The sequence below is a fragment of the Dermochelys coriacea genome, chromosome 6, assembly GCF_009764565.3.
Source record: "Dermochelys coriacea isolate rDerCor1 chromosome 6, rDerCor1.pri.v4, whole genome shotgun sequence".
NCBI classification, from domain to species: Eukaryota; Metazoa; Chordata; order Testudines; family Dermochelyidae; genus Dermochelys; species Dermochelys coriacea.
In genome coordinates, this window is record NC_050073.1 from 10,800,259 (window position 1) to 11,086,501 (window position 286,243).

At 51.7% G+C, this 286,243-nt stretch overlaps 2 protein-coding genes and 3 long non-coding RNA genes across 11 annotated transcripts; 3 read left to right on the forward strand and 2 right to left on the reverse strand.

Annotated features, from left to right (window-relative positions):
• The first annotated feature begins 12,761 nt into the window (after positions 1–12,761).
• On the forward strand, positions 12,762–14,908 carry LRRC10B (leucine rich repeat containing 10B). Its single transcript, XM_038406204.2, has one exon. The coding sequence runs from the start codon at positions 13,466–13,468 to the stop codon at positions 14,345–14,347; it is 882 nt and encodes a 293-aa protein (XP_038262132.1). The 5' UTR covers positions 12,762–13,465; the 3' UTR covers positions 14,348–14,908.
• Positions 14,909–36,965: 22,057 nt separating this feature from the next.
• Positions 36,966–204,056, reverse strand: SYT7 (synaptotagmin 7). Of its 7 annotated transcripts, XM_038407375.2 has the most exons (13): positions 203,695–204,031; positions 120,747–120,850; positions 107,680–107,759; positions 101,845–101,976; positions 100,537–100,752; positions 94,054–94,422; positions 86,402–86,524; positions 77,225–77,360; positions 55,513–55,783; positions 54,225–54,394; positions 53,312–53,426; positions 52,608–52,807; positions 36,967–38,468 (listed from the first exon to the last, which is right to left on the reverse strand). In XM_038407375.2, the coding sequence occupies exons 1-13, from the start codon at positions 203,723–203,725 to the stop codon at positions 38,364–38,366; spliced, it is 2,052 nt and encodes a 683-aa protein (XP_038263303.1). In that variant the 5' UTR covers positions 203,726–204,031; the 3' UTR covers positions 36,967–38,363. The 7 variants fall into 7 exon arrangements, with proteins under 7 accessions (XP_043372563.1, XP_038263303.1, XP_038263304.1 ...); XM_043516628.1 differs by lacking the exon at positions 86,402–86,524 and having other exon boundaries at positions 36,966–38,468; XM_038407376.2 differs by lacking the exon at positions 101,845–101,976 and having other exon boundaries at positions 203,695–204,056.
• LOC122460650 lies at positions 183,644–193,555 on the reverse strand. Its single transcript, XR_006282094.1, has 3 exons — positions 193,451–193,555; positions 185,023–185,120; positions 183,644–184,414 (listed from the first exon to the last, which is right to left on the reverse strand). It is a non-coding gene; the product is annotated as an uncharacterized LOC122460650 (long non-coding RNA).
• A 27,040-nt stretch (positions 204,057–231,096) lies between the features above and the next one.
• On the forward strand, positions 231,097–236,525 carry LOC119857876. Its single transcript, XR_005293729.2, has 3 exons — positions 231,097–231,286; positions 232,682–233,006; positions 235,792–236,525. It is a non-coding gene; the product is annotated as an uncharacterized LOC119857876 (long non-coding RNA).
• Positions 236,526–242,599: 6,074 nt separating this feature from the next.
• LOC119857467 lies at positions 242,600–264,087 on the forward strand. The gene is made up of 3 exons (XR_005293593.2): positions 242,600–242,688; positions 245,303–245,491; positions 262,441–264,087. It is a non-coding gene; the product is annotated as an uncharacterized LOC119857467 (long non-coding RNA).
• The last annotated feature ends 22,156 nt before the right edge of the window (positions 264,088–286,243 follow it).

A 286,243-nucleotide genomic window follows, 5' to 3' on the forward strand; every position in this document is an offset into this window, starting at 1 on the left:
GTGTGTTAGGAACCAACTGGTGAGCTTTCCCTTGTGCCCTGAAAGGAACAGCGTTTGGCCCAGCTGCACTGTGGCGGTACCCAGATGGGAGAGGGGTAATAGTAGAGCGATGGGCTGGAATTGTCTCTTCAGCTGCCAGCTGGTGCCTATTAATATACAGTCTGACACACCACTGCGTTTCCTCGCGGTCCTGTTAAACTGTGCATCTACACACACTGCATTTAATGACTCTCTTCCTACTGCTCCCCTCCCCATCCCAAACAGCTCGATTCCCACACCCTCAGCATGTCCCAAATTCACTGGCACCGCATGGGGTGATGTATTGGTAATAGGATCCTTTCCCATGCCCCATAACCTACTGTACGGAGAGGTGCACATACACAGCGTAGTCTCCACACTCCCAGCATGGTGTGATGGTACACACACAAAGCAGGGTCTCCAGACACCCAGCATGGTGTGATATATATATACACACACACACACACGCATACCACATTCCCTGCATCGTGTGATGCATTCACATACAGTAGGGTCTCCAGATTCCCAACATGGTGTGTACATGTGCCCACACACAATCGGAGCTCCACATTCCCAACATGGTGTGATACACGCAAAGACAGAATAGGGTTTGCAGCCTTCCAGCATGGTGTAATGTTATATAGATACACAGCGGGGTCTCGATTCCGAGCATGGTGTTAAGCTTGCATGTGCACACACACAGGAAGGGTCTCCACACTTCCAGCATAGTGTGATGCATGCACACGCAATAGGGTCTCTAGGCTCCCAGCTTGGCATGATGCACACGTGCACAGTGGGATCTCCCTGCATGGGGTGATATAAGACGTAGGCTTTTTCCCTGTTTGGTGTAGTATTGACCTTTTGGCTCCTGGGGCTGCAATGCACACCCTCTGCACTCCTGCCTTCGGTCTCAGTTTCTGCCCCAAACCATGATATCTCCCTCTTTCCCGCTCTCACGTTGCTCTCTGGAGGGTAGTTTCATTTCCTAGTGCATGTTTCATGAGCTGGGTTGGGGCCTCTGACTTTGACAACACCGAGTACAGTCAGTGATACCAAACAAGCTGGCCTCATGTTGCAGGTAACACTGCCTGGCTGCAGCTCTGTTTTCCAGCACACCTGAGTCTGCCGACACCTGATCTGCCCCCCACACTCTGAAGAAGGGAAGCTGGCTGGGGGCTGTAGCTTTGCCCAGCAATCCTGCTACATCTCACAATTTCTCTGGCTACAGCTCACTCAGAGCCTCGAATTAACACGTGTAACACTAGATGTGAAAGGAAACTGAAAGAGGGGGGTGAATTCTGAGTGTGTATGTGTCATGGCCTGCATCATGTTTATAGTGTGTGCAGGAGTATTTAGAGATGGGTAAATCCTATTGGCTCCATCAGCCATAGCCCCTCCTGCACACCTGGGCTAGATTCTCTCCCATAACTGTGTCTAGTTTCCATGTCCCAAGTGGCCAGCTTCCCACAATCTGACGGATCTCACTGCTGGAAACATTTAGGCAGCCTAAATTTTCCCTCATCCCATTACTTCTACTTCCCCTCACTCCTTCCACCCACATCCCCGCCCCTGTAAGAATCCCTCCATCATCTTGACATGCTTCAGGGACTGCCAGACGGTCACATTCCCCACTGCCACTTGGCTTAACCAGGCAGGATAGAGTTCACTCCTTTAATCTCTCCTCATAAACCAGCCCCTCCAGCCCAGCTGGTTCTTTTTGTTATGTTTCTCTGATCTCCTTTAAGCCTCTCTGGTGACGTGGGACCCCAACCTGACTACAGCTGGTCTGTCAACAGAGCCAGATAGCAGGACCTCCCTGCCCTTATGAGCATCATAATAATAGGTGGGCAGAAGCATTATCCCCATTTTACAGATGGGAGAAATGAGGCACAGACAGGCAAAGTGACTTGCCCAAGACTATCCAGCAGGCCAGTGGCAGAGCTGGGAATAGACCCAAGGTCTCCTGAATCTCAGTTCAGTGCCCTGTCCACTACCTTTGCCTGTATAGCACAGAATCAAACTGTTTTTAAAATTTTTGCTGTCCAATCATGTCTAATGTCCTGTCCCTTATAACTCCAGATCTCTGCCTTAGCCTAACTTCCTGCTGGATTTCTCATTCCTATTTCGCATCTATCTATGAGATTCTATTTCTTCAACTGGGTTAGTGTCACTTTCCCAGGATAGCTCTCCCTGTGCTGCTTGCATTTGTGTTTGAGTGCGCAGCGGTTCTGGATCTGACTCTGAGTGTGCGTGTGCATGCCTGCGTGAACCCCATGCCTGTGTGCATGTTTGTGTGCACGCCTGTACACGGCAGGTGATCCCAGCGAATGTTGATGTGCTAGGTAATGGACCATGGTTTCATGGCTGTTCAGAGCATCAGCAATGCCCTAGTACAGGGGATGGCAAAGTACGGCCCGTGGGCCGGATCCAGCCCGTCAGGGCTTTCAATCCGGCCCATGGGATTGCCAGCCCTGTGGCACAGTAGGACTAAGGCAGGCTCCCTGCCTGCCCTAGCCCCATGCCACTCCCAAAAGCGGCTGGCACCACATCACTCTGGTCCCTGGGGGCAGGGAGAGGGGCAGAGGGCTCCATGCGCTGCCCTCACCTACTAGTACTGCCCCCCCGCAGCTCCCATTGGCCGGGAATGGGGAACGGAGGCCAATGGGAGCTACAGGGGTGGTACCCACAGGTGAGGGCAGCGCTCGGTGGAGCCACCTGCTCCACCCCACCCCCAGGAGCACTGCCGGACATGCTGGCCACTGCTGGAACCAGCGCGGGGCAGGGCAGGCAGGGAGCCTGCCTTAGCCCTGCTGTGTGCTGCTGCCACCCTGGAGCCGTTTGTGGTAAGCGGTGCCAGGTTGGAGCTCACACCCTGAGCCCCTCCTGCACCCCACACCTCAACCCCCGGCCTGCCAAGCCCCCCAATCCTCTGCCTTGAGCCCTCTGCCGCATCCCTCCTGCACTCCAACCCCCTGCCCTGAGCCCCCTGTCGCACCCTGCCTGCATCCCAACCCCCTGCCCTGATCCCCCTCCTGTACCCCGCACCCCTCCTGCACCCCAACTCCTTGCCCTGAGCCCTTTCGCACACTCCGCACTCCCTCCTGCATCCCAACCCCCTGCTCCAGCCCAACTTTCATGGCCCTACGTACAATTTCCCCACCCAGATGTGGCCCTCGGGCCAAAATGTTTGCCCACCCCTGCCCTAGCATGAAGCAAGCATATGGGTGTGGAGCTGAAACGTATGCTGGTTGTTGACTTCATCTCAGAAGACAGACAGGGCTGTACATAGCTCTGAAAAAAAAATTCTGTTACCTTTACAACCATCTGGAGTGAGACTCATTCAGAGCAAGCGTTACTCATGACAACCGATATATAAAGGACTGAGGAGGAGTTAGTACCAAAATAACTAGCCTGGGGACCCAGCCACAGAGTGACTGGGAATAAGGGGAGAGCTGGCAAGGACTGAACCATGGTACACTGTTCAGGGGGTGTATGATGGAGGCTGACCAGCTGATGGCTCACCCCAGTAGTCATTGCCTGGTGTAAGGGCCTGCTCCAATTCCCCTTGAAGTCAATAGACAACTGTCCATTTCCATGTGGTTGGATCAGGGCCTGAGAGCAGCATCCACCACAGCACAGGCTCAGGAGGGGTGTCCCCGTTGCGGCTGTGCATACACGTATGTGTGTGTTTATGACAGGCCCTAGTACTGGCCTGCGTGTGATTCACTGTTTGCATGTGCTGTGCACGAGTGCTGCTTGATATAAGCTTGCTAGTGAGAACAGGGTTAACCCCCCCACACCCCACTCCCATGCATGCCTACGGGCAAAGCCGGGGCTCGTGTGAGCAGACCTGGCAGTAGGTGCATGCAGCAACCATTTAAGCCTGCGCTTGGGTTTGTGTAATGAATCCTGCAGAGGGGGGCTAGTGTGCAGGCCGCTGGCTGATGAGCTGGTGAGGCTGCTCTTTCTCCTCTGGCATCCTTTGATGTGTTTAAAATGAAAACTGATCACAGCTGGAGACAATTAGGGTCTGAATTACAGAGGCGCTCAGCGCCCCCAACCCCCAAGGAAAGCAATGTGATTTGGTGCACAAAAGGAAGGGTGGGCTTGGAGCTGAGGCACTGGAACACCTGGGTTCAGTACCTGGCTCTGCCCCAGACATGTGGGACCTTGGACAAGTCACTGCATTTCTCTGGGCCTCATTTGCCCACATATAAAATGGGGATAATGATCCTTCCTTTGTCTGTGTAGACTCGGCACTATTTAGGGGAGGGGCTGTCTCTCACTGTGTGTCTGTGCAACACTTGGCACAAGGGGCCCTGATCTCAACCAGGACTCGGACGGCTCCTGCGGTGTGTCTGTGCAGTGCTTGGCACAACAGGGCCCTGATCTCTGCCGGGGCAGGGACTGTCTCTCACAGTGCATCTGTGCAGCACCTGGCACTCTGGGACCTGATCTTGGTCAGTGCCTCTAGGTGCCGCTGTAACACAAATAATAATAGCAGAACTCAGTGCCTCGGGAACTCAGGTGGGGCACCCAAAATTAATGAATGGTTCTGAGATTCTGGGGTTCCCAGTTTTGTTACAGGTTGTTTAGTGTCTGCACACTGTGAGTAACACTGGCTGCTCCTGAGCACTTCTTGTACAGCAGCAATTCTTGCCTCTCAGTCAGTCCGTGTGTGACAGAATAACACTTGGGAAGACACACACACTCTCTGGCTGGTCAAACAGGCGGCGGCTGTTTGTTCTGGGCGATGCACCATTAGCAAGGGTGGGGCAGAATGTTGGGCTGACCCAGGGGGAAAAGGGGAGTGAGAGGCTGACCCGACCTAGGGCGATGAGGGGGGAGTAAAGGGGATGAGGACAGTTGGACCAAGGCTTGTGAGAGGAGGTTGAGTGGCTGCCTGACCAATCCCTGTGATGAATTCTCAGTTCTTAAGTGTGTTAGTACTGGTGGTGATGGGAATGGACTTCAGAATGGACCTCAGACTATCTAGTTTAGCTAATCAAAAATATTCTAATCATGTTATCTCACGGTTAGCACTGAAGTATTGTGCAATGAGACGTGAGGGACTTGGAGTCTCAGCCCCCACTACCAGAACATAGGACCCTGGGTTGCCTCATCTGTAGTTACAGCACAGGAACAAACCGGACACACATTACACTCTCTCCTTACTTGGGCAAAACCCCCATTGATTTGGTTCCTTATTTAGTACAGGCTCCATCTTTAGTCTGGCAAAGTCCTGTTGACATTGGTGGGAATTTTGCTTGAGTAAGGTACAGTATCCCACATGCAATCTATGGGAGATTGTCATTGGGACAGTGGCCACTGGAGGGCTGTCTGAGTATAATTTTTCCCAGGGAAGGTCTTGTGGATGACACAGCTGATTTGAACAGGGAACTAAGGCAGGAAAGTGGCTGGGTACAAAACACCTGGAGGGATGTGTAAAAGGCAATAAGAGATACACAACTACTGATCGATAACTATATCTCAATGCATCTTTTGTCTTGGTGGGATGAGATGGCAAAAAATGGGGGTAGGGGTTGGGAATCTATGGTACCAGGGGTCTTAGTTCTGCCTATGATCCTTTTCTGTGACAGTGGGGTTTCTACCTGGTACTTCAGAGCCTGGGATTGTTAAGCTATTTCTCTAACCTGGAAATGAGGCAGAGGGTGTTGAGAGTGGTGTGAATGTATCTGGAGAAGGTGGCTGTCTTCTCCTGGAGAAGACTGAGAGCTCACTTCCAGCCACAGGGAGAAGGATAGAAAAAAGGGGAGGAGAGAAGACAAGAAGCTCTCAAACTGAACCAAAGTAGCTAGGCTGTGCAGAGGAAGGGAAATTATGGCTTTTTTAGTTATTTCTGGAGGAGAGGAGACTTAGGAAATTCAAAAGATGAGGAGATGCAACAATTTCCATGAGCAGAACCTGGATACAGGAGAGGAGCCAGGACTTGATAATTTAAAACTCACTGAATATGAGTGAAGCAACTAGTGGACAATGTTTGGGAACATTACTGTAAGAAGAGTAGGTACTTGGGGTGGAACAGAATTGAGTGTGGCAAGGAATGAGCTGAAGGAAGGGCCAGATGCACATCTAGTGTACATCAGCATAAATCCATTGACTGTGTCCATTCCCACCAGCTGAGGAGCCAGATCATCATCTCCAGCAGGGCCACCAGCTCTAAGGTACTGACGCAGATCTTTGCTGTCTTCTCAGAATGCTGTGGACACAAGGGTCAATGCAGGACAGTCAAAACCCAGTATCTCAAAAGGGATAAGGATGACTAAGTCTCTGAAAGAAACCAGGCTGGGTGATGTGGTAGTTTATATACTGTCCCTTAACATGCACATGAATGCATGTTTGTGTGTGCATGGATGTTTGGTGTGTGTAAGCCTTTGGATATCACAGTGGTGGCATGGTATATGAATCTACACAGAACAGAACAGAAACACATGCATGTTTGTATATGTTTGCTGTATGAATTTAGGCATATGTGGTTGTGTGCGAATGTACATTAGTTTTCTGTGTGTGTATACATGTATGTTTGGGCATGTAGGTGAATTAAATATTTGTGTATGGCATATCTTGTGCGTGGGTGTACATTCAGTGTGTTTGCATGTAATTTGAATGTGTACATGTTCTTTACATGTGCATATTTGTGCACTTACAAATATATGTGTGCATGTTTGCTCTGTGTATTTAGGGACACAGGTGTGTGTGTGTGTGTGAATGCAGGTATGTATAGGGATGTAGGTGATTTCAGTATTTGTGTATGGCATAGACTGCATGGGTACAAATTCAGTGCATTTTGTGTTTGCATGTAATTTTAATGTGTAAGTTTGTTCTTTATGTGGGCATATTTGTGCACAAATACTATACATGTATGTGTGCTTGTGTGCATATGCCCAGGTACATGGAGGTGAGTTCATTTGGTCTACAGATCTGCATGTACATGAGGTCAGCATGTTTGCGTATGTGCCTCTTAATTTTGTTGTAGGACACAGGAGTTCGTGTATGTGGGCATGCGGATCTCTTGTGGGCTGCATTAAGTGAGAGGAAGAGGAAATTGAAAAGATACAGGATGAACCAAGTATGGGGGAATTTTGTTTTCAATGTGATTTGGTTGAAAATGAATGAGATGAAATGAGAAGGGAAGGGGGGAAGTAAAGGCAGATGCTGTGACCTCTGGTAACCTCTGGGCTAATTGGCTTCACTCTGTCCGGAGATCAATAAACTCTTGTCAGCACAATTCCCGTTCCAGCCTCTCACAGGAGCTCACAACAAACCTACCAGGCATGTGGGTAACAAACAGAAATACCCCACCCCCAACCAAGAGCTGGGACTGGGATACAGGCCTGAACCTTCTTTGGTATTATGACATTCCTACAGGGAGGGGGACAAACAGGGTTTATTATTTATTTGATTGTCACTGCCTGCCATGTGCTCACAAGATAGGGCTATGAAGACAGTTCCACCCTGAGGCTAAAGTACCAGAGGATTAATTGATAAAGGAATAACTCTCCTGATCACAGGAATCTCCAGTGTACCTGCCCAATCCAAGCCATGCAAGCTGCCTGCCTAATCCAAGCCATAAAAGATGCTTGGCTTGGGAGACCTTGCCTATCTAAATGCCAACCTAAGCCAAACCATGTGAGCTGCCTGAGTTCCAACAAACTCAAGGCTGGTTGAGTGTATTAGAGAGTGATGGTTGGGGTCTTGTGGGAAGACCTTCATTGGGTTTGTAAGGAAGAGTGATTTTGTGCATGCCCAGGAAAGCTGGTTGGGTGTATGCTGGAGGTTGTTGGTTGGATGTGAGTGTGGGGGGTGGATTAGGTGGAAGGAGAAGACAGGACTGGTGCAGTACTATGTGTATGTGTTGGTTGCAGGTGTGGAGGATAAGGATTGATGGGTTCTGTTTTATATGGCTGGCTGCATGAGCAGGGATTGTTAGTGTGATTTGAGGTGTACCCAGGGGATTGCCATATGAAGAAGAAAGGACTGGTTGGAGAATTCTCTAGAGGACGCTGAAATCCCTTGAGATCAAATGCCATTAATAGGCTGATGACATCCAACTCTACATCTCCAGTGCAGAGGATGGCAATGATGTGTCTGACGGAACCTGGACAAAAGGAAACTGGCTTCAGGTAAACCCAAGGAAGAGAATACTCCAGGTCCTGTTAGTAGGAAAAGGAAAACTTTCTGAGGCAGTGGCATTTGCAGTGGTACTTGCCAAGCAGTCAAGGCAGTGAAAAGTCTTGGGGTGCTCATTGCTACTCCTGGATACACAAACAAGAGTAGCCAGGGATATCTTGTTCCTGCTTTGACTAAACAGAAGACCCTCTGTCGTGCAGAGGTGTGTCTCTGTGAGGGAGTTGTGGAAAAGTGTGTTCATGGGATGTAGCAGAAGAAGGTTTGGCAGTGGTGGTATGCAGGAAGACCTATGGTGGGTGTAGCGGAGGTGGAGTTTATCAGTGCAGCTAGGAGGGGAGTTGTGTGGTGGCTGCAGGAGGGGAGGGGAGTCCCTCAGTGTAGCTGGGAAGGGGATTGTGTGGTGGCTGTAGGAGGGGGGAGTCTCTCAGTGTAGCTGGGCTGGGGGAGTTACGCAGCAGGTGTAGCAGGAGAAGGGCTTGTACAGTGGGTGTAGCTGAGGTGTGGGGGTTTTATGGTGGGTGTAGCTGGGGTGTGGTGGCTATTGGAGGATAGGGAGTCTCTCAGTGGAGCTGGGCTGGGGTTGTGCGGTCGGTGTAGCATGGGAAGAAGTTGTGCAGTGGGTGTAGCTGGGGTGTAGTGGCTGTTGGAGGGTAGGGAGTCTCTCAGTGGAGCTGGGCTAGGGTTGTGCAGTGGGTGTAGTGGGAGAAGAAGTTGTGCAGCGGGTGGAGCTGGGGTGTGGTGGCTGTTGGAGGGTAGGGAGTCTCTCAGTGGAACTGGGCTGGAGTTGTGCGGTGGGTGTAGCGGGGGAGGAAGCTGTGCAGTGGGTGGAGCTGGGGTGTGGTGGCTGTTGGAGGGTAGGTTGTCTCTCAGTGGAGCTGGGCTAGGGTTGTGGGGTGGGTGTAGCTGGGGAGGAAGCTGTGCAGTGGGTGGAGCTGGGGCGTGGTGGCTGTTGGAGGGTAGGGAGTCTCTCAGTGGAACGGGGCTGGAGTTGTGCGGTGGGTGTAGCGGGGTAAGAAGTTGTGCAGTGGGTGGAGCTGGGGTGTGGTGGCTGTTGGAGGGTAGGTTGTCTCTCAGTGGAGCTGGGCTAGGGTTGTGCAGTGGGTGTAGTGGGAGAAGAAGTTGTGCAGCGGGTGGAGCTGGGGTGTGGTGGCTGTTGGAGGGTAGGTTGTCTCTCAGTGGAGCTGGGCTGGGGTTATGCGGTGGGTGTAGCGGGGGAAGAAGTTGTGCAGTGGGTGGAGCTGGGGTGTGGTGGCTGTTGGAGGGTAGGTTGTCTCTCAGTGGAGCTGGGCTAGGGTCGTGGGGTGGGTGTAGCAGGGGAAGAAGTTGTGCAGTGGGTGGAGCTGGGGTGTGGTGGCTGTTGGAGGGTAGGGAATCTCTCAGTGGAGCTGGGCTGGGGTTATGCGGTGGGTGTACCTGGGGAAGAAGCTGTGCAGCGGGTGGAGCTGGGGTGTGGTGGCTGTTGGAGGGTAGGTTGTCTCTCAGTGGAGCTGGGCTAGGGTTGTGCAGTGGGTGTAGTGGGGGAAGAAGTTGTGCAGTGGGTGGAGCTGGGGTGTGGTGGCTGTTGGAGGGTAGGGAATCTCTCAGTGGAGCTGGGCTGGGGTTATGCGGTGGGTGTACCTGGGGAAGAAGCTGTGCAGCGGGTGGAGCTGGGGTGTGGTGGCTGTTGGAGGGTAGGTTGTCTCTCAGTGGAGCTGGGCTAGGGTCGTGGGGTGGGTGTAGTGGGGGAGGAAGCTGTGCAGTGGGTGGAGCTGGGGTGTGGTGGCTGTTGGAGGGTAGGTTGTCTCTCAGTGGAGCTGGGCTAGGGTTGTGCGGTGGGTGTAGCGGGGGAGGAAGCTGTGCAGTGGGTGGAGCTGGGGTGTGGTGGCTGTTGGAGGGTAGGTTGTCTCTCAGTGGAGCTGGGCTAGGGTTGTGCGGTGGGTGTAGCGGGGGAGGAAGCTGTGCAGTGGGTGGAGCTGGGGCGTGGTGGCTGTTGGAGGGTAGGGAGTCTCTCAGTGGAACGGGGCTGGAGTTGTGCGGTGGGTGTAGCGGGGTAAGAAGTTGTGCAGTGGGTGGAGCTGGGGTGTGGCGGCTGTTGGAGGGTAGGTTGTCTCTCAGTGGAGCTGGGCTAGGGTTGTGCAGTGGGTGTAGTGGGAGAAGAAGTTGTGCAGCGGGTGGAGCTGGGGTGTGGTGGCTGTTGGAGGGTAGGTTGTCTCTCAGTGGAGCTGGGCTAGGGTTGTGCGGTGGGTGTAGCGGGGGAGGAAGCTGTGCAGTGGGTGGAGCTGGGGTGTGGTGGCTGTTGGAGGGTAGGTTGTCTCTCAGTGGAGCTGGGCTGGGGTTGTGCGGTGGGTGTAGCGGGGGAGGAAGCTGTGCAGCGGGTGGAGCTGGGGTGTGGTGGCTGTTGGAGGGTAGGTTGTCTCTCAGTGGAGCTGGGCTAGGGTTGTGCGGTGGGTGTAGCGGGGGAGGAAGCTGTGCAGTGGGTGGAGCTGGGGTGTGGTGGCTGTTGGAGGGTAGGTTGTCTCTCAGTGGAGCTGGGCTAGGGTTGTGCGGTGGGTGTAGCGGGGGAGGAAGCTGTGCAGTGGGTGGAGCTGGGGCGTGGTGGCTGTTGGAGGGTAGGGAGTCTCTCAGTGGAACGGGGCTGGTGTTGTGCGGTGGGTGTAGCGGGGGAGGAAGCTGTGCAGCGGGTGGAGCTGGGGTGTGGTGGCTGTTGGAGGGTAGGTTGTCTCTCAGTGGAGCTGGGCTGGGGTTGTGCGGTGGGTGTAGCGGGGGAGGAAGCTGTGCAGTGGGTGGAGCTGGGGTGTGGTGGCTGTTGGAGGGTAGGTTGTCTCTCAGTGGAGCTGGGCTGGGGTTGTGCGGTGGGTGTAGCGGGGGAGGAAGCTGTGCAGTGGGTGGAGCTGGGGTGTGGTGGCTGTTGGAGGGTAGGTTGTCTCTCAGTCGAGCTGGGCTAGGGTCGTGGGGTGGGTATAGCGGGGGAGGAAGCTGTGCAGTGGGTGGAGCTGGGGTGTGGTGGCTGTTGGAGGGTAGGTTGTCTCTCAGTGGAGCTGGGCTGGGGTTGTGCGGTGGGTGTAGCGGGGGAGGAAGCTGTGCAGTGGGTGGAGCTGGGGCGTGGTGGCTGTTGGAGGGTAGGGAGTCTCTCAGTGGAACGGGGCTGGAGTTGTGCGGTGGGTGTAGCGGGGTAAGAAGTTGTGCAGTGGGTGGAGCTGGGGTGTGGCGGCTGTTGGAGGGTAGGTTGTCTCTCAGTGGAGCTGGGCTAGGGTTGTGCAGTGGGTGTAGTGGGAGAAGAAGTTGTGCAGCGGGTGGAGCTGGGGTGTGGTGGCTGTTGGAGGGTAGGTTGTCTCTCAGTGGAGCTGGGCTAGGGTTGTGCGGTGGGTGTAGCGGGGGAGGAAGCTGTGCAGTGGGTGGAGCTGGGGTGTGGTGGCTGTTGGAGGGTAGGTTGTCTCTCAGTGGAGCTGGGCTGGGGTTGTGCGGTGGGTGTAGCGGGGGAGGAAGCTGTGCAGCGGGTGGAGCTGGGGTGTGGTGGCTGTTGGAGGGTAGGTTGTCTCTCAGTGGAGCTGGGCTAGGGTTGTGCGGTGGGTGTAGCGGGGGAGGAAGCTGTGCAGTGGGTGGAGCTGGGGTGTGGTGGCTGTTGGAGGGTAGGTTGTCTCTCAGTGGAGCTGGGCTAGGGTTGTGCGGTGGGTGTAGCGGGGGAGGAAGCTGTGCAGTGGGTGGAGCTGGGGCGTGGTGGCTGTTGGAGGGTAGGGAGTCTCTCAGTGGAACGGGGCTGGTGTTGTGCGGTGGGTGTAGCGGGGGAGGAAGCTGTGCAGTGGGTGGAGCTGGGGTGTGGTGGCTGTTGGAGGGTAGGTTGTCTCTCAGTGGAGCTGGGCTGGGGTTGTGCGGTGGGTGTAGCGGGGGAGGAAGCTGTGCAGTGGGTGGAGCTGGGGTGTGGTGGCTGTTGGAGGGTAGGTTGTCTCTCAGTGGAGCTGGGCTGGGTTGTGCGGTGGGTGTAGCGGGGGAGGAAGCTGTGCAGTGGGTGGAGCTGGGGTGTGGTGGCTGTTGGAGGGTAGGTTGTCTCTCAGTCGAGCTGGGCTAGGGTCGTGGGGTGGGTATAGCGGGGGAGGAAGCTGTGCAGTGGGTGGAGCTGGGGTGTGGTGGCTGTTGGAGGGTAGGTTGTCTCTCAGTGGAGCTGGGCTGGGGTTGTGCGGTGGGTGTAGCGGGGGAGGAAGCTGTGCAGTGGGTGGAGCTGGGGTGTGGTGGCTGTTGGAGGGTAGGTTGTCTCTCAGTGGAGCTGGGCTGGGGTTGTGGGGTGGGTGTAGCGGGGGAGGAAGCTGTGCAGTGGGTGGAGCTGGGGTGTGGTGGCTGTTGGAGGGTAGGTTGTCTCTCAGTGGAGCTGGGCTGGGGTTGTGCGGTGGGTGTAGCGGGGGAAGGGGTGTGGGGGTTGGGCTTGGGGTTGTAGCCCTGACGTGTCTGTCCCTTTTGTAGCCTAGGCCGTAGTGCGGACACAGGTCCTGGGGGCGGGGCCGAGTGTAGCCGGGGGTGGGGAAGGGGGGGCGCGAGGCCCGTGTCGGGTGGAGGCGGAGCAGTGCCTCGCGAGCGAGCCCGCGTCTGGTACAGCCAGGGCCGCAGCAGCGTCCTCGGGAATGGGCGTGTCATAGGGGCGGGGCCTGAGGACCGCCCGCCCCCGCCGGCCCGAGCGGCTCAGCCATAGGCAGGCTGTCCCGCGTGGGGGTTGCCATGGAGACGAGTCGCTAGGCGCTGGGTGTGTGGGAGCCGAGCTCAGACCGAGCCGGGAGCCCCGGAGTGAGAGGCCGGGAGGCACCGGGAGCCGCGCAGCGCCAGGGCCGGCACCACGCGGGGGGGAGGCCGATCCCGGGTAGGGGCAGCGTGCTAGCCCCGGGAGGGCGATCCAGGGCGCACCGGCCCGGCCCGGCGCTGGCTGGGGAATCCCGGGGGCTTTGGTCCTAGTCCCGGGAGGCTGATCCGGGGGCACGGACCCCATAGCCGGGACGCTGTTGGGGGGCCCTGCTCCCGGCCCTGGCAGGAGGAGGCGGGGGGCGCCAACCCCATCCCTGGCACGGGGCACCCAAGGGGGGCACATGTCCTAGTCTCGGGGAGGCGATCCAGAGGCACCAGTCCCAGCCCGGGCTGGAGGAGTGCAAGGGGGCACCAGTCCCAGCTCCAGGAGGCTGGTCCGTCCCATCCCTGACAGGGGGGCCCCGGGGGCGGTCACTGGTCTTAGTCCCAGGAGGCCAGTCCGGGGGGCACCAGGTTAGCTGGTTGTCATGTTCCCTGTGGGCTGCCCTGCTGGAGGCGGTGGCTCTCGTTATCCCAGCAGTCCTTGGCCATGAGAATGGGCAGCGCAGGGTCCTCAGGCAGGGAGGAGCGGCTGCCATCGGGTGCGGAGGAGCAGCTGAGTGGTGGGGATCAGACACTGGAGCTGACCGGGCGGCACCTGAAGCGGCTTCCAAGCCCAGTGTGTGCCCTGGGCAGCCTGCAGAAGCTCTACATAAGTGGCACGGGGTTGCGTGAGCTGCCTGAGGAGATCGAGGGACTGCGGGAGCTGCGCATCCTGGCACTGGACTTCAACAAGCTGGAGGAGGTGCCTGAGGCACTATGCCGCCTGCCCCGTCTCACCCGCCTCTACCTGGGCAGCAACCGCCTCTTTGGCCTCCCTGCAGAATTTGCCCAGCTCCAGACTCTGCGCTGCTTGTGGATTGAGAACAACTACCTGTACCATTTTCCTCGGGCCTTGCTCCAGATGCCTGCACTGCAGTCCTTGCAGATGGGTGACAATCGACTCCGGGCACTGCCAGGCAGCCTGCCGCGTATGACTGGCCTCCGGGGGCTATGGCTTTATGGGAATCGCTTTGAGGAGTTCCCACTGCCCCTGCTCCGCATGGCCCAGCTCCATATCCTTGACCTGGACCGCAACAAGATCATCGACTTCCCAGACCTGGCCCACCTAAAAGGGTTACGGCTCTTTTCCTATGACCATAATCCAGTTAAAGCACCACCCTGTGTGGCTGACACTGTCACCCTTGTGGGCGATGGGGCCCAGGAGCTGATGGAGGCTAGGGAGGAACGTCTTCAAAGCCTGCGGGAGCAGGATGAACAGGAGGAGAATGGCTCAGAAGCCATGCAGGGCACCCTGAGGAATGACTCCTCTCTGCTGGAGGATGCTGAAGGCAGTTTCTCGGCCCTGGAATGCTCCCCAGAAGAAACATGAGAATGGGCACTACAATAACATGGTTGCTGCTCAGAAAATCTGGTGGACATTGGTGGGCTGATAGATCCACTTCTGCGCTGCAAGGGGTGAGAGTTTGCATGGACCATCTCTGGCCATGGGGGGCCACAGTCTCCCAACTAGGATCATGGGCAACTACCAGTCCAGGGAGTCACTATCTTCTTGCACAAGACAGGAAAACCATGAATCAAAGGGATCACCATCTCCTTGCTGGGACCACAGACAGCAAAGGGAGTATCATCTATCTGCAGAAGTGCTGGGCAATCACTGCACCCCTGAGACATCCTGCATAGCCACAGGACGTGGGGGTTGGCAGGGGAAACCACAATGTTGTTGTGTTGGATGATCCCATTGGACCAGCTCTGTAGGAGGATGGTCTCTGTTTGAGATGGGCATTGATAAGAGTTGGCCTTCTCAGAACAGCCAGCTTGTGGTGGAAGCCTGGAATTGAAAGGACTTTAATGTGACAATCTGTGGCTGTTTGGTTAGGTATCTATGAGTGATCTCTGCTACTTGCCATCCGGCCCATTGCCACGGGACTCAGAAGCAAGACAGGAAAAAGCCATGCTGTTTGGTTTGGTGGGGTGTTTTTTAATTTCCTTGGACTCCGTGCCCTGGAGGGCTACAGGGTTCGAGTATGAACAGAAAAGCTTCTCGCATCCTAGAGATTCCTATTCTGCTACTGGAATTAGACTCACAGAGAGAAACATCTCCCGAGCTGCTCCTTCCAGCTGTCAGCTTTGAAAAGAAGCTGATAGGAAAGCCTTGTTTGTGCGCAGCACTCGCTCTCTGGCCTGGAAAGGGTTTTTGCCTCCGCTCTTTGTATGGTGGGAAAAGGAGCCCTGTGCGCTGCTTTGCAGGCTGCCTGGACTTTCCATTCCCTTAAATGGGCACAGAAGCAAAAGCTGGTGTGAACTGGGCCACCAGGACTGTGTGCGTCTGGGGCAGTGGGGTGGCGGCAGCAGGACTCTCTCCGACTCTCTCTTTCCTCCTGGGGGTGGCAGGCTCATTCTCCCATTCCCCCACAGGCTAGATTTGTACCAAATCTAAGCAATAAAAAGTAGAAAACTGAGAAAATCTGGTAGTGAGAGGAAGAGGCTCCCGGGCTGATTCTCAGGGAGGCTGCTGCCAGGATGGTTTATTTGGAAAGAGTATGTAAACAGAATCATATGGCCTGGGGAAAGGGAACTGGGTTCTCAAGCATCTGTGTTATTTTTAACATTTTGGGGAATCCTGTTTCCTCTCTCTGCCCATCTCTGAACTGTACTGTCTTTTCTGCACCCTTCCTCGCTTTCCTCCAACCCTCCCCTGCTGCTGTCATCTGTGACTCCCTCTGCAGTGCAACTCCTCCCTCACTGGGAACTAGGTCCATTCTCCTTCCCTCCTTTCCATACCTCTCTCTGAGCTCCACTCCATAGCGCTCTCCCCTCCTCTCTTCATCTCCTCCCCTCCACACCTCCCTGGACTGTGTTCACTCTCAGCCCAACTTCAATCTCAGTAACTTTATTGGCATGGCAAAGTATACCTGTCTTGCCAAAGTTAATACACTTTGTCAAGTCTCTGTGCCTTGGTCAGGGTTTTAGAGGAGTAACTGGGTTTTATACTATGTGCCCTCTTTGATCTTTTGGCTATTCTGAGCTATTTGGCTATGAGCTATTTCTGATCACTTGGAAAAGTCTCCTCCTCTTCTTTTGGATCTCATGCAGTATAATAAAAAGTGCCTGTCAGTTTCAGTCTCTCCTGTCACAGTGGGGTACAAAATTGCCCATCCTTGGGTTTCTAGTGGAAAGTGTCCTGGTTTCCGTTTTTGCTTTGGGATCACTGCTTCAATACTTGGTGAGAGCACAGCTCTGTGTTACACAGTACCCTGTAGATAGGAGATCTGCTAGTGTGAAGGGAGCTAGAACAATCTAGCTGCTTGTGTTGATGATGTTCTCTTCCAGTAGCCAACATACTTTTCTTTTTTGGGGCTTTGTGCAGTGTCTGGAAGAAGGAGGGAAGATGTTGCCTATGTAAGAGTGGAGGGTGATTTTAGCAGTGCTTATGTCCCCTCCAGTGCAGCCTGAGTGTCAATTGCTGTACTCTACACTCCCCACCCATAAAGATCTAGCAGTAGATTTTATCTGAGGGTTGAAGGTAGCCAGGGGATTTTAAAGGTCTGTAGCACATCCTGTAGCCAGCTGGGCCCTTCCTGCTACATGACTATGAGGCCAAGGTGTGGCTTATTCAGGTGGGTTCTGTGTGTGTCTGCACAGTAACATTTTAATTTACTTTGGGGCTTGAAGCCTGTGATTTTTGGTCTTTTCTAGGCTGAGCTGACAGGGCCTGTGTGCTGTTGTAGCAGGTGTCTCTGTAGCAGGTTCAGGTGCCTTGGGTGGGGATTAATCAGCCCAGTACTGATAACAGAAACATTATGACTCATGTCTCTCAGAACTGCTCTGTCCCTCTCTGCGTCATTTTTGCTCCGGGGGCTGAATTGGTCTGTGTGACTAGGGGAGGCTCAAACTGCATGGTCTTGGTCTTGGTCCTGGAGCTGGCCCATTTGCACCTGAAAACCAAGTCCTCACTCTCTGTTGTTCTGTCTGAGCTGTGGGGAATATCTTTCTGAGCCATGCTCCCTCTGTCTCTATTTCAGCTGTGTCCTCTCTCTCAGCCATGTCCTCTCTCTTGCTCTCTCCCACCTCATTTGAAAAGTCCTTGTGGCACCTGAGGATATGCCATCCCAGCTGCAATGGGCCACGAAGTGATGAGTAGAGAGGCTGGAAGGTCAGGCCAAGGGGCAAACACGGGAGGTGAGCGAGACTGACTCAAGTGGCTGTTGGAAAAACAAATTCTAATTGTGCTATCGAAATGACGGCGGGTGGAGGGGGAGAGAATGTCTCCTGACTGTTACAACTCTTAGTGCTTCCCTGGCCCTTGTATTTCAGAGCTCCAGAGTTCTGCTGCCCCTGTCTCTGTGAGTTAGGGGTATATAGCATGTTCTCCCCATAGCACTCTGCAGTGATCTCCTCTCTGAGCCCACTGCTGCTGCCTGCCCTGGTTAGCTCAGTGCACTGGAGCATGCCTGCCTGAAGCTTAGCACACACATGGGTTTATTAAACTGGGTACACTGAGGCTAAACTGCTGCCTGGGAAGGGCCTTTTATTGCTGATTGTCCAGACTCCGATGAAATTGGTGGTGGGGATTCCTGTACCTCTTAGAGGTGTTTTGTTTACCAAGATCAGGAATGTTGCTTAACTGGAGTAGTTAATTCATTCCCCTCTTCCTCCTGTTTTGAGTCATTTCTCTGCTCTCCTTCTCTTGATCAGCTTCAAGTGGTTTTATTAGGCTTCTTAAGGGAACAATTTCAAATGATTTCCTTTGCTGTTTCTTATAGTAACATCCGGAGTCAGCAAGAGGCTGCCAGGTCGGGGCGGGGATTGAGAAGCGAGTTATCTCAGTCCTGCCCCCTCTGCTGGAGCGGGACATTGGACTGGCGGCAGTTGCTGAGTCAGCCCAGGAATCTGGTGTATGTGTGGCAAGAATGCAGGTACCCACAGGAACATTGCTTGTGCTAAAGGCTGGCTGGCCCTGATTATCTTAATCCTCAGCCTCACTGAGCATGAAGTCTAAATCCTACTGCCCATTTGTGAAGATGGAGTGAATTTCTACTGTCCTGCTCCAGTCAGGATGAGGGAAGGTCTCTTAGTCTTCCAAAGACCGGATCAGAGCAGTGAGTCCATCTCATCTGGTATTTCACTTCCTTGAGGCATTAGAGCAGATCAGTGATCAGCTGGGCCAATATCCGTCCTCCTTGTTATAGTATAATAGACCCGTGGTCTGTCTAGTCTAGTATCCTGCCTCTGGCAGAAGCCAGTATGCTCTCCCGCATGATGCATCGAATTGTGCAATACCATAGCAAGGTGGTAGGGGGCAATAATGTTTCTTGATCCCAGATGGTGATCAGCTTTCACTGAAGCATAAGAACCTGTGGATCCCACTGAGTTCTTTTCCCCCATAATATCCTGCAGCAGTGAGTTTCACAAGTTACTTGTTGGAACAGCGTGTTTCTGTGGAACATCCCATAGACTTCAGACCAAAGGTTTACATTTCTGATTTTAAAAACAGTCAGAGTTGCAAGACATTTTAACTAGAGCTGGTCAAAAAATGTTCAGATGAGACAGTTTTCTCAAAACTTTCTGCGGGAGCATAGGGTTTTTGACAAAATGTTGTTACGAAATAAAAATGGAATTGAAGTGTTTCGATAAGGTCAAAGTGGAACATTTTGATTTTTCATTTTGAAATAACTTTATTTAGAAATGTATTTTGTATTGTATCATTAACATATAAACTTTTTAAAAAGTCAAAATCTGAACGAAATGTTTTGTTTGACCTGAAACTAAATTTTTTTGAAAATTTCATTTCATGGGAAATTTCACATTGTTCTGTTTTCATGTTGGTGTGGAGCAAAACCAAATTTTGAAATGTTGGAATTTCCTGCAGAATAAAAAGGCTGCGTTTCAAGTAGCTCTGATTGTAACCAATAAGACTGCAGTATGCAAATGAACTAAAGTCAAGTGTATTGAGGGATACAGAATGTTTGTGAGTTGTGAAGTTCCAGAATTGTGTCGAGATCTGGGAGGCCATTGTCTAGGGTTTCATCCAGGGTTGGCTTTGTTGTCTGTGTATCAGGTGTGACACAGCTATACTGCTCGGTATCATAAGTTCACATTCCAGCTGGGTTGACTTAGCCTTTTTACTGAGGGAGAGAAACTGAGCACCAGGTTTTAATCGGAGTGGTCCAGTCTGCTCTGTGTGGACATTAAGGCTCCCAGGCACTTTTATAAAATTAGGATTTTGCCCCTACTCTCTGGTGTTCTAGCACAGTGGTTCTCAACCATTAATACGTGTACCCCCTGAGTGTATGCAGAGGTCTTCCAGGGGTACATCAACTTATCTAGATATTTGCCTAGTTTTACAACAGGCTACATAAAAAGCACTAGTGAAGGCAGTGCAAACTAAAATTTCATACAGACAATGACTGGTTTATACTGCTCTTACTGAAATGTAAGTACAGTATTTATATTCCAATTGTTTTATTTTATAATTGTATGGTAAAAATGAGAAAGTAAGCAATTTTTCAGTAATAGTGTGCTGTGACACTTTTGTATGTTTGTTTGATTTTGTAAGCAAGTAGTGTGAGGTGAAGCTTGGGGGTATGCAAGACAAATTCCATTCCTGAAAGGGGTGCAGTAGTTTGGGAAGGGTGAGAGTCACTGTTCTAGAGTGTGTTGTATCCTGGCTGGATCCCACCTTTCACCCCAAAGGTGGGCTCTGTTCAGAGGTGCTATCTGAATGGTTTATAGCAGGGGAATTTTTTGGTCAAGGTATAGTCAAGGTCCAGACTCCAGAGAAACATTTTTCACACATCAATAACAATAATGATAATAAGTAAATAAAAAGATTTCATGGTCCATTCAAAAGCCTCTGGCAGTCTGGATTTGGCTCATGGTCCGCCTATTGACTACCCCGGTTCATAGTGCCTGAAGTGCTTTGGGATTGAAGATGCTATAGTAATACAAGATAGTGGCATTCACACCTCTATGTACGAATGGGACAACCTGCATGTATAGAGAGTGGCATGTATGCACAGCACTGCTTTCCACTGAATAAAATCAGAAATGTTCTTCTGTATGTCAGAGTACTCTCCTGCTGATAGCTAAGGAAGATTTCCCCTTTAGCTCAAGGAGCAGGAGTCTTTTTTTTTTTTTTTTTTTTTTTTTAAGCAGGAGATCTGAGTTCTATCCCCACTATCACTTTGAAGGTCTGATTGGCCCCAGTGTGCAACACAATGACAAGCACAAAGTTTGCAGATGGCCACATTTTTGTTGCAGTCCCACAGAAAGGCATTTGGATGCTGAAATAACACAGTTTCCTCTCCTTCTTGCCCTGCTTTTTTGTTGGGGCCATTACTTCTGCTGCTCCCCAGCTCTTCTGCCTGGCTGCCCCATGCTACCCCCATGAGTCTGACTTCTGCAGGCTCCCTCCGTCTGACTGTCTGCGCTCTGCTTCTCTTGTGGCATTAGACTGCCTATTTTTCACTTCCATGGAGGGCATTAGCTGGAGGGAGTCAAGAGATGGTCCACAAAAGGAATGGGATCCAATCTGGGAGGCTGGTTCCAGGCACAACAATTGCATCTGCACAGGTCAGGATTGGGCCTGCATTCCAGGAGAGCATTTGCAGGTCTGGTCATGAGCTAATCTGACGCTGCAGGAATCCAAGTGAAACTTCACAGCCCTAGCACTGTATGCAAATAGCTGTGGCATGTGTGCATCTTTGGGTCACAGTATAGAGCATAGGATCTGTATGTATATAAATGGCATATTCTCCAATATCCAGCATGCACTGCTTTGTGTCTTGTTTTAATCACAGTTGTTAGGAGTATGCTTCTGTTTCCATCTGCTCCTGCTGACTGCAAACATAAGGCAGCCTAGCATAGAGGAAGTCTCTCTTTAGAAGGGCATGATTCTGAAAGGTTCAGGGTAAACAAAACGAGCAGGTTCACTGCAAAAGGGAATAGCACATTTTGTTACCTGTTCCTTCAGAGAACCCTTCTCATATGTACAATGTCTGCTGGAAGAGAAATATGAATCAGTCGCATTGACTGTGGCAAGTGGTTTCATATGACCATTCTGCTCTTTACACTGAAACAATCCAAGCATACACAAGACCTGATCCTCAGAAGGTATTAATTGGCCTAGTTCCATTAAAATGAATACTTGTGGCACCTTAGAGACTAACAAATTTATTAGAGCATACTTCATCGGATGCTGTAGCTCACGAAAGCTTATGCTCTAATAAATTTGTTAGTCTCTAAGGTGCCACAAGTACTCCTTTTCTTTTTGCGAATACAGACTAACACGGCTGCTACTCTGAAACCTGTCATTAAAATGAATGGAGCTGCACCAATTTACCCCAGCTGAGGTTCTGGCTCGCAACGTATACGTGAGAAGTCTCACTGTCTCAGGGCAATCATCCACCTTTGCCCAGTAGTCATAGTCATAGGAGGCAATATACAAATCCCTAACTTTCTTCGGTTTCAATCTTGGGCCATATTTGGTACACTGGCTTCCTAGGTAGAGGTGTTTGTGCTGTTCTAGTAGGTGACATTGGTTTGGCTGGCACAGTGCATGTTGTCATAGCGATTCACAAATTGTGTGTGCCATAGGAGATGCAAGGTTTGCGAACACCAGCTCAGTGCTTTTTATCAGCTTCTGGTTTGCTCATGTAGAGTAGGGATCTTCTCAGCAGGTTCAGAGAGCTGCTATTTCAGCCATTTCTGTGTGCTGAGAAAAGGGGTTGGCGCATGGACTGGTGATTTGAAGTGTGATTCCACTCTGAAAAGTGAGTCTGCAAAAACGGCAGGGGGTTGCTCAGCAGATCTACTCCCGGAGTGTTTTCAGAGGCCCAGCAGATTTGGGGGCACCTGAAAATAATGAATAATATCTGGTTGCTTTATTGAGAAAAATACATTTTGGCTGTTTTTCACACCTTTTAGCCCTGCGGTGCCACACAGCTCCAGGAGAGTGAGCTGGATTCTGTTCCTTCTGCACTGACACCATCGGCAGAATTGTGTACTTGCAGCATGTATAGACATACCCAAGATAGCTTTGATGGAGCTTGAGTAACGATAGCAGTGAATCTGTGGCAGAATGGAGGGCAGCTGCTTGAGTGTGTACTCGGGTCCTGGGCAGGTGGGCCTAGCCCAGGCAGCTGCCAGTGCTGCTCTAGCTTTACTATTCTTATAACTGGAGTTAGATCAAAGCTCACTCAGGTCTGTCACCACATGCTACAGTCACATCTCCTGATTGGAACTGAGGCATGGCTACATGGCAGTCATTTACACATGTGCAACCCCATTGAAGGTGAAGGGGTTTCACCAGTGTCGCTGAGGACATAATCAGAAGATAGGGGGCTGCAGAGATGCCAACAAAGGTCTAAGTTGGCCTGCAGAAACTCTCCGCTGGTGATGATGAAGAAGAAGGAGGGAATTAAATTTAGTTTTCAGAGCCTAAGGTGAGTTTTAGTGGCTGGCTTTTTTTTTACTTGTATACAAAGCACATTTGACCTGGAATCATTGAGAGGTGACAGATGTAGAACATCACGGTGCCATTTCTATAGTGTCACTTTTCAGAGTAGAATCACACTTTAAAGTCAATAAGTGAATTCTGATAGAGGCTGAAGAACCTTTGCCATCAGCCTTGGCTTTTGACCAGTAGACGTTCTGTCCTTTGGACTGGTTCCTTAGCAAGACTGTTGCTTTGTGGGTTACACAGATTAACTGTGCTATGTTTACCAACTCATGCACTGCCAAAGTTTGCAGATTCCTCTGAGGAATAACAAAGGCCGTTGTCTAAGACAATCTTTTTAGGGATTCCATGGCTAGCGAGTATGGCCCTCCGTTTGTGGTACTTTCAGTAGTATTCAGGATTTCCAGTTCAGAGAAGTTAGTGTAATAATGCACAACATTCATATTGCGTCTGTTGTTCCACACAAGGAATCAAACAACTGTCAATGGTCTGCCATGCTCTTGTTGGCATTCCATGAGGTATCATTGGCTCACTTGTATCAAGCTGGTCAACTTGCTGACATGTACCAAACCAAAGGAATAGGTCACAGTTTCTTTGCTCGCCTTTCTGCATGCCCATCAGCCAGAGGTTATGGGCCAACTACAGGAGTGGGTGGGTGAGGATCTGTGGCCTGCAATGTGCAGGCAGTCAGCTTAGATGATTGCGATGGTACCCTCTGGCCTTAAAGTCTCTGAACCCAGTTGGACAGTTTTTCAGTGCACATGGAACACCTTGTTCTGGCCAAATAACCCATCTCAGTGGATTGCCACCCTTGGGCTCATGCTGCCAGCATGAGACAAAGCCAGAACTGCCTGAGCTCTGAAGGGCTGAGGTTTGGCCAACTCCTGCCATCCTCTTCTGCAGCGTGTGGTCTGCTCCTTAGTGTTCCATGGCCAATTCTTTTCAGACTGCCTTCGGTGAAGGGGCTGCCTGGGGACTTGCCAGCTCTGGCGGTGTTTGTCCTGGCTTTTGGTGATACTTCAGCAGAGTTGTGATACTTTAGCTTTGTATTCTTTTTCTGGTTCCTTGAGTAGTCTTTTTCTTTCTTAATTGGGTGTTCAAGGCCATGACCATTGGTGGGTTGGTGCTTTCTGCTCCTTCCAGAGTGCCTAGGCAAAGACTGACTGGCTGCCTGTGTCACTGGTGCCCTCAGGGCCTTGGGCCTATCTCCTCTACAGAGCATCCTTCTGTGGGTGCAGCAATGAGACATTTCTCTGAACTCATTGCAGCTCTTTGGCACTGAGATTAGTCCTGCAGTACACTGTCCTGTTAATGTGCTTGGGCTTTCTGCCTTTGGCTTTCTCCCTCTCCTCTGGAGTTTACCCTTGACACCAGTATGCATACAGAATCGTAGGACTGAAAGGGATCTCAAGAGGTCATCTAGTCCAGCCCCCTGCACTCATGGCAGGACTCAGTATTATCTAGACCATCCACGACAGGTGTTTGTCTAACTTGCTCTTAAAAATCTCCAACAATGGAGATTCCACAACCTCCCTAGGCAATTTATTTCAGTGCTTAACCACTCTGACAGGAAGTTTTTGCTAAAGTCCAATCTAAACCTCCCTTGCTGCAATTAAAGCCCATTGCTTCTTGTCCTATCCTCAGAGGTTAAGGAGAACAATTTTTCTTCCTCCTCTTTGTAATAACCTTTTATGTACTTGAAGTATATATTATGTATATGACTGGCCATTGTACATGATGCTGATGCCACAGCTTCTTGTGTGTTCTCTTGTGGCTTAATGATATGTAAATGCTTGTGTGTAAGGCTTTTTAAGAGAGAAGTCTCACTCTCTTGGCTGCTGAAGTCAAAGACCCAAGGTGCAAAAGGTCTCAATGACTGGGAACTTCATTATCTGTAGTGGGTAGGATGACATCTTTTGTGCCTGGTCAAGTCTTTCATATTCCACAATATGCTGGTTCAGTGCCTTTCCAGCCATTGGACCAGGAGGTCTCCTCCACCCAGTCTGCCAAAGAAGATTTAGCATGCTGGCGATAGGCATTTCTCTGCCTAGCTGCCTTGTAGGGGAATATGGGGTGTAGAAGGAGAGGTAGTACTTTTGAGAGGTTCCTTTTTGTTGGTCTTCATTTTACACCCGACTCTCACCTATGGCTCCAAGTAGCAGCTAGTATGCGACAATGGCCATACCCCAGGACACTGCTTTGATTGGGGGGCTAATCCAGGGAGAGGCTGGCTTTGATACCAGTACAATAGGTTCTGCTATTCCCAAGAGAGCTGTAGCTAAATGGCTCTTTGGATTTGCTGCTACAACCTGTCAAGGGTCCTTCCATTCACAGAAGAGCAGTTTCGGCAACCGTTGTCAAATCTGTCTCTGTTCAGATTTGTAGTGCAGCCACCTGGTTTACTCTGCATTCATTTACCAAGCATCACTGTTTAGGCTTGGCTTTTCAGCAACAATCCAGGCTTGATTTATCGGTGCTTAAACTGCCTTCAAGGTTGGGCTCACCATGATGCTGCTGCCCCCTGGTGTTTTATTTAATTGGGATATCTCTTGAAATTGTCCAGCAGTTGCATTTTTAGGAGATATCTTATTCTTATGTTAAAAATCTGTTACCTTTCAAGGCACATATATCCCTTGTTTTACTCTATTAGTTCTTATTGCAGTATCTGGTACAATGTTGTTTAGTATTCAAGGAGAGAATCAAATGAGATGGTATCTTTGGAAATCAAGGAAATCACTTGTCTGAATTTTTGTTCTCCCAGTGGATTAGTGCTCTCCCCTCTTCCCCGCAGACCTGGGGCTCTGGAGTTTCTGCCTATTAGTTTTGCTAATTGCCTGGTGGGATTATTTTTGCCTCTTGCTTTGGAAGGAACTGACCCGGGAACAAGGAAAAGCAACCTAGTCATTGAGAGAGAGGGAAGTGGGTGCGTGACATGAGACATCCCTTTACGGGTACCTAACTGCTCAGAACTTCACAGCTAGGAGAATTTCTTCCTGGTCTTATGCTGGTTTTATACACCTAAAATCAGTAATCCACTGACTTTGATGGACCAAATGCTCAGCTGGTGCAAATCAGCATAGCGTCATTGATTTCAGTAAAGCTATGCCAGTCTACACCAGCTGAGGATTTGCCCCTACATCTTCAGAGAGCAAGAACCACTAGGAAATGATTTTATTTCTTCTTGCTTTTAAAGATTACACCATTCAAAAATGAGATTTCTTCTCTCTGTTTCCATTATTTGGCAATGAAGCAGGGACATTCCTTTTTCAATATCTAGCAATCTACACCCTACTGCTAATTCCAAAGTTTTATTTTGTTCTTCCCCTTTAGTTGCCTCTGTCACTTTCCGATCACTTCCTGGCACTTCAGAATTTCCCATGTGGTCCTGCATGTTCATTCTTTCGCTGGTGTTATCAGTAATGGATTTTATTTTTTTAACAGCTTGTCAACAGGCCTCTCTCTCCCTGGGCGATACACAGCGTGGCTGTCGCGTCTGCCATTGGAGAATCCTGCAGTGAATGGTTATTTCAGGACTGATCGAAATAATTCATGGCTGGATTTAACTCTAACGTGGGGATCAATACCTATATTGATGAAAGTGCTTGTAGCCAAATACCAGTGTCTGTAGCTCCTTTGCTGTTTGTGCATAATGTTCCCCTGTTGGTGTGAATGAACTGGTTGCATAACAGAGAGTTGGCCTTCTGGAAGAGTAGAATAAGTTCATTCTTAAATTAATCTGCTTGTAGCATCAGCTGTTCTTTCGGATCAAAGTAGATAAATGCTGGACCTACTTCTTTTCTGATACCTTTGAGCACGAGTTTCTTCTATTTTTCACAGACCTGGACAAGTTAGGCTAAATGGGCCAAGTATTGTCTCTAGCTCAGAACATTAGTCCTGTGGTCATTCCTTGTTCTTGATTGTAGTGACGGTAGTTTGATCCCACCTGCAGCAATGCAACATCTGGGATACAGATCACACTTTTCCTTGGCCTAGGATGTGCCCCTTTGGCAGGTGATTTCTAGAGTTTTCCCAAAATATTTGGATGATGGCAAGTGACTGCAGCTCTGTTGAGTCTTGTCTCATCAGTCTGGTACTGGAATTTTTCTTATGCTGAACTGATGCCAAAAGGTGGACAAAGGAATTTGTCCTGGTTAAAATCAGTCAAAAATAAACTCATGATGACTCTTCAGACAGTTGAATTGCTTAATACTCTGGCCTCACATCCTGCACTCCGAAGGAGCCAGTGAGTGTAGGTGTAATGTGCCAGATGCTCAGCACAGCCATGCTGATTTGCACCAGCTGAGGATCTGGCCCATTGTCTTCAAAGTCTGGCGTAATGTGGATATTGTATTGCTCACCTATGCCTCTGAGGGTCCAGACAGACTGAGTTTGCTTGTTTGGGGCTTTTTCTCTAACTGGTAAATAACAGTTTGTAAATGACAGTTTATAGCTCCTGTCATGCTAGTGACAATCCCTGCTTTTATTGCGTGGTCTAATTCCTGCTGGAGGCAATTTCAGTTTGCAAGTGGTAATTTTCTTGGTGTGCTGATGGCAGGGGTGGCTGCTGGATCAAGACGAGAGGAATGTTTACCTGAAAAAATATTCAGTTCTTGAAAACATCTGCATGCTCTGTGAGAACAGCAGGTTTTGTAATCTCAGCTGGAGCTACAAAGAACCCCAATGTAATACATTCAAGGGACTGGAAAGCAGCCAGATCTCATCAGCTGAGAATTCCTCCGGCAGGGCAGAACAGAACCCCTGCACCACCACTCAGCCCCAGTGTAAGGGGCATGTAGGGGTGGGGAGGGGCAGTGGCCAGGGTGTGCTGCGCTGTGGCTGTGCTCAGTGGGTATAGGTTACAGCAGCCTGTCCCAGGCGAAGAGTGGTGCGGATGCAATCTGCAAATCAGGGAGCAGTAACTAGTTCCCCTGGGCCTCCCCATGCTGAGCAGATGTCAATTGTGCTCCGCTCCAGACATGCTTCCAAGCCCATAACTGGATGTGGCTGAGTGTTTACAGCAGGGTTACAGGTGGCATTTTTCAATCAATTTTTCTAGTTCTTCTGTACCATTGTGCTTAACGGACCTGCAAAGGAGTTACAGGAAATTGGGCTGATGCCCTTTTCTGCTTCTTCATGGTGGATAAATAAAATATCAGGAACACCAACTCTGGTCTTCTTGGGGATCTTGGAGGATGTGTACTTACGCCAGGTGCCTCATTCTTATGCCGTAATTAAAGGGGAGAAGGAGCTCAGGCTTTACCAAAGTCATCCTCTCCACTGTGATAATTAGACACTGGAGTTAATAAAAATCAAACTAATCTGAATGTGAAACAGTCTAACTCGAAGTCCCTCCTTCGCCTCTCCCTTGGGGCCTGAGACAAAGCCTATTTGAGGTCAATGGAACAACACCAATGGTCTTTGGTTCAGACACTTACTCAGCTTTCACTCTCAGGGCTCCTCTGATGGCCACCATGTTACTAGATTTCTAATCACTGGGGAGTGTTCCAGGCTTAGTCCTGAATTTCTAGTGGTAAAAAAAAAAGCCTATAAAGCCCTTTATCCATCACAAAGGATCAATAAAAGACACAAGCCCCCCAGTGATTCATCCTGGGCCCATCACCTATAAGCTGTTCACCTCCTCAGCCTGACACATGTTTGTTGGCACATGGAGGCTGGGGTTTGAAATGTGCAGAGCAGGGGTGTTGAGTGTCTGTCTCACAGTCTGAGTATCTGTGCCTACAGGGAGATTAGTAGGTGTTTTGGCTTGAACATGACATTTGTTTCTGAGGCATTGTTAGTGCCAACTATCAATCAAAAGCTCCCTGCTGTCAGAAACACTGTTCTTGTCACCTGCAGTCTAATGATGGGCCTGGATCTGTGTGGCTCAGAGCAAAGACTTGTGCAAAGCAATGGCTTTTATTACACTTGGCATATTAGCAGGTTTCCTTCCTGCACATTTTCTGTGCCCATGGTGGGAGGAAGGGAGGGTGGAAGACTCTGTGGCTTGCTTCAGTCCCTTCAGCAATGGGGACTTGCCAGTGTTTTTGCATGGCTCTTCCTTGTCTGAATGCGCTTCAGTCACCTTTCATTCCAGCAGCCATTGCTTTTAGCTGGGCTTTTGTGACTTCTGCACAACTTCATCGCTGTCTGTGCAGCTGCTGTCCATAACTGCTTTCATTCACTTTCTTGCTGGTCAGGTGCCTCTGTGACTCGCTCCTTGCTCTCCAGGGAACCTCACAAAACTAGGTTTGCTTTGGGCCTCATGTATTTTTCCTGTTAACCATAATAAACCTTTAGTACCGTGACATCCTTGCCAGGTCTTTTTCACCAGCCCTATAGTAGCAGCACTTTCCTCCTTCACATTCTGGTCTGGGGGACCCAGAAAACGTTGGGTCGGTGAGGTGTCTAAATCTTTGTCTCCTTTCTGGGCAGCTCCCAGATTTCCAGCCCATTGTAGGTGCAGGAAGCCAGTCAGATGCTGACACAAGGGCCTAGGAAAGGGCACAGTTAGCAGTGTGCTGCCATTTCCATCTGCTCCTCATGGACAGAAGGTTGTCGAGCAGGCACCTAAGTGTGAACACAATCAATAATTGCTGGGCGGACCAGAGGAGCCTTTCTGTCGCACAGTTGGGGGCAGGAGGCGGGCAGCGCTATTCATTGTGGGACTGTAGCACCAGGTATTTATCCTTGTAGCAGGCAAACCCTTTGCTGAGCAGGTCAGGGTGTGGCTTTGCAGAGCGTCATGGGTAGATGCCCCAAATTATTAAAGTGAAAACCTGGGGCAGTTGCCAAAGGGGGGAGCAGGGGCACAGGCACACTTGCCTTTATCCATCCCAGTCAGCCCCATGTCCTCTTTCAGTCTAAACAAAGGACTCAGTACAGTGAAGGACCAGGTGGGGGGGAACCCATGTTTCTCCTTTGGCATCTCCTGCCTGTGCTCTCCCAGCCCCTTCACTATCCTGTATTCCACCTTACTCAGAGTCCTCAGAGTTTGCTCGTCTCCTTCTTGTCTGGGCCCTTCTGCTGCTGGGATTTCTTGCAGCCTCTCACTTCACACTCGGCTCCTTGCTTTCATTTCTTTGCCAAGGCAGTGCTGCTGGCTATAGTACCAAGAGCACACTGTGCCCTTGGCAGACCCCTACAATCCATCCCCTCCCCCAGTCACTCAGTCCCCACACCCCAATCCCCTCTCCTGTGCTTCAAAAGCCTCCTGCTCCTCTACACAGGGTCCTCCAATACTTTCCCTCTGGCTCCATGGCCCCAAATATTTCTCACCATGGCTCCAAAGGGGTTTGGAGGTCTGACAAAGTCACCTTCTGCCAGGGTTGAGGGGCCTAGAAGCCCATTGGCAAGCGAATATGTCGCAGGCAGGGAGCGGAGGCCATGCTCCCAGAGGTAGGGTGACTGGCAGAGTACTGCTGTTCAGGAGGCCAGGCAGAACGGTAGGAGGAAAGGGGAGCCAGCCAGGCCAGCACTAGGGGCTGGATCTCTCAGGGTTCCAGTGAAAATGGGAGCAATCCATGTTACAAACATGGGTCAGAAGGCCGGGGTCACCCACTCCAGCTTTTGGAGAGCATCAACGTCTGGCTAAGCTTTGTAGCCCTGTAACAGCCAGTTTCCTTAGCCCATTCCTGCAGGAAGTGTATTTTGCACAGCATTCTGGGTCTCCTTACAGCCCAGCCCACCCTACCCCTCTGCCACATCCAGGCCATGTCTTGGCAGGCTGTTTGGGAAGCTGAAACCACAAAGAAGATGAAAATGCCTCAAGAGGTTCAGGGCAGGGAGAGGATCTGCTGAGCCCTGGATCTCCCTGTGGTAGGAACACCTCTTCCATCCCATTCTCCCACCTCGTGTCCCCTGGTGGGGCTGTGCAGGAGTCACATGCCCCCCACTCCCATCCTGCATCCCCGGCACCCTACTGCAAGTGGGGTGAAGAATGCTGAAACCCGAGAGAGAGAATGCTGAAACCCGAGAGATTTGCTATCCTTTATTATTCAGAAGAGAGGCCGCCTCCACAAAACGAGGGGCCAGGTCTTCAAAAATATGATTCTTCAAAGAAAACGCTCTTACCTCATAAACATTCGAGATGATGAAATCACGCTGGCTTTGTAGTTGGGTTATTTGTCTCCCGTTATAATTTTTTTGGTGTGTTTTCTCTGTTTCTATTATAAAATTATGGCAACACCATGAGTTTAACATCTCTTCAACCCAAACTCAATAGAAATGAGGCAGCAGTTGCCATTGCTGCTAGCAAAGAAGTCTACAGTTTAGTCATTATGTTTTTTCGTTTTCTTGTATTTTACACACCAGTTCGATGGTTATCAGCACATGAAGAAGAGCTACCCGAACAAGATACAGCAAAGAGCTCTAGAGTTAAAAAGGAACACCGCAACTCCTGGAAATCCAGCCATACAAAAGAAACCACTTCTGGGGAAAGGAAGGGGAATGGGTTAGCCCCAGCTGCTAACCCAGTGGGAACACGGGCAGAGAGGCCGTTTGGTCAATAATGAAAATAGTACTTTGCATGTCTCTAGCACCTTTCATTGAAGGATCTCAAAGTGCTTTACTCAGAGGCTGGATTTGTCTCCTGTTACTCGTGTTAAGTAAGCACCTTGCTCCACAAAAAATGCCACTGAAGTCAATGGAGTTTCTTTTGGCACTGGGGGACGACGCCATGTGACTTTTGGGATCCGAAACTGGTTCTTGTAGATTAAGCCTCACAACCTATCCCCCAGCTAGGTAGGGAAGTATTATTAGCCCCATTTTACAAGTGTGGAAACTGAGGCACGGTGAGGGTTCAGTGATTTGCTCAAAGTCACACAGTGAGTCAGTGGCAAAGTCAGGGATAGAACCCAGGAATCCTGGCTTCATGTCCTCTCTGCACTAACCCTTAGACATGCTGCCTCCCAATTAATTGAATGGCGAATATTGCCCCTCCACGCCACCACCCTGCTTATTATCAGCCAGTCAGTGTCACCATTGCTGTTAGCCAGCGGCATGAAACCGTTCAGTTCATCTTCCCCTCCTCTGCCAAGTTTATAAGTCTCTTTGATTACAAAATAAAAGGAAAGAGAATACGAAAAAAATACACATATTCTTATCATGATTATTTCTGTCCAGATTGTCCAGCACTTTAAAGAGGGACTTTCATCACAGGCAAAACTTTAGTTTGATGCATAAATACGTTCCTTTTGTGGCTTTACATCTCCACATGACATTAGCTGCGTACATTGGTCACATGGCTGCCAATGCAGGAATGGGCACCTGGACTTCTGGGATATTAGCTACCCCTCACCCTTTGCTAGCCCGGATCTCCCAGCACGTCATGAATTCAGCCTGGGCTGGAAGTAGGAATATCCCTGTTGTACCAAAGAAGAAACAGAGTCCTATTTAGGTGCAGCAGTTTTCCTGAGGCCACACAGGGACCGGTGTGATGGTAAAAACTGAATCAGTTTCACTGAGAATTTTGGAAGCTGTGGAGCCAAACGCCAGCCTGGAGGGGGGTGGAAGGCCACCAGGGAGCAGGAGTTCAGAGGGCAGCTCCACATCACAGACACAGAGGACCCCAGGGCTGGCCTCACCTTAACACCTCCACAGGTGACGAGTTTACTCTTTCCCGTTGGGGTTGCACACGTCACCCTTCTGTTTCTTCCACTGTCCAGCAAGAGCCACAATGCCAAAGCTGAGACATCACAGTTGTAACCATGGCTACAGCCTGTGCTGTCACTGAGGCAATCTTCTGACAGGAGTGGGTGGACTAGTAAAATACCCCTTGCCCCTTGAGTCCTGAATACTGTTGTGCCCAAATGAGCCAAATTCTGTTCACTCTGCTGCCTGAGGGTTGTCACACTTGTAATTTGGGAGTGTTTGGTCAGTGGCCAGCGACAAAGGATCCTAGTCACAATTTTAGCACAGGTTGGTGCAAAAGTTCATACCAGAAATTTTGTGAATTTTTTTCTCCTGTTGCGAATGGTTCCATCATGCAATCAGTGGAGCAGAAACATCAGCAAGTAATTTAGGCGACCAGTTACAACGCTGACTAACAGTGAGGAGTTGATTCGGTTGTGAACTACCGCTATCACCCGAGCTATGGCTGAATAACAAATAGTATATATTGGAAGGAATGGGGCTCTGGACAACGATCATTCATACCATGGTTGGACTAGCTCTAGTTCTGACTTTGCTGGAGGCTCAGGAAGAGGCAGAGGAAGGGCTGCAGGTGAGAAACCATTCCCATCAATACAGCTTAGCTCAAATACTGACATGGGAAGCTGTGTATTTTCAAGTTTGCTTTGGTGCGAAAGTCCCCCTTTGCAAAAAGTATCCCTTTGGAATGTTTCCTTGCATCTGATTGGCTGAGAGCTGCATGGGTGGGGCACAAAAATAAAAAGACGCTGTTGCCCCTCCCACATCAATACGAGTTTGGTTTTTATTTCTGTAGTAAATCGGTAACTATTTCACCTAATGAACGCTAAATGCCATCTCACCGTCTCTCTTGCTCTCTCTGCGTTTTTAAGTGGCCTTTTCTTCCTCACAGTCCCTGCCCCCACAGACCAATAAATAAATTTATTAGCACTTCCTCTGGGCTTTGAAGAACTGGCTCAGCTGAGAAGAAGTGATGCCACAAAATGGGGGAACAAGAAAGAACCGAAAGTCCACCCAACCCTTCCTAGGAGATCCCAACCCTTTCTTGGGATTCTTCCATCCTCCCATCATGGTTTATTGTTAATATTATAAAAATGTGCCTATCACAAATGTCTCTAGGTACCTGCACATTATGTAGAAAAAACACCATAACACAATAACTATGTCAACCAAAGAAAAGACTCTTATGCCCTAAATAATAGGTGAACTACTATACAGAGCCTATCAGTCACCACACTCAGGGAAGGCCTGAGAGAGTAGGTGGTCCTTACATCACGCCCACCAGGTTAGGAACCTCGGGCTCTGTTGGCTGGATGGAAGCAGAAGTGAATGCATGCGTTGAGAGCCTTCCCCGAGGCTGCCCCAATATATTTTAAAATCATGAATAACCTAAGACTGAGAGTGACATCAATTATCAAGGTGGCACCCAAGGAGGTGGTCGAACCGGTAGCGAGGACCTAAACCACACTGTGATTTATAGGTTAGTAGTTACACTGTGAATCACACCTGGAAGCTCATGGGAATCTACTGTAGCCTCTGGAAGAATAGGTGTAACATTTTCACTGTGCCTGACACAGCTCATTACCAGGTTTTGCACCAGTGCTACAATCCAGATCTCCAAGGGACTGCCAGTGTAGAGTGCACTGTAGAAATCCAGTCTGGAGGCCATCAGTGCCTGAATAACAGTCAAGGTACAAGTGAGATGGTCACAATCATCTGACTAGAGGCAGAAGAATAAAAGCTGCCAGTGATGCCTCAGATTGCAGGGGAGGCTGGAGTTCTGACAGCACGTTCAGTTTGGACCCGCGCTAATAAAGGGTGGGAACAACCTTTCAATAACCTCCTGCCATAACCTCTAACTGGTACCCAACCTACCAGCATCATTGCGCCAGGAAATGGAGATGGCGTGCAACCTGCCACTGACATAACAATGACATTGCTGTGGCCTGTAATGTCTCAGTCTCCTCTGCCCCTGGTGGCCTCACACACAAACTGAACAGGACCTAATGGAATTGCAACGTACTGCACATGAACATCAGTAAAGCAATTGCCCAGCATCACCTGCCCTGAACAGACCTACGCAAGAGCCATCTCATCAGCCCTAGCTACGATCTTCAATAGAGTCAACCAACCCTCAAGGTCTTCAAAGGCTGCTGGCAGATCTACAAGGAATATGGTGATACCTGATCTTTGTCCATCACTAGGAGCTCATCAGGCAGCAAGACTAGTGCAGCCTCCATGCCACAAACTGAAAGGAATCAAGGCAACCTATGGACTCTACATGACACCCAAGGTGTCTTCCTACAGTCTCGTCCGTGATCTCGTCTAAAAAAGGGTAGATTAGAGCAAGGCCAGTGAGACTGACAGTGTCAAGCGAGGACAGCGTGTGGATGGACCTAGTGAGGACCACTAATGAGATGCAGCTGGCCTTGTCAGTAGGCGTTAATGATCTCACCCAACAATGGACACAGTGTTCCCTGCCCCCCACCCCAGCTCTGAGGGTTCTAGAACATCACAAAGGAAACTGAATAGATGTTGTCATCACCCAGATCAATGTGCCATGTGACCCCACCACCAGCCAGGTATGAGTAGAGCAAGGCAGCCTAGACACCACTAAATGCAGAGCTCCCATGGTCTAGGGGAGCGCACCTTCTACCTGGTTTCACCCTGGTATCCCCCCTCGCATTCCCCCTACCTACATGTCCTAGTACCTGCCGCTTAGGGTGGGTGCTGGGGTATCTCAGTGCTATCACGCCATTCATCCATCCAGTCACCACCCCAGGCACCAGCCTACCCAGTGGTCTCAGTACCTAACTCAACTATCCACCCAGCTGCCCCTGCAGCCACCCCAGGCACACGTGCACCAATCAGTCCCAGTACCCAGCCCTGACACCCTCTCCCTCAATCAGGTCTAGACCCCTTAACCCCTCTCCCATCTAGCAGTCTTGGCACCCACCCCCAAGGACCTTCACCCTCCCATCTATCAACCACAGCACCCTTGCAACTACTCCACTCGCCTACTGAGCAGCCACCCTCCCACCCAATGGCCTCAGCACCTATTCCACCACCCAGCCAGCTGCCTCAGCACTCAACACACCCATGGTGGGCAGAGCAAAGTGTGTGTGTGTGTGGGGGGCAGAGTCACTTCAAGCACCCAGTGCTTTGGGCACTGCAGCCCTGTGTGATGGGGGGGGGTAGGGGGTGGGCTGGGAATAGTGAACTGGTGACAGGAGCCCGGCTTGGGTGGTGGATACACTTTTTTTGTGAGGAGTGTGTGGGGGGGGGGCTGTGGGGAGAAGGTGAACCATTTTATGGCGCCCCAGTGAGAGGAGTGGCTGGGCGGGGGGAACCAGCGACATGGGGCTGCAGAACAATGGTGAGGAGCCCAGGCCTCAGCTGGGGAGCAGCCTTGGTGTCCTGGAAAGAGGGTTCCAGAGGGCCATGTATAGCAGCCATATTGGGATCCAGCAGAGGGCCATGTATAGCAAAGGGGCAGCTGTACTGGCCCAGGGATTGGGGAGAGCTGGCTGGCATGTACCAGCCTCCTGCCTTGAGTCTAGTTCAGGGCCTGAGCACTGTGTTTCGGCCAGCGGGGAAATCAGGGACCAGCCCCAAGCGCAGATGGGGGGCAGGATGGCAACTCTGGAAGCGCCTAGTCTCTGCAGGACTCCCTGGCCAGCAACCTGGGCAGTGACTCCAAGGGTGATCAGCCAGAGCCAGAGCTTATGCTCTGCCTCTGGCCCTACAGTGCCACCTGGTGGAGGCTTTGCAGCTGTGCAGATGCAGATGTCCCTATGGTTTGCTCTCTCCAGGCCCATGGCTTGGGCTCCAAACCAGATGGGCAGTTTCCAGCTAGCTCTCTAGCAGGGTCCCTGGCTGAGCGAGGCCGATGCTTAATTCAACACAACCCCCCTGGCTCAGTCCTGGCGGGAATGGAGAGTAACAGTCCCTTCAAAGGGGCAGAGGAAGGGCCTGGGCAGCTCAGAGCTCTGGGGCTGCGTGACGTGCTGGGCAGTAGGCAGGGTCATATGGGGAGTGCTGGCCATAGGGTGCTCCTGGCTAGGCCAGTGCCAGCCACTCCCAGCAGGGGGCGGTGTAGGCAGTGGCATAGCAGCAGCACTGGTGCACTCACAGCTAGGTCAGTCTGGCCCCCTGCTTGTGGGGAATGGTGGGCGGTGGGCATGTGGGGGTGGGATGTGTCCACAGCGTTCCCATGCCCCAGTGCTCAGGGCTCTGGCTTTCTTCACCACCTACCAGGGGCTTCTGGATGACATTAGTTCTTTTGTGCCCATTCATAGGCGAGGTGCAGCCCCTTTGCCCCAGTGTCGTACTGCTAGGAAATGAGCAGCAATGCCCAGAACGGTGGGGGTGGGGTGGGGAACAGAGCACCCCAGGTGCCCAGTCAGCTGCTCCGGTGGACATGGCCCAGTGAGGCACCTGGAAGGGGCTCAAATGGGCCACCGTGAAATGGCCACCTGCTACCGCAGCCCATGCAGGAGACCCCATCATGGGACAGTGTCAAATTTGGATTGAGGAGGAGGGGCCATATCCAATCCCACAGCTAGGGGGAGACAGATAGCAAATGGGAAACCTTCACAGACAGCACCTCTGAGGCCTAGGGCAGATTGAGGGATGGGTGGGTTGTGTATGGTGAGGGTCTGGGGTCGGGTTGGGGGATGGGTGCTGGAGAGGTGGGCTGTGTATGGTGAGGGTGTGGGGTATCTGAAGACGGATTGAGGGACGGGTGCTGGAGGGTGTGGGCTGGGCATGGTGAGGGTGTTTAGGGTTGGGATGGGTACTGGAGGGGTGGGCTGGGCATGGTGAGGGTGTGGGGTGTCTGGGGTTGGGTTGGGGGATGGGTGCTGGAGGGGTGGGCTGTGCATGGTGAGGGAGTTTAGGGTTGGGATTGATGCTGGAGGGGTGGGCTGTGTATGGTGGGGTGTCTGGAGTCGGGTTGGGGGATGGGTGCTGGAGGGGTAGGCTGTGTATGGTGAGGGTGTGGAGTGCCTGGGGTCGGGTTGGGGGAAGGGTGCTGGAGGGGTGGGCTGTGCATGGTGAGGGTGTTTAGGGTTGGGATGGGTGCTGGAGGAGTGGGCTGTGTACGGTGAGGGTGTCTAGGGTCTGGTTGGGGGATGAGTGCTGGAGGATGGGCTGTTTTGGGGTCCATATGCCTGGGAGCATGGCAGTCTTTGGGAGCTGGTTTGGGACATTCTCTCAGTTTGAGCAGGACAAGGCCCTCACCAGCCAGAGGGAGGTGTCTACAGTCAAGCTCTCATTAGCCCTAAAGCCGATCCCAGTTTGGCTACCGATCCATCTGTTATGGCTTCCAATCCCATATGCCACAGAGTGGTCACGAGGGGAGACCCTGTCTGGTGGGCAGCTCCTTCTGCCTCCCTCCCTATCAAGCATCGACTGGCAGCAGAGACTGGCCCCACTCCCCATGTGGCATCAGTTCCTTCAAACCCCATGCACCAGCCAATTAAAAAAACCCCACATCCCGCACTGGAACCACACCGTCCTGTGGGATCAGGGGTTGCTTCCCAGGCAGGGCAGAGAGCGAGAGAGACGTGAGCAGCCCGCACGCAAACATGTGACACTTACAACACACTTATACACACACACAGCAAACGCACAGGAGGCTGTTGGAGTGGTGCGGCTTCCCCCAGCCCTGACCGGGATGGGATTCTAGCCACTATTACTTATATTATTCTTATTACTCTTACAAGTTTTATTGAATTAAAAATAAACGACCTCAAGGAGACGAAAGACGCGTCCCCCTCACCAGCTCCCCTCCTAGGCCCACGCGCCCCCTAGGAGAAGCTGGCCTCCTCGGGGGACCGCTCCCAACAGGCCTTGGGCTGGAAGAACTCGTAGGAAGTCTCGTGTGGTGGAGGCATCTCCTCTCACCACCTCACAGAGCCAGTCGCGCCAACACCACTTCCCCTCCCCCCAGGGCCAAAACAAACCAGCGCCGAGGCTTCTTCCCACCTAGAGGGCTGGCGTCTCTCTCTCGGCGTAATGAGTCAGAAGGAAAGGCTAAAGCAGGAAGTCGGGCACTAAAGATGCTCCCTTTGGTGCCGGGCGCTCCGTGGACACAGCGGGCGGCCAACGCTGCTTCTCAGAGTTTGGAAACGTCGCCAACTTCACACCCTCAGCTCCTTGTCAGCCCCGAGCTCATCCCCTAGGGGGATCCCCCGATGCCTCTGTTGTGCATAAAGTAGTGAGAGCATGGCTAAGAAACGTTGACTCCGAGCGGTGAAAGCCAGAAAGAATTCTCTGCCGCTCAGGCCTTCAGCTGATGCCACTGTGCCACGGCCTGCCGGGGATGGGAGATCATATCCTTCCAGTGCTTCACCTCGCCGGGGCCACTCTTCCAGGACAGGTAAATCTACAGGGAGAGAAACCTGAGTCACTGACTCCCACTTCTTGTGTGCTTGGGCCACAGCTTAGCTCTGTACCACCCACTTCCAACACTGCAGCTAGAGTCACCTTCCTCCCTGCTGCACTGACTCCATCGGCCTCCCTTTAGCTCACTCGATTCCTGCTTAGAGACTTTAAAGGTGAGAAGGGAGCATCATGATCATCTAATCTGACCTGCTGCATGTTGCAGGCCATAGGACTTCACCCACCCACTCCTGCAATAGACCCCAAACCTCTGGCTGAGTTACTGATGTCCGCAAATCTTGATTTAAAGACTTCAAGGTACAGAGACTCCACCATTTACACGAGTAACGTCCTGCTCTGGCTCCTCATCCAAACCCTTGCTGCGCTGGATCCCATGTCCCCCTGAAGTGCCGGGCCCCCCAAAGCGCAGTAAGCCCAAACATTGGTGGAGCCGGGCCCACGTTCCTAAATATTGGTGGAGCACGGGCACCATGGGCCCATATAATTTGCCGCCTACGGACGTGAGGCTGTGTCACTGACACGACACCTCTACTTTGCTAACCACTGGCAACACCGTTCAGAGAAATGCACTGACCACCAGCCAGTTCCAGGCAATTAGGCACAGGGCAGAGAAGCTTGCAATTAGGCACCATGCTCCTCTTTGGGGCATGCATCTCTGGCCACTAAATCTCAACCCTTCCCCTGCTTGGGCCTCTCATCCACAGCCCCATTCCATGGACCTCTTGTGATAACATCAGTTGATACCCTGCATCCCTCCTCTGCCAAGCAAATTTGATGGAGGCGTCAGAATTAGCTACAAGTGAGTGAAAACCCCTCCGCACAGGCTGGGTTATTTTTATCTGCCGATTTTCTATACAGCCACGTTGAAAATGTGCATGTCAACCCTCCTGCATGCTGACAGCTGAGACGTGTGTTACAGATGCACTAATGGAGCCTTGTGATTGTCACTCAAAGTAACAAGATTTCATAGCTTGACTTAAGGTATGCTATATACTGGTAATTATTCAATCAGAAGTTATTATCATGTTGCCAGCAGCAGAGCTATGGTTGAGGTTGTGGAGGGCAATCTATTCTCAACCTCGGGCTGCAGTTGCCTGGAACATACTTGACAATTTTCCTTTGCAAGTTTCTTTCAAGTTCTTTGCTCTGTTGCTTGGAACTTTCTCAACAAATTTCCTTTAGTAATGAAATGTCTCTCTCTCTCTTGCCCTGCCAGCTGTACCACACTTGATCTACCTACCTACCTTTTGACATAGACATGCCCAGGCAGGTATATTACATCTGTGTCCAACTGTCCTCCAGATATTTCAACCAAGGGGTCTTGTGGACTCTAAAAGCTAAGAATGAGCTAATTATCATGGTTATTGCAGGATGTTTGTACATTGGGTGGCCACTCATTCATTTCTTGAATACTGGATACTTTGCGAATGGCATGGGCCTGATCCTGCTGGTGTGACCCCCCCCACCTGCCAGCATGAGGGTGCATGCGAGGTCACACCAGCAGGGGTGGAGTGGCACACTCTTCAAAATGGTGTCCTCCGTCTGATAATGGACAAAACCATATCCGGTTTTGTCTTACTACTGGATGGGGGACAAACAGCCCAAAAAGAGAACTGTCTGGGTCAAAATTGGACACCTGGCCTCCTATCTGTATGGGGAACAATTGTAGCATTATATCACTTGTCGAATATTGGGTTCCAAAGCCATTGGAGGTGAAACTTGTCGCCTGGGGCAGGATGGGTCTCCAGAGCGGACTCAATCAACCCTGAGAACAACAGACATCCATCGACCCAGCCCCGCTCTGGGTTTGCAGCCTGCAGCAGATGCAGGCTTGAGCACTGAGAAAGACAAAAGAATGCCAAGGAAAGACTGTGAGTAGGGGACCATCAGAACTGAGCTGACGTTAATGAAATGCCCCGATTCTGAACTGAGACAAATGTCTGTGGCTGTACAAGGGAAGGAAAAAGGGCATCCTGTTTGTGAGCCAGCAGAAGTTCAGGCTCAAGGCATGTACAGACCTACCCTAAAGGCTCAAAGGTAATACGGTTAGAGACAGGAGAGAAAAGGGAGACAGTTTGTTGGTTTCTGTCTATTTCGGGAGAGGGCCACAGAACAAAGGCCAGTGCACAGTGGCCACGAAACACATTGCAAACGGACTCCACAGCAGTCAGAGCAGCTGCGTGCCCAACGTGGATCAGCTGCTGCAGGAACGAGGTTTACGCTCATGGAACAAGTTGTAGGGAGAGTGGCTAGATCCCTCGGGAATGAATGAAAATGTGGGGAATGCAGATCTGGGTGCGACTCCCAGCATCGGGGGCCAGCCTGGCACAGCCCTCAACAAAGCAACCTTTCGGCTGGAGATGGTGTCACGTAGTCACAGGCTGGGTGCTCTGGAACTGCTCTGAATGAAGTCAGACAAGACTCTAGAGCAGTCTGTTTCCCCTGAGGGCACACTCTCACCAGGGCACACCTTGGCTACAGCACCTCCTGGGTCTGACCTCAGAGTGTTCAGTGCCCCTGTTCACAACGTGAGCTTCCCGCAGTGAATCCACCAGAATGGGACACCTGGGGGAAGCCTTATACGCCCCAAAGGGGCTGTGCATCCCCACTCCACAGTCAGCAGTAGAAAACAGAAGGGCTTATTAGTCGTCAGGAACACAGCATAGAACAGGTTTCAGAGTAGCAGCCGTGTTAGTCTGTATTCGCAAAAAGAAAAGGAGTACTTGTGGCACCTTAGAGACTAACAAATTTATTAGAACATAAGCTTTCGTGAGCTACAGCTCACGTGAGCTGTAGCTCACGAAAGCTTATGCTCTAATAAATTTGTTAGTCTCTAAGGTGCCACAAGCATAGAACAGAGTTTGTTAGCACAGAAATTAGGAACATTCAGCAAAGTTCATCCTGGAGGGCAGGGGGTAATCCCAAACCCAGAGCCCTGAGCTTTCCCCTCTTCAATCCCCCAACCACAGACTAACCAGCTTCCAGCAGCCCAGCCTCTGTCACACCCAGTTTGCCCCTCCTCTGGCCTTTGTCTCTTTCCTGGGCAAACGAGTCACTTGGCCTCCACCCAGTGCTTTGTTCTCCAACATCTCTTGCTCTTGCAGAGGATGGGCCCCGGCGATCAGTTGCCAGGATACTGAGTGTTGGCCATTGTCTGAGCCCAGGCAGTCACACCTGCCATCTGGGGGTCTCTGTAATGATTACACACCCTTGTCCCACCACCTAGAAGTAGACACTTAAGTAACACATGGGGGAAACTGAGGCACACACAGAGTATTTTGACAAACCATTAAGAACATTCCCCCTTCATCCCAGATGACCAGATCAGAATTGGTGAAATTGGAAAAGGAATGAGAGTACCAGAAGTGGATGGAGGAGAGAGGCTGCAAGAGATAGAAAGCAGCCCAGGAAGCTGCCCATTGGAGACTGATGGTGCTGGAAGACTGAAAGCATGAACACAGGTGAGCAGGAGCTTAGAGTGCTAGAATTACAAAATAAGAGCCCTCAATCCAGGGGTAGTGCCCCGCCCCCCAGGGATCAACCATGCCCAAGCGATGCCCAAGCTGCAGGGACAGGCAATCCATAGAGGAGCATCTGATTACCTTTGAGAGGATACACAGAGTACACCAGATTCCTGGTGCACAGAAATGACTGTCTTGCTTCTCAAACTCTTTGATAAAGCCTTACACGTGTTTAATTACACGGATCTGTGGGAGGCTCTGGTTTATGATCGGTGCAAGGAAACTATTGAAAACTTTTCAAATCCCCCGAGGTATATCGCCTACAGCTTAGAAACCTCAGCAAACATGATCAGATGAGTCACGGGAACTATGTTTATAAAATGTGATTATTTAAGCAAGTGGATAAGGGGTAAAGGGGCAGAGGATTGTGAAAAGCTGGTCGACATGTTTGCTAATGAGCCGTTCTTTGATGCCTGCAGCACTGATGAAGTAAGGGCTGCAGTGTGGGATAAAACCCCAATGACTGTAAAAGATGGAGCTGATCTATAGGTGCAAGACCATTTGTGGAGCGCATGCCACAGAGGGATGGGCAACGTCCCGGCATAAAGGAGGGTCCCTGATTTGTCCTGGGGAAGAAGGCAGGAGAGGTAGGTCTAAGTTCAAAACACCCCAGAAATGGTCCCCTCCTGGTAACACCAATAACAGGTTCCCAGTCCAGTGGGATGGTCCCAGAAGCTGTTACCTGTTTGAGCCTAATGAATGCATGAGGAAGCAATGTGTTTCCTACGTGGAATCCCAACGCCAACCCTGAACTGGGCAGTTTAAGGAACCCCCGGTCCAGAGCCCCCCAGGGTCCATGAGAGGGTCCCAGTTAATTTTGTCCAGTTTGACCTACTGGAGGTGGACAAAGATGCCAAGGTAAACAGCAGAATGTGCCGAGGCTGGAGGATCACAGGGGTCCATGACCCACTTGTCAAGGAGGATATGATTAAGGAGTCTGATGTGCTCCCAGGGGAGAGGGTAAAGCCCTTGACCCTGGGGGAATCCGAAACCATGGGACCTTTGGCTCACACTGAGCTTGTGGGGGAAGGTTTAAAAGGTACTTTAAGGCAGGGTTTCTCCAGAATATACCTGTGGATGTGCGAGTGGGGAATGATATTATTTCACTGCCTGGGGCTGTTAATATTGTGACCTGCAGCAAGAGGGAGTGTCCCCGTGGGGTCCCAGACACACACCCTGCAGAGGGGGAGGCAGCTGACGTGGGAGGTGAGATCTCCACACCCTTAGCAGCAGAAAACAGTGAGATGTCCACAGGAGAGGGGGATGAGGGGTGAGCCCCCTTTCATAAGGCAGCCCTCAGTATAACCAAGGCCAGGAGGAGTTTGCTGCAGGACAGAATACATGGCTTCCACAGAGGCGGCAGATTGGTGTACATTGCAGGTGTCTGGAAGACCAGGGACTGGGCACGCGAGTGTAACAAGGTCATAGAGTTGTAGAGTTGAAGGCCAGAAGGGCCCAGCAGGGCATCCAGACTGACCTCCTCCATTCCACAGGCCACTATCACCACCCAGTATCTGCACGCTACACCCAGCAGGTGGGGTGTGCTAACTGCTAGCCTGCAGAAGGGAAGAGTAGCAGGCTTGCGGAGCTTGGATCAGAGCACTTGGGTTGCCTATGGAATTGGGAGGCTTTCTTCTGGTGGGCACAGAAAAGCCTCTCTTATGCTGAATGCAGGTGGTAGTGATTCACCCTAGCCACTTGGGGTAACCCCTAAAAGTGTCACATCTACCTACCTACTGTGTGTAATCTATCTAATCTAATCCACATGCCTGTCATTGTAGCAAAGTCTAGGAAGCTTTTCTGAAAAGTTTGTGCATAATTGGTTCATCTATTTTTGAATTAGAAGAGAGGAGGAAAAAAACCTCTTTTTTCCCCTTTAAACAATCCTGGGTCAGACACTCAGCTGGTGTACATCAGTGTAGCCCATTCTGAGCTCACCAAGGCAATGCTGATTTACATCAGCAGGGGATCTGGCCCCCTGTCTCTCAAGGATGGCGATGGTTAGAAAAACTGCTGAAAATGGCTTGTTTGGATCAAGAGACCTTGCTCCCCTCCCAGCTACAGGAGAGCGAGCTGGATTCCATTCTGCCTCCCGCATTGGCCAAATGTCCCTGGAATGACGCTGGAGGCAGTCAGGCCCCTGTTGGGTCTCCAGATACCAGGTGGGGCTTGCAACACTGCCGGCAGCTAGACAAATCAGCTCCTGAACCAAGAGCTGGGCATGCTGGCTTTACAATCCTTAAGAGTCAATACGGAGCCCTACAATGTTAATGTAATGTGCACGGCATGCAGAGAACTGTAAGGGTTTGAACCTTCTCAGCGGGAGACACCATTTAAAGCAAGAGAAGCAGTGTAGTTAAATGGGGGAGGAAAATGCTGCTCTCCTCGCTGGTCTCACTGCACAGATGGGAGAGAACCACTGCTGAGCCTGCAGTGAAATCAGTTAGGCCAGTGGATTTCACTGAGGCCGCTTCTCCCTATTGCCAAGTGCACTTCCAAAAGAGAGAAACTGCCCCATGGACATCTCCTCTTCCATTGAGGACAGTGGGAATGAGACATGAGGATGCTAACAGGTTATGATCTCCATGCTTTCTCAGCATGCAGTCTCCCCAGGTAGTCTGCAACCTCCTCTGCTCTCATCTCTCCCGGTCAGTTTACACCTGGGTTCTGGCATGAATATTTTTCAAGTGTTCCAAATCTTTTTCCTGTCTTGCATCAGGACAAAAAGTCAAAATCTCAAAAATATTTGTGAACCCAAAACCCAATTTTTTCTCCATTTCAGGTCAACCAAAATACCAGGTTTCCATTTTGACCTCTCTCCCACCTTTAAAAAACCTTTCTTTCAGACTAATTAGCTTACATTTCAAAAGTGACAGGTTTCAGAGTAGCAGCCGTGTTAGTCTGTATTCGCAAAAAGAAAAGGAGTACTTGTGGCACCTTAGAGACTAACAAATTTATTTGAGCATAAGCTTTCGTGAGCTACAGCTCACACCCAATGAAGTGAGCTGTAGCTCATGAAAGCTTATGCTCAAATAAATTTGTTAGTCTCTAAGGTGCCACAAGTACTCCTTTTCTTATTTCAAAAGTGGTTTCACTCCACAACACTGGAATTTGTTGTTTTGAAAACGTTGACATGAACCATTTTGACAATTTCAAAACTTTTTCCTTTGACATTTTTCCAGTTGGAAAAGGCGTTGGCCCGAATCCTGATTTGTGAACAGCTTCAATTTCAACATATTGGCATTTTTGTTACGAAAAATCGAGGCACAGAAAAATCCCACCCCGCTCTCATTCTGGCCTCCTGGTGTTCTGGTTTGAGTATCATAACCAAATCTGATCCGGCCTGATTTTATAGGGTAGAGGCACCTGTTCCATAAAAGAGTGTCTACACTGAAGCTGGAAGTGCAGTTCCCAGCTTAAGGGTCATACCCACGTTAGCTACAGCTCACTTCATCGGATGAGCTGTAGCTCACAAAAGCTTATATGCTCAAATAAATTTGTTAGTCTCTAAGGTGCCACAAGTACTCCTTTTCTTTTTGCGAATACAGACTAACACGGCTGCTACTCTGATACCCACGTTAGTGCTGATTGACTAGCATGCTAAAAATAGAAGTGTAGCCACAGCAAGCACGAGTGGTGAGAAGGGCTAGCTGCCCCAGTAGGATCCTGTCTGAGATGCTAGGTATATACTTGCTGCGGCTAGCCCCGCTCACAGCTTGCCCCCCTCTCCCCCTATGCCAGTGATCTGTTTTTAGCACACTAGCTCCATCAGACCTAGTGTGGGCATATTTACTTGAGCTAGGAATTATGCCCTAGCTCAAACTGTAGACATACCCACAGACATGAAGAAGCCCTGCAGGGGGCTGGGAGGGCCTTGGGTGATTGAAGGCTAGTTGTTCAAATGGCTTTTAAGTCACACAGGTGCTTTGGAAAATCCTACCTATGATGACACTGTGTTTGCAACGTAGCTGAGTTAATGTTGCTGCAAACCTTGGACCAGAATCCAGCCTTGGTGACGCATGTGTATCCTCACTGGTGGTCGCTGGGTTGCATTGGTACAAAGGGGAACAGAGTTTGGGCTGTCTACTTGTATCACTATTACGGTAGCACCTAGAGGCTCCAATCAAGCTGCGCTAGGTGCTGCACACACACTTAGTGAGAGACTGCCCCTGCCCCACAGAGCTAACACCCTAAATAGACAAAGGGCGGGAGAAGGGAAGGATCATCCCCCCCGGGACACATGGAGAACTAAGGGCCAGAGAGGTGAGGTGACCAGCCCCTAGTCACACAGGGGGCTACAGCAGAGTCAAGAATTGAATCCACAGCCGCGGCTGAGGCCCAAGCCAACGCCACCAGCCGTCCTCTCACTTTGTGGCCTGACTGTGCTTAAACTCTCAGCTTCTTAATGCCGTCTTCATGATCTGCTTTTAATGTAATAGACGTGGTGTTTGTTTTATTGCAGCCCGGCATGAGGGAATAATTGACTCCCTGCAGCACGCAGTAATAATAATGAGATTACCACGTCAATGTATCATCATTACCCTAATGGGGGGAGAGTTATAGATACTTAGTGTAAATCAGATTTACAACAGATTTATTTTTTGTAAGTATCGCCTGTAATTTTGTCTTTACAAATAAGGGGCCAGCTCCCCAACTGGTGGTAAACTGGCTGTATCTCCATTGGAATCAATGGGTTAGATCCTTCCCCAACTGGCATAAATAAGCATCATTCCACTTGAGTCAATGGGCCAGATCCCCAGCTGATATAAATTGGCCGTAGCTTCACTGAAGTCCTTGAGGCTTGGCTGATTTGCACCTGCTGAGGGTCTAACTCAAGGTTGTTAACTAGTTCTTTCGTTAGGACTCGGGGTGACTCAGTCTTGGAATACATGTGCAGTGAGTGTTTGCTGTAAGATCAGAAGGCGCTATATGCAAAATATATATCCCATCTTACTGGGCCCAATCTTGCCTCCATTACTCACATAAGCAGCCCCATTAAAGCCAATGGAAGTACTCTCCTGAGTAAAAGTCACAGGATCACTCCCCACAGCATGAGATATATTTCCTCCACAGGACAGCTTTGTTGGAGGTGGAGATTACACTCTACCTGGAACTGCAGAGCACTGAGCCTTTCATTTTATTTCCCTATAAACAGAGTTTCATTAGATTCAAGTTCACCCTAAAGCAGGTTCTGCTGTACACTGGAGAGACAAGTGTAGCAGAAAAGCTTAGGCAGAGAGATCCATTAGACACAGTGGATGGCTCATTTCCTTGGTATCCTGGTTGCTGGCTGGTTTAGCAACTCTTGGATCATGTCAAGTCAGAGCTGAGACAGTGGCTGGGCTGGTTGCAGAGTTTAGTGCCAGATCCAGACTTTCCCAGAATTCAGGTGCCTTTTGGGACCTGAGGTTTCTTCCAGGATTGGCTGTAGTATGGAGCAGTTCTTTGGGAGGCTCCCCCCATGTGTATGCAACGAATTACTAGTGTTCGTATTCCGTGGCCATTCCAGGGCCAGGAAGACATGCTGGAAAGTCACATGGTTTTTGGGATGGGCTCTCATCGGCATAGGGTGATGGAAGCAATAAGAAGCTGTGGGAAAGGCAGGAAGACTGAGACACTGAGGTGTGGCTACTGCAAGCAAAGTTGTTTCAGCTTGTTTTTCTATTGATAGATGAACCTTTGTTTAGTTAATAGAGTTACCTGGAGAGCTGGGGGGGGGGGGGGGCTCAGTGGATGGTTATTGGGCTATGGGGCCTTTCGCCTCCAGGGCACTGGTTTGAATTTAGGTAGGCAGGTTCCCATCTGACATCTGTTTGGTGGCTTGGGTGGGATGAATTCAGTGGTCTTGGCCCACTTCCCAGTGGATATGTATCTACATCATGAAACCAATCAATACCCTCTTGACGGCAGTCTCAAAAGAGAGGCTGAGGCTTGAATGGGGCAAGGACCATGAACTCCGTCAGAGATGAGGGACAGCACTGTTTTTGTCAGCTGTTCCATATCAAGTGGCAAGACAAGGTCAGCAATGAGGATATTCACAGCTTAACCCAGAAACTGCCTCCCATCAGCAAAGGTTTGGGTTCGGTGGCTTTCTAAGTGCAGACGTATCATCAGGAGGGAAGATCAATGAATTATGAAGTGTGTGTCTCAAGGAATGCTGCTACACAACTGGCAAGGTCATGGGTACCAAGCACTTCAGTGGTGCAAAAGGACTGTCAATGATGGACACAGACTGACTATCCAGCCTGACCGCCTTAAGGACCTACCTAGAGATCAGTCTGGGTAGTGCCCAATCTGCAAGGAAGTGACATTCCTTTGGGATTTGCCTTGATGATGATGACAGCGATAGGCCTTGCTCATGCTGTGCATGCTGGGGATTAACAGAAGATGTCCCACACCAGGGTTGTCAATCTAGCATCTTTCACCAGCACTAACCTCACATGAACATTTAAATAGTTAACTGGGGTGGAGGGAGAAGGTGATCAGCCTCTTCTTGCTCAGGGAGAAGAAGACTTTAAACAGACCACTTGACCTGAGCTCCCCCATGTGGTCACTTATTACTAGGGGTTGGCCTCTCAATTGCCTTGGCTTGCCCACAGGCTTTCAGGCCATCTTCACAGTTGGAGCTGCGCAGTGCGATAGCTGGGCTCCGTGCTGCTAGCTGAAGGTTGATTCCTTGCCCAGCAGTGTTCCTTCTGGAGCATCTGGGAGTGGTGAGACATGCTGTCCGATGCAGCTCAGCTGTCCTCGTTAGAGGCAGCTGTTCTCAAGTCGGTGTAAAGAAGTAGTGGCTCTTCTGCCAGTGAAATCCTAACTGCACAGGGAAGGACAGACTGGTGTCTAACAAGACACTTGTGGACAAGATTCTGGACTCAATAGTGGTAACAGAGCTGGAGGAATATCTAGACAGTCGTGTTCAGCAATGAAATAGCTGCCCAGATTCAGTCGAGGACACAGCACCAAGAATCCCCTTGCTAGCGTCAGCGATGATTTACTCACCACTTTGCAAACACAGAGCTGTCCTTGCTGGTGTTATTAGATCTATGGGCAGATGTGGATACTGTGGACAGTTGGATGCTACTGCCTCACCTAGATGATTAGCGGAGCAATACTGGGAATGCACTGGACTAGTACCAGTCGTGTCTTAAGGAGCTGTCCCAACTGGGTGGATACTCACCAGGCTGTAATGGGATAACGTGCTGTGTTCTCCATGTCTGTGGGTTGTCTCCAATGCTCTTCAGACGCGGCTTCTTGGAAGGATACGTATTGTCTATGGTCTATTCACTGCTACGCTGATAATACCCAGCTCTCTCTCTAGATACGTACTGATATTTGCCTCTCCAGACTCCATGAGGAACATGCTATGAAATCCATGACTAGACAACTTGAAGGTGACTGAGACTATACCCTGGCACAGCTGAAATAATGCAGACTGAGTCAGGCTGGAGATATGAGAAGAGCATATCTCCCTGGGCTGCACAGCCTTCAATGGGCTGAATGTTGTTCACAACTGATTTTCAGAAATGAAAGCTCCAAAGACAGATTGTTGCTGCATTATTCATGGCTTGGCCAAGAGCAGGCGATAATGGAAATCACACAAGGGAGTCTGCACGCTGGGAATTTCTGGAGAAGAGGCTGAGAGACATTTGCACAAGCTTAAAAAATGTTAGGTATCTATCTGAACCCAACCCGTGAGGCTCATTCTCCACTGTTCGAATCAGTATCACACACATTGCTAGATAGGAGTCTGGAACTTCTCTGGATCTCCCAGTGGCCATGAGAATCACGGAATTCTATTGTTGTCTTGTGGCTTTCTTGTACCTACATCCACTCAGTGCTGTCATAGAATCATAGAATATCAGGGTTAGAAGGGACCTCAGGAGGTCATCTAGTCTAACCCCCTGCTCAAAGCAGGACCAATCTCCAATTTTTCCCCCAGATCCCTAAATGGCCCCCTGAAAGATTGAACTCACAACCCTGGGTTTAGCAGGTCAGTGCTCAAACCACTGAGCTATCTGTCACAAAGCTATAGGCTTTTGTGCTTCACTTCTTACATGGACAATGGCCAGATTTCCATCCCAGTGATCTGGGTGGTGGACCTGGCTTCCCTTTACATGCCATTTTGCTCATGCAGGAAGGGGCCAAATTCCCCATGGGTGTAATCCATTGATCCCAGTGGAGCTGCACCTGATTATCCTAGTGATGGATGTGGCTCCGTTTCCCTAACTGGATCAACATTTTTTTATGAACAAAGCTGAGATGTTGCTCCTGTTTCTGACATTTGGCTCCCTATCTCCACGTGCCCTGAAAATGGTCCTGGCCATGTTATAGTGATTCCCTGACTTATGCATAGTTTCTCACAGTAAATCAATTCCCCGATCCCTGTAGGCTTCACCTGATTCCAGGATCTTCACAGTCCAGAATTCTCTAGGTGGCAATGGAGGCATGGGGCACTTTCTGTCTTGAGCACCATGAGCTTGACACTCTAGACAGGATATTGTTGGTGAGTTTTCCTCCCCTACAGCACCATCATTTCCACATTATGCCCTCTATATGAGGGACTCCTCTGTGTGCTGGGAGATGAGTTCACGAGTCTTTTATTTCTGTTTAAGGCACTTCCTGACTTCCCCGTTATACTCCCAAGACATGGTTGGCATTAACATCCCTTCTTACGAATGGACAGTTGCCCTCTCTCCTTGCCTGGGGCTACGTTGCTTTGGTGGCACCAGTTCCAATGGTCTGTAGAATTCCCTTTTCTTCGCCTCAAGATAGCGTAAGGCAGAGGGGCTCTGAGCCGCCATGTTGCTGGGGCACAATATTTGGGGTGTTTGCAGTGAACTCTGCAGAGAGTTTTTGGGATTCCCCAATTGGCTCTGTTGGTTGTGGTGTTGTGCGACACCTTGATCCCTGTGGAAGGTGCAAAATGGATCGCCAAAACCCAGAAATGCCTTGCAGAGCCACCTAAAAGACACAGGCATTGGGAAAAGGCCTAGTAGATCAAACGATTGTTGCTTGTATTAGCAGCTGGCTGATGAACAGGGAGCAGAGAGTAACTGTTAAGGGGGAGACCTCTGAGCAGGGAACAATATCAAGGGAGGGAACCTCAGGAGTCAGTGCTAGGATTCCCATCATTTAATATTCTCCTTGACAGGCTAGGGGAAGGGGAAATTCATGAGCTTTGCCTCTGATGCCCAAATTAGCCATAGCAAATGCAGGAGAAGGGGAAGCCAGCAGCAAAGGGAGCTGGGGAGATCAGTGCTGCGGGTGCCTGAGGTTCAGTAATGCCATGTGAGGCCATCCGCCTTGGCAGAGGAAGAAGTGGAACAGAGACAAATGTGGGAAGGGACCAGTTATCGACAGAGCAACCAGGCTGGGAAAGACCCAGGGAGGAAAAACAGCTGAGTGTGAGCTTGCAGAACGGCCCCATTGTGAGAGGAGTCAGTGCTAGCCTAGGATTGGGTGGATTGGGATCATGTGACATTAAAGATAGGGAGGACATAACACTGTCACTTGTTTGTCCTGGCTCTTCCTGCTAACACAATCCAGCTGGGTCAAAGCCCTGAGGGGCACAATTGCCACTGCAAGCCTAATTTGAGCAGGCTATTACTACACACTTGTGGGGTCAGAGTCAGGCAGCTGTATGTGTACATGGGGGAGAAGAGGGGTTAACATACAACCAGCCGTTTGCGCACACAGTCCTGGTTAACTGTGTGTACAGACTAGGCATGCAACTGCATATGCATTTTTGTATGTACGCAATGGAGTGCCTGGAATATCACGTCCTTTGGGACTGAGTCCCACCGCTGGCGTGTGGTCCAACCTACTAACTTCTATAGCTCCTTGTCAATATCACAACAGCCAAGCCATTAGCCTCTCCTGCCTCTATCATGCATGCATCTCTTCTTATACCTCCCTGGACAGTTCCAGCCCCTTCAGTGACCTAGCGGCTTTGCACTGACGAGTGACTGAATGCACTTGGCAAGAGCTAACTTGGGAGCAGTCGGGGGACAAAGTCCCTCTCTGTGAAGCATTACCATCCCCGTGTGGCCCAGCAGGGGTTAACAGTGTGACCCAGGCTCCTGTGAGCTCTCTTTGCTTTGGCTGTGTCTCCCCTCCACTCTGTGAGTCCTTAGTGAAAACACTGACCAGTGCTGGAGCTAGAACAGACCCCTGCTGGACCCCACCTGACACAGCCTCCCAGTGCTGACAATGTCCATTATCTATATCTGTGACATGTGTGGATCAGCTGCCCTTATGGCCTCTGCCAGTGATATGTGCTGGTGGCCTAAGCCCTTAGTGCATGTCCACAGCCTACATGCATGTGTATATGGCCTATGGCAATGCTTTTAGCCCCGGGGCCTAAGGCAATGCTGTGTGCTGGAACAGCCCTCTCCCTGTCCCAGAGGTGGGAATACAAAATATCTGTGGTGTGCCCCTCTGAGTGCTGCGCTGGGATGCTAGTGAAGGTCCAGGCTTGGCCTCCCATAGCCCTTCCCCTCTGTGCTGACAGAACCCACTTTCACACCACCCCGGAGACCTGCTCCCCCATCATGCAAGCCCAGGAGAGCTGTGGCCCTGGGGCTGTCTGGCAGGGGACCCACCTTGCCAATGACATCGTTCCGGCTCAGCCTGTCCTTGTCCATGACGGTGATGATGATGGTCGTCTCTCGCAGCTTCTCGGTGGGTATATCGAAGATGAAGGACTCGTTGAAGACTGGGTTCAGGCACCGCTTCATTACCACTGTCTTCTTCTTCTCCACCCTCTTGTCCTTGTACATCAGCCACACCTTGACGTAGGGGTCTGCCATGGAGAGGAGAGGTCAGACACAGTGCTCTTAAGCCAGGGCAGGGCACAGTGCTGTTAGGCCAGGGCAGGGCTCCTCCCCGCTTTTGCTCCTTCACTTGGCCTGTCCTCAGGTTTCCTGCCTCTCACGCCAGGGCCCTCTCTTTCAGCTGGTGGCCTACAGCCTCCTGCTCAATGCAGGAGAGAGGGATCTGTGGGGCAGCTCCCCTTTTCGCTGCAGGACGTACTAGGGAGCTGAGACAGGTCAGGAGGACTCTTGAGTTCCTCCTAGTGTGGGACACAAGAAACTCAGAGCTGACTGTTCCCTGTGGAAGACAAAGGAGGACTCTCTCCCTGGTGTGGGACAGAGGGACTCTGGATAAGTTCCTCCCTGAGGAGAGGCAGAGGGTACCCAAGGTGAGGAAGAATAGATTGCAGTTACCCTGCACCTTACTACGCTGGTGAATGGCCCCTGCCAGGACCCCTGGCTCAGTACAGAAGAAGGGCCCTGATTGCCAGTACCTGAAGTCCCCCCGATATCCATGGCTTTCAGATTCCGTGCTTTGATGATATTCACAATGATAGAGTTACCGGAAGGGTTGTAGCAAAGGGACAGGAGGAGTTCTCCCCGACTTCCCTGCAGAGAGGAGAGGTTGTTATAGACAGGCAGAACTCCCCAGGACACCAGCTAGCCTAGCTCAACCAGAGCACCTCAGCGTCCCCGTCCCCACAGAAACCACCTTCAAATGTATTTATGGCTGTAACATGATTTGCTTCTCCACCATATACAAAGAAGCTGGCTATCTAGGGCTGGGAAGGAATCTGTAGCATGGCTTCAGATAGCACCGTTATTGGAAACAAATTCACATCCACATGGATCAGTGAAAGTATCCCACAGCTGGTGCCAGCCCACGTTTTTGCAGTTGGCTCTAAACCATGGCCGAGAACTGTTTTCTGCTAGTAGAGTGTCTCCTACAGGATGCACAAGGCCTTAAACCCCTTCTCAGCTGACAGGGGGTAAGACCCCTAGGCCTTCGGATTCTGAATAAAGAGAGGATGCAGTCCCCAGGGCTGTCAATACTGCCCCTTTTACCGGTACCAGATTCATGGGTTCATCACAGATTCACAGATTTTAAGGCCAGAAGGAACCACTCTGCTCATTGTGTCTGACCTCCAGCATAGCACAGGCCGGAGACATGGCTCTCATCCCAGCCTCCAGGAGTGTTGCTGGGATAGTGGTAGATCCCTCTGGGTATCTCACAGTGGTGAGGGTTCGGGGATGTCCTCTCTGGGACCTTCGCTGTGGCAGCTCCAGGATGTCCTCTGGGAGCACTAAGCTATTATAGTCACTGAGGCCAGCTAATAGCCACATACATTAAGCCAGGGCATTACACACTGGCTAAGCCTCTCTCTGAACACAAAGCAAAGGCCTTACACTCCCATCACTGCAGGGTTTCAGCTCCTTCCAGAATGTCTGCATCTGGGTCAGGTCCAACTTGTTGAGTGGAATGGACACCTCTCCGATGGGGTCATTGCGACTGAAGCGGTCATAGTCCAGAACCTGGAGATACAGCACCCGCTGCACCACCTTCTCATATGGGAAACCTGCCAAGGAGACCAGAGCGGGAGGTGGCTACCCAGGAACATGGCAACATGGCCAAGTCTGGCAGTGCCATTCCAGATCCATACACCTACTTAAACCCAGGTGGCATTCATGCAAAAGAGACCATCACTGGCATGCATCTCTCTAGCCAGTTCTGGCTGATGTATGTTGCTGGGATCAAACAGTCAGTGGAGAAGGGGCACTGGGTGGAGGGAGACACACTTTTCAGTAATTTTATGGCCTCTACTAATATCTGTGGTTACGAGTAATCAACCCTCATGCTTCATGACACCAGCTGACCACTGCCAGGGTCAGGAAGGAATCCCACCCTTCACAAACATCATTCCACAATTGGCTGGGTGCATCACAACTGTCTGTGGAGGCGTTTGTATCTTTCTGTGAGTGATCAGGTATTGATTGTTCACCAGAGGCTGGACCCAGATCGATGGTGTGATCTGATACGGCAGGAGGTCAGATCCCAAGGGTGTGGTCTGATCGGGCAGGAGGCAGGAAAGTCTGATATGGTTTAGCAGAAGCGGAGATAGTGGACCAGATAGGCCAGAGATGTGGCACACAAAGTGGGACATACAACTAGTGTGACCAGTGGTTCAGTACAGGGAGGTAGGAGAGGGGATCACAGAGTTGATTGTCCATTGGGGTGGCTGTGGGGGTAGGTCACAGAATCCAATGCTGGAAGGACCAGGAGGCAGGACATTTGGCCAGACAGGCCAGTGGCTCAATGTGGGGAGGTACGAAAGGGTGTACTGGTGCTGACTGGCCACGGTGCGATCCAGCATGATGGGGAGAACAGTCGTGTGGAGTGATCAGCCTGGCAGAAGCAGGCACGCTGCTGCTCTAGATGGCTCACTTTGGGCTCCAGTCTGGCCAATCCTGCTTTCTACAGGGACTTGGACTCACTTTCTGTCTCTCTAGGTATTCATATGGCCCTCGTCACCACAGTATCTGAGTGCTGGGAGGCACGAAGTGCTAACGCCATGCTAAAGTCAGGGCCCAGAGGCACAGGGGAGAGACAGTGACTTCCCAGGGTTAGCCGGGGGTCAATGGCTGAGCTGGGACTTGCTCTTGGCTCACGCCCTGTCTGCTGGCTCCTGCCACCTACCTTCAAAGAGGAAGGTCTCGTTCCAGTGGGGGTTCAAGTTCTTCCTCTTCACTTTGGTCTCCAGCTTGTTCTTTTTATCAGGCAGCAGGTAGATCTTGACAAAAGGGTCACTGGTGCCACTGAAGTCCTTGGCCGGCAGCTCCTGAGCCTTCATGATCTTGACAGTCAGGGTGGATTCCTGGAAGTTGTAGCCAACGCTGAATTGGATTCGGCCTAGGTTCTCCCTGCTGGAGCTGTCGTGTCCCTCGTCATCCTCAGAGCCTGGGGAGAGCTGAGTGGGGACAGAGAATGGAGAGTCATCCTGGAGAACTCAGCATGGGGTGAGCACCATTGCCAGGGAGAAACACAGAGATCTGTCTATCTACCTGTCACTTCACCAGCCTATCTATGATTTATGTTCAGTCTTTGAGCACCTCCTCCTATAGCTGCTCTTCCCCCTGCCCCATCCCTCCCCCTCCTTCCCCAAGATGGGACCAGAGGAGGAGACTGGCTTGATTTCTCCCCATCAGGCAGCTCGGGACTCTACAGACCCAAGAGGCATTTCTAGTCGGGGCAGAGTGTAAATCTGCAGTGAGGAAGTGGGGTTGGAGGCTCCTGGGGAGGGGAGATCACAGCAGTGGGATGGGTAGCTCAGTCACTGGGTGGATGAGGCTGTTTTCCATCTGACTCTGAGGAATGTTACAATATTGCTTAAATAGCCAGGGCCGATCCTGCAGCCGTGATGTGAGTGTAATGCGAAACACAGCATGGGCTGGGTGCACCTCTGGGGCTGTTCCCCATAAAGAGGTTTCTTAGGCGGCTGCTGCTGTTTCCAAATGGCGGAGCTGGTCCTGTAGCTCAACCACTAGAAACTCATGCTTTTAAACCAGGTTCAATCAACTGCTTACCCAGCCAAGGGGAGGGTGAGAGGTACAGTTGATGAGAGTGAAGCATGCAAGGTCAAGCTCTCTGAGGCAAGGCTCTGCCGATTATCAACCTGCTTCCTGATAATCAGCAAAATGCCCTGGACTTCAGTGGGGCGAGGTTCTGGTCTGGGAGTAGAGAAGGTGTCTATGGTCAGAAAGGGAGGTGAGTTTCTTCTGGAGCCCTCTGTGTGTCTGGAGAACTCTGCAGAGCTGGGCTAGCATTTCTCTCCAGCGTCCAGCTCAGTGTCCTCAAAGAACAGTGGATAAAATTCCACCATTGCCTGAGAGAGGGCAAGTGCTGCCATGCATGGCTCAGGCACAAGAGCTGGCTGAGATGACCACCCACCCAGCATGTGTGCTAGCCTGCTGGGAGGGGGGGCCTGGAGACTGGTAGACCACCCCACCGGAATGTGAGGCCAGCCCACAGCTGCCACAGGAGCCCAGGAAACGCTATGCATAGGCCTCATCACACTGCTTGCACCAGACCAGAGAAGGAGCTTCTGACAGCCAACTAGCTGCATAGCCTGTCTCCCCTGCTGTCACCTCTCGATGCCCCTCTCAGTTTGGGAACCAGTACAGGCGCGTCTGCTCAGGCTGGGGAAGAACTGGCACAGAGCTGTGGGCAGGCAGGGCCTGCTGGGGACAGGTGCTGCAGCAACACAGCAAATGAGTCTCTGCACGCTGCCAGTGGGTTTGAACTCAGGACTATCTGGACAAAAAGCACAGACTTCTGGGATAAAGGACTGAACCTGCCAGCCAGCAGCAGTGGCATATTCATAAGCTCTGTGATTTAGCTGCCAGAGCACTCGGTTACTCTGCTTCTTGTCAGCGACATGTGGCGCCAACTCGCTACCAGCAATTTACCTTGCTTGGCCTCAGCCCCCAGCTCACCCACCCTGGCAATCAGCATTGCCTGCTTCTCATGGGCCTCTCCAAAATGCCCTTGCTTCTCCAGTACCAATCGCTAGCAGGAACGGAGCTCATGGGCCACTGCACCCCAGCTCAGCTCCCTCCGCTTGCTCTGCCTGCCTCATCTGGGCTCTTTGTGAGCATTTTCCCCGACCTCGGTCCATTGTCAGAGCGTCAGCAGGCGTCTCATCTAAATGTGCTCTTCCTGTGCTCAGGCCCTTGCTTCTTGTTAAATTCCATTCGTTCCCAGCTTCCTTTCTATTATCTCTGCTCTGCTGCTGGCACAGAGGCCTATCCCACCCTGCTCCCTGCATTTCTTTAAGGCATGTATGCATAGCTCCTGTGATGGTCTCTTAGATGGGAGGCCTTCCAACTCTCCCAGCTCCCACGCTCCCCTTTGTACTCCCTGTTTTACTGCTCATAATAACGAATCAGCGATTAATAATGACTATCTCAGTTGCACCACAGCTTCCCCCTGGTGGTGTGCAGGGGAATTATCACCACTCTGCTTTCACACGATACTGTATCGCTCCCCAGATCTCTCCGTATTCCATGACGAAAAGCTTCCTTACGTTGGAGTTAAGGTTGAAAATACACATCAATCTTTTCCAGGGAAATGGTCTTAAAAGGGTGTTGTGGTTTAAACAAAACAAAACAAATCCCTAGAACGCCAGGAAAATCAAAATCCAAACAAAGAGCTGAAAGGTTGAAAATGTCAACAGTCAACAAAATGGCCTTTACACCGACCTGTCCCTCCACACCCAGGGCATGCATTGTACAAAACACACCTATTTTGCTGAGGACATTTTGCTGACACAGGCTGGGAACATCTTTGATACTGAGTGACCCAGATTGTGGTTTGGACTATAGAGCTGTGCAGCGGAGCGACTACTTGCATCTCTGCATGTTACTCAGAGCTGGGGTCTGGGCAGGCAGGAGTGAGCACTTGCTGCGTACATGGAATGGGTCTTCTCTCTATTCCCTGACCAGAGCAGCCTAGCCAGTACATGGGGTGTTGTAATTTGCAGCTGATCCAGGCCTGCAGTTAATCACTACCCTGCAAAGCAAGGGGGAAGCGGGGGAGGGACTGTAACACAGCGGGGTGTCTCTGAACTATGATGCCCCCTGGGCATAGACGCCGACTCCATGGGTGCTCTGGGGCTCACACACCCATGGAAAAAAACCAGTGGGTGTTCAGCACCCACCAGCCACAGCTGTTGTTCGGTGCCACCGATCAGCTGTTTGGCGGCTGGGTAGAGGCGCTTGAGGGAGAGCAGAGAGCACCGAGCGGGTGGGGCCTCGGGGGAGGGGACTGGAGTGAGGGCGGGAAGAGGCAGAGTGAGGGCGTGGCCTTGGGGAGGGGATGAAATGGTGGGGGAGTTAAAAAAAAGAACTAGATAAATCCATGCAGAATAAGTCCATCAAAGGCTATTAGACAGGAGGCTCAGGGATGCCATCTCATGCTCTGGGTGTCCTTACATAGGCTCTGACTCTGTGGGTGCTCCATCCACTGGCAGCCCCCCATCAGCTCCCTCCCACCCCCTCAGTGCCTCCCAACCAACAGCAGGCCCCACGGATCAGCACCTCCCCCTTCTTCCCCGTGCCTTCTGCCTGCTGCGGTCAGCTGTTTCTTAGCGTTCAGGAGGCTCTGGGAGGGAGAGGGGAGGAGCGAGGACACGGCCTGCTCGGGGGAGGGGGCAGATCTGGGTGGGAAGAGGCAGGGAGGGGGTGGAGTCTTGGGGGAAGGGGTGGAGTGGGGGCCTGGGGCAGAGCTGGGGGTCGAGTACCCCTCGGCACTTCAGAAAGTTGGTGTCTGTGTGTCCTTAGACCTCTGACTGCCAGATGCTGGGACTGGACGACATGGGATGGATCACTCGATAATTACCCTGTTCTGTTCATTCCCTCTGTAGCATCTGGCACTGGCCAGTCTCACAAGACAGGATACTGGGCTAGATGGGCCATCGGTAAGACACAGTATGGCCATTCTTATGTTCAAGTTCAAAGCATTTGCTAACCCTTATGCCCAATCTCAGCCAGTAGTGCTCTGGCACAAGGCCTGGGAACTGGAAACTCTTTAATAAGGACTTTTGGCAGTGAGTTTTACATTTTGAAGTGTTTTGTGTTTTCAGAGTTTCCCTAAGCCCTTGATGAATGGTACAGTGGCTTCGGGAGATACAAATCCACAGCATGGTCACGCTGCTACGTGTCTCTGCTGACTCCCATGGCAAGGGCAACAATTTCCAATTACAAATCTCCTGCCCCTCAGCACCTGGCCTCAAATCATATAATTTCTTTAAATGATTTAAAAGAATTTAGGATTTAAAAGAAATTCTAGTTTGGGGGCCTCCAGACAGATATAACAAAGGGCCGAGCTCTGTCAAGCTGGGGGACCACAGGTTTAATGTTAGTTTTCTGAACGGTTCTAACTAGAGTGGGCCAAAAATGGAATTTCCATCCCATTGAAAGTTCTCAAATTTTGAAATTTGGTTTCACCCCCAATTGTGACAAAGAGTCAAAATCTTGGAATTTTCGGCAAAACGAAATATTTGGAAATATCCCTTTGAGTCTTGTCAAAACACGTTATTTCAACCAGGTCACGTTTCATTAATGGAATTAATGCAATATAAATGTAGAAATCTTTCAAAATCATCAATCTGTTTCAGGTCTCGAAAAACAAAATGAAATGAAAATTTCAATTAAAAATTAAACAAAAACATTAATTTTGTTTCAAAATGTCCTGTCGAAAAATTTAGACTAAAATGAAATTTTCCTGCAAAACATGTTTTCAGTGCATCCCTGGCAAGAAAAGTTTTTGATCAGAACATTTTGGCCAACTATACAAGTGGGTTTTAGATGCTTGGGTCTCCTGCCCCCCACTAAGGGACACTCTGGTTCTGCTGCCCGCACACCACCCGACCCCTCTCCATGGTCTCACACGTAGAAACACTGCAGTAGTCCAGCTGAAAACGCTTGTGAACAGAGCATCTAATGACTTATTATCCCACCAGCCTCTCCTGACTTAGCTAAAGGCACCAGTCCTCACCAAGGCCAACACAGACTAAAGCAAACATGGAGTTTCCAGACCGAGCTCTCTTTGGCTGAGTCTGCGCTCACAGAGCTGCTTCTAACTGAAGCCACAGGAGAGATCAGGTTTAAGCCCAGTCGGTTCAGTGTGTACATGCTGCAGACCTGTTACAGTTTTCCCCATACCCACACTGTCCTATAGGTATCTATCGCACTGTTCCCAGAAGCAGAGGCCTTTGGAAGATGCTGCAAGGCCAACGGTGCCATGAGGGACTGTTTGAAGGGAGGTCTATTTGAACCATTTGAGTTATGCCAGCGACCTCCATTCATGCTGCCATCATCACGCTGCAGACTGAGACATTTCTTAGCCTGTCCCATCCTAGTGCTTCATGACAGGAATGGGCACTGTTCAGGGCACTTTTGGGTGTTGATGGGAGGTATTTCACAAGCAAGGGGCCCAGGCTGCGCTCTGAATGGTGCCAGGCCTGGTCAGCCCAAAAAACCTCCCCAGGAAATGAGGAAGACGGTAGTTCTTAAACCCTCACATCTCTCAGATGCCTTGCGCATTTTGCATCCAATATCCCACAGCTTTCTATGTGGGCCTCAGAGCAACGGCCTGGGACTAAGGAAGGAGAAGTTCAGGCCGAGATGTTGGAAGCAAGGTTCTTAATGGGTATGGTAGAAACCACAACGGGAACAGACCCATTAAATCTCCTTCTGGCCAGTGCAGGAACTTCCCTTCAGGGCACCTAATAGTGCTTTGCATTAGTTTCTAAAGAACTATCTGGTTTCTCGACGACTTTAGTGATCAGACTTCCACCCCTGCCCTGGGACCAGTATGGGGCGGGCTGGCCTGGTGGTCAGCATGGTGCTCAGGAACCAGAGGCCAATGGGCAGGTCTGAAGGCAGGAGCCAGGTGTTAGAGCCGAAAATCGAAGCCAGGAGGGACAGGAAACAGGAGCTGAAGCCAAAGGCCAGTGTTGAGTCAGAAGCCAAAGAGCCATAGCCCATGGTTGGAGCCGGAGCAGTCAGAAACCAGGGGCAACAGAGTCCAGGAACTGGAAGGAGGCTAAGGGCAGGAGCTGGGAACAGGACAGGGTCAGAGTATGGAATTGGGGACGAGGCTGGGACAGCAGGTAGGAGACGGCAGGCTCTGTAGCAGCAGTAAGCCAGGAGCCACCTTTTTGCACAGACAACTTCCTCTGTCTCTTTCTGGCTTAAATAGTGTACAGGGCTCAATCAGGGACTCCAGAACTCATCCAATCCGGGCCCTGGGGGCGGTACCTTTAATGGAGCATATGCCTTCAGGCTCCTAGTTCTCCAGTCACTAGTAGAGCTGTTGAGTGGTGTTGTGGATGTGGCTGCAGTCTGAAGGCCTGGACTCAGGACCGTGGATCCTCCCACTGACAGGCCTCGCTGTTAGGAAGTATGAGCAACCATGTGGCTCACCAGGGAGGAGGTGGAGGTGCTATGGCCGTGAAGATGCAGGATGGAGAAGTCATTAGTGGGGATGAATCGGGGAGGGTGGGGAGAGTGTGTGTAGATGAGCCAGCTGGTCTGTAATAGCCCTGTCCAGATTGCTCTGATTCCTGTCCTTCCTGAACCAAGAGGCCTTGCGGGTGCTAGTGGCTCTGCATTCCTCCATTAATGATGAAAGCCCCTTTCCGCCTCTGGCTTCTCCGGATCCACTGAGAGCCTGAGTCACTCAGACAGAGCAGATGGCCTGGTGCTGTAGCTTGCAGCCCAGGACTGTTGGGAGGGCTGGCCGGGGCTCCCCTTGAGGAATGGGGGAAGAAATAAGAGAAGAGATGCAGACACAAGAGGAGGGCGGCACATGCCTCTGCTCCATTATGGGTAGTGACGCCACCAGCTGCAAGCCACTTCATCAGCACAAGGGCAGCCTGGAGGAAGCTGGAGCCATTGGCCCAAAGCAGATGTGGAGGGCTTACCCGGGAAGTCCCTGGGGACTGGGCAGAGGGAGGACTGCACTGGCATGTAGCTGAGCAGATGTGCATGCTGTTCGTGCCATACTATGCCCAAGGAGAAACCTTCCTGGCATCTTGTCAGCAAGGGGAAATGTGGAGCACAGCCTGGGCACTGCCACCAGAAACAGGCATTGCAGGCCCCTTCGAGACAGGCTGCTTTCTTCCTGCGGAGCTCTCAGCTCAGCTAGCCACCTCAGCGAGAGGTAGAGGAGCTGCCGGTGAGTGGAGCATCAGGAAAATCTCAGGCCATGGCTCTGACTGAAGCAATGGTCAGGGGCAGCTCTGGTTAATTCATCAGCACGTCGCCACGCACAGAGACTCCAGGCCCTGTCACTTCAAGTGCTGATGCTGAGGTCCCTCCTCTGCATGTGGCCCTCATGTCTCTGTGGGTGTGTGCATGGCCCTGGGACAGGATATTCATGTCTAGTCGCAGGCATGGGCTCCCAGATCTCAAAGAACAAATCCCTTCATCCTCCAGGCTGAGCGGCGTTAGGGGCTGGCCTTTCACTCCTGGCTGACACTCCTGGATACACAGCATGGAATCAGGGGCACACCCACATCTACGATGAAGGAGCAATCCCCTCTGCATCTTGCCAGGGCCTAGCTGGGCTTCTCCCTTTGTCCCCATACCTGGAGCCCCCTGTGCTTGTAGCACTCTATGGCAATCCTGTCTCTGGGGAGTGGAACTCTTCCCACTATGTTTAGACAACTAGATAATATCTTATGGATTCCCGGGCCTGTGGCTTCATTGCTGTCCAGGCAGCTGTCAGAGAGGATTAGCCTCTCTCTCTGTCACCGGCATCTCCTGGCTCCGCTCCACACACGTACTTCCCTAGGGTTGGGAGCTCCAATCAGCCAAATCCTTCCTGACAGCCTGCCTGTCACATCACTGCAGCCATCTCCCCAGAACCAATCTGACAGCCCAGACTGCATCTCGTCGTGGGCAGCCCTGGGATAGCTTGGCCTCCTCAACCCAACACAACGGAGGTACTGGGACCTGGCAGAGGACGGGACCCTCACGCACACAGAGGCTAATGGCGAGAGCATATGGCTGAGTGCCTGAGACAGAAGAGGGCTGAGCGGGGAGAGAGAGGAGTAACATACCCGGCTATCTATGGGGAGGGATTTCCACGCTGTACCGTCTATCAGGGAGTTGGGAAGAGACACCTAAAGGCCCCCAAATCCAGCTGGGATGAAGCTCTTCAACATCCCTAAATAAAGGCTCAAGAGCAAATGATGGGGCGGTGGGAGATGATAATGGCTGGTGCTAGTGGAGTTCCTTATGTTGGAGAACTGTTGAGAGAAGGGCAGAAGGCCAGGTCTCTCCTATGCTCCACTGTCAGTCCCAACATGCTCCAAACATGGGACCTCCTGACACCCACCAGGCCCTTGTGATGCAGCATTTGACATGTGGCCCTTGGCAGCCCCACTCACTGTCTGACTCAGCTCCACATTTGTGGTTTCGCTCGGTCATGTCAGTCCAGGGGGGCATACACTGCCTCCCCAGATGCTCACCTGCTAGGACTGGATCTCAACCCCTTTACTGCTGCACTCTGCCGGGGCTCCTGAGGTACCATCGGCCGGTGCCGGTGCTCCTGCAGGGCAATGGCACTGGTTCCAGCAGGGGCTCAGGGCAGCACAGGAGCTATCGAGGAGCCAGTTGGTTCAGATTTGTCACAGACTGATGCTGCCTTAGGAAGCTGTCCAACCATCTCCTCCACTGGATGTCCCACCCCCGATCCTTCCCCCCACACCAGTGCTTAGAGAGCTGTTGGATGGATGAACACCCCCTGCCCCAGTACATTAAGGACCCACTGGTCACCCCTCCCTGCCACCACACACTAGTGCATTAGAGATGTAAGGTTACACCTGCATTGCAACCAGAGTGTGACTGCAGCTCAAGCACACGCACCTGAGCAAGGTTTAATCTAGCTAGCCTGGGTGCTGGAGCAGTGGAGCTGCAGCAGCCCATGTTGCAACCTGGGCTAGCCCCGCGAGTAATTACCCAGGGGTCTGGGCAGGCTGGTATGAACCATGGTGAGGCCCATGCTACTGCTGTTTCACTGCTCCAGGACTCACACTAGCTAGATCACTACCCTGGTTAGGTCTACATGGGCGGCAACCAAGTGTAGACTTGAAGCAGAAGCAGAAGCAGAGCTGGTCAAAACACGGCCCGTGGAACAGCTTTCCCTCGGAAAACACTGATCCAGTGAAGCCAAACCATTCTTTTATGTTGAATTTTACAAGGGGAGATTATCAGAGCTTTTCACTTTGATGGCATCATTTCAACTGGTACATTGTAACATTAAAGTCCCAGTGAAACCACATTTCAATAAAGTTCTTTCAGTGTGTCTCACATGAAGGGTCTCTGACTCTTCGTTCTGTGGTGAATTCTGACTTGTCACTCCGAAGTGGGAGGAATGGAAATCTTGAGATGTCAGATGGAGCAGAAGTTCTCTTTCCTGACCAGCTCTGCTCAGAAGCAAAGAACGCAGGATGTGTCCCATTTCTTGCCATCCACCCGAGCATCACACTTTTCCAGGAGCCAGTGGGAGCTGGGCAGGGAGGCAGCCAGTGAGACTGCTCTAGCTTTTTCAAGTGTTGCTCAAAATACACCTCTGAGGACACATCATCAGATCCCTTGGGACGCTTGGTCAGGTCATCGTGTAGGTCCCTCCCTGGGTCACTCAGAGAGCAGCTTGCTGGGTTGCTTGGGGACCTCCTGGGGTCGTTTGGAGGACACTGTGTCAGGTCATTAGCTCATGTTCCACCATCAGCCTTGGAAGCTAGTTGTGCAGGGTAAGAAATCTAGCACAGACTCATTCAGGGGTCCCAGCAGCAGCTACCCTGATCTGCCTGAGACAAATCCACAGGGCCCTCTCATTCTGCCCTTCCTCAAGCCAACTGCTGAGGAGGGCACAGAAATACACACATCGAGCATTAGGAAGAAGGAGAAACCCAGGCATTGCCTTGGAGGGTTTTGCTGCCCTGTCTATATGGAAGAACTGAGCCTGAGCCTGCCCTTAAAAGCTATTGAGCCAAATTCTCAGCTGGTGCATATCAACGCCGATGGATACCATCTGAGAATCTGGCCCCTCATCTCCTGCATCCTTGGGACAAAGCAGGGAGTTAAGTGGCAAAACAATTTTGTTTCCCTGTCCTTCTGCTGTTCTCTCTCTCTGCAATCATGTTATGTAGCTGGGTAATGTGTTTGGGGAAGGATAGAGCTTGTATGAGACGCAGCACTGTATTGTTAGCTCCAGCACATGTCCCTGCCAGTGGTGCAGGGATACAACTGTCTAGGGGAACCTGAGCGATGTGAATTTTGAGTGGGGGAGGAGAGTGTTTAAAGGGGGCTAGGTAGGAGCAATGGGATGACACTGATGAGCAGTGATAGTCTCCTAATGGCAAGGGGTTAGGGTGTGGAAGAGGCTCCCCAAAGGCAATGGTGGAAGCAGGGAATGACTGTGTGTTGTCCAGGGAGGGGCAGGGTAGGTGTATTCCAGCCAGGTCCTCACAAGCCTTGTTTATCTCTCATTTCTACAAAGCTTCCCCTCAGCGGTGCCCTGGCTATCCTAGCATGGACTCCAGAGCTGTGAGCTTCCCCTCAGCAGTGCCCTGTCTATGCCAGCATGGACTCCAGAGCCATGAGCTTCCCCTCAGCAGTGCCCTGTCTATGCCAGCAGGGACTCCAGTGCTGTGAGCTTCCCCTCAGCGGTGCTCTGTCTATGCCAACAGGGACTCCAGCGCTGTGAGCTTCCCCTCAGCAGTGCCCTGTCTATTCCTAAATGGTGCCAGCCTTGTGAGCTGCCCCAGAGCAGTGCCTTTGTCAATGATGGCTCAGATCAGGCTCTTGCTAGGTCTATGGGAATCTGTTGGTTGTGGGTCTGGAAGGCCAAGTGTTGGTGCTATGGTAACAGTGTCTTGCTCATGACCTGGAACGGATAGGAGGACCTCCAGAGCCAAGGTGTGAGTCTCCACAGCTTGAGCTAAAGAGCTAAACTCCTTCCCTGTGTTGGCCAGGCGGTGGGGGGGAAGGCGTACCACACTGAGCAGTGGGCTTTAGGCAGGCAATGCTGCTGAGTGGGCCGGGCCCCCTGAGGAACAGCCTGAGGGCGCCGGGGAGCTGAGAGAGCAGGGTGCCACCATCCTACAGCCCCGTACAGAGCAGTTTCCCTCCCCGTTGCAGGGCTGGCAGGCTCAGCCACCCAGCGGGATTCTCTCTCCTCCATCCAGAGAGGTTGGGTCGGGGAGCAGTGAATGGAAGGTAGAGGAGCTGGCAGAGTAGGAGCCAGGGCCGGAGGGTCAGAGACTCAGAGGGGTTAGTGAGCTGCCTGCTGCGGAAAGACGACTGCCTGAGAGGGAGTGGGAGGCAGAGGGTAGAAGGGGAAGGGCAGCAGGACAAGAGAAGTAGGGGAGTGAAGGGAGGGGAAGGAGGGGAGGGAAAGGGGGCTGGAGGAAGATGGGAGGGGAGGGGCAGGAGTGGAAGGGAGGGGGCTGGAGGAGGAGGGGAGAGGAGAGAAGGGGCAGGAGGCTGGAGGAATAGTGGAGTGGAAGGGAGGGGCAGCAGGGCGTAGAAGGGAGGGGCAGGAAGAGTAGTGGAGGGGAGGGCAGTGGCAGGAGAGTGTGGAGGGGTGGGGCAGGGGGCTGGAGGAGTAGGGGAGTGGAAGTGAGTAGGGGAGGGGCAAGAGGGAAGGGGGCTGGAGCGGGAGGGAAGGGCAGGAGGGGCATGGAGGAGAAGGGGCTGGAGTGGGAGGGGATGGAAGGAGGACATGGAGAGGAGGGGCAGAGGGCTGGAGGAGTAGGGGAGGGGAAGGGGGATGGAGGAGTAGGGGAGGAGAGCGGAGGGGCAGGAGGGCAAAGAGGGGAGGGTCAGAGGGCTGGAGGAGTAGGGGAGGAGAGTGGAGGGGCAGGAGGGGAGGGGCAGGGGGCTGGAGAAGGAGGGGAGGGGCAGAAGAGTGGAGTGGAGGGGCAGGGGGCTGGAGAAGGAGGGGAGTGGAGTGGAGGGGCAGGGGGCTGGAGGAGTAGGGGAGGGGAGCTGAGGGGCAGGAGGGTGTGGAGGGGAGGGGCAGGGGGCTGGAGGAGTAGGGGAGTGGAGGGGAGGGGCAGAGGGCTGGAGGAGTAGGGGAGGGGAGCTGAGGGGCAGGAGGGTGTGGAGGGGAGGGGCAGGGGGCTGGAGGAGTAGGGGAGTGGAGGGGAGGGGCAGAGGGCTGGAGGAGTAGGGGAGGGGAGCTGAGGGGCAGGAGGGTGTAGAGGGGAGGGGCAGGGGGCTGGAGGAGTAGGGGAGTGGAGTGGAAGGGAGGGGCAGGGGGCTGGAGGAGTAGGGGAGGGGAGCTGAGGGGCAGGAGGGTGTGGAGGGGAGGGACAGGCGGCTGGAGGAGTAGGGGAGTGGAGGGGAGGGGCAGAGGGCTGGAGGAGTAGGGGAGGGGAGCTGAGGGGCAGGAGGGGAGGGCAGGGGGCTGGAGGAGTAGGGGAGTGGAGGGGAGGGGCAGAGGGCTGGAAGAGTAGGGGAGTGGAGGGAGGCACAGGAGGAGTAGGGCATGTACAGTGGAGGGGGGCAGGGGAGGGTAGGGCATGGGGAGCACAGGAGGAGAGAGGCCACTGGTTGCTAAAGCAGGACACATTGTCCAAGGTGTCTCTGTGCCCAGGCAGAAGGCCCTGCCCCGTACCATGCTGCAGGGCTGGCCTGAGCATTGGGCCAGGGTAGGGGGTGGGAGATGCAGGCTGCCACTCAGGGCCCTGCCATGGCCTATGAGATCTGGGTGACTCGATGGCAGCCCATGGCCTGGCTGTGTGTCTTCCTACAGGGCAGGTGCGCTTGGCGGTGGCCCAGCAGTTCATTAGCTCCTGCCTCTGACCCCACCAGTGTGTTTAACACGAGTGAGCCTCTTCCTGCACAGGGAGACACTAGGGGACCAAGTAGGGGCTCCTTGCTGGGCCCAGAGGCCTCCCCCAGGACTGGTGCACCTGGGCAGGCTGGTACATAGGCAGCCAGAGCGTATGTGGGTGGGCAGGTAGGACACGTGTGACCCTGTGTACGTGTCCAGGCCAGGAGGCTCTGGATGTGAATGTTCCTGCACTGGGTGTATGTGCACCCCAGTGTGCATTAGCCTGGCTCGGGGGTGGAGGGGGGATGTATGACTGGCTAGAGCATGGCTCTGTGCTGTGTGTATCGCTCTGTGTTTTGCGTGTGTGTGTTGCTGTACGTCTGTGGGCTATGGCCATTTGCATGTCTCTGCTGCGTGTGGAGGTAATGCGCCCACATCCTGTGGGGTTCGGTCCCCACCCCAGGGTCCCCAGCCTTTAAGGGGAAGACTATCCATTTCCTCGACCACACGGTCTCTTCCCTGCCCTGCAGTTGGGCTCCTCTCCCTCTGCCCAAGCCTGCCATGGAAGCTGAGCTGCCGGTCCCAGAGCCCCGGGAGGGGTGGCTGGACTGAACTGTGTGACCAAGAGCCCCAGCAGTGGCACTGACCTGTGGGAAGCGCCCTTCCTAGTCCCTCCCATGCTTGGGGGAGGTGGGATCCAGCCTCTTCCCCAGCAGTAGGTGGTAATGTGCCATACCCCACGGTGGGCCCAGCTATGTGACCCAGTCGAGCAGAGTGCCCCACCTGCTTACATCTCAGCAGGGATGTTTTAAAGGGCAAATGTAGCCCAGACAAGGGTGCTGGATTGGCCCCTGGCTCTGAGTTGGGCCGCTCTAGTCTCACTCCACGCACACGGGACCTAAGCAAGGAACAGGGTCTCAGCCCCATGGTGTGCTGCGTTGATCCAGGAGGATGGACACTCCCAGTTCCTCCTCTCCCACTGCCTGGTCCAGGCCTAGGTGCTGGGGTCTCCTCAGCAGAGTGGAGGGCACAGTTCTGGCTGCTTGGGCCAAGAAGCCTGGGCTCCCAAGCCCTGGCCATGCAGCCAGGGGTGGGGAGCAGCCAGTCTGTCCTTCCCCCTCTCTGCAGGGGCATACTCATCCCGTATCCCCTGGATGGGTGGTCCCAGCCCCCAGGGCGCATCTCACTCTCATGCTGCAGTGCGGAGGGGCGTGGGGATTGCTTTCTGGCTTGCTGCTCTTATCTCTGCCCTGCACCCCAGTTCAGGGAGCAGCTGCTTGTCACTGACACTGCTCTTCCCAGATGTGCCACAAGGGGGCGCCACATGATGCCACAATGTCCATGAGGAGAAGCAGAGGCCATTCTTCTAGCTCCGGATTCGGATCTCGCAGTAAGACAAGACAGTTTGTGAGTTTGGGATGGCACCGGGGGTGCGGTGCGGGTAACGTCTCTGCCCTGCTGGGCTGGTGCCATCACTACAGCCCTGATCCTGAGCCCACTGATGCCTGTGGCCAAGTTCCCACTAGCTTGAATGGTGCAGAATCAGGGCCCAGTGAAGGTCACCCCCAGAGCAGGTCTTTGGTTTGAGCCCATCTCTCTTTAGCCCCCAGCAAGAGGGTCACTTGGCCCAAGGTCACACAGGGGGAAAGAGCCAGCTGTGTGCAAATTCCCGCCTTGAGCAGGGCAGCGTGGACCCCTCTCTCTGACCCTTTCCCCCCTGAAACAAAGGCAGAAAAGCCCCACTGGACCATGGCTGAGATCAGGGCCCCATTATGCCGGGTGCTGCACAGACACAGCCAGAGACAGACCCTGCCCCGGCTGAGATCAGGACCCCGTTATGCCGGGTGCTGCACAGACACAGCCAGAGACAGTTCTTGTCCCACCTGAGATCAGGGCCCCATTGTGCTGGGTGCTGTATATACCCCCCTGTCCTGGCTCAAAACTGTTGACAGTCTAACTAGTCCCAACAGACAAAGGAAGGATCACTACCCCGCACCCCGTTTTGCAGATGTTGAACTGAGGCTCATAGTGACTGAGTGAGTTACCCAGGTCTCTGGCAGAGCTAGGAACTGAATGCAGAGCTCTGGAGTCCCAGGCCAGCGCCTCACTCACAAGCCTGCCTTTCTCTGGTTATGCTGCCTCCCCTTCTGCTCTGGACTATTCAGAGCCTCGCTCCTCCAGCCCACTCATGTCCAAGCTATATCATTTAGGCCCCATTTCTCACAAATGGTCATTGATTTTAGATGCCTCCAGGTTTCTAACTGGGCATTCAAAATCAGGGGCCAGCATAGAGAAATGTTGGCCTGAGCTCCCTTAGGGCCCGATCCAAACTCCATTGAGTCTCTGAGTGACTTCAGTGGCTTTTGGATCAGGCCCTGTTCTCGCCCTGCACCGCAATCCCCATTGCTCCTCTCTGCTCAGCACTGCCTCGGGACAGAGGTTCCCTGAGCAGCACCCAGTGTTCTAGCTGTTGTTTCCCCACAGCTGGCTCAGTGACGTGAATGCCCTGAAATCTAGTTAGCATTGCAAGCTCCTAAAGCAGGTGTCCTGTCTCACCCCCCATCCCTAGCCACTCTCCAGGCTCCCCACCAGTGTTCCCTCTAATTTTTTCCATCCGTGTGTGGAATGAATTTTGTTATGTGCACCATAGCAAGATAATGTGCGGATGTGCGCCACCAGTAGAAACAAAAAACCTAGCTATAATATATATATTTTGAAAGTTACCATAGGGATAATTACTCCAGCCAGGACAGGTGAGGCATTTTAGAACTTAGTACTCAAAGAATTAAATTTAAGCATAAAAGAGAAATAAAATTATTAAATGCACAGACCAGTCAAAACACTAAAACAACACACTTTGAAAGGTTTCAGAGTAGCAGCTGTGTTAGTCTGTATCCGCAAAAAGATGAGTACTTGTGGCACCTTAGACACTAACAAATTTATTTGAGCATAAGCTTTCATGTAGCTCACGAAAGCTTATGCTCAAATAAATTTGTTAGTCTCTAAGGTGTCACAACTACACTTCGAAAGAAGTATCAAGTTACAACAACAATAATACAAGTATGTGTTGGGAGGTGAGTGTGAAAACTGTGTGTGTGTATGTGTGTGTGTGTGTGAGTTCTTTGTTCCAGGTGAGACTTGAGTGGGCCTGACTGTTATAAAAAGCCAGTCAGCTGCAAACCAGCTGAGCGGCGAACAGAGGGAGTTTGCCTCGGAGTTCACCTGGGGAGAGCTCACTGAGGCTTACATCTTGCCAGCTTCTCTGAGTAGTTTCTACAACTCCTGAGGAAGCTCATAGAAGGAAGGTAATATGGATGGGGAGCGTTCAGCTGTTGTGACCTGCACTGGATGTGCCATGTTTGTCTTTCTTCCACAGGACAGAAGCGACTTTGTCTGTACAAAGTGCAAGCTGGTTTCCATATTGGAAGAGAAGGTTCAAGGTCTGGAGAAACAAGTATCGACCCCGCGTTGCATAAGAGAAACTGAAGATTTCCTGGACAGACGTCAGGATATGCTTCTACGGGCACAATGTTCTGAAGATTCAGAGCAGGCTGTGCAGTGGGGACAGGAGGACGGTGAAGAAATTTGGCAGCATGTGACCTCCCGAAGAAGAAAGGGGAGCGTCCATGTACCAGCAGCACAGATGCAGGTAAGCAACCGTTTTCATGTTCTCTCCACAGGTACTAATGCGGAGAGTGGATTAGATGATACATCTGAGGGAAGGGAACAGAAGAAGACTCCGCCGATTGGAAGGCATGAGATTCACTGTCCTAGGGACGGGGGTTCCACGACCACCGCTCCGAAGAGGAGGAGGCAGGTGGTCGTGGTCGGGGACTCTCTTCTCAGGGGGACTGAGTCATCTATCTGATGCCCCGACCGGGGAAACCGATAAGTCTGCTGCTTGCCAGGAGCTAGGATTCACGATGTGACAGAGAGTCTGCCGAGACTCATCAAGCCCTCAGATTGCTACCCCTTCCTGCTTCTCCACGTGGGCAATGATACTGCCAAGAATGACCTTGAGCGGATCACTGCAGACTACATGGCTCTGGGAAGAAGGATAAAGGAGTTGGAGGCGCAAGTGGTGTTCTCGTCCATCCTCCCCGTGGAAGGAAAAGGCCTGGGTAGAGACCATCAAATTGTGGAAGTCAACAAATGGCTACGCAGGTGGTGTTGGAGAGAAGGCTTTGGATTCTTTGACCATGGGATGGTGTTCCAAGAAGGAGGAGTGCTAGGCAGAGATGGGCCCCACCTAACGAAGAGAGGGAAGAGCATCTTCGGAAGCAGGCTGGCTAACCTAGTGAGGAGGGCTTTAAACTCGGTTCACCGGGGGAAGGAGACCAAAGCCCTGAGGTAAGTGGGGACATGGGATACCGGGAGGAAGCACGAGCAGGAGTACGTGAAAGGGGAGGGCTCCTGCCTCATACTAAGAAAGTGGGACAAACAGCAAATTACCTCAAGTGCCTATATGCAAAAGCAAGAAGCCTGGGAAACAAGCAGGAGAACTGGAAGTCCTGGCACAGTCAAGGAATTATGATGTGATTGGAATAACAGAGACTTGGTGGGATAACTTACATGACTGGAGTACTGTCATGGATGGATATAAACTGTTCAGGAAGGACAGGCAGGGCAGAAAAGGTGGGGGAGTTACATTGTATGTAAGAGAGCAGTATGACTGCTCAGAGCTCCGGTATGAAACTGCAGAAAAACCTGAGTGACTCTGGATTAAGTTTAGAAGTGTGAGCAACAAGGGTGATGTCATGGTGGGAGTCTGCTATAGACCACCAGACCAGGGGGATGAGGTGAACGAGGCTTTCTTCCAGCAACTAACGGAAGTTACTAGATCGCAGGCCCTGGTTCTCATGGCAGACTTCAATCACCCTGATATCTGCTGGGAGAGCAATACAGCAGTGCACAGACAATCCAGGAAGTTTTTGGAAAGTGTAGGGGACAATTTCCTGGTGCAAGTGCTGGAGGAATCAACTAGGGGCAGAGCTCTTCTTGACCTGCTGCTCACAAACCGGGAAGAATTAGTAGGGGAAGCAAAAGTGAATGGGAACCTGGGAGGCAGTGACCATGAGATGGTCAAGTTCAGGATCCTGACACAGGGAAGAAAGGAGAGCAGCAGAATATGGACCCTGGACTTCAGAAAAGCAGACTTTGACAACCTCAGGGATCTGATGGGCAGGATCCCCTGGGAGAATAACATGAGGGGGAAAGGTTTCAGAGTAGCAGCCGTGTTAGTCTGTATTCGCAAAAAGAAAAGGAGTACTTGTGGCACCTTAGAGACTAACAAATTTATCTGAGCATAAGCTTTCGTGAGATATAGCTCACTTCATCGGATGCATTTCATCGGATGCATCCGGTGAAGTGAGCTGTAGCTCACGAAAACTTATGCTCAAATAAATTTGTTAGCCTCTAAGGTGCCACAAGTACTCCTTTTCTTTATGAGGGGGAAAGGAGTCCAGGAGAGCTGGCAGTATTTTAAAGAATCCTTATTGAGGTTATAGGGACAAACCATCCTGATGTGTAGAAAGAATAGTAAATATGGCAGACGACCAGCTTGGCTTAACAGTGAAATCCTTGCTGATCTTAAACACAAAAAAGAAGCTTACAAGAAGTGGAAGATTGGACAAATGACCAGGGAAGAGTATAAAAATATTGCTCGGGCATGCAGGAGTGAAATCAGGAAGGCCAAATCACACCTGGAGGTGCAGCTAGTAAGAGATGTTAAGGGTAACAAGAAGGGTTTCTTCAGGTATGTTAGCATCAAGAAGAAAGTCAAGGAAAGAGTGGGCCCCTTACTGAATGAGGGAGGCAACCTAGTGACAGAGGATGTGGAAAAAGCTAATGTACTCAATGCTTTTTTTGCCTCTGTCTTCACGAACAAGGTCAGCTCCCAGACTGCTGCACTGGGCAGCAAAGCATGGGGAGGAGGTGACCAGCCCTCTGTGAAGAAAGAAGTGGTACGGGACGAGCACAAGTCCATGGGGCCAGATGCACTGCATCCGAGAGTGCTAAAGGAGTTGGCGGATGTGATTGCAGAGCCATTGGCCATTATCTTTGAAAACTCATGGCGATCGGGGGAGGTCCCGGATGACTGGAAAAAGGCTAATGTAGTGCCCATCTTTAAAAAAGGGAAGAAGGAGGATCCTGGGAACTACAGGCCAGTCAGCCTCACCTCAGTCCCTGAAAAAATCATGGAGCAGGTCCTCAAGGAATCAATTCTGAAGCACTTAGAGGAGAGGAAAGTGATCAGGAACAGTCAGCATGGATTCACCAAGGGCAAGTCATGCCTGACTAATCTAATTGCCTTCTATGACGAGATAACTGGCTCTGTGGATGAGGGGAAAGCAGTGGATGTGTTGTTCCTTGACTTTAGCAAAGCTTTTGACAAAGTTTATCACAGTATTCTTGCCAGTAAGTTAAAGAAGTATGGGCTGGATGAATGAACGATAAGGTGGATAGAAAGCTGGCTAGATTGTTGGGCTCAACGGGTAGCGATCAATGGCTCAATGTCTAGTTGGCAGCCGGTATCAAGTGGAGTGTCCCAAGGGTCAGTCCTTGGGCCGGTTTTGTTCAATATCTTCATTAATGATCTGGAGGATGGTGTGGATTGCACCCTCAGCAAGTTTGCAGATGACACTAAACTGGAAGGAGAGATAGATACGCTGGAGGGTAGGGATAGGATACAGAGGGACCTAGACAAATTAGAGGATTGGGCCAAAAGAAATCTGATGAGGTTCAACAAGGACAAGTGCAGAGTCCTGCACTTAGGACGAAAGAATCCCATGCACCGCTACAGACTAGGGACCGAATGGCTAGGCAGCAGTTCTGCAGAAAAGGACCTAGGGGTTACAGTGGACAAGAAGCTGGATATAAGTCAACAGAGTGCCCTTGTTGCCAAGAAGGCCAATGGCATTTTGAGATTGAGAGACGTGATCATTCCCCTCTATTCGACATTGGTGAGGCCTCATCTGGAGTACTGTGTCCAGTTTTGGGCCCCACACTACAAGAAGGAAGTGGAAAAATTGGAAAACGTCCAGTGGAGGGCAACAAAAATGATTAGGGGACTGGAACACATGACTTATGAGGAGAGGCTGAGGGAATTGGGATTGTTCAGTCTGCGGAAGAGAAGAATGAGGGGAGATTTGATAACTGCTTTCAACTACCTGAAAGGGGGTTCCAAAGAGGATGGATCTAGACTGTTCTCAGTGTTAGCAGATGACAGAATGAGGTGTAATGATCTCAAGTTGCAGTGGGGGAGGTTTAGGTTGGATATTAGGAAATACTTTTTCATTAGGAAGGTGGTGAAACACTGGAATGCGTTACCTAGGGAGGTGGTGGAATCTCCTTTAGAAGTTTTTAAGGTCAGGCTTGACAAAGCCCTGGCTGGGATGATTTAGTTGGGGATTGGTCCTGCTTTGAGCAGGGGGTTGGACTAGATGACCTCCTGCCGTCCCTTCCAACCCTGATATTCTATGATTCTATGAGAGAGAGACAGAGATACAGTGTGTGTGTGTGTGTGAGACAGAGAAACACACAGTGTGTGTGACAAAGAGAGAGACACATACTGCCCCTTTAAGTCCGCTGCCCTTTAAGTAGATCAGCACTCAACTGTCTGAAGCCTGCGTGTTCAGACACAGCAACAGCTGCCAGCAAGCTTCCTCTGGAGCCCCGTCTTGTCCTACCCGCTCTGTGGAGACGGGGTACAGTGGTGGGGGGAGGGTGACACCCTGACATCAGCACCCCCTTCCCTCGCCCCAATCTGCACAGCAATCAAGAGGCTCCTGGGAGCAGCTGTTTAGGGACTCCAAGGCAGAGGGCAGGAGCAGTGAAGGGAGGGACACCTGAAGTGCACTGCACTTGATAGCCTGCTGGGTGACCACCCGGCTGTACAGCTTAGAGATAACTTCCCCACTGAAAATCACTGCTCCAGATTCTTGCCTCACTAAGGATTCAGCACAGAGCTCTGGCAAAGGTTTTCTTACTCATTTCATCTGCACTGGGCAGGTGCCAGAACACTCTCAGCCACTTTAGCTGCATCCCGGCCTCCCATCAGCAAAGAGCAGAGTGAGAGCTTCACAGTTACTGATCCAAGACACTGCCCAACTCTGTGACAAGGAGGTGCCCCGGCCCTATTTGGGGTTTGCTCAGCCCTTGCAAAGGAACAGAGAGCTATTCATGAGATGAATGAGCCTGGCCAACCCTGTCTCAGGTGCCCTTGCCACCACTGGGTGTGTGGCTGGGCAGAGGTGCCCAGTGACAGGCTCTGTGCTGCCTGCTCCCTGAATTCAGGGCTTGTCAGGGCTGACTCCATGGAAATGGATACACAGGGTTTGGGGAACAAAGGCTGGCCTGAACCCCAACTTAGCTGTGGCCCAGCACCAGCCCAGAAGGGAATGGCAGCTTGGCACATCCCAGTGGAGATCCCCCAACCAAGTGTGAGCCTGGAACGACCTACCCGTCCCCCCCAAAGGAACTGGGAGCCTAGAACATCTCAGCAATGACCCTTGGATGAAGCATGAGCCGAGAACAATCTGCCCATCACCCACCAAAAAATGTGAGTCTAGACTATTTCCATGATCCCAGAATGAAGCAGGAATCTGGAACAACCTGCTCTTTGCCCCCAAAGAGAGTGCAAGTCTAGAACACTTTGAGAACAGCTCAGAACAAAGCGGGAGCCTAGAACAACCTGCCTATCACCCCTGCAGGGTTTGGTAGCCTTCAAAGTCTTGGCAACAGCCCCTGAGACATGGGCCTAGAACAACCTGGCAAACCCTGAGCCTTAAAGTTCCCAGAGTGCTCTTTGCAGTGTCACCCACTGAGCCCTGCAGCCAAGGGTACACTGGACCCACAGTGATTGGTTTTGAGTGGAGATGTAACTAGACTGCGGAAATGGGGTAGCAGCGCTGGCTGTGGGGAAGCTACCAGCTACTCCAGTCCCAGCTTCTCCCAGCAGGGGCACTATAGGCAGTGGAGCAGGAGTATTGAGCATGGGGCAGTTCAGACAGGATCAGGGTATCTCCAAGTTTGAGGCACAGGGGTTCTGGCCTGCACTCACCATTAGCATCTCACTGGTCAGGGAGTTCACCAGGTCTGAGACGGATGAGCGAGGCTCCGTTTTGCGGTCAGACTCATCATGCTGGGTCTGCCCGGGCATAGGAGCTGTGTTCGCCATCTTGCCTCCAGACGGCAACCTTGGGAGAGAGGAGCAGTATGTAAGAGAAGGGGGCAGGGTGCCACGTCCGAGCTGTGGGTCAGGCTGTGCCAATGCAGCCCCAGCTGCTCTCCATCATGGCTGTATCCTAATGCCACGATCCCCTGAAACATCCTGTGTATCCCTCATACCCCTGGGTGATTCCTCACCACCTGGCACTAAGAGAGTTCCCCTGAGACCTCTCACCCATTGGACTCATAAGCATGGATCCAGGCATGCCCCTCACATGGGCACCCGTCCATCTCGTTCACTATTGCCTTCAGCCTGGTGCTGATCCCCTTTATCCTGGCCTCCATCTTGCTCTGGCCCTATAGATGGAGGCCCTCATGTCTCCCCAGCCTCCAGTAATTCCCACCCCTTCAGAGGGGGTCTGGGCATCACCCACTGGCACTGCAGGCTCTCCTGTCTTGTACTGAGAGAGATGGGGGAGGAAGGCAGAGCCTGAGCTATTGCTTCTGCTTCTTTCCACTGACACCCTCCCCTGCCTCTCAGGCCTAGTAACCTCTGTGAACACACATGCTCCCTCTCACAAAGAGGCAGCTGCCTTTGTTTGCTTTCTCCGCCAGGCAGGCGCTGGCCTGACAGATGAGTTGTCTGCCAGCCCCGGCACATGCACGGCACCTGGGGGAACCCGAATGCCAGGTGCTACAGGACGTCAACTCTGCAGGCCAAGTGCGATGGGACAAACTCCCCCAGGGCTAGCAGGACAGCAACATGGCAGCCGCGCTGCAGCTGTGACTCCATGGCAGCCCAGTCCTGGCAGCCCCACTAAGGCCTGTAATCCACCAGCCAGGTCCTGGCAGCCCCACTATGGCTTGTAACCCTCCAGCCCAGTCTTGGCAGCCCCACTATGGCCTGTAACGCACCAGACAAATCCTGGCAGCCCCACTATGGCCTGTAATCCACCAGCCAGGCCCTGGCAGCCCCACTATGGCCTGTAACCCTCCAGCCCAGTTCTGGCAGCCCCACTATGGCCTGTAACGCACCAGACAAATCCTGGCAGCCCCACTAAGGCCTGTAACCCAGCAGCCAGGCCATGGCAGCCCCATGCCCCCCATGTGACATCCCATTGCAGTTCCTGGTGTGTTGGAGACTCTCATTTACAGTGCTGGGGGAAGCTGCCTGGCTATGCCTCCTTTGCTCAGCACCCTGCCATGGGAGCTGCAGCAGCATGGCCAGGACTCACCACCCCACTAGGAGAGTGACTGAAGGGTCTCCCACATCAGATAAGCCTTGCTCAGTGCCTGTCAGCAGGGCCTTGCCCTCCTGTCCATGCCTCCCCTGGGAAAGGTCTGATCTCAGTAGGTGCTGACTGCAGGAACCTCTCTGTAAAGATGCTAGATTGCCAATATCTCCCCCACCTTTCTCCTCCTGCTGGCCACCCCCATTCCCAGCTCTCCCTCTTTCTGCCCCTAGAAGCTGGACAAAGCACACAAGTTGGAGGCTTGTTCCTCCCTCCCAGGAGATGTGGGGTCACTGGCCTTTCTTGTCCCTGTTTGTGAGCTGGGTAGAACCATATAGCACAGGGAGCAGGGCTGGGTCAGCCCGGACATTTTCCCCAGACATCCAGGAAGCCAGATCCACCCCTGATACCCTTGCAGGGATGAACCTATCCCATTAAGACACTAAGGAGAGGCCTTCACTGGTTCCCCCATTGTCCTGACCACGGTGATGGTGCCGTCTCTCCGGCCCAGGACATCCAGGCCCCCCATGGCCTGGTGTTCATTCACATATACACATGGGAGGTCCCGGCTATGCTTGTCCTGGTCTAGCAATTCAATGGCCTCTCTGTGACAGCAGCTGGGTTGCTAGGTGCACTGAACAGCAGTGCTGGGGGGTTTGACGGCAGCAGCCCCAGCATAGATGCCACAAGAAGAGATGATGCACGTACGATTGGGAGGAAGGAGAGATCCAAGGTATGAGGGTGCAGGGGCAGAACACTGGAAAAGACACAGAGGAGAGACACAGGCATACAGAGAGACACACACAGGCACATGGGAGACATGTAGAGACACCAACATGCAGGGAAATACACACAGAGACTCGTGGGGTGCACATATACACACGGATCCACATGCAGAGACACAAAACAAAAGCATACAAAACCCTCAAAGAAACACACAGAATCAGACACAGATACCTACTGACACACTCACAGACAGAGCAACACACACCTAAATCTTCTAGGCAGTGGCATCTACACACAGTCTCTCTCACACACCTAGATCCAGGCACACTGATATGCTCACAGATAGATACACAGATCTAGACAAAGTGACATAGATAGTGAGACACACACATAGATCTAGATGCACTGACACACTGAGTGACACACATGAAGATCCAGCTGCACCAATACACTCGTAGACAGCGTAAGACAGGCAGATCTAGATACACTGATCCACTCATAGGCATAGTGACACACACAGAGATCCAGACATGCCGATACACTCACAGACAGAGTGACACACACACAGATAAAGAAAGAGACTGAAATAGCTGGAGAGGTAAAGTCAGGTTAAAAACAGAGAGCGAAAGAATGTGATTGATAGCTGGAGGTCTGAACAATTCAGAGGTATTTTGTCAACCCCAGTGGATTGACGCAGCTGCAAAGCTATCTGGGAAATGGTTAGCACCAGCAGAGCTCACAGGACAGCGAGAGAGAGAGAGAGAGAGAGAGAGAGAGAGAGACAAGGGAAGAGCAGCATCTTCCACCACAGGGCCTGGCCTGCCTCCTGAGGGAAGGGAAAATGGGAAGAAAGCGTGAGGGGAGAGAAGGAGACACACAGAGAGATTAGTAAACAAAAAGCAACCACCACACTGACAGGACTAGGCACTGGACTGGCGCCACCGGGGCTGACAGCGGGGACAGGGCTGAGCAGCAGCAGCAGCAGGGCTGGAAGGAAGAAGCAGAGAAAAGGGAAAGGAGGAGACATTACAATGTGATACACCACATGGCCACTGTGAACAGGAGTGCTGGGATGGGGCGTAATGGGAAACAAAGAGAGAAAGAGAGACAGGGCCTTCCGTGGACCCACAAGCCTCAGGAGCCCTTAGCACCCACCCCTCCCACCATGCCGGCCCCCACAAGCTACATCCCCCTATATCCCACCGAGACTGGAGGGGCAGGGGAGCTTGTGGGGAGAGCAATAGATGGGCTGGGAGGATGTAGAGGAACAGGGAGGAAGGTGGAGAGTGAGGGGGAAAAGGAGATAAGGGTGGGGGGAACAGGGAGAGAGATGAGGGTGTGGGGGGAGCAGGAGCTGGGGGCTGGAAGGAAGTGGGGAGAACATAGAGCCTATCATTGTCATCAATTCCAAGGCCAGAAGAGACCAGTGTGATCCTAGAACTGCCCCAAAACCATTCCTAGAGCAGAGCTTTTAGAAAAACAGCCCATCTTGCTTTAAAAATTGCCAGTGCTGGAGAATCCGCCGTGACCCTGGGTAAATTATGCCAATGGTTAATTAACCTCACTCTTAAAAACGTACGCCGTAGTTCCAGTCTCAATTTGTCTAGCTTCAACTTCCAGCCATTGGATCATGTTCTACCTTTCTCTGCTAGACTGGAGAGCCCATTATTAAATATTTGTTCCCCATATAGGTACTTACAGACTGTGATCAAATCACCCCTTACCCTTTGCTTTGTTAAGCAAGGTACAGTTTCTAATATTTTAATCATTCTCATAGCTCTTCTCTGAACCCTCTCTAATTTATAATACCCTGCTTGAATTGTGGCCACTGGAACTGGACGCAGCATTCCAGCAGCAGCCACGCCAATGCCAAAGGTAGAAATCAAATAACTTCTCTGCTTCTGCTCAAGATTTCCCTATTTAAGCATCCAAGAATTACACAAGCCCTTCTGGGCAGAGCATCGCACTGGGAGCTCATGTTCAGCTGATTATCCACCATGACCCAAAATCTTTTTCACAATCACTGCTTCCCAGGATAGAATCCCACAACCTGTAAGGGTGGCCTATGTCTTTTTTTCCTAGCTGTACACATTTACATTACATAGTAAAACACATATTGTTTGCTTGTTATTTACAATTACATTTTGAGACCTATTAGTGAGCCAGTTTTAATCGATTGAATATGTGCCATGTTAATTTCATATCATTCTAGTTTTTTAATCTAACTCATGTGGTACCAAATCAAATGCCTTACAGAGCTCTAAGTCTATTACATCAACACTATTACCTTTATCAACCCAACTTGTAATCTCATTAAAAAAAAAGATATCAAGTTAGTTTGACAGGCTATATTTTCCATCAACTTGTGTTGACTGGCATTAATTATATTACCCTCCTTTAATTCTTTATTAATCTAGTTCTGTATCTGCTGCTCCATTATTTTGCCCAGGATCGATGTCAGGCTGATGGATTATGGGGAGAACAGGAGACTGGGGTTAGGAGGGCATGGAGGGGGAAGCATGGAGAGTGGGCAAAATAGGGTCACTAGGAAGATGTGGGGGAAACAGGCTGGGAGTTGGGGGCCCACGCGGCTGAGAATGGCAGGCGGTGCGTGGGCCTATCAGAGGGGGAATACGGGGAGGCAGTGAGGGGAGGGGAAGGAGTGGGTGATGAGCTCACTCACTGCAGAGAAAGAGGAGGTGGCAGGGCATGGACAGTTTGATCACCTCCCCAAGAAATCCAGCTCCCAAAGGACCCCCATCCTATCCCCGCACTGCACAGGGGAGGTGAGACTGGTCAGAGTTCCAGGCTGGCTAGACAGGATCCACCTACCTCTCCCCAAAGTCCTCTCTTGCAGCTCTTTGTTTTCATGAATGACAGGGTCTCTGTTAGGACCAGGCTGATTCTTCCTAACAGGGATGGTGTCCTATTCCAGCTGGACCTGACAGCGCAGCCTTCCCCCTCCACACACGATGCCAGGAGCATGCCCCCTGCTTGCTAGCTCCCACTGCAAAGCCAATGGCAACTGCCTTTGGCTGGAGGAGCCTGCAGCAAAGGCCCAGCAGGATTTGGTTGGTGTGTGTGTGTGTCTCAGAGGTGAGCCCCCTTTTCTAGGCATGGGCGCCCCAAATTCACTGGCCCTTGCTGCTTAACAGCACTGAGAACTGGCCACTGAGGACAGTCTGGGCAATAGAGTTGGGCACTGAATGGACCTCGTCACCTGTGATGAGATGTTGAGCTTCCAGGATAGGCTGCTTAGAGTCAGGGCAAATCCTTGACTGGCTGGTGAATCTTGCCCATATGCTCAGGGTTTAGCTGATCGCCATATTTGCGGTCGGGAAGGAATTTTCCTCCAGGGCAGATTGGAGAGGCCCTGGAGGTTTTTCGCCTTCCTCTGTAGCATGGGGCACGGGTCACTTGAGGGAGGCTTCTCTGCTCCTTGAAGTCTTTAAACCACGATTTGAGGACTTCAATAGCTCAGACATAGGTGAGGTTTTTCGTAGGAGTGGGTGGGTGAAATTCTGTGGCCTGCGCTGTGCAGGAGGTCGGACTAGATGATCAGAATGGTCCCTTCTGACCTTAGTATCTATGAATCTATGAATAATGGGCAGGGGGCCTCTGCTGGAGTTGCCCTTCTCCACCCCTCTTGTCTCAGGCTGGATGACTGCAAGCACCATCCCAAGAACCAAGCTGTAGTGCATCAAGTGGAAGTCAAGTCCAGCAAAAGTCTTCCATAAAAGGCAATAGTTGAAGGCCAGGAGCAGGGTCTGCTACAGTCTTGAGGAGAACCTAAATACAACCACAGGCCTGGTCAGGGTAAGAGGGGAATTTTCTGTGGTGTTTAAACACACATCCACCAATGGATCCTTCTGGGGCAAGCGGGGGACTGTCCCTGGGGTTATACACACACACACACACACACACACACACTCTCTCTCTCTCTCTCTCTCTCTCTCCCCCCTTCCTGGGATGAGGGGAACTGTCCCCATGTTTGTTCACTGCAGAGTTTCCCCCATGTGTGCCTCCCCACTGGCCCATCTCTGTCTGTTGGGGAAGACGAGGTATGTGTGGCAACTTTTCCTTAAATTAATCTGTGAACAGATTCACAAGTCCTCAGGTTGTGGAGAAGGGACTTGCCTCCCTAGCACCACCATGGGGAGCTTTCACCAGGTCAGGAGGAGGGTGCGGTAGGGGGAAGGGCAGGCTATTCTCCTAGAACCAAGGTGGAAGGTACAGAATGGTATCAGCAGGGGGCGCTCTCTCCAGATTGGACACACTGCATGCCCAGTGGGAGATCAGCTCCTAGGTCAGTGTGCACAGAATGGACCTGTGCCAGCTGGGGATGCTCTCTCTGGGCTGAGGCGATCTTGGCTGGACATGCTCAGCCCACCCCCACTTATAGCATCAGATAAGGACAGACTGTGCAATTAGATGATCAAAATGGAAGTGCTAAAATATGTAGTGAAATATAACCGCAGCAAAGTATAAATAGTGTACGGGTGAGAACGGTGCCAGCTAATTAACACACTGATCAAATGGAACTGGCTTCTTCCTTCTTCACACCTCCTCGAAGCTAGAGATGGAATTTAACATGCACTTGCAACTGCTCAAGGCCTCTGCCTCCAGTCAGTCAGGCCCCCTCCGCTCCTGATCCCAGAAGGAGAATGAGATGGCACAAAACCACACAAGAGACTGGGGCTTGTGGCTGTCACATCACTCCCCCCAACCCTCGCCTCTGCAAAGACAGCAGGCAGCTAGCAGGGGAAGCAGCCCCTACTGGGCAGCAGCAGAAAGGCAAAAGGATGCTGGCAGATTTGCTGGCCATGTGGCTTAGGCAATGGAAAGATCAGGGTATAACATTCTGTGGGGTGTCTCTCCCCATTTTCCTGACCAGGTCTTTGGAACAGCCCAAAAAGCGTGACACCACCCCCAGACTCACTACTGAGCCCTGTGCGTCCCAGGGCAGTACTCGCCGAGTTCAGGCAGGGCTGTGCAGATGCCCCTGAAGTGCAGGCATGATCCATAAAACTCACAGGGTATATCTACGCTGCAGCAAGCGTAGACACAGCAGAGCTAGCTGTGATCTAGCCAGCTGGGCTACCAATAGCAGTGAAGCCGCGGCAGCATGGGCTGGCCACCTGAAGCCCAGCCAGTGTGGGTATGTGCTCAGACGGCTAGCCAGTGCTGCAGTCCATGCTGCTGCAGCTTCACTGCTATGTGTACCGAGCTAGCTAGAGCAGAGTTAGTGCGATTATGTCTACACAAGCGATAATCAGTCCCAGATGACAGTGTAAACATAGCTCTGGTATGAAAGCTCCCCATAGACCAAGGCTAAGGTCTGCTTCCCATCCTTCCTTGGGGTGACTCTGGAACAGTCCAGGGGGCTGCACTGATTAAGAGTAAAAAGAGACTCAGCCCCCTGGAGCTCACTGCCCTGAAACACCCAGTCACCCCACCATAGACTCATGGCTGTCAAGGTGCTTGCACATCTGCCCATGTCGGATGTTTTTTGCATTGATTGGGGGGAATCTCCTCCCCAGTAATGAGGGGAGATGGGGAGGTGTCCCACCACTTCAGAAGCGGGGCCTTGGGGGAGGGGAACCAGGAGGGAATCAGGGCTCACCTAGAGGAGGCTGGAGTGAGAGAGGTTGTGGGGAAAGAGCCTGGAGCCTTACTGGGGATTGGACAGGGCTTGGAGCAGCCTGAGGAAAGGGGTGATGCGGAAGTGGGAGCCTGGAGTCTGTGGGGGAGCCTGGGGTGGCTGCCCCCAATCTGCCCTCCATTTTGTCCTATTGTAGCCCTGGCCCCCTCCTCCCTGCGGTCTCCATACTGCCTGGGAACCAGCTGGGGGCCCAGGAGAGGAGAGGCTGCTGGAAGCCAGGGAGTGGCAGTAGGAGCAGTGAAAGCAACTGCCTGCCAGGGGGCCATGTTACTGGCAGCAAGAGGAAGAGAAACTTAGCCCCAGAGCTGCTAGGAAATATTCTGCTATCCCTGTAGCCAGAAAGAAACCCTGGGATCCTGGGAAACAAAGATATTTCTCAGATCACAGCTCAGCAGCCAGCACGGTAGCCCGGGGCATGTGCCGTCATAGGAGGTGTATTTGGCAACAAACAACTGGGCGGCTGTTACCTCCCTGGGTTTAATGTGCAAATACCAGTGACTGTGTAGGGTCTCTCGGTAGAATAGCATGAGAGTAGTAGATTCCCTCTCCACTGACTCTTCTCACCCCTCCCTGCAGTTCACTGTCTCCCTCTGCCCTATGCCAGCCAACACTGCAGAGTTAAGTTAAATGCATGGGGTGGAATGTTGGCCCCACTGAAGTCAATGGCAAAGTTCTCCTTAACTTATGGGGCTGGGATTCCAATCATGAAGGTCTTGGTTCTCCAGATGTGGTGTACAGGGGATTGAATGAAACCAGGAACTTCCTGGCAGGAGATCATTCTCTAGCTCTCTGCTGAAGCACATGGCATCTCTTGAGTGACACAACAAATACTGCCTGATAATGCACCAAGGAACTGAGACTGGAGGACTTGCCATGGCCTTGACTAATGAGCCCAGTGGACCACAAATTTCCCTGAGGTCCTTCCTCATGTCCCTCTCCATTCTATCGGTCTTGTTCCCCTCTCTCCCCTGGATCTTTTCAACTCCACTCCCTTCATGTCTTCGCTTCCCATCGCCCTTAGCTAAGCAAGGTGAGGATACTCAAAGGTGGGAATCAGTGTGGCCACCACCCTGCTCCCCAACACCCGTCAGAAGAGAGGGAAGGGGATGAGACATGCAGGTGAATGGGGCAGGGGAGGTGGCAGAAGGGAAGGGAGGAAGGAGGACGAGGACAATTCATTCCGCCTGAGGAAGGCGTGATTCCCAAGCTCCAGCGCTCCCCCTAACAAGGACGCAAACACCAGCACTAGGTGTTAGGGAAAGAGGAGAGAGCCTGCCACATGGCTTTGAAACAGCACTATGCCTGACATGCGGGCTACTTGGCATTCCCGCCCTCCTGCTGCGCCAACCTTCCACTCTCCCTGGCAGTGGGAGCTGCCACCAGCCTCCTCCGACCCTCGGCAGGGCCCTCTCTTCTCCTCCTGCTGAAGCACCCTCTCCCTTACTCATACCTCTTGTCCCCCTGAGAGTTCTGCGCCTGCTGGTTCCCAGCGGTTTGCAGATCAGGTATATTGGCAAAGTCGTCCTGTTCCGAAAGTCCCAGAACCAGGGATAACACCACCATCCGGCCCTCCCTGCACAGGAGGGAGCCGGCCGTGGAGAGGAGGAGAGCAGGAAGCAGAAAGGAAAGAGAAAGAGAGAGGAGAACAAAGCATGAGAAACAAAACCCAGAGAAAAACAGCACCTTAGAGACAGAGTGTGAGGCTACTCAAGGTTGGGATAGATACCCGCAGTACAGAGCCACAGGCTCCCCAGTTGGAGATAACATGGAGTACAGAGTAGATTGTTGGACAGAGAATCTCCGTAAGGTGGCAAATGCACTTGGCACTTCTTTCTGGCCATGGAGACCAGGGCTAAAGTCAACCAGCCATGGTGCCACTTTTCAGTAGGAAAGAGGCGTTTGCGTTATTCGTCGGGAATCCATCACCAGTGGACACTTGAGAATCAGCTCCAGAAAAGATTGTCAATCTAATGCAGGGTGTCTCAGACCTCTTTCTAGTGTGGATTGCATCTTAACAGAGAGGCTGCCTTGGGGGCAGTTCCCCTCCCATTGGTGATGGCCTCTCCTCCGGGAGTTGTGACTGTGCAGGGAATCAAGGTTAGCAGAGAAGACAAGATGAAAGTGAAGGCAGGTGAACAGGGGCTGAAGGTTGGTGTGGAAGGCAAGAGAGAATGGGTAACATGGGAAGGATGGGCATTAAACTAGGATTGCTATGGCTATGGGAGGTGTCCTGGTTCTGAAAGAGAGGAGTAATGATATGCGGTGGAGAGCAATCCTTGGTGGTTTGATAGCTGGGGCTTTTTGATGACCAAAGCTCAGCTAGTGTGTGGATGAAGGTGAGTTGGTATTTTACTGTTGCACTGGCAACCACTGCACAACTTGCCAAAATGCATCCTGGACAACTCCAGAAAATCTCCCGTTGACTTCAGGAGGAGTTTCACCTGGATTTGGACACATATTGGCCACAGCAGAGGGAGGATACCATGCTACACAGCACAATGGTCTGATCCCGAATGGTAAAGCCTATGGTCATATGGTTTCTGAGGAACATTCATTTCAGGTGATAGCTTTCTGTAAAATTACCCCATCCTGGGATATTTTTCTCTCTCACTTCTCAGCCCAAAGGAGAAGATTTATTTAATGAAGAGTTTGGGAAAATTCCCCTTGTCTGTATTTGAAATTATCCTTATCTAGCTGTAATCTAATCTAATCTAATCTATTTGAGGCCGGTGTGTACTGGAGAGATGGTAGTGAGGAATGGGTCCTGATGACAGCTCTGCATTGGGGAGCTGCCACTGGGGACAGTGGTATGCTGGGTGGTTGGGTACAGCAGACAAGGTCACAGAAATGTTGATTACTGAAGGCAGGCTGGCTTTACTGCCCCTGGGTGAGCTGGTGCTGGAGATGGATGGAGTTGGAATAAGCCAGCTATTGGGGAGCTGGTACTTGAGAATGATTATAGGATTCTGCTGTGGAATCTGGGTAGGTATGGAGAATTAACTATGATGCAAGCTGATCTGGATGCTTGGGACAGAAATTGGCCTGATAGCATGAATAGGTTGGGTCAGAGGGTGGGGATATTGGAGGGTCTTAGTCGTATGCAGATTGCCATGGGAGGCAGTGAGTAGTAGGAGCCGCCTGAGCTAAGTGAATAGAAATGTTCTCTGCAGAATACTGCCGGTTGCTCAGAAGTGTGGACCTTCGGAATGAGTGTCAGCTCCAAATTAAACCTTACTCCTGGTGGGAGCAGAAAGGCTTTTCAATTCTGAGTGAGCAGGACTTTCTGACTTTATTGTCGGGCAGCGGTTCTGCGGGCCCCGGGCTCTGAGACAACAAATAGCGTTAATACCCCGGTTTAAGAGCTGTGCCTTTGCCGCTGAAGTGTGATGCAGCCGCTCTGACATGCACGTGCCACTACTTATTACGGCTGACAAGAGCGTCTTGCGGACACTTTCGCATCTCTGAACTTGCCGCTCTCGGCTGGCTTCAAAAGGTACCGGGGCACTCTGGGCAGGGGCGCTGTGTAATTGGATTTGAAGCTGCTGCGTGGCTTGTGTCTGAGATCAGATGATCATTGTGCGAGGCAGGAAAGGCTGGGCATGGGAGCAGGAGAGGGCAGGACATTCAGGAAGGAGCCAGGGTAGAAACAGCCTCCTCTTGCTCCTCGCAATTCTAAACGCATCTGTATTACAGATCACGAGAGACGTTTGCTATTCATCGGCGAGGGAGCATTGTGCTGTGGTTAAGGCACAGAGCAGGAGTCCGGCCATCTGAAGTCCCAGGGTGGCCTTGGGCAAGTGGCTAAGGCCTAGATCCCCACTGCAACCCATGAGAGTTAGGCACCTAAACACCTCTGGGGATTTGGGCCTCAGGTTCTGGGCACCTCAGTTTCCCACTCAAAAGGGGGCTCATCATACATTTCTGTCTCACACTGTCCCTGGGAGTATGATCTCATTCAGGTACAATGACCCAATCTAGGGGCCCTACACACCTGAATCCACCTTTAGTCCCCTCACTAAGCAGCCTGATTTTCAGATGTGCCGACCACCTGTAAATCCCACCAGTTTTCAAGAGGAACCAGTACCTCTGAAAATCAGGCTGCTTTGGCGCCTAGTTTTAGGCACCCACTTTTGATGACATTGGCCTGCTTGAATAAGGCTGGGCTTTTCAGAAAACCCAGAGATCTGAAAGCTGGTCGCTCAATTCCCTTCGCTGCCTTTGACAACTCTGGCCCTTAATCCTCCCAGCAGCAAAGTGGGACAGAAAGGCGTTTTCATCCTGCTTCACAGAGCGGGACGTTGAGGCGTGGAACAGCACAGCCATGTGCCCAAGGTCACACTGCGTACATCTACACTGGAGTTGGAGGCGTAAATGCCAGCTCGTGGAGACCTACCCCCACTAGCCTTAGTATGCTAAAAATAGAGTGTAACCGCGGTGGGAGGGACTAGCCACCCACGTGTGTGTCTAGCATCTCGTCTGGGCTCGTACTTGGGGCAGTTAGCTCCTCCCACCACTACACGTCCATTTTTAGTGCACTAGCTCGATTAGAGCTAGCAAGGACATGTCTCCTTGAGCTGGATCTGCCATCTCTTGTTCCATACTCAGTGTGAGTCAGTAGCAGAGCTGGGGTTAGAAACCAGTCCGCCTGACTCCTTTTAACCCCTAGCCTGTACTCCCTCACTGACCGATGCCAAGGGTCTCCCATCTGATCAGTGGCGGCCTGGTTTCGGTAGAGCACTTTGACAACGTGGGTTGGAAGATGCTAAGGGTATGGAGTTATTATTATTAATGTCCTGGGAGCACACCCTTACTTGCTGCAATAGGTAGAAGAGAGGGTCTACACAGGAACCTCCCCAAGGCTGGGACAATGTCCATTTGGTCCCCAGGGCAGTGTCACCTAGTTTGGACTGAAAGGAGCCCAGATACTCCTCCATCTCCATTTAGAACATTTCCCTCTCCAACTGCCTGCTGTCCCCCAGGTTCAGTCTGACACTATCTGCTGGGATACAGCCCAGGCAGAACTCTTTAAAGGGGACATTTTGAAACTCTGGGGGAAGTGGAACGTCCAAACGAGGGAGGGACCATGGCCCAGGGATCACTGCTGTTACCCTACGGCCCCAGTCCTGCAAGGGGCTGAGGGGATGCATCAGGTGGCCTCAATTCCCCTCTCAAAGTCATTAGGCACTGAGGGTGTTCAGCACCTGGCAGGACGGAGCCCCACATTGCTGGATTGTGCTCTAGCTGTTCCACAGGTTATGGGCTAGAATGCCGGAATCACTGGGTGAGGTTCTCTGCCCTGTGCTATGCAGGAGATCAGATTAGATGATTAGAATGGGCTTAAAGTCTATCCAGCTATGCAAAGGGTGGCACGCTGAGCTGCCAGGGAGCCTGCACCAGCCAAAGCAATGAGGACTAAACAGAGTAAATGGGGTCTGATCCTGTTGCAGCTGCTACCATCAAAAGCATAGATGGGTTTGCATTGTCAGAGGCCTAGTGCCATCTGACTCCTTTCCTAGGTAAAGCGCTTCTCAGAAGTCAGGACCAGCCAAGAGCATGGCAGCAGCTGTGGAGCAGAGCCCTGCAAAGATGCTTATCTATTATGGGAGGATTAGGAGACACCGACTGCAGAAAACAGTGGTAAAAAATACCCCTGGGCCCTGGTCCTGTTGTCTCACTCCCTGTCATTGCTGTGTTTTGTTTCTTAACGGAACTAGAAAGGTTTCCTTAGGTGAATGGGAGGCAGCTCAGATGGGGGAGAGAACTGAGAAAGGTCACAGGGTGAGACAAAGGCCAGACGGTGGGAGGGGGAAGGAGAGGTCACATGGGGCCAGACAGTGCTCAAGCAGAGTGGGAAGGGCTATGGAAGGTCACATGGGGCCAGACCGAGTGGGTAGGGCTACGAATGGTTGCAGGGGATGAGACAGAGCTCAGACAGAGGGGGAGAAGCTAGGGAAGGTCTGAATGGGCTTCTTCAACTGCGTGATTTGTATCTCAGAAATGCATGGCAATTGACAGGAGAAAGAACTAGAGAGAGAGAGAAATTGGCTCCAGACATACATAAGAGAGAAAAGAAGGGGATAGAGAATGCATAGGTGCTGGAACTAAGGTTGCTGCAGCACCTCCTGGCTTGACATGGTTCCCATCATATACAGGGTTTACAGTTTGGTTCAATGGCTCTCAGCATCCCTGCTATACAAATTGTTCCAGCACCCCTGAGAGAGAGTGAGGATCCCCCAGAGCAAAATGGAGTGAGAGAGAAAGAGAGAGACCTTGACCATGCGCTCATCTCTGCATCTAGAGACAGGGAATGCAGGCTAGCCTGGTGTGGAATGTAAATGTTCTCAGTGAGTCTGGGATGGCTGCATTGCACATGGTGCGACACGCACATCATCCCAACCAAGTTCCAGCAGAGCCTTCCCAGCACACCGTCCTGTTGTGTCTCCTACAGATACTCGACATTTTAGGAAAGCTTTAGAGATTTTTTTAAACTGTTTTATTGGAACTATATTTTGTATTCCTCCGCCTGCAAAGCCAAGTGTTTTAGCTGTCATGAGCCTGACTGTTTAGGGCTCAGAGAGAGCCATGAAAGAACCCAAACTAGCACTCATGTACCTGAACAGGCCACAGATTTAAAGTCTGTTATTCTGGGCCCTTCAAGGGCTAGAAGCGCTGGGTCCCATTGGGAAGCAGTTGGAGATTGCCCCTTCCTGAAGGTATAAAGCTGGGGCTCTCCTAGCCTGGATCACATCTTCCTAGAGATTTACCAAGCATCCATCCTCTCCTATTCCTGATCACACCAACCAGCTTCCCTCATGAGCAGCGCATCCCCATGTCAACCACAGCAACTGCTTGCATAGAAAAGCAATACTAGGCAGATATTTTGTGCTCTGCATATCTACAGAATAACCCACTTGACTCCAGCCTCCTGCTTATGCGTGTGTGTATGGGGGGTGGGGGGGGCACTGGCATGCCTGCCTTGCTATTTAGAAGAGCGAGCGTTTTCACCCACTTGAGATCCCAGGATGCTTTGCATGGATGATGCAGCCTCATTAGTGTAGCCTCCTGTGGGCCTCCAGAGGTTAATAAATGCATATGCATTAAAATGCTGAGGAGCGGGAGTTTGATGGTAAACAAGATGAAAAACAAAGTTAATGGTTTTTTGGAAGTAATGGAACTAAATGGCAGTGACTCCTCGAAGGGCAAAAGCTTGTTCTCTTTCTGTGGGTACCTTTTTCAACCAATTAAGGCTGGAATAAGCAAATGAAGCTGTGCAAACACAGAGGTCTATAATCCTCTGGAGGGCTAATGAGATTCATCTATACATCAGGAAGCTGGCAAATGGAGCCTGCTATGAAAATCTTTAAGGCTAAGGCCAGGAGGTAAAAGGGCCTTGGTGCTGAGCGAGGTGTGAACAGCCACAAAATTGGCTGAATTAATAGCAAATTAACCCCAAGGATGCTGATCACCATCATTGGTGTAGTGAGCTTGCATCTTCCATCCAAGGATCTGAAAGAGTTTTACGTGGGTGAATTACACTTGACACTCCGTGCCCTTGATTAGGCAGGATGGCTTCCCTGCCGTGAGTCAGAGCCTTAACAGTTGTCAGTCAGAGTGGTTCCTTACCCATCAAAGTAGTTACCTGGCATCTGAACACCGCCCACTCACTAATGGGTTTTAGTCTCAGAACACTGCTCTAAGGTCAGGAAGCTTTATCTCATTTCATGGATGGGGAACTGAGGCACAGGGCAGAGTAAGTGAGCAGCCGGTTGTCACGCAGGGAGTCTGTAGCTGAGCCCGAGTTGAGCCCAGGTCTTCTGAAGCCCAGTCCAGAGTTTTAACCACCAGACCATCCTTCCCACCCACCACTGAATCAAGGGATCAATGCTGACTTACAGTAACTGGGGATCTGGCCCATTCACTCCAATGGCGTTACATCAGTTTACGCCAGCTGATGATCTGGCCCTACATGTAATACATTCTGTGGGAGTTACAACGTGGTTCCCATTGTATATGGGCCCCACTGGGTAAAGAGTGAATGAAAGAGCAGGGTGCCTTGGGAAAGTATTGGCAGGGGAGGGGCATGTGCCCAGAAAATAAGTGAGATTGTCATAAGCAGAGATATAATGACAGCAAGGGACTCAGCTTAGTTCATGGCGTTGGGAATGTAAAAGCCATCACTGATAGGAGACGCATTTACAACTGATGAGAGATTGCACACCTCCAGCTGCTCTGACACAGCTGCATTTAGGGACCATGGCCATGGAGGATCTGCGGGCTGACACTCCCAACGATAAGCACAGACAATTGCCTCCTTCGCGGTGGGAATGTCAGTTTCCCAGTGGTACAAAGAGAGTCACCCCATGGCAGGAAGAGAATTCCTGTCCCTGAGGTGACAGGCTCTCTTCTCCCCAAAGGCAAGACCGTGTGCTGTCTGCACCTGCACCTAGGGACAGATCCAGGACCGCACAGGCACTTTCTCCCGGATCTGATCTGTGATTTTGGTTCAGCCCATTCTATAGACAGTAAGGCATCTGTGGAGTGAGGAGCCAGACCTGCAGTTCCCCAAGAGTTTGTGGGGGTTTGGAACCGGGATTCAGCAGCTCTGCTAAGACAGACTCAACGGGCCTGTTCTCCTGCTTCAGGAGAAAGAAGTGGATGGGACTTACTGGTTCCCTGAGCCAGGAGGGCTGGGCCCCAAGAGTTCCTCTCCAGCTGTGGCTGCCAAATTCACAGGATGCTTTAGTCTGAGATTTTACTGGATATGTGAGACAAAGCCACGGCATTAAATGGAAGCGACTGGATTTGAGGGGAGCAGAGAGGGAGGGAGGGAGAGAACCTTTCCCCAGACACACTTGGAGGGAGAGGAAGGAGAGAGAGCCCCCCTCTTCCTCAGTGTCTCATGGATTGGGGACAGAGATCCATGCAGGGTAACAGCTGCCTCTGCCACTTGCAAATAAGGATCAGAGCAGTGAAAGAGCTGGCAGCGCTGCCCACGAGAGAGGAAAATTCAGTGGCCAGTATGGCATTGGACGCCTGCCACTGGCTAGCAAAGAAGGAGCATGTGAAACAAACGAGAAAGGGAAGAAGAGAGAGAGAACTTACAGGAAGGACTTCACATCCAAGCCTCGGTTGCGAATCTGCCCCACCACGTGGTCCCAGCTCCCAGGGTTAGAGCGGCTCCGGCCGCCAGCTGTCCGGTGCTTGGAGCCAGCTGAGACTCCTTGCCGCGACTGGCCGCTCCGGTAGCCCCGGGGGTTGCTGCTGCTGGAAGAGGAGCTGGTGTGAGACTGTAGGTGCCCTAGGCTCTGGCTGGTGGTGGGCTGGCTGTGGTTGCTTTTCTGGTGCTGGCTCAGCGGCTGCTGGAGGCTCTGCTGGCGCATCAGTGTGCGTGGGCGCTGGCATTTCGGGTCTCCTGCTGAGGTGGGGATATACTCAAGAGTAGTGGCTGTGGACATGGTGGAGTCCTCGAAACTTAGGGAGGGGGAGGGCAAAGGAGAGGAAAGAAAGGAGAAGAAGGTGAAGGGGCAAAATTGGAGGAAGCAAAAGAAGAGAGTTAGAGAGAAGATGCCCCAGCGTGGTGCGCTCTCTGCCAGGGGCCTTCGGAACCAGCAAGCTGTCCCTCTAGGTCTTGGCCCTGTCTCTGCCTTCCCAGAGGCGCAAGCTCTCTGCCCCATGGCCATCTCGCCTTCCTGTCCACCCCACTCCATGTCTCCCACACTCTGTCCGATCTTTGAAGGCTTGGCGTATCCGTGCCCATGAGCCGACGTTTGGGATACCGCTGTCCCGTTCCTTTCCCACGCAGCTTGCAGGAAGTCTGTGCCTTCTCAGCACGCTGGCCGACCTCCTTTCTGAGCTAATTAGGCTGCTACGTGAAGGCGAACCCTCCAGTGTCCGCGCTGCTTCCCGTCACATGAGAAACGCCCCTCTCCCCATTGGCTGCAACTGGGCAGCCACTCAGTCCCTGAAAGGGACTGTGAGGTTGGGGGCTCTCCAAAGTCCCGGGACCAGGCTCCTCAGCGAAGTTCAGGCCAAGCTGGCGTGAAAAAAGCGCATTCCCAGCCACTCACATTCTGAGGTCAAGAACCACAGAAGCCCCTCAAGTGTACTGTGCACATTCCCTGGGGCACAGCGGCAATGTCAGGCCTGGCGCATGCGTGCGGCAATGACTTCCCAGTATTCTCTCTCCTGACTGGCTGCCCCTTCCTCGGCCCCCGCATGCTGGTGATGGTGCAGTGTCAGTCGGGAGGCAGCCCAAAGCCCAGCCATGAGGTGAAAGCCCCTGGACTCAAGCTTTCCTTTGTCCTGCAGAGAAGGGGAAGATGCCTGCTGGTCTCTTGCATCTGTGTTTTTTAGCTTTCAGGATGGTTCTGGATTTAAGGGCCAGATGCTCAGCCGGGGTAAATCAGGGGTGCATCACTGACTCCAAAGGGACAACAGCCAGGTCACGATCTGGCCTTTGCAATGTTTGAACCCTGGTGGAAAGGCTGGTGGCTGAAAAATACAGCCAGCTGCCCATGTGGGGAAAGGGGCTCATCTGGGCATGAGATACAGAGCGCATGGCTGACCCAGGACAGAGAATATGGCAAGACAATGAAATGGTACACTAGCTAACCATGCAGCCAGACCCATAGGTGATCACATGGCTAAACATGCAGCTAGGCACGTGGTAGAGCACCCAGATAAACACAGCAGAACACCCAGATTAAACACATGGCCAGCTACATGGCAGAGCACCCAGATAAACACACAGCCAGCTACATGGTAGAGCACTCAGATAAACACACAGCCAGATACATGGTAGAGCACAGCCAGACAAAACTGAGCATGCAAAGTAGCCCACAGCTGGGCACACAATGGATCATATGGCTAGCGCCCCAACTGGGAATGCAATGGCGCACCTGGCTGAAGACATGATGGAGCCTTCAGCTGAGCACACAGTTCCTGGATATTTGACAAAGCCTGCCGCTGAGCACACGGCTGTCACATGAGAGCATGCACCTGGAGCACAAGGCTGGGCGCAGGGCAGAGCACATGGCTGTGTACGCATACAGAGCACTCAGTTAGACACTCGGCTGAACAGTCAATGAAGCAGGTAGCTAAACATGTGGTTGAATAGAGGAGCATGTGGCCAGGACCCAACTAACCTCTTTGTCCCCCAGCTCTGCTCCTGCCATGAGGTCATGCCTTCGGCTGAGACATCCCTGTAGCAGCCGGCTGGGCTGAGGCCAGGGTATTCACCATCCACTCTGATGGTCATTTCAAACCTAAGACCCTGCATGCTTCCCAAGGGTACAAAGGAAGAACAGCCCAGCCACAGTGGCAGCAGATGCCACCTCCGTGGCACATACCAGCCGGGCCCTGGGGGAATCGCTTCCACCATGGCAGCAGCAGGAAAACTCTGTCTACTTTCCATGTGGGTTTGGGCTGTAATTATGACTGAAACACAATGGTGAAGCTGTGCCTTCGTGCATCACGCAGAGAGCAGAAAGGAGAGAGGGAGAGAAAAAAGAAAGATCGAGAAAGAGAGAGATCAAGAAAGAGTAAAGGGAAAGAGAAAAAGTGAAGTCCTGAATAAGCAGAAAGCCCGCCTCAAAGACCCAGGTGCCCTGGAGAGGTGTGTCACCCAGCTGGCATTGCCTCTGGCTTGGCATATATTTTTGGGTTCCTTGGCAAATGTGATTCGGAAGGAGCAACGCCATCTGGGTGATGAGTCCCCAAGCGTGGCCCCTGTGCTGCCTGGTATGAAGCAGAGATGGGCCTTTCCCAGCCGCTGCCTTCGCTTCCATGCTCGGTGACCGCATTTCAGTTTTTTTATCAAATCCTAAATTAGTCCAATTTACAACCTCTCAGTCACAGGAAACTAAAATTGGCTGCTCTGGGCCCTGAGCCAGTGGAATATATAAATTTCTATCAGCAGTAACTGACGCATGGGAGCCGCTTCTGATGCAGAGGGAACTGTACAAACCTGGCATCAAGCACACCTGGCACTCTGGCATCTGCTAGTACCTACTCCCGCCCCCGTGATACTGCTATTCCTATGGCACAAGCAAGTGAAGGTCGACCTCCTCCAGACACACAATGCAATGGAGAGCCCCATCACAAGGGCAGGTGTTAGCTACAGGAGCGGCTGTGTTACTCCCCAACAAAAGGAACTTCATTAAGATACAACCAGGTCTGTAAGGCAGATCATTCCCTCTGCTAGAAACCTTCTTAAAACAGGGACATCGTATTTAAAAAAGCAGTAAAGACAAAGACAAAGGGAAATTCATGACAATGCAAAGACATTACAGTCTAGAAATTCAGAGCTAAATTTTCTCAAACACCCTAACTCTGCCTCATTTCTCACTCTTAAATGAACTAACCACATATCATAGATTGGTGTCTGTGCCAAGTGCTTCAAGTCATTTTCAAAAGTTTGTCAAATCTATCTATCTATCTAGTTAGCTAGCTACACCCTGCTATCTATCTATCTATCTATCTATGTATCTATCTATCTATCCTTATGCACATTCATACATCCATCCCACCTCAGATGCATATATCCATCCTTCCATCTATCCATCCATCCATCACTACTCCAACCCCCATGGTATCTTAACACCTGAGCTAGTCCTCTCTGGAACAGGTAATGTGTCTGGGGACCATATATAGAAAGTGTGATATGAGTGTTGTCCTGTCTTGCTCCAGTGGGCATTTGTGGGTGGGAAGGAGAGATCTTTACTCTGTATCAGATGAGTAGGAGGTAGGTGCTCTGCCTGACACAATTCAGGAGCATGGATTTGAGGAAGGATTGTAGCTGGGTATGTTGTTTCAATGCAGCGATAATGCAATTTGCATATCATAAATCAGAAAGGGATCTCTATAGTAGGGGCATGTAGCTCATATAGGAAATGTATGGAAAGGGCCATTGGAAAGATGTCTTGGGGATACAGAAGATTGTTCAGGTACAGAATTAAGGTTATTTATGGAACCTTAACTCTGAATTTCCAGTTTCTTTCTTTTTTTTCTTTTTTTGTAAATTGAATATTAACTTACAGTTTCCTGGCTTTCAAATTATTCTTTATAACAATAAGACTCTAACAAAATTTTAAATGACGTATTGGAATATGTTATTAAAACCTTACTGGCATCTTAACAAAGCATTTTGTCTGAGAATTTCCTTAGTTTTTTTTTAAATGAATGTATTTCAACACAATGATATGTGAAAACACGCCATACATCTATATATGTTCTTCTGAGAGACTACTTTGCTGTATTTCTAGTTAGGGTGTAGAATTATACATGTTATTCAGTGAATTACAGCACAGCATAGTATCTGAGTTAAATATTGCACCATTGGAGTTTGTACCTTCCTGGATCTAGGGCAGTTTAACCAACAGAGATTAGAAATTTAGTGCCAGATGCTCAATCTGATGTAAATCAGTGTAGCTCCATGTAAATGAATAGAGCTATGCCAATTTATAGCAGCCGAGAATCTGGTCCAAAACCTTTAAGCCAAACTGAGTTACGAGTATCCTAAGGAAACTGTTTTTTTCTAACTCTGATAATTTGTATAATAAATAACTCTTCAAAATTTTCCCCAAGTCCCCCTCTGACATCAGGGAGCAAAATTTTGGGGCCCAAAAATTTAGTTTATTGCAAAAGTTAGGCCAAATCTGGACATAGAATGGACTCCAAGAAGTCACTACTGCCATTAGCCCCCTCCATGGGGGTGGGGCTAAGAATGGTCCTGCCTGCAAGGGTAGGAATGGGATGGCCCAAGAGTGGGGCAATCCATTAGCTGTTTTGCTACACAAACCAATGACAGGTTTCAGAGTAGCAGCCGTGTTAGTCTGTATTCGCAAAAAGAAAAGGAGTACTTGTGGCACCTTAGAGACTAATAAATTTGTTAGTCTCTAAGGTGCCACAAGTACTCCTTTTCTTTTTACACAAACCAATGACTCCATATTGGAGTGTTCACCCATTGGAGCAATCCACTAGTAAGATACCAGAGCCCCCCGGGCTTGGTACTAAGCATGGAAGGGGTAGAAAGCCAGCTGAGCAGCCTCCTACCTTTCTCACTTCCCCTACCCGCAGAGACTTGCAGAAATGTAGGCATAACCCCTGGCCTGCCTGGTATCTGTAAGTCTCCCCCCACTTCTAGCACTGATCCTCAGGAGCGCCTTGATTCCAAGAGACTGAGCATTGGGCAGGTGATCTCCCTTCCAGACCCATAGAAGGCCCATGTAGCAGACAGTATCCCCAAGATTAACTGACTCAAGCACATCCACAGGGCTGCTCGGGGGGTGCTGCCCCACCGCAGAGGATGCAGCTCTGTCAGCTGGCAGAATAGTGACATGGGGACGGGGCCCTGCTTTTTCGACATCAAATTAATTAATTACCAGCCACCCAACCCCACTCCCTAAGGCCTCTCCTCACGCTCCTCTCTCAATCGCTATGGACAACCCCACCATCATTCCTGTTGCCTAGGTCTGTAATATAGGCGTCATATTTGCCTCCGCCCTTTCTGTAGGTCCTCACATCCAGGCTGGGTCTACACGTTCTCCTGCACATCACTTCTAAGATCCAGCCTTACTTTTCCATCCACACCTCTAATAGTCTCATTCATGCCCACCTCATCTTGACCAACCTCCTCCTCTCTGTCCTTGACAAAAGCAGTCCTGCCCCACTTATCTCCCATTCAAAACACCACCACAAAGATCATTTTCCAGACTTGTAGCTTTGACGTTCTCACACCTCTTCTTCTACTGCTCTGCTGGCTCCTCCTCCACCACATCAAACCCAAATGACTTGTCACTTTCAAGGTTTTCTCTGGCCTACCCCATCCTACCCAACATCAATCCAATGCTGCCAAGACATTGGCTCCCCTTCCACTTTGCCAGAACCTCCATCACCCACTTGTTAAATGTTCAGACAGGCCCCTTTGTGCTCTCTCCCTCATGCACAGGAGAAGCTCCCTGTGGTCATCCACAAAGACACCTCGGTGTCCTCCTTCAGACTCTCCTGTCTAGACCCACCTGTTGTCTCTAGCCTTCTACTTTGATTATAAGCTCTTTGGGGCAGAGACTGTCTTTTGCTGTTTGCACAGTGCCTAGCACAATCACAGAAATAGAGGGCTGGAAGGGACCTCGAGAGGTCATCCAGTCCATCCCCCTTAGCTAAAGCAGGACCAAGTGTACCTAGATGAGTGCTGACAGGTGGTTGTCAAACCTGCTCTCCAATGACAGGGATTCCACACTGGGGCCCTGGGTTCTGACTGGGGTCCCCCAGATGCTACCGCAATGGAGATAATTACAATATTTCACCAAGGATCAAGAGGATTCTCATCACACATGGGGGTTAAATCCCCATCAGTGGCAAAGTGTTTCCTGCCATCTCAGACATTCCAGACTGCCCTGTCTGATCCCACTGGGGTGGGGTAGTCCTCTCACATGACCCCACATTCTCCTGTACCCCCTGCCTGACCCCAGTGGGGGGGATAAGTCACTCAAACAGCAGGATATTCACCAAACCCTGTGCTCTGCTGGACCCCATGCTGCAGTGCCTCGTGGGGCCGGGACGAGCCTGTGAAGCACTCTCACTCACTTGGATAGGCTGAGCTTCCCTGCTGCTAGGTGGCTCTGCACCGTGTGCCATCGGCCTCTCTCCCTCTTCCCATTGCTGGGCTCGCTGTGGGCAGACAGGCTGCTCTTCATGCCGTCCTCGTGGAGCTGCTGCTTCTCCCCCGGGCGTCCTTCTCGCTCCCCCGCCAACCCCGAAGCAGAAGAGGTGGCCAACTTAGTGCCCGACAGCAGAGAGCCACTGGGGTGAGCCAGATCCACCAGGATGGGCATGAGGGGGGGTGGCGGGGAGGAGGCCACACGTGGGGGGAGAAAGAGAGAGAGAGAGAAAGAGAGAGACAGACAGACAAGAGACAGACAGACAGAGAGAGAAAGAGAGACATCAGCACTGCAAAAGAAAGGGCTGACAGGGAGCCTTCGGCAACAGGGAGAGGAGAGAAAAAACAACAGGCGGCCCCGGCTCGGTAGTGAGTGTGTGATGGCAGCAAAGTTACGTTATCTCCATAGACAACGAGGGGTTAAACAATGGAGAAAACTGTTAGGAGAGGCACCAGTACAGGCAGAGGGAGAGAAAAGCCATGTTAGTGAGAGCTTACCAGCACCAGAGTCACCACCACACAGTGCAAATGCAGAGTACACGCTGAGGGGGGACCCAAACGCGCAACCCCATCCTGTGCTGCAGAGAAGGGGTGGGGGAGGGAGAGCAGAGGGGACCTGGGGCAGCGGGATGGGCGTGCTAGCCTCTCTCAGCGAGTCACTTAAGGCAGTGGTTCCCAATCCATTGGGGCAGCTGTTCCAGTCTAGCAGGCGAAGGGCCTGAGCCGAACCTCCGCCAAGTCAATGGCAAGCTTCCCATTAGCTGGCATGAGCTTTGGATAAGGTCCCGAGGCCACAGCTGTGCCAGCTGGTGCCCACCACTGCTTCCCATTTGGTGGGCTGTGTTCTATCCCACCCTGGAGCTTGGGCCCAGCCCTAAAAGGGGGCAGCCTGATGCAGCGGTGCCTTGTGAAGGGCCACTGAAGTCCCTGGCAATGCTCTTTCTGACTTGGATTTGAGCCTAAGGGAGCGAGGGGCTGAGCCCAGGGAACTGGCCTGGCGTACCAGTACTGGCACCCATGCCAGTGGTTGGGAACCACTGAGATAAAGGGGGGGAAGGGCAGGAGGGGTTGCTCGTCTCCATGGCTGTCTGCCCATGGGGGTGGAGTGTGTGGGGAGAAGAGGTGGAGCAAAGAAGAAGAGGAGGAGGGTGAAGGGGAGGAGAGGGTAGGTGGGTGGGTGGTGGGTTGCGCATATACTCACTACACATGATCAAACCAGGTAACGAGAGACTCACTTGAGGGAAAGTCGTGGATCACCATATGGGGCGTAAGGTGATATGTTTAGTATAAACTCCTTGGGAGGATAGGAGCTCCATTTCTGCTGCACTGTGTTGTCATTGTTATTCCAAAAGTCTCTGTCTAGATCACTACATCGGCCGGAGAAGAGGGGAGAAAGAAAAGGGAAATACAAGAGAGAGAATCTGAATTCCTGTGAGGGGAGAAAGGAGAAAAAAAAATCAACCCCCTCCCCCACAAAACCAGAAAGAAGCCAGGTTAGAAAGGAGAGCAGCTCCATCTCCTCCTGTGAAAGAAAAGCCACAGCGGTAGCGGCATTGGCCTGCCACACACATACACACCCACGCACACACGGAGGGAGGATGGACTGGGGACAAAGGGAGAAAGAGCAGCAGAAAGACGGGAGCAGGTGCCTCCAGAAGCTGGTAGGAGAGAGAGAGAGACAGAGTGCAGGTTAAAGGAGAGTCCGCTGGACACGGCAACCTGGTAATGTCTCGCCAGGCTCCCTGCTCTGTTCCTGGGAACAGCTTCAAGGTAGTTCTCACTACATCCCAAGCACCCTGCCCCCCGGATGATGGCAGAACTGATGGCACCAGGCATTCAGAAATCAGGAGGCACGCCCCCAAAAGCATGAGATTGGCCTAAAAATGAGGCGGTTTGGGAGCGTTAGGGAGTCACGCTCTCAAGCTTTCTTGGCAACCATTACTGGGCTGAGAACACACTGCAGGTGTTACCACAGAAGCTGAGATTCTCAGACTCACGAGCCCAAAAGCTGGGATCATCAGGAAAACACCCCAGCTGCTCAAGACTCACAATATAATCACTAGAGCTGGCAATGGGGCAGTGCAAAACGTAGCTCCCCTAGCATTGAGACAGCGGCAGAATCCACTACAGTCTTGGGGAATGACTGTCATCTTCCAAGACACTGGAGGTCAGCATGCTGTGGGGAATGTCACCTTCAGATAAGGGGGAAATGAGCTGGCAGGACTCAACGCCCAGTTCCTGAGGCACAGGAGGACGTGGGATTTGGGGAATGGAAAGATTCTAAGAACATTTGATAAAGTTGGGAGTCAAGCTAGGGTGATGGTCCATCAGGATCTCCCAAGGTTGGCCTCTGAGGGACACTGGGTCAGGACTATAGTCAGACTTGTTCTGCCATCACTCCGAGATTTGCTAGAAACTCCAGCTGGAGAGAGGAGAGGGACCCAGGGAGCAACTTGACAGACACACAGGACTAGTATTTGAAACCAGCCACTAAAAACCTGAGAGGGATGGCAGATGAATCCAGCAGGGGGTTCTTATTCCCTGTTTGTCTTCCACCTAGATAGGCATTGTCCATCACCAGGACTCATCTTAATACAGCAGAGGTGGAGAACCAGAGTTAATAGCACCCTGCTCCAGATGTGGGGCCCCTCTCTAATCCAGAGCTACTGACACCTGCTCCAGATGGCAGCCAGGATCCAGAGCTACTGACATCCTGCTCCAGTTGTGCATCTCCTCTCTGAAGAATCCAGGACGGATGACACCCTGCTCCAGATGTGAGACCTCTCCCTGCAGGATCCACAACTGACACCCTGATCTAGAGGTGTAATCCCTCCCTGCAGGATCCAGAACTAATGACACTCTGCTCCAGATGTGAGACCCTCCTCTTCTAGAAAACCTATACCAAGGGTAACCCTCTTGTCCCATCCTGCGGGACAAGGTCAGTCCCCAGTTGGCAGTGCAGCGGGAGCCAGGGAGCGTGATTCAGCAGGGCGTGCACTGTGACTGTCTGGCTGTACATTTCAGACTCTAAATAGGTCACTTCATGCCATGGACAGATCAGAGACAAGCCGTATCTACCCATTGCCTCCTGACTTCAGAGAGCCACCAATGACTTCCTGGTGCTTGACCTGGAGTACGTGGGATCCAACAAGCAGCACCTTTGAAGTCAAGTGGTACTGCGGCAAATTCATCAGAGACTTCAAAGGTCCCCGACAGGCTGCATGCCTGCACTCAGCCTGCCTCCCCTCATTAATTCCTCCAGTCCTCCTGTGGTTCTGACATGAAATGGCCTCTCCAAACACAGAGAGGAAAGGCCGAGTAGAGGGGGCCGCACATGCCCCAGGGGCCACTGCCTTTTGCCTTGGAGCACAAGGCTTGCTCATAACCCGGTGGAAAGAAGGGGGAAAGGGAGAGAAAAAGTGGAGGGGAAGCAGGGAAGGGAAAAGAGGGAGGGGGGGAGAGAAAGAGAGAAGAGAGGATGGAAGAGAGAGGGAGAGACAAAGACTCTCTGATTTGCAGCTCTCTCCCTCAGTCAGGGCCAGCTGGTTGGGCATCGGAGGCTGAGCTCTTCTGGAGAGTCTCTCGTCACTGGTGCTAGGAGACCCGCGAGGCTTCTGGGAAGTGGCAGCTTTTGAGTCCCGAGAAGAGAGGGTGAAGAGTCTCAAGTGGGCGGTGTACCCCTTAGGAAGTGGGCAGACCCTCACAGAGAGAGAGGGTGGAGTGTCTGAGGAGTGGACCGGGAGAGTGTCTGCGGTGTAGGATGGCGTGTCTCAGGCTAGCTCTTTGTCCCCTGAGTGACTCCTCTCCTCAGAGCGCAGCCTACACACCACTCCTCTGCGACTCACCATGGACCTCATCACTCATCACTTCACTCATCAGCAGGGTCAATGACATCAGCCAGGTCTGGAGCACGCAGTGGGGCCGCCATGCGGGCACTGTGTGAAGGGGCATGTTGCCCAAGGTCCCCTGGCCCACATGAGGACAGGTGCTGCCACCCTTGGGCCTATGCTAGGGAAGATCCCATGCACTCAGGGACCCTGTGTGCACACATTTGATCCACCAGCCAGAGTGCCACAATAACTGCACCACGGGCCGGCCCATGGAGGGGCAGCCCTGGTCACGGCTGGTGAAGAGAGTAAGTTCCACAAGGCACCACATAGGCTTGGTGGGAGGAGGAAGCAGCTACAGTCCCACTGGAAGCGGCCGCTCCTCAGGAAGGCTGTGGAAGGTGACAGGCTCAGCCTGGAGGAGCGATAGACACGACAACGGCTCTCGCCAGGCTGAAGTACGTCAGTCATCCACCCGTTCCTCCTCCCGGGACTGCCCCCTCCCCGGCAAGCTGACCTCCCCGCAGCCGCGCAGCCCACGCAGAAGGGGACACCAGGTTTCCGGGACGTGGGGGGAACAGGCAGAGTGCTGACCCATATCGCTGTCCTGGCGTGGGTGGGTAGGAGCCACCTGGGGCCCAGTCATAGTCATAGGGCCCAGTTCCCCTGAAGGCCCATCTTACTGCCCCAGTGGGCACTGCCCCATTGCACAATGTTACAGCAGCCCAGGCCCATCACTAGCCCTTCACACCATTTCTCCACCCAAATGCACACGTCTTAGGAGCCTTCTTGCAGCACAGCCCAGTCACACATTACAGCCCTCGGCCCCACATCCTTTGCAGAGTGGGTGTGGGGACTGCCCCATCGGCGTCTCTGTCTTTGGATGCTGTCTTGGCCTCTGAACAAAGAGAAAGGTCGTGGCTGTGGCCAATATCCCCGCAGAGTGCACCATGGGCTTAAACCCTCAGCGTGAGAGTGGGGCGAGACATTATGGAGACAGCCAAGTGAACAGCAGGGCCCCCGCTTGGTGTGAGACAAAGAGAACGTAAGGTGTCCTCCACCCCGTAGGGCAGAAGGGACCCTGAGTCATCTCCCCTCCCTCTATGGGGCAAAGGGGACCCTGAGGTGTCTTCCCTCCCCCTGTGCAGCAGAGGGGACACTGAGGCACCTCCCCCTCCCTCTGTGGGGTAGAGGGGACCCTGAGACGTCTCCCCTCCCTCTGTGGGGCAGAGGGGACCCTGAGACGTCTCCCCTCCCTCTGTGGGGCAGCGGGGACTTCTGTGTGCTGAGATGTGAATAGAGAAGGATAAATCTCATTGTGGATGGTCCAAGCCAAGCAAGCTGCTGCAGAAGGAGGTGTCCAGCGGGGTCGGGATGGGGTGGGCATGGGAGCCCAGATTCAACTGGTTACCCCAATGGCTGTCAATGTGGAGAGCAGCTAGGATCCCTGCCCCTCCATGTGCCCTGGCTGCCCTTTGGGGAGCTTGGGCCATGCAGGAAGAAGGAATAACCAGGGGAACTAGCTCCTGCAGGAGCTGGTCTTTTATAGCAGACCCCGGCTGTCAATCAGCATCCCCTGCGGGCAAGATGATCCCTGGCTAATGATGGCCTAACAGCCTCGCCAAGCCCTGCCACCATGGCTACGAGCCTGGCATGATGGACCCGAGGCCCTGACTTTGCCCACCCTGAGGAGACAGCTCTGAGGACTCGCAGACCTGGGGACAGTCTTCTGGGCTCCCAGGAGGTGGTTGCCTGCTGCCTGAGGAGGGCAGGGAGACATGAAACCTTGGTCAGGCTTTGGTAGGCTCTGTTCTCGCTCAGGGCTGATGAGCAGGGGCAGCACTGGAATGTTTAGATGAGGGGTGATGTTGCGGGCAGAGGAGTGCAGTTTGTGGGTTGTGGCTGGGTGCACACGAGGCAGTGGGGCAGTCTGGAGTTGGTGTCTGATTGGTGTGGGGGGCTGTGTGTGTCAGGGAGGTGTCTGAGCTAGGGGAGGAGATGGGGGGCATTTGGGGTTAGGCAGCTGTGTGCCTTTGGAGAGGTGTGTGTGCTGGAGGCGATGGGTGAGAGAGTTTGAGGGTGCAGTGGTGGGCTGGTTTGTTTGGGGGCACAAGGGTGTGTTTGGGGGTTGGGCTATAAGAAGTATTTTGGGGTGCAGAAGTGTGTGGAGTCTCTGAGCGTGGGAGTATCTGAGGATGCAGGAGTGTGGGGGGAGGTGTGATCGGGTAGTCTGGGGGCACAGGAATGTGGGGTGCAGAGGCATGGGGATGTTTGAAGGCATCATGGTGTGGGGATGTTGAGAGTTTCCAGGTCTATGGATGTGTTTGTGGACATTGAAGGAGTATGGGGAGGTGTGGGTGTTGATGGATTGTCTTGGCTGCGTGGGGGCAGGATGTATGGGGTACAGTGTGTGGGAATGTGTGAGTGTTGCAGGGGTGTGGAATCTGTATGGTGGTGGGTTGCATGGGTAACAGTGTGTGGGGATGTTTGGGTGTTGGTCGGGTGTTAAGGCTGTGGGAAGGCAAGGAGAATGGGGCACAGTGTGTGGGGATGTTTGGGTGTTGGTGGGGTGTTAAGGCTGTGGGAGGGCAAGGTGAATGGGGCACAGTGTGCGGGGATGTGCAGATGTTGGTGGATTGTCATGGCTGTGTGGGGGCAGGGTGTGGGGATGTGCGGGTATTGGACTGTCATGACTGTGTGGACAGTTTGTATGGAGCATAGATTGTGGGATGTGCAGGTGTTGATGAGGTGTTAAAGCTCTGTCAGAGCACGGTGTATGGGGTGCAGTGTGTGGGGATGTGCAGGTGTTAGTGGATTGTTGTGGCTGTGTGGAGGCAGTGTGTACAGGGGCGCGGTTTGTGGGGATGTGTGGGTGTTGGTGGACTGTCAATACGGTGTGGGGGTAGGATGTATGGGGCATAGAGTGTGAGGATGTGCGGGTGCTGGTGGAGTTAAGGCTGTGTGGGGGCAGAGTGAATGGGGCACAGTGCGTGGGGATGTGTGGGTGTTGGTGGAGTGTTAAGGCTGTGTGGGGGCAGGGTGAATGGGGCACAGAGTGTAGGGACATGCGGGTGTTGGTGGATTGTCATGGCTGTGTGGGGGCAGGGTGTACAGGGGGCAGTGTGTGGGGGTGTTTGGGGTTCAGGAGTTCCCAGTTTCTGGGAAGCTGTCTGGGGCAGACACCACACTCCAGGGCAGCACCTGAGGCTTTCATCCCTTCCCGCGCTGTCCCATGGCACTTACTTGATGGTTTTCTTTTCGCTGCGCCCTCGGCTGGAATCCGGGGTCCCCACCGTCTCCAGGGAATTTTTATAACGTTTACCCTATGGGAAAAGAAGGGAGATACATCAAGGGGTCGGAGCCAAGAAGTTTCCGACTGAATTTTTGGACACAGGCTCGCTCGTGCTAAAACCTGTGAATTGTCTGGGGTTTGTTAATTTTTTTCAGGCCAGCCTGCCCCCTGTGAGCCCCAGGTACCAGCGGTAATCAGACTCACAGGTTTCATTTGCTGCAGATCAGTGTTCTCACTATCCATCTGGCTCTCATTATGGTTATGATATAAACACTTTCCTGGCTAATGTGATGGTAGCCAAGTGACTTTCCCAAGGTCCCACAAGGAACCTGTTATAGAGCCAAGAATTGAACCCAGGTCCCCAGCATCCTAGTCTAGTCCCCTAAACACAAAGCAATCCTCTCGTCCACTGACAGATACCTGTTTTAAAACAGTCATCTAATCAGGAAGAAAAAACAAGACCATGTGACTTAAGTGCACAAACTCCTCCACCCCACCCTGAATAATGTCTATTTAATGTGACTAATTCTTGAACCAACAGGTTGCCCATGAGGCCAGCCAGAGCTTTTCCTGGTGCCATCTCTATCAGCCCACTGTCTGCAGGGTGAGGGGAATGTGCAGCTGAAGATGGATGCTGGATTTTGGGGGACATTCGTTGGATGAGGCCATGATTAAGTCTCATGTCCTGGATTGTCAGGTGTGTTCTGACCTAGTTTTTGCTCTTTTGTGGCTTCCAGTTTGTCATTCTCTTCAGCTGCCCACTTGCCTTTGCTTGGAAAAATCCTGAAATTGGTCAAACTCTTAATGTTTCTAGTGTGTTTCTCTAGACATCTGAAACAGACAGAGAGCATCATGGGAAAGACATGCCCCAGAATGATCCTTGCTTAGCCATCACAATGGAGCGCTTCCAAGGAGTTAGTTTGGATGACCTGTACCCCCCTACTGCTTCTGCTTCATGAACACAAGACAGAGAGCCAGTCTCCAAACCCGGCCTTCCTCTCTGCTGCCCCATCACATCCGCAGCAGGGGAGGAACAGCAATTTTAGGATTAATTGCACTTTAATTAATTAAGTTTACAGAAAAAAAACAACCCATGTCACAAGATAATGAAATGTGCATTTGTTCCTAATTGGGGCTTGATAATAAGGCCACTTGGTAGTGATTTCCGATGACAGGTTCAACGTGCTGTGCGATTCCAGGGCAGACAAGAGTACAATTAATGCTGATTAGCAAACAATTAGTGGATGACACCATCCCACACAGGTGCAGGTAAAGGGCCCCCCCTCACAGCTCTAGGGGGAACCCATCTAAGAAAAGTGAGAGGCCGCCAGGGGTATTTTTAAGCCTCAGCTGCATGAAATATGCTTGGCGGGGGCGGGGGAGAGGGGACAAGAGAGAGTAGCAAACATATGGGGTGCTCCGGATCCAACAGGAGCTCTGGATGTAGGGGTGGGAGAAAACAGGACAGCAGCGGGGGGAGAGGGGAGGAAGGGAGCTGGCTCCAGGCACACAGATAGAGCAGGATGGGGCAGGAGAGAATTTGGATCTAGGTCAAGGTGGGGACGAACAGCAGAAGAGAATTTGGATCTAGATCAGAGCGAGACGATGGAGAGCAGCACAGCAGCAGATGTGTGTGTGAAGGAATCTGGGTCTGGACTGAAGGTGGAGGTGACAGTGGGATAAGGCAGGGGTGTTTGTGGGTAGGAGAGTCAACAATTTGGATCTGGAAAGAAGGACTGGATTGAGGGGACAACAGAGAGTTGGAGAATGACCAGTCTGATCAGGGTAAGGGAAGGGATTCCGTGGCGGGGAAGGGTAGGCTAGCAATGTGAAATATGGACTCAGACTGGTTTCAGAGTAGCAGCCGTGTTAGACTGTATTTGCAAAAAAGAAAAGGAGTACTTGTGGCACCTTAGAGACTAACAAATTTATTTGAGCATAAGCTTTCGTGAGCTACAGCTCACTTCTCAGACTGACCGCTCTTTCTCCCCCAAGACCTTTCACCCCACCTGCACTGTCCCTGTGAGCTCTCCAGGCAGCCACATACATGCATTGTTCATTGCGGTTAGTTGTGGGTAATCTGCCCAGAAATTAAGAAAAAGCCTGGGGAGAATCACAACCTGTTAATCACCATGAGAAATGCTGCCCATGGGGGGGGGGGAAGGGGCTCATTTATGGAGCCACGGCAGTGTAGTGACTTCATAGCTAGGTTGTGGTTTGCTTTCTCCATCCTAAGCCTCAGTCCTTGATCTCCCTCTGTGCTCCTCAGAAACGCCTCAGTTCTGCTTCTGCTTTCTCCTGTGTGGTCTCCCGGCAGAGGAGAGATTTCTGGAGGTCACTCAGACAGCCACAAGAGGTTCAAATGGAGATGTTTTCCTCCTGACTTATTTTTGGGAAGGCACCTCCCCAGAAATGGCTTGGCCTAGAAACTCCAAGTGCCCTCCACAACAGCACATATCCTTGAACGTGCCTTAGAAGGCCAGGTGGTTAACTTTGGAGCCAGTCACCACAAATGTCTGAACTTCGGAGAACTTTGCCAGGATCCAGCTGAGCTGATAACTTTTGCCAACATCGGGCTGAATTCATCATCTCCAGAGCTCTACAACTGCTGGCAGAGCATAAGGTCCAGCAGGTGAGCTCCTGTCTTTGCTAGCAGCACAACTTGGAGACTTTATCACCTTCATCAGCCAACCAGTTTGGGTTTAAGCTGCTCCCAAGCCTGCCACACTCCCTCAGCCCAGCCACTGCAGTTCAACAAGGCTGCAAACACCCCCGGCCCAGCTCATGAGATCTCTGAGCTCCATTGTTCAAAAGGTCCAGATTAGAGGAGGCTACAGACACGGTCGGAGTGGCCTGCAGCATGTGGAAACGCTGTCTTGTGAACCTCTCGCGTTCCAGGCGCCCGTAAGCTCTGTCGTTAAATGATGCAGGTTCCAGAATGGCGCAGACTCTGCCAAGAGCAGGCTGCAGTGTCCGCAGGCTCCATTATTGGAACTACTCAGGAGTGAAGGGGGTGGGGGCTCGGCCAGCACGGCCTCCAGTGAACTCCATTCATCAAAATGTTCCCATCCAAGGAGGTTTCAAGCTCAAGCCAGTGGAGTTCTTTCCAGTGCAATGCTGAAAACCAAGTACAGTGACAACTTGACACCACATTTAGGACTGTAGCAGAATATAGGGATAGATCCTGGTCTCTGCCCCTGGGATGGTGCAAAAGGGAACAGAGCCATGAAGGAGCCTAATGACCATCCCAGCAGGATTAGAAGTGGGCACTTCAAGAGACGTCTAGTTGTTGTTCATACTTGAGAGCTGGAGTGAAGCATGAGTTAGATGTAAGTGATTTGGGGTGGATGATACAAGGGATAACTGGTTACCTTGGTTACAAAGGGACGGGTCTTTGGGGGAGGTCAAAGGAGATGCAACTTGCACCGAATTCAATGGGAGCTGGATCTGCTTCCAGCTGAATCTGACCTATGTGCCAATCTAGGACAGACGTGCACACTTCCTGAGCTGAGCGAGACACATGGCATCGCTGATGATGGGTGGGCCAAGAGGAGCTCTTTTATCTGACATGCTGGGACAGCCATTGCAGGCTGGCTTCCCTTTCCTCAGTACGCATCTAGCCACCTTTCTATCTTAACCTACTTTGTCCGTCACGCTTTCCTCGCCCTGCTCCCCCCTTTGCCCATCACATCTGCTTTTAGATAAGACAGCAGGGACTGAGTGAGGCAACTGTTCAGCTTGGGACAATCACTGGTGGGCACCTCAGTGGCATGGGTACAGGGAAACTGAGTAAGGGTGGGCTAACCGCATGGCCACGGTACCTGGTCAAGAGCAAAAAATTCCCCTCCACAGACACTGATGAGCAGGGTGCCGGTGCAGACCAGCATGGGGATGAGATGAACCTGAACTGCTGGTCTGCACCCACTGCATGGTCAATGCCCACAGACAGAGTGCCTCCTGCTGGGCCCAGGAAAGGCTGCAGCTCACCAGCTGTGACTCCAGCTAGTTGGATCTTGTGCTTAAGGCACAGGATGGGGATGCAGAAAATCTGGATTCAATTCTTTACCCTGTGTGACTGACTGTGGGTCAGGTCACTTCATCTCCTATGAGAGTTAGAAGCCTAAACAGCTTTGAGGGTCTGGGCCTCAGTGCCCCATCTGTAAAAGGTGATTGTGATGCTCCCTGGGTCCATTCAGGCTGTAAGCTCTTCAGGCCAGGGGCTGACTCTGACTCTGTGTCTGTGCAGCGCCTGGCAATGGGCCAGCAAGCTTGGTGTGGGGCCTCTAAGAGCTACTAGCACAGAGATAATAACAAATCCTAGAGCCTACTTGTTATCTCCCCAACCCATTACATCGCTTGGCTGAGCCTACCATTCCTCCAGGGCCAGGCTATGAGGTGTCTCCCCTTTGTCCGATTCTCTGCCCCTTTGTTCCATGCCCTCCTCCTCCTTCTCAGCCCTTCCGTCATGTCAGGCCATGGGCCGGGCTATGAAGGACCTGGATCCCTGTGCTGGAGGTGAAGCTGTGTCTCTCCTCTCCCCCCTCCTCCTGCATTCTCTGAACTCTCTCTGTTCTCTGAGCCCTTCCTGTCCTGCCAGAGCTGGGCCCCGTCTACCTCTCCCAGGCCAGCAGCATCAGTCCAGCCACGGCAGGGTGCCGCTTGTGCCAATGGGGAGGGTGAGAGTGCCAGGCCTGTCACATCAGGCAGGCTGGTAGTAGGCAGCTGCCTGGTGGCCCCGTCAGCCACCTGCTGAGGTATGGTGCGGGGAGCAGCTCACTCCTCCAATGCTTCAGCACAGGCTGGTCTGTGCAGCAGTAGCTTCTCCCTGCCAGGAGCTGGGCAGGTGCTCACCAGTCAGTGCTGGCGAGCCACATAGCTGGCTCTGTTGGGAAACTCTAGCTGGGCAAGCCTGCTCCCTGTATCAAGGAGACGGGGCCACACCACCAGCTGGTGCGAACGTGTGCAGATCCAACAACTGCCATGTAGCCGCTGGGGCTCTGGCTCATTGTGCTGTGGAGACACAGTGCCCAGCTGGCCAACCCCTGGCTCCCTCGGCCACAGAAGTGACTGCTCCATCTGCCAAGGTCTGAGGGCAGCTGGGCATTGTGGAGCGGGGTGAGCGTCTCTGAGGGCAGGAGCTTGGGTCCCCAGGAACACAGGCGCAACCACCCTCATGCCTCCCCTCGAGGCAGCCTTGCGCAATGGCTCCCATTCCTGGACTGCAGGCCCGCATGCTGCAGACAGGACACTGACCAGCGGGGGAGAGGGCACTCACATCTCAGGCTCTCCCAAAGGGCACGCTCTGCTGCAACATCCAGCATCTCTCTCCACAGGGGCAGGTGGGACTGGGCTGCAGTGAACTGAAAGGGGACTCTTTGGGCAGGCTGCTGGATGGGGGCAGACCCTGGCTAGTTCTCTCTGGCTAGCATCCCCATGTAATCCTGGCCTGGCCTGGCCTGCTGACTACCAGATGGGCAGGTCACACCTTGTGCCCAGCTGCCACAAGCCCAACAGGAGGAATCAGCAGCCTGATCCACGCGGAAGTGAAGTGGAGGGTTCTTTGCCAGGAGTGCAACGGAGATGCTCTGTGACAGCCAATTCCTGACACTGCTCCCTGGCACCTGTCCCGCCAAAGTCACAGGGCAAGATTGGAATTTGATTTCCCAAACTTGGCCAGCAGGACGGGAGAAGGGCTCCCCACTCCCCCCCTCCCGGGCCTCCTTCCTCCCCTTCATCCCAATCCTTTCCTCAGGTCCTGCCCCTGAGCGCAGTCCTTTCCACGCCGAGTGCCTCTTCAAGGAGGCAGGGAACTCACAACCCTGTGTCCAGCTCTTGGGGTGGGGGGCTGTGATTTCATCTCTGGGGCATGGAGGAGCCTGAAGTCATGCTGAATCAGAAGGGCCACCACATGCTAGCTACCCTACCCCAGGGTATCTGCCAGATGCGCTCGGACTGGCTCAGCAGCCACAGCGAGCAAAGGGAGAGCCGGCACAAGCCACTGTAGGACACAGCAACACTGGAGTGCTGGCTGTGGTGGGAACTCCTGGGTACTTCAGGCCCAGTCTCTCCTAGCAGGGGGTGCTGTAGGGAGTGGTGGCTGTGGGAGAGCTCCCAGCTATTGCTGTGCGAGCTTCTCCCAGCTGGGGGCGCTGCAGGAAATGGAACAGAAGTCATACCAGAGGTTCCAAAATTGCGATCTGGGGAGCATTTGTGCATGGGCCATCGGGTAATGCTGCTGCTCTTTGTCCTCCTTATTCAGTTGCATTAAATGAAGCTAGAAACACATTCAATATGTTTCCTCGGGTCACTGCTCTGTGGCAGGGAGGCTGGTGTTGCACAGGGCTGTTGCACCTGGGAGGGCAGGTGCCCCTGAGACAATCTCAGGATGAAAATATGGGCCATGCCATGAACCAGGAGGGCGATCCCCTGGCCTTGATGCTGTAATTAGAGTAGCCAGACAGCCAATGGCCAGGAGGCCCTCACAGCGTCTCTGGATCCAGCCTCCCTGACAAACCAGCATTACAGGAGTGAGTGAGCCGGCAGCTGGATGCGGACAGGCTGGGCATGTTTCAGCTGTGTTTGGGGAGGAGGTGAGAGGGTTTCACCTTCTTGCTTTTGCTTCTAAATTTAGCCTGTTGGAATAGCGGACTTGCTTGTTAGCATTCTGTGCTGCCTGCGCTCCCCGGCGCGTGCATACTGACGGACTGCGGCGGCTGTGACCTTCCATCCTCATCAGCTGCTGCTCCTGGACCCCACAGAAGGCTCCCGACAGGTGGCACATGGCAGCAGTGGCTGCATTAACTTTCATTAGCCCGGAGAAGCTGGTGGACCTGCCAGGGCTCTTTCCCTTTAGCCAGACAGGACTTGGAGTAGATGAGGCAGGGGAGGAGAGCGAGTGGTCAGGTGCTGCTGCTGCTATAACACAGAGATACTCCTTTACTGGCCCAGCTCTTCCTGCATCTCCATTGGATTGGATGGAGGGGAGGCACTGCCCTTTTTGCTGCCGGCCAGGCAATGCTCTCTCAGCATAGCGGGCTGGATGCCTGGGTGAGGGAGGGCAGATAGGTAGGAGGATAGCTGGCTGGCAGACGGGGGGTAACTATGGTTCATGAGAGACAGATAGATACATGGGCAGCTGGGGAGTGCAAGGAGACTCTCCCCACCATGGCATGGATCTTCGGCCTACCGAGGGCACCTGCTAGGGGCTGTGGCTCTGTGACCTTGGGAGAGGATTCCTCCCTCTGTCCTCAGTGCTGGTTGGGCACTGGTTGGGCACGGATCTGTCCCTGCAGTGCTTACACAGGCAGAACTCCGTCACCTTCCAGGGCACTGGCCTGGGTACTGGGAACAGGACGCTTCTGAGGGAGGGAGGGTGTTGGGAGGGGGAACAGCAGCAGAATCTTCAGGACGAGGAAGCCACCCTTCACCCCAGGCAGCTAATCACTCCACGGCTCCCTAACCCCACTGAGCCAGCCAACTAGCTCTCTATCCCTTCTCGTTATCCTCAGGCAGCATGAAGAGCTGGGCCCAGGCAGCGGCCAGGGCTGTCCTTCCCCTCCCAGCGAGTCCTTGTTTCTCTTGTGCGACTGGCTGAAGCGTTTTTGAACCTGGCCCCAGGCCCAGTTACCACTGAACGGGGAGCTCTTCAATTTATCTCACTTCCTCCCAGGCTGCCTGGTTTATTAATTTGGCTCCCGGCCGCAGGGCTTTACTTATTAATGTGGCAGTATCGCTGCTTAACTCCCTTGTTTGTGAATGTAAACATCCTCGGCCCTTCTCGATATTCCACACGCCAGCTTCCCCCAGCCATAAATCACGGGAAGCCAAACAGCCTGGATCTGGGTGGTGGGGTGGCAGAGCCAGAAAGTTGGCAGATAGCAGTTGGGGTGGAGCTGCGCTGATACCTGCTGGAAGGTTGGGGAAGGAGAGCTGCCTGTGTGTGTGAAGGTGCAGCGGGGAGATGATCCTCAGAATGTTCCTCTGGAAAGACAGATGCTGTCTGCTTTTAACGCCAGTTTTAAAAAAAAGTGCTATGGCTTTTTAATTGTTCCTTGTGCCTGGCCTCTCCCTCTTGGGCCCCGGCAGGCGGAACGGGGAGGTGACATTATTTCTAGTGCGATGTTTGTTGTTTGGAGAGTGAAAAAAAATCAAAAATAGCTGCCTTCGGAGCACTTGACCCACTTTCCAATCTCAGCCATGCACAGAGAGGCTTCATGGAGGAAGGAAACGAAAGAGAACGTGCTACTGAATCCTGGCCAGGAGGGCACAGTGGGGAATTAGGGTGGGTGGGGGCCACAGGGCACTGTGGGTAGGAAGGGGCCACAGGGCATTATGGGGAACTGGGGTGGGTGGGGGCCGCAGGGCAGGGTGGGCCCGCAGGTCCATTCTTTAGCACCATTAAGGGATAACGCAGCAGTGCCGTGCAGCCTGCCTCCCCTGGTGCTGCTCATGCCAATGCAGAGCCAGGGCGGAGCAGGAGAGGGGCCAGCTCATTACCATGCATCACCAATATATATATTTATTTTGAAAACTTCCCTTTATGCTGCACAAACAGTTTCACCCAAACATTTAATTATCACATCTCCGAAAGAGCAAAATAAAAGCTGCAGCCGCCACCACGGAGCCTTACTCAGCAAATGCCTCTCACGGCTGCACTACTGTCACTGCGGGATGGGACTCTAGGGGCCCTGGACTCCAGCCTGCCCACACACCCAGGGGTGGCACCTCTACTAACCCTCCCCTGTGAACCCCAACTGACTGCTCTTCTACCTGTTACCAATGCCCTAAGTGGCTCCCCTTACACCTCCCACTGTGCTCCCCAAATTACTTCCTTTATGCCTCTCACTGCAAACCCCAATGTGTCTCCATATACATCTACTTGTGCACCCCTAATTAAACTCCTCTCCCTTGTACCTGTCCTCCTCTTACGCCTCATGCTGTGCCCTCAGCATCCCCCCCTTATTCAAATCTTCTGCAGTTTTGTTTACACAGAAGAGGGAACATCTTAACCCCCATCTCATACCCCAGTTTGTTCCTGTTCCCCGACACCCCATGAGCGCAATAAGATTTATTTGGCTGCGGCTGATTTTCATAACAAGCAACTTTCTTTCTGCTGGGGAAAGCGAGGGCTGCTGTTACGAAAGTTACATTTTGTCTCTTTGCTATTGAATTAACAATCTGAATGGATTGATAAGTAAAGGATCTTGCTGAGATTCCAAATTAAAGAAACAACTGCTACCCCAAACAGAGGTGAATGGAAGATGCTACTTCTCAGACAGGCAAGTGTGTTCTTAGAAATGGGAAGGCGGAAAATCAAGCCTTGATAGTTTTCAGTTTCAAGAAGCATAAAAAGCAGCATCAGTGTGTGTCTAAATGAAACATCTTATTCCCTGAGATTAAGTTTTGTTAGACCAGAATTAAGTCTGAAAATAAAGTGCCCTGTAAAATAACATTAGGGGAAAGTTACAGGTGTTTTAAAAACTCTCCAAACTCAGGAACTGCATGATTAAATTTCTGACAATCACCTTAACTCTGCCCCAGGATCCCTGCCCATCCTCCACCAGGGGCACAGTGGCTCTCAGCAGCTGTTACATGGAACTGAAGAAAGTCCCATGAGTACGAATTATCCAAATAGCACCTCCCAACCTTGCCTCCTACACTGTACAGGGGAAGAGGGCTCTGCGAGGTATAAGGTGAGTGCTAGGGTGAACTGAGGGCAGAGCCTTAGATTCTTCAGATCCAAGCCCTGAGCCGGTGAGAGCCCTGACTTCATCAGCAGGCAGCACATAGCCAACGGCCAGCTGCTGGTGCCACATACCAGACTTTGCAGGACTCAGGAGGTGACACCCCCTGCCCCGGGTATATATGCACATCCCCAGACTGCCCTGAGGTCCCACTCCCGCTCACTACATTCCCTCTTCCTTGGTGGCTCGCTCTCCCCCACCCTTCCTCACTTTCACTGGGCTGGGGCAGAGGGTTAGGGTGTGGGAGAGGGTGAGGGCTCCGGCTGGGGGTGCAGGCTCTGGGGTGGGGCTTGGGATGAGGGGTTCAGGGCATGGGAGGGGGCTCTGGGCTGGGACAGGGAGTTGGGCTGTGGGAGGGGGTGAGGGCTCCGGCTGGGGGTGCAGGCTCTGGAATGGGGCTGGGGATAAGGGGTTTGGGGTAAAGGAGGGGGCTCCAGGCTGAGGGGTGGAGTTGAGGGATTTTGAGTGTGGGAGGGGGCTTCAGATTGAGGCATGAGGTTGGGGTGCAGGAGGGGGTGCGGGCTCTGGGGTGAGGCCAGGGATGAGGGGTTCAAGGTGTGGGAGGGAGCTCTGGGCTGGGGCAGGGGGTTGTGGTGCAGGGCGGGTGAGAAGTCTGGGCTGGGGTCGCAGGCTCTGCGGTGGGGCCGGGGATGAGTTGTCTGGGGTGCAGGAGGGGGCTCCAGATTGGGGGTGGTTCAGGAATGGGTCAGGGGGTTGGGGCTCAGGGTTAGGGTGCAGGCTTACCTTGGTTGGCTCCCGGTCAGCAGCGCAGCGTAGGGGGCTGTGTACACCCTGGAAGTGGCAGCAGGTCTGGATCCTAGGCAGAGGGGTGGGGTGGGGAGCAGGAGGCTCCACATGCTGCTCTTGCCCGCAGTCACCGCCCCCCCGCCCATCTCCCATTGGCCACGATTCCTGGTCAATGGGAGTGCAGAGCTGGTGCTCAGGCAGCACGCAGAGCCCCGTGACCTCCCCTGCCTAGGACCCAGTCCTGCTGCCTGCTTCCGGGGTGCAGTGTGGTGCCCCAGGACAGGTAGGGACTAGCCTGCCTTAGCGCGGCAGCACCGCCAACCAGACTTTTAACGGCCTGGTCAGAGGTGCTGACCAGAGCCGCCAGGGTCCTTTTTTGACCAGGTGTTCCAGTCGAAAACCGGACACCTGGTCACCCTAGCCTCTCCAGCCAGTGCAGGGTGCGGCGGGTATGACCAAAGTCTGTTTGCACTGGAGTGTAAGGCAGGCTAGCTGGGCTCTGCTGATGCCTGGCCAATATCTTCTCCTGGTCAGCCGTGTGCCTGGTGGGGAATTTCGACTCCCCATGCGTGCTGGCCTTGTGCAGGACGTAAGTGTGGTGTGGGGCTCAGAGAAGCCTGACCTCCAGGCTCGGCCCTTTCCTTTGGTCTCGATTGCTTTCTCTGTCTTTAAAGGAAAACTCAGTGGGGCAAAGTGGGGCCTGAGATGGGCCGGAGCTGGTCCCTGCTCAGTGCTCTGACCCTTCTGACCTCCTCCAGGCAGGGGGACTGTAGATTTCCCTACTGCTGGCCTCTCTGCAGGATGTGTGTGTGTGTGAAGATGATCACTCCCATCAGTGGGAACATGTCTATACCAGCTAAGGCAGGGGATCACATTGTCATGTTTCAGAACCCAAGTGCACCATTGCATGGGCCAGGAAAGCATTCCCACCCCTCCTCCCTGCATTCTGGGAAGGACTGCCTTTCCTCTGAAGAATTCAGGTACAGCTGGGAGAAGGATCTTGCTAGACCCATGGCTTGATCCAAGGTGAGAAGAAGGACAGAGAGAGAGAAATGTAAAGAAAGGAAACTGCCAGGTGTTGCACCTGGTCGAGCCAGCCAACCATGTCAGCAACAGCACTGCACGGCACCCAGATTTCTAGCAGCAAGATCCCTCCCTTAGTGACTGCTCTGAATTTGGGGGTGCCTGCGCTGAATTTGGGGCTGCCCCATGTTCTGTGGGGGGTGGGCAGGGGACCTGCTGGCTGTCCTATATTCTAAGATATGGTTCAGAGGTGAAGAAAGCTGCAGCAGCTGAAGTTGGGGGGGAGCCACATTGCCCTTTGGTCAGCATGGGTGAAGGGGGGGTTTCCGGGGTGGGGGTGTGATGAAGCAGGACTGTTCTTAATGTTTCCTTTGAATATTGTGGGGTGCCTCAGTTTTCCCTATGCAGTTCTTAAGTATCTAGGTGGTGGGATAAGGGTGTATGATCATTGCAGAGCCCTAGAGGGCAGGTGTGTGCAGGTGTCTGGACACAGAGAATGGCCAACACCCTGATTCCTGGCAACTGATGGCCTGGGCCCTTCCCCCCTGCAAGGTGAGAGCTAAAGGGTTGGAGAACAAAGGAATCAGGTGATCTCCTGGCCCAGGAAAGGGACAAAGGCCAGAGGAGGAGGGGCTGGAGAGAGTTTCAGTTTGGGGCTGGCTGGGGACGTGGAGTGGAGTGAAGTGCAGACGTGGTTGTCTGGCTCACTGCCCCCCAGAAGGACTTGACTGAGGGGTCTTGGTTGTACCCACAAGCTCTGTTTGAGACTGTGTTCCTGTTGTCTAATAAACTTTCTGTTTTACTGGCTGGCTGAGAGTCACGTCTGACTGCGGAGTTGGGGTGCAGGGCCCTCTGGCTTCCCCAGAAGCCTGCCTGGGCGGACTCGCTGTGGGAAGCACATGGAGGGGCAGAGGATGTTGAATGCTCCGAGGTCAGACCCAGGAAAGTGGAAGTTGTGTGAGCTATGTGTTCTGAAGACAGGCTGCTCACAAAAAGGAGACTTCCCCAGAGTCCTGACTGGCTTCGTAGGGAGCAGTTCCAGAGCATCGCCCGGGGACTCCATGACAGGGGGCCCCCCCGGGGGGTCCCATCTTTGTGCTCTGGTGAGGGGCTGGGTTTGGGTCCCACCATTACAGGTGAGGAATCGCCAGAGACTGTGGAGTCTCTGCTCTGGGGCGTAACACTCCTCATTCAGGAGACGCTCCCCCAAACTCCCTCTCTGCTTTAAATCAGCTACTCTGCTGGACCCTGGTCCTCTCTGGCCGAGTCCTGGCCCTGGGTGGCTGCTCCTCTCCTGACTGCCCTGGTTTCCCTGCCCTTTGTCTCATACTGCTCTCGTTCCCCACCATCGTGGATGCTGCTGCTGCAGAGTGGATTCCCCATGCCGTGCCCCAAGTGGCGTACCTTGGTGAGTATACTGTGTGCCACCCAGCAGCCTCACCCCCTAGCTGTTCCTAACCCAGGCAGGGCAGCAGGGCCCCCCACCACCGAGTCACGGCACTTACCAGTTTGCGCTGGCACCACTGGCAGATCCCGCACAGGACGATGGTGACGCTAAGGCTGACGGTGATGATGGCTGAGACCAGGAGGACATCGCGGGAGGGCACTCCTGGCAAGAGAAAACCACAGGGTCAGGCCCCTTGGCGAGGGGGAGAGCAGGCAGAACAGGGCTGGCAATGGAGGGACACAAAGCTCCCACTGGTCTGGTCTGAGCCAACCCCTCTGGCACAGTCCCTGCAGGATGGTCCCAGGCACGGCTACTGGGGAAAGCTCAGCCTTTGGGGAGAAGAACAGGCAACACAGGCAGAGTGCTGAGGATGGCAGCGGCCATGTGGTTGATCAGACTGAGACTGGACAGGTCACCAGCCACACATGGGAGGACATGGACCCACCCCCACCTTGCAGCACTTGAACTCTGGCACCATGGCCCATGTCCCAGTATGGTGGCCATTCCACTCTGACACCTGATGGTAAGGTAGACCCTCAGGGCCATCCTGCTGTGGCCTCAAGGAATAAGATGTTACACCGAACACCTACCCAGGCATGCATCCAGAAGCATAGGACACCCGACAGCAAGATCCCCCCATCATCGCCCAATCAGAGGGAGCGGCATGGGACAGCCTACAGCAAGAGCCACCCAGACATGGTGCTACACGGGATGGCCAGCAATGAGAGTTGGCCCATCCTAACCCAGACAGAATGCAGTTTGCATATCAGAGTCATCGGTCACAATTAGTTAGTGTATTAGGGCAGCACCTGTCCAGATCAGTCTCCCAGTGTAATGGGCACTCTAAAAACACTCCCTGCCCAGAGAGTTTACAATCTCAGCTACACACATCCATATACAGCACCACAGACTATGTCAGGTGTCAGGCCAAGACAGGGCCCTGCTTGTTCGTGGATCTCACAAGACATTGTAGCAAGATATATCGAACCTCCTCTCTAGGTATGGTCCGCTGAGTAGATCACATTGCAGTGGGATAGCCCATCTCCAAGCCAGACACCATGCATTGCATACAAGGCATGATAGTGAGGAAACACTCCATCATTTGATCTGTTTATTTTCTAAAATGTGCCAGCCTGCAGGGACATGGCTGACAAAGTACAATGGGGCAGTTCATCCCAGGGCAGCTTGAATTACGTGCCTCTCCAATCTACTGGAATTCTCTGAAGGAGTCAACTAACTAACGCAGAGATTCTGGGCCTGACGGTGTGTGTGTCATCAATAGGTAACAGGGTGTTGTAGTCAACCTGCCCTTCCCTTATTTCTAAACAGCAAGAGGGGGGTGGCTAGACAGAAGGAGAGCGTGGAAAGGGTTGAGGACAACTGAACTAGTATATAAGGGAGGCATGGCTGATGGGCTTTCAAAAGAGTTGTGACCAAGCACATCATGAGATGTTTTAAGGAAATTAAGTCATCACAGGGTGCGAGGTAAACTGTCCTGGATTAGAAACTGGGTTAAAGACCGAAAGCAAAGGGCAGGCACAAACACCCCCTTTCTGACACGGCTAACGGTGTTGTGCTTCAATGTCCCATGCGTTGGTAGGACGCCTCGCTGAAAACTGAAGCAGTAAAATTTGCAGCTGCCATGACATTGATTTAATTGAGTGAATACTAGCAGAAGCCGTAAGGAAGGGTTCAGTGAATCTAGGAGATTAGGGCAAAGCAACGGGCTATGAGTGCAGGATAATGCATGTTGGAAGGAACATTTTGAACTACTCCTACTCTGTGATGAGCTCTAAATTAACCATAACCACTCAGGAAAAAGGCCGAGGCACCATCACAGCCATTTCAATGGGAATCTCTCAGTGCACAGTGGCAGGCAGGCAGAATTACAAACAAGATGTTTAGGGAGGAAAGGGATAAAGAAAAAATAGAGTATGAAAGTGCAGCTATTCTAATGCCATTCTGTAGATCAGTGATGTGCCCTCACCTGGAATACTGTGTGCTGCTCTGGGTGATCTATCTACCTACCTCATTCGTAGTCATCTATCACCAAACAATACAGCAGCTAGACCCTTCAAAAAGGATATAGCAGAAACAGAAGTGATCCAGAGAAGGGCAATGGAAATGATCCTATGCATAGAAATACTTCCATGTGCATAGAGCTTACAAGGATTAGGACTGTTTGGTTTAGAGAGGAGGTGAATAAGAAAGGACGTGCCAGAGGTCTATAAAATGATGAATACAGACAAGATAAAGTCAGTACTCTCACTTGCCTTGACTAGGGCAGATCCAATTCAGTTAAAAGGCAAGACATCTAAAGCTAACAAAAGTAAATACTTTTCTACACAAAGTGTAATTAACCCGTGGAACTCCTTGCCACAAGATGTCAGGAAGGACAAGAGCTTAGAAGACTCCCAAAAGGATTAGACTTATTTATAAATATTAAGCATCTCCTCAGTTACACCAACTGTGATACAAATATATCGTGAGAGACATCAAATTCTATCCTTGAATGATTCTCATGGGTACTTCCCCACCCAGTAAAGATCATACGAACCTGCTTCCCTCCCACTGGCCATCTCCTAGCTCCACCTCCCCTCCCCCATTGATGATCATACAACTGTTGCCCTTATTCACATGGAAGAGTCCGATTCAGGAAGTATTTCATGTATTGTTAGCTTTTTAAATGGTAACTTAGCAGCTGGAAAACGAGGAGGAAGAGCCAGCTCCCCACAACAACTGCTGGGAACCCAATCCCTCATGTTTCAAGACCCAGGCTCTCCACAAATGGCCTGGTGTTAGGAAGAGCCCTCCGCTATGGGCACGTTAGTGCGCCGCTGTCCATTCGGGGGGAAGCACATGGAACTGAGCGCTGCTGGACACAGCACAGCTGGCTAGAGGCACTGCTGGCCTGGTATTTGGCAGACCCTGTGCTGCTAGGTGAGTCACCTCTAGTGCAGTGGATTTACATCAGCCAGAAATCAGTCCTATTAATTTCATTGCTGGTCATGGTGCATTCACCTAAGTGACAATACATCCCGGAGGAGACCCGCCACGGGATCTGCTCTGCATCACTCCAGTCTCATTGCAAATGGGCCTGATTACTCGGCTGTGTTGTCTGGGCTCTCCCTGAACGTTGGCTTTGGGGAATGAGTCACCTTTGTTTACTCAAACCTGAAAGCCGGATTCTCCCTGTCTCCTCAACCCTTCCATTATCTCCCTTATTGCTTCCCCTTTAGGAAACGTCTGCGAGTGGAGGCGGGGCTGGGAGAAGAGGCTGGAAGGATGCCCAGGCCCAAAGTCAGACATTTCTCTCCCCCCCAGGCAAGGTCTATAGCATGGGCCACAGCAAGGCAAACGCCCCTGACTGCCCCACTAGCTAGCCTGGCCTCCGAGCAGGACCAGTTCCAGCAGGGATGGGGAGGGCAGAATCCCTGACCCATGTCAGAGGGGGTCTCTGTCAACAGAAGGGCCAGTTGCCACGGTGCCCTTAGTGGAACCCTGACGCTCTGCTATAAGCGTAGGCCTGACTGGAAGCAGGGACCTAGGGGTGGAGGCTCTGCACCCCATTCCACATCCTCTGAGCCATTCAGTCTCCCCAGACCTGGGGGCCTGTGAGAGCCAGCGACCTTACAGAAAAGGGCCCGGTACTCCAGGTCTCCTCTTGGTGGTCCTCCCCCATTGGGTGACTGACATTCCCATTGTGGGGAAAGGCTGCCTGGGCCCAGCAGGGTGCCAGCCCAGCACTGCGGGATCGATGCTGACAAGCGAGAGCAAGAAAGACCTGGGTATCCCCGGCCACTGATATGCTAACTGGGAGCCCATGTCCTACAACAAGAAAACCAGGTGGCATTGCAAACAAAACCCAGCTGGGTGCCTGCCAGGCTGGGGCCACAGATATCTGCGCGTGTGGGTGTGTGAACCGGAGAGCGTTACAGGTGTAGCCCCCCGGCCATGATACCAACTGACGGTCCCAGCCTCACAGGGCCGACTCGCGGCGTGCTGACGCAGGAAAGCTCCTCTTGGGCTTCTGGATTGACTACAGGATACAGGATTTGGCACACAAGCACAGCTGGAAACACACCTGTCTCCCCACCACCCACATATTGAGGGTAGCTCCCTGCAGCCCCTTGCCCACGCCTTGTCCTGTGTTCAGACGCCCCTGAGTGACAGAGGGGAGAGGTCAGAGCACTTTCTCGGGGAGGTCATTCTGCGGCCTAGTAACGCACACTTCGGGTGCTGTCTAAATAATAATCAATGCTCATGAATAATTAATCGCTGTAATAATAGTCTATTAATAATTCAGGAAGCCATACACATGCCACTCTTAGGAGCTGGCTCCTGAGGTCCAGCCAAACATCAGCTCCACTCTGGGCAATCACATGAGGCCCACCTCAGAGCTTCTGTCTCAGGCTTTGTCATATAGGGTGACCCTGAGTCTCCCACTGACTGGGGGTGTGTATGGGGTTGGTCACCCATAGGCCATCGCAGAGTGGGGGGCTCCACTGTCACTAGCATCCCATTCTCCAGGCTCCTGCTCCCCTGCTCCCACCCACCTGCAGACCCATGCTGCAAACTACACACCTCAGCCCCGAGAGGGAGCGGGGCTGCAGGCAGCAGGGGAGCCGCCCTGTGTAATTTGTCTGCCAAGGCAGTGGCAAGAAGGGGAAGCCTGCGCTTGCTTAGCGTGCTCAGCAGGGTTGGGGGAGCCAGTCACTGGCACAGCCTCCTCTGCTCCCATAGGGGACAATCAGCAGGAACACGGACAGAGTTTCCTCCCAGCCTCAGATCAGGCACAGAGCCTGAGACTAGCCCTTACGTCACCTTGCCTCCTCCGACCCAATGGCGAGAACACAAAGAGGAATGATCTCAATAATACAGAGCCATGACGCCCTGCAAGTCGTCAGACCCTGGGATGCTGCAGGTTTCCTAGGGGCATGCCAGATTCCAGAGCTGGCCAGGGCTGAGCTGCATGATCAGATAGTCACATTTGTGGAGGAGGGACCAGGGGTAGGACACCCGCCAGGCAGGTCTGCAAGGAGGATGCAGAGCAGTCGGGCTGCTCCTGCTGTATCTCAGTGTGTTCTCCGCTTGCACAACCGCACATCTCTCTCGTGTTCGCTCACCCGCCCCTGTGTCTGTCTGCTGCATCGCGCCTCCACAGCCTGGTGAAAAGACAGCCTGGGGATATGACACCTTGCACGGCGGGCCGGTTGGCTCTCCCAGGCACAGCTGGGATGAGCTGGGTCAATGCTTGATCAGGAGACCTCAGACAGTCAGATGCCAAAGTGTGGCTAGACAGACCCCTGGAGCAATGGCGGGCTGCCGGAGGCAGTGCTGCTCGCTGGTGATGCAGAACGTGACGCTTTCCTCTTGGAGTCTGTTGTGAACTGAAGTCCCAGCACGGTGCAAGGGGAATCTGTGTTGCTGAAGGTAATGGGCCAAACTGATTATTGATGCAGCTACAGGGACTTCTCAGGGGAGTTACCCCATGGTGAAATCAGATCAGCAGGAGGAGTAAAGGTCAGTGTCCCGGCCTCTTGCGGTCACCAAAGCTCCTCTACAGAAACATGCCAGGAAGAGCCCCAGGTCCTGGCCAAATTCCAAAGCCAAACAGACTCTCCCCAATCAGAGTAAAGCGCCTCTGTGCAGGCGACAGAGCTTTCCTGGGGGCCAGTCCCAGCCCAGGGAATTAACTCCCCCAGGAACTAAGGACCACCCCAAACCTCCTCCAGCTTCTGCTCCAAGTGCCAGGCGCATTTCTTTGCCTTTGCTTTCTCTGACATAAATACAGAGCAATGTGCACATGGAAAAACCCCACCACACAAGACACTCCCCTGCGCACACTCCTGCCCCCGGGAAGAGAAGAAACACAGGACATGTTAGTCACGCTGGGTAACATACGACTGGAAGGCACTCACTCGGACACTCTGATGAGCATGGTATAGGAACTTCAGGGAAGAGAAGAAAACTCTGTTTCCTTGCAGTTACAACCCCCTGGAACAGAGATTCTCAACCGATTTTCCATACCATGACCCCAGGCTACAACACAAAAAGTTTCAGGACTGTTCTCCCCTGCCCCCATCTAGCCATAAAGAAATGGAGGGTTATTAGTGACCCTCTAAAACCTGTTGGGGGTCAAGATGCCTAGGATAGAAGATTCTTTTTCACCTCCTGACTCTCACACTGTTATGCTGCAGAGAAACAGCTGCCTTTTCCCACCCCTGAGGTGGCTGCATTTCAGTCGAGAGCGAGTGACCCCTATTGTAATTCTACTTGCCCCATCTCCCTGAGGAGACTTCCTGTGTTTTGAGGTTCTTAGAGGAAGGTGCTATGCAAGTGCACAATGAAACAGGGATGCTCCCAGGTGAGACTCGGGTGCAAACGGCAGGGGGCCAATGGGCTACGCAGCTTTGCTAATGCTCCCAGCTTTCCTCCGCAAGAAATGTTTCTTCTAACGCATCACAGGTGAGGGGGAAGCTTTAGCTGAAGGAAACGTCCGACCAGTAACATGCCCCAAAGATCCCACATGAGCGTCACAGCCCCACAGGCAAGAATTATTCTCCCCATTTTACGGATGGGGAACCAGAGGCAGAGAGAGATTGAAGTGACTTGCCCTGGTTCACCAAACCAGCAGCATCAGTGTTACAGCTAGATCTCATCGCTCTGGGCCTTATTTGGACATCAAAGCCAGTGGACGCAGAGGCTAAACTAAGTCACACTGGAAATTGGCTTAGGAATCATTGGCTCAGCTTTCTGAGAGAGGTGAGAGATTTTCCATTATTCAAAGTCTTTACCTCAAAACTGGGTACAAGACATACTCCAGCTCAACCAGTGGTTATGAGCCAGAAGTTGGAATCACTGGGGGACGTTCCCTGGTCTGTGACTCACAGGAAGTCGGACTAGATGGTCTTTTCTGGTTGTAAAATCTATTAATCTATCTGCATTGACTCCAATAGGGTCTCTGGGTACTTGACACTAGTACAGATCAGTAGCTGCCTTCCTCCTGCAAGGCTTGGAGTTTATAAATAAAGCTGGGTTTTGAGTGATCTGAGCCCTAAAACAAAATCTGATGAATATCTTCCCTGGTGACAGCTTTGTCCCCACACATTTGGGTCTCTTAAAACAGCCACAGGAAGTTTCACCAGGCGACACTTTAATGACTCGCTGCTGTGCGGAGGGACAGTGGCATAAACTCCAGCCCAATGGAGTCATTCTTCCTGGCATTCAGAAGTGGGGCCTGCGAAGGGAAACGCCCCACAGCCGTAAGCTAAGTGCCATTCATAAATCATTGGGGACAGCTGGCGTTTGTTGCAGGGCTCGGAAGGAGCTGAGGAACAAAGTCACTCAGCTGCTCAAAAAAGGCATAATTTATCATTCAAAACAGCCGCTCTCCCAGTACATTGGAGAGCAGCCAGCCCCAGGTCCCTCTCTAAACAAGGATGCGAAGGGTGATGCTGGCATGGACCAACCGGAGACCTACACATCAGTGCCGGGAACAGAGGGGAGAAATTAGTACAGATGGGCCAGGGCTGATTTTCAAATGTGGCCTTGGAATCCCACAGCTGGACATCGGTAGCATCCATCAGCAGCATCTGTTTGGGGCTCAAATGCCTGGCTGAGTTGCCCGAGTGTAAGCAGGAGCTGGACTGGAATCCTGCTGAGATACCCAGGTTTGAAAACAGAAGAGAGACAAATTCCTGCCCTTCGCTACACCTGTCCCGACTGCAATCAACATCCCGGTCCCAAGACTCCATCCTGGAGTGCCCCACTCACAGGAAGACCCAGCACGGTTGCACTCTGCCTCAGTTTCCCCACAGTGATCTTCAGCCTCCTCTTGCCACAGAGGTGACTTGCTGCAGTGTCTTTTCTCTCTGAACAAAAGTCCATCTCACTCAGGGCATCACGTCCCAAACACACACAACACAAAGTCTTTGCCTTAGTCTCCACCATAGCTCAGCCCCTGCTTCCCCAGGGGTCTGTCTTCTCTCCTCTGATTCAGGCACTCTTCTGCTCATCCTCTGGGTTCAGCTTTCACCCTGCCTGGGTCCTTTCCATCTCCCTCCTCAGCCCCTCCTAGGCTCCTCCTGGGTTATTCTCTGCCCTCTCCTGAGGAGCCACTCCCAGATCCTGACCTGGAGTCTCCCATCCTCTGCCAGCCTTGTGCTCCCCATCACAGGCCTCTGCTGTCCTCTCCAGGTAACTCTCTACCGCTTCCTCCTGAGTCCGACACCCAACACAGGTGTAGCAGGGCAGGGCTAATTAACAGGGTTGTCTGGCCCAGGGCTTCCTGGCCCTTAAACGAGTGGGCTGCCTTGTTACAGCCCCACATACCTGCCCTCCATTGCACCTGTGCACTTCCCACTGGGGCTTGTTCTGACCATCGAATCTGACCTCTGCATCACAGAGGCCAGAGAGTTTTACCAGAAATTCCCACCTCAAGCCCGTAGCTCCTGGCTGAACTAGAGAGATGCCCCCGTTTTGCTTTAAGGACTTTGAGCTCCACGTCCCAAGGCAAGTTGTTCCCATGATTCACTACCCACCCCCAGTCTCCCAGGTTAAAAATCTGCGTGTGTCTAATCTGAGTTTGTCAAGCTTCAGCTTCTAGCCACTGGCTGGGGAGGGATGGATAGGTCCCATCCTCTGCACAGGTGTGGCTGAGCCCTAGCAGATACCCTCCCCTAGCGCTCAGCTAGCGGGGAGATATTTATTACTTCAGGGTGCGGGGGGGGAGGTTATTATTATTACAGGTCTGCAGGCCTTTCATCAATGCCTGCGATGAAATTCCTGGGGCCAGGAATATACTTTGCACTGCCTAAGAACAACACACAGGGATAACAGGAAGCACTGGTGATTATTTTAAAGGACCTAGTTGAGTGTGGTATGCTAAGGACAAGGCAGCCTGGCTGCTGGAGCTGTAACCTGCCAGGACCCTACTCAAGGCTTAAGATAGTGCCTAAGGGAGGAGCAGGTGGCAATACCATTCACATTCAGGAGATGGCTGGGAAGCTCAGGGGACCAGGGGTTAGAGTTTAAAGGCCTAGCATGGATTTAAAGCAAGCTGAGGTCAGAAATAAGGACCTGATCCAAAGCCTGTTACATCAATGGAAAGACACCCATTGACGTCACTGCACAGTGGATCAGGCCCCAAAGGAAAAATAAATGGCCAGTTCTCATCAAGGAAGGCTGGTCTAGTGGTTAAGGCATCAGACAGGGCTCAGGAAACCAGCTTTCACTTCCCAGCTCTGCCACAGACTCCCTGTGGGACCTTGGTCAAGTCACTCAATCTCTCTGTGCCTAAGCTTCCCATCTGTACAATGGGGATTATTGCTATTCCTCTGTTCAGAGGGATGGTCTCTCACTCTGTGTCTGTGCAGCACCTAGCACAATGGGGTCCCTCTAGGCCCTACCATGACCCACACAGTGTGGCACTTTTGTCCTCTTCTGGTAGTGGCTGTGACACAGAGATTGATGAGCCCACTACAGGCTAAGCTGACTGAGGCAGGTGTTTTAACTCAAGCAGTTGAGGCTCACACCTTAAGATGGAGAGAGCCCAGGGACAATCCCCACTGCTAATGACCCACCTAGGGCATGGCATTACCCTGCCAACACACACACAATGCACCACCACTATAGTGAGCAGGAATTCAGAGCAGGGTGCACCATGGACCAGGATGAGGACCCGTGTCCAGGAGGTTTATTAATGATTTGGAATGGGAGTTGAATATTAAGGCAGCCAATCTTGCTGATGGCATGGAATGCTTTCGATTAGCAGACTTTGGAGGGCAGCACGGCCATGCAAAGGGAATGAACAGAACAATATAATTGGACAACTATGCGGCGGGCCAAATTCCTGCTAGACAAGTGCAAAGAAATGCCCCTTGAAAGGAATGATTTAAACTCCTTACACCCTGACTGGTTCTGAATTAGTTATGACGCCTCAGCACAGAACCCAAGGTGTCACCATAGACAGGTCAGTAAAGCCTGCTGCTGAATGCACAGATACGGTTGGGGGTAGGGGAGCAAATAATGTTCTAGGAGCAGTGTTAACGTAAGGCCAGGGTGTAAGAGAGCAAATATACAAATAGGAGAACGCCATTATAGCAAGCACCTGCGCAACTCCACTTGGTTCTGGGCACCTCATCTCTGAACCAGGGAGCAGGAACAGGGGAGGGCAGGAGACTGGCAGGGAGAGGGAGTGCAGGCACAAGCAGGGGTTCACAGGAACAGACAACACCAATGCTAAGGATCAGATGCTTAGTGGGGCAGGGCTGGGGGGGATGTAATATGGCTTTAAGCCATTTTTGTGCTGGGCCAAGATCCTCAGCTGGCGTAAACTGGTGTAGCTCCACTGGAGTCCATGGAGATATGGCAGTGTACCCCAGCGGGGAATCTTGTTCCCTGTATTCTGGCCCTGCTTGCCCCTTGCCAGTGCAAATTACAGCAACCTCAAGGCTGCTTCAATGTATGAGGGCCGCTGGGAAGAAGAGAACAGCCCTGCACTCTGGCCATGCCCCCTATGCTTGGGGCAGGGGAAGCTAGCAGCAGGCCTGGAGCAAAGCCCTCACACCAGCCAGGTAGGACAGATTCCCTTGGGCTATTTAGATGAAGAAGGAGAAGGGCGAGAGAGAGGGCTCAGCATGTCAGTGAGAAGGTCCCATGCACCATCTCCCATCGGATGGGCAGGCTGTGAAACCCAGGGGGAACGAACACGATTGGTGTGGAAGGAAACACTCCTGCTTTGCACAGCTTGGAAACAGCTTGTGGAACTCGCTTGTCCACGTCAGAGCTGTGGAGCAGGGACAGGCTCTTCCTACGGGCAGCTGCATGCAGGGAGCTCCAACATTTTCCCTGCTGTGGGCTGGATGCAGTTGCGTGGGGCACCTTTGCGGGTCACACACAGAAATACGAGCTCTACACACCGAGTCCTCCATGCGGTGCAACCTCACGCAGACAGTGTGTGCGAGGTCACATCATGCACAGGACCCTCATAGTGTAGAGCAGATCTGCTGGGGGGTGAGGAGGCAGAGGCATTCAGGGGCTGGACGGAATCGTCCCATGGGCCGGATCTGACAGTTGCCACCCTGGCCCGGCTGACAGGGCACTGGGCTGGGAGTCAGAAGAGCTGAATTTCATTCCCAGCTCTGCCCTGGACCTGCTGTGTGACCATGAACGAGTCACTTCAGTTTCTCTAGCCCCCTTTTTTCTGTTGAGACTGTAGGATCTGAGGGGTAGGGACTGACTGTCTTTCACCAGGTGTTTCTACAGCACCTAGCATGACAAGGCCCCCACCTTGGTCGGGGCTGCTTGGCACCACAATCATAATGCTGGGTTTGTACAATGCCTGGCAAACAAGACCCCCCCCCCCAGCTTCTAGGCTCTACTGCGGTATAAATATTAAATAATAACTAATCATTCATTCACCAGCTGCCCTTGTTATCGAGGCAAATAGTTTAATGACATTCACCCAGGGATCAGCCGTGTCTCTGTCTCAGGGTAGCTGTGGCAGTGACTGGGGCTGCCCCTGCATGCCAATGACAAGTTAAGGGTTATCAGCCCTCATGTGCCGGAGCATAATTGTGATCCCCCGAACTGTACCCCCCGCTATGAGGGAGCACAACAGGCACCCCCTGGGCTTCCACCCGATTCCTTCTCCCCCAGCCTCGCCGGCACAGCAGGGATGCCTCTGTGGTGCGGGATGCAGAGCATCAAGAAGCAGAGGTCTGGGACTTGGTCTTGTGGGGCGGCGCTGGCAATAAACATGGCTCTTTGGCTTTACAGGGCTACAGAGTAGCCACAAAGGACCCGGCACAAAGCCCCTGGAGACAAAGGAACGGCTCTCGGCAGCTCCAGGCCCGCCTGGTTTACAACGTCGACACCAGCGGCGCAGGTGTATATCCACTCCTCTGCACGGGAGAGGAAGGCTGGCCCAGGGGTTAGAGCACCAGCCTTTGCTTTGGGAGACCTGGAGTCAGTTCCCTGCCCTGCTGTAGGCTGCCTGCGTGACCACAGGCAAGTCTCTGCCCCGATCTGTGCCTCAGTTTCCCAGTTGTGAAATGAGGATGATAGCACAGCCCTGCCTGACAGGGGAGGATCAATCCAGTGAAAGTCATGAGATGCTCAGATCCTACAGCTAGAGAGCACTACTTGAACAGGGGCCAGAGAGAGAGGCTTTCTCCAAGGATACCAGGGTGAGGCCCAACTCTTGCAAAATCAGGCCATGGGCTCTTCAGTGCAGAGCAGAAGCAACCTTAGGTGTCATTAGTTCATCTACCAGTGAAAAGTTGCATTACCCCCCACAGGGCTTGAACCTGTCACTCTAGGAAGTGAAGGCATTGGCAAGCCCAGCTCCAGCAGGGAAGGCTGGGCAGCTATGCCAAGTACTGTCAGCCCTGTGGGGATAGGACTGGCAGGGCGGAAAGAGCTGGATCACTGTGTTTCCTGCTAGTTTAAAGTCTCCAACAGTGCAAGGCCTCAAAAGCTTGGGCAACCATCTTTGTCCTAGAGACCAGCACATATAGAGGCTGTAGATACAGTAAGGATGTGTCTGAGCACAGCTCAGTGGCTGTCTAGTGGTGGACCCAACATCTGGCCACCAGGCTGTCTGCCCTCACCCGCAGCTTCTGCACCTGTACATCAGAGCACATGGTTCAGCAAAGACCATCCAGCCCCAGCTCCCAGCACTGCTGCAGTGAGTCTGCCTCCAGCTATGCCTGCCACCCGCACCATGCTTGGAGACCTGGGGAGAGGGTGGCAAGACAATTTCCAAGTGCTTCTGGCCTTCAACCCGCGGAGGACAGGAGAAAGCAGGGCACTAGCTCCACCAGCTGCTGTTCTCCAGAACTCTGCTCCCCGCTGGGAAGCCACCACATGGGCCGTGTTCAGCACTCGCCAAGCTAAGCGAATGCAGCAGTGAGGTTGCTGATGGTGCCCCAGTGAAACAAACAGCTGCTCCTGGGGAACTGGCAGGATCCCAGCACCTGCCTGGAATGCCTGATCTGAGGGCTTGACACCTGCCTCAGCAAGTGAGATCACCTGGTGAGGCCTGGCCAGCATGGCTGTGCCATAGCACAGGCAACAGCTCCAACTCTCCCTGTGGCCCCTCCATGCCCCCATATCCAAGCGTTCACCCACCCTGCAGCACCGCCTGACACCAGATGGGCTCATTCCCAATGCACCAGGGGCTGCCCCGCTTTCATGGAGGGAACACTAATCCACCTGGCTAGTTGCTGTTGAGACTGTGTGAGCTGCCAAAGGCTCCAGGGGCCCATGGGGAGGCTACAGCTCTTTGTCTGATTAATGATGCATCTCTTGCTCTAGTCACTCTTGGCTGCAAGAGAGGCTCCTGGCTGCATCTCTGTCCCACTTTCAGTGGGCGCCCACACCAGATCTCTCCCTTTCATCAGCTCCTGCAGCTACAGGCAGGGTACAAGGAACTCCCCCCGGCCCCCGCACATCTGTGGGTCAGCTGCCAGGCTATGGCCAGCCTCCAACCCATGGCACAGGAGGACCTCGGCTCCCAGTCCTGCCTGCCTTCCCCTGTAAGGTCGCCTCACATGGAATGGGGCCATACGGTTGGGTGGCAGAAGTGGCACTGAGGCTGCCTGGGCCCATATGGCTGGATGGTGGAAGCGGTGCTGGGGCAGCCTGGGCCCATATGGCTGGATGGCAGAAGCGGTGTTGGGACACCCTAGGCCCATACGACTGGTGGCAGAAGCGGCACTGGGGCAGCCTGGGCCCACACGGCTGGGTGGCAGGAGCGGTGCTGGGGCAGCCTGGGCCCATATAGCTGGGTGGCAGAAGCGCATTCACTGTTGACTGCTGGCATGTTTCTCTTTGTAAATACTCTTCCACTGGGACCTGGCTGTCACCCTCCCAACGTTATCTCATTCTCACCCCTCCCGGTGCCAGTGCCAAGACCCGAGAGCTGATTGGCGATGACATACGAAGAGCTGCCCACAGCTTGTCCGCCTTCTCCTCGGAGCTTCCTTTAGTATGTGCTGATCTCCCTGAATGTGTCACCACTTCTCCAGTGCTGGCCCGAGGGGACAGCCTCTCGGGACCTCAGTGAATTACACTATGACTCTGTCACTGTGCCACCACAACAGAGGAGCTATTCCTAGACCACAGATGCAGCTTTTATTAATAACCCTCTGCAGAAGAGCAACCTCCCACACCCCTTCCATCATGTTCTGGGTGCTTCTTTCTCCTTCTGTCCTGTTTAATCTCATCCTTTCTCTCCTCCTCTCTTCTGGACAGAGGCAGGAGATGGGAGGAGAAGTCACACCCACGTAAAGGACAACAGCCTCCCAACTGCAGATGATCTAGCGACAATCTGGAGAGCAAACAGACACTGAGATCTACTAACCTTTGCAAAGCTGTCTCAGGTCTTTTGGAGGGGACGGTCTCTAGCAGCATCAAGTATTATACCCAACCCCAGGCCAATCCAGTAATGCTCACCTACATCCCGAGGGAGGAAGGGAGTGCAGGTAAAACATCTCATTTGGTGTGGACCCAGGGGCAGCTCTGGTATAAACAGATGTGACCCACTAAAGCGAACGCAATCTGCTTGATCAGGGCTGAATATGGTCCATGGAGTGCACTACCGATAAAGGAGAGCTGAAATCAAGTTCAGAAGAGGCAATGTGCCTGGAAGAAAGGACCCAAGGTGTGGTGGGAAAGCAGGATGTGGGCCTGAGAGGACAGAGCAGGGGGATGGGGGGATGGCACTGAGCAGGGTATGCTGAGGGTGGGGGCCACAGGATAATGCCAGACAGGCTGTAATAGTCCAGTTGTACCTGATGCGGTCTGGGGGGGAATGGGTATGGTTGCAGTTTGATGGTGCTGAAGGGATTGGATAAAGACACGTGGGCCTTGGTCAGGGTGTGTGGGGCTAGATGGGGTGACAGTTGGGCTTACACATTTATCCTAATTATGAGCTCCACAGTAAAAAGCCAGTGAAAATTCATAAAATGTCACCATAACCTGTAACCACAAACATTGATGGGAAATGGTGCAAGGGGGGAAAGACAGACAGACTGAGTCCAAAACGCCCCCCTGCCATAACAAGGACTGTGTGAAGATTGCGTCTGGTAAACAAGAAAAGTGTGGAACCAGAAATCAATGAAGCGACACTGGTGTGTCAGAAACGAGGTCTAAGTGGTGGACAAAATAATGAGGGGATGGATCACTCCACCCATCGCTCCCTGCGACTGAGAGTTTGAGGGGGAAATTGCCTAATAGGAGCAAGCTGCACCATCCTGACTGCCACCTCCGCTGTTTCCTGGGCCTTCATCATCCTGATCCTGACGTGTCCTGACCAGACCAGGCCACACAGAGCAACACAGAATACATCACCACTTCCACCAGCTCTGGCTGAATCCCAAACCGCATGTGGGATGAGACTTTGTTTCCCTCCATGGGCCCTTTTTCTTCCCCACCTTATTTCTTCTTTCCTATCCCTTTCCTCCTTCCCTCTTTCTAATCAGTCTGGCTTAGCCGGCCAAGATTGTATATTCTGCAAACACTGCTGTAAGCCTGTGACCAAGCTAGATGGGGCATGTGGGCCTCAGGCAGAGCATGCGGGCCTTGGGCAGGGTCTGTGGGGCTGGATGGGGTGTGTGGGCCTCAGGCACGGCATGTGGGGCTGGATGGGGCGTGCTGGACTGGATGGGGCCTGCAGGCCTTTGGCAGGGCCTGCGGGGCTGGATAGGGCATGTGTGGGCTGGATGGGGCACACGGGCCGGATGGGGCTCGCGGGCCTCAGGCAGCGTGTGTGGGGCTGGATGGGGCGTGCAGGCCTCGGGCAGGGCCTGTGGGGCTAGATGGGGCCTGCGGGTCTCAGGCAGGGCCTGCGGGGCTGGATGGGGCACATGGGCCTCGAGTAGGGCCTGTGGGGCTGGATGGGACGTGCAGGGCTGGATGGGGAGTGCAGGTGTTGGGCAGGGCATGTGGGGCTGGATGGGGCATGCGGGGCTGGATGGGGTGTGCAGGCCTTGGGCAGGGCGTGCAGGGCTAGATGGGGCATGCAGGCCTCGAGCAGGGCATTATGGGCTGGATGCCATTTCTTGCACTCTTGGAAGCAGGCTCTGCTCCCTGGGCTGTATGAAGAAGCAGCCCCTGACTGGGCTGGTGCACAGTAAAAGGCAGAAGGAGGGAGGGGAGGGATGGGGATGGCTCTTTCATACTCCCACATGGGGAGCCTGAATCTTTAATGGGGTTTGGTAATGAACAATAAATCACTGAGATAAACGAGTAGCCCACAAGCAGGGCTAAACAGTCAAAAGGAAAACAGCAATGCTTAGCAAGAGGGACTGTGCCCTGGGGGCAGCCTGAAGCTGCCTCCCTCCTGGCTGTCCCTCTCAGCGCTGCATTGTCTGCTCGGTCCAAAGCCCTCCCACTTCCCTGGCTTCTGACTCCTTCTGAGCCCAACTCCCTGAAGGGTCCTAGGCCCAACTCCCCTTATCCAGGACTTCAGGGTGTGCCCCAACTCCCTCTGTGCCTCCCTCTCAGATGGACTCTGAGCCCAGACTCCCGGAAGGCCTCAGAATCTGAGACCTTCTGCACCCTGACTCAACACAAATCTGACTCCCTGCTGTGCCTTGAGCCCTGGACCATCCCAAGCCTGGACCCCCACTGCTGCATGTGCTTAGCTAGCGAGGGCTGAGTTTCTCTCCCTGATGTGCCCTGAGCCTTCCCCTGAACCCTGCCCTGGGCCCAGCCCGCACCCTGGCTCTGAACACCCGGATCCTGGCTCCAAATCCAGATCCCACTGCACGAGCCCATCTCTAAAGGACAGATCCCAGAGGAAAAAGCAACCAAGTAAAGTGCCTAAGCCACTGCCAACCCTGCGCCCTGGGAGAGGGGATGCTCTGAGGCGTTTCTGGTGATCCATGACCATGCCCCACAGCAGTCTCAGCCTTCTGGTGGGAAGCAGAGATCTTGTGCTCCCTTATGTGGGGCTGGCAGCCTGCTCCTAAATCCCTGGCACCGGGTGCAGCCCTGTAGCTGGCAGAGCTGGTGGAACACAGTGTAACAAAGGCTGATGGCTTGACTGGAGCCCAAGGAACGACTGCAGCAGATGCCGCTGGTTAATGGGGACAGGGAGAGCCACAAGCATGGCCCTTCAGTCCTTGGCTTCCCCTGTGGAACTGAAACCCCTGCCCTGAGAGGGACAACCTCTCCCCCTGCACACCCCTGCTGAGAGGGCTCCCCTCTCCACAGGGTAGCTAGTAGAGAACAAAAAGAAAAGGAGGACTTGTGGCACCTTAGAGACTAACAAATTTATTTGAGCATAAGATTTCATGAGCTACAGCTCACTTCAGCGGCTGCTTTCATGGTCTCTCTGGCCCAGTTAGGTTTTGCTAATGCAGCTATAGCGCCCACTCTAGTCTCCTGGGAGCTGGTTAGTGCATCTGCCCAGTTAGACGCAACGGAGCTAGTCAACCCCATATTGGAGGGTTATCCCCCAGGGGCTCTCAGCACGGTGATACAGAAACTGTCTGGGCCAGTATGGCATAGCACCAACCGGTGGACACTAAAGGTATCTAATGGGAAGTGGGCAAGGGACATGGATTGTCAGGAGCAGATGCATTTGTATCATTGATAGGGTTGGCCAACAAAAGCCTGGTGCCGAACCAGCATTGCCTGGGGCTTCAAACTCATGAGCCAGGCCCACAAAAATCAAGAGATGAGCTTAAAAACCATTTGAGCTTTGAACAGAAGAAGGTGAGGTGGGGGACGCTCCTTAGTGGCATTCTGGATTTGGTGCCATTAGGGGGCACTTTTCAAGGGCTCACATTGGGGACTGAGATTCGTATGTGTGCACCTGACTCCAGGAGCTGGAACTTGAAGTCTCTCTCTAGTATGAGCAGAACTGGACCCGATGTCCCTTTTGATGCCCACTGTGCCCACGGATGGGCTGGCGAAGGATCTGCCATAGCCCCACTACTCACACTATTGCAGGAGAGGATCAGCCCCGTGGGGGCTGGGGGAAGAGATGAGCACGGGCTCCAGGGGGCCATTGGGGCAGGATACCACAGGGCTCACAAGGCAATTCTTTCAGAGCTGGGATTCTCAGAGGAGCCTAAGGAGTCAGAGGCCTGGATCCATTAGGTTCCTTTGACCATCCCAGCCTCAGATGCTATCTCTGCCTCTTGATCCAGCGCCTTCAGGAAGCCATGGCAAGTGCTTCCCCCTGGAGCTGTTGCCCTCGTCATATGAGGAGGACAGAGTGTGGCTGGGATTTCCTGCATCCTGGAGGGTAACAGCCACTGCAGCCCTCCCTGGGGTGCAGGACCTAGACATTGTGTCCCTTCCCCAACACTGGCCTGGCTCCCGCACAGCTGCCAGCACCATTGTGTACTGAGCCCTCCCTCTCTGCTCCTGTTTCACGGGAGGCTGCGGTTCTTTATTCCACCAGCCCAGCCCAGCCTCCTCTTCCAACCCCCCCACGAAGCCTGTGCTAGACATGAAAGCTGAGGAGGAGGCAACCAAATATTCATGGTGCTACTCACAAGGCACTGAACTGCTAAAAAGACCTCCTCCAACACGGGGCTGCATTTAGGCCACAAAAGAGGGATCTGTCCCTACTCTCATGAACCATGGGGTGAGGGGAAGGGATGAGCGCAGATGACCCCCATGGGATAAAGAAGAGACAGATGCTTGACTGCTTTAATTAGAGGCTGCAGAGCTGTGAAGAAAGATTTCTCAGCCTGCATTTCCCCGGCAAGAGAATTTGTATCTACAGATGTCAAACTGCCTGCTAGGAAAGGCATGTTCTGCCCCAGGGACTCCTGGGTCTTGCTGTGCCCCCTCATCTCCATGACCCTAAGCAGCTGAGGGCACCCGCTGCTGGTGCCATGGAGACATTGCCATTCCTGACAGGTGGGCAAAGGGATGACTTCACCCCAAGCAGCTGAGTGGGTAACCCAGTGCACAGTGTGTATTACAGGCCCCCATTGTGCCTGATCTGCAGAGGATACGAGTCTGCTACAGCCATTGCTAGGGAGTCATGGCTGGTCCACTCCAGCTCATACTTTTAACTCTGGAGATTGCCGGTTTAATCCCTGCTGTTGGCCACCACGGTGGCCATCTGCTGTGCGATACTTCCCAAACACAAGCCACTGTGAGCATCCCCTGCTAGTACCAGAGAGACATTGTGTTCTACCCCAGTCCTGACCCTTTGTGGCTGCCTGGTCTATTTAGATGGTAAGCTTTTCAGGGGAGGGTACTTCTCCTACTCTGGGTATGTGCAGCACCTAGCACAAAGGGCCCACTTTTGATTGGCCCTTAGGCCCTACCATAATAAACATGATGAATTAATCCCCAGTCTCAGTCCTGCAGACATGCTTTCCCTTTTGCACTACAGCACAGACTCATGGCCACCCCACTAGAGCACCCCCAGCTACTAACACGGCTCCAGTCCTCAGCCTTTCAGGTGGGAGGCTCCTCTCCCCCAGAGCTCTCAGAATGCACCCAGCTGGCACAAAAGGGAAGTTTCCCATCCTCTAGCCCCTGTTGCAGCCCCCTGTCCCGCCGTACTGGCAGAGAAAGCCAAGCCAACAGTGGAAAGAGTGTCACCTACTGGCACCAACCCACCATACCTCATCACATGCCCCAGGCCAGGAGATAGAATGGCATTTGTCCTTCTGGTGCCCGGTTGCTGTTGTGAAAGCCAAGTGGCTCAGAAACGGAGCCTGCAGCCCGTGTGCCAGATGCCGCAGTCTGCCCAGTCACAGGCTGTGTAAGGAGCTCTGGCAGAAAGAGCCAATTCTGACTCCCTCTTCCCAGCGCAGCCCGGTGCTTGGCAGAGGCAGAATGCCCCCAAATTGATTCCTGATGTCTGTTTTGTCTGCGTTTTAAGGGGAGGACAAAGAGAAGCAAAGAGACAGGAGAAAGAAGAGAAAAAGCCAAGCTCCTCCGTGACATTTTGAAACACAGCTCAGATTATGGTACCAAATGGAGACAATGGCTCCCGTCTGTTCCCCTACTGCTGCTGGCAGCTGCTGCACCGCCTCCCCTCCTTGCCATTGTCGCACAGGCCGTGGTGACATTTGAAAAGAGACACACACTAACAAAACAAAAGTCAAGAAGACCGGGGGAGGGGTTTTTTAAAAGAGGCTTCCAGGTGGAAGCACTGCCTCCCCTGATCCCGCAGGATGCGTGCTGTCCTTGGGAAACCTGCGTAGGGAGTGTGAACTGACAGTACCTCAGGCGACTGACTATGGAAGGAGAACAAAGAGGATCAATCTAGGGAGAAGTTCCAAGAGGAGCAGAACTGAGAGCTCCAGGAGATGCGCACAGAGCTCTCTGCACCCCTGGGCGACAGTGCTGCATGGCAAGGCAGCTGCAGGCTAGAAGCAGAAGGGCCAGCTCGCTTCCACACCCCTTTGTGCCATGGGGCACCCCCTCTTACAGGTGGAGGGACAGGCACAGAGGTTGAGGCAACCAGTGGGGAAGTTTGCGATGAAACTTTTTGCATCAGAAAACACCCATTTGTTTGAACCCAGACTTGTCACAGAAATGGCCATGTCTGATGATGCTTTCACCGGGAAGGGCTCTCAGGTCCACGATGGAATTTCTTGGGCCCAGGATGGAATTACTGGTGTGTACACACACACATTCACACACAAACACGAGAGGAACCCAAGAACAGTTACTAGGCCAGAGTCCGGCCACTCAGCAGGGAGGTGAGCCCTATTTTCCCCTGCTCTGCCTCTCCTCTGAGTTGAAGGTCTCCCGTGTCCCAGCTGTGTGCCCAAACGCCGGGCTCTTGGCTATTCTGGGTCTCTCTCTCGTTTTTCCATGAAAAATTCAGAAAGGTCCCTGGTTTCACCCTGAGGGAGAATGAAACCCTGACATTTTTCACAAACTGGAATTCCTGTTTTCCTGCCAGCCCTAAGGTGGAGGGACTTGCGCAAGCCGTGAGTCTCAGACATGGGGGCCCCAACCAGCCAACGTCATAGCAGCAATGATCAGCCTCAGGCTGACCAGCTGCAATCAGTGGGATCTTTAGAGAGGGAGTTGGTGTCTTCCTAGTAATGAGAGAATTACGCCTAGCCCCTGCCCTGCCATCCCATCGGAGCAATGCAGAGCATGCAAAAGATGTACTCATACTGCGAGGAAATCTAGGGGAATAGGATCAGGTCCCTAGGCTGGAAGCCCGTTCTCAGGCACCCAGAACAATAGAGACCAGCTTTTTGGGTCTGGCCCAGGGGGAGACACATTCCTCAGGGCCCAGGACAGATAGAGACCAGCTGCCTGGGCCTGAAGCTGGTGGAGACTGGTCCTTGGCCACCTGTTATGATTGGCCTCCAAGAACCAACTTCTTCTGCTGTGCCAAGTCCAGAGGAACAGGTCTCCTGCTTTTCCAAGCCTAGAGAGCTGGTCTGTTGTTCTGAGTCTCTGACACAGCAGGAGATGTGCTCCTCAGGACCCAGAGCAGCAGCAGACCAGCCCTGTAGGCCCAAAGAAGCAGGAAGGCAGTTCCGTAGGACCCAGCACAGACAGAGACCAGCTCCCTACCGCAGAGGGAGCAGTACCCGGAGGCCAAGAACAGAGAGAGACTGACTGCCAATGACCCTGAAAGGAAGATGATACACTGATGAAGAAACAGGACTAGGGAGCAGTTCTTTGTTCTAGGCCTGTCTCTGCCATTGAGTCATTGTGTGACCATAAGCGAATCACTCCCACATTCTATGCTTCAGTTTCCCCATACAAGGACAATCCTTGAGCTCAGTAGGATTTAGCCCATCTCTCTTCGTCAGCGTCTGCTGAGTGCAGTGAGATCCCAGCACTGCAGAGCACTGGGACCTCAGTCCCGTCAATTTGGCGTTCCTCTCTGGGTTGGTATCTTTCAGATGAAAAGCCAATGTGATCCAGTAACGGGGGGGGGAGGGGGGAGTGGGAGGGAGGGAGAAATGGGTGGGCAGCTCTCTCTGCTTCACAATGATCAACAGAGTCTTTGCCAGGACGGCGCCCTCGCCTCACATCTGGCCTTATAATCTAGCATTCTTCCCTTGTATTTTATTTGGCAAATGTGATTTATTTTTGAACAAAATCGAAGAGCCGGTGGCGCGGCTCTGCTGGCAGGGAGCATCTGTCTTTCTGGGACAAGGCAGGATCGGCGCTGGGGCTGGCTGGAGCGCGTGCTCTTCATCCCAACTGCCCCATGATAAAGAGGCTTTGCTTTTGTGCATGTCGGCTGGGCTCTAGGAAGCGGAAGCTCAGGAGCTTTTCTTTCATTACCAATCTTTTAATCTCCCTCAGCAGATCCATATTCCAAGGCTCTGCTTTTTAATTGGTGTGTCCAGAGAACTATATTAGGCCGTGCAGATAATCCCCCCTCCCTTTTCAAGTCAGGCTGACTGATATCGGTGGCTAATCTGCCCGGCTGCTTTTCACTCCGCTCTCTCAGCCGCGCAGTCTCATAATTCATCTCTGCATCACTAACTCCTCAATGGACAGGAAAACGAGCACCTTGGAGAACCTGGCATAAATCAGAAGCCAAAATACGCTGCATATCATTGGGGAAAAAAAAGAAGAGGATTTTAATGGCACTAACGAGACACTGTCAATGAAACTGTCAGCCCCGTCAGGCTGGAGGGGAAGAGCACAGTAATCGCTAATAGAAAAATGGTGCCGAGATTCCATGCAGGCAAGGGAGGTCAGTGCAGAGCAAGCCAAAAAAGCGGGTGTTTGATGGTGCCTCTGGCTGGAATCAGTGGGTGCTTTTTCTGGCCGCAGACAATACCACAAGTCAGGTGCAGGGCCTAATGGAAATCAAAACCCACCACAAAGACAGCCACCCTCTGCAATAAAGGAGGGAGGGGAGTAGGGGACGCAGCCATGCGTTCCCCTCGCCCGCCGGTGTGTGGGGCGTGTGCGCAGCATTGACAAGCAGAAGATGTAATCATCTGTAGGGCAGAGGGATAAGCTGTCAGAGAGGATAGGGAGGCAGGGCAGAGCAGAGAAACAAAGAATTTATTAAGCATGTAGCTGCCCTGGCAACACGGCTTGAGCTGGGAGACGCCGCTGGACAGAGCTTTTCTTTTTCAAAGTGGTAGAAGGACACGATGTATCCCCCGCGCACCAAGTAGATTATTGGGCTTTTTAGGAGAGTGATGCACCAGGCCTGTGCACCTCCTAACCATCTTTCTCACCAGCACGTGCCAGGGAAAGAGCTAAAAGGGAAAACACCTCAACTGCATCAGTAATAACGAGTCTTTGTGTAAAACACACTTAGCAACCGTTGCCTAGAAGGGAATTGGGAGCAGCCCTTAATTTCAAACATTTATAACCTGAAACCAGATAAGCTGCTGAGAGGGATGTTCAGCAAACTCAACCTGCCAGCACAGCCCTGAGAACAGCCCCCAAGGGGCTGGGGAAGAAAGCAGCCGCTCTCCATGGTGCTGATCTGAGGTGATGTCCCTCTGGGGCACTGCACAATGGAGCTGAGCTCTGGACCAAGAGCGAGCCAGCAGGGCTCCGAGCTCTAGTCATGGTGCAGACTCAGAGTGCACATGGAGCATACAGCGGCTGGCTGCTGAGCGCGAGTGATTTCGGAGCGGGATGCTGAAGCTGAGGATTAGGCGAGTTGAGTGATTTCATTCACTGCGGCGCTGGACCTAGCAACGTGCTGCTCATTTGATCAAGAGATCATAGAGTCCAAGGCCAGAAGGGGCCATTGTGTACATCTAGTCTGACCTCCTGTACAGCACAGACCAGAGACCTGCTCCCACACTCCTAGAGCAGGGCTGTTGGAAAAACATCCGGTCTTGACTGAAACATTGCCAGTGATAGAGAATCCACCCTGACCCTTAGGCAACTGTTCCAACGGTTAATTACCCTCATCCTATTTCCAGTCTGAATTTGTCAAGTTAGTCTGAGTTAGCCCCACCCTGCTGCCCGTGGATGGATGGCTGCATCAGCACTGTGTGGAGGTTGGAGCCGCACTCGTGTCAGGAAATTCAATATCTCAGTGGCTTCTTTCCACTACATGATCACATGATGTACGTGAGCTAATACAGAGAAGAAAATCTCTATGGTAGCACCTAGAGGTCCCCTCTGAGATCAGAGTGAGAGACAGTCCCTCCCCAAAGAGCTCAAGATCCAAAGAGTGGGAAAGAGAGGCAAAGGGACTTGTCTCAGGTCAAAGGAAGAGGTGGAACAGAACCCAGCTCTCCTGGGTCTCATTCCAGTGCTCTGCCCGCTAGACCATGGGGCAGCTGTACCAGAGAGCAGACCATGGTCCAGCTGATATACCCAACCCCACTGGAAAGCAGCGCAGAATCCAAGATAGCAGGTCCTGTCCATAAAACAATGCTGCATGGTTGAGAACTCCCTACCCTACTAATCTCTCCTTCAGACACCTTTTCCCAGGTAGCCTGATAGAGTCCATCCACCAGCCAGAGGAGGATTACTTATATCTGTATCAAGGCAGTGCCTAGATCAGGCTCCCATTGTGTTTGGTGCTGTACAAACATCTAGTGAGGGACAGTCCTTGCCCTAAGGCAGATCAGGGCCCTGTTGCACTGGACACTGCACAGACACAGTGAGACAGGCCCTGCCCCAGCTGAAATCAGGGCCCCGTTGTGCCAGTGCTGCCCAGACACACAGTGAGAGACAGGCCCTGCCCTGGCTGAAATCAGGGCCCATTGTGCCAGTGCTGCCCAGACACACAGCGAGAGACAGGCCCTGCTCCCGCTGAGATCAGGGCCCCGTTGTGCCAGGCGCTGCACAGACACACAGTGAGAGACAGCCCCTTCCCTTCAGCTTTTACCATCTCAATAGACAAGACACAGGGTAGCTAGGAGGAAGGATTATCATCCCAATGGTGCAGATGGGGAACATGGGGAACTCTTATCTACATGGGAAAGTTGCACTTTAAAGTGATTTGTAACCAGGTCCAGCTAGGCTGGTGGGGATGCTTTATTTCAGTTTCAAGGTGGCTTATTGTGGTTTAGCTTAAACCTGTCACCAGTTAATTTCATCTGAAGTCAATAGAGCCACTTGAACTGGACTCAGCACAGCCACACCGGGGTCTGCATTGGTTTCACTAAATGGGAATCTGAGCCCAGACTGCCTCCATCGCAGCCCAGGGCTTTGAGCCCGTCTTGCCTCTCACTTGTGATTTATGCAATCAGAAGATTTTGACAAATTCAAACCACCACCCCCCACTCCCCGCCTCCCAAAGCAACTCGCCTGACTCCATATTCAATCTGTTCTCTGGACACCCACTGAATTTTGTGGCGGGTTTGTATTGTCTGATCTTTCTTTGTCTACTTCAAGTGACAGCTCCTTGGAGCAGGGACCATGTGACTATGTCATTCTGGGCACCCTTGAAGCTAAACAAATACACCAAATAATAGCAATAGAACACAGTTTCTATAGCATCTGTCCTTCCCCCTTCCACGGGGCTCAGTCTGCCATACAAATCCAGCCCCAAGCACAAAACAAAAGGAGAATGGATCCAAGGCAAAGAGTGGCCGTTGTGTAAGAGGGAGATGAGTAATACAGTCACCAGTGCATTTAAAAAGGTAAAATATTTATGTGCCACATTTCTCAGCTCAGGGTTAATCAGAGTGTCACAGACACACAGGGCTGGAAGGGACCTGAAGACAGTTGTGTGATGATGGGATGAACGAGTCTGTGGCAAGAAAGAGGAAGTACGGTTGCTCTGGGAAACTAGTGTGGGATTCTGCTCTGAAACGTGACTGTCAGCAGGACTCCTTTGTACTCTGCAGACACGCACCCTGGCTGGATTCAGGGTCAGGGCTGATAATATGTCCTTACTACTTTGTTAGCCCAGCTGAGCCAACGCAGCCAAGGGAGAGGGAACTGGAGTCTATTATGCCTTCTGCAACAGCAGCAGAACTGATAACAAAGGTCCCGATTCTGCAGTGAGCTTGGCAGGGATGGATCCCTGCAACTTCATGGAGACCCACTGAGTTCAAAGGGGCACCGCGTGGATGCAGGGCTGTGACCGCGTGAAGCTCACTGCAGGACCAGCCTAGTTCCCAGTCACTTACCCCTGAGTAAGCCCCTCGATGACAATGCACTGATGATAACTAAGGGCACTGCAGCTAGAAACCACTGAGACACAGGGAGCCATGAGTCACTTTTCAGATGAGAACCAGAACCTAGCTAATCCCAGCCTCACCATATGCCACGCCTGCTCCTTGGGGACCGAATCCTGCCCTCACTCACCCTCATGTGAGTCAGAAGGTATCCCATGAACTTTAGCAGAGTGACTTCTCATTTATACCAGTGTAAGGGAGGACAGAATTTATGCCCGGGCACATCTCTTTACTGACACAAAGGAGCTTTTGCTACCGGTAACGGCCTGACCCACAGCCCACTGACAGCATTGGAGAGACTCCCGTTGAGTTCAGTCAGTGCTAGATTAGTCCCTTTGGTGCCGAACCTGCAAACCTTTATGCATATGCCACAGAAATCGTCCCATTGCCTTCATGCTAAGGCACATGGGACCAAGGGCCTCAGCTTGCAGTCAGCAGGGTCACAGAACAGCAAGCTGCAATCTGTTTTGCATTTGCCCAGCATCAAAGCATCAGGCATTTGTCAGCAAAGTTCTGACTGCAGAGTCCTTTTGACTGATGTTAGAAACACAAAGACGCTCAGATGCTGGGCTGAGCTCTGCAGGGCTGGCAGGCAGAAAAAATCATTTTTTGACTCATCAATCGAGCGCTCTTGATGCAGAATCCCCCAGAGATTAAAAAATACAAAGGGACTCAATGTCATTTCAAGAGAGCCAACAGGCCAGATCCTTAGCCAGGGTAGATCAGCATTGAAGCAACGGGCTATTTACACCAGCCAGCGATATGGCCTCAATTTCCTTCCTAGAACTCCAACATCCCTCTGTCTTCTGCAATCACAGCTTTGTTCAACGCAACATCACTTGTTTGTATCAATTCAACCCACTTTATATTTCAAGAGCAAGAGAGGGAGGAAAGATCCTGCATCTCGAGCAATATCCTGACCCCAATGTGAAAAGGAACCTGCGGGGACTGGAATGTCCCCTCCTTAAAAAGTCAGGCTGGGTATTTCTTCCAACTTTTCCAAACAAAACATAATAACGTCTCGTCTGGGTTGAGAAGGAAGAGGAGAGAAGTTGGGCTGGAGAGGTAAAGGGTTTGGAAAGTTGTCAGCTTGCTTCTGAGCCTTTCTCCATAGCAAAGAGCTGGATCAGCCAACAGCCATAACAATAAACTAATAACAAATACATAAATAACAACACTACAAACCCAACTCAGCTGAGGAATGAAGGGGACATTGAGCCTTGTGCACGGCGGTTTAAGCAGGATTTAAGTGATGTCTAGCCCTTGCATGGGCCAGTTTCACCCTAAGTGCATTCTGGCAAGAGAAAATTAAAATAAAAGGCAAGATCTGTTCACTGCAGAAAGGGATCCAAGCAGCAAAGCTCAAATGAAGGATTGTCCCTGCTGAGGAAGAAGCTGTTCCAAGAAGAAATCAAGCCAAGATCCATTCCATCCAAAATCTCATGGGCTACCCACCAAAGTGAAGGAGTCTTGGCTTTTTCCATCCATCAGCTGCCCCCCCCGAGGTTTTCGGTGACATGCTGTCATAGGTCACTCCTAGTTCCCCAATCACAACAAGATGGTCGCTCCCAGCCTGCTAAGATCAGGCAGGTGCAGCACTATGCTTTCAAGCAAGCAGTTATCGGCTCTTCTCTTGCATCAGGCACCATTGGTCTGCGGGGTTGCCGAGCGAGAGCCTTACCCTCCGTGCCACCGCACCCCAAGGTCACACAAGGGAACCATCATTAATACCCCACCACCAGAGGCTACACCCACCTACTCAGCAGGATCAGGTGACTAGCAGCAGACTGCTAATTGGACACCACTTAGTCTAAAGCTTCCAGTTCTGGCCCCACCCCTTGTCTGAACAACTAGTCTTTTAGGCCTGTCGCTGCCCAGACCCACTGAGAACAAGCTCCTGCTATCCAAGCCACTCTTCTGATTTGTCCATTCCCTGGCTAGATTCAGGGTCAGCCTGTCCCTGCCTGCTACCTACACTGACCCTGCACATTGCCTATCCACCCATTGTCATCCTCCAGTGGACTGAGACCCCTGCTGCTGAACTTGTCTACACCCTGGACTTCGAAAGCTGGCTTGCCTTTCAGACAACTACCCCTCCCTGACCTCCCGACAAAGCCCAGCTGCTCCCCGACCACGCGCATCGACAGCGCCCACCAACTACCTGACCTCAGCCCTGATCTCAAACCCTATGGGCACTGCTTGCTCCTAGCAGGCCGTGACAATCTGGGACTTTCTATGAGTGCTGGGATTGATTCATGCCAAGATCTTTGGAATAACTATTTGTGTTACAGGGCACCCAGAAGCTCCCAACCGAGAGCAGGGCTCCGTTGTGCCAGGCGCTGTTGCCCCAAAGTGTTTACAATCTAATGAGACAAACATTATCCCTGTTTTACACCTGGGGAATGGAGGTCCAGAGAGATGAAGCAACATGCCCAGGGTGACCCAGGTAGTCAGTGGCAGAGCAGGGCATTAACTCAGATCTCCTGACTCCCAGAGCAGTACCTTCCCTACAAGCCATACCATAAACTTTCATGTGGCACCACTGTTGTGGAAGTGACACATTAAGGAGGGTTACTGGCTGCAGTAAAAGGGCACTGGAGAGGAGCTTGCTTGGGAATCAAAGGTTCAAGCTCCTCAGCATGGATATAGATTGGCAATGTGATTCCTTTTCCGAGCCACAGACAAGTCACCTGTGTCTCCTGGTTATCCTGGGAGACCAGAGCAGCCTGGCAGGAGTTAACAGGGCTGTGGAGTGGAATTTTGCAGCTGACTTTTTTGTGCTCCTTACAATTCAAGTGAGCCACGAATCACAGTGAGCTGGGCTGATGCCACGGGACAGCGCAGCTGGGTCTGACCCTGCGTGCTTGGTTGTGAATCTCATGGTTCGAAGGAGTGGAGTGCTCCCTTTCACCGGAGAGCTCCAAAAGCAAAGGACAAACCAACCAACCATGGAGTTAATTGCGAATCCAGCTCATGATTTTTATAGCAGTCTCATAATTTGGGCTGGCTGCATCTGCCTCCTCCCAGTGACAGGGTAGGTCCTAGAGGTCCCAAACAAGATCAGGGCCCTTCTGCGCTAGGTGCTGTACAGACACACAGTGAGCATCCAGTCTCAACAGACAAGAGAGACAAAGAGTGGGGCTGAAGGGAAAGGTCATAAGCCCCCTTTCACAGGCAGAATCAGAGGCACACATGGATTCAAGCTAAACCATGAGCCCTGCTGCACTCCCCTGCAGTGACCACTTTCTCCCCTTGGTGGGCTTCCAGCAGCATTGAGGCTGCCTATGGGCTAGTGGGGCAGAATAGCCACCACAGGACAGCTGCTCTCCTTCCCACTAAGGTGGGCAAAGAGGGGAGGGGAGTGGGTGGAACCACTCCCACTCAACCCACTAACCAGGACAGGAGAGAAGTTAGCTGAGGCAGCAGAGGGCCTAGCACACATCCATGTTGGAGCGAGGGGATACAAGACCCAGACTGTGGCTCAGAGTCTGTTGGATTCTTGCCCTGCCCCTTCATTGGGCGAAACAGCCCAGTTACAGGCCAGCCCTCGGGGAGCGGCCCCAGGTTTCTGGACTCAACGAAGGCCACACAGTTACCTTAAAGGCTAGCTAGTAGGTGTGTGCCTGGGCCGGTCCATTTTCCTGCCAGTTTTGCAAGGCTGGACTAGAATTGCGACCTCAAACGTAACCTCAGCTGCTGTTCAGAGCTTCGCACTTGGGCTAGCGCTTAACACAGAAAGAGGGACAGCAAATGTGTGTTATGAAAATGCTCAGGACTCAATCTGAAAATCAAATGTCTTCACGCGAGGAGGCAAAGCATGTCCTGGATTACAGCCACACCGCACTTGACGTCTGAAATCCAAACCTCCCAAGCACAGAAAAGATTCCGGGCGATCATTGAGAAGGGCTTGTTTTCTGCACGCTGCTAACTCAGAGCTGTCTGAACAGTTTTCCTTGAAATTTGCCAGAATCACTGATCTCCAGGCTCAGACCAAGCGTGACACATTTCAGCTACAAGGTACTTTGAGGAGAACCTTATAAAACCCTGATCCACAGATCCTTGCTCAAATAAGTAATCCTTGCTCCCGCGTGGAGCCACACTGAAGTCAAAGGGGCCTTCCTGTAATAGCTGCTAATCTGAGCTAGGTTTGCAGGACCAGGCTTCAGAAATGGACCGTACACTGGTCTAGTGCCTAGCACAGTGGGGCCCCAGATGGCTAAGATCTGCAGTCAGTACCTCACAGTAAATACCACCATCACCACCACCACCACCAGGAGAGGTCCCCTGCGCAGTAGCCAGCACCAGTCCACTCCATACACACCCTGGCTAGTGGTGGGGATTAACTTGGTCTCTTCAGCAATGAAAACATGTGCCCCTATCACTTGAGCTAAGGGCTCCTTTAGTTGCGGGTGAAAGGAACCTGCACTCAGCCCTGCAGCCACTGGCCTCATGCTTTGCCCAGGTGGCACGGGCCGGGTGTGCAGAGCAGCTGTGGCTTCTGTACGACCTCCAGGACTTCGTCTTCCATGGCTGCCCAGCTGCGCTCGGGAATGGGCTTGAGGAAGCCCCAGTGAATAGGGGTGGTGGGCTGGGGCTTGTGCCTCCTGTGGTGCAGGGATAGGGGAGCCCCAGTGGTGCTAGCCCCCCACAGGGCCGCCAGGAGTCTCTAAGCTGGGGCTGGCTCTAGGGAGCAGGGGCTCAGGTGCCCCCACTCTAGGGATTAGAGGAACGGGGGCAGGTAAATCCAAGGAATCCAGCCCCTCTTGGACAGCAGACTCTCCTGCCAACTCAAAATCTAGTCACTTACAAAACAAGAGTTTAGATCCTGCAGCCCCCCCCCAGCTGCCCACACACCCATGCAACCTCTCTAGGTGCCCCTGCAGCCCCCTATGCCCCTGCAGCCCTCCCCCAGCCACCCACACATCCCTGCAGCCCTCCCATGCCCCTGCAGCCCCCCCACCCCTGCACTCCCCCAGTCACCCACACATCCCTGCAGGCCTCCCATGCCCCTGAAGCCCTCCCACACCCCTGCACTCCCCCAGCCACCCACACATCCCTGCAGCCCTCCCATGCCCCTGCAGCCCCCCCACACGCCTGCACTTCCCCAGCCACCCACACATCCCTGCAGCCCCCCTGGCCCTGCAACCCAAACCGCAACTTTAACAAACTGTGACCACAACTTTTGCACCAAAACATCATAACTTTCTTATAGCCTTATGGAGAGCTGCTCAGGACCTGGTGTCAGCAGGAAGGCTCCTATTGACCTCAGGGAGCAGGATAACTCCCTATGGGTTACCAAGCCGGGCAGCGCTGCATGCCTGCAGCATTCCCACGAACCCCGTGGGCCATTCAGCTCCATTCTCCTCCTCCTACCCCAGCCCCAGTTCACAAACCCTAGGCTACCAGCTCCCCAGCAGGGGAACTGACCGGGGACAAGGGGCAGGAGTGACATGAAGCCCGCCTCCTCGCTCCTCCCTACTGCCCCCGGTCACTCTCACCCATTCAACCCAAATCCCTGCCTCACTTCGACTGCAAGCTCTTCTGGGCAGGGACCTCCCCAAATTATTTGTCCATAAAGCGCCCCCAACACTATGGCCACGGTTAAATAACTTCACTGCCCTTGAGAGCTCTCCATGGCTCTGAGGGCCGTTCAGACTGCATGACTCAGCGGGGGCCTGGTCCTAAGCTCACTGAAGTCAAAGGGAGTCTTTCCATTGACTTTAATGATGGCTCAAGGCCTTGGCTCTGATCATGGTGCTGAAATAGATGAAGTCCAGTCCCTTGTTGGCTGGACGCACAGTCACTGGCCAGTGGGGGAAGGACAGCAACTGGCATTTCTGTTCCACAACATAGACATTTCCAGCTCTGATTAGTACCTTACAAGGGAAGGATCCTTACACCCATTTTATGAAGAGGGAAACTGAGGCACACAGCGGCAAAGCAGGTCATAAGTGGATGTGCCCCAGCTGACGGAATTATCCCCTACCCCTCAGCACAAAAAGTGAACCAATCTAGCTGCTCAGCTGCGTACAGAGCAAGGCTGGCCTCACAGACAAGGCATTGGGGATCAGAAGCTGTGGGTTCAGGTCTTGGAAAGTCACTTCATGTCTCTGTGCTCCATCTGTAAACGGGGGATAATTATATTTCCTTTGGCCCTATTTAGACTATGAGGTTTTGACCCTCAAAGGTATCTGCTGCCTAACTCCCATGGGATTTAGGAACCAAAATACTTGTGATTTGGGCCTGAATTCTTGGGGGCAGGGACTGAGTCTCAGTGTGTGTCTGTACAGTGCCTAGCACAACGGGACGTGATCTCAGGTGAGGTGCCACCAGCTCTTCCCATTGAGCGAGGGGCCACTCATTCCCCTAGGCTGGGGATTGGAGAACTTGAAGCAGCAGCAGCCAGGTATTCCCAGCCTGGCGGAAGTCAGCCAGGGTAGTGAGAGCACCGACACTGGTTTCCTGATGAATGGGCAAAACAGAGCCCAGGTGAGGTAGGGCGGGGCGAGGGCAAGATGGCTCCATAACACTTTACAGATAACACTCAGGCAACTGACCCCAGAGGCCAAAGCACCATGATTTACATCCTAAATGCTAAATTACAACGCAAAGTAGAAAATTAATTCCTCTCCCACCTCCCTCCGCAGCCAGCCGCTGCATACAGCACACAAAGCATGGCTGGGACAGGGCTGCCTGCTGAGGACATGGACTGGAACGAAGAGATGCAGCACTCCTGAAATCATGCTGTCAGGCACGAAGAGTTATGTCAAGCAGATCCTTCACTTGTCTGCGATGTGTTTAACAGTTCGGGGGGTGGGGGAATTAGCCTGGCATGATGGAACAGATTATTGCTGTTCTCGGCTTAATTTCATGGCTCTTATACCCTAGTGACTAAGGAAGGGAACGTGTTCATGTTCTCTCGCTTTCTCCCTCACACATACACACACCCCTTAACGCTCCCCCACATTAACTCCTTCCCCCTCCCCACATTCATTCATGGTAACACACGGCCTGTGCTCACACTCACACACTGGGAAACACAAATGTTCCCCTATGCCACACATTTCAAATTAGTCTCTGACGCCCCTGCCATCGGCACAATGCACACAGCCATGCTGATAAGGGGAGCATGGGCCCGGCCCCGCAGGCTGGAGGGAAGAGGCACAGCAGACTTGCTCCTTGACAGTATTGGGGGCACGTATGATGACACTCCCGCAACTCAGTATCACAGCGGTGTGTGCTAAATTCCCCTCCCCACAGCAGGGCTCCTGCTCTCCCAGCCCAAGGAACCTGCTTCTGATCTCCCGCAAACAGTGCTGTGTCACATCCCAATTCGTTCCTGACGGAGAACTGAAGGGTACTTGGTCTGGATGCATTGCCTGCCTCTGATCCCACAGCCTGGTACTGCCACCTTACCCTTGGACCCCATAGGCTCCCCCAGCAACAAGGCTGACCCCGCCTCGAGCCCCAGCGCATGTGACAGGGAAGGGGAACTGCAACTGGAGTCCGCTCCCAGCCAGTCCTGGGATGATGGTGGCCTACCCTGGGCAGGGCCCTCTCCCCCACAGGCTGCTTGGCATTCCCCTAGCATTCACTGTTAGCATTAGGAGTGTGTGCCTCGCCATCCCAACCTGCAGGAGCAGCAGGCTGCTTGCTGGCCCTGCTAATTGGACCCAGCCCATCTCACCTCTGCATCCTCACCCCCTGACCATACTGACAGCTCCAAACGGGGTTAAGGAGGCTGCGGCAGGATGCTCATTAGCAGAGAAATCAAATCGGGCACAAAGAACACGAAGGTTCTAAAGCAAGGACCTTGCCAAGGGCTGCCCAGGACTGGGATGGGGCCAAGGTATCATCAGAGCCAAGAGTGGGGGAAGGACCTGGGTTCTGTCCACCCCAATGCAGGACCCACTCTTTCCAGAGCTGCATTCCCACGGGAACAGGATCGGGTCAACCTCTTTCTGCCCACAAAGACCCCGCCTGATCCAGGCAGGACACCACTCCCAGGGAGCACTACGGGAAGGGAAGATTGAGAGCACTGGCTTAAGCGTTCCATTGGTGGACTTTAGCATCTCACTAACAACCCTGCTTAGCTCTTTACAAGCGCCAGCCAAAGCAAACTAGGTGGCGAGTACAAAGCAAGCTGGTGTCGTCGTCCTCAGGCAGGTGCAATTGGAGCTGCTCAGCTTTGTGTCATAGACTCTAGACTGCTGTCATCCAACAGGGATTCTCCTTTCACTTGTGTGTTTAAGAGCTAGAGGGGCAGGGTTCTTACCACATGGTGCTCTCAGTGGGTTTGGTACATGCTGCAGTGACCAATGTAAAACCCGCAGTGGCTACGGGCTTGCTAAAGCATTACCACCCCCTTTCCCAGATGGGGAAACTGAGGCACTGAGTGAGGCCGTGGCTCAGGCCCAAGGTCACACAGAGATAGGAGCAGGGAATGGAACTCAGGAGTGCCTTCTGACTGTGCTATAGTCCAGCCGCTAGCTCCCACCTTCCTTGGACAGCTGAGGGCTCTCAGACCACACCTTCACTCCCAAGGACAGATTACTTGGCAGAGCCAGCCAACAGGAGTAGTCCAGTTTCAGGCATTTCTCTGGCCCTCGCTACCCTGGTCACTTAGTGCCTCACGGACAGTAAGGCCATGTCAGTGAGGTAGGGCAGGGCTAGTACCCCCACTGAGGAACAGAGCGATGCAGTAGCATGCACAGGGAATCTGTGGCTGAGCTGGGAATTGAACCTGGGTTTTCTAAATGCCAGCCAACTGCCTTAACCACTTGGGCATCCTGCCACCTAACCCTTGGGCCCCAATCTGGGCACATCTGGGCCCCAGGCTGAGCCCAGCAGCGCTGCCCAGAGCCGACCCCTGTTCAGCGCTGTTCTACTTTCACATGTTCATCGCACCTGACAGAGGCGAAGTTTCAGCTGCAGTTTGCAGGCTGGTTCTAAATGAATTTTTCCAGGCAATTAGCACTTGTTAATTAGCCAGAGAGGCTGTCAGTGCCCAGCCCACGGGGCTGACCCCCAGTGCAACCTGGGAGAGATGTCTTGGTCTGTGTTCCCCTGGGGGGGCGGGGGAGGGGAGAAGCTGTGTAACAAATGGAGAAAGGAGCAGCAGCACTGAAAGGCAGAATAAAAGCACAGGAGGACAAGCGAGCCTGTGGGGGACTGCAGGCCACTCTGCCCTGGGGCAGGGGGAAGCTGGGCAGGGGGAAGGGGCCGGCTCAGCCCTGCCTGGCACAGGGCAGGGGGAGGGTGAAGGGACACACTGGGGATAGATGGGCAGACAGGAGGGGGTCAGGGCAGCATCTCCCTGGAGAATCCTGCCGGCCCTTGCCCCTGGGAAGGCCCCCGACCCTATAGACTCTGACGGCTCCCAAGCCTGCGTGGTGTTGGGGCTGTAAAGGACCATGTAGGGCAGAGGCTGTGCTCGTGGCTCCTGGTGCCACATCCCCTGTGCTGAGACTACATCCCTTCTAGCTGCAGTGACACCATTCCACTGAGCACCAACAGGAGCCATGGGGCTGGACTAGAGCCAGCCTGGGGTAACTGGAACCCCGAGGAAACAGCAAACAACTTGGAGGCGGCCAGAGCCCCCCTCCACCACCACAGCTGAGCAGTGGCCAGCCAGGTGACCAGGAACAAGTCACTGCTGTCGGCCAGGTGACCAGGACTGAGAGGCCACTTCCAAAGATGGCCCACGAGAACACAGACACCGGCTCTTAGCAGGAGGCCCAGCTGGAGTGAGATGGAGCCTGCCACTAGGCACCATACATACCAGAAACCCAGCCCAACGAGCCTCGCTCCCCACCTAGGGGGAGTGGGGTGGGGCTCGAGGCTAAGCAGGGAGAGAGACAGGGGCTAATGGTGCCAGGTATGGATCAATCACCCTATAGCATCTCCCCACCCTTCTCAACATCCACTGCTCACCTCAGTGCAATTCCAGGGCTGCCCCAGCCCATCAGCAGCAGCTGGAGCGGGTGAGGGTCAGAGTGGGGGTCAGAATGGAAGAAGGGAGGCAAGGGGCTGCCACAGAAAAAGGGGGCACGCAGGAGACACAGAAAGAGGCGATGGAGAGACAAAGGGAGGTGCAGGGGGAACGCAGGGGCAGGCTCAGAGGGAGGGCCAGGTGGCAGGGTAGGTGAAAGGGAGAGACCCACACAAATTGGAAAAGGCTACAGGGCAACCTCCGCCCTGGCACAGCCCCATCAGCTGCAATGGGATTAGCATTGCTTCGCGCTAGGACTGAATTCAGCCCTATGGCTTTTCAGGGTGAATCCCAGCTGGGCTGCCCCGTTACCATGACCACCCCGCGACTTTCCCCAGGTGAGAGCTCCCCCCAATGGTACCTGGGAAACAGTCCCATCCTTCTTACTCTCAGGGCTGAACGCCGTGCTGTCAGTGCCCCCCACTCCCACCCAGGTGAGTGCTCCCCCTTCTGGACATAAATAGAGCCACAGGCTGCAAATGGAGCAAAGCTCTTGATGGTGATCAGAGTTATGGGTGCCATGACATGCTGGGTGCACTGGGAACAGCTGCACCGTAGCTTGGGAGATGCTGGTCCCTGGGTGATGCAGCCCTCATTAAAGGGATGGCCAGGGAATAGGCACCGACTGGGACCCCTGACTGTCAGCAAAGCCGTCGAGAGGTGGTGGCGTGAGTAGAGAGAGGGGAAGATCTGGAAGAGCGAGGGTCGAGGGTGACACGGCGTGGTGAGCCAGAAGACAACTGTTAGCAGACAGAAGACGCCTCGGCTCTGCTGCTCACTCAGCCTTTTGACAAGACAAACTGTAACTACTGCAGCCATAAAGCACAGGGCCACAAAATGCCACAGCAGCCGGAGACAGAGAAGACAGCAAAGAGAGAGCGAGGCTACGGCGTGGGGGGGCTGAGTGAGGAGACCAAGACAGAATGCAAGGGGGAGAAGAGATGTATATGTTGGACAACCCCACTGGGAGAGGGAAACGTTAAAGGGATGCTGCCTATAGTACTCAGGTTGACAGGCTCAGCTGCTACCTCGTCCTCACAGCCGAAGAAGCTCTCCTCTAGTGGGCAAGGCCTGTGCTCGGGGTGCTGATGAGCCAGCAGTCAAGCCCAGTCAGTGACTATGGTGTCCAGAGGTGAACGTCAATCCCAGCTGACATCTGCAGGTCCCTTAAGAGACCTGGGGCAGTTTGTTTGTTTGTTTGTTATGCAGGGCTGTGCGTCCACATCTGAACCTTGAAGCCCAGGGTCAGCTCTAGCTCTTTATCATTTCTTTGAATCTGGATCAAACTAAGAGGGGAGAAAGGATGGCAAGGTGGTGGGAGTAAAGGACAGGTGGCAGATCCATGTGGCTCTCCCAAGAGGTGTGGGCTGGAGATGGGTGGCAGGTCCGTGTGGCTCTCCCAGGAGGTGCGGGCTGGAGATGGGTGGCAGGTCTGTGTGGCTCTCCCATGGGGCACATATCTAGGTGGCTCCCCAACAGCTTGCAGTCCCTTTTCCTTTGCCAGATCCCGGGGTTCCCTTGCCAGAGCCAGGTCTGTTAGCAGAGCAGGAGTTGCACCTCCGATGGATGCCATGATTCATTTACCAAACTGCTCCTCTCACCAGCCCGGGGTTTTTCTGGCGGCTGATAATTGCTTCTGGCTGGAGGCAGCATGTGTGAGGACAGAGAGGAGAGCACATGATATATACAGTGCTCGTTTGTTCTCCCTGCCCCTTCCTTCTCCAATCTGCCATAAATCTCTTTTATCTGTTAGTGCAGACAGCGCTGGGTGCGCGTGAGAGAGACAGCGAGTCCCGCGGCCTGAAGAGACCCCACTCGCCTGACTACCAGATTGTGTGGCGGTCGTCTGATGTAATTTAGGTTAGTTGGTTCTGACAGGGCCCTGTGCCTGATCAATCAGGGGAAATGAATCGTAATGTCAGCACCTCTCTGGCTCCACACGCACCTTGACAGATGACAAGGGCAGTAGGGCTGAGGCTTCCGTCTCCTTCCATGGGCGGCTTGAGCGGCTGGTCACTCACTGGGATGCTCGCACCATACACGGTCCGAACCTCCTTCCTACACCGTCATCTCTGCCCCAGGAAACAGCAGGGTGGAACAGGGTAGTGGGGGAATGCCAGCTTCCATGGCAACCTTGCACTGGGACAATGAGCATCTATAATGCATCAGGGAGCTGGGGGGGTCACCTGAACTCATGAGAGCCCCACCTGGCCCTTTAAGGAAAGTAGGATCCATTTTTAGCCACAAATGGCGGACGTGCAGTGGGCAGCACCTGTCCCACTCACAGACCTGCTGGTTCTCCCAAGGCCTGAGCTACCTGGTTTCATCATCCAGGCTCCAGACCTGGTTCCCCCCAAGGCCTGAGTTACCTGCTCCATCATCCAGACTCCAGACCCTGTGGCTCCCCATTAGGCCTGAGCTACCTGGTTCCATCATCCAGGTTCCAGACCTGGTTCCCCCAAGGCCTGAGTTACCTGCTCCATCATCCAGACTCCAGAACCTGTGGCTCCCCATTAGCCTGCACTGACTGCTCTTCCACACAATTCCAAAGCACTCTAGCCCCTTTCAATGGGAAACCAGGATCTCGTCTTAGGGGTGGCCAAAGGTGACGCCTGAGCCGCATAAGAGTGAAGGGGAAGCTGCCTCTTGCTGCTCAGCGTGAAATGGACCTTGGGCTTCCCCTTTTCAACAAGGGGGAGCCAAAGGCATGAGGTGCCCACATGCCTCTGGAATTAAACAGGATTCGGGGACGTCACTTCCAGCCGAGATTCTTGTGCCCTGGCCTCCTTCAGAGGCCCCCTTCTCCATGCGCAGGTCCCTGCGGCACAGACTACCAGGTAGCCTCCTGGAGCTCCCCTAGCAGGCCCACTTTCATCCCGAGAAGCAGAGAGAGGGAGCTAGCGCTGAAGAGCGAGTGGAAGGCATGGAGGAGGGAGGGCAGCGGCCAGGAGCTGAGCAGTGGGAGCGGAGCCATTATTGGTCGGTAGTTCTCTCATTAGTATTCCACATGATTTGGTTTTCTGATGGAATATAATTCCATTTTTACTGTTTGTTATTGATGACTGGATTACCTGCCTTGTTAGCACCACAAAGGCTCAGCACCAGCTTCGCAAGGCGCACCACAACCTGGTGACACCCTTTGGGAGTCGCTCTGCCACCGGGGACTCCCTTCTATGCCCTCATGGCCCTGCGCACAGGGGTACTGGTGGCACAGCAGCAGCCCCTGTCTTGAAGCAGTAATAACAACCAAAGATGGGGTTTCCATCATATGCATAGTTTACAGTTTTGTTTAATGGCTTTCAGCACCCCCATTATAAAGATGGCTCCAACACCCCTGCCTGCACACTCTGGCACCACTGCACACCTCTTTGCATGCACACACAGAGGACTCTGGAGCCTCCATTCATGTAAACCTCCCCATTCTCTCAAGGAGCAAAACACACAATCATGTGCACAAGAACATGCACACAATCACACGCTGCATCCCACACCCGCACACACACAAAAACATATGCACACAAACACATGCACACACACAATCCTGCGCTGCATCCTGCGCCCACAGACAATCATATGCATGCACAAACACACACAGGCACAATCACGCGCTGCATCCCGCACCCGCACACAATCATACGCATGCACAAACACGCACACACAATCACACGCTGCTCTACAAGTGCTGGCACACATGTTTTTCTGTGGATGCATGATGCAAATGCAGGTAATCATTACAGGTCTACACAAAGCACACTTGCACCCCCCTCTCCAGGTACTCATACACAATTGCATATCCACCTCCAGACACCCCTCTCCCCTTGCATGCCCTCTCTTGGCAATTCAGTGTTCCTCCACAGGCACTAGCATGTCTCTATTTGCATCTTCTTCTCAACACCCATGCTTCCATGAGTGTGCTCTGCAGAGGTGTGCACCAGGACATGTTGCATAGGTGCACAAGTACGGCAGGCGCTTGGGTCCAAGCAAGTGCTCTGCACCTCTCAACTCCCCGTGGAACCGCAAACCAAGGCTCCCACCAGCACAGGACAGAGCAGCTGTTACAAAATCAAATTGCAGTAGACCGCACCAATTCCAGCTGGCAGGCCTAGTAAGACTATCCCCAGCGCAAAGGAAGGCAACCTCGCCATACAGGCTGGGCAGATCTGGAGAGGAATTCAGGCTGGCAAACTTACTAGAGAACAAAACAACAAGCTCAGAGAAAACAGTAATGTCATTCAACCCCCCAGAGAGCCCCATAACACTCCAGGGACCTTCAGAAACTCAGGCTGAAGGAGAGAGGAGGCCTAGATCATGCAGCATTGCCTGTACTCACAATTTTGTAGAGTCTCACAATATTTGATGTTTTTCTTAAAGCCCCAGCTCTTGGGGACATGTGATTAAGTGAGAATCTCAGCTTCTGTTTAAAAATATAAGTAAGTTTCTAGCCTTGGTAGCTGTGGAGAAAAGCTTGAAGATATGACCTAAGTGTGACCTAAAAGTTCAGAACCCAGAAGGCAAAGGAAAAAGGTCCCCACTTTTTTTTTAAAAATTTCATGATTTTGGGGGGAGCCAACTCATAATTGTTTGACTTGGGGGTTGGCAACAGTGAGAGAATGTATTCCATGTGCTGTTAAAACCCAACATCTAAAAAACCCCATTCAAGTTGTTTCACCTAATGCTTCCCTGGGACACTTCCCTAAGTTCTGAGGCCAGAATGGTCTTGTATTTAAAAGCACTACACCAGGACATGAGGCTCAGTTCCTGGGTGTGCCACAGACTCTCTGTGCAACCTCCAGCAATTCACTTCCAGGCTTCAGATTCCCATCTGTAAAATGGAGACAACAGACCTTGCTTTGTCTGTTTATACTAGATGCTCTCCAGGACAGGGCCTGCTTCTTACTCCATGCTTGTAGAACGCCTAGCATTGTGGGTTCCTCATCTCAGGTGGGTCCCCTGAGCATTATAATAATATATATAATAAAACACACAGCAGGAAGATCCACAACCACGGGGGTATCTGTGTTACCAGCAAGTTACTCTGTTGCTTCCTCAGTAAAAGAATAATGCAACAACTGAGCAGTGACAGCTTAACACACAAGAGTCCAACCGGTGCCCTGCCTGAGAAATGAGTCCTCGAACTCATCTTTGCCTCGCAGACACTTATTAACAATCATGGAAGGAAAATATAGAAGCAGAAAGATATTTGTCGTCTGCTTTATGGGCTTTTGGTTCACCCTGGCACCCAGGACTGAAGCGCAAACTGCTACAAAATGAATGACTGAGTTCAATCTCTGCACCAGTCCACCAGCCGGAGGGGAAACACAGACATGCGGCGCCACATTTGATTCCTCGTCGCCCAGCACTACATGTTGTCGCTGAGACCAGGGGAGAGAGCGTACGCAGAGCGGGCATAAAGCACCGCTCGACTGGAACAGGGGAATTCTGCGATGACTTTCCCCACTGCTCGGCACGTTTATTCCAGGGGAATCAGTGCTACAGACAGAGGCCTTCAAGCAATAAAGATGAGCAAGGAATGGATGGAACCTCAGCCCTACTTTTCTCAAGATACGCATCAGCGACCTACCAAACTGGAGCAGTCCCCAGATTGTCACTAACTAACCCAGGGCCCGATCCTCGGCTGGTGTAAATCATCATCGCTCCATTGACATCCGTTTCCTCCAGTTGTGGATCTGCCCTGACATGTCTGCTCTGCGCAAGAGACCTGGTGAAACTCTCCTCGTCCCCAGATGGCTTCCCAAAGAATCTCTTGCTTTGTACAAACCTACCACAACATGTGGGCTCTCTGGGTCAACCAAGAAGAGGGCCAAGCTCTTGACTGTTCAGGGAAAGACCCAAAACAAGCTACAATTTAATCTGAAAGCCATGGAAACTGAGCACATTCTAAATTATATATTTCTGGGCTTCATACTGAATGCATCAGGGAGGTTCAGTCTGGCTATAAAAGCTTTGCACTGTAAAGAAAACACTAGGTAAATACAACCCACTGATAAGACTACCCTGGAAACTCTTTGGCAGTATATGTTAACTCATTCTGCCCTGCAGCGGCAAAGGCTGAGTCCAGACTTTCCCTAACAGGGCAGAAAGCTGGAGGAAACCCAGCCCTTTGCAGTTCCACCAGCCAGTGCTGAGCAAATATAGGCGCTCTCCCAACACCGGCACAGAGCAGAACTAGGGCAATCCCCTCAGCTGATTGGTATTCTGTTACCATCTCAATCCAAGCAACACACACTCCTACCATCACAAAGCACTAGACGACCAAACGCAAACACACTCCACACCTAAGTAGCCTGCCTCCCAATCTGAAATAATACCGGCAGCAAGACGCATGAATAAAAACAATCCCAGGAAGAATTTAAAATGCGCAGAATGCTGCATGTAGACTGTGTTCTGGGAAAGAAGTGATCAAAGCCTTCATGAAGCTAAAATGTTAGAGAGCTACACCCAGAAACTTCATTCTATGCCAACTAAGTTTCTACAAAGAAAGGGGCAAAATACAAGCTGGCCCTCCATGGTTATAGAATCAGCAATCCCAAAGTGGGACTAGAAACAAGGAGATCTATGATTCACTGGAAACCGAGGGAAGAAAATATGTAATCGCTATGAAGAGAAGAGTGAAACTGCATGGCACTTTCTATTCCACTTTTTCGAAGATAAAGAAATATCAGAAAGATTGCTGGACAAAGGGAGCAACCTTCCCCGAGGCCACAAGGATGAAAAACTGAGTCGAATTCTGGGGGCCATCAAAAAGATGTCAGCAACAGACTGCCAATGTGTGGCAACCAGGCACTGGTTAGAAATGGACGATGATTTCAAATGGACATATGACGCAGGAGCCCTGCAGGGCTCTATTTTGAGCTGATATTGAACTCTGTGTAGAAATTTGGTGATTCTCAGATCCTTTGTCTTGCCAATAACGTTTATTGGCTTGAATTGCAGTGCACCACATCCTGCTGCTTCACACTATGGATGAATGGATGATCAGCCCCGGTGTTCCCAGTTCCCACTCGCTCCCAAAGACCATCAGTGCAGATACTTGCTGCACTGACAAAGGAATCCAATATTAGGAGTGTCTAGCAATTAAAAGTCTCTGTGGATGGCTACCACCAGAGAGACCTTCTGCAGAGGAAGGCAATGTATCTATTTCTGTGAAGCCAAGAGTCTGACACCTCCCAAGGCAGTGGTTCTCAACCAGGAGTCCAGGGCCTCCTGGGGGAACGCAAGCAGATTTCAGGGGGTCCACCAAGCATGGCTGGCGTTAGACTCTCTAGGGCCCAGGACTGCAGCCCGGTGCCCTGAGCTCCAACACCCGGGATGAAGACGAAGCCTGAGCAACTTAGCTTCACAGGTCTCAGTGCTGGGGGATCCAGGGGGTTGGGGCTGTGCCTCAGAGCTGGGGGTCCTCAGGAGTTGGGATACAGCAGTGGGGATGGGGCCATGTCTCAACGCTGGGGGATTCACCAATGCTGTTTGCCTGGCACTGGGCCTCTAATTCCTTCTCCTCATTTGCCAGTCATCTCCTCACTCTGATATTTTTAGGTTGCAGTTGAAAAGCTGGTTTCAGAGTAGCAGCCGTGTTAGTCTGTATTCTTTTGCACCTGTGCAAACTTGCGAGTAACAGAGTGTGTCAGCCAGACTCTATCCGCCACAGCCGGGACATGTGCAGAGCGCTGCCTCAGGGCTCCTTTCAGCTCCAGGGCCTCAGAAGCAACCCCCGGTGCAAACGAGCAATGGGGGATGGGCAGAAGAGGAGAGGAATCTCCCAGGCACAGGAGAGAAAGGGGTGGGCCGAGGAGAGGGCCACCCGCTACAGAAAACTCCTAATGCTGCCCACGACAGACCCAGGAGAAAGGCCATAGACCATCTTGCACTGCAAAACTCCATCCAACACAGAGCAGGGGACACGTCCCTGCCTGACATGAAGGAGCAGTCAGGGCTGTGGGCCCTTCGAATACAACCTGCAAAAGAAGCCCTTGAGGAATTCCACCATGATTTCAACAATTTCCATCCCACCATCAACCTCAGCCTGGACCAGTCCACACAAGAGATCCACTTCCTGGACACTACGGTGCTAATAAGTGATGGTCACATAAACACCACCCTACATCGGAAACCTACTGACCGCTATTCCTACCTACATGCCTCTAGCTTTCATCCAGATCATACCACACAATCCATTGTCTACAGCCAAGCTCTACGATATAACCGCATTTGCTCCAACCCCTCAGACAGAGACAAACACCTACAAGATCTCCATCATGCATTCTTACAAGTGAAGAAACAGATTGACAGAGCCAGAAGAGTACCCAGAAGTCACCTACTACAGGACAGGCCCAACAAAGAAAATAACAGAACACCACTAGCCATCACCTTCAGCCCCCAACTAAAACCTCTCCAACGCATCATCAAGGATCTACAACCTATCCTGAAGAATGACCCATCACTCTCACAGATCTTGGGAGACAAGGAACGAGGAGTAATGGTCTCAAGTTGCAATGGGGGAGGTTTAGATTGGATATTAGGAAAAAAACTTTTTCACTAAGAGGGTGGTGAAACACTGGAATGCGTTACCTAGGGAGGTGGTAGAATCTCCTTCCTTAGAGGTTTTTAAGGTCAGGCTTGACAAAGCCCTGGCTGGGATGATTTAACTGGGACTTGGTCCTGCTTTGAGCAGGGGGTTGGACTAGATGACCTTCTGGGGTCCCTTCCAACCCTGATATTCTATGATTCTATGATTCTATGATTCCTTGCTTACAGACAGCCCCCCAATCTGAAGCAAATACTCACCAGCAACCACACACCACACAACAGAACCACCAACCCAGGAACCTATCCTTGCAACAAATGCCCCTCTGCCATGTACATTGGTCAAACTGGACAGTCTCTACGTAAAAGAATGCATGGACACAAATCAGACGTCAAGAATTATAACATTCAAAAACCAGTTGGAGAACACTTCAATCTCTCTGGTCACTCGATTACAGACCTAAGAGTGGCTATCCTTCAGCAAAAAAGCTTCAAAAACAGACTCCAACAAGAGACTGCTGAATTGGAATTAATTTGCAAACTGGATACAATTAATTTAGGCTTGAATAGAGACTGGGAATGGATGAGTCATTACACAAAGTAAAACTATTTCCCCATGTTATTTCTGGCCGCCCCCCCCCCCCCCCCCACTGTTCCTCAGATATTCTTGTTAACTGCTGGAAATAGCCTACCTTGCTTGTCACCATGAAAGGTTTTCCTCCTTCCCCCGCCCTGCTGCTGGTGATGCTTCACTCTCCTTACAGTAAAAAGAAAAGGAGTACTTGTGGCACCTTAGAGACGAACAAATTTATTAGAGCATAAGCTTTTGTGAGCTACAGCTCACTTCATCGGATGCATTTGGTGGAAAAAAACAGAGGGGAGATTTGCATCCAATGAAGTGAGCTGTAGATCACGAAAGCTTATGCTCTAATAAATTTGTTAGTCTCTAAGGTGCCACAAGTACTCCTTTTCAACCTGCACCTTGTTTGCTTCAAGAGACAGAACAAGTCCTAGACCATCCACCTGCCTTTCTACAAACAGAAAAGCAGGGAGCTGTTCCTTGCAAGGGGCCTCAACTTTGGCCAGCCCTGAACTCTGTCAGTCCCCCTGGGAAGCTAGAGCCCTCCTCTGAGAAGGCCTTGGCCCCCATGGGTTCAGCCTTGGGGGTCAGGCAACACAAGTCCCTCCGCTCCTGGCAGCTGCTAGGGCAGCATGTGCTGGGACAGAGCAGGGGTAGGACTTGGGTAGGAACCCATTAAATACATTGGGCTTCCCTGCCTTCTACTGCAGAAGCCGCAAGAACCTAACAGGTAGGGTTGCCAACTCTGACTGAAACTATTCCGGGAGATTTTCCCCCCCAACATGACATAATATCATTTTCTTAAAATATCCTATTAAAACCTCCCGGATTGCTTTCAATAGTCACTGGGAGATTGATGCCGATTCTGGCAGACTCCAGGCCAGTCCTGGGGGGTTGGCAACCCTACTAACAGAGCAGTAGCTAGGGTCTAGATTTGTGCGCCATTGTGAGGGTGGGCATTTGGAAATCAGCAGGGTCTGCGCGGTTTCCCCACACTCGGAATGCTTTGTAAGACGTAATGATACAACATGGTATCTCCAAGAGAAACCAAGTTCTTTGCCATTATCTATAGCTAATCATCAGCCCCTTCAATGGCACCTCCTGGAAACTAATGCAGAGCATCTAATGCATTTGTGTAACTCCCCTGACAGAGTAAACATGGAATAGGGGCCTATCCCTTTTAGTTTACCCCATATCACAGTATTCACTGTTCTCCTTCCTTTCCTTCTCTTGGGCTGTTAAATGCTGTTTGGTGCACTTCCATTCCACCTGCCCACCCTGCAGAGAAAGACAAGGTGAGCTTGCCCTGTGAAGGAACAAGTGCTCCTTTAAGAGTAGGGCATAATGGGAACCCTCTCCAAAGTATAAAGCAAAATGTCCAGAGAAGGTGCTCAGTATGGCAAACTCTCTGGCTGCATGAACTAAAGGTACTGACTTAGGAGACCTAAGCTCTGGTGTGTGTCCTGGGTTTTTGTTCTCCTTTACCGTGTTTTCTGGGGTTGTTAATAATCAGGCAATGGGTTTCTTCCTCACACCTTCAGTCGTTGCAGTTCAATGCTGCAGGATCCTGCTGACTCCCCTGCCATGCCCCTTCTCTGTCTCAAGCCAGGAGCCACCTGGGACAATCGCCTAGTTATCAGAGTTCTTAAGATCCTGAGCCCTCATCTCCATGGAAACACAATTTTCCTAGAGCAAGAGATTACGTGATGGGAACTCAAGACCGGACAACTGACCTGATGCAAGTGGGCACTGCAAGGAGGACCAGGGCTCACTATATGACCTCACGGTCCCTGAATGAATTTCACCCTGGGCTGATGCACTCCTTGTGGGTGAGACGCTTCCCACACTTGAATGCGGTTGTGGAAAGCACAACCACACCCTCTGTCCCAGCCTTCCTTTGTGCATTGCTGGAGCTAGCACACTGCTGGAGAAAGCCAGAGCAGCATGGGGCCAGCCAGGACTCAGAGCTGGAAGCTATGCTGGGTACCTTGGCCCGGGTGAAGTCCTGGATGGTGAATCATAGAATTAGAATTATAGAATACCAGAGTTGGAAGGGATCTGAGGAGGTCATCTAGTCCAAGCCCCTGCTCAAAGCAGGACCAATCCCAATTTTTGCCCCAGATCCCAAATGGCCCCCTCAAGGATTGAACTCACAACCCTGGGTTTAGCAGGCCAATGCTCAAACACTGAGCTATCCCATAGAACATCAGGGTTGGAAGGATCTCAAGAGGTCATCTAGTCAAACCCCCTGCTCAAAACAGACCAATCCCCAACTAAATCAAACTTTAGCAATGACTGATGCACACTGAACAGCATGGGCTGAAGGTTATGGTCACTACCTGTGACAAGTGTCAACCACTTGCTACACCCAAAGCACAGTCTTCTCCTGCTAGTCTTCATGGTGTTCACACTAGGGGTGGTGGAACGTTCCATGCTCTCAACCCAGCTGGCCCCTGTGATTGACAGCCCTGCTCTCCCTTCCCAGACACAACAGCCAATGAGGGGGTCACAACTGCTGAAATTAGGAATCAGCCAGTGGGTGGGGTGCGAAAGACACTTGAAAAGCTCTTCTGCTAAATAAATCCCACTGCACAAAAGCATTTGGAGTGGCCACAGCCCCTGCCCAGGCCCCCAGCCACACCTGGACCCAGGATAGAACCATCCTTCACGGTCGTCCCACTCCGCACACCTCTGACCTGGTCATGTCCTGGGGAAGGGCTATTCCTGGCCAGTCCCCTGCCACTGGGCTCAGACAGGCAGAGATATAACTGTGCGAGAGGAATCAAGAGACAATGAGGGACACCGCTCTACCCATCACCTATCAGTGCTTCCACAACCCCCGCTGTCCCCAGAGTCCCTCCTCTTCCTCACCCATAGAGCGGCCTTTACTCACCCAGCATGCACCAGGCTAGAGAGCTGGAGGAATACAGAAACGTGTGGTGGGGGCGATGATGTAACCAAGTGATTTGGGGATTATATCACCCAGCACCAGGCTCAGGTGTAAGAGTGCCTGGGACAACACTGAAACAACACGAATATACACACATATGCTACTCTGGGTGTAGCTGGGGCCCTACCAAATTCACAGTCCATTTTGGTCAATTTCATGGTCATCAGATTTAAAAAAAAAATCATAAATTTCATGATTTCAGATATTTAAATCTGAAATTTTACAGTGGTGTAGCTGTAGGGGTCCTGACCCAAAAAGGGCCTCTGGGGGGGTGCAAGGTTATTCTGGGGGGGGGGGGGTGGCGGCAGTACTGCCACCCTTACTTCAGCACTGACTTCAGAGCTGGATGCCTGGCCAGCAGCTGCTGCTCTCCAGCCACCCAGCTCTGAAGTCAGTGCTGAAGTAAGGGTGGCAGTACTGCGCCACCCCCCCACAATAACCTTGCAACTCCCCACAACTGCCTTTTGAGTCGGGACCCCCAGTTTGAGAAACACTGGTCTCCCCTGGGAAATCTGGTCCTTTGTGAACTCTAACTTTACGCTATACAGATTTCCCGGGGAAGACCAGATTTCACGGTCCATGATGCGTTTTTCATGGCTGTGAATTTGGTAGGGCCCTAGTTATAGGGGTGTGACTGTTTGTATGGGTGTGTGAATGCATGCCTAAGAGCCTGGGTGGCTGCCTGTAATAACATTTCCTATGTGTGTGTGAACGTGCATGCGGGTGTGCGCGTGGATAGGTGCTTGTTTTTGTTGAATTAAACTCTACCCTTTACAAGGACTTTTTTATGTATGTAGATACATTACTTAAACAATACAAAATTAGCTGCCTGATGTCAAACTAAATCCAAAGAGACATCACCCTGCAACAGGCTCCAGGCAGCTACACCCCACCATCTCCCCTCCAGCAAAAACCTCTACAGACAGACTGTCTTTACACTGTACCTTGAAGGACAACAGACCTGAGCTCTGTCAGATCAACAGGGGAAGCAGATTTCAAAGTCGAAGGCCCTTTGCTGACATTTAGATCTAGGGAGCGGAGAGGAGACCTTATCTCAATTGCCATCTTGGTGCCAGAGAACAGGTGCTCAAGAAGCCAGAACTCAGATAGCAGGGTGCATCTGTGAGTCTGTGACAAAGCGTGGGTGAACACGTACAAGTGCCTGTAGTTTTATGTTTGAATGTGTGCATGTGTGTGTGCGTGTACATTCCTGTAGGCAATGCCATTGCATGTCTGTGCTGTGCTGCAGGGACATGTACCCATGTGTGCGTGCATTGCATGTCTACATGCACTAGTGGTGCAAGCGGTGCAGAATGTGGGTGTGCGCATGCACTGCACATCTGCATGTGCTCGTGGTGCAAGCGGTGCAGGCGTGGGTGTGTGCATGCATTGCATATCTACACATGCTGGCAGTGCATGCAAGCATATCTATCCAGTTGCCAATGGGATCAGTTGTAGTTAGAAATCTATTTGTTTCCTTAGCAGGTCTCCCAGCAACTAGGAACAGGGAACTTGCAAAGTGATGAGCAGCTGCCCAGAGCCCCTGGACACTTGCGCCAGTCACAGCCCATGATGAAGAGGGCTAGGTCTGGTAGGCTGCACTGGAGCCACCTGCCTTGATCTGGTAACTTAGCCCGTCAATTTCTGATGCAACAGCTACGCAGCACCAGTGTCTGCAGAGACTTATTTTCATAGATTCATAGATACTAAGGTCAGAAGGAAACATTCTGATCATCTAGTCCGACCTCCTGCACAGCGCAGGCCACAGAATCTCACCCACCCACTCCTATGAAAAACCTCATCTAGGTCTGAGCTATTGAAGTCCTTAAATCAGGGTTTAAAGACTTCAAGGAGCAGAGAAGCCTCCCTCAAGTCAACCATGCCCCATGCTACAGAGGAAGGCGAAAAAACCTCCAGGGCCTCTCCAATCTGCCCTGGAGGAAAATTCCTTCCCGACCCCAAATATGGCAATTAGCTAAACCCTGAGCATATGGCAAGATTCACCAGCCAGATACTACAGAAAAATTCCTTTCCTGGTAACTCAGATCCCATCCATCTAATATCCCATCTCAGGGGATTAGTCCTATTTACCCTGAGTATTTAAAGATCAATTACTTACCAAAATCCCATTATCCCATCATCCATCTCCTCCATAACTTATCAAGTAGAATCTTAAAACCAGATAGATCTTTTGCCCCCACTGCTTCCCTTGGAAGGCTATTCCAAAACTTCACTCTTCTGATGGTTAAAAACCTTCGTCTGATTTCAAGTCTAAACTTCCTGGTGGCCAGTTTATACCCATTTGTTCTTGTGTCCACATTGGTGCTGAGCTTAAATAATTCCTCTCCCTCTCCTGTATTTACCCTCTGATATATTTATAGAGAGCAATCATATCTCCCCTCAACCTTCTTTTAGTTAGGCTAAACAAGCCAAGCTCCTTAAGTCTCCTTTCATAAGACAAGTTTTCCATTCCTCGGATCATCCTAGTAGCCCTTCTCTGTACCTGCTCCAGTTTGAATTCATCCTTTTTGAAGATGGGATACCAGAACTGCACACAGTATTCTAGGTGAGGTCTCACCAGTGCCTTGTATAATGGTACTAAAACCTCCTTATCCCTACTGGAAATGCCTCTCCTGATGCATCCCAAAACCGCATTAGCTTTTTTTCACAGCCATATCACATTGGCAGCTCATAGTCATCCTATGATCAACCAATACTCCAAGATCCTTCTCCTCTCCGTTACTTCTAATTGATGCGTCCCCAATTTATAACTAAAATTCTTGTTATTAATCCCTAAATGCATACCTTACACTTCTCACTATTAAAATTTCATCCTATTACTATTACTCCAGTTTACAAGTCATCCAGATCCTCCTGTATAATATCCCGAGCCTTCTCTGAATTGGCACATAACCTCCAGCTTTGTATCATCTGCAAACTTTATTAGCACACTCCCACTTTTTGTGCCAAGGTCAGTAATAAAAGATTAATAAGATTGGTCCCAAAACCGATCCTGAGGAACTCCACTGGTAACCTCCCTCCAGCCTGACAGTTCGCCTTTCGTAGGACCCGTTGCAGTCTCCCCTTTAACCAATTCCTTATCCACCTTTTGATGTTCATATTGATCCCCATCTCTCCAATTTAACTAATAATTCCCCATGTACCACGGTATCAAATGCCTTACTGAAATCTAGGTAAATTAGATCCACTGCATTTCCTTTATCTAAAAAATCTGTTACTTTTTCAAAAAAAGGAGATTAGGTTGGTTTGGCACGATCTACCTTTTGTAAAACCATGTTGTATTTTGTCCCATTTACCATTGACTTCAATGTCCTTACTAATTTCTCCTTCAAAATTTTTCCAGGACTTGCATACTACAGATGTCAAACTAACTGGCCTGTAGTTACCCAGATCACTTTTTTTTCCTTTCTTAAAAATAGAACTATATTAGCAATTCTCCAGTCATTCGGTACTACTCCTGAGTTTACAGATTCATTAAAAATTCTTGCTAATGGGCTTGCAATTTCAGGTGCCAATTCCTTTAATATTCTTGGATGAAGATTATCTGGGACCCCGATTTAGTCCCATTAGCGGTTTCAGTTCGCTTCTACCTCAGATATGGTAATATCTACCTCCATATCCTCATTCCCATTTGTCATGCTACCACCCCTACTTATTGCATGAGTGATGAGCAACAGCCTGTTGCCCTCTCCAGCAGCCCATGCCCATCCAGGACAGACACTGATGGCTTACAGGCATCAGGGAGAGGAGAAGGAAGTGAGGTCACCTGGGAACTAATCTAACCAGTCACACCTGCCACTCAAGAACAGCATGTGGTCTTCGGTAGGTGCCACCTTCACCCCGCCAAGGCTGCCCTGCAGGGTAGCTCAGGAGCCAGTTAGCATCCCAAAGCAGCTAGGACCAGAGGTGGGCAAACTACGGCCCGTGGGACCGTCCTGCCTGGCCCTTGAGCTCCCGGCCAGGAGGCTAGCCCCTGGCCCCTCCCCCCGCAGCCACATCGCTGTGCGGGCAGCACTCTGGGCAGCGGGGCTTGCGAGCTCCTGCCAAGCAGAGTGGGCAGCGTGTCTAGCTCCAGCCGGGCGGCACGGCTGCCAGACATGCTGCTCTGAGTGGCATGGTAAGGGGACTGGGGGCGGGGCCAGAGGGGTTGGATAAGGGGTGGAGGGTCCCCGATGGGCAGTCAGGGGGACAGGAGCATGGGGCAGTTAGATGGGGTGGAGGTTGGGGGGGGCGGATAGTGTGGGGTACCGGGGGGGCCTGTCAGGGGGCAAGGATGTATATAGAGGTCAGGGGCCTGGGAGCAGGGGATGGATGGGGTCCCAGGGGCTAGTTAGGGGACAAGGAGCAGAGGGGTTGGGTGGGTCAGGAGTTCTGAGGGGGCAGTCAGGGTGCAGTAGTGGGAGGGGGCGGAAGCCAGGCTGTTTGGGGAGGCACAGCCTTCTCCTACCGGCCCTCTATACCGTTTTGCAACCCCAATGTGACCCTCGGGCCAAAAAGTTTTCCTACCCCTGAGCTAGACACTGCCTGCCGCTTGGGACCAGCACTGTCTGGCACCTGGAAGGACCTTGGGGTCTCAGGCTGATTGGAATAAATCTAGAGCAGGGGTTCTCAAATTTCATTGCACCGCAACTCCCTTCTGACAACAGAAATTACTACATGACCCCACGAAGGGAGACCGAAGCCTGAGCCCAACCAAGCCCTGCCGCCCTGATGGGGTCCAAGCTGAAGTCTGAGTCCTGCCACTCCAGGTGTGTGTGGGGGCAAAGCCCAAGCTCTGCTGCCCCAGACATTGGGGCTCAGGCACTTGGGCCCCAGGTCTCAGCAACGTCAATCCTGACAACTCTATTAGTACAGGATCGTGACCCACTTTGGGGTCCTGACCCACAGTTTGAGAACCGCCGGTCTAGAGCCCTGGCTCAGCTAACCTGGGGTGCAGTCTGGTAGAATGGGGGCCAAAAACCCCACTGGAAGTGTGACACAGTGGAGCAATTGCATAGCAGGGAGTCAGGACTCCTGAGTTCTCATCCTGCCTCTGGCACTGCCTCACTCTGGGACCTTGGACGAGTCCCGTAGGTGTCATTTTTCAGCTCAAGTCAGGCATCTAAATCTGTGTTTAGTCTCCTAAAGAAATGACCTGATTTTTGAGAAGTGCTGAAACCCTTGCAACTCTGGTTTGAATGGAAGGTATGGGGAGCTCAATATCTTTGGGCCACTTATCAAGGGCCTGACTTTAGCCCAGCGGCTTTTATGATAATAGAGACGAGAGAGAGAGTCATAAATCTAGAGCAAGAGTCCTGGGCTGCCTCCCTTGAATCCAAATGCCCTGGATTTGGCAATAAAATCTGCTTTTAAAACCATGTAATAGCATTTAACTAAGGTGATTTAAGCCTATTTAACACAGCATGCGGGAGGAAGTGAACGATCACTGGTGCCTCTTATCTATTCCCCCTCAGCCTCCACAAAGCCACCAGGTGCAAGCGGCGCCACACAGACGCTGCCAGCTGTGGAGATCCGATCCACACGTCCCCCAGAACAAGAGATAACCAAACCAGTGACATCCCTTCCCCATGACAAGGTGCTAGGCTACTTGTCCTCACGTACTCTCCCTTAGCTCCCCCTGCAGCTCCCCTGCCCCAGCCCTAATTAGCACCCACCATCTAACCAGGCAGCTCTCAGTGAAACTGGTTCAGCTTTTACCACCACATCTGTCCACATAAATCCCACCATGTCAGAAGGCAGGGGGGTTAATATAAAATAAAAGCCACAGAATGCATAGTGCCTGTTTCCAAAACGCAGCCCGGAGAACATTTAATAGCATGCTGAGAACTGTGGAGGCAAAGTGTTACCAAGCCCTAAGTACTATTTTCATTTATTCATTATTAGGATCAGCTTGCCAAGCCTCATGCTAAGCAGGGCTTGGCCTGGTCAGTGCTTGGATGGGAGATCTCCGAAGAAAACCCACGGGCTTAAGGCATTGGTGGTGTTTGATTCTGCAAGGGGCGCTCATCTGCAGAGTCTGATCTGAAGCAAGGCACCCGCCTGAGGCTAGGGGGCACTGTGCTGCTGAGAGTTATTTTTATTATGCTAGTGTCTGGGCTCCAACTGAGATCAGGGCCACATGGTTCTACGTGCTGTATAAACACATAGTAAGAGACAACCCCTACTGCGCAGAGCTTACGAACTAGATAGACTAGATGCACAAAGGGTAGGAAGGGAAACTGAGGCATAGTGGGGCCATGACTATCCATCTATCCCTCCTCCACATGCGTCTGTCTGTCCATCCATCCCCCCATACATATCTATCCATTGCTCAGGCACCTAAAGGAGCAGAGAGAGGCGACTACAGGGACAGCAGCGCTTAAGATCCATTTACAAGGGACAGCTGTCCTGTCCCTACCACTGCACAGGCTCTGCAGTTTGCTGGAAGCTATTTACAGGTCATTGAGCCATGGCAGGTCCCAGAGGAGGCAGCAGGTACAGCACCGGAGGAGTGCTCGAGTGACAGGGACATCAGGGCATGTGTCAGCTCATCAGCGTAAGGCCATGTACAGCAGCAAGGGCTCAGGCCCGAAGCACTCCAGAGATCAGCCCGGGGCAAGCCAAGGCAGCTCTGCTCATGTCTTCATTCCTCCCCAGCCTGCCTGATGTTTGAAAGCCCTGAAAGTGACGGAGGGAGAAAGCCAGAACGGTTTATGCTGTCTCAGTCAAACGCCAGGCGAGCAAAGCCGGGGCTGGACAGAGCAACCAGCACTCGTGCTGCCTCTGCTGATGCACGTTTGTCAGTGGGAGCTCATTTGTCTCCCCTCTGCTGGGACTAGGGTGACCAGATAGCAAATGTGAAAAATCGGGACAGAGTATAGAGGGGAATAGGAGCCTATATAAGAAAAAGACCCCAAAAATCAGGACTGTCCCTATAAAATCAGGACATCTGGTCACCCTAGCTGGGACTGACCACGCAGCAGGAGGTTGCACAACAGGGTTAAGGCTTTCACTGGACACACTCCTTGCACACTCCTGCCCCTGCCCCAAGAGTCTCTATCCCCATCCCACCCCAGTGACTCTCAGCCCGCCACTGGATTCTCCACTCACCTTCCTGAGGGGCATGAGGAAATCTCTTCCTGCCCTATTTCTCCGCTGAACCCCCGGGCCTAGAACAGGCCAGCCCCCTTCATGTATCCCTGCCACCTGAGTACCCCTGCTCATGTCACCTCCCTGCATGAGTGTGACCGGCTTATAACACCCCCTCCTCTAGGTGCTCTCCATACCGAATAATCTTATGACTCTCTCCCCATGGCACCCCCCCATATCTATATTAACAGCCCCACCGCACACGCCAGGTGCCCAGTATCTATATGCTGAGGCAGTGCCCCACATCCACAAGCCAGCGAGCTTTCCTTTGTAACTCAGCCCAGCTCTGAGTGCACCTTGCCCCTGGCAGCTTCCCCTCAGTCCTTCTGCCCTGCTCTCCGGGTGCTCAGAGCTAGGTGATCCTACCCCACTGCATTGTCAGGCAGTGACTGTCAGCAAGGGCTGTGAGACTCCTACTGCACCTCAGACACCCCTTGGGGACAGACACCCTGCCCCCCCCACAGGTGCACACATGCACCCACTTTCTTTAGAGAGAATTTCTCTTCATCGAATGCACCAAGTCCCATAGGGCATACACAAGCTTCCTATTCCTGCCTCCCACATGGCCCCCTTCTCCCTCTCTCCTCTCCTTGCTGCTGGGCTTCCGTCTCCCCCGCCCCTTTCCTCCCCTACCCTGTCTATTCCCAGTGCTCAGATCTCTTCCTGTTACCAAGCCTGACTCTGAAATACCAGTTCCACCTGCTGAGCAGAGAAGGAATGGTTAGCTGAATGCTGAGATCCGCTCAGTGCTGCTTGCATTCTGGGGGCTCTCCACACTGCGCATTGCCCCCAGGTGCCCCAAGTTCTGCCATGTGTCTGTTCAGAAGCATGCAGGCTGAGGGAGATGGGGGTTGCATGCCAGGATTGATTCCAGGCACCCCTGTTTTTATCCCTGTGTGGGCAGAGTTACCTGCTGGAGACTGCACCCAGGTACCCAGGTTACTGTCTTGGAACTTTACCTAGGATTGATGGTTCCTGTCCTTTACCATCTGGGCATTGAAACTGCGTTCCACAGTGACTATCCCAGGGAATTCACCAATCAGAGTGCCTGTCCCCGGGAGTATGGAAGCAGGCTAACCATCAGGGGCTTATCTCAACCACTAGTTCCTGGCTGCAGACTCTCCCAGCCAGGGACTGAGCCAGGACCCCTGGTTCATGTTCGGTGGTGAACGGAGACAGTTAGTAGGCAGGGATTGAACCCTGGCCCCTTCATTCCTTTCCCAGAGAACTGAATTTTAAGCCAGATGTTCTGGTTAGTATCTTAGGGGTGTCCCAGATAATTATATCCCAACAGGCAGGGATTGACCTGCTCCTCCTTGGGGCTCTTCCAGTTGGGTCTCCAAGAAGTGCATCAGATCCTCAAACCCTTAGGCTGCCCCTGCCACTCTGCAGGCTGGACAGCATCCGTTCTTTTGGGACTGGTCGTGCACAGGGATGCCACAAAGGGATCCCATTCCTAAGCTTCCTTGTGCAGCAAATACTCCCACAGAGATGGGTTTTCAGTTCTCTCCACCTCAAATCTATTGATAAAGAGATGATCTGCAGAGCCATCCTGTCAAATTCCAGGTCCTTGTCGCTAATGAGCAATTTGTCCTAAGGAACAGCGCCTGGTGTCAGGAGGTGGGTGTGTGGAAACGATGCACAAAATCATGCAAAGAATTAAGTCTCCTTCCCTCACCCCAACTCACAAATCCCAGTTGCCTGCAGAGAAAGGAGACAAAACATCACAGAGGTGGCAGCATCTTCCCCTCACTCTTTTATCCAGCTGTTTGTTGCTGAGGTGAAGGGAACAATCACCACCTGAGAGCACCCAAAACATTTCACAGACCCTGTATCCAGGGGTCATTCACGGAACGCCGGAATTCAGCCACCTACAGAGTGGAACACAATCGCATGAATCCGTCTTTCAGACAGAGAATGAAGAGCTTCCAGATCTGAAACTTCTGCAGAATTTGGCCCAGACGCCAGAGTTAAACTACAGCAGGGCATGGACTCTTTAAAGACCACAAAGGGTTAAGTTCGCAATGTTACATCTCATTGGAAAGACAGCAGCACCGCTGGCTCTGCACTGACTCCTGTGGAAGAATGCCAGTTACTGAATCACCAGCACCACTTCCTCACCACATTTGGGTTTTTCTTGGGGCTCTCCCATCCAAGCACTGACCAGGCTTAACCCTGTTTAAGCTTATGAGAGATGACAGGATCGCAGCCCAAGGTGATGCAGCTGCAGGCAAGAGCTAGCGTAGGGCAAGCTGAAATGGAGGTCACCCAAACTCTGGGCTTCTGGGGGTCAGTTCTGCAAGTGGATCGAGTGCAGCTCAGCTCTGCTTGGGGACTGGCAGGCAGAGAGGCTCGCAGACGGCTCCAGAGAAATCTTACTGAAAGCTCAGAGGGGAGCAGGTTTCCAACTAGCTCACAGGAGGCCTGGGGACCGTTTTGGTGAGGTCTCGCCTGTGAGGCTGGAGGAACAAGGCAGCACCGCAGAGAGAAAATATTGGAAAGGCAGATCATATATATACTCAGCCATCATCCACTGCTGGTGTGCCCCGGAATCCTGCAGGCCTAGGTACCATGGTGAGAGGTGCCAGATAGCTATCTGCAGTGTTGGATCCAGGGGGCTGTGCAGAAGGTGCCCTAGGAATCAGTACAGTGGAGACTTATGGGGCACAGGGGGAAGGGGTTCTAAATGAGATGGGATTACAAGTGACTAAGCAAATCACCTTTACCAGAAGGCTGGCGACAGGAACCTTCCCCCTGCCCCCTCTCTGCTGGTGACCCCCTGATTGAGAATCTACAGGGCAAGCTGCTAACATGCTGGGATTGGTGCATCACCCTGTCTTTGAATCCTTACAGGTGTGGGTTGAGAGGGTTCTGTGTGGAGCAATCTGGGTATGGGTGGCTCAGTGGGAGGTCTCAGTGCGGATGCACAGGGGGTTGGGGGTGGGGGTTCTGGGTGTGTAGGGGAGTGAGGCTCAGCAGGAGGGTCTGGATAAGATTGGGTCTGGATGCACAGGGTTGAGCAGATGGGGGAGCAGCTCCCTGTACAGGGATCCCTCCCCCTGCAGCTGAGGAGCTATGGGTGCAGGAAGAGTGGGGGTTGGGGGGGAAGGAGAGAGTTTGCAGAGCTTCCTACAGCCAGGGGATAAATCTGTGGGTGGGTCTGACACGGCCCTGGATGGCGTGCAGGGGAGGGGGAAGTCCTATCCTCCCCCGCCCAGCCTGGACTAGCAGCTGAGCCCAGCACAGGGAGGAGACATCAGCCAGGTCTTCCCCAGTTCCAACCCCCTGCCCCACAGTGATTTACCTCTCTGCTGGCTGCCCTGGGCACCTGAAACATACTGCTGTGGAGGGTCACATGACTGCTCTTGTGGCTTCCTTTTGCTTCCCCATCAGAAAGTCATATTTCTGTGGGGAAGCAAAGAAATCTGAGGGGGGGGGGGACATAAATTTTGCGCATGCGCAGTGGCAGAAAATTCCCCCAGGCGTAAGTGTGAACTCCTACACCTACAAAAGTAACACATATAGACACACCTAACCGAGCCTTACACACAGCATGCACACAGTTTACACTGGAATACACCTACACAGTAGTGCAGTTTACACACACTCATGTACACACACATGCCAAGCCAGATCAGGAGAGTATTTCTAACCAGCTGCACTCAGAGCAATCATCACCCATGACACAAGGTGGCCTCACCCACCCCCTGGGCCATTTCGCCTGCAGTGAGATCTTCCTGCCGGCAGCCACAGCACATGCCATTGTGCTAACTAGCTGCTATGCACTGGCATTGCCTTGAGCCTGAACTGAAGGAAGGCTCACCCCAGGCCACTGCGATCCAGACCAGGCCTCGTATTCTAGGCAGAACAGTGACCCCAAATGCAGGTGCTAGCCCCTGAAATGGATTTTGCAGGCAACACATGTGACCCCAAAGGCCCCTGTGCCTGCTGAGGAAGGAACAGGAAGAGAGGCAAGCAGACAAGGCAACTGGCAGGCCCACAGGAAGCCCGGCATCAGCTCCTGCACATCCCTCTGGGTCACTTTCTAACAGCCTGTCTTTCCCACTCAGGTAATTTCAAACACAGTTCTGCAGCCACGGGGACACGGCAGCTGGACCAGGGATGCGGTACACACATGCCCTACAAGCAAATGGGTGTGCAGGGGGCTTGCAAGGGGACTGACTTCCCGTGGGGCTGCCCAGGAGGGGTGTTTTCCTGGAGCTGGAACAGGGCTTTCCCATTTACCCTACAATCAAGAGGACTGGAGAGGGTGGGAGCACCAGAATGGGCCTTTCCTGGGGTGGAATCAAACCCCAGACAGACAGACGGGAGGTGAATGACAGGGATCATGAGAGGGAGCAAGCAGAGGAGGAAGGACAGGCTTGAAAACTGAAGGGAAGAGAAAAACAAACAAGGGAGGGACCAGTGTAGTGACATGGGAGAGCAGAGAGAAGTGATAGACAGAGCCTAGGAAAACAGGGTCAGGATAGCAGTCTAGGGCATTGGGAGAAAAGCGGGGGTGAGGGGAGAAAGAAGGAATAGCAACTGCCCTTTCTGTCTACCTCCTGCACCCAGCTGCCCAAAACCTCCGGGCTCCCATCAACACTCACCACTCTGCACCCCACTGTTCTGCAACAAGCGTCCTGCGTTGTCACCCTATCTGCCTATCCCTCCACCCCTATATGCATCTGCCTCTCCATCCATTCACACCCATCTCTCCTCCCCCTCAGGGGTGTGCACCCCACCCCAGTGATGCTAATGAGCCAGTCAGGCATGTTAAACCAGCCCTGTGATCCCCCTCCATCCTCCATGCAGAACTCGCCAAGCTGCGAGGAGCAGGGAGGTGCTCAGATAATGCAGGCCAGCTGCTTCAGCTGGGGCCAATGCTCCTTTCCTGTGGCCAGGGCAGAGAGAGAATACTCGGCACAGCACAAGGACACCTTGTGATCCAGCCACACCGCCCATTAGGAGAAGGCCTGACGTCAACGCTAACCAGCCCCCTTCCTCGGGCCTGTGGTGCCTTTTAGTTTTCACTTAAGCAACCACAGAAGGGTTTTCAGAGTGCTGCTCTGGCTCAGGGGTCACAGCTGAGTCTCTGATCAGCCCTGGCCCCTTCGCTGCCAGCTAGCAGGGTTGGGGAGCCCAGGCTGAGTCAGAGAAACAAACCCACCAGCCTTCGCTTGGAGGCACCGGAAGAAGCCTTGGCGTCACAGGAATCAGGCAGGAATGGTGAGGAGCATCTAGCCCAGTAAAATCAGCGCCCAGTGCTGTTCCCACAACCGGCACGGAGCTGGCACCACGCAGTAAGTGAGCCGCATGACAGCCGCCCGCAGCCACAGCTGAGAAAGCAGCCAGCTCCTCCAGTTTGTGCCCTACCACAGCACCATTGCAAATGCTCCATCAGATTCAGCCAAAGCTCCAGGTCCTTGGGGGGAGAGAGAGGCGAGAGTGCCTGCCCCAGCAATACCCGAGGGTTAGGCTTCAGAGAGGCCCACAGAGAACCAGAGACCAGCATGGGATTGTCTCCTACACCGTGCTGTCCAAGGCTTTGTCCAGAATGAATTCTTCAGGGTAGCAAGGTTTGGGATGGGGACAGCTGCCCTCAACCTGACACTGGGGTAGATCCCAAACATGCACACTGCACCCCCTTTATTTGGGTACAGCAACCTTGCTAGCCTCTAGCACCTTCCCACCAGGGATCTCCAAGTGCATGTGGATTAAGCCTCACAGCAACCCTTGAGAAGAGGCAAATGGGGTAATAAGCTGGCTGGCACCACCACTCCCTACTGGATGGAAATGGAACTGATTCCCCACGTGTTCAAGTCCCGATGCTGCTAGAGAATGGTGATTCTCATTTGATGGGGTAGGTGCAGGCGCCTGTGCTTTTGGAAGAGCAGCACTATATCCTTGTGGGCACAGGGAAGCCACACAATGGGTGGACACAAGGTGCAGCACAGGAACAACTGTGAAGCGCTGGGTGACAAAAGTTCTGTTACGATGGTAGCAACCCTCTTTAACTGGATGGGAAAACTGAGGCATAAGGAGGTCCTGGTCACATACTGACTTAATGACAAAGCAGGAACAGAAGCCCACTCCTGTGTTCCAGCCAGGGACTCTTCTCACTGCCCCCCTACCTCCCACAGGTGTTAGACAGGAGTGCATGGGGAGGAGTGAGGGAACTAGCCCTAGGTATAAGCATCCAGGGCCCCCACTTCCTATCTTCTGGTTTCTGCTGGGCCAAAGGGATGCCAGGACTCAGAGCAAGGCTGGCAAGGGCCTTGGTGTAGACTCATGATTACCATAGCTACTCTCCCCAGGAGATGGGCTCAGCCAATGTAGGAGGCCATGAGCAGCTTCCACCTGTCAAGAATTGATGCCCCCACTCTCCATCCCCGTGGAGAAGCACCTGGGCATGGGTAGAGGGGGGGCACAGAGGAAATGAGGAAGGAGCCTGATCTAAGAGCAAGTACCTTGCAGCAGGGGCAGACAGGCAGCCAAGCCCCCAGCTGGGCTGGCAGTGGGCAGCACTGATTGCAGGAAAGAGGCAGCAATTCTGCACTGCTGTGCTCGTTAAAGGGCAGCCAGAGGAGGCAATGCTGCCCAGACACATGCTTCCCCGTACATGTCCAGAGCCCTTCCTATCCACATGGACATGGCCCCTGCCCCGGGGATCCCAGCCCCCCTATCTGCAATCAGCAGAGCTCATTCTGTGCAGGGTCTTGCCTCACTGCACTCTCAGACATCCCATACCCACTCCCAGGTGTGGAACTGCCTCTACTGACCACACACAGCCCTCTGCCCTCCTCCCTGGATCACAGGCCAACTCCCTGGGCCCCCTCACTCACAGATCCCAGGCCAGGTGGTCTTCTCCCCATTAGGCCTTGCATGGCAATCGCTCCCCCTCCCCTTTGATCACACACCCCAGGGACCAGGCCGCCCTTTCCTCTCCCCACTCCCTTACACACCCTGGGGTAGCATGCACAGAGTGGGAAGGAAGGTAACAGACTGTCTGGTAACAATGTCACCATTCCTAACACTCAGGAGTGCAAGGACTGTGAGAGGTGTGGTTTGGAAGCAGGCAGATTCTGCAGACAATGGTGCCAGATTCACAAAAGCTCAAGGCCAGATTTCAAGGGCTCAGCACCCACAAGCGGGGCCAGGGTTTCAAAACAGCTCAGCTCTCACTGAGGCACTTAAATAAGAGCCTGACAGATGTATCTGGTTCTAGAGAACTGCACCGGGTCTGATATTGTCTGTACAATACACCTGGGACATAAAGTGCAGGCAGTGTAGCCTAGAGCAGGGGTTCTCAGACTTTTTCTTTCCGAGTCCCCTGCCACAACATGTTATAAAAATTCCATGGCCAACCTGTGCCACAACTTTTTTTTGCATATAAAAGCCAGAGCCGGCATTAGGGAGTAGCAAGCAAGGCTATTGCCCAGGGCCCCACACCACAGTGGGATCAGCAAAGCTAAGTTGCTCAGGTTTCGACTTCAGCCCCACGTGGCAGGGTTCAGGGTCCCAGCAAGTCTAACACTGGCCCTGCTTGGCAGACCCCCTGAAACCTGTTCATGGCCCCCCCCAGGGAGCACCAGACCCTGGTTGAAAACTACTGGCCTAGAGCATGCAGCATTGGACTGGGATTCAGGTGAGCCCAGCTCTGCCACTGGCCTCTTGGGTGACCTCGGGCATGCCACTTTCCCTGCCCCGTGCCTCAGTTTCCCCTCCTGTAAAATGGGGATAATGATCCTGACTATCCTTTGTAAAGTGCTTTGAGATCTACTGATGAAATGTGCTAGTTAAGAGCTAGGTAATATTGTTACACACCCGTTTGTTATATACAGTCCTTTCTGGGGGTCAGTGCTGTGTCGGATGGGCACTGTCACTAAAGGCTGTAACAATATGGCCAGACTCAAGGGTTTAAGTGTTACACACACAGTTGAGACTGTTGTAAAAAAGCTGTGGCCAGCTAGGATTTCACAGCTCTCACAACGCTTCCATGGCAGCTTAGAATTGTACACACAATGACAGCATAGACAGAGCTCTGCACCTCCTGCTCCCCAAGCCCCTCCCGCTTGAGTTAAAGGAGACTCTCCTATAGTTGTTAGCAGTATAACGTAAGGGCTGAGTCACACACGGAGCAGTTCTGATTCCATGCAGTAGGGGACAGTGGAGCACATCCACAAGTTGGCCACACCTCTGAGCGCTCACCTAATCCAGCACTGCACTGTTATGAGCACTGGGCCCAAAGCAAAACAAACAAAAATCCATTCCCACTCAAGCTTTGGGAGATCCGAACCCTGGATCCGGATCAGCTTGCTACAGTGCAAGAGTCTCTCTACTTCATGCGTTGCTCTTCTGAGGCCGGCCAGCTCTTCTAACCGTCCATGCCAGCAAGGTCTATGCAGCCATTGATTTCCAATGCTGTACAATCCATCTGTTTGCAACAAGAAGTGCGTGCAGTTCTGTTAGCCATAACGGTGCCTATAACAGCATATGCAGGGCCAAGAACAAGGCAGCTCCGAATCCAGATTTAGACTGATGGTTGTTTCAATATTTTAGAGGCACCTTCCCTCTTGAGTTGTGAGCTATGGCCCTTTCCTACCATCCTGTAGGTCCAGGATTTGTGCCTCCTCCCATTCCCCAAATGCTGGTTTGACATTAGATTTTCCTTTCCAGATGAGTTATGCTCCGCACAGGAACAGAGCGGGGGTCAAGCCTGCATTACCCTCCATAAAAGCTAGAGCAGAATTGGGACTGCTCTAAATTTACCTGGATACAACAGCCCACAAGGGGCCATTCTTGTAAGCGAGAATAATCAGAATGCAACAAACAGCCCAGTGATGGCCCCTCTTTCCCTGCCACACTCCCTGTGCTAGGATCTGTAATGTATGCGGTGAAGGGCCTTTCTGCTGGTTCTCTCAGAGAATTCCCTGGCCACCAATTCCTCCTACTTAACCTCTTCTTGGATAAACTTAATACTTTAGTCCAACCCTAGCCAGAGTCTCAGTGTGGCTAATAAGAGGGTGCGTATTGGGTGCTTACCTGAGATTCTTCCAGCAGCTAAGCTGTAAATGAGAAAGCCAGAAGCTGCATCATCTTTGCTGACTTTTCCTCTTACCCTGGGTGATAGCTTCTTTGGTCTTAAATAGAAAGAGGATCAGACTTGGATGAAAACAGCTACCAGTGCAAATGGATTCCACCGGCTTGCTCACACACATCTGTCCACTCACCCCTCTCCCTGCTTACTCCCTTTCTCACCCACCCACCAGCCTGGGAGTGCATGGGAGCAGGGGCACATCCAGCTGGGCTTTAAGGCCTCACCTAATCAATGTAACTCTTGAAGGCTCAATGCCCTCTACTGCAAGGGTCTCAAACTGGGGGTCGTGACCCTTCAGGGGGTTGCAAAGTTATTACATGGGGGGTTGTGGGCTATCAGCCTCCGCTCCCAAACCCCGCTTTGCCTCAAGCATTTATAATAGTGTTAACAATAAAAAATGTAAAAAGAAAAGGAGTACCGGTGGCACCTTAGAGACTAACAAATTTATTAGAGCATAAGCTTTCGTGAGCTACAGCTCACTTCATCGGATGCATTTGGTGGAAAAAACAGAGGAGAGATTTATATACACACACACAGAGAACATGAAACAATGGGTTTATCATACACACTGTAAGGAGAGTGATCACTTAAGATAAGCCATCACCAGCAGCGGGGGGGGGGGGGGGGGGGGGGGGCAGGAAAACCTTTCATGGTGACAAGCAAGGTAGGCTAATTCCAGCAGTTAACAAGAATATCAGAGGAACAGTGGGGGGTAGGGTGGGGGGGAGAAATACCATGGGGAAATAGGTTTCAGAGTAGCAGCCGTGTTAGTCTGTATTCGCAAAAAGAAAAGGAGTACTTGTGGCACCTTAGAGACTAACAAATTTATTAGAGCATAAGCTTTCGTGAGCTACAATGCATCCGATGAAGTGAGCTGTAGCTCACGAAAGCTTATGCTCTAATAAATTTGTTAGTCTCTAAGGTGCCACAAGTACTCCTTTTCTTCATGGGGAAATAGTTTTACTTTGTGTAATGACTCATCCATTCCCAGTCTCTATTCAAGCCTAAGTTAATTGTGTCCAGTTTGCAAATTAATTCCAATTCAGCAGTCTCTCGTTGGAGTCTGTTTTGAAGCTTTTTGTTGAAGTATAGCCACTCTTAGGTCTGTGATCGAGTGACCAGAGAGATTGAAGTGTTCTCCAACTGGTTTTTGAATGTTATAATTCTTGACGTCTGATTTGTGTCCATTCATTCTTTTACGTAGAGACTGTCCAGTTTGGCCAATGTACATGGCAGGGGCATTGCTGGCACATGATGGCATATATCACATTGGTAGATGCGCAGGTGAACGAGCCTCTGATAGTGGGCTGATGTGATTAGGCCCTATGATGGTATCCCCTGAATAGATATGTGGACAGAGTTGGCAACGGGCTTTGTTGCAAGGATAGGTTCCTGGGTTAGTGGTTCTGTTGTGTGGTTGCTGGTGAGTATTTGCTTCAGGTTGGGGGGCTGTCTGTAAGCAACGACTGGCCTGTCTCACCAAATGCATCCGATGAAGTGAGCTGTAGCTCACGAAAGCTTATGCTCTAATAAATTTGTTAGTCTCTAAGGTGCCACGGGTACTCCTTTTCTTTTTGCGAATACAGATTAACACGGCTGCTACTCTGAAACCAATAAAAAATGTGTTTTTAATTTATAATGGGGAGGTCGCACTCAGAGGTTTGCTGTGTGAAAGGAGACACCAGTACAAAAGTTTGAGAACCTCTATTCTACTGAAAGAGTGCAAGGAGATCTGACCCTAGAGCAAGCATGGGGTGCCTCCATCCCGATGGCTAGTGCAGGGGGGAGAGGAGCTCCCCGAGTCCGACAGCAGGGACTCTGTCTCCCTCTAGGCAGGAAGGGGTGCTCTCCCCCAGTTGGTATGCCCCAGTAACAAAGGGGGAGGAATCCCTGAGGTCTTCCAGGACGCAGGATGGAATCTCCCTGGCTGCAGCATGCTATTACCGTCTCTGCATGCAGGCAAGAGTGGCGGCTGGAAACCAGCAGAGAAGCTTGTTTGGCTTGTACTGTCTCTGACCCCTGCAGGCACAGCATGTACGGCCCTGGCGTGGGAGCCGGATCCAGTGTGGACATGGGGAGCAGTGTGTGGAATCAGTGGCCCATGCAGTGAGCGTGGCCCCTGCCGCCCACCATTCTCCAGCTCCCTGGCTGGCTCGCCCAGCTGCCGTTAAACATTTGGTGCAGCCTCCATCTGCCCCTGCTGGCAGTGGGGGCAGCACATTTATGCCACTGGGCAGCATTTTGGCTTCATACACTGGCATTGCCATTTCAGCACTGTTTCAGGGGCAGCCAGTGCCCTCCAGCTATGGGACGCCTCGCAGAGCTGCTACCATTTTAGAGCCGTTCGAGAGGGGAGAGAGCCACACCACCACCCGAAATCACTTCTCTTCTGAGCCTTCCATTATTCACACACAGCCAGGGTGACTGAGTGACAGGGAAAGAGGGACAGAAAGTGACACACTTCCAGACTCTCACAGGAGAGGAGATGAGGAGAGAAACCAATCCCAGTGCTGACCTCTCCCAGCAGGGGGCGCTATAAGGAATGGGGTTAGGACACTGCGCATGTGGGGAGCTCCTGGTCTCAGCCTCTCCCAGCAGGAGGCGCAATAGGTTGTGGTGAAGGGGGCTAGTTTTGATGAGCTCACCAAGCCCCTATCTCCTGTCGCTCTCTTTTCTACAGTACCTGCTAAGTGTCCTGATCACCAAACTGGCAGGGAGTTTCCCAAACTGTGACAAATTTGACAGCAACAAAACTAGGGCTGAGGCCTGCACATGGCGAGTCTCAAGCAAATTCAGTGGCCCCAGACTTATACACAGCAAGCAAGTCACCCTGTGCACCACCAGTGACTTCTCATCAGCAATGCCACATACTTCCCTCCTCTGCTAGCCCCAATGACCACCCTGCTCTGTGCCCCCATGGCCCCACCTGTGGAAAGGGCCTAGTCCAGCTCCGACTCAGACAGAGGCCGGGCCTGTGTCTCCATCCAGCTAAAAGCCAAGTTTTCACCCTGATACCCCACTCCCTGCCTCAGGTCTCTGTCCCAGAAATAGGCTCCATCCATACCCAGTTACCTCACATAAAAGTCTAGCTCCTACCCCATGTCCCAACCCCAGAAAAAAGACACAGTCTCCACTCTGCAGCCCTGGCAGGCGAGTAAGTTGCACACATTGGGTCTGTCTACACTGCACACTAAACCCAAGCTGTTACTCAGGTTTGAGCCCAAACCCCACTTCCATCCATCCACTCTGACACGCACTCAAGACCCAGGTCCTAGAACCCTGAGTCATGAGGTCAGTCAGAGCATGAGTCCCACGGTGACTCGGGTGCAAGCTCTGTCGTTTTGCAGTGTGGACGCAGCTCAAGCCGCAGGCCTGAGTCAGAAGGTCTTCACAGTGCAGTATGGATGTGTTAGCACAGTTGGGAGACCCAGGTTGAGCAACTGCAAATCCAGGTTTACAGTGCAGTGCAGATGCTCAAGCACAGGCTTGGAAACACTGAGCCCACAAGCCCGGGTCCCACAGATGCAGCATAGATATACCCACCCCCTTTCCCACAAGGCCCCACCCCCAGGTGGGCACGATCCACAACAGACCCAAGGCAAGATAGCGGAATCTCTTAAAGCAGGACAGTCACTGAAACTCCAAGAGGAGCAGGTCGGGAGGACAGCCAGGGCCTTTAAAAACCAACAGTAGCAGCTTCTAATCAATCCACCACTCTGAGCCAGCCCTTGTCAAGAGTTTGGAGTGGGTGTAATAGACTCATAATAGCTCTCAACCAAGAGGCTGCAGCAGGTGCTGGGGGAGCCTCGCTGAGAGCCCTGACAAGAGGGAACTGCAGTCACCAGGGGCACATGCTACAGCTGTGAGTCTGTCACCAGGTACATAAAGGCACTTGCTACCTGGCTTCCCACCACCAAACCAACCCCTCCAGAGGGCGGTGCACAGAGGAGGAGCATGCAGTGGGGACAGAAGATGGTTAGAGGGAGAACGGCAGGGTTTGGGGAAAGCCTGGACTGAGGACAGAAGGAAAGGGAGGTGTCAAGGATATTCCCGAGGGTGCAGGCTTGAGCGACGGGCTGGAGGGGGAGGAGTGGTCAGTGCTGTTGAAGAAATGGGAGAGTTTAGTTTGAAGATCCAGTTGGTTATCCATGGGGATGTGGAGAGAGACAGAGAGATGGGCCTAGGCAGAGAGTACAGGGCTGCAGAGATAAATCTGAGAGTGGTCCGTGAGGTGACAAGAGAGGATGGGGTGCGAGTTGAAAGGAAAAGGGTAGTGGATGAATGGCAGACTCCTGGGAAACAGTACCGAGAGGGAGGAGAAAGAGGATCCTTCGATGGTAACACAGAAGAGAGGAACTAGGAAAAGAGACAGTCAGGAAACCCATGGTGGAGAGGGTCCGGCCAGTGGTGTACAAGGCAGCAGGGAGCCAGAGGTGCTAAATATGGCGGATAGACCCTTAGACTAGGCAAGGAGGTGGGCACTGGTGAGTTTCATCTCAAAAGCATTTTATTCACCCAACACACTATTTATATGGGTGATCTTCAGGAGGACAGGAGTTAGCCCCAGTGGCTTCCAGGCCCAAGAAATAAGGATAGAGGGATGAACCAAGGAGTTAAATGCCCCCCCCCACCCAGGGCTATCTATCAGTGCCACCATGAAGGGGATGAGGGTCAGATCTACCCCAGCACCAGCTGAAACCTGTCGGACTTGGGAGTCTCCAAGATCACGGGGAAATAGATTAGATGTGGTGCTGGCGTAGGTTGGAACAGACCCTCCACTGGAATGGATGAGGGGATAGATGGACCACCCAACTCAGATGACCGGAGAATCTGAACTATCCAGAACTCACCCATACAAGCTCATGGCTGGAGATCAAGGGGCTCTTCTAGACCCTGGAGTAAAGCCCAGAGAACCAATTGCTTCCAAGAAGGCGTGTGCCAGCCCATCTGCGCTGATATGCAGATGCTTATTGAAATCCCCAACGACAATCATTTGAGAGCATCCAAGAGTAGCACCAACAGCAGAGAACTGAGCTGCTGTGTGTCACAGTTTTAAGGATAACTGCACCTATATTTTTCCCCTCCATCATCCCTTGAGGGAATGCACTTAAAGGTTTCTGGCTCCCAGCCATCACCTCTCATGGGCAGAGACCCATGTTGCACTCCCTTCTGACCAGGAGCATTAAGGCTGCACAGTTCCCTGCCTACAATGTAATGTTCACAACAAGGAAGACTGCCCAAAGAGGCCAGCATCTGCATTTTGCTCTCTCTCCGTCAGTGGCCAGTGTATTGCCACCAGTTACAAATGACCAGCTCTACGGGCACTTGAAGGGGGATAGAAAACCTCCCACTCTGTGCTCTGAAAGGTGTGTATAATTCACGCTCTACAAATGGAGATGCGTGTATGCAACCCATCTTCCGTGCTTGGAGAGGGGTATATAACAGCTCACCCTCCTGACATGGGGAGAAAGGGGTGTATACAACTTCATTCTTTATCCTCGGAGCGGGGTGTATATAACTTTGCCCTCTATGCAGGGAGGGGCTCACATTGTAAGCACTGAAATCTTATCTCCTTTGCGTTGACTGTGAGCACAGCTCCCATACAGGAAGAGGCCAACATCTGCATTTTGCTCTCCCTCCGTGAGCTATAGCCAGTGTATTGCCAGCAGTTACAAATGACCATACAGCTCTTTCTAAGCAAGCACATTTATTCTGAAGGTAAAAGCATTACAGAGAAAGCACATACAATCCATAAAAGAATCTACACACATGCTAAAAAGCTTACCAGAGGCCAGCTCCAACCCAGGACTCTGATATGGGTCAGTCCTTCAAACCCCACTGCTGGGTTTTTCCTATGGTTACACATTTGGACTATAGATCAGGAACTAGAGCGAAGGCTCGAGTGAGTTAAAGCTTGTGCTACTTATCCTAAAGTCTTTTCTTTGTCTGTTGGCCTCTGGAGAGTCCAATTTGAACCAGCATATGCTAGCCTCCCAGGTGGTAGTGCCTCTCCAGAGGTATTATAACCCCGGTGCAGACTAGCCCTGAGAGCTTACACTACCATAGCAACGTCTCTCAGAGGCATGAAAAATCCACATCCCTGAGAGCCGTGGCTATGCCAACCTCACCCCAGGGTGGACAGCACTAGGTTGACAGGAGAATTCTTCCATCGACCTAGCTACCACCTCTTGGGGAGATGGATCAGCTATGGGAGAACCCTGCAGCTAGTTCTTGGCCCAGGCCAGATGCTCAAATAAACTTCATCCTCAGTTGCCCATCTCACTCGTGATGAATAGGTCACAATGACACTGCATGAGGTTCTGAATCCCCGAGGACCCAGCCCGAAGCAAATGGATCAGCAGCAACATCCAACCGGGTCTCAGGGACTCCTCAGAGGCAGGTGACGCTCACCCACTGAACCATGAAAAGCACTGGCTTTCTCCACAACAGGTTTTGCAGAAGCTGACCAAGATCTCCCACAGGGGAATCTCAGACCCTTGCACCACCTTGGCCAATAGGAAGCCAGGAGACCTACTAAAGGCATCCAAAGGGAAGGCCTGTGCCATGTTTGAGGCTTTCTTCCCCTTCAAAGAGCCAGCCTAATGGGTATCTCCAGACCTGCCCCTGCTCATAGAATCGTAGGACTGGAAGGGATCTCTAGAGGTCATCTAGTCCAGTCCCTGCATTCATGGCGGGACTAAGTATTATCTAGACCATCCCTGAGAGGTGTTTGTCTAACCTGCTCTCAAAAATCTCCAACAATGGAGATTCCACCACCTCCCTAGACAATTTATTCCAGTGCTTAACTGCCCTGACAGTTAGGAAGTTTCTTCTAATGTCCAAACTAAACCTCCCTTGCTGCAATTTAAGCCCATTTGCTTCTTGTCTATCCTCAGAGGTTAAGAAGAACAATTCTTCTCCCTCCTCCTTATAACAACCTTTTATGTACATGAAAACTGTTTTATCCCCTCTCACAGTTTCTCTTTTCCAGACTAAACAAACCTAATTTTTCAATCTTCCCTCATAGGTCATGTGTTCTAGACCTTTAATCTTTTCTGTTGCCTTCTCTGGACTTTCTCCAATTTGTCCACATCTTTCCTGAAGCATGGCACCCAGACCTGGACACAACGCTTCAGTTGAGGCCTAATCAGCGTGGAGTAGAGCAGAAGAATTACTTCTCGGGTTTTGCTTACAACACTCCTGCTAATATATCCCAGAATGATGTTCGCTATTTTTGCAACAGCGCACTTGACTTATATTTAGCTTATGGTCCATGATGACCCCAGATCCCTTTCCGCAGTACTCCTTCCTAGGCAGTCATTTCCCATTTGGTATGTGTGCAACTGATTGCTCCTTCTAAGTGGACTACTTTGCATTTGTCCTTATTGAATTTCATTCTATTTACTTCAGATCATTTTTCCAGTTTGCCCAGATCTTTTTGAATTTTAATCCTATCCTCCAAAGCACTTGCAACCCCTCCCAGCTTGGTATTGTACGCAAACTTTCTAAGTGTACTCTCTATGCCATTATCTAAATCGTTGATGATTCCAATTCACTCCTCCCAGGACCAGCCTACCTAGAACGACCTTCCATCCACACCACTGAAAGACAACATGTGATCAAACTGGCCATGCACAAGTGGACTTGAAACAGGGGGACACTTGTCCCACACTGCCACCACTCGGTCACGCATGTCACCAAAATCCCCCAGACACAAGGACACAGAGAAGGGAAGGGAAATGCCCCCAGACAGCCAAATGGGAAACCAGGACTGCGCTATGAATAAAACATACACTCTAAGGTACAAGTGGAGGATCCAGAGAGGAACCCACTTCAGGCAGGGAAGGAAAAGATGGACAAGGGCAAAAAGAATAAGCATCTGCTAAACCCAGCTACCAGCTTCTTGCTATCACTGCTGCCAATGGTCAAAGTTTAGGCACCAACTTCCAGCTGCAGTCTCTGGGCAGGAGGTTAATGGGACATCTAGGCAAACATCCCAGGGCCCAATCCCAGCTAAAGGGCATGGACAGTAACACATGGCCCACCCACAATGAAGCCTTGGTCCATGGAGCAGTAGCTACTGAAGTCAGTGGCTACTGACCCATATCATGTAAAAAAAAACCGGTCTATTACCAGCATCTCTCCTTTATTACAGTTCATATAGGCCTCCCGTTATTAGGCAGGCCACCTCTTGTGTATCCCCTTGTGGCCTCAGGGCAGCCCTGTAAGTGGCCTCTGCCTCAGTTTCCCCCATCAAGGGGCTTCTTCAATAACTCACAAACCCCTTATGTCCATTCACAGCCCTTCTCGGGTTCCGGTTTATCACATTAACAAACACTCAAACTGAAGTTCCCAAGTTCCTCTGTTTATCACCTCATCAGGTCATTCCCAGGCCTTTTCTGCCTGTGGTTTCACTCCCCAAGTCCCCCAGGTTCCTCCACCAGAGCCTAATTACTCCCAGACATATCAGGTCACTTGCCTCTGTCCTCCCTTCGCATCCCCCTTTTCAGCTTCCTGCTACTCTTTATAGGGAATGAGCTGATCCCTGCTGAGGTGTGCCTCCTTAGTAACTAGGGCTGGCTGGTCCCAGGCCTTCAGCCCTTAAAGTGCAAGGCACCCCATTACACCTCCCACAGCTTCAGAGCTTGTCTATATATTCAGGGAAAGATTCATCCATCCCTGAGCTGGTGCAGAGGCAGGGCAGTTTCAGTCCCCTGACCTCAGCCGCCCCCGCTTTCTTCCTCTTGCGAGATTGGCTGCTTCCCTTTTAAACCTCATTAACTCCACACAAGGTGACTCTCCCGCTCCTCCTGTTTCCCTCCTTCTTATCCTGCATTATCAGTGGCCATCTCACCTGAGTGCCGGTCTGTCTGGCTTCCTGATGTTCCTAACAAGCCAATCGCAGGGATGTCCCAGGAAAACAAGACAGATTGGACTGGGGGAAAGGGGGCGTGAATGAGAGACGGGGAGAGAGATGCTTGGATACCATGGTGATGAGCGTGGTAGGAAGATGGATAGACAGGGGAAGGGGAAAGGTAGGAAGGGGAAGACAGAAGGGAGGATGGGGGAGTGAGAGACATAAGGACCAGATATAGATGGGGAAAAGTGGATGCGACAGGAAAGGAGAGAGGACACGGGAGGCTGGTGGAGAGATGGACTGGGCAATGGGCGTGAAGAGAGAGGAAGAATGGACTGACGAGAAGAGCTGAACACGGAGGAGTGAGTTCGCATTACTGGAGATGTCAAGGAAGGAGCCAGTCAATACTCTTCCACGCCCCCTTTGCCCCGCTGATTCTCTGCGCTGCTCTCAGCACGTGGCCTCTTTTAGTCCCAAAGTCTGTTCAGCCCTACCCAGAGCTCCCTTAGAGGAGGAGGGGTGTGTGTGTGTGTGTGTGTATAAAGGTTCCAGAAAGTTCATATCTTCTCACCAGTTCCGTTATATCACTCACTCATTTCTCTCTCTCTCTCACACACACACACACACACACACAGAGTGGGGAGTAGAAATCAGGACTCCTGGGTTCTATCCCCACCTCTGTCATGGAAGTGAATGCCAGACATGTGGGTTATAGCCTTAGCTGTGACACTTAATTGACTGTGATTCTGGAAGTCAGATTAGGGGATCATAATGGTCCCTTCTGGCCCTAAAATCTATGAAGCCAAAAGGGAAGTGGGGAGGCTGGGCAGGGCAGGGACTCGCCCTATGAGGAAGTCAAGAGAGTGTTGGAGAGTCCCATTGTTTGGAAGCGAGGACCCCACCCCCAATGGCAGAAGGGGCTTGCTTCCATCCCATAGATATCCCAGCACCTGCTTTAAATCTGCCCTGTTCCCCCTCCCCCAGGAATGGGCCATGCCCTGCTGAGCCAGATGGTGGCTTTTCAAGACACCCGCTCTATGCTTTCCCTAGCTCTCTGCCTTTTGAACACAGTCCCTTATTGCCAGCCCTGCCGTCTGCTCTTCGAAAGCCTTTTTCCCTGCTGAATTCATCCATAATACATATTGTAGCCGAGCCCCGGGGGCTTGGGGTGGCAGTGATATTATCTACATCTGTCTTCATTTCCTTCTCTCTCTCCCTGGCAGGCTGAAAGCTGCGAGATCAGATCATGGAAATCAGCCCCAAGCTCCTTCCACACTCATCATTCCCGGCTGGGGAGGGGGCACCCTCCTCTCACCCTGCCCCATTTTTCACTGGAAACAAAATTGGGGCTGGCCTGTGCAGTTACTGGCTTGGCTAGAACGTATTCCTGTCTGTGGGTCCCCTCGCCTCCAACCCCACTTCCTGCAGCTGTAGCCAAGGCAGGTTTAATTTTAGTAACCTGATCTCACCTGTCACCACTGTGTGTGGGGGGGGTGTCTCTCTCTCTCTCTCTCCCCACCCCTTCCTTGGCATGGGAGCTATTCTGGGAGGCACCAGCACCTGAGAGCAGGAGAGGAGAAATTTTACAGCTAGTAGGCGGGAAAGGGAGGGATTAAGAGAGAGAAAAGCCATCTGGAGGCCAGTGGGAGGAGAGAGGAGAGGGAGCTCATGATGCAACAGTTTCACACATCGGCCTTTCAGCCCAGCAGATCTGGGTTCAAATTCATAGATTTTAAGGTCAGAAGGGACCATTATGATCATCTAGTCTGACCTCCTGCACAATGCAGGCCACAGAATCTTACCACCCACTCCTGTAATAAACCCTAACCTATGTCTGAGCTATTGAAGTCCCCAAATCATGGTTTAAAGACTTCAAGGAGCAGAGAATATTCCAGCAAGTGACCTGTGCCCCACGCTGCAGAGAAAGGCGAAAAAACCCCAAGGCCTCTGCCAGTCTGCCCTGGAGGAAAATTTCTTCCCGACCCCAAATATGGCGATCAGCTAAACCCTGAGCTTGTGGGTCCTTTTCTTTTTGCGAATACAGACTAACACGGCTGCTACTCTGAAACTCCAGCAGCTGAAATAGCAGCAGAGTCCCGGCTGCAGAATCTCACTTTGCAGTGCCGGTGTCAGAGGCAGAAGGCGCCAAGCTGGATTTCCAGGTCCTGGGGCTGATCAGTTAGGAGACCCCTTCCAGCTGGTGAACGGAGATAATGGAGAGAGAATCCTCAAGGGGCAGGGGGGTAGGGGTGGAGAGAGTTCCCTGACAGTAGTTGCATTTTAAATCATGCCTCGTGTTTCCCATCTGTGATGGGAGTGCACCAGGAATATTGAGCTGGGAGAGCCCATGAGGAGGCTGTGAGGCTAACACTTCCTGGTACTGCAAGTGACAACACTGACCAGTACCTCCCTGGTACCTTCCATTCAGCCATCCCAAAGTGCATTACAGATTGCACAAGCCATGGAGACAGGAGTTACTTCGCCTGGTAGTGAAATGCAGCCACCACTGGGGTGGAGCATGGCAGCTGTTTAACAGCCCATGGCACTGCTTCGTGGCAGTTTAGGAAAGAGTTTGAAGAAGATTATTGTATCCAACTGAAAGCTCAGGGGGAATTTTTGGTAGGCAAAGTGTAATGACCCAGCCTGAAATCTGACCCTCAAACCACTCTTAATCTTATTTAATATCTGCACGTGGGCAGGACCTGGGCTTTATATCGCAATTGAAAGGTGGCAGCAGCCCAGCGTCCCTTAGCACCATGCTAGTGCCTGGGGTTCGGTACCGAGTGAGAGGGCGGCGCGCTCTCGACTGAATCACCAGCATTTGCCAGAACCTGACATGAGTGGCTGGGTCTGGCCATTTCTTCTGAAGCAGTGTTATTTAGCTAGACGGCTTCACCCAGAACTGTCAAAATCTGGGGCACGTTTTGCCCTCCCTCCTGCCTGGGCGACACCCCTGCTGTCCGTCAGATAGCCTGGGTGTGGTCTGTTTGTGGTGGACAATGGGAAGCACAGTCTGGACAGTCGACGATTAGTAGAAGGAGGCAGCAAGTTTCCTCCAGACATCCAGGAGTGTGACATGCCTGGAGCCGAGGTTCTGGTTGCTGGTCCAGGGCGTATGGATATAACTGGCCAACACAAAGTTTGGACTTGAAATTAGACGAAGGATTCTAACCATCAGAGGAGTGAAGTTTTGGAACAGTCTTCCAAGGGGAGCAGTGGGGGCAAAAGACATCTGGCTTCAAGACTAAGCTTGATAAGTTTATGGAGGGGATGGTATGATAGGATAGCCTAATTTTGGCAATTCATTGATCTTTGACTATTAGCAGTAAATATGCCCAATGGTCTGTGAGGGATGTTAGATGGGGTGGGATCTGAGTTACTATAGAGAATTCTTTCCTGGGTGTCTGGCTGGTGAGTCGTGCCTTGTGACCTTGGTCCCAAGAAAAATGAGACCAAGAATCTTGATTTAATATGCCTGAAAACCACTGCTGCAGGAGCTGGCAACTGGTGGTATGGTCTCTGCTTTGGAGGGGCCCATGTGTGGCATGAAGAGGGAGTTGCAGGGCAGGATGGAGGGGCATGGCAGAGCAGGAGGAGAGGGCCCAGAACTGGACTAGCAGGGTGGTGCTGCGGGGCAGGATGGAGGGGCATTGGCAAAGCAGGGGGTCCAGAACTGGACTAGCAGGGTGGTGCTGTGGGGCAGGATGGAGGGCATTGGCAGAGCTCTATGAGAGCCCAGAGCTGGAACAGCAGAGGATAACACAGGGCAGGATTGAGGGGATTGGCAAACTGATGCAGGGACCTCAGGAGCAGAAGAGCAGAGGATGCTGTAGGGCTGGATTTTGGGGCTTTGGCAGAAGCACATGCAGGTAAATGTATCTGCAGTGCCAGACCTGACATAACAGAGGATTCCCTTGATCAAGAGGACTGAGGGGAAAGCTGGGGCAGAAACAGCAGGGTGGTGCTGTGGGGCAGGATGGAGCGGCACTAGCAGACCCAGAGAGGCAAACCCGGAGTAGTAGGGGGTCAGACGCATGTCAGCCGAGTGGCACAGGGAGGCCCAGAGGGAGTGAAGGTGGCTTGTTCATGGAAATAGCTCTTTGGCCTCTCCAGTCCCCCAGCTCAAGGAGGGGATGGAGAGCGCTGTGCAGAATGGCTCGTGGGCTGGTTGAGCTCCTCGCTCTGTATCTGCTTCTCCGCTAGTGACTTTCCCCAATACATACGCCCCCCCCTTCCCCCCTCCCGGCTGTTCTGCTCATGTAAGTTCAGGGCCATTGTGCTGTCTGTACCAGGGCCCCAGGCTACAATCTTTTTGATGTTATTTCATCTTATTTTTAACCAGCCCTGCTTCTGTCTCTGCACCACAAGCCCTCGGGAGTCACCTTCCCTTCCACTCCCCTGTTCTGCCGTCCCGACACCTGCCGCTCAAACACGCAGACCTTTTTATCCCAGATCCAGGAGCTCCCCGCTCCCCTGAGAAAACAGCAGGCGCTTGGTTATTTATTCACCACATCGTGAGGGGCCATCACTCAGGCTGCTCAGCTCTGTCAGTGCAGCTGGTGATCAGGGAGAGGCACCAAAGGAATAGTGGAAAGGGCTGCCCCAGGGACATAGGAGGCTCTGCCATGTGGGGTGCTGATCCCTTGCCCCCCAGGCCTTACTCACACAGAGAAGGGGGACAGCCACTATCAAACTGCCCCCACACCTGCCCTCCCAGAAGTGCTGGGGGCATCAGACATTCTCACGCTGCCTTCTCTGCACTCTTGGCCTCTGGAAAAACTCTTTGGAAACCACTTCAGTTTTTTCTTGGTTTGAATTACACCTATAATGTCTCTTTTAACCCTAGACTATTTCCCTTAATATCAGCTCCCAATTCCTCCCATTGTTTAACTGGACTGTGGATTGTTTACAGTTAGGTAATAATTAATACCACCACCTTGGACTATAAAGCATTTCCTCCAAAGGTCCCAAAGTATTTTACAAGTCATAATGAATTACATTTCACAAATCTCTCAAGGTTGATTGCTTCCTTCACCACTGAAATGCAGCCATCTCTGGAGAGAGGTGCAACTGCTGTTTAACAGCACACAGCAACATAACACGATTTTGCATCAGGAAATGAAGGGTAATACTCTTTCCAATTGAAAGTGGAACAGGAATTCATTTTTGCAAGATGTAAGCACCTGCGGGGGAGCGTGACCAGGATATAGGATCTTTAATGACCACACATGATCAGCACCTTGGTTTTATCATACTTCAGCCAGAAGACGATGCCACCTGCAGTGAAGTGCCCCCTAGCACCATGCTGGGGCATTGGAACAAGTACAAACAGAGGGGAAAGTGGCATCTACTGAGTCACCAACAGTATTTTCTGCAGCACCTCTATGTTTCCTGGACATCTCCCATACAAGTACTCACACCCAATGTCCAGGGAGGTGCCAATCCACATACCAATCTAATCCCACCTTGCGTAATGTGTGAGCACTAATGAGATCTGAGGCCACGGTTCTGTGCAGGCATTGGTATTTATTTCTCTGCTGCTGCTCCTGTTCTTCCTATTGTAGCTATTGTCCCTGCCTCAAGATACACTCCTCCAAAGGCTGCTCACAGAGTCTCCTTGTGATTGCTTTCAGACTAGAGATTTCAGCACAGAAACTAAACCAGGTCCCCCACCAACCCACTGCCGCTCATGCTGGTCTCCCCACACAGCAAGGCCTGCCTTGCCAACCCGTGCAGAGCTAGGTTTCTTGGTTCTCTGGCTGAACTTGTGTCTGAGGAAGCCACACCTGCCGTCATAGCTTCTGTATCTGTCTGGCCTGCTTCCAGGCCACACATAGAGAGAGACATCACACGGAGCTGGATCCTGCAAGGGGCTGGGTGCCCTCAACTCCCACAGATTTCAGTGGAATCTCAGTGGAAGCTGTGGGGGCTCAGCACCCCCAGGAGTTGCTCCTAGCAGGATCAAGACCATTCAAAATAACCCATATTTGTCCAGGGCCTGAGAGGGGAAATCTGTGGTGCCTTATCATTGCCCCTCCTGGCTCCCCTGCCCCAACCCCCTGTTCTAAGGCAGACATTCAATTCCATTCCGCGTGGCAGCTTTACATCCCAGAAATCCACCCTTCCGTGTGAGAGCCCAAGGATGGGATGGGAGAAGGACCAAGGGGGCTGTCCCTATGACATGGAGAAACAGGTACGGGTGAGCACACTGGGATGACATCGGGCTCAGGCAGTCATTAGCCCAGCAGTGGGGCATGAGACAGTCATCCATAAATCATAGGGAAAACCGGGGTCAAGGCAGGATCATTAGTGCAGTGGAAAGCAATGGGACAGGATCATGGTGACAGCGGGTCTCAGGGTGGAGTTGTGTCGGGCACAGGGGGCTTTGCCCATTCGGAATGTTGGGAGAAGGGGCTCAGAGCAGGGGTGTGCTGGGACTAGGGGGCACTAGCGCATGGACACCCAAATGCCACGGGGTCAGGGAGGAAGCCTCATTAGTGCAGCTAGGGGGCGTTGGACTAGGGTCACCAACTTTTGTGGTGTGGGGAGGAGTCTGGGAGGGTTACCCACATAATATGGTGAGGACAGCTCACCACAGGGGCTGGGAGAGAGCTGCCCACACAGCAAGGCAGATGTCAAACGTAGAGCAGTTCAGGCTGAAGCTGCCTAATCTGGGGGCAATCAGTGGGATTCCTCAGTGGGGCAGAGGCAGGCGGAGTGCTGGATGTGATAGATTTGGGCCTCAATCTCCTGGTAAGGGGCCAGGACAGAACAGGGGGCTGCAGTAATGAAGTGGCCCACAGCAAGAACTACTCTCACACATTGCTGAGCTCAACTTTAATTATCAGCTCAGGAGAAAGACATGGACACCATTGTGGACAGTGCAATGGAGACCTCTGCTCAGTATGCGGGAGTTGAAAAAGCAAACAGCACATTAGGGTCCACAAGGAAGGTGATGGAGATTTACACTGAGACTATTATAACGCCAGCGTGTAAAACAAGAGAATATGGAATCCTCGTATGGAATATTGTGGCCCATGCTGGCGACGCTGTCTCCAAAGGGACAGCACAGAAACAGAGGGCTTCAGAGACAGGACTGATTAGAGACATAGGAAACTTCCATATGAAGATTGCAAAGACTGGGACTGTTTAGTTTGGGAGGAGCTGAATAAGAAGGGGAATGATCAAGGTATAGAAAATAACGACTGGCACAGAAGAGGTATATCAGGTACATCCCATTTATCCTTGCAGAGGATGAGACCTGGTGGCCAGGCAACAAAACGGAAGGGCAGCAAATTTTAAAATGATAGGCTCCCCCCTCACCCCAACATACTATAAAAACTCCACGGTCCACCTGTACCACAACAGCGGTTTTTTTCCATATAAAAGCCAGGGCTGGCATTAAGGGGTAAGAAGCAGGGCAAGTGCCTGGGGCCCCATGCCCAAGGGGCACCGTGGAGCTAAGTTTATCCCCAGGTGCTGGAGCTCGGGGTCCAGGGCTATTGTCCTGCACGGTGGGGCTTCAGCTTTCTGCCCAGGACCCTACACAGTCTAGTGCCAGCCATGCTTGACGGACACCCTGAAACCTGCTCACGGTCACCCAGGGCGCCCTGGACCTCTGGTTGAGAACCACTGACATACAGAACACTGGGCTAGATGGAATCATGTTCTGGGTCTGCCAGTTCCTACAGGCCCAATTAGCTGAGGCCTGCCCATCTACTTCAAATAAATAGAATCATGATTACTTGGAAAATTTGACTACATTCTGAAGAATCCCTGAAGACAAATCTACCCCCCAATCCACCCCTCTCTTGGATCTCCCCAAATCTCAAGAAAACAGCCTGTCCTCCTGCCCCTGGGAACCCATCATACTAGCGCGCTTGGCAACCAAACCCTGCAGGTAACACCAGGCCCCAGTCAGCCACACTGCGTTCGACAATGCCCTTCCTCTTTTTTTGCGTTGGCAACAGACCCTTCTGCCGAGAGCTGTAAGTCCTAGCCCCAACGCCAGCCTGTCCCAGATTCCTGGATAGTGGGCCAACTGCTCCTGTAAGCATGAGATCAGAAAAGAGCACCAGCCAAAGTGCCTCCCAAACCCCTGTCCTCAGAGGGCAAGACTGAGGCTGGTAGGGAGCAGGTGAGGTCAGGAAGCTGTGCCGGAGCAGGACCCCAGAGCAGCCAGATGGAGAGGCTCTCCTCCCCCTCCCACTCTGGGACATGACTCGGGAATGTTTGCATGTGTTGTATTTATTCTTCAGGAATAGCAGGTGCCACTGCTCAGGCAGCTCTGCAGGGTGGTGACTCATTTGAAATGAGCAGCGGTGACTTCCCCCCCAAACTACTGTAACCTGCCTGGGAAATCCAGAAAGCCACAACCCGGGGAAGGAGAGGAAAGGAACCGAGAAAGGAGGAGAAGTAGGCGGCTCCGTGGGTGAAGAGAGGGAAAAGCGGAATAAGGAAAGGAAAGGAAAGGAAAGGGGATATGGGGCAAGAGAGGAACAGGAGCAGAGATCTGATAGAGTAAATTGTGAGCAGAGAACAGGAAGGAGGTAATGGTAGCAGAATGTCAAAGAGAAGAAAGAATGGAAAGGAGGAATGGGGCAGAGAGGGAAGGGGAAGAAGATGGGAGCAAAGAGGGGATGGAGATGATGATGGAGGGAAGGAGAGATGGGCAAAGAAGCAAAGGGAATGGGAAGCAATGGGGCAAAGAGGGAAAAGAGATGGGGCAGAGTGGGAATAGAGAGGCGGATAGGGGCAGAGAGGGGAGGAGGAATGGGAGCAGAGGAGGAAGGAGAGAGAGGGACACAGAGGGAATGGGAAAGAGGCGGGATGGGGGCAGAGAGGGAACAGTAAGAAGGAGTAGGGGCAGAAGAGGAAGAAGAGAGATCATGGGCAGAGGGGGAATGGGAAGGAGGAGGAATGGGGGGAAGAAGCAGAATAGGGGCAGAGAGGAAATGGGGCAGAGGGGGAAGGAGAGTGGGGCAGAGGGGAACAGGAAGGAAGAGAGGAATAGGGGCAGAGGGGGATGGAGAGATGGGGCAGGGGGAAACAGGAAGGAAGAGGAGGAATGGGGCAGAGGAAGAAGGAGGAGCAGAGGAGCGAGGGGGAACGGGGAGGGGGAGGAGAGAGGAAGGAATGGGGCAGAGGAGGAAGGAGAGATGAGAGAGGAGAGGGGAAGGGGAGGAGGAGAAGGAATTGGGCAGAGGAGGAAGGGGAAGGAGGCAAAATAGGGGCAGAGAGGAGATGAAATGAAGCAAGAGAAGAAGAGAAGGCACGAGAGAGGGGCGGCTGGAGCCCATTCTGTGGCCGTGCCCTGCTCCTCTGTGCCCCGAAATGGCGAGCGAAGTTCCACTAAGCAGCCGAGCCCTGCGCTCCCCAGCCGCGCCGTCCCCACCCGCCCAGTCCCGAAAGGGCAGTATCAACAGCGCCCAGCGGGCAGCACCTGGGCGAGCGCAGCAGGTGCGCGGCAAGCGCAGCTGGGGGCGAGAATCAGCTGCCTGCCAAAGCCAAAGGGCTACCCGAGGAAAGATGGGGGGCATCCCCCGGCCAAGCCCAGCGTGGAGACAGAGGGGGGGCGCAGCCGCTGCCGTCGTCCGCTTCGGGCGGCGCAGCAGCAGGGGTCGAACAGCGGGTCGCCCTGCTGTCCTGGTGCTCGGCGCTGTACAGCGCTCAGGGGCGCGAGCGGAGCGCGGGCGGGCCCAGGAGACGCCGGTGGCCGCGGCAGCCCCAGACGCGCCAGAGGGGCCGGGCTGGCTCCTACCTTTGCCGGCAGCCTCCGGGTCTACGTACATGGTCCCTTTGATAGCCGTGGGCTCCTCCCGGGGAAGGCAGTCCCGGACAGCGGCGCGGGCAGCGGGCTTTGTACGGTCCACACGGGCGGGCTCGGAGCAGCCGGGGAGGAGCGAGCATCAGCCGCAGGCGGCGGGAAACCCGGCAAGCGCGGCGGGCAACCGAGCGACGGAGCAGCCGGGAGCCGGCATGGTGGGGGAGCCTGGCCGGCGGCGGCGGCTGCTGCTGCTGCTGCGAGGGGCTCCGCGGAGTGACTCAAGTCCACACTGGGGCATGCCAGGCTCCGGCGCGCTCCCCACACCCCGCCGCGCACGCCTGTGTGTGTGTGTGTGTGCGCCGCCCGGCCCGGCCCGCTGCTGCTCGCTGCTGGCGTCGGAGGGGATTGCAGCCGCCTGCTGGAGCCGGACGTGCATGGGCCGGCGCCCGCCCAGCCGGACCGCGGGCCTCCGGTGTGCACCGGGCACCAGCCCTTCTCCTGGGGCACCCAGAGCCCACCGTGGGCACAGAAATCCAGCTTGGGTTCTTCTCCTAAGGGCACCTGGTGCCCACTCCATGGGCACAGAAACCCTACTCCGGTTCTTTCCCCGGGGGCATCCAGAGCCCACCCCGTGGGCACAGAAATCCAACGCCGGTTCTTCTCCTGAGGGCACTGGTGCCCACTCCATGGGCACAGAAATCCAATTCTGGTTCCTCTCTCCAGGGGCACCCAGAGCCATCCCGTGGGCACAGAAATCCAACTCCAGTTCCTCTTCCCGGGGGCACCCAGAACCCACCCCATTGGCACAAAAACCCAACTCTGGTTCTTCTCCTGAGGGCACCCGGTGCCCACCCCGTGGGCACAGAAACCATACTCTGGATTTCTCCCCGGGGGCACCCAAAGCCACCCCGTGGGAACAGAAATCGAACTCTGGTTTTTCTACCCGGGGACACCAAGAGTCCACTCCAGGGGGCACAGAAATCCAGTTCAGTTTTTTTCCTGCTGATAAATTCACAGAGGGCATCTTCTTAGTCTTGACACTAGCACAGATTTTCTTAGTCCACATGGTCACTGGTAAAGCCATGCGTGGATTTCTGTGCCCTGCTGGAATGAGTTCTGGAGCCATCTGTGAGGGGGCAGAGGAAGATCTCAATATCATTTCCACTCCACCGGAGCAGGTAAACACAATTCACGTCCCCTGCTTTTATTGCACATTAACATTTGCTAAACACATCCAATGGAAAAAACACACACAGCAAATTAACGGAAATACGTTTGGTAAATTGGCTTCACAGTGTGTTGATAAATAGGTACGGAGGGGAGTGTCAGAGAAGGGAGCTCTATGGCTAAACTGAGGCCAACAGGAAACAGCCCCTGAGAGCCAAGAACCCCCACCCCATCCCCACTCACACAAGTCTATGTGAGAGCTCCAAGGGACTAATTGTCCCTAGGAAGTGATCTAACCTTTCCTTCCCAGTGGGGAAATGAGCCGGGCCTATCATGTTTCTTAACCCATGTCCAAGGGTTAAGGAGGGAGGGCTAAGAGAGTTTGGGCAGGAGCAAAGGTAGAGAAGTTGCCCACTTTGGTCAGTCAATATTACACCCCTCCCCCCCCCATATAAACACATCCTCCAGCCCGCTGTAGAAGCCTGCTCTACTGACCCCCCCCATCCTTCCACACATACTAGTCAGCTCCCCAGACCAATGATGGTGGCCAGAGGTCTCTCATGATAGGTGGGTTGGGGTGGTTGCCTGCCTCTGCTGGAGCTCACCCCTGCTCTGCGTCAGCCCTGCCAGACAGGCCTCATCCTTGTGGCTTGTGTGGGTATCTCTCAAAATTTCATCTTTGCCTTTGGAATGCATCAGAGGTGGCACCAAATGCTATAAAAACGTTCTTAGGGGAAGGTGCCCTAACAGGGTCCACATATACATGCTCATAAGGTGCATGCGCATGCACATATCAACCCAAAGGTACCCACCTGTACACGCATGTGTCCCAGTCACTCAGCATGTTGCTCCGTCCCTCTCTAGCATTGACTGGTACCAAGGTTGATGAACCTATTCCAACCTTGACTTGAGCTGGGTCTCTTAGCTTAAGTAGCGAAGGCTCACCTTTTAGAACCAGAAGTCCCAGGTGTGCCCTCCCCGCCACCCAACAACAAACACCTGGAGACACAAACGTGTACAAGCACAGGTGCACACATGCATGTCATATGCACAGTGTACATTCCTTTCAGGACCCAAAACAGTCTCAGTACCCCTGCTTCTCAAATAAAATAAGGCAACATCCTCCTGGAGGTTAGTAGCTGGTACTTGGAGGAGTGCTCTGGACCTTCAGGGAAGGAGGTGGAACATTTCAGTAGCAGATATAGAGAGAGCCGTCTCCTATGGACAGGGCTGCTGCTGTGTAGAGGAAACTACTCTCCATTCCCTTATTGCTTTGTTTCCTTATTTGTGCTGCACGCCTGGCTTGGATTAAAGCACCAAGAGATTTCTCTTTCTGAAAAAATTTGACTTCATGCTGGCTCTTAACTAAGGCCTTGTCTCCATAAAAGAGCTGTAGCGCTTGAACCATTCCAGTATTGCAATATCAGGGCAGATCCCCTTGAGTGGACAGCTATAGATGTATAGAGGAACCTGGTATCAGTGTAGTTTATTCCTACAGAGGAAGGGGAAAAACTATACCAGGATCAGACACCCTTATACCATTAGAACTGTCCACACTGTATATCTGTAACAAAAATCACTCCGCTAACTGAAATAGTTATAGTGGGACAAAAACCGTGTTGAGACCAGGACTATAACCAGCCCTCTTTCTCCTGTGTCAGAAAAGGATAATAGGAAAGACCATGGAACTGGACTGTTCTACACACCTCCACATTCCCATGCACACACCATCTCCGATAACAAGTTAAACACTGGGCTGGAGTCTCAGTAAACAGCCCACTTTTCAGGACCCAAATATAAACTTTTCCAGTAAGTGCACTCAGTGAAGTTTTTTTGCCAACTGATCATACCCACTTCCCTGGGGCTATGAGAGAGTGGTTTGATTTAAATGGGGAAAGCAAACAAGTCCCTCGACCGCTCCTCTGAGAGCTCACATGCCCCTAGCATGTGGGGTTGATTGAAGACAAAGGGGGGGAACCTTTCTGTGAGAGCCTCTAATTAAATTCTTGGCAGCAAATCGCTGCTCTACTGCTTTCTAAACACACTTCCCACATGCACTTCAGCAGGCTAGAAAATCCCACTCCCCTATGCACAGAAGCTCCTGTCAGCTCCATGACCCCTCACTCCCACACAAATGCACTCCACTGCTTTGCACCCTGCCCAGGCATTTTCACTGGTGAAAAGTGAGTGTAAAATTCTGCTGACTCAGAGCAGTGTCATGCACTCATTATGCCCAGGTTACAACAATGCTGCAAGATAGAGATTCAGGTCCATGGGTGTGCTCAGCGCTGCACACACATGATAAGAGACAGCCCCTGTCCTGAACACCTTGCAAGCTAAATAAAGGAAACGGACAGAACAGATTTGTGCCTTTCACTTCACAGATGGGGACTTGAACCCCATGAGTTCTGCTCCCTTTATGCACCAAATGAGGCGGCCAGATTTTCCAGAGACAATCTGCCCAGGAGTGTCTCTACAGGAGCTGCGGGTGCTGAGTGCTTTGGATAATCCGGCCCATGGTTCGGGGCCTAAAGTGGAGTTGGGTACTTATGGAAATCCAGCCTCAGGTCACGTGGCCAAGATCACACAGAGAGTCTGTGTCAGAGGTGGGGTGGGGGACTGAACCCAGAGCACCTGAGTCCCACTCAAGCACCTTAACCATCGTTCCTCCCCACCTCAATTGTGCAACCCCACTCTCAACCAGAGACCTGTCTGCTCTCCAGCTGACGATATACCACCACCTTGCATCTCCACCTTATAGCTATCTGATCCCCTTCACAACCCCAGTCGTCTACACAACCTCTCCCCACCACCATCCAGCATGTTCCCTGGACCAGCTCTGAAGTCTGCAATACACATCCACATGCTGCTCCCAAGCCCTCTGCAGGCTTCACTCACCCACACCTTTATTTCTCAGCCAACTGTTTCTGAACACAACAAAGACACCTTCCTGCCTGGGATTATGTGCAGGCCATGTTTAAGGTCTTAAATCCAAACTGCTTACTTGTGATCGGGGGCACAGGGGGAGGCAATTTTTAATGGCGGGAGAGGGGGACATGCTCAGATGACTCTGAAGTAATGTCGCTGCCCTAGTGACCTTCAACGGGCCTCAAACTCCTCCCTACCTGTGCGAGAGCAAGCGGAAGAGTTTCCAAGTGAGAGGTAATTAAGCAGGGGAAATTGGAAGCAGATCTGTGCAATGTATTTGGAACTGCCCTGAAAGTAGGTGGAGCTGGCCTAGGTTTGCCTCAAACATGCTGCTGATTCTGTTTGCCATATTCAAAGGAAAACCTGGACCTCTGTACCCCACTGCGGAGTGTGTGCCTGGTTCCCACTGTGCCCAAGCTGCAGAGGCTGGTACAACCCTGACAGGAAAGCCTTTCCTCAAGAAACTCCCTGAAAAAGAACAAGAACAAATCCGCACAGACACACCCCTGGAACCCCGACCTGGGGTAGTCTATTTGCTACCCAAGATCCATAAACCTGGAAATCCTGGACGCCCCATCATCTCAGGTATTGGCAGCCTGACAACAGGATTGTCTGGCTATGTAGACTCCCTCCTCAGGCCCTATGCTACCAGCACTCCCAGCTATCTTCAAGACACCACTGACTTCCTGAGGAAACTACAATCCATCGGTGATCTTCCTAAAAACACCATCCTAGCCACTATGGATGTGGAAGCCCTCTACACCAACATTCCACACAAAGATGGACTACAAGCCATCAGGAACAGTATCCCCGATAATGTCACGGCTAACCTGGTGGCTGAACTTTGTGACTTTGTCGTCACCCATAACTATTTCACACTGGGGACAATGTATACCTTCAAATCAGCAGCACTGCGATGGGTACCCACATGGCCCCACAGTATGCCAACATTTTTATGGCTGACTTAGAACAACGCTTCCTCAGCTCTCGTTCCCTAATGCCCCTACTCGCGCTACATTGATGATATCTTCATCATCTGGACCCATGGAAAAGAAGCCCTTGAGGAATTCCACCATGATTTCAACAATTTCCATTCCACCATCAACCTCAGCCTGGACCAATCCACACAAGAGATCCACTTCCTGGACACTACAGTGCTAATAAGCGATGGTCACATAAACCACACCCTATATCGGAAACCTACTGACCGCTATTCCTACCTACATGCCTCTAGCTTTCATCCAGATCACACCACACAATCCATTGTCTACAGCCAAGCTCTATGATATAACCGCATTTGCTCCAACCCCTCAGACAGAGACAAACACCTACAAGATCTCCATCATGCATTCTTACAAGTGAAGAAACAGATTGACAGAGCCAGAAGAGTACCCAGAAGTCACCTACTACAGGACAGGCCCAACAAAGAAAATAACAGAACGCCACTAGCCATCACCTTCAGCCCCCAACTAAAACCTCTCCAACGCATCATCAAGGATCTACAACCTATCTTGAAGGACGACCCATCACTCTCACAGATCTTGGGAGACAGGCCAGTCCTTGCTTACAGACAGCCCCCCAACCTGAAGCAAATACTCACCAGCAACCACACACCACACAACAGAACCACTAACCCAGGAACCTATCCTTGCAACAAAGCCCGTTGCCAACTCTGTCCACATATCTATTCAGGGGACACCATCATAGGGCCTAATCACATCAGCCATACTATCAGAGGCTCATTTACCTGCGCATCTACCAAAGTGATATATGCCATCATGTGCCAGCAATGCCCCTCTGCCATGTACATTGGTCAAACTGGACAGTCTCTATGTAAAAGAATAAATGGACACAAATCAGATGTCAAGAATTATAACATTCAAAAACCAGTCGGAGAACACTTCAATCTCTCTGGTCATTCGATTACAGACCTGAGAGTGGTTATCCTTCAACAAAAAAACTTCAAAACAGACTCCAACAAGAGACTGCTGAATTGGAATTAATTTGCAAACTGGATACAATTAACTTAGGCTTGAATAGAGACTGGGAGTGGATGGGTCATTACATAAAGTAAAACTATTTCCCCATGTTATTTCTCCCCCACCCCACCCCCCAGTGTTCCTCAGACATTCTTGTTAACTGCTGGAAATGGCCCACCTTGATTATCACCACCACAAAAGATTTTCCTCCTCCTCCCTCCTCCTGCTGGTAATAGCTCATCTTAAGTGATCACTCTCCTTACAGTGTGTATGATAAAACCCATTGTTTCATGTTCTCTGTGTGTGTATATAAATCTCCCCACTGTATTTTCCACCGAATGCATCTGATGAAGTGAGCTGTAGCTCACGAAAGCTTATGCTCAAATAAATTTGTTAGTCTCTAAGGTGCCACAAGTACTCCTTTTCTTTTTCTTCCAGTACAGCAACTTGTGCGTTTAGCTCCAGTGGTTCCCCAGCCGCAGGTTCACTCCTCACTGTGTCAGCCAAGATGGTGGCCCTCACACCTCTCTCGAAAGAGCTTTAGATTTGATCAAAGGAAAAACAACAAGAAAGAAGCAGAGTGAGAGTGTTTTGTGGTTGTCTCCTTTGCAACAGGCTGAGATTGCTGTACCTGCTGTCCCTGCCCACAGGAAAAGTGCTTAGCATGGGGAAAATTAAGGCATTGCTGTATGTCATGCCATTGACCCTGCAGCCTTGGAGGGGGCTGGACCATGGGTGCCCGCACCAGGTGGAAATGCCTGTGTGGTCTTTACAGCTTATGCTTTGTGGTAGGGAGGGTGAGCAGCTTGGGTCTGGTTGAGCCAGCTGGGGAATCAAGATGTCTCACCTATGCAGGATCTTTCCATCCCCTATTACCCTAACTCCCTACCCAAAGCGAGAGTCAGTCTGGTCTAGTGGCTGTGGCCTTGTAGGAAAGAGCACTGGGTTCGAATTCCCAGCTCTACCACTAACCTACTGTCTGACCTTGGAGAAATGTCTCTGGAGCTCTATTGCCCCTCACCCTGTGTCTGTCTTTCCCATTCAGAGTGCAAACTCTTTGTGACAGAGTTACTATGGGCTTACACACCACCTAGCACCAAGGGGCTTCTTGGTTCTATTGTCCGATAAATAATAAGCCAAAACATACATCTCCTTTTCCAATCTCCCCCAGAAGGATCTTCCTTCTGTTAGTCCAAACAGAACATCCTCACCCTCACTTCTTGTGACTGGCTGCACAGCAATAGACATTTGATAGTCTAATCATCCCTCACCACAACAGCTCATCTTTTCTTGTTGTGCCTTTAATGAGTCTAGTCAAAAAACTTTACCGTGCAAGCTCAATATGTGATTTCCAAACACCAGAAGTGGACCAAATCAAAATGAATTTCTTCCAGGAGGCAGCTGTGCACTGCTCTTCAATAAAGTCTGTTTCCCAGCCAAATTGCCGTTCACAATCCCCAGCCATTTTGGCTCTAGTACTGTTAAAAAAATGGTCATTAAACTTTTGCACACTTTGGGGGAAAGTGAATTTGTTTCATTCTCCTTACACTCAAAAGTGGTGGCATTTATTATTTACTTTTATTTTTTGCTCAAGCCTTGGATAACAGTTCCTTGGGCTCAAAGAAACTTAATCCAAAAAAAAAAAGAAACGTTCGGAGCATAAGTGACTATACAGACTAACACGGCTGCTACTCTAAAATAGGGGGTTAGATGAAAACTATTTTGCAACTTTAACAAGAGCAGGTTGTAACCAGGCGTTTGCTAGGATGGACTAAATAAAATATTAACAAACTAAAGATAACAACGTGATGCCTAGGTTTCTTCATTTCAATTAAGTCTGCTTGAGAATCCGAGTTCCTTCCCTTTTGCTTGAGAATCTTGAGTTCCTTCCCTTTCAAACATCTTAAGGTCCCAGTCTCTCTTTCTGGTCCCATAATTTCATGGATTTTAAGGCTGTAATGGATGGACCTGCATTACACAGATCACAGAATTTCACCTGGTATCAAGGTCAATAACTTGTGGTTCAGCTACAGCATACTATGTAAAGAGCTATCCAGCCTTGATTCAAAGACTTCAAGTGATGGAGCATCTGCCATATTCCTTGGCAATCTGTCCCAGAGGTTGATTACCCTCACTTTTAAAAATGTGCACCTTATTTGCAGTCTGAATTTATCAAGCTCCAACTTCCATCCGTTGGATCTTTGTTCCAGACATTGGCTCTCCCTTGGACTGTGCAAATACAAAGCTGCCGCAATTGCTCTCTAGCCTCCACTGGTTTATCACAAGACCCCCAAAGTCGGGGAGTAGCGGGGGGCAAAATATTGGGTCTTTCATTATATGATACCTGAGTGGCTAAAGGACAAGTCCATCACAGCCTCCAAGTCATCCGGACTCACCCAAGACAGTCAATAAAGGGTAAATACATGAACTACCACAATAAACACCCCTGGCTGCTGAAAAGTAGCTCATAACTCTTACATTGTATACTAAATGTTATACAGTGATTTTGAGATGGGGGGAGGGATAGCTCAGTGGTTTGAGCATTGGCCTACTAAACCCAGGATTGTGAGTTCAATCCTTGAGGGGGCCATTTGGGATCTGGGGCAAATATTAGGGATTGGTCCTGCTTTGAGCAGGGGGTTGGACTAGATGACCTCCTGAGATCCCTTCCAACCCTGATATCTATGAAAGTGCTGCGTGAGAGATAAGTCCTATTAATTATAGTTATTAAGTACACTTTAGGAGGAGGCAAAGTGCTGTAAGGAAAAGGGAACCAAAACTGTAAATAAAGGGAGCATTGCTGCTGGTTAGTGCAAGGCACTGGGGGCATCATAGATTGACTGTGAAGTTCTGGATAAGTCTCTTCACCGCTTTGTCTGTAAACCAGGGATAATACTTAGCACTGAATTTTTGAGTTTGTGAAGATTTTGAAATCCCAATAAAGATGCTGCAGGGGGCACAGAATTATAGTGCATAGTAGTCGTATTATTTACTTGTATTATATTAGTGCCTAGGCATCTGTGCTACACCCCAGCTTTTAAACAGTCTCTTGGCAGTACTCTTCAGGGGTCCCTCTCTTCCTTCAGGTTAGGAGGCCAACACCTCTGAGACTGAGCCTCTGGGCTTCAGCACACCAGGCAGCTCATGAGAGACTGCACAATGGAGTAGGGTGTATTAGTCAACTGGAACGCAGCATCGGGAAGTCCTTACGTGAACACGGAGAAGCAAAGGGTAAGATAGAGTTCAGACTGGCCACCAGCATCAGGACTCCACCCAGCCAAGCTACTGCAGAATCCATTTTGTTCTGTCGCTCTGTGTCAGTCCCAGGTGAGAGTGGCTGTGTCTCTGTCAAGGCCAGTGCTTATCCTAGCTTCCTGTCACCTTCTGCTCTAGTCTCCCTCCTGCAGACCTATGCTGAGTTCATATGTTGTGCCTGTGGGAATTTCCCATTGATAGGTGTCAGTTGTTCAGTCCTTGGGGTTCTCTTCTGGATCCTTCATTGATATTGGTCAGTTTCAGCCAGTCTGAACACCCCATTCATGCCATTCCAGACAGTTTCATGACACCAGTCCCTCATGTCCTGGTCTGCCCCGAGCAGCATTTGAACCCTTCTGTACTGACAGGGTAGCAATCCTGTCACGTCAGTCATTTCCAGGCATATCATCCATAAAAATATTGCAGAAAATTCCCATGTTCATCACCGAGATGCCATCCAAGATCAGAGCCCCAGCACATTGGGTGCTGTACATGCACACAGTGCTCCCGGCCCTGAAGAGTTAGACTGGAAAGAGGCAAAGGGAGCATTATTATCCCCCATGCACGGGGGTACTGAGACAGAGAGATTAAGTGACCTGCCTGGGATCAACACAGAGAGTCTATGGCAGGGCTGAGCCAGCTTTCCAAAGGTCTGTGCCAATGCTTTAACCCCAAGACTTTCTTTTCCACAAAAAGAAAAGGAGTACTTGTGGCACCTTAGCGACTAATAAATTTTTTGAGCGTAAGCTTTCATGAGCTACAGCTCACTTCATCGGATGCATCCGATGTAGCTGTAGCTCACGAAAGCTTATGCTCAAAAATTTGTTAGTCTCTAAGATGCCACAAGTACTCCTTTTCTTTTTGCGAATACAGAGTAACACGGCTGCTACTCTGAAATCTTTTCCAAGGGCTGCATTTGAGCCAGGGTTACAGGGCTGATGGTCCAATGAGCTGTTCTGATCAGGCAGTTCCCAACTCCCTGTCCTCATCCCTACCTTGTTTCTGGGACTCCCTGTCCAGTGTAACGGAACATTTCCCAGGATGTAAGCAGTGAGAGATTAGCTAGGTTACAACTCTTACGGCAGCATCTCTGCCCCTGCAGAGCTCTCGTCTGCTGACGGGAGTGGAATCGTAGCCCGGCCACGCAGCATCTTGTTTGTCCTTCTGTGTAAACATTATGCTGAGGATAGAACCAGTCAAGCGACTAAATGGAATTAAGTGTTATTTAACTTGTATGAACAGCTGTATGTGTGTGTGTCTGGGGGGGGAGGCCAGTCAGAGCACAGCCGAGGCTGCCCCTGGTGCTGGGATTCTGTGTTGGAGATTATGTGGGTTGTGTAGCTCAGGATATATCATGCTTGTGCAGGAAAATGAACAGGCCAGTGTATTACACCCCACCCCCACCCCCAGGGGAACACACTCATCTATACAATTAGTTATTTCAGGATATTAAATTCTACAATCAGCAAGTCACCTCAACCTATGTGTAATTAAAACCACATCACTTCACTAGCATACACATACTGCCCTAGTCCCAGTAAGCAACCTCTAACAACCTAGCTAACAAAGAAGAGCAGCTGGAAACTCACCCACACATCCCCATGGGCAAGAGCTTCTACCTATCCTAGGGAGCCCTGCAGATCATTAGATCCTGCTTTGTCAGGCCAAGGCAGAAAGAACAAGTTACAGAGCCCAGGGCCGGGCACTGAAAACACCCTGCCACCAACCCATGGCTATCTGGTCCTGGGAGGGCTGTTAGCTGGAGGATATTGGCAAATCGCAAATGCCATGGCAACATATGAGGAGACAGACTCTGAAGTAACCAGGATCCAAAGTTATACTGATTGTCACATGCTGTCTGTGACAACCACCAGCTTGGTGGTGACCAGGGGCTGTGAACCAGAAGCCTCAAGCACCAATGGCTTAAGCCTATACCCCTTGAATTGAAGGGCTTGTAGCTAGGAGCTGTAATAGATTCCTATCCTGTGTGGATCAGGCACAGAGGGGCAGATATGGAAGGCAGTACGTTACACTGCTGAGTGTTCCAATTTCCAGACAGGGAAACTGGCAGAATTACTCTCAAAGCCACACTCTTGTGCAGAGACAGTCACTCACACAAGCACCAAGACCCTGAGCCAAAGCCCATTAAAGTCAACGGACAGAGTCCTTCAGTCTCTCATGAGCTTTGGATCAGGCCTTGTGCATAGACCTCTCTGAGCATTTCCCAGGGATCAGGACAAAATAATGCCTGTCCTTCAATAGAGCAGAGGTCTGGCCTGGTCACGGAGGGGACCAGCCATTGGGGAATGGGGTCAGACTAGAGCCGATACACTGGCTTATCACTTCTCACGTGGACCCAAAGCTTCCAGCAATTTTAAGCTTTCATCTGCAAAACACATATACATTCTAGCCTTTATGGCTTCAAATAAATCCTCACACTGGGACATGATGCCATGTTGCCTGCTAACCAATGGCCACCCTCCTCACTGCCCCAGCATGCACAAGACTTAACATTAAGCCTGGGGGAACAGCACACTTGCTGTTGCTCTGAAGTGCTGGCCAGGAACATGGTGGGGTAACATCCTGCAGTCTCTACCCAGTAATGAGGGACTTTGCCTTCACTACAGCATCCCACATAGGAGTGATTGGACGGGGAGTGATTGAACACCCTGTATGTATTTTCATTATAGAGAGAGTGTCAATCATGCTTTCTATGGCACGATTCTTGTGGTGCAAGTTGTTCTTCACTATATTTATCTGAATATGTCTGTAACGTTTTAGCTTGGATTTGGATCAGATGTTTCCTTCCAGCTCACGGTGTTTGCATGGGCTGTTTGCTTTGCATGGCTTGTGCTATAACCCTAAGCCCTTTACATAAGAGTTACCTGCTCCCTCCTGCATCAGCTTTGCCACAAAGCAGGGTCCCATTACGCCAGCCACGCCTTCCTGTGAGCTTGCCTTGAGCAAAGAGACCATGCCCTGATTTATGGGACCATTAGCCAGGGCCTTCTGCCTCTGACAACAGAACTCACATGGGACTGGCAGGGAGATTTTGGGGACCAAGGAGTGGAGTGTTGCAAGGTACAGTGGCTCCATTGGAAGATGGGTCTCTGATGAGGGGATCCCACAGAATGAAGTGTCAGGAAAACCATAGATTGGCCATTTGAAGCTGTGCCTTGGGGTAGGAAGCCCCACTGCTATTATTATTTATATTATTGTGCCTCCTGGGCATCCCAGTCATGGACCAGAACCCTGCTGTGCTAAGTGTTGTACAGACACAGAACAAAGCTACACTCCTGACAGGTCACTGTTCTATTGCTAGCCACCCATTTGATTGGACTGTTTTCAGCCCTGAGCTGAATTCCATGAAAAGTCCTCCTGTGACTTCATTGGGCTTTGGATCAGGCACCTAGGTGTTTCATTATACCTTGTATAGTGCCTTCTGGCTGCCAGGAAACACCTGCTACTTGCATGTTGCCTGTTTATTTTGCTGCACTGGCTCACCACTGCAGTACTTTGACCTTCTTTACACTAATTGTAGTAAATGAGTCCTGGCCTTATATAGGCACCAAGATCATCAGCCATACCATGCATATGCAGCATGGGGGACAGAACTCAAGGCTAACATCCCCTTCTCCCTATGGGAAGTCTTGTGTCTGCCACTGGAGCTGAAGGAGCCTCTCCCTTGCTTGTCACCAGTAGTAGGACTGACACCCTTACTGCAGTCCTCCAGAAGGCAAGAACACATTAGTTCAGTTCCCCCAGCTCTAGGCTGACAGAGTGACTGAAAGGCCCCAGCAATCAGACTGCTCAACAAGGCTGTTCTCTCTCCTCCAGATTACTGGGGAAATGGGAATAATTTTTACCCCGAGCCACCCTGCTGTTGGCTTTAATCACATCTTCTGGGCCAGAGTTTGCACAAGGCATTCTGCTCTCAGGTCTCTTTGCTCTTGTGAACGTGGCTGGAACAGGGTGGAAAAGAGAACAGGCCAATATAAATGTAGAGGCTGGATGACGCTGGTGTAGAGCATATGCTGTGAATCCAGAGCTAGTGCATAGCAGGCTGCTGGGAACCAAAGCACAGCAGGCTGCTCAGAGAAGAAGGGTGAGTCAGTGGTTAGGGCATTAGCTTCGGCTTTAGGAGATCTAAGTTCAAATCCTTGCTCTGCCACATACTTCCTTGGTGATCTTGGGCAAGTCACTTAGCCTCTCTGTGCCTCAGTTCCCCAGCTGTAAAATGAGGTTAACAGCAATTCCCTACCTCATGGGGATAAAAACATTGTAAGGTGCTTAAATACCCCAGTAATGTAATGTAAGTACCTAGGATGGAACTGGGCCATGACAGCATTCAGTAGTGCTGCCCCTCTTGTTTCTTCAGAATATAAGTTTGTATGTAAAAGTAATTACATTTCTAGCCCGTAGTGTTTCAAAGCAAACCTCTGTCCTGAACTGATGCAGGACTCTCTTAATGAGACTGAAACCATGGCCCCACAAAGATGTACACCGCCCTCTGTTTCTCAATGGGATGTTGACTCTGAAGGCTAATGGTGACCATTTACATCTCATTGTTGCTAGCTAGTTCCCTAGTGATAAATTTGACAGAAACACCCAGCTGCTCAGAGGCTGTGGGTGGAGTTGGGGATCATCGGCAGAGATTTGAGTCCTGCCACTTCCCCCCCCCACTCCCCGGGTACAGCTCCAGTCTAACCTTGGTGTAAATAGCGCAAAAGAGACAAGCACAAGAAAGGAGCTGGAGGAAACAGAGGGGGAAGACGTTGGCCCGGCTCTATGCAGCTCCATTCCCACACTCAGATCAGGAACTGTGGAGAGGGAGGGGACAACAAAGGTAGCTTAAGCCTCCTTAGCACCTCCCTGGGGCCAGCTGGGGGTTGCCTGGCCCTTGGTATAAAGTAGTGTAGTACCAGGTCTGTTCTAACGTACACTCTTCTTCCCATGGCTCCCTGGGAGCTGTGGCAAGCCGGGAAGAGGCAGAGTGCAATGCACTCCAGCCACCACTGGCCTGGCCTCTATATCAGCACAGCCTAGAGTCATGCCATCGCTGGCAAGGGAGCCCCTTACATAAGAGTATTCCCCAGCGGCCGTTTTACCCCCTTTATGCCAACACACCACACAAAGGGGCTACAGCACAACAGATTCAGGCCATTACGTACCAGGCCAACTGGAATAGTAAGGAGCAGAGGCGGTGTGAGAGGGGATGACTGGGTCACACTACCCACTCCGAACCCATTCTCTCTCCTCACTCAGTGGTCTGCTTTCCTCCTGGGGGCCTGTGAACTCACAAGGCTGTCAGTGAGAGCAGACTCAGGCCCCGTGTGTTTATCAAGCTGTGGTATTACAGTGCCCCACACTAAGGGAACCTCCAAGATGGGTCAGTTACCACTAAAGGGAAAAGCAAGTTGTGGCCTTTAGGTGGCCCTGTGTCAGGGTGGCTGCGAGGCATAGCTTCTAAGGGAACCTATAGGCCAAGAAACAATCCCCTGGAGAGATTCAGCTTGTAGCCTTTCTAGGCTCCCAGGCAGGCTGGAACAGGGAGAGCAAGGAACTCCAATGTCTGTATTATCCTGAGCTCTGGCTGGAGCATGGAATAAAGCACTGAGATAGGATTATGCAGTTCTGTTCTGGGGTAGTGTTATCTCTGCAAACCTGCTCAGGTCAGCAGCAAACACCAGAGTTCAGCTCCAAGAGGATTTCCTCCAGCAACTGACTTCTATGCTCTCAAAGTCTAGTTTCTCTCCTTTCCTCTTGCCTCAACAGGTTGCCACCTGTTTGGAATTTAGTAGGATCACCCCAAATTCAGCTCATTGACCCATCCATAAAATGACTGAGCATGTCAACATTGTTATGTGACGTTGTGCTGGGACATGGTGCGATGGCTTTCTCATGATACCGCAGTGAGCCGGCTGCCAATTATGTGAGTGTGCACACCTGCGCATGCTGACATGTGCTGGATGGAATCAGAACTGCTCCTCGGTGTACACTGTATGCTATACTGCTCAACACCGAAAGAAAATGCTCCTTTAACTCAAGTGATAGGAGCTTGGGGAGCAGGAGGATCTGAATCCTGCCCTTGCTGTCATTGTGAAGTTCTGAGCAGACACAAGGGGCAGTAGGGCAACTAACAGGAAGCCCTGGGATTTGTTACAATAAGAACAACACAAATGTCCATGCACCTCTGTCCAGCAGGAAACAGACATAAAGTGTGAAAGTCTCCAGGTTGGCTCAAGCACTGAGACATGGATGATCACTCCCTGTCTCTCACTGTGGCCCCAGTCTGACAAGGGCCCACACAGAGTCCCATTAGGAACAAGGATTGTGCATGCAGACCCCCTTGTAGGATTGTTGCCTTAGTCCTCCAGCTGAGACTTAGCAGCAGAACAGCAGCTCCTGTAGGGCTGGGCTCTCACACCCTCCTCCCTGTGAAGGGAAACATCCCCTATCTCCTCCATCCTTGGTCTCTCTATGAAAACCCAGCATCTCATCAGGCTACAGAGAAGGAAGGAACTCAGTATGCTCCTCAGCTATCAGCCAGGGTTCCCATGGAAACCAAGCCTAGGACAGGCTTGGAGAACAGAAGCCACCACCAGGATGGAGACCCAATAGCTCCTGGTCCTGCCAGGGAATGTGTGTGGGGGGAGGGGGAGTGTACAACATATATAACCTTCCACTGTGAAAAATAGTACCTAGTAAAAGGAGAAATTTGGAATAAGCCTCAGGAGGCCTGTACTATCTTTATCTCTACATACTTTAGCTCCCGCTACCACCTCCACTCCCTTCCTCCCTCCCCTCCCGCCCCTCTTATTTCATATGTGGGTGCAGCCATCCGCTGACGAGATCCCAGCTGTACATTATTGGGAGATGGCACGCAGCTGTGACATCGTCAAAGAAAGATCCAACCAGCCAATTAGAATGCAGCTTTGGACAATTCCAGCCATATTAAAACAAAACCATAAGCCACACCACTGTAGGTTGCTTACGCTCCTCATGCTGTCTGGTGGTTTTGTGTCAATCTGAGCAGTAAGTTTCCAGCCTTCATGGTTGCAGAGAAAAGCCTAAACATGAACCAAGTGTATCCTAAAGATTCAGAATACAAACAACCCCTTCCCACAGATGTATCGTATTTAAAGCATCTCATGATTTTGAACACTTAAGGTTGACTGCATCAGGGCATTATGTAATTGGTGCAGGCCCTGCATACCATGTGAGTAGGGAGACTGAGTGGCTGGGAATATCCCTGGTGTGGGGACCCATCCCAGAGCCCCTGCTGGTTTTACAAAACACACAGATTTGCCTCAGTTTTTTAAGTTGCAACAAAATGGCTGAGCTGGTGGAATTGATGGTAGGCTGGCTGATAGGGTCACCAATTTTGGTTGGATGAATTCCTGGAGGTTTCATCATTTGACATGGAGACTCCAGGACAATCCTCAAAGGTTGGCAACCCTATTGGCTGAGTGTGCTACCAGGCCTGCACCTTCCCGACCTATCCCATTGCTACCCTGCCTTCCCTCTAGGCACCAGGCCTCTTGGGCAGGAATCCTTGAGCTACATTTCCCTTTCACAGAGAGAGGTGAGCGGGGAGAGCGGAAGAGAAGGAGAAAAGCCAGAGAAAGGTGTAAGAGCAGGTGGAGGAGGGCATGGCAGACAAGAACAGAGAAAAAAGAAATAAGGTAGGATCCGGCCCATGGGAGATAGATGAGAATGGAGCTGGGGCTTGCAGATATGTGGGATGTGCTGACGGGTGCAGTGGAGACTCCAGATGGGTAAATGCTGTTTGCTCCCACTTCACCTTTTATTATAATGAATCCCAGATATTAAATCCACTTTGTGCTGCTGGGGGTGACTGAAGATTCCCCCAGGGAGTTGGCCACCCCCTTCCAGCTTCTTGATGTCAGGGTATTACTAGGATAGGAGGGAGTCTGGCTGGAGTTCAGCCAGCATGATGGCCCCTAGGGAGCCATTTGAGGCTCTGGGGCTGCTCTAGTTGGTGTGATTGGATGCAGGATGGGGGGAAGCAAGGGACTTGTTCCTGTTTCCCCCTTAGGAGGGACAAGGAGAGCTCTGGGGCTCAGCTGAGGTTTCAGGCCCTGATTTTATTTTGAGAGCAAAGGGAGTGGCTGTTGCTTGGCTGAGGACGGGACTGGGAAGGATGGGCACCCTTTGCTCTCTCCCTTTCTGGTCCCCCAACCTTCCTGTACCCACAGCCAGGAATCCTGCCAAAACCAACAGCTTCCTCTCACCCTGTGATAGGGATCCTGGTTTTGTCAGCTCGCTGGAGGTTCCTGTTGGGGGCCGTGAAGGGGGTGACTGTGATCTGGAGGGTTCCTGTTGAGGGGCAGTGATTGTCATATACTTACATGTTCCCTAAATTTCAGTGGTTTGGGGGATGTTTTACCTGTGCCCCTCCAAACCACCCAGCTCTGTCCCCACGCTGTCTTGCACATGCTCCCACCGCTGTCCCTCACATCCTGTGCAGGCCCACAGGGCTGGCTGAATGCACCTCCCCATGCTAGATCCAGATGAGCCAACTGCCCTTCCCTCTGCTCATGTACCACTGCAAGGCTGGGGCCACCTTTGGAGTGGGCTCACCACTTAAATTGTTTCCAGGCTGAACTCATCTCAAAGTCAGAAAGATTTTTTTGCTGTTTAACCTAAACGTTCCCAGCTGGCCATTGAGCTGGTTACGTCTTGTTCCACCTTCAGCTGGCGACAATCATTCCTTTCATGTGTTTGTAGCCAGCTCTCATGTCTCCGCTCCGCCTCATTTCTTGCCAGCTCAATGTGCCACTTTCTCTTAGCCTTGCCCCGGGGGACCTATTTCCTATGCACTTCTCTGACTTTTCGTACTCTCCTCTGATCTGCTTCCAGTTCCTCAAACATGGAGCTAACCACTGAATGCAGGCTCCTGACGGCAGCCAGCCTAGCGCTAAGTGGAATGAGCTTCTCTTTGTGTGACACCCCAACATCCTGGCCTCTTCTGGCAGAGCACCACATTCTTGACATTTCCATTTGTCCTATCTGTTTTCTGCCGGCCCAGCTGCCTCACAACTAAGCCCCTCTATGTGGGCATCTTACTCCTCCCCACATAAAGCCTGTTGTTGTTCTTACTGCATCTCCTGTAATTGATTTTGGCCTCTTGCTCCAATTTTTCATTTCATTCAATTTTTTTTTGTGGCACATTTGAGTCTGATCTTAGGGTCATCCTCATCATAAGCCTTCCACTTCCCATCATTTCCATGGCTGGGCCTCATCTTCATCACCACAATCACAATCATCCTCATCAAAGGGCCCTAATTATTAATTGTCTGTATTGGAGCAGCACCAAGGAGCCCCAGTTATGAGCCTGGACCCCATTCTGCCAGATGCTGTATAAACACAGAACATAGAGACAGTCCCTGCCCCAAAAAGATTACAACCTGAGTTTATTACAAGAGTCGACAGATAGATACAGGCAGCTAAGGGAGCACAAGAAACTGATAAAGCAACGTCAGTCAGCACGACAGGCAGTGGTCTCAGCACACCAGCAGCCTAACTGTTGTCAGGTTTTTCATAGGTATCACAGCAAAGCAAGGTTGTGAGGAGGGATTTGAAGGAGGGCAACAAGGTGGCTTTGTGGATGGTTACAGGGAGATGCCCCCAAGCATGAGGGGTAGCCTGGGAGAAAGCATGAAGGTACTTGTTTGAAAATGTAACAAGTGGACGGTGAAGGCTGGCCCCACTGGCAGAGCAGAGGCAAGAGCTGATATCTTGATAGCGTATGAGAGATGTTATTGCTACCTGTCACAATCTTCATCAAAATGCCCTGATATTGTACTTCCACCCTCTCCATCTCACCTTGTGAGTCACGCCTGCCTCCAGCCAGAGGGAGCCTTGCTTATACTTCACTGGGTGTCAGCTCCCTGACACCGCCAGCCTGTTAGCCACCCACAACATCTCCTGGGCTAGGCCAGCCCTCACTTTGCCTTGCAGGTTAATATTCGGTGCACCCCAGTCCCCGGGCCCCTTCGAGGCTTCCCCTGTGATATCCAGCCTCTTCTCCACTGAACACCCACAGTAATACCAGCTCTGCTGTCCCCACGGATCCAGAGCTCACACCAGCTTGAGTGACTCAGCTCCTGGTCTAATATCACAACACTGAGCTATATTTATAGTGGAAACAATGATAAGTTTATTATCAGAGATTCAAGAGATAGTGAGTAAAGATAATGGGAACAAGAGAGTTATATATAAAACAAAGTCATAGCACATTTTCTAGAGACTGAACTGAACAGGCTAACTTTCTGTCTAAAGAAGTTTATCTAACCTCACTTGTCCTTTGCAATGGTTCAACCAGGGCAGGTGGTCATCCTGTACTGCCCCATCACTTCTTAGGTGCAGGATAAAAGATCCTTGTATTCCCCAAAGTTCATGTTTTGTACCTAGAGATAGGATAACCCTCTGTGGCTTATTCTCTGGTGTACTGCCTTTGATTTCACTCCTCCTCCCACCCTCCAGTTGACTTTGATGTTGTGAAGGACAAGACTAAAACAGGGTTCAAAAAGGAACTAGATAAGTTGATGGAGGATAGGTCCATCAAAGGCTATTAGCCAGGATGGGCAGGGATGGTGTCCCTAGTCTCTGTTTGCCAGAAGCTGGAAACAGGCATCAGGGGATGGATCACTTGATTATTACCTGTTCTCTTCATTCCCTCTGAAGCACCTGGCATTGGCCACTGTTGCAAGACAGGATAGTGGGCTAGATGGACTTTTGGTCTGACCTAATATGGCCATTCTTATGTTTTTATATAAATGGGACTTCCATTGTGTTGGCTTGCAATGCTTGATTTACATGTCAACAAAGAGACAGGTGAATACACATTTTTTTGTCAACTCTGCCTGGATATAGACTTTAGGAACATATTTTCAGTATAGCTCCTGACTTATCTGTACATACAGTTCACAATGCTATTACTGATCAGCGTGACCCTGGCTTTCATTTAAGACCTCGCATGATATTCTTCGGTCAACCAGAAGGTACATACCAGGATCAGGATATCACATCCAGGTTACTGGGCCATTCTTTAAATCAAGACACCAGAACTCAGTAGGGAGATATGTAAGTAGAAGTGCTTTGATTGTGTCCACACTGCATGCCCAGCCACACAGCACTGACTAAACTCCCAGAATCCTGTCTGGACAGTGCTCTGTGTAAAATCTGTGATGGAGTCTCTGGGGTGGCACTTTCTTGTGGTTCTGCTCTGGAATCAGGATGGGGTTGTCCTCACGACATCACAATATTGTCCTCTGTAATATTCACAGGCATCTTAATTCTTAACTTCCCCATCACTATAACCACTTTCATCAGGACAGTCTGACTCGCACTCTTCATAGTCTGCTAGTGATGTCTATCAGCAGTAGAGCCCTCATCTTGTGTGACCTTCACCAGAGCAGTAGAAATCACATCATTGTAATCTTCCCTAGCATTTTGGCTCTCTTTGGTCACCACATTCGCTTACAAGGCCTTCTACTATAATTACCCCATTGCCAGCACCTCCGTCATCCCTAATAGGACAATCACCTCCATTGCAGCAGGACAGCACTTCACTGTCCTCATCCCCGACCCTATTGTCCTCCTCAACTGCCAGCCTCTGCATTGAACTCAGAACTAAACATGGCTACCCATATCTCTGTTCTAAGAGCTGATCTTCAGGGGACAAGAGGGAGAGGCAGAGATAGGAGCGGAAGGAAAACGAGAAACAGAAAGAGAGCCCTTTGAGAGGGCAAACAAGAGCAGACCTAGTGAGGGCAACTTACCTTCTGGAGAAGGAGTAGAGTGGAGGACTGAAAGTGGAGAATGTTAGAGGCCTCTCATGAATCTTGTGCTGAACAACAATAATAGTAATGTCCTCCATGCTATTCCTCTTCCAGGCAGTAGATTGCCCTCACTGGGTCTGCTCCACAGTGACGGATGATCAGCTACTTCCAATCCAGCAATGCCCTCCTTTGTCCCTTGACAACTGCCCTGGGACTAGGACAGAGGCTGTGGAGTGATGGTCAGTGTGGAGAATTAAGGGTACTTTAGAGCGTGCTGCTCAAAATGACCATGAGAAAAAGCCACCAATCAGAAGCAGCAGCTGGTATCATCTGAGGGGACTCCCCTGGCTCCTGAAATTAGAGGAGCCACCCAGTTCCAGGAAGCTTTTAGGCCTTGGAGAAATCCCCAGGTTTAGACTCCTTGGTCATGGAGGAGCAACGCTCCTCAGACCAGGGTCCAGGGTGTGGGTCCATCTCAGATTCCTTGAAAACTGACAGCCATCTGCAAAGCCAAACAAGCCTGAGCCGGAGAGGGAAGGTTTTGATATTCCTCCCATGCAGCTGATACACCTCCCACAAACACCGCTCCCCGGTATCCTGAAGAACCCAGCCCTTCTGCTGCTTGTTGGATGCTCTGCTCAGCCAGGTTGAGTGAGGCATTAAGCTAGCGTAAGAGCTCCAGGGCCTTTCAACTGGGTTTCCAGTCAACTCCTGTTCGGGGTTTCATAAAATTCATTATTTTCTCCTCTCCTGGGCAGCCAATGTTATTAAACAAACAAAAGAAATTGAACCAGGAACATAAAATTATAATTAACATGAAAACAGGAGACGGGGAGCGGAAGCTGAGAGAGAATTACAGTCAATCAAAGATCCATTTCCCATCGCCAGACACGTGCCCACCCGAAACCAAGCCATCCGAGAGGGAGATGGGAGTCGGAATCAAAGCTGTGTCTTGCTACTGCCTCCCTGGGCAGAATCCAGTTGTGCCCCCCCAGGCCTTCAGACTAAACCCTTCTATCCAGCAATGCTTCCTCTCTCTCAGCAACATGCCTTCATGTGCACCGAATGTAGCCTGATGGTTTCTTCCCCATGGAGATGTCAGTCATTTCAATGATGGTTGTGCTGGAAGTGCTGAGCCATAAAGCTGCTCTGCACTCAGCCTGTCTGCACCATCGGCACCCTGTACCCTGCCCACTCACTAGCTTGCCTAGGAGACACAGCCCGCTCTAAAATCCCATCCAAGCCAAGCTTAAACCCAGGAGCTCTGGGGCAGATAATTTGTTAGCAGGGGGCTGGGAGCCAGCAGATGACCCTGAGCCCTACTTGGCTGCTGCCATTTAAGTGAGTGGGGGTGTCTGAAATAATTTCTGCTCCTGAATATGAACAGAGACTGGCTCTCCCCCTGGGTTTGATCCTATGAGCTGAGCACCCTCAATGTCCACTGATGCTACAGGTGCTCAGCGAGCTACTGGGATGGAGACTTTGTCTATTCCATCCCTAGGCTTTCATTCTCCTCCCTGTCTCTCTTTCCTTCTTCCTTATTTATCCGTTCTCTTCTCCTCCTATTCTTCTCCTCTTTCTCACTGCCTGTTCTAAGTGTTTATACACCTTTGCTCCCAGGCTAACAAACATTCTAGTCCCTCTGGGAGTAATTTTAGCTAAAAATATTTATTGCTGAGATCTCTGCTTTCCCAGAGATGGCAGCCTTACCCAGATGTTAGCAGCTGGTCTAAAGGAGATTGAAATGTCAAACAATTTCTGCCTCCCACTCATATCTGTCCCCTCACTTTGTACCGCCTGCGGGACCCTCTTCCATCCATTCACACACTCCTGCCCTCCTATCTTAGACTTCTCTGTCAATCTCAGTGACAGATCTCATTACCCAGATAGGGAAACTGAGGCATGGGCCAGTGTCTTCAAACATAGGTGCCTAAAATAAGGCACCAAAATCCATATTTGGGCACCTGAATCAAATGTCAGCTCTACTTGGATTCAGTTGCTCACAGGGAAGTGCACAGGAATAAAATTTGGCTGCTTTTGGAGGAGCACTTTCTGTGCCCCATGTGGCCGGAGGAGTTGGCTTACCCCATGTGGCCCCAGGGCTTGTGGAGCAGGCTCTCTCCTGGTTGCCGGAGGAGTTCTGTGCCCCCTCTGATTGGGAGGGCACCCATGCCCCTGCTTGCCCCACCCGCACACATCTCTGATTGCCTAGGTACAGATTTTGGTGCCTTATTTTAGGCACCTACATTTGAAAATGCTGGCCTTAGAGGGTCCTCTTGTCACCCCTTGCCTTCCCATGGAATTAGGTCTTGCTGTGGCTTTATGTAGTTGCCTTTAAAAACACTGAGATAGGTTGTGCCTTCGGACACAGCCTCAAATAAGGGGTGCTGCATAAAATGCCCTGCCCAGGATGCTAAGATGCCCCTGGGAGGCACCAATTCCTCCTCTATTTCCCCCTCGCTTGAGGGGACATATAACACATAAATCATTACCCCAGCATGCTGTCTCAGCTGCTCCGTCCAGCATGTAAGGGGGTATGGAGCCAAGGCCCGGCCCATCTGCTCCAGGTGCAAATGGATGAGTTGGTCCCACTTGCCCCAATGATCCTGGGCCCAAGATCCAGTTAGTCTGCATCGGGGCCTTAGGAGAGTCTTATTCCCTTGTGAAGCTGCATTTCCAAATGGCAGTCTAGCCTGCTGCCTTGTGCACCCAAGTGGAGCATCCCAACGTTCTGGCTGAGCAGCCTCGAGCTCCTCTAAGATCAATAGCAACTGGAGATTATTGGCATGTGCCATTTCCCTACCATCCCAATCGGGTCTCTGATTTGGACTCATGTGCTGGATGAGTGCAGACAACTGCTATCCTAAAAGGGCAGCACGCGGTTTGCAAATCTCCCTGCACGTTCATGCCCTTGGCAGCACGTATCATCTTTCCTCTCGGTTTGTGGCTTGCCCCCATGAACTGCCTCCAGTAACTACAGCGTCAGAGCTCAGGAAACACTCTTCCTTCTTGCACTAGAGCTGGGAGGTAGCAGGGCAGTTGCTTTCCACTGCACCCAGAATTAGAGACATTGGGAATGTTCCTTTCCTGTGGCCCCCAGTCTCACCTCCAGCTCCATCTGTGCTGTGCCTGGAGACAGGACACGGTGCATGAAAACAAGGAAACATTGGGATATAGTTAAAGTAGAACAAAGGCTCTGGAAAAGGCAGGAAACTGTCATGCTAGCTGCCAGCCAATGAGATCTCTGCTCGCTGGGCTGGAGGCTTGACTTCAGGCCCTGTCTACATCATAAGGGCAGCTGTGGTTTTATAACAATTCATAACCACTTTCCCCTGTCCCAGCTAAACATCATTGCGTTGTGTCCAACAGCAGCTTCTTTTTCACAGCCCCGCCATGTGTTGGATGAGTTAGTGCAGCCACGCCTCCCCTTCTGCCTTTGTGTCAGTGCATTGTGGGAAAATCTGCGCTGCTTTTCCATCCTGCCTCAGCAAGGCAACAGTGCCCAGAGAACACGCCCACAGCGCCTGAGCCATCTCCCATCGATCAAGCCAGAGAGGGGCACCGACAACCATGCAACAGTGCATTCTGGGAATGTCATCACTGCACAGAGAGCTGGGAATGAGTAAGACCAGCTAAACTGGCTCCCAATCTCAGTTAACAAGTTCTGGTGTGGACAGCGTCCAAAGTACTTTTACGTTTTAGACTCCACACCTGAGACCCTTGGCTGGCGTGAATCGGCATGGCTTCATTGCCTTCAGAGGAGTTATGCTGATTGACGTTAGTGGCAGAGCTGGATTAGCTTTTTCTTGGATCTGCAGCTGTGGCTGTGAAGAAATAAATACTGCATTTAATGGATCCATCATCCCCCTCCTTTGCAGCTTGGGTTCTGTTTGAAATGGATGCTAATGTGCTAATGTCATTGAGCATTCAACTGCTGTTCAGATCTCCCGGAGCAGGGCCATGAAGAAAAGCTGAAAGGCAGTGCTGTAAGCTCCCATGGCAGCATACTGCTCTATGTAGAAAACAAAGGCTCATGGACAATGTCTAGGCAGCAACAGAAGCAAAGAACGTCTCAGGTGATCTTTCCAACGAGCCCACCTGTAGCAAGGGCCAGTGAAGAAGGAAGAGGGATGATCCTAATGATAAAATGGTGTTCTAGGAGCTGGCATGGAGATGGGAGGGTTTGGATTCATGCAGCATTGGTTTTCATACTATACTGATAGATTCTTCACTTTCAATCGTCCTTGGGTGGGTGGGGGATTAGCAAGGCTGGTTGAAAGGACTTTAACTCAGCAGTGAGAAGGGAATGCAGTTATGGAGGTATATAATGCATAGAACTAGGTCTCTAAGTGAAAGGAAGAGCAACCCTATGACTAATAAAGGAAATGCTGAGCCAGGATTAAGAAAGAAGGGGTGGAAAGCTGTCTGAGATGTGATGATGCTGATGCTAGAATCAAGGGAAATAACCAGGAGGAAATCAAGTTTCTCATGCATGAAGACAATTACTACCTAGTTGGTATTGCAGGGTAGGGTAGACACATGACCAGAATGATGATAGAGAAGGATCCGATGTACAGTTTAATCAGGACATTCTTAGGGAAGACTGGAAGAGGTTGTAAGTCACTGGTGGTATCAAAAACATTGTAATCCCTTTAAGCCCAAATGGTTAGCCGTGTTCGGGGCCCTTGCTGGGTTCTTTCCTTTAGGAGGAGAAATGGATGAGAGATGAATCAGGCATTTTGTTGGTGTAATTCTGTGTATTTGCAATGAATGTACACAAAGTCCTGTTCCCCTGAACACAGTAAACACAAACAGGAGGCAATTTCCTTGGTCAGAAATCCAAGCCTGCCTTCTCAGTGAGTTTCTCTGCCCAAAAGAAGGTCTCTCTTGGCTTCCTTCCAGGGCCACACTCACACTGCTCTGCTCACTTTCTCCCTGCTTTGTTGGTTCCTTCCGCAGATAGACAGGCAGACAGACAGCTGCAACTAAACCAATGGCCAGAGCCTAAATTTGTAGTCAGTCTCCAGGGAAACCCCGTAGGCCACATGGTTTCACTTCTTAGTTAGGCTTTTCTGGTCCAAGCCATGAGCGGTGGCTTCTGTGGTTTAAACTATCACTAAATTGCGCCCTCACTTAGCCTGAAATGAAGGATGCTTAGTACTCCCATCAACTTTTATCAGATTGGTGGCCACCATTAATACAACCCAACATAACAATATCCATGTAAGTAGTGAAGGGTAGAGGGACGTTGGGGGAAAAGAGAGGTTAGAATACAGGACATAACAAGTATAAGGATATATTATGAGGAGGGCTATGTTGTTGTAGGTTTAGGTGGTTTAGATTCTCTGGAATCTTTGACATTCAAATCTTTGAAGAATTGACTGAATAAGAAGGGAGAAGGTGGTCAGAGAGGTCCAATAGATAGAGATCTGGACTGGGAGTCAGGAGACCTTTGTGTGTCCTGATCTTTTGGGTGACCTTGGGCAAGTCACTTCAGCTCAGTGCCTCAGTTTCCCCATCTGTAAAATGGAGCTAATGAGACTGACTTTGAGACTTATGGATGAAAAAGTGCTGCGTAACTGCTTAGTAATAATATCTCTAGGCATAAGTCTTTGTTCAGGTTGAGAGCACACATCAGTGACTAAAAAGTTAAGGGTGTTAAAGCAATGTTATAGTTCTATAAAAAAATACCTCACACATTAGAAATTCAAAGCTGAGATTACATTGGAGAGCCCCTAACATTTGGAAGCATGAAGCTGCACAGTGAATGCTCCCAGATAACCTTAACTCTGCTGCTTGGGTGGCACCAGTTTCCAATCTGTTGGTCTTTGTTCCTTTCACACAAAGAGTATGAGATTCTGTCTACACAGCAGCTAAACACCCACAGCTGGCCCATGCCAGCTGACCCAGGCTTGCAGGGCTCAGGCTGCAGGACTGTTTCTTTGCTGTGTAGACCCTAGCCCAGAATTCTACACAGCAATGAAACAGCCCCGCAAGCCCAAGTTGACTGGCACATAGGTTTTTCTTTATTGTGTAGACATACCCTGGCTCTACAAACCATTACTCACACAAATACAGCTGGGTAGGCTCAAGCCTCTGTGGCGTCAGACTGCTATTTCTAGATCAAGGATATTTCTAAGAGCTTTAACTTGTTGCTCAGCTGAAGTCAATGTGGCTGTGATGCTCTACACCAGCGGGTGCATGTAGTTTGGAAAAGCAGGTATATTGGGCTAGTGACTCTACGCCTGGCAACCTCCCATCTTCCCTTTGGAGCTCATCCAAAGCCTGTTGAAATCACTGAATGCTTTTCCATTGATTTCAGTTTATTTTGGATCTGGTCTCAAGTCATCTTTTTTCCTAAGGGCATTAAGAAGTTTGTGGTTGACGGCTGCAGAATACTCAGTTTGAAGAGAATGCTCCCTTGTGCAGACCTGCCATATAGCACTAGCTGTAAGTGTGGTGCTTCATAACTATTCTTTGCTCTTTTTCTGTAAGGGCTATAGCTATTGTGATCTGGGTCTAGGAGCTTAGTATCCGTATTAAAAATAGCTTCATTTCTTGATGCTTGTATAATGGTTGGTACATGAAATCTTAATGAATGATGACCTCCAGTATGCTATTAGTTTCAGTGGGAATATGTATACTATATCTTTTTTTCTTCTTTTATCTTTGTGGACATAAAGGCAGTCGGGTTTTGCAGAGCCATTTTACAATTAAGAGTAAATCATTCCATTGGCTGGAGTCACTGATTACTTTAAACTGTTTATTATGGATGCATAAGGGTGACTCAGAATGTCTTTCTGTTCTCTTTAATCAGGGTAATACTGCAAGGGCAGAATTAAGGTTGTTTGCATGCCTTAAATGTGCCTTTACATCCTTTAAATGTGAAGCTTCCTTTTAAATTTAACTTTCACTCTGAACTTCCTGCATTTCTGATACCTGGGTTTGTTTGGGGATGTTGGATTTTGTTCTGGGTTTTTATGACTTCATTGTAAGTATTTCTTTTTACCCTTCAGTTACTGATACATGCTTTCAAGCTTCACTTCAGCACAGCAAAGTTTTTTGGATGGGATTTTCCTTATTTTTTTATAGTTTGAAACCTTTGATGTACATAAGAAGCAAGGTAGGCAAGGAAGAGGTAGGCCCCTAAGTTCTTCAGGGTAATGGGACTGGGTGAGCCCAGGAACAGGGAACTGCGGGGGCATGGGAGTCCTACATGGTCCCCGGTTCCTCACCCAGTGAGTCAGCTTCCCACAGTTCCACATTCTCCCCTACTCCACATCTTAATTCCTGCTGCTTCTTCTCAGCTTTGCACCCTGTGGACTTTCTGAAGTGCACAGGATCTACTGCAGATCTTAAGCACCAGCTGAAACCATAGGCTGAATGTGGGCTCTCCAGAGAACTGGGAAGTTGCCTGCGGACACTCAGAGCTCTGCCAGCATGCTGAGCTATGGGTAGGGAGAAGCCCTGGGAGTACAGGATAGTGTAGATTTACAGCAGTTCCGGGGAGCAGAGGAAGCCTCTGCTGGACTCTGTTGAGGCCACAGCTGCCTCAGTTTACCCACACAGACAGTGACATATTATGATAGTGTCACACAAATCCTGGACTCCATGATCCTCCATCTTTTTATCTAGCATTATTTTTGCCTTCTCCTCCCTCCCACTCCTAATTGCAACAGAGTTCTGTTACCTTGAGAGAAGATACTCTCTGTGGATGTGTTAGTTCTGTTGCATGCCCCTACTTACTGCAGGTACTGTTGATGGGAGTGGGGTATGCATGTGAGGTTTGGAACACAGGGGGCACCCATACATACTTTCCCATCAGCTGTTTTCTTTCTTTCCCAGTCCTGGCAGCCCCCCCACGCTGGATAATGAGGAGAAGCATGCTGAGGTTCTCGGAAAACCATACCCAAGATGCCTGCCCCAGCTCTACAGAGTCCTCTAGAGGGCAGCAGAGAGCAGCCACAGGGCAGCTTGAGAAAGAAGAGGATGCTAAAGAATGAGTTCTTCCTTGAGTTGCAGTAGGAGAAGAAGAGGGGCTCTGAGTGCCAGTGTTTCCATGGATGTGTGGAAAATGGAGAAACAACACACACATTGGGATGAGGAGGGTTGGCAGGAGGAGGCTGAGAGGCTGAGGCTACAAGTGGAGAAGGAAAACCAACCCCTTACGGTATTATATTTAGCATGAGAAGCCTCTGGGCAAATGAAGATAGCAAAGCATGCGCAGTTCCTGGGCCTGCTGCATGAGGCAATCCTGGCTTGGAACTGCCCACCAGGAGTGCTGCCAGCTTCTAAGGCTTGGCATTGACTCCCACCAGTTTCATTCAGGCCCAGCTCCAACGCCCACTGTCAATGGAAAGGCTCCCACAGCCTCTAATGACTCCTCCAATCACGTCCTGTGTTTTCCTCAAAGTCCCCTTCTTTCCTGCCATCTCCTCCGTAGCTCCTGTCCCCTACTCCTGTGCCAAGATCACCAGTATTGTCCTACTGCCAGGAATACTCTGTGCTCTCAGACCCTCATGGTCCCTCATAGAATTATAGAATCATAGAATATCAGGGTTGCAAGGGACCTCAGGAGGTCATCTAGTCCAACCCCCTGCTCAAAGCAGGACCAATCCCCAACTAAATCATCACAGCCAGGGCTTTGTCAAGCCTGACCTTAAAAACTTCTAAGGAAGGAGATTCCACCACCTCCCTAGGTAACGCATTCCAGTGTTTCACCACCCTCCTAGTGAAAAAGTTTTTCCTAATATCCAACCTAAACCTCCCCCACTCTGGAAGCCGCCCTCCCTCTGGAGCCAGTTTTGGTTTAGTAGGAGCATGGGATGGGCACTGTGTTTATTGAGTGAGCAGAGACCACAGCACCGCTTTAGAAAACCTTTTACTGGGTGCTTGAGAGATGCAGGAAATCTAATAGAGAATAAAACAGGACCAGAGATAAAAATCTCTATTATTCTTGAACTAGTAAAGAGCTTTCCCATCTCTCTCACACACAGGGATGAAACACACACACATTTTAAATGTTAAGGTCCTTAATCATTATTATGGGACCTGACAACGGATGAAGCAATCAAAACAAGTAGGCTGTCAATTACCATTGGCCTCCCCTCCTATGGAGCTGGCAAAGAGTTGGCAGAGGGCAGCCTGAGTCAGATTAACCTGCCTGCTATACGCAGCAGTCCTGGATGCCGGCACGACCCAGCAGTGCAAACCTGGGGAGTGGCATCATCCTTTTGTGCTGCTTCGGCTGCCCACTGCGGGCAGAGCCTCATTCCCTTGGCTATCACCAATGCTGTGCCATACTGTGCCACAGGAATAGCATGGGAGCAGAAGGGCTTTGCATGGTTCTGTCACTGCTCTGTAGCATGCATCCACAGGACAGCCTACTCCTGAAGAGCAAACTCTTCCTATGTTCGGGAGTCCGGATGGAGCCAAGCCCCCTGTTGAACAGCCTATTGAAAATTTTTGAAGTGTTTCCTTTGCCCAGCCAGCCTATGTAAACATCCAGCACGTTTCAGTGCATATTCTGTCCCCTGTGCATCACCACAGTTGCATATTGGGAGCGTTAATGCACCACGAAGAACTGGGGAAGAATTTGTCCTGGGATAAGTGCAGCATAAAGATGATGGAAGCTGCATTATGTATTGTGCTACTTGACAGATCATTTTCAGAGACATACAGAGAGATCTATTTTTATGGCATTAGCAGCAAGGACCTGAGTTAATCTTGAGCTTAACTTTAACCTTAACTTTGCATTTCCTGACTTTTGAGCACTTGATTTCTTATCTGCAACAGTGCATTAATGCCTAGATTTTGCGTGGGATATTACATTACTATTCCAAATCCCTAAGCAGGGAATAGGGAAAGCTTGTGCAGTTATGAAGCAAATATCAAGAATGTCAAAAAATGAAAGAATAATAGATGACTTCAATCATTGTAGCTAGAGTTCTCCTGGAAAACACAAATGGCAACCTTACACTGAAGAAACACTTATGGTATTTCTCCACTGCACTGCAAACCCGAGTCTGTGGGACCTGTGCTTGTGGACTGCGTTCCTAAACCTGGGCTTGAGCCTCCATACTTCATTGTAAACCTAGGTTTAAAATTGCTGGACCCGGGTCTCACAGCTATGCTAATGTGTCCATACTGCATTACGCAGACCTGCTGACTTGGGTGTGGAGCTTGTGCTGCATCCACACTGCAAACTTACAGGGCTTGGACCCCAAGTCTCAGCAGGACTTGGTTGAAGACCCATATCCCTGGGTGTATCCTAGGACCCAGGTCCTGAGTGCTTACTGACCTGAGTCAGACAGATTTGTGTCTGGATGGTTGTGTGGGAGGGTTGGGTTCAAATCTGAGTCTGGGTTTACAATGCAGTGTAGACATACCCTTAGACCTGGTGGCAGACAGTTTCTTCGTGCAAATGGTGGGGGAAACAACAAGGAAAAGTGTGACCCTGGAGTTCATGTGAATTGAAAAAAAGCAAATGGTAGGAGGAAATTTACTGAATAAACAGGCATTATTCACCCCTATTTGTGTCACAAGAAAGAGTGTTAGAAATGAGGAGTCATGTTAGGACTCAAGCCGGGCACTTGGTTTAAAAAAACAAGAGCCAGCCCTGATCTTTGCCCAACAGCTTGTCTACATTTGAATTTTTAGTCATGTGTTAACTAGTGACTAGTTTGTAAATTCTAGAGTAGCAGCTCCACAAGTAGTTGTTACATGACACACATTTTGCTGTGGTCTAGGGTTAAATAGGACTAGGAATAAACTGTCAAGTCCAGTCTACATTAGAGGTCATAATGGAGTTCACACCTTTAAAACATGACTAACAATTCAAGTGAGGCCATACGCCCTACCCCGTGTGAAGTTGCATCAAAGCCTCCGTGCACTTTACCAACATTAGGTAACATGTTCTTCTTTCCCCATCTGTTTTAATCTGTGCCCTCCTCCAGGCTTTAGCCAAGACCTGCTGTGGGAAGGTGAATCCACCAAGAAAAGGGGTTTTCCAAGCAGAAGCACAAAGTGCAAGAAAACTCCACGGACCGGTTGTTCTTCTTAGATTTCCTGCTTCAGACTCGGGATGTTCAGAAGAAGCTTCTGCTCTTCCAGGGACTTGTGTGATTTGGGCCAGCCTTGGCGATTTTGGTTCACCAGGGTAGAGGGATGTCAAATGTTTGTTTTAAATTGGGCAGGGGATGTGGCACCTCCCAACGATCCAAACCTCAATGCAAAACTCTACTGGAACCATTGAACTTTGCCTGAGTTATAGTCCAAATCCCTAATTTCACACCAGCCTATTTAGCAATGGGCCCGACCTTAGTCCCACCCCACCCCACAAGTTTCAGCCAAGTTTGGATCCTGAACCAGACTTTAGCTCAAGCTCTTCTCTAAACCTCCTCCCCACTGAAGCTGTGGGGAGCACTTTGCTCAGAACTCGGCCCAAGTTCCCTCCAAAGAGTCACAAATTCTCAACAAACCTGGCCTGAGTTTGATGTTTTGATCAAAATCCTGGAAGCTGGTGAGTTTTTCTCAGTTCAGTAACAGGATTTTCTCTGCTGTGGTGCTAAACTGCTCTAATCTGAGTTTTGGTCTCCCCTGGGGCTGGATTACATCTGAATGGAGCCTGGATTCTGTGACAAATAAGACTCTTCCTCCCACCTTGTCCCCTGCCCCCGGCTTTCCTCCAAGCTGTCTCACATGGACTTTGTCTTTGTCCCACTTCTGAATCCTAGAACTGTCACATACACCTTGCACATGGTAGGTTGTGGGCCAGGCTTCTGTGTCAGGTATGGACTGGCTATGGAGCTTTCTTCTCAGACAGGGAATCTAAATGACACTAATGAAGTGACAAGAGGTTACTTTGCTGTACATGGACAATTAAGTGAGTCAAATGGACTCATGCTTAAAGGCAATTGCACTATCATTCCAAACAAAATGTGAGGAGAAATCCTAAACCTCGTTCATTTAGACATTTAAAGGGTCTTATGGAAGACACATCTGGGGCATCTACCTTGAGAAGAAAAGGAGTACTTGTGGCACCTTAGAGACTAACAAATTTATTAGAGCATAAGCTTTCATGAGCTACAGCTCACTTCATCGTCTAATAAATTTGTTAGTCTCTAAGGTGCCACAAGTACTCCTTTTCTTTTTGCGAATACAGACTAACACGGCTGCTACTCTGAAACCTACCTTGAGAAGGAAGCTCTGGGGCCTGTCCATATCTGGTACAGAAGCCTGACCTGCTAGTAGCAGCTCTGCAACCTATTGTGCACAAGGTGTATGTGACAAGACATTTCTCTGAGGCCAGGGGTTCTGGAACCGGCTGGGGGGCTACGGACTGCCTGGTCAATCCACTTTTCAGAACAAGCCCCAGCCCCTTGCCCCTCCTCCTCCGCCTGAGGCCATACCCCCTGACCAGGCTGGAAGCCTGAGCTGGGCTGGGGAGCCTGGGCAGCTGTGGGGAGCCCCAGACCCTCCACTTGATCTGGGTGGGGAGCCCCGGTGGGGCAGGGACATGGGCTTCTCTTGGGCCCCATGTCCCCAGAAGGCCTGCAGCAGACTGTTGTTGCTTGCCCCAGCTGGGAGGCTGAGGGCTGTAGACTGTTTGCTTGCTCGGCCCTGCCCTGCCCAGAGGTCTGGAGCCACAGATTACTGTTGTTTGCCCAGCCAGGAGGCTGTAGGTCAGACTGTGCCATTACACAGGAGGCCTAAAACCCCAGACATTTGGTGGGTACTCCAACTAGGGGCTGGAGTCACCAGCCAACAGGCCTCATGCTGGGTCCTCCATTGGAGACTAGAAGCCTGGCGTGGGTAGTTCTGTGACCGCAAGTCAAGCCACCCCGACTACATCCAGCCTCCCTCTGGACCCAAGAGGGAGGAACCATTACAATAAGATTACCCAGATGATCCTAGCAATCTCCCTGTGCCCTGTCTTATAGCTATAGCACAGGGTGGCCCCCTCAGCAGATGTGAGTTCAATTCCTGACTCTACCACAGACTGCCTGTGTGACCCTTGGGCAAGTCACCGAGTCTCTCCGTGCTCAGCTCTCTATCAGTGAAACAGCACTGCCCTTTCTCCTACCCTTTGCCTGTCTTGTCTATCTCGATTAGAAAGGGCCAGGTATGTAGTGTATGTATGTCCAGTCCTTACCACATTGTGGTCTGATCTCTGCTGGGGACTCTAATGATTAAGAACAGTCCCAATGACTTCCTTGGAATGATTGCCATGACTCAATGCTGAGAGAGCGGGCCCAGAACACACCTGTTTGCATCCAGCAAACTTTGTTTTCAGGGAGAAAAGCATAGGCAGCACAAAATAAGCCAAAGTGCCAGGAGGAGAATGTTTCTGAGAAGACAATATATGAAGCCTAAAGATTAAGTACAAGTTACATACAAGGGAGATTAAAAAACCCATGTGCCTGCAAGGAAGCAAGGACAGTCTAGGAAACACACGGGGTGGGGGGAGAGGAGGCATGGAAAGGAACTGCGAGACACTGCCATCCAAAGGTGCAGACAAAATCAGGGAGAGGCAAATGAGACAATGCTGAGGCAGTGAGACAAAGAGAACAAAGGAAGCTGGATACACACATTCTGCAGGGGGGAGAGGGAGGAGGTGGCAGATGGGAGAGAAGGAGTGGGCAGGGAGCCTGTAGACAGTGGATTCCCTTGTCAGCTCAAAAGGCTAACCAGGGAGTTCAGATAACCATGGGTAGGAGGCAGGGCATGGAGAGTCCCCAGACAGAGCAAAAGTCACTGACAAGTTACTATGTGACTGACACCCCAAAGGGGAGATGGGATGAGAACTCTGCTCCAGTAACACAGGCCCCTGCAATTTGATCTAAAGGAGAACAACTACCTTCAGTGATACAGCCTTTATTCGCTCTGTATGCCAACAGTTCACAGGCACTGTCGCTGCCACATGTCATTCACCGAGGTACTTGGGTGCCCTCATCACTTCAGTATCTGAGCACACGTTCCAAAAAGACAACAGAGTCACTGCCACACCTGCAGGAGACAGGGCACATCTGGATGGAGCACAGTACATGTGAATCTGGAGGCCCGGTTGGAAGCGAGTACCTGAGAGATTTTAAAGAATGTAGTGGAGGAAATCTCCAGCCTCTGGCATGGAAATGAAAATAACCTGCAGTAAATCATGTGGACAGGAGGTATTGAAAGGGGTGGGAGCGGTAGAGGGAAGAGATCAATGTAATTTCCAGGCCAGAAGGCGGCCATATTAGGAAATTAACTGGGCCAACTAGCCCAACGTCTAGCCCAAGCCAAAAAAGCATAGTCAATAATGTAAACATTTAGGAGAAAGGTTTCTAATAGCCACTGAGCAACATGGGTTTATTAGAAAGAGGTCATGCCAAACCGACTAATAGCTTCCTTAAATGTAATCACTGATGGAGCAGATAAAGGGAATGCAGGGCAGAGAGTCTATGTGCATTTCAGTCAGGCAGTCATTCTTGTGCCACATCATAAACATTAGGAAATTGGACCGATACCAAACAGATAAAAATATCATTGCATGTACTGGCAACTGGCTGAAGAGCAGGGAGTGGAGTGACCGTTAAGGGAGACCATTTGAGGGGAAGCAGTGCTGGGTGGGGTAATTTCAGGGATGGGTGCTATGACTCCCTTGTCTTAATATGTTCCTTGATGTACAAGGAGGAGGTGAAATGCAACCACACACAGATTTATGGAGGATGCCAAATTTGGGAATATCAGATGCAGGGGAGGAGGAGCCAATGGCCAAGGTAGCTGGAGAGATCAGAACTGGAAATTGGAGGCCATCAGCTGGGGATCAGCACACAGACAAACTGGGAGGAGGGGGAAGCAGCAGGTGGAGGAAATGGTGGGGGTGGAGTACCGAGTCTGGGAGGTTGGCACAGAGGCTTGGTTCTTCCCCCTGTCCTATAGCTCTGCAGATCTTGTGCCTGGGAACTGAGCCCAGCTGGCTCAGCCAGGGAGTTATTCCATGGGGCTCAGGACAGCTGTTTGCCAGCAGCAGGAGGGAGGGCACAATGTTGGGCACTGGCAATGAGTAGCTAGTGAGTGGAGATAACTAGTAATGAGGGGATTAGTGGTTATTAAATGGTAATGACCCTGCACTCAGAGCAATAATGGGAAATGGGACACTTCAGAGAGCTTTAATAACCTGTTATCACTTGGCTGCTCTGACTGCTGGGCTGTGCAAACCAGCAGCACGTAGTTCTGGAAGGCCCTACGGGAGGAAGGGGTTGCGAGACACCTTCTTAAAGGAGGGCTCGGGACTGGGGTCACTGCACCCTCATTCACATCATCCTGCCTTCTGCAGCACAGGCCTCTCCGGTTCACCGGAAACGCATTGAAAGAAAAAGGTGTGAAAGGAAAACGCAGCCCGTGCCATGTGCAGAGCACTCTCCAGCCTGGCCACACCCACAGGGGACAGGTACAGCTCCTCAGCACTAAGCCTCTAGACTGCAGCCCTGCCACACCCACAGGGGATGGGAACAGCTCCCCAGCACTGCACCTTCTAGACTGCAGCCCTGCTACACCTGCAGGAGATGGATACAGCTCCCCAGCACCGCACCCTCTAGACTGCAGCCCTGCCACACCTGCAGGGGATGGGAACAGCTCCCCAGCACCACACCCTCTAGACTGCAGCCCTGCCACACCTGCAGGGGATGGGAACAGCTCCCCAGCACCACACCCTCTAGACTGCAGCCCTGCCACACCTGCAGGGGATGGGAACAGCTCCCCAGCACCACACCCTCTAGACTGCAGCCCTGCCACACCCGCAGGGGATGGATACAGCTCCCCAGCACTGTGTTGCTAGCGCTGCAGCCCTGCCACACCCACAGGGGACAGATACAGCTCCCTAGCAGTGCGTCGCTAGCGCTGCATCACTATGGCACACCCAGGAGATCAGGGTTACAATGCCTCAGTACTGCCCCCTAGGGAGCCTTATGGAGCAGTCTCCCATCCCACGAAGCACCCCCTGGCACTGCCCAGCACACAGCACTGTCCCGTTATGCTCTAGGCTCCTCCCTGGCATCCTGCCTGGGGAATTCTTCTTTCTCCGGCGCTGGGTCCAGGATGGCTGTGTCTCCAGGAGGGCTGCCCTCCCGCAGCGTTAACTAGGGAGTGGGGAGGGAGCTGCCGGAGCGAGACAGCAGTCCATCTCCCTGCATCTGGGGGTGTCTGATTTCTGACACCATCACTAATGCCATTCTAAATCCAGCTCCTGGCTCTTGTGGGGTGGGAGGATTTGCGTCAGTGGGTGACTGTTATAGCTGGGAGAGTGGCAAGGGGGACTCCTGGAATGGGAACCAGCTGCTGCTTGAGTCATGCATGGAGAAGGTTCCCGCTCAGGCTGGCCAGAAGGGTTTGCAGTCAGTGCTGCCTGCAGCATGATGGGAAGGGCAAGGAGACCTGTCACTCAGAGTAGCAGGGCATCATGCCTTGTGCTCCCAAGTTCCCCCAGGCTCCAGAGGGGACTGTCATTGAAGCCAAGAGTGGGCCAGTGGGAGCAGGTTCCCTTCTCCATCACTCTCCCACTCCCCTCCTTCCTCAGGCTCTTTGTGCCTCTCCTGCTTTCTTCTCGCCACTGCCTCATCCCCTCTTCCTCCACTGCCTCACCCTTTCACCTGCCTCCTGGTGCTGGGAAGGACCTGGGGCTGGAGCAAGAGAAGAAGATGAGTCTGCAGTCCACCCACGCTGGGGTAAAGGTGAATTTCTCAGGCCAGGAAATGGAAGTCACCCAGTCTCCCTGCTGCAGGAGCTCCAAGGGCTTGCAGACAGAGGAAGGGCTCAGAGCCCTGGAACAGCAAGAGATGGGGCAGGTTGCCAGCTGGAAACAACAGCCCAGCCAGGGACGAGGGACAGGCACAAGTGGGGGGAGCTGCAAGAAGTGTTTTGGAACCCAGCCCCCCTCCTCTCGGTACTCTGCCATGGGCTATACCAGACAGGTGTCCGGGAGTCACAGACTCCTAGGCCCAGAGAAGGCCTCTCAACCCATTCTGCCCATCTCCCCCACTCCCCTGAGCCCTGGACCCCTGAAAACATTCTCCCTGTAAGGTGAGGGCAGTAGCGCCTTTTTCTCCTTCCTGATGTTTTTTTTTTCTAGCTCTGCCAGAGTGTGGGGCTGGGGGTGATATTTACCCAGGACACTGCCAAGCGCCCCTGTCTCGGTTTCCTAAGGGAGAAGGACTCACTGCCTGGTGTGTGTGGGGTTAGCCCCCGCCCCCCAACTGCATTTGGAGGTACGGGATCAATCTGGGGAGACCCATCTGCCTCCTTGTCCTTGAGCCCTCAGGTTTGCGCTAGTCCCAGCTGCTCCCATGTGGCCCCTCTCTGTTTCAGGAGCGCTGCTCCAGCTGGCAGCAAGCCACCTGTGGTTTCTCTAGTGCGGCTGGGAGTGTGAGACATTGGAGGGGAATGTGCACTGGTGCGTTGTTCCAGCCGCTGTAGTGTGGAGGATGAGGCAGGTGAAGCAGAACAGACAGGATGGACTACCAGGCAGAGGAAGGAGAATACAGTGCCATAGAGCCAGGAGAGTTCCCCGTTTGAGGCATTACAAACTAACTTTCCTTTTACAATGGGCTTCTTCACTGTGTCGCTGATGGGGGACCCTGCTAAGGACACTGGGCTAAGTCACTCTGTTCTGTACAGCAGGCACAGCTCTGTCTCGCTGATTGTAAACGTGTATTAGGTGAAAACTGAACAATGCCCCTTTAAAATCCCAAGGAGTTCTGGGAATTCTGTCTGCCACATAAGAAGGCCTAGAAAGGGAGCATAGTTCTCTTGGGTTCCCGCCTTGGTGGAGAGGACTCTAGGCTCAGAGCTGCTCTGTTACAATGAGCAGTTTGGTGAGTGAGCTGTGAAAAGATTTTGCTGAGCACCTAGGAATGCAAAACTGCCACTTAATCATCTCATGCCTGGTGGGTGTTTGCAGGGAAGGGCTTTGATGGGACAATGCCACTTCCGCTTCCTGTTGTACAGTACAAGCCGTTTTCCCTGGTGACCTTCCTCCCTCTTGCTACCCCTGCTCTGGGCACCGTTCAGTGTTGCTCTGTGTCCACAATCCCCTCATGGGGGATACCCCAGTGTAAGGGATCTCTGGGCACAAGCACACAGCTGCCTTTGTCAATCACAGTCCCCTATGGCAGGGGGTGGAGCTGAAAGAGGGCCAATTTGGAAGGCAGCAGGTCAGGGTGTGGTCAAGGTGTTCCTGTACCTGGCAATTCTTCAAAACTTCCCAAGGGCTCCATGAAGCAGGGATGTAGGGCAGCCCCTGCCACAGGGGAGACTCAAGCTGCATTGCCTCTGTCCTGGTGCTCGTGCTCGTGCTCGTAGCGGCACAGAGATCAGTCCAGGCCTCTCTCCCCCATGCAGGGATAGAGCCAGTGGTGAGCTGGAGCTGGTTCGCTAGAACCGGTTGTTAAATTTAGAAGCTCTTTTAGAACTGGTTGTTCTGCGAGGGAGAACCAGTTCTAAAAGGGCTTCTAAATTTAACTGGCCAAAAGTGGTGCCTTAGGCACCGACTTCATGGGTGCTCCAGCCGTGGAGCACCCAAGGGGGAAATTTGGTGGGTGCAGAGCACCCACCGGCAGCTCCCCACCCCACCCCACCCCTGGCCCCAGCTCACCTCTACTCCGCCTCTGCCTCCTCCCCTGAATGCGCAGCCCCGCTCTGCTTCTCCACCCCCCCCCAGTCCCCCCGGCTTCCCGCGAAGCAGCTGTTTGCGCGGGAACCTGGAGCAGGCTGAGAAACAAGCAGTGACTTCCTGCTCAGGCCCAGGGAGGTGGAGTGGAGGTGAGCTGGGACAGGTGTGGGAGCTGCTGGTGGGTGCTCTGCACCCAGCAAATTTCTCAATGGGTGCTCCAGCCCCGGAGCACCAAGGGAATTGGTGCCTAAGGCACCACTTTTGCTGTGATCAGTGGGGGGAGTGGCTGCTCCGCCTGCTCCCCCCCAGCTACACTCCCCCGTCCCTAGGAGCCAGAGGGACCTGCCGGATGCTTCCTGGGAGCTGCCCCAGGTAAGCACCTCCGGGACTCCCCACCTCACCCCCCGGCAGGTGCCTCTGGCTCTTAGGGTGGGGTGGGCACTCACTATGGTGGCCCACGAGACCCTCCTGCCCGTTTCTGGGGGTGGACAGGGGTGGATGAGGCAGGGGTCCAGGGGGGGCGTCAAGGAACCCAGGGGGGTTGGATGGGGCAGGAGTCCTGGGGGGCGGGGGTGGACAACGACCCCCTCGTGGGGTGAGGAGGGAACCCGTTAAGATTTTGGCAGCTTATCACTGGATAGAGCACCAGGAAGGCAGGAGAATGTTTAGTAAGATCTCTGCCCAGCCACACTGCCGGGGGAGCCCATCTGTCTGTGCTGAGCTCTGTGTGGTGCGAAGGCCGGTTGGCTCTGGTGCAGCAGTAGCATCCCTGTCCCAAGAGATGTCCCAGCAGGAATGAATTCCGCTCCCTTTGGGGAGCTAAGTTCAGGCATGTGGTTACCTGTGGCCACCTTTAAGGGACCAGTGTCCCACACTCATGGAGTCTTACTCTGACACCTCTTCCCATGATGTCCTGCTCACTTAATTCCCTGAGCTATAGTGCCTTTCAAGTAAACCCATCGTCTTGCTCTGCTGTATGATGTGAGCTTGTTGCATGGCAGAGGGGCCTTTAATTGCAATTGTTAGAGCTGTGAGGGTCTCCCATCTTCCACCATCCGGTCCAGGAGGGATGCTTTTCTGTCAGAGCCTCTTGCCGGATCATAAAGTTGTCCTCTTTGTAAGATAAGAACCCCCACGAGGCATGATTGGCTGCCCATGTTACCCAACAGATACCTGGCTGGTTAAAATCCTGCTTGAGTGTTTGGTTTCAAGTATCTTGAGAGCTGCATCTGGACACTATCATTCTCTCTCTTCTCCAGACCCTAGGGCCTGTAGCAGATGCCTGGTAATTTTCCCCCCTTGGTTTTAATTCCTCCTACCTTTCCCCGAGCAATCTCTATTGTGTCTCGCTGCTTAGCACATGTGGAGCACCATATGGCCATCCGCTCTCAGGCTTGAAGGAGGCTCTTAGAAAGCAGAGAAAAACGATTCCCTCCACTGCAGGAATGGCTGGGTGACATTGTATGGGCTATGTTACACAGGAGGTCAGACCAGATGATCTAATGGTCCCTTCTGGCCTTAACCTCTGTCAACCAACTAAACATCACAGCACATAATGTCTTACTTAGGCAGGTGTCATCCCGTGTTTCCATAACTGGCTGCCTGAAATTACCTGCCTGCATCCACATTCAAGCATCCAACATTCTAGGGTGCTGAGTTCCAGCTGGCCTCAACTGGAGTTGAGTTCTCAGCATGTCTGAACACTGGCCTTGTGTTTAGATGCCTAAAGATGGGTTTCCCAGATCTGAACTGTTGGCTCTTGTAAATACTTCTGATCCCCGCCCTCTAACTCTGCTTCTGTTTTCTCTTCTACACAGATTTGCCCTTGCCCTTCCCAGACAGAAGACCCTGATGGGCGCTAGCTGCTCAGATGAGTTGGTCATACCCTGCCATTTTATTAAAGCATCTGACTTCCTTCAGACAAGTTCTCCTGAGCTGGGATGAATCCGTTCACGTGGGGCTTGGATCTGAGTCCATTCAGGAATTGGTGCCTTGTGGAATCTGGAGTAAGTCATGAAAGATGGAGCCATCTCCAATCTCCTCAGTTGCCTCCTTTCCGCCTTCAAAGCAGCCAAGCTTTCCTCAGAGTTGCTGCACCCTGGGCACTGAATGAGACAGGGATCCTGTATGAAAACTAGTAAGTGACCATGCAATTAAGTACTGTATCATAATGCATAAGGGAGGCTGAACTAAGGTGGCATGGGCAATGGTATATTCTGGCATTTCTGGACCTTTCAATGCTTGACTTTGCATCCTAAATAATGCCCTTTAAATGTTTGTGTCCATAGCTAATTATAGTATAGTAATGCCAAACCTCAATCAGTGGCCTGTGGCACTGGATGCTGTACAGGCTCATAATTCGAGTCAGTCCCTGCTCCAGAGAATTTACAATCTAAATAGACAAGACAGATTTATTATCCTCAGATGGGGAATTGAGGCCCAGGGAGGCCAAGTGACTTTGCCAAAGTCACACAGAGCGCATGTGGTACAGCTTGAATTTGAACCCAGGTCTCCTAAATTCTAAGCTAGTGGTTTAACCACTCAGCATCCTGCATTTAGAGGAGCTGTGGAGAGCAGATCTGCTTCTCCGTCCTTTCTCTAGTGGAACACAATGAGGCAAAATAGCATGAGGAAAAATACAGAAGAAAATGGCCAAATTGGACTCATTTAAAGTGCACCTCACTGTCTGCCTGGTGTTCATTATCACCTTCCCTGTTAGGTGCGGAGGCTCCAGCTGAGCCCTGTTAGAGGGGAAAAAGGAGGCTGCTAGTCAGGTTAGGATAGGCTCCCTCCTATTTCTGCAAGCACTCTGTTCTGGCCAAATGCTCCCGTCCTACTGGAAAACAAAGTTAAGACCATGTCCAGTAAAATTAATGAGGTGGATAAGCATGTGACAGCTCCTGAGAAATCTGAAGAGCTCACACAGGCCTGCAGGAAAACAATATGCCAAGACTCCCAACTACTTGGATTGTTAACCCCTTCACTGGTGGGGAAAGATGGCCTGGTGGCTACAACAGCTGAGAAGGACTCAGCTGGGGGTTCATTACCTGGCTCTCTCACCACCTCCTTGTGTGACCTTGGGGAAGTGACTGATTCTCTCTGGGCCTCAGTTCCCCCTCTGGGGACAGTAATGCTCCCTTTGTCTAGTTAGAGTGTAAGCTTTTTGGGGTAGGGATTTAATCTCTCTGGAAAAGGGGGGATGTCGGTCTGGATGAGAACATAAATTTTGGGGGACAGGGGTTGTGTCTTGCTATGTGTCTGTGCAGCACAATGCAACCCTGATCTTGTCTGAGACCTCCACTTGCCTTAGTAATATCAATAACTTCTTTATTGAAAATGGAATAAACCATATATAGAGTATTGGGAAAACAATATGGTGTCAACGTCTCCTGCATGCAAGAATGTGCCATTGCACATATTTGCCCCTAAGATAGGTTGCGGTTTGTGGATAGCTTCATAACTGCTACAAGTTGGCTTTCTGTTCTGCACTGTTACACTTCTGACAAGGATGCTGAGGTAGCTGCTGTTCTGCGAGACAGCTGATGCGACATGTTACACGCACACCCACACACCTGCCGCAGCAGTTTTATTTGTGTTTGGTTGTTTCCCTTAATGTAAAACTAAGTTGATTCTGAAGGGCTTGGTCTTTAGAGAGAAGACTGCTCAAGTCATTAGGGTGCTAGCCTATAACTTAGGAGACCTCAGTTCTTCCTGACTTTGCTATAGGATCACTGCAGGATCTTGATTTCCCTATCTGTGGAATGGAGATGGTAATGCATCCCTACCACATAGGAGCATTGTGAGGCTAAATATATTGAAGATTGTGAGGTGATGGGGCATATACCACTGATGGATTGGTAGCGTTTTTCATACGCCAACTCTACGGATCGTGACCCATTTCAGAATGTTTGTGCCTCTTTTAGATTGTAAAATATTTGGGTCAGGGACTGTCACTTATGATGGTACAGCACCTAGCACAATCAGCCCTTGCCTGCCTGAGGCATCTTGGCACCAGCCCAATACAACTAATGACAATCGTGCAGGATACATCTGTTAGTACCTTAACTTTCAGGGAAAAAGGTATTAGATGAGGGAGGGTTCCACTGACGTGTACATATGCCAAGGAGACTAGTGCATTCTGATGGAGGTAAGCAAGCAGACAGGAGGACAATATAGGATATTTTATTTACTGTAGGTTATCAGTAACTTCCCCAGATGTAGCTGCTCCCCTATCTTGCCTTCCCCTCCCCTTTCTGAAATTAAACCCATGAAAAGGTTTGGGGTTGTTTGTTTTTTTACAATGGAAAAAGACTACAACTGGTCAGAAAATGACAATTAAAATATCAAAATACTTAGGCCGAAAACTGAAAAATAGCAATTTGGAAACTGTGCTGCCTTTCCTCATGGGAGTTGTAGTTCAGATGCCTCGTGCCTTCTGAGCCTCCTCAAGAGGCCGGCTCCCTGGTCTCACACTACATATCCAGTGGTGAGCTGGAGCCAGTTTGCACCGGTTTGCTAGAACCGGTTGTTAAATTTAGAAGCCTTTTAGAATTGATTGTTCCGCGAGGGACAACAAGTCCTAAAAGGGCTTCTAAATTTAACCAGCCAAAAGTGGCGCCTTAATTGCTGACTCCATGGGTGCTCCAACCCTGGAGCACCCAAGGGGAAAATTTGGTGGGTGCAGAGCTCCCCGTCCCACCCCCGTCCCCAGCTCACCTCCAACTCCTCCCCTGAACACGCTGCCCCGCTCTGCTTCTCCCCACTCCTCCCCCCACCCCGGCTTCCCACGAATCAGCTGTTGGCGCAGGAAGCCGGGACAGGCTGAGAAGCAAGTGGCGGCTTCCCATTCAGGCCCAGGTGAGCTTGGGTGTGGGGGGGCACAGGGGAACCACTCCCTGCCCCAGCTCACCTCCGCCACCCGGAGCCTGAGTGTGAAGCCACAGCCTGCTTCTCAGCCCTCCCCGGCTTCCCGCTGAACAGCTGATTCACGGGAAGCTGGGGGGGGGAGGGACACGGAGAAGCAGAGTGGGGTGGTGCATTCTGGGGAGAAGGCGGAGTGGAGGTGAGCTGGGGCCGGGCGTGGGGCAGGGAGCTGCTGGTGGGTGCTCTGCACCCAGCAAATTTCCCTGTGGGTGCTCCAGCCTTGGAGCACCCAGGGAGTCGGCGCCTAAGGCGTCACTTTTGATGTGATCAGTGGGGGTAGCAGCTGCTCCCTGCTCCCTCCCAGCTATGCTCCCCCAGCCCTGGGAGCCAGAGGGACTTGCTGGATGCTTCCTGGGAGTTGCCACAGGTAAGCACCACCAGGACTCCCCACTTTGCCCCCCGGCAGGTGCCTCTTGCTCTTAGGGGTGGGGTGGGCACCCACTACGGTGGCCCACGAGACCCTCCTGCCCAGTTCTGGGGGCAGTCAGGCGACAGGGGTGGATGGGGCAGGGGTCCTGGAAGGGGGCATCAAGGAACACGGGGGGGTTGGATGGGGCAGGGGTCCCGGCGGGTGGGGGTGGGCAACGACCCCCTCGTGGGGTGAGGAGGGAACCTGCTGTTAAGATTTTGGCAGCTCATCACTGTACATATCTAATGATGCACTACAGTCAGCCTTATGGTGACGAAAAGTGGTTGCATCCTGGGAGTTCTTGGCCTTGGTGCATCATAGGAGATGTAGTCCAAATAGGGTGCCTGCTCCCTAGAGGAGAATGAGGCCATGAAGCAAGCTAACTACAACTCCCATGAGATACTGTGAAAACATATTCAGATAAAAATATTTTGGTTTGGGGGACCTTGTTTTTTTCCCCCCACAACAAATCAAAATTTTCTGTGGAAAGCAAAGATTATTCTTGAATAATGTTTTGTTGAAAAACAGTTTTGACAGAATTTTCAACCAACCACAGCAAATTCCTTTCTCTAACCTTCCCTTAAGACAAAACAGCTGAAAGAATTTTACTAAAACATTCTCTCTCCCTGCTTCCCCCACCAAAAATAAGTAACCTTTGTACAGAGCCCAGGCTGGAAAATGTCAGGCCCAAAGGTGAATGTTTCAGAAAGTTCTGAGTAGTTGAAGACAGAGGTTAGAACAGACTCTGCTTATTCCATTGTGAGTTAGCTGGGCTCTGATATGAAAGATTAGCTCTCACTAGCCCTTCGGGAAGGTGGGTATGAATCACTGTCCCTGTTGTACAGGTGGGAACTGAAGGCACAGAGAGATTAAGTCACTTGGCCAAACTCAGAGTCAGTTGTACAGGCAGGTAGAATCCAGGCTTTCCAACTCCCAGTCCAGCATGTATATCTCATGGATTGTCTTCAGGAGCAACTGAATGGAGTCGGGTACAGGACACCTGACTGAAACCCCCAGCAGAGTATGTTCCAGGCTAAAGTGATCTGGAGTTTTGGACACCTAGGTTCTCAATGGGGGTTAAGCTATATGTGATCAAGGCTAACTCGATCTAGAGGGCTGAGCCATTCTGCATCCTGGCACACATCTCAACCTAGGCTAGAATTAACGGTTAGGCCCCATACCCAATGACCAGACAAGTGGCATTTAGTTAGCCTGCCCCTGTTAAAAAAGACACTGAACCAAGCCCCAAACCTCCCCCAGTGCCAATGCTGTTCTTCTCCAAGCTCATCTCGCCATTAAAACCGTGGTTTGAACCAGCTCAGCAGAGGTGGTGCCTCACCTTGAATCCTGCAGAATGGGGGATCTGGGAATCAACACCCAGCACAAGAACTCCCCAGGTCAAGTCCCTCCTGGGCCCTGAACTTTCTGTGCTTCTGTGTGGGAAGCTTTTCAGGAAGCAGGAGGCTGGGCTGAGTTGGGTTTGTGGATATCTGGCTGCAATTGCAGTAGATGGGGTTCTGAGGTATGATGGTAGAGTGGGAGTCTGAAGTGTACACATGGAACTGAAGGTAATGCTCAGCGAAGTAAGATGAATTCATGGACAGCCCCCTGAAGAGGCTCCCTGGGACAGATCTAGGCTCAGATGAGCTGGATCCCCAGAAGCCTTTGTAAGGGACCATTTTGGGAGCTCTCAGTGCTATTTCTAATGGATTCCCTTCCTCCCGAATTGTGACAGTCCCTAAGAGCGGTGAGCATGAGCTCAGCAATCAGAGGGATTCCAATGCACATGGGTGAAATCTCTACCCAGGACAATGCTTCTCTAAGGCAGCTCTGGACTTCCAGGAGCTGGATCCTCACATTGCCTGCCTGAGATCCAGCTGAGCAGGAGGAGAGGGACATAGGAGTGAGCTGGGAATGGAAGCTTGAAGCAGAGTCTGCAGCATTTCCCATTCCTGCCTGGCAGCCTCCCTTTGAGAACAAGGAGCTAACTCAGGCCTTGTGGGAGATGGAGGAAACCCGCTGGGGTGAATGGGAATGGAGCTCCCCCATCCTTCCCATCATGCTGCAGGCAGCACTGAACGCACACACTCTGGCTGGCCTGAGCAGGAGCCTTCTCCACGCGTGACTCAAGGAGCAGCTGGTTCCCATTCCAGGAGTCCCCCCCTTGCTGCTCTCCCAGCTATAATAGTCACCCACTGACGCAAATCCTCCCACCCCAAAAGAGCCAGGAGCCAGATTTAGAATGGCATAAGTGACGGTGTCAGAAATCAGACACCCCCAGATGCGGGGAGACTGGCTGCTGTCTCGCTCCAGTAGCTCCCTCCCTACTCCCTAGTTAACACTGGTGGAGGGCGGGCCTCCTGGAGACACAGCCATCCCAGACCCAGCGCTGGAGGGGGGAGAATTCCCCAAGCAGGCTGCTAGGGAGGCGACCAGAGCACAATGGGACAGTGCTGTGTGCTGGGCAGTGCTAGGGGGTGCTTTGTGGGGTGGGAGACTGCTCCATAAGGCTCCCTTTGGGGCGATACTGCGGCATTGTAACCCTGATCTCCCGAGTGTGCCATTGTGATGCAGTGCCGGGGATCGCTTGGCAGGAGAGGTGTTGAGGAGAGACAGTGTTTGATGATTACGCAGTGCTGCATAATACTCTGTAGCGGACAGCATTGGGAGTCGTAACACATTTCCTCTACAGGTATTTATCCCCTGCCATCTTTTTATCTAGCTGCTATGAGGGTAGGTATCTGAGCTCTTGGGGCAGGTGTCTGAGCTTTTTATGAGGAGAAAGAAACCATCTATGCATCCCTCTTGGATAGAAGGGTCTTGGAATAGGCAAGCAATGACACCTGGTTGCAGCTAATATTCAAGACTGCATCTCTGATTAATAAAGGAGTGCAGAGACAGCTCAGGTTTTCAGAAGGGTGGGACAGCTGATGAGCAGTGCAAAGAGCTGGGGGGGGGGGGGGAATACTGGCTAGAGAGGTTTCCAAGGAGTGGGAGAGGTCAGAAGACCTTTCTCTGTGCTTTCAGGGGTCCCTGTAAGTGCAGGATCAGGTGCCTGTAAGTGCAGGCCTGGATCCCCTGCATGCTGAGCCAGCACCCAGGGGAGATCCCTGTGTATACACACCCTGCATGGGCTGCTGCCGCAGGGAGTCAGCTGCTCTTTATCAGTCCTGCCTTGCAGCTGCCAGTTACCCCCATGAATCACAGTGCCCCGTCCTCCTCTAATCAGCTTTTCCTTTCCTCGCCTGGCATAATATTTGTTGTCAGCGAGTGGCATTTGGCACTGACAGCCCAGTGAATAGATGCGTGTGGGGAGGCGGGCTTCTCACCCCACATGGGCTCCTGTCTGACAGGGCAGATTATACGCTGCTTGCTCACTTTAGGTAGCAAGAGAAGCTGGTGACAAAGGTAATTAGCCCCGTTCCCTCTGCCTGCCAAGCCGTGCAGTAGAGCTGGAAAGCACCACTCCGCAATGAGATTCCCACACATCAGAGAGCAGACAACAGACACGTGGCCCCAGGCTGTCCCACACTGTGCTCTCACTCCAACCCTCCCTGGGGGACAATAGCAGAGCCGAGGTGGCTCCTTGGATTGGCAGCCAGAGGGCCCCTCCCCACAGGGTCACACTGCACCCAGAGGAGAGGGGGAGTGAAAGTCCCTGCCCCGGCCTGTTGAAATTTAGTAACTAGCATGAATCCCAGAGTAGGACTGAGTTGCGATTGAGGCGTGGGTTATTTGACCCTTGTTGTTGGCACAATTGCCCTCTGTCTTTTTCCCCATGTGCATGTTATGACGCTTCCCCCAGCTCATTCAGGAGACCCCTACATTCTCCCCTTTGAAATCCTGCTAATAGACCAACTTCTGCCCTGTTGCCTCTAGTGAATTAAGTAGACCTGAACAGAAAATCCCTCTGATTGTTCCCCTGTCCCTGGACTGAGAGCTCCTCAGGGCTGGGGCCATCCCTTCTCATGTGTCTTGAGTGTGCCCCATATGTGCATCACAGTAAATCCCATCGACCAACCCATGAGACCAACCCATCCCTATCTAGCCTGATCTCCAAAGCCCATGGAAGTGCATAATCTTAGGATCCAGCCCTATCATCCCACCCATTGTACGGATTCTAGCTGCGGACCACAGAGGCCTGCACCACCTTCTCCAAAACACACTCATCACCTTACCTGTCCCACACAGAGGACTTGCTCAGAGCCCATGGTGATGGGTGCTGGTAAGAAGTTAGGCAGATAGAGCGCACACACATTTGAAGCACCTCACATATGCACTGGTATACATCATGTTGGCAGCACACCCTAAAGAGGCGTTCGGAGCATAGCAGGGGCCAGGGCAGATTAAGGGTGTTTGTGAAAACTTAGTTCTCAATTTTGAGACTTTTCAAGACTTTTGGTTTAGCAATGTTATGCAATGACCCTTAGCTGGATATTTCTTGGCTTTTCAGGCATTTGGGTTTTCTAATAAATCCAGTGTTCTAATGAGGCTTTTAGCAGAAGCAATTACTACATCTTTACAGTCTTCGCTGTTTCTTAAGGCAGTTTGTGTCTGGAACAATCCAATGGGTCTCAGTGTTTCGACACAGACTGAGCTGTGTGTTCTGTGCAGAAATGGGTATTTCATGGCTGTGAGCACAATCTTTTACTAATGAGACTGAAGAGCTACCAAGGGCAGCTGTGCCACTTGAAATGGTGAGAAATCCAGTCAAGGCCCTCCCTTTTAATCAGGACAGCAAGACTAGCAAAGAGTTTGCATGGCAGGACTCTCCTCCCTGTTGTAGACAGGGGAGCAAACAGCTAGCTAGCAAGGGAAGGGCAGTGGGCAGGAAATCATTGGCCAGCCAGAAGGTGAAGAGAGGCGGTAAGGGTGTATGTGCCAAAAGGGGGTTAGCTTGGTAGGATGGATGAGGAGGAGGCTAAGACTGGCTTTCCCAAGCCTAAGTGCAAGGATCTGAGACACGACTGGTCGTGCAAACAGTGGCACGCTCACGTTTTTGATCCCCAAGGAGCCCGGGCACCCACTTTCACTAGCCATGCATGGCACAGCGGGTGGCATTGTTTGAACTGGAGCCTTCGCTCACAGGCTGCGCGGCCAGGGCTCTGTGCTGAGACTCTGCTGTTGGCCTCCCAGCTGCCAGCCCTGGTCCTACATTACTAAGTGACTGGTGAGCCACCAATATAGATCCCTCCTGGGACCTGATCCTCTTTCGCCAGGTACGCTCATAACACTACAGGCCCAGAATCACAGGCCTTCCACCTCAATGTGCTGAGGCCATGCTAAGAAGGAGGCCAGTGCGGGGTGTGCCTGCCCTGGCAGGGGTATAGAGTGCTATCAGGAACGGGAGCTGTAAGAGGAAAGGTTCAGGCTTGACGCTGGGCACAGGCTCTTGTCCCAAGAGAATCTGTTACATGAGGCCACAGGAGCAGAGCATCCAGGGAGCTATGGGGAAAATGACCCAGGTGTTAGGAATAAACACCAGCTGGGTTTCTCCTGCGTGTTCACTAGTCAGAGGGATTTGCTGTAAGGGGGATGGCAAGGATAAGTGGGCTGTCTGAGGGAGGGAGGTACAGTGGGGAGCTAGATGGACATGCTGGGTAGGAGCAAGGATGTGGGGTTGGATGGACTGGCTGTATATAGGGACTGGCTCTTTGTGTGTTGGGTGGATGGGCACTAGAACTTGCCATTAATTCTGTATATCCATAGTGTGTTTTCACTCCTGACAGGCTTGGTCCCAATGACCCAGGTTCACTGCTGTAGCATATAGGAATTGGGTAGTATCTTCATAAATGGTCTGAAGGGCGTCTAGTGATCCTCACTGTCTTTGTTACAGAAGCCTCCAGGAGCCCTGCAGTGCTGTACTGTACACATGTAGCTAGGCCTTGTGTGTCCTCTCTGCTCAGTAAAGATAGTGACTTGGCCCCCATCTGATTCCTTCATGTTATGTACGTTGTGTAAAGAGCAAAGGCCACAACAACTGACTTCCCTGGTGCCAGGCTTGGTGCTGAGCTGTGGTCTCCCAGAAGTCACTGGGAAGTAGCGCGGGAGGGTGGCTGCCGCTCGGTGGTTGTGCCACCTGCACACGCCCCTGATTGCCATGGCAATGACTTGTCTCTCGCCCAGGACTGCCAGACCTCAGCCGTGGCCCCAACAGCCAGGGCTGGAGCAGGAGGGGTGGAGATGGCTTCTTCCTCTTCTGGCCTGCCTGGCGGAGAGACACCAAGGCCCTCTTCACACACACCTTGAGGGTGACAGGAAACAACTTTCTGTTCAAGCCCATGTGTCCTTCAGCGCAGAGGATCCTGGGCCTCCTGAGGAAGAGGCAGGGTTGTGTCAGCCTTCCCATGTCTTCTGTGGCCCCTCAGTACAGGGAGTGAAGTTGTGGGGGCTTTTCAACCTCACAGGGGCCCATTAGGGTGGGCAATGGAGCCCCCCAGGCCTCACGCCTTGCAAGGACCCCTTGGGATGGAGAGCAACATCCTGGAGACTTGAGGAGCCATTGGTAGAATGGGACCCAGGGCCTGTTGGGATGGGGCGAGGGAAGTGGGGTTCCTCCTGAGGCAGTGGTAAGTGTCTCTGTCCTGCTGCCTTCTCCCTCAGTGTGTTACATTCTCCTCTCCTCCTGGGCAGTGCCTGATGGTGCCTCAGAGATGAGGCAGCAGGAAACTCAACCACCAGCACTTCATTAGTCTGCTTCTTCGCTAACGCTCCTAATGTTAGACAGCCGGGTGGCAGCAATGCTGCCTGCTGGGATTTATGGTGCGCCATGAAGCAGCAAATGGGGAGGGTGGGGACCGGGAGAAAGGGGAAGAGGCTCATGGGATGCTCTTTCCCAGCCCTGAATCTCCACTCCTCTACTTGTGCAGGAACAGAGGAGAGAGGGGGGTTTCTCTGGGGATTAGGGTGCGTAGCCCTTCAAAGCACTTCAGCAGGATCAGCTACCTCCCCTTCCCAGCTCTGGCCAGGGAGGTAAGTCTCACTGTCCCCATTGTACAGACAAAGGAAACTGAGGCACAGAGCCCCTGTGAGTTGGCCACAGAGGGGCTGGGAGCTAGAACACCTGACTACCAGCCCTGTGTTCAGGCCACTAGTCTTTCCCTCCCCGGTACCTTAGAGATTCCGAGAGAGTTGGAAGTAAGGAGGGGAGGATGGTAATAACTATGTGTGGGTGTGAGTGTGGGAAGGGGAGATTCAGCTGCCGTGAAATGCAGCAGAGTGGGATGCATGGAAATAACTCCTTAGTCTCCATGTACTCTACTTCCCCTCCAGTCCTGCAACCACCCCACACTCGCTCTAGCGGTGGCTGTGTCCTCCTCTCCATGCCTCCCCCCTACTCTCACCCCCTCAGGGCTGGCTGAACAGGGTGTGTAACATCCCAAGTGGGGCTGATCACACCATGGTGGAATGGTGAGTTTGGGAGCCCCAACGAACTGAGCCTGGGAGCTCCCTTGCATGCAGCTCCCGTTAGTGCAGTCCTGAGGGACCCAGCCAACCTTTGCTTAGCCCAGAGTTATAGGTAACTGGAACTCAGAGAGCTGTGAGGGCCTCTTTGAAATGCATAGATAATGGTTGGGTGCCCAAAGATGTACCTGCCTGCTCAAAGCCAGGCCTCTGCCTTGAGAAGGACCTCACTGGTGCGGTGGGAATGCACGTGCTGGGTATTCCATCTGTGGGTGGGAACGTCCTATTCTACTGTAGAACGGGGTGAGTGCTCAGCATGAGACTCAGTGTCTTCATTCCAACTAGTTGCCTTTGGCATTCAGCGCTCCGACTGCTGCCCTTATTTGAACGTCAGGAGGTAGCTGCCCCAAAATCGGTAGATTTTTATCGTGTCATAAATGTTGGGGCCTTTTTATTGGCTTTCTGGTGCTGGAGCCTTGAGGGGTCACATTTTCCAGCTTTCCTCCACAACCACAAGGGCTAGAAATGTCCTTTTAAGAGGGCAGCTGAGATTCTCATAGAATCACCTGACTCCAGGAGCTGGGGCTTAAAAAGACCAATGGCAAATCTCATTGTAAAGTTATGAGAATAGCATGGAGGAATGCCAGCAGACACGATCGCTATCCGAGCACACATGCGGTGTGAAGAGACTTCTTAATGTGGAGTGTAGCGAGAGAGTCCCAACCCCAGCTGGCCTCGCGATCATGCAGTGGCCTTTCAGTTTCTGCCGGCCGAGTCATCCCAGAGGGGGCGCCAGCCAAGTTGTATGCGGGAGGCCTCAATCCCTCCTGAGGGCTCCTAGTGCTCCCCTTGGGGTTCTGTTGCTACATGGGAGCAAGTCGGGGAACCTGAGCCCATCCATTCCACCAGATTTCAGAGTAGGAGCCGTGTTAGTCTGTATTCGCAAAAAGAAAAGGAGTACTTGTGGCACCTTAGAGACTAACAAATTTATCTGAGCATAAGCTTTCGTGAGCTACAGCTCACTTCATTGGATGCATTCAGTGGAAAATACAGTGGGGAGATTTATATACACACACAGAGAACATGAAACAATGGGTTTTATCATACACACTGTAAGGAGAGTGATCACTTAAGATGAGCTATTACCAGCAGGAAGGGGTGGGGGGGAAAGGAAGAAAACCTTTTGTGGTGATAATCAAGGTGGGTCATTTCCAGCAGTTGACAAGAATGTCTGAGGAACAGTGGGGGGGGGGGGGAGAAATAACATGGGGAAATAGTTTTACTTTGTGTAATGACCCATCCACTCCCAGTCTCTATTCAAGCCTAAGTTAATTGTATCCAGTTTGCAAATTAATTCCAATTCAGCAGTCTCTTGTTGGAGTCTGTTTTTGAAGCTTTTTTGTTGAAGAATAGCCACTCTCAGGTCTGTAATCGAGTGACCAGAGAGATTGAAGTGTTCTCCGATTGGTTTTTGAATGTTATAATTCTTGACGTCTGATTTGTGTCCATTTATTCTTTTACGTAGAGACTGTCCAGTTTAACCAATGTACATGGCAGAGGGGCATTGCTGGCACATGATGGCATATATCACGTTGGTAGATGCGCAGGTGAACAAGCCTCTGATAGTGTGGCTGATGTGATTAGGCCCTATGATGGTGTCCCCTGAATAGATATGTGGACAGAGTTGGCAACGGGCTTTGTTGCAAGGATAGGTTCCTGGGTTAGTAGTTCTGTTGTGTGGTGTGTGGTTGCTGGTATTTGCTTCAGGTTGGGGGGCTGTCTGTAAGCAAGGACTGGCCTGTCTCCCAAGATCTGTGAGAGTGATGGGTTGTCCTTCAGGATAGGTTGTAGATCCTTGATGATGCGTTGGAGAGGTTTTAGTTGGGGGCTGAAGATGATGGCTAGTGGCGTTCTGTTATTTTCTTTGTTGGGCCTGTCCTGTAGTAGGTGACTTCTGGGTACTCTTCTGGCTCTGTCAATCTGTTTCTTCACTTCAGCAGGTGGGTATTATAATTGTAAGAATGCATGATAGAGATCTTGTAGGTGTTTGCCTCTGTCTGAGGGGTTGGAGCAAATGCAGTTATATCGTAGAGCTTGGCTGTAGAGAATGGTTCACCAGAGTCTGACCTGGGCTCTAGAGTTTGTTACAGGGTCCAGACTTTGTTGATCTACTTTAAGTTGCACTTTTCCCTGGGTCACTTCCAGTCAGACAGGAGCTTCTCTGTTTGTTTGAGGTGTGGTTGCTGGCTTAGAAAACTCCACTTGGTCTGTTAAGGACCCATTCAAAGCAGCCTATTTAGGGCTTTCAGCTCCCAAAGGAGGTGGGGGGCAAATCTGCTTCCCCGTTGCTACAGCAGCCTGAACAACTCTGTAGCCCCTCCTATCCCAGCTTCAGCCATGTTTCATTTTCTTGGGCTACCAATGTCCTTTTAAACCAATGGTTCTCAACCAGGGGTACCTGGAGATCTTCCAGGAGGTACATCAACTCATCTAGATATTTGCTTAGTTTTACAACAGGCTACATAAAAAGCACTAGCAAAGTCAGTGCAAACTAAAATTTCATACAAAGACTCATTTATACGACTCTATCTACTATACACTGAAATGTAAGTACAATATTTATATTCCAATTGATTTATTTTATAATTATGTGGTAAAAATGAGAAAATAAGCAACTTTTCAGTAATAGTGTGCTGTGACACTTTTGTATTTTTGTGTCTGATGTTGTAAGCAAGTAGTGTAAGTTAGGTGAAACTTGGGGGTATGCAAGATAAATCCCATTCCTGAAAGGCGTACGTTACGCTGGAAAGGTTGAGAGTCACTGTTTTAAACTATTAGCCTATAGTACTTAGTACTACGTCAGTGCAGGGGACTGGACTAAATGACCTATCGAGGTCTCTTCCAGTCCTACGTTTCTGATTCTATTCCTCCACTGGGAGCACGTGGGCCTCCCTAGCCCAGTATTGCTCTGTTCCTTGCCCTGGTTTGGTGGGAGGGGTCTGTAAACCCCTATCACAGGGAGGGAGGCTGATTTTGTGGCTGAAGAACTGGGCTGGGATTTAGAAGCTGGGAGTTCAATTCCCAGCTCTGCCACAGCCTCTCTGTGAGTGTGGGCAAGTTCTTTTCAAAAGTGCCTAGGATGGTGGGTGCAGCCCATGAGTCTCTCAGTGAAAGCTGGCTACATCTAGGTACCTATGTAGGTGCTGAGCTATTTTGTGACAGGGTTTGAGCCCTTGAAAATTGAGCTCCTAATCCCTTAGGACCTCAGTGCCTCATCTGTAAAATGGGTATAAGAATCCTTCTGTTTTCCCACTTCTTGTCTATTTGGCTTGTGGGCGCTGTGGGGCAGGGAGCGTCTCTCACTCTGGGTTTGCCCAGCACCATGCAGCCCTGACCTCTGTTAATGCTGGTAGGCACTACGGCCATGGAAGTAATAGTGCTAGTTGGGAAATCTCAGAGGCCTGTATGTGATGATTGGACATGGAAATTTGCTAGCCAAGGGAGAGGTTTTTAGAGCGAGCAACTGGAAATAGGGGCTGAGACTGAAGTGCCCTCTCGCCCAGAGCTCTAGGTCTTGTAGGTCTGTCACACACCCGTTGGTAGGAGTAACCCCCTCTGCTCCTAGAAACCCTGCTTGCTCCTTCCCTGCAACTGAAGGGAACTAAAGAGGCCCCGTGTTCATTAGGCAATCCAAGCGCAGTGCACAGCCGGCGCCCCCCTAAAATGGAGCGGGCGAGAAAGCACTAGCAGCCATGCGTGCACATCGGCTACTAAACCAAATGGTAAGAACAGTCTGAAAGCTCCCCCTGCTGGGCACATTAGGAAACTTCTGGCTGCCACTGACTGGAACAGAGGCCGATTCGAGCAGGATCCTTGGATCATGACCTAGCAGCCAGAGAGGCCGGCAGATCAGGGTGCAGTTCACAGCCACCTGAGGGCTGGTCCAGACTGTCTCACTTGTGAGGGAGCCCACTGCCTCACTGGGGAGTGGAAGGAAGACCCAGGGGCTTGGCAGGATAGTGAGGGGGCTTCTCTATTAGCTTAACAGCCGTCAAGGGAGGTGCAGAATGTGGGAGGATCCAGATCCTGGTTCGTTATCCCAGCTAGTGAGGCTGAGCCCTTGGGCAAAAAAGAGCCTTCAGGAAGACCAAACGAGGGACTGATAGATTCAGGCTCCTTACCCAGCTCTGTCCCGCCAGGCTGCTTCCACTCCACATCGATTCAGGCCCAAGCGCTTGCTTGCTTGCTCTCTGTTCTGCCCAAGCCCTACCCTGGAGGAGTCAGTCTGCTGGCATGATGGCGGGGGATCCACTCTCCAGGCTCATTGCCGCCTGGGATGCCCTTGCCCCAGCACGGACGGTGTATGTCTCTGAGATACCTGGGTTTTGATGTTATCCCCTGTCACATCCTATCTAGGCAGAGGGTCATCTCTCTGTCTGCCCCCCCTCCCTGGCTCAGTAGCTCCTGCTCTGCCTGGCTTGGCCGAGCTCATCATCCAGCGCTGAGGCAGGAAACAGAGGCACCAGAGGAATGGCAGGCTGCAAAGAGAGGGCTGTTTTGAAGGGCAGTGGCATGGCGGATAATCCCATGTGACGTGATGCACATGGAGTGTGATTGAATGAGGTCCAGGCACGACGATGCCAAAAGCACCTGATTAAAGCAGCCCTCACCCACGGCTGCCTTGCGCCATTGTTCGGCCCAGCTCTGGATGGGGTGCCTGCCTGCTCAGGGGTGTGGGTGTGGTGGGGCATTAGTGCTGTCAGGGGGTTGGGACTGGGGCGGGAGTGATAACAGTGGGTGTTTGAGACAAGGGGGAGCGAGGGGGCTGGGTGAGGGAAGGGGGGATGTGAATGAGTACCCAGCGCATGATGGCTCGGGAGGATGTGAGAGCTGACCCAGTGTGACGTACTGACCCAACTGCAAGGGATCCACCATTTCAATACAGAGCTCGAAGGGCCGGATCCCAGCTAGCTCTATTGACTCCTGTGGAACTATGCCGATTTACACCACCGCTGGCCCTCCCTGTTGCCACCCTGACTTTCTCCCTAATTCCTTGGGACCTCACTGGTGCTCCATTAACAAAGGAGGTGCCCAGCTACCTCTCTCCGGTAGAGGAGCATTGCCCAATACCCAGCTGTCGCTTGTGCAGGGCACTGCTGTGCTGGAGGTGTGCTGTTGCCAATGGTCCCCTGGTGGTCCTCCCATGAGACTGGCTGTGAAGGAACGAGTGGACGACTAGCCCCGAAAGGGGATGGGAAGAGCCAACAAGAAATTACAAGAACAACAAATATCTCACACCCGACTGAGAACAGCCTCAGGAATTTTCCCGAGCAGGAGCCAAATCCCCAGAGCTCTCCTTCACAGCCTGGTGCCACTGAAAAAGCAACAGGAGACTGAAAAGCTCAGTCTGTTAATCCCTGTTGGCCGCACTGGTAAACCCAGCTTTGCAGCGCCCAGGAGTCATTGCCACCTGGCTGGCATCTGGCCTGTGGGGAAGGCAAATACCCAAAGCAACCTCTGGGAAAAGAATGTTACTGGTTGCAAAGTCAAGCACTCAGACGTCAGGAAATGCCCAAAGTCAAGTTGCCCGTGCAGCCATTAATCCAGCCCCCTTGTGTGGCTGCATTATGAGACAGCTTTTAATTACATGCTCACATCCCCCAAGCCGGGGTAACCTTGCCCTGCTCTTACAGTTCGGCACAGAACCATCAGGCAGGGCACTAGGGGACAGAATGAGAAGCTGAGACCCATCTCTTGCCCAATCCCACGGCCCCTCTAAGAGCTGACCTCGTAGTCTCCCTGGGGTACCCACAGCTCGCTTGAACTGCCATCAGGGGCTCTGGGGGACTGGCATCAGTCAGCGGGAAGGATGGGAGGCAGCCTTGGAGCCAGCGCAGTGAGGTCCCAGGAAGCAGTGGTGACTTGAGGGAGCGGGTGATCCAAGGAGCTGCATTGACAGGGACCAGGCAGCGGGGAGACATCAGAGCAATGGTGCCACCATGGACACCAGCTGGACCCTTCACTGGGCAGGCTCAGCAGAGAGAGCAAGGGCAGAATAGGCCATAGAGACTGAACTCTGCAGCCAGACCTAGAGATGGCCTCTGCATGGGGTGCGGAGGCCCATTGGGCTGAATTCATCACCACAGCTGGGTTGAGCTCTGTGGGGTGCATAGGAAGAGCACTGGGTTTTTGCTACCAAAGCATCTCCTCTATTTTCAGGTTGCCAGGCCTCTATATGGCCATTGGCCCTGATCGCAGCAGTCCATGGGCTGCCCCAACTGGCACCTGGCTGCCAGCAGCCTGTAGAGGAATTCACCAGGGATCAGATCTGTCTGAGTGACCAGGGGTCAGCCTATTGCAGAGCTGGCAGGGCTGTGGGAGGAAGCCATCCCTGTGCTAGGGTTAGGGGCTGTCAGACACCGCTTGCTGGCACTAAATGCACTTCAAGTCAAACAAGAAATGGAAAACGCTCCATTGTGAGCACCCCACAGCTTCAGTGCCCAAGGGAGGAAAAGGCACATGGCTGCAAGCCAAGACAGCGCCCTCCTGTTTCAGGTGGTCAGACAGCAGCAGCCCAGAGAGAATCTGATCAGCCAGCAGGATCTTACACAGCGAAAAGAGACTTGGTCTCGCCCCAGCCCACGGTGCCGCTGTGTGGGCAAAACCAAAACTTTGCAGATGGCTTTACTGCTTGTGAAACTCTGGTTGTAGTGCTGGGGTGCTTACAGAGACTGTGAACGTGCTGTTTATCACATAATGCATCAAGGCACCCACCTCCAGCACTGTGTATGGAACCAGCCAGCGAGTGCTGTTAATAACAAAGATAGCGGCCAGCCCACGAGCGCAGCCTCTCGCAATTCCAATTGCCCTGCTGCTCGGGATCTGATCGAGGACATATTGAGAGCAACAGGTTCATTTCCTGCAACTGCCCTGCCAGGACAGATTGTTTTATAAGCAAACCGATATCCGCTCCAAAATAACCCTGCATATGTTGCATCATCAGGGTAAGATTTCTGGTTGCTTCCAGTAAGACATTAACTTAATGCATGAAATATGATTTCAGGCAGCTGTCGCTGGTTGGATGCGGTGAGTGTGTGTGAGACAGGAGCTGTGAGTGGGAAATCACTTCTGCTGGTGGCAGCACTTCTCACTGGCGAAAGCTTATTAAAAAAGGGGGGAAAATCTGAAATTGGACAATTAGCGCCCCAAGGGCCGAGCTCTGTTACATATCAGAACCATCCTGCTGCCTCCCCTCCCCCCCCCCCGCACACCAGAGCAGTGAAAGACCCAGTACAGGCTGTGCTGAATGTTGCATTCTGCATTAGGAGATCTGTCTGGATTCCCACCCAGTACTTTGTCCAGGAGCCTGCCCACTGATCCACGATTGCCAAAGACACCAATTGCTGCTCATTTAATGCTTTAAAGACAGGGGCTGGGGCTGGAGGAGTCGGATCATTAATCTCTTTTTCTCCTGCTACACCTGGGAGACAGGGCTGCCTCCCCAGCCAGGTCAAGGACCAGAAAGGGTGTGGTCAGTCCCTGCAGGAATGCCCCTGGGCAGGGGAGGGTGCTAAATGCTCACACAGGCATCATTGCACTATGCCCTCATGTAAGCCGCCCCAAAAGGGGGGGAGGAGATGGCACTGTGAGTATGCTTCCCTTCCACACTGCTTCAGCACTGGCCTGGCTCTGCAAGAGCATCCAACCCTGGAGAGCCACTAATTGCCCAATGCCGGATTGCGACTGCCTTTTGATGAAGTCAACAGATCCTGCGCCCCCCTATGTCCATTATGTTCCGTGGGAGGGGACCTAAAGATGACAGGAAGAAGGTGCCACGGCAGAGTGGGATGGTAGAAGGAGGACACATGGCAGCTTTTGGGGAGCAAGTGAGGGGTCAAATAGTCCAGGGAATCTTAAAAGAGAGAGATGAACAATGAACTTATTCAGAGCAGCAGAGCGAGGGGATCTATGGGCCAGAGCCTCCAAGGTGTTTAGGTATTTGCTGATTACTGTGGGAGTTAGTCCCAGTGATGAGCTGCCAAAATCTTAACAACCCTTTCCCTCCTCACCCCATGAGGGGGTCATGGCCCGGCCCCGCCCCCCGGGACTCCTGCCCCATCCAACCTCCCATGTTCCTTGACGCCCCCTCACCCCTGGGACCCCTGCCCCATCCACCGTCCTCCCCTGTCCCGACTGCCCCTGGAACTGGCAGGAGGGTCTCATGGGCCACCGTAGTGGGTGCCCGCCCTGCCCCTAAGAGCCAGAGGGACCTGCCGGGGGGTGAGGTGGGGAGTCCCGGAGGTGCTTACCTGGGGCGGCTCCCAGGAAGCATCCGGCAGGTCCCTCTGGCTCCTGGGGCGGGGGAGCGTAGCTGGGGGGGGAGTGGGGGGAGCGGCTGCTCCCCCCACTGGTCACATCAAAAATGGTGCCTTAGGCGCCGACTCCCTGGGTGCTCCGGGGCTGGAGCACCCACGGGGAAAATTTGGTAGGTGCAGAGCACCCACCGGCAGCTCCCCACCCTGCGCCCGGCCCCAGCTCACCTCCACTCTGCCTCCGCCTCCTCCCCTGAACGCACCACCCCACTCTGCTTCTCCGCCCCCGGTTTCCTGCGAATCAGCTGTTCGGCGGGAAGCCAGGGAGGGCTGGGAAGCAAGCAGCAGCTTCACACTCAGGCACAGGGAGGCGGAGGTGAGCTGGGGGGGGAGTGGTTCCCCTGCACCCCCGGATTACCTGCTGCAGCAAGGGCGGCCATCCTGGCGCCCCCCTGCCCCAGCTCACCTCCCTGGGCCTGAGTGCGAAGCTGCTGCCTGCTTCTCAGCCCTCCCAGGCTTCCCGAGTGAACAGCTGATTTGCAGGAAGCCGGGGCGGAGCGTAACTCAAGGACAGAGGCAGAGCAGAGGTGAGCTGGGGCTGGGGGCGGGGAGGGGAGCTGCCAGTGGGGGCTCTGCACCCACCAAATTTTCCCCATGGGTGCTCCAGCCCCAGAGCACCCACGGAGTCGGCGCCTAAGGTGCCACTTTTGGCCGGTTGTTAAATGTAGAAGCCCTTTTAGAACTGGTTCTCCCTCACGGAACAACCGGTTCTGAAAGGGCTTCTAAATTTAACAACCGGTTCCAGCGAACCGGCTCCCGCTCACCACTGGTTAGGCCCTTTGAGGAGCTGGGCCTCAGAGCCTTTCCCCTGCTGTTTTCTCTTAGCCTTTTCGCAGGGATTGCTCTTTGGAGTGGAAGGATACATTGCTTCTCCGCTTTCAGTATATTTTTTTAATTGAAGGTGACATGGCAAATTAGCTAGATTCCAGTCCTGCTACCCTGCCCACAGGGGGGTGCATTAATGGGCCATTGCTGGACTTCTCAGTGCCCCAAGGCTGATTGAGGCCCGCAGTGGAGCAGCTCTGTGCTGTATCGGTGCTCGTTGAATGGACATATTGAAAGCGCAATGAATCTGGCCACTCACCTTGCTTACTTCTGCATGCCTAGACCCGCTTCCAGGGAGCCAGCATGGGGCAAAGGAAGGGGGCACTTACTCCTCCTTATGGCCCTACACGGCCAAGACAGTCTAGTTTCCAAGAACAGGCTAGGCATTTACAAACCTAACACAATGCCCTGGGGTGGGTCTGTGCATCTCTGGATTTACAGCCAAGAATCCTTACTGCAGCCTGAGCTAAAAGACCCAGCTGTCTTATCACAAAGCCAGTAGCAGGCTCCTAAACTGCAATCATATCCAGCCACCAGGGGTAGGGATGGGTCAGGGAGCCACACGTGTAAGTGTGGGTCATACAAGCATAGAACAAGAGCGGCTCCTCCCGCCCCTAAATTAAAAGCTTATCATCTAAATGGGCCAACACACGGACAAAGGAGTATTGGGGGTTGTGAGGCCAGGAAGGGAAGCAGCACCCCTTAGTCATTATTTCAGTTATTCCAAGCTGATTTTCCTTTCTCTGCCCATTGGAGGTAGTGTGGTCTAGTGGATAGCTCAGTGGGGTGGGACTCAGAAGACCTAGGTTCTGTTGCTGACTCTGCCACTGGCCTGCTGAGTGACCCTGGGCAAGTCACTTCACCACCCAATGCCTCAGTTTCCCCATATGTAAAATAGGGAATGATACTGCCCTCCTTTGTAGAGCCCTTTGAGATCTGCTGGTAAAATGTGCTAGGGATTATTATTGATTATCTGCCATGGGCCACCTTACCTATCATCCCTTCAGTATGCTAGCCCTCTGCAATACCCTTTCTTGCTTCAGTCTGCCCATCACTCACCTCCATTTTCCTTGCTCTGCCCCTCCACCCTGTGACCCCCTTACAAGCTATAAATGAGCCTGCAACTGACACCTGATGAACAGCATTGCTCAATGGCAAGGGATGTAAAAATACCAAGAGTTATCCCAAAATACAGAGCAAAGACCAGCGCTGCCTTGGGCTTGGCTCCAGAATGTCTCCTAGAAGACACTGCCCTTTGGGGTAAGGTTGGTGTTACAGGGTGAGCTGGCCATCTAAGGGGGTTGGGGCTCACCTACCCCTATGCCAGGCTTAGCCCACATGCCAGGTAGAGGAGACCAGGGAGATAAGGGCAGATGACTAAAACCAGGACTGCTGGGGAAATATGAGCAGCCCGTAGCCTAGAGGGAGCGTGTAGGAGACTCTAAGGAGAGCAGGTCTTGGAGTTGGTGCCCTCTCAAGAGCAGCAGGGTTGGGAGTGCAGGGGCAGAGACCCTAAGGAGAAGCCACAGTGATTTTGTATTATGAAGGCCGACTGCCTGGTTGTTCAGGGCTGTGTACCACTATGGGTGGGCATGGGCTCCCCCTATCCTGCCCCTTAGTGGGGGGGTGCTGTCATCTGTGGGAACATGGTGAGGCTAAAGGGACTGCCTAGAGCCTAGGGAAAGGACAGTATTAGAAGCCCTGCATGTCTGGACTCTATGGCTTATATCCCCAAAGGAGTGGATTTAGCTGGTGGGCTGGGTGACTTCAGTGACCTGACAGTTCTGGGTGCTTGCAGCAGGAGAGTGACTGAAACGGAGGTGAAACTGAGGCAGAGGCAGCATCTGATGCTGGGTATGGAGGGGCCTTGCTACAGTCTGACTTCACCCTCCACGCACAGTTCTCCACCCAGCCAATCTGAAGGAGGGTGTGCTCAGCTGATTAGTAAAATCCTAGTCCTCACTAGCTAGCATAATGCAGGTGAGGCAAAGGCTGGTTTGATGTGTTTCAGGAGCAAGGACAGTCCCCATCCCCCCTCGTCTCATACTGCACGGAACCGGTACAGATATGCAAGGGAAAATCAATATGGAATTACAAAAAAGCAGCAGCGAGGATCTTTTTATAGAATATTGTCCCACTTGCATCCTTCCTCTGCCCTGACCCAGAGAGACTGACCTCTGGTTAAATTAACTGTGCTATCCCAGGGGAAGCTGGCTTTAAAAAGCAGCAGCGAAAGACGGGCGGGCAAGGCTGCTGGGGGAGTGCTGGAAACACTAGAATATTCCAACCCTATTCTCTTCCCATTCCCCCACCTCTCCCAGAGGGCTCTGGCTGCCTTTCCCGCTCTAGCCCCTCTCCCACATTCCTTGCACACTGCAAAGTCCTGGTGCTGAAATCCATGGGGAGCCGAAACATGGTCGTTGCTGCCACCAGGAGCAGGAGGCTTGGGAGCTGTGAGGATGCCGGACTGGGCCTCTATCCTGTAATAGAAAATCATCCAGGAAGCACCATGAAGGGAACCTAGTGGGTTCTAATCGCCTGTGTAGGGCAACTGGGGCATCTGCTGTCAGGCGAACACTGAAGTCAGTTTGGCTCCACCCAGGTGCCCCATCCCAGAACCGGGTGCTGCTCACCACACCAGGTCCTGGGCACCATCCTATCGGGGTGATGGGGATAAAGCGGGAGGAGCTCAGAGGAGAGTGATGGCAGTGAGCTGGGGGGCTGGAGACACAGAGCTTCCCCGAGGGCTGGGTGAAGGGAGGGCTGGGCCCCAGGAAGGTGGGGGAATTAGTGAAGTCTGATGTGTGTGGCTTCTGGGGAGAGGCTGGCGTGAGCTCTCTCCTGGCTGGCTCCAATGTTGAGTTGCAAACCCCACCTGTCGCCACAAGTGGGAGCACAGCAGAGGAACTGGTTGAGAAGCAGGCAGATGTCAAAAGGAGAGGGGGCAAAAGAGGGGACCCAGCCCTTCCCACCACCATGCCAATTAGAAGCCCTTGGATGGAGGTAAATGGGAGGGGGGAAGGGCCCGGACCACCCTGCCATTGGGGAAGGTGCGGGGGAGCGAGCGGGATTGTGTGTTGTCTACGAACTTAGATCCCTGTGGAGAGTATCTTGCAGTGCTGAGTCTGAATCATTTCCATGGAAAGCCAGTATACTTACCCAATGTCCTATGGATTTAATAGACAACAGAGCGAGAGCAAAAATGCACTGGCAGATCTAGGTCACCCACGTTAGCAGCTAAATTAGCTACACAGTTAACTGCCTCGTCCCCATCATTGCACCTAAGCAAGGATGCTGGGATGTGAACATATAAATTAGCCCATAGCTAACCAGCACACCCCTTTTGCTGCCCATTAGAGAGGCTCTGCCATTCGTTGGAAAGTCTGGGACCATGTGAATGTGCAGCACCTAACACAATGGGGCTCTGATCTTGATCAGGGCCTCTGGGTGCTACTGAATATAAATGTTAATTTGGTCACCATCCATTACTGAAATATAGTCCTTACAGGGAGACAACTTATCATATAAAACCAAAAGAGACAAACTGGCCCATTATGACAATGACATTAGAGCACGCCTAGAAGAGGAAAATAACCACTACAAGACACCATGCTCCCCTCGGGGGTTGCAGGAAGAATTTGGGAAATAACATGATCATGTTAATTACAGGCTATATCATAAGGATGTGCACAAATGAGCAGTATTAAAACTGTGTAGCTCTGGCATTTCCTGATGTTTGAATGCTTAACTTTGTGACCACAGTGTTCTTTATGTAGACTTTTTGCAATGGGCCAGTATATGTTAAATGCATTAGTATTGTATCTGGCAATGATGGTGTGAAACTGTGCTTCCAAAGCTGGACATGTACTTTGGTATTGTGAGAAGGCGATAAGTTAATCACCATTAAAATGTATTGCCCCTGTTTGGTCTGACAGCAAAGCTTTCCTTTGTAGCTGGGCACTGGGTTTCACTGGGCTGTTGATATTAAGGATGGGAGAGAACACCTTTATCTTATAACCTCCAGTTAGTCTTGATACTGAGGGCCAGATCCCCAGCTGGTGTAAATCAGCATAGCTCCATCAGCAGAACTGCACTGGCTTACACCAGTTCAGGATCCAGCCCTGTGCTGACTGGCACTTCACCCAAACCTACGAGAACTGCTTTTCCTACCATTGGATCTGAGCATATTGCACTCTTCAATGGAGTGATCCTCACCACACCCTGGGGAAGTAGGGTAGTGCTAGTATGCCCATTTTCCAGATGGGGAACTGAGGCTCAGAGGCTAAGGCTCAGATCCTCAAAGGTGGCTAATTCTCATTGGAGAATCTGGGCCTAAGTAACTTGTCCAAGGTCACACAGCCAGTCTGTGACGAAGCAGGGAATTGAAGCTGGCAGTTGCTCCCAAGCAAATGCTCTAACTACTGGACCATCCTGCCTCTCCTTTTCTGTGGCCTACACCCCTTCAGGATCATTGCATTGGGACCTCCCTTTGCTGCCTCCTCTGGAGCCCCCTTTTGGGCACCAAGCTGCCTTCACCCATGCAACTTCCCACACTGAGGAAGGGACCACCTACACTTCTGCTATGATGGTACAGCTGGGTGTCTCCCAGTTGTCATAGTCCTGTTTGGTTTTGCCCTTGTAGACAGGATCCAGTTGTCACCCCAGTGTTTAGGGACCCAAGCCGCACCCTTGAAACTACCAAGGCTACAGCAGTTTGCTTCGCATGACTTGGTTCTACCTATAGGACCAAATCAGATCAATGCTGTTGGGGAGGCTTAATCAGTCCCAGCTGAGAGGGACTCCTAGCAGTAGTGGTATTTAGCAGAGTGGAGGCATCCCTCTGATGGAAAGGATCATCACACTGTGCCATTCACCAGGCATGGGGGCATGCAGTGCTTACTGCCTCTGGGATGCGTGTCTTTTGCCCGCTGCATGATTAACTCCCCAGGAAAGGGCACCCCCTGATGATCCTGACATTGCTAGCTCTGGGTATGTGAAAGGCCGGGAGGGGAGAGGGTACAGGGACAGAGGGAAAGAAGGCAGGAGATAGAATCACATTACTGGCAGCTAGGATCTGGAATGGAACTGGCAGAGAGAGCGTTCTGTAGAATAACTCAGTGTCACTGGTAATGAACCCAGTGTCCAGGACAGAGCAATTTCAAGGAGACTGTTATAGCTCCAGTTTCCACTCAATAATGCAAGATGTAACAGTGCAAACAATCCCGTGGAGCGGCCTGGGGAGGCGTGTGTACTCTCTCTCTCTGACAATTTTAGTCGTACCAGCGCAGGCCACAAGACAACTCCTCCAGCAAAGAGGGACAGAGGCCAAGGGGAAATCTTCCAGGGGAATAATCCGAGTGAGTGTGAAGTCTGCGTTGTGACCACTTGCCATTGCTGCATCACAGTGTGCTGTGTCATGATGCAGCAGCGGGACTGGTTGTCACAAGGCACCAGGTCACCAAGCAACATTGCAGTGTTGCGACCACGCAGTATCCTATCCTGCTAACGGTGAGCCAGAGCTGAAAGGGAACGAGGGACGAATTAGAGCCTGGCGATCAAAGTGAGGTGCACACAGCTACTCAGCCAATCACTCCAGCTTTTCGTATGCAGGTGTGCAAGTGGCCAGGTAGTTGTGTAACCGAAAAAGCGCATATAGATTGGGCTGGATAATTGCGGTGATTTTGCACACAGGCTAGACAGGCAGGGTAGGATGAGTAATTACGTGCACCTAATCTTGAAAATCAGGCCTGTAATGTCTTGCTGGCCTAATTTGCTGGATGGCCTCATCAAAATCAGAACTGCTGGGCCAAAATCCAGAGAGCTGACAGCCCCAGTGCTGAGCTCCGTGCAAACCGATGGGGATGGTAGGCGACCCTTATCGTAGACATGGCAATGTGTAATTGATTGCCCATCACTGCAAAGAAGGGATATATCTTCCAGCTGCAGTTTCCTGGGCAGGTTGGGAGTTGGGTAGGTGTTGCCAATGTTCCTGGGCTGCTCACAGGCAGTTGGCAGAGTCAGAGAGCACTGAGTTGGAGGGGCTAGCTAAGCAATGTTCACCCAGGAGAGGTGGAGCCCTCCTTGGTAAAGGGAGCTGAGTTCAGACACCACCAAGGGTGAAGTTCATCATACAGAGTACAGAGGGGATGGATGCAGCAGGAAGCAAAACATCTGCTGAGACCTAAGGGTTGTGGAGAACTGAGGTTTACCCTGGCCTTCCTCCCCGGCATTCGTTTTTCTGCTGGCTGGCTCTTACAGAGGGGGTTCCCGTTCTCACCTGTCTCTCATTAATCTGAATCATAGCAGATGGGAACTCATGTTTAAAAAGGATGAATTCAAACTGGAGCAGGTACAGAGAAGGGCTACTAGGATGATCCGAGGAATGGAAAACTTGTCTTATGAAAGGAGACTTAAGGAGCTTGGCTTGTTTAGCCTAACTAAAAGTAGGTTGAGGGGAGATATGATTGCTCTCTATAAATATATCAGAGGGATAAATGCAGGAGAGGGAGAGGAATTATTTAAGCTCAACACAAATGTGGACACAAGAACAATGGGTATAAACTGGCCACCAGGAAGTTTAGACTTGAAATTAGATGAAGGTTTCTAACCATCAGAGGAGTGAAGTTTTGGAATAGCCTTCCAAGGGAAGCAGTGGGGGCAAAAGATCTATCTGGCTTTAAGATTCTACTCGATAAGTTTATGGAGGAGATGGTATGAAGGGATAATGTGGTTTTGGCAATTAATTGATCTTTAAATATTCAGGGTAAATAGGCCTAATCCCCTGAGATGGGTGGGATCTGAGTTACCCAGGAAAGAATTTTCTGTAGTATCTGGCTGGTGAATCTTGCCCATATGCTCAGGGTTTAGCTGATTGCCATATTTGGGGTCGGGAAGGAATTTTCCTCCAGGGCAGATTGGAAGAGGCCCTGGAGGTTTTTCGCCTTCCTCTGTAGCATGGAGCATGGGTCACTTGAGGGAGGATTCTCTGCTCCTTGAAGTCTTTAAACCACGATTTGAGGACTTCAGTAGCTCAGACATAGGTGAGGTTTTTCATAGGAGTGGGCGGGTGAGATTCTGTGGCCTGCATTGTGTAGGAGGTCGGACTAGATGATCAGAATGTTCCCTTCTGACCTTAGTATCTATGAATCTATGAATCTACAGGGAAGATTCAAGCCACTCCGTGCTCGAGTGAGCAGCCATGGTAGTGTCTGCACAACCGGCTGCCTGGGCAGAGACCTTGCTGCTGTGGACTTTGAAAATATTGATCTGCTGATTTTTAAAGTCAATTTAAAATAAATGGTGGTGAAAGGTGCTGGCTGAACATCCCTGCAGACAAGAGCTCTTCGTCTGTCTCCAGAAGCAGTTCTGGCTGCTCCCATGCTGCAGTGATCCACCCCATCCCAGAGGGACTGCTGCTTTGGGGGTGAGGGGCACATTGTCTCCAGGCCTATTTGATCCTTGGCTGTCAACAAGGGAGCCAGCTGGGCCAGTGGGTTGGATGCCCATTATGAATTAGGCCAAGACCATCCATGTTTCCTGTAGGCTGTTGAACACCCAACAGATGGCAGTGAATTTTGGTCACTACCAATCTGGGCTAGGTGAAGGCTCTGTGCCCTATTACCAATTCCGAGTCATCCCATGTATGGGGGTGAGCTTGTGAAACATGAAGCATATACTTGCCTTATACTTGGTACACCATTTTATCTGATCAGCCATTCATCTTCCAAGACAAAACCATCCCTTGCCATGAAAATGCCCTAAGAAAGCCCCAGCAGGGGCAAAGGATCTAAAAAAGGGGGCAGGTATCTGGAAAAAAAACATGGCCTTTCTGATGCCCAGAGGGCATGTGCAGGATATCTGTAAAGCTCAACGGGGGAAAGCATGATCAGTAACTAGCATTGTGGCTCCGGAGGAAGCTGATGGTCACAGTAGCCTAGCTTGTCTGCTGCTCTGAGCCCAGGGGGAAGCATGTCGCTCTGGGTCTCCTTCTGGATCTCTGTCAAAACAGCTGTCTCCAATTAAGGCCCTTGTTCTTTGCCGAGCTCCTTGTAACGGCATCTGTGTTTGGGAGGCATCCGGGATTCCTTGGCAACCAAGTGGCTCCTTGCCAAATGCCCATTGCCAGGCCAGTGCTTAGCATGTTTGAATGGGCCGAATTGTGGAAAAATAAGTCTCCGAGCCACGTTCTTTCTGTGGAAAGTGAATGTCAAAGATGTGCATCTCCACTGCCGCCGGGAGTTGGGGGGGAGGAGAGTCTGAGCAAGGGGAGGCTAGATACACACAAGCGGGAGGGCATGAGCTTCCTCTGGCAGATGTTACGCCTGCGCCATGCTGAAAGTCAGAACCCTGCAACAAGAGCAGGAGTAGCCGGCGTTTGGGGAGGTCAGGCCAGATTCATTGTGGCTGGTGCAGGAACATGTAAATTACACCCCTCCTCAGCCAATCTGACCCCACTTGCCATTGGGGGATGCATCCCATGGAGGAGCAGGAAGCACTACCCCCATCCAACCTGGGGGATCTCCACTGGGGGGTGGGTGGACAACTGTGGGACAGTTCCTCAGCTGGTGTTAATCAATCCAGCTCCATTGCAGCCATTGGCTCTTAGGATCTGGCCTTACAGCTGTCCCAAGGGCCTTGAAGAGGGTTGGTTGCAGCTTCTTTCTGACGCAGAAATCTCTTTGTTGACTTTCCAGCATGCGGAATCTGTGGCTGGTTTCTCGCTGGCTCACATGAGCCTGAGCTGGATCTGCTCTGTTGGCTAAATACAAAAGAAAAGGAAAGTGAGAGTTTAAAGGAAAGTCTCACACTCTCCATAGCTGCAAGGGCTTGGTGGGAAGTTTGCCTCTGTCTGGCGATATCAGGACAAGACTTGTTAATGATTTCTCCTCCTCTTGTGTCTCCAGAGTGTGGCCAGCACATGGGCAGCTTAGGTGATGGTAAGGGCCCCTCTGTAACAGTTTTTGTTTGCATGTGTGGGTATATCTTATAAGCAGGAGCTGTGCACCTAAGAGAGAGTTGTTTTGGTGATACACACAGCTGATGAAAAGAAGTACCCCAAACAATAAGTATTTCTCTAAGATCTAATTGCCTACATAGTTGGTTAAACAGACCTTGTAAGACTAGCTGTTATAGGGCCACCTGGTGTCGCCCAATAATGTTACAACTATTACCTGATACACACCGTCTCACAACATGACAAGTCCCCCTCCCCAGCTCTAGCTCATCCAACTTGGCCTGAGTGAATCTCTCCGGCCACCTGCCAGATATAACAGAGCCTGCTGTGATGCCTGGCCTGGGCTGACTGTGGCACCTTCCACAATCAGCTGCAGTAGAAAAAACTTCACACATATCCACCATGATGCTTTATCCCTTTATTGAGCATCCGGGAACCGATGCCTATAAAGCTGCTGAGATGGTCCCCATAGCCCCTTGCTTCCTGGTGTTCCTGATGAAGAAGAACTCTTCATAGCAGTGTCTCCTGACATAGCCCTAGACCTGGGCACGAGGGAGCAGAAGTGTGTGAGTGCAATGCAGTGCTATCCCTGGAGCACTCAGATGACAAGAGTAAATGCTCTCTGTTGCTTGGTGACATGCTGGGGGAGAAATCTGGCCAATTGGCCAGTTCTGTGGTTGCCATTCAGCATTCTCCCTGGTGTGTGTGAAGCATTTAATCAATGCTGACTTCAGATCTGAAGGTCCTGGGGGAACCTTCTACAAGGATCTTATGTCAAGGGCATCTTAAAAGTGGTCTGAAAGAAGGAGACAGGGTCATTGCCTCCAGGGACCCTTGAAAACCTGAACTTAGATTTTCTAGATCTCTTGAGTTTGGAGAATTCTCTTACTGATGATAAATTATAATCTAAATAGACATGACAGACAAAGGATGGGATGGGAAACAGAGGCAAAGTGCGTTGTTCAAGGTCACGCAGCCAGTCAGTGGTGGAGCTGGGAATAGAATGCAGGTTTCCCGAAACCCAGTACCGGGCTTTGTCCACTAGACCATGCTTCAAAAAAATCTCAGTCCAAAAATGATCTTGAATATTATACTGATGATATGTATCTTGCTTTGTGAACTCTGCCTTCCCTGCTGGCAAAGTTTTTCAGCTCCCTCTTTCAGAGATTGTTTATTGCTGTCAGTGAACTTGACAAATTCTTGGCAGACGTCCCATCCCCAGCAAATTGCAGTATCTCCTGCCCTCTCGCTCATCCCCTTTGCTCTGTGATGGAGATTTCAGGGACCAACGGTTTCATGCAATCGCAGTTCTTCAAGTCAGAGACTTCTGAGCCAGACAAGACCTGGCACTGTAATGAGAATGACAGCGAGAGGTGTAAATGCACCCCTCAAGGGACAATATGTCCTAGAGCTATGGTATTACCCAGTTGCTCTGAATTCCAGTCATCATATCACAGTCTTACTGTACAGTCTTACTGTATCCCAAAGCCATGATATTACCCAGCTGCTCTAAATTCCAGAGCTATGACATTACTCAGCTGCTCCATGTCCCAGAGCCATGATATTACACAGCTCAAATGTGACTTGCATACTTGACGGAGTGCAATGGAAAATGCTGCACGGCAGCTCAAGAGGGGGCTCTGGTGGTCATATCTGCCATGGTGTCTTTGGGAAACAAGAGAGCAAATGGTGAAAAGAGTGTTGGTGAAAGAGTAAAAGAAGAGGAGTGGGAGGAATAGGGAGAGAGGGAAGGAGAGAGAGAAGATGATGGACAGAGAGATAACTATAGATATGCTGGAGTATTAAGTCCAACTGTCTCCCCACTTGTTGCTTTTTGTCCTTTTGTGCTAGGAAATGATCTGTCATGACATTTAGAGGGCGAAACAAGTGTTAAGGATTTTTGCTTTGCTGCCTGTTTTTTCCCCACAGAATCTGGAGAGTTTTAAGTCCCCAAGAGTCAGCAAGTTGTTTGTTCCAACCATCTGTCACATTTCCCTTAGCAACCATTTGTCCTTTTCTTCTCCTTGGTTAGGCGTCTAAAGCAGAGTCTGCCTGTCAAACCCTCTGTCACTTTTCTCTCCTCCTCCTGCGTTTGGCTGTCTCAGGACCCCTCTCATTTATCACTGTCGTATGGATTCTTTACATAGAAACATGACGTTCCCTCTTTCTATCGGTTGGATGTGCTGCATATATGTTAACATTCTGGGGGCGGGGTTTTGATGGGCTGCGTATATGCTAACATTCTGGGGGAATTGATTAATGGCCCTGCTGGAACTATTAGTGGCCTACGGAAAGGTGCCTCTTACAAGAGTTAGGGTCTAGTAATTTTTGATTTGAGAATATTTTTGTTTATAGCGACTATTTCACTTTTAGCACTATAAACAAATCTCCAGAAATTAATGCAGCTCCCTCACAGCTTTCAAGGAAGGTGGCAATGCGTTTCGCTGTAGTAATCTCCCAATGGCACTGGCTCTTGTTGATGCTCTCAGTCACTCTCAGCTGATGGCAAGTGGCCGATAAAGCAAGCTCAACAAGCCAGCTTTTGTGGGGTGTATGTAGCTTGTGATGTTGTTTGTGCATTGCCCCTTTAAATTTCTGGGAAATGTGCTTGGCACAGCTGATGCTGCATGGTACAGAGGAATCACACACACTGCGCTCTCCCCAAGGAGACTTTATTTCTTATCACTCTTATTTTGTTGTTTCCCTTCATCTAAGACAACAATAATTCAGACTGAAAGAGTATGTATATGGAAAAATGGAACACCTAGCTCTATAAACCATCTTAGATACCATCTAAATTTCCCAAAGAGAGAACCGAATCAGGCAAAACATGGGTGACCTGTAAACTTTTCCCGTGTGTGTGACACCTATGAAAAAGTGTTAAGGAGCAATCTGAAACTTGGCAGGTGACAGAGCCCCGCCCTCAGGATTCCTGATCAGCCAGTGACTCTTCTGATTATGTCAATGCTTTTGACTTAATATCTTTTCTAGAGTTTGCCTGGGTGATTTGCTGCTGAATAAGCCTGAAAGGGTTTTCTGGAGCTTTGAGGCTAGGGCAGTTCTCCTGTTCATTGAGTTGAATTCATCTCACTTTCACAAAGTTAAGGAGTACTTGTGGCACCTTAGAGACTAACAAATTTATTAGAGCATAAGCTTTCGTGAGCTCACGAAAGCTTATGCTCTAATAAATTTGTTAGTCTCTAAGGTGCCACAAGTACTCCTTTTCTTTTTGCGAATACAGACTAACACGGCTGCTACTCTGAAACCTTTCACAAAGTTGTTTGCATAATGACAGGTTTCAGAGTAGCAGCCGTGTTAGTCTGTATTCGCAAAAAGAAAAGGAGTACTTGTGGCACCTTAGAGACTAACAAATTTATTTGAGCATAAGCTTTCGTGAGCTACAGCTCACGTCCGATGCATCCGATGAAGTGAACTGTAGCTCACAAAAGCTTATGCTCAAATAAATTTGTTAGTCTTTAAGGAGCCACAAGTACTCCTTTTCTTTTTACAAAGTTGTTGTTATATTTCCTGCTTCATCTCTGGTTATAACTGTTATTCCTAACAACACTTTAGTGTTGAAGATGGAACTGAGGGTATAAAGGGGAAGTGTGGGTGGGGAGCCGGGGGCTGGAGGGGGACAGCGGGACAGACAAGAAGAAATAGTAAATAGTTGACAGGAATAAAGCAGAGGAAGAAAATTGAGTGTTTCAATAGTAAGTTTGGCAGGTGCTTTAATGAAGCCACAGGTTTACAGTATTGCCAGCACCAAGCTTTAATAAAACGATGAGTCAGGTCTCCAGGACCATGACCTTTTAAAAAACAATAAATTGTGGGTGCTTATTGGCTCCGGGGTTCACATTTTTAAGCTTTTCTCTGCAAACCTGAGGGCTAGAAATGTACTGTCTTAAAACTGAAGCTGAAAGTCTCATGCAATCACATGACTTTGGGGGCTGGGGCTTTAAGGGTACGTCTACACAGCAATTAAACACTTGTGGCTGGCCTGGGGCAGCTGCTTCACGTTCATGGGGCTCAGGCTGCGGGGCTGTAAAATTGCTATTGAAGGGCTAAAATCCCTATGCTGTTTATGTTACAACCTGATATATAGACTGTGTCAGCTCTTTTTACAGGCCCCAAAATCCAGAGTTTGGTTAAATCAGACAACAGTGCCTGTTTTTCCGGGGGGGGGGTGAAAGGACGGAAGATTTTAGTGGTTTCTGTCCTGAGTCCCCTTCCTGGTTCACCCTCCACATTAACATTTCTGAACCTGCGTTTTGTTTGGAGCCATACCCTGTACTTGCTCCCCTGGGGCAATTAATCCTTGTGGTGCCCCTTCATTATCTCTGTGGGGGCTTAAATTTGGCCTTTTGCATGAAATAATGTATGGAGAGGGTTCTGATTCCTCCCGTTTGTCTTGTGCTGCTGAGTTTTCCCACAGATAGTTAATCAGTGGTGCTGTTGGCTGACAAATGCAGGGAGTGGGCTCTCCCCCTCCTGCTCTGGGCGTGTGTCCCAGGCATGGTGAATGTAGTTCTTTTGTTTTGAGATCTTTTCCAATTTCTTGACAATTACATGGTTTAAAGCACAAGCTCTTATCCTTCAGAGCCTGATTCTCAGATTTTAAAGTTCAATTTCTCTTTCTTTTAGGTTGAGTATATCCAATAACACTATGCCCTGGTCTACACTAGGCGTTGAGGTCGAATTTAGCAGCTTTAAATCGATGTAACCCTGCACCCGTCCACATGACGAAGCCCTTTTTTTCGACTTAAAGGGCTCTTAAAATTGATTTCCTTACTCCACCCCCGACAAGGGGATTAGCGCTGAAATCGGTTTTGCTGGGTCGAATTTGGGGTACTGTGGATGCAATTAGATGGTATTGGCCTCCAGGAGCTATCCCAGAGTGCTCCATTGTGACCGCTCTGGACAGCACTCTCAACTCAGATGCACTGACCAGGTAGACAGGAAAAGACCCGCGAACTTCTGAATTTCAATTTCCTGTTTGGCCAGTGTGGCAAGCTGCAGGTGACCATGCAGAGATCATCAGCAGAGGTGACCATGATGGAGTCCCAAAATCGCAAAAGAGCTCCAGCATGGACCGAACGGGAGGTATGGGATCTGATCGCTGTATGGGGAGAGGAATCCATGCTATCAGAACTACGTTCCAGTTTTCGAAATGCCAAAACATTTGTGAAAATCTCCCAGGGCATGAAGGACAGAGGCCATAACAGGGACCTGAAGCAGTGCCGCGTGAAACTTAAGGAGCTGAGGCAAGCCTACCAGAAAACCAGAGAGGCGAACGGCCGCTCCAGGTCAGAGCCCCAAACATGCCGCTTCTATGATGAGCTGCATGCCATTTTAGGGGGTTCAGCCACCACTACCCCAGCCGTGTTGTTTGACTCCTTCAATGGAGATGGAGGCAATACGGAAGCAGGTTTTGGGGACGAGGAAGACGATGATGAGGAGGCTGTAGATAGCTCACAGCAAACAAGTGGAGAAACCGGTTTTCCCGACAGCCAGGAACTGTTTCTCACCCTGGACCTGGAGCCAGTACCCCCCGAACCCACCCAAGGCTGCCTCCCGGACCCACCAGGCGGAGAAGGGACCTCTGGTGAGTGTACCTTTTAAAATACTATAAAAGGTTTAAAAGCCAGCATGTTTAATGATTAATTTGCCCTGGCATTCGTGGCTCTCCTGGATATACTCCCAAAGCCTTTGCAAAAGGTTTCTGGGGAGGGCAGCCTTATTCCATCCACCATGGTAGGACACTTTACCGCTCCAGGCCAGTAGCAAGTACTCGGGAATCATTGTAGAACAAAGCATTGCAGTGTATGTTTGCTGGCGTTCAAACAACATCCGTTCTTTATCTCTCTGTGTTATCCTCAGGAGAGTGATATCATTCATGGTCACCTGGTTGAAATAGGGTGCTTTTCTTAAGGGGACATTCAGAGGTTCCCATTCCTGCTGGGCTGTTTGCCTATGGCTGAACAGAAATGTTCCCTGCTGTTAGCCATGCAGTGGGGGGAGGCAAAATGCGACCTTGTAACGAAAGCACATGTGCTATGTATGTAATGTTAACAGCAAGGTTTACCGTGAAAGAGTGTATACCCATTGTTCTATAAAATGTGTCTTTTCAAATACCACTGTCCCTTTTTTTTTTTCTCCACCAGCTACATGTGTTTCAAGGATCACAGGATCTTCTCCTTCCCAGAGGCTAGCAAAGATTAGAAGGCGAAAAAAACGCACTCGCGATGAAATGTTCTCTGAGCTCATGCTGTCCTCCCACACTGACAGAGCACAGATGAATGCATGGAGGCAGACAATGTCAGAGTGCAGGAAAGCACAAAATGACTGGGAGGAGAGGTGGCGGGCTGAAGAGAGTAAGTGGCGGGCTGAAGCTGAAAGGTGGCGGCAGTGTGATGAGAGGAGGCAGGATTCAATGCTGAGGCTGCTGGAGGATCAAACTAATATGCTCCAGCGTATGGTTGAGCTGCAGGAAAGGCAGCAGGAGCACAGACCGCTGCTACAGCCCCGGTGTAACCAACCGCCCTCCTCCCCAAGTTCCATAGCCTCCTCACCCAGACACTCAAGAATGTGGTGGGGGGGGCTTCCGGCCACCCAGCCACTCCACCCCAGAGGATTGCCCAAGTAACAGAAGGCTGGCATTCAATAAGTTTTAAACTTTTAAAGTGCTGTATGGCCTTGTCCTTCCCTCCTCCACCCTCCACCCTCCTGGGCTACCTTGGTAATTATCCCCCTATTTGTGTGATGAATTAATAAAGAATGCATGAATGTGAAGCAACAATGACTTTATTGCCTCTGCAAGCGGTGATCGAAGGGAAGTGGGGAGGGTGGTTAGCTTACAGGGAAGTAGAGTGAACTAAAGGGCGGGGGATTTCATCAAGGAGAAACAAACAGAACTTTCACACCGTAGCCTGGCCAGTCATGAAACTGGTTTTCAAAGCTCCTCTGATGCGCACCGCACCCTCCTGTGCTCTTCTAACTGCCCTGGTGTCTGGCTGTGCGTAACCAGCAGCCAGGCAATTTGCCTCAACCTCCCACCCCGCCATAAACGTTTCCCCCTTACTCTCACAGATATTGTGGAGCGCACAGCAAGCAGTAATAACAGTGGGAATATTGGTTTCGCTGAGGTCTAACCAAGTCAGTAAACTGCGCCAGCACGCTTTAAATGTCCAAATGCACATTGTACCACCATTCTGCACTTGCTCAGCCTGTAGTTGAACAGCTCCTGACTACTCTCCAGGCTGCCTATGTATGGCTTCATGAGCCATGGCATTAAGGGGTAGGCTGGGTCCCCAAGAATAACTATAGGCATTTCAACATCCCCAACGGTTATTTTCTGGTCTGGGAAGAAAGTCCCTTCCTGCAGCTTTTGAAACAGACCAGAGTTCCTGAAGATGCGAGCGTCATGTACCTTTCCCGGCCATCCCACATTGATGTTGGTGAAATGTCCCTTGTGATCCACCAGTGCTTGCAGCACTATTGAAAAGTACCCCTTGCGGTTTATGTACTTGCTGGCTTGGTGCTCCGGTGCCAAGATAGGGATATGGGTTCCGTCTATGGCCCCACCACAATTAGGGAATCCCATTGCAGCAAAGTCATCTACTATGACCTGCACATTTCCCAGGGTCACTATCCTTGATATCAGCAGACCTTTGATTGTGTTGGCAACTTGCATCACAGCAGCCCCCACAGTAGATTTGCCCACTCCAAATTGATTCCCGACTGACCGGTAGCTGTCTGGCGTTGCAAGCTTCCACAGGGCTATTGGCACTCGCTTCTCAACTGTGAGGGCTGCTCTCATCTTGGTATTCTTGCGCCTCAGGGCAGGGGAAAGCAAGTCACAAAGTTCCATGAAAGTGCCCTTATGCATGCGAAAGTTTCGCAGCCACTGGGAATAGTCCCAGACCTGCAACGCTATGCGGTCCCACCAGTCTGTGCTTGTTTCCCGAGCCCAGAATCCACCGCATGAACCTGCCCCATTAGCACCATGATGCCCACATTGGCAGGGCCCGTGCTTTGAGAGAAGTCTGTGTCCATGTCCTCATCACTCTCGTCACTGTGCTGATGTCGCCTACTCGCCCGGTTTCGCTTTGCCAGGTTCTGGTGCTGCATATACTGCTGGATAATGCGTGTGGTGTTTAATGTGCTCCTAATTGCCAAAGTGATCTGAGTGGGCTCCATGCTTGCCGTGGTATGGCGTCTGCACAGAAAAAAGGCGTGGAACGATTGTCTGTTGTTGCCCTGACGGAGGGAGGGGCAACTGACAACATGGCTTACAGGGTTGGCTTACAGGGAATTAAAATCAACAAAGGGGGTGGCTTTGCGAGAAACTGGCCGCCTCAAGGATAGAACTCAAAACTGGGTTTAGCAGCCCGTCGATTTCACAGAGAGAGGGAGGAGAAAATGAATACAAAACAAATCTGGTCTATTTCTTGTTTTGAGCCACTTCATCTATCTTTATACATCATGCTGGCAGCAGACTGTACAGTACGACCGCTAGCCATCGTCACCTCCTGGGTGCTCGGCAGAAGACGGTGCAGTATGACTACTGGCCATCGTCCTCTGCTGGCTGCAAATTAAAAGACAGTGCACTGCCGGTTGGACTCAATGGCCATGAGACAAAACAAGGGAAATGACCTGGCTGAGTCACTCCCGTGTTTGCCCAGGCACCCGGTTAAAAAACCACCCAGGACTACGTGGACGACGGCTACCAGTCATACTGCACTGTCTGCTGCCAAAAGGCAATAAACTGCTGCTGTGTAGCAATGCAGTACCATGTCCGCTAGCACCCAGGAGACATATGGTGACGGTTAGCTGAGCGGGCTCCTTGCTTGTCGTGGTATGGCATCTGCACAGGTAACTCAAGAAAAAAGGTGCAAAAGGATTGTTTGCCCTTGCTTTTACAGAGGGAGGGAGGGAACGGGGGCCTGACGATATGTACCCAGAACCACCCGCGACAATGTTTTAGCCCCATCAGGCACTGGGATTTCTACCCAGAATTCAAATGGGCGGTGGAGACTGCGGGAACTGTGGGATAGCTACCCACAGTGCAAAGCTCCGGAAGTCGACTGTTGCCTCGGTACTGTGGACACAGTCCGCTGACTACATGCACTTAGAGCATTTGTGTGGGGACACACACACTCGACTGTATAAAAACCCTTTCTACAAAACCGACTTCTATAAATTCGACCTAATTTCGTAGTGTAGACATACCCTATTACTGCCTTGTCTGTTTTGTCACTTTTCTGATTATTCCACCAAGTAACCAGATCTGCCTCTGGTTCGGAAGCAGAATAGTTTGTTTTTTTAGTTGCTGTTTGTCGGGTTTTGACATGTTTATACTCCAAATATTCTCGAGGGCTGATTATCGCCCTCTCCTTTTGATGCCATGGGCTTTTACTCACCCTGGCTGCTGACCTTGTTGGGAATGTACGTCTTCCCCCTTATTTCTGTGGTCTCAATCTCCACAAATATCAGCCTTAATGGGGATTTACATTTCCCCCCTTTTGAATACTGTGGTCTAAATCTCCACACTGACGGCTTTGATGGGGATGTACGTCTCCCCCCTCTTTGAATACACGCAATTGCCGGCTTTATTGGAGACTTGTGCTATTTGAAGGCATGTACGTTACATGCCTGGGGGGTGGGGAGGGTGCTCCCCTAGGGCTTGCAATGTTACGTGCAATGAGGAAATGGGACCATCAGTTTGCACTGCCTACCGCTCGCGTACCCAGCCGGTCCTGGGCTTAACTCATGGCCAATCGCTTGCTGGTGGTTTATCCAAGTCCTCCATAACACACCCCTTAGTTTAAACAGTACATAACCCTCTTGCACATGTCTCCCCTCCCAACTGGTACCCTTATTAACCCCTCTGCTTATACTACATGTGTTTAGGTTTTTTTGCATTTAAATTTAAAAAGTGGGAACAAGATGTGTCTGAAAAGGGATGAGAGACTTCTATCCCTGGCCTAATGAGGTGGTAAATTAAACATACTCACCTCCTTTTGGATTTCAATCTCAGGTCCTCAATCAGTTCACAAGCTTGCATCCCGGACGAGCCCCCCGTCTGAAGGAACAAAATATGGATACCGTATAAAATTACACAGTGCTAGAGGAGTGTCACCTTGCTTATTAGGTCAGAGACACTGCCAAACAATTGATTACAATGGATTATATGGATTTTCCATGGGTGGAGGGAAATGACGGGGTAGGCAGTCCCAAATCCTTGGATAAATCTAGCAGCAAGACAAGATAAGCACAGTAGCCAATGGTTAAAAAGTTACATAATGTCTCCACCCATGGTTTCAAGTTAAGACATGACACTTAATTAGTACACAGGTGTTTTTCATTAAACAATATATAGAGTGTGTTAGTATAAAATATATATGTTGAATTCTGATTTGGAATTCATAGGAATGAAGTAGCTCCCATGATTGTCCAACAGGTACACACGTAGGAGTTAAAGCAAAAGGACAAATGAAAAGTATATAGCAATAAAGATTGTCTTTTAGTTGTTCATTTGTGTTTCTATGGCAGGCACTGGCAATGGCTTGGAGGAGAGGTGCACATCTGTGAGAGGGAGGATATTATATCTTATACTGACATGTTTGAACCTCTTCCATAAACTCAAGGCTGGTGTGTGGGAGGGCACCTTTTCTACAGAAGAAACGGAGCCCCTTTCATTTCTTTGGTCTGTTTGCAACTTTGAGATAAAGCCCCCAATTATAATTTCCACCTAGCTTCTTGCTGACCAAGCTTATTTTAGCAAAAAGCAAGGTTGTTCTTTGTTTGTTCTGCTTCTTAGCTAATATTGTTCACTATTTGCTAGGCCTCTGTTTTCTTGACCAAACTCTGGATTTTGGGGCCTGTAAAAAGAGCTGACACAGTCTATATATCAGGTTGTAACATAAACAGCATATAGATTTTAGCCCTTCAATGAAAGGGGCCCTGTTTCTTCTGTAGAAGAGGTGCCTTCCTACACACCAGCCTTGAGTTTATGGAAGAGGTTCAAACATGTCAGTATAAGATATAATATCCTCCCTCTCACAGATGTGCACCTCTCCTCCAAGCCTTTGCCAGTGCCTGCCATAGAAACACAAATGAACAACTAAAAGACAATCTTTATTGCTATATACTTTTCATTTGTCCTTTTGCTTTAACTCCTAGATGTGTATCTGTCGGACAATCAGGGGAGCTACTTCATTCCTATGAATCCCAAAACAGAATTCAACATATATATTTTATACTAACACACTCTATATATTGTTTAATGAAAAACACCTGTGTACTAATTAAGTGTCATGTGTTAAACTGAAATCAGGGGCGGAGACATTATGTAACCTTTTAACTATTGTCTACTGTGCTCATCTTGTCTTGCTGCTAGATCTATCCAAGGACTTGGGACTGCCTACCCCATCATTTCCCTCAGCCCATGGAAAATCCATATAATCCATTGTAATCAATTGTTTGGCAGTGTCTCTGAGCCTAATAAGCAAGGTGACACTCCGCCAGCACTGTGCGTAATAAACCCATGTGCTTAATTCTACACGGTGTCCATATTTTGTTCCTTCAGCTATGTAGAGGTTCAAGACTTGGGATGGAGCCTGAGCTCTGGGATCCTGCAAGGAGGGAGGATCCCAGAGCCCAGGCTCCAGCTCAAGCCCAAATGTCTGCACAACAAATTTTACCCCAGCAGCCTGAGCCCCGTGAACCCAGGCCAGCCATGGCCATGCCACAGGTCTTTTATTCCAGTGTAGATGTGCACCAAGTAATATACCAAATAGGGCAAGAGTTGGCAACAGTTCTGCTTTCACATACAAGAAACAATTACATGAGATTTTAGAAGCAGATAACA

What these genes read in the sequence shown, in the direction of transcription:
- SYT7 (XM_038407375.2), bottom strand. Translation starts at nt 203,725, where the DNA reads ATGTACGTAGACCCGGAGGCTGCCGGCAAAG. An exon ending in AGTGGTGCCAGCGCAAACTG is followed by an intron (nt 107,760 to 120,746) that starts GTAAGTGCCGTG and finishes CTTTTCCCATAG; the next exon opens with GGTAAACGTTATAAAAATTC. An exon ending in TGACCAGTGAGATGCTAATG is followed by an intron (nt 55,784 to 77,224) that starts GTGAGTGCAGGC and finishes GTCCCCACTCAG; the next exon opens with CTCTCCCCAGGCTCTGAGGA.
- LRRC10B (XM_038406204.2), top strand. Translation starts at nt 13,466, where the DNA reads ATGAGAATGGGCAGCGCAGGGTCCTCAGGCAGGGAGGAGCGGCTGCCA.